Source organism: Neolamprologus multifasciatus, chromosome 4 (genome assembly GCF_963576455.1).
Source record: "Neolamprologus multifasciatus chromosome 4, fNeoMul1.2, whole genome shotgun sequence".
Taxonomy (NCBI): Eukaryota; Metazoa; Chordata; class Actinopteri; order Cichliformes; family Cichlidae; genus Neolamprologus; species Neolamprologus multifasciatus.
The window spans coordinates 16062478-16310745 of NC_140442.1; the positions used below are offsets into that span (position 1 = coordinate 16062478).

At 41.4% G+C, this 248268-nt stretch overlaps 15 protein-coding genes across 27 annotated transcripts; 9 read left to right on the forward strand and 6 right to left on the reverse strand.

Moving 5' to 3' along the window:
* The first annotated feature begins 12299 nt into the window (after positions 1–12299).
* On the forward strand, positions 12300–16040 carry LOC146520133 (sterile alpha motif domain-containing protein 9-like). The gene has a single exon (XM_085157478.1). It carries the CDS (start codon positions 12349–12351, stop codon positions 15928–15930), a length of 3582 nt encoding a protein of 1193 aa, XP_085013604.1. The 5' UTR covers positions 12300–12348; the 3' UTR covers positions 15931–16040.
* A 4049-nt stretch (positions 16041–20089) lies between these two features.
* Positions 20090–28156, forward strand: gaa (alpha glucosidase). The gene is made up of 19 exons (XM_085157479.1): positions 20090–20912; positions 21240–21391; positions 21610–21775; positions 21945–22041; positions 22146–22265; positions 22472–22590; positions 22963–23094; positions 23288–23398; positions 23496–23609; positions 23730–23814; positions 23908–24025; positions 24359–24492; positions 24658–24809; positions 25037–25185; positions 25290–25431; positions 25580–25678; positions 26129–26293; positions 26427–26579; positions 26677–28156. The coding sequence occupies exons 1-19, from the start codon at positions 20379–20381 to the stop codon at positions 26740–26742; spliced, it is 2808 nt and encodes a 935-aa protein (XP_085013605.1). The 5' UTR covers positions 20090–20378; the 3' UTR covers positions 26743–28156.
* An 8932-nt stretch (positions 28157–37088) lies between these two features.
* Positions 37089–63123, forward strand: tbc1d16 (TBC1 domain family, member 16). The gene is made up of 13 exons (XM_085155910.1): positions 37089–38105; positions 43239–43451; positions 45976–46138; positions 46289–46597; positions 51427–51621; positions 51786–51933; positions 52068–52232; positions 52888–53036; positions 56283–56417; positions 57234–57420; positions 58010–58189; positions 59943–60089; positions 60744–63123. Exons 2-13 carry the CDS (start codon positions 43271–43273, stop codon positions 61035–61037), a joined length of 2253 nt encoding a protein of 750 aa, XP_085012036.1. The 5' UTR covers positions 37089–38105; positions 43239–43270; the 3' UTR covers positions 61038–63123.
* Positions 63124–94656: 31533 nt separating this feature from the next.
* Positions 94657–102538, forward strand: cbx4 (chromobox homolog 4 (Pc class homolog, Drosophila)). The gene is made up of 5 exons (XM_085155912.1): positions 94657–95286; positions 95390–95433; positions 96117–96182; positions 98075–98141; positions 99472–102538. The coding sequence occupies exons 1-5, from the start codon at positions 95014–95016 to the stop codon at positions 100870–100872; spliced, it is 1851 nt and encodes a 616-aa protein (XP_085012038.1). The 5' UTR covers positions 94657–95013; the 3' UTR covers positions 100873–102538.
* Positions 102539–109326: 6788 nt separating this feature from the next.
* cbx8a (chromobox homolog 8a (Pc class homolog, Drosophila)) lies at positions 109327–112143 on the forward strand. Its single transcript, XM_085156650.1, has 5 exons — positions 109327–109564; positions 109697–109740; positions 110180–110245; positions 110658–110724; positions 111173–112143. The coding sequence occupies exons 1-5, from the start codon at positions 109496–109498 to the stop codon at positions 111971–111973; spliced, it is 1047 nt and encodes a 348-aa protein (XP_085012776.1). The 5' UTR covers positions 109327–109495; the 3' UTR covers positions 111974–112143.
* A 115-nt stretch (positions 112144–112258) lies between these two features.
* LOC146520138 (meteorin-like protein) lies at positions 112259–121595 on the forward strand. Its single transcript, XM_085156659.1, has 4 exons — positions 112259–114913; positions 115359–115771; positions 117440–117499; positions 118246–121595. Exons 1-4 carry the CDS (start codon positions 114714–114716, stop codon positions 118572–118574), a joined length of 1002 nt encoding a protein of 333 aa, XP_085012785.1. The 5' UTR covers positions 112259–114713; the 3' UTR covers positions 118575–121595.
* Positions 121596–123258: 1663 nt separating this feature from the next.
* arhgap17b (Rho GTPase activating protein 17b) lies at positions 123259–150032 on the forward strand. 5 transcript variants are annotated; one of them, XM_085156643.1, is made up of 21 exons: positions 123259–123399; positions 123543–123656; positions 128466–128505; positions 136888–136992; positions 137713–137789; positions 138019–138130; positions 138372–138448; positions 138568–138670; positions 138901–138969; positions 139767–139848; positions 140561–140688; positions 141256–141367; positions 141453–141534; positions 141653–141733; positions 143093–143206; positions 143331–143422; positions 145009–145144; positions 146000–146278; positions 146898–147016; positions 147092–147475; positions 148969–150032. In XM_085156643.1, exons 2-21 carry the CDS (start codon positions 123604–123606, stop codon positions 149139–149141), a joined length of 2418 nt encoding a protein of 805 aa, XP_085012769.1. In that variant the 5' UTR covers positions 123259–123399; positions 123543–123603; the 3' UTR covers positions 149142–150032. The 5 variants fall into 5 exon arrangements, with proteins under 5 accessions (XP_085012769.1, XP_085012771.1, XP_085012772.1 ...); XM_085156645.1 differs by adding an exon at positions 148425–148476 and having other exon boundaries at positions 123259–123656; positions 148969–149108; XM_085156646.1 differs by adding an exon at positions 148425–148470 and having other exon boundaries at positions 123259–123656; positions 148969–149067.
* slc5a11 (solute carrier family 5 member 11) lies at positions 149979–157710 on the reverse strand. The gene is made up of 15 exons (XM_085156648.1): positions 157352–157710; positions 157120–157191; positions 156927–157031; positions 156779–156838; positions 156562–156666; positions 156369–156474; positions 156205–156285; positions 155911–156116; positions 155196–155331; positions 154907–155014; positions 154668–154818; positions 153836–154004; positions 151220–151435; positions 150738–150912; positions 149979–150628 (listed from the first exon to the last, which is right to left on the reverse strand). Exons 1-15 carry the CDS (start codon positions 157502–157504, stop codon positions 150399–150401), a joined length of 2073 nt encoding a protein of 690 aa, XP_085012774.1. The 5' UTR covers positions 157505–157710; the 3' UTR covers positions 149979–150398.
* A 1583-nt stretch (positions 157711–159293) lies between these two features.
* On the reverse strand, positions 159294–186367 carry grid2ipa (glutamate receptor, ionotropic, delta 2 (Grid2) interacting protein, a). 5 transcript variants are annotated; one of them, XM_085156636.1, is made up of 23 exons: positions 185363–186367; positions 183705–183958; positions 183282–183614; positions 183048–183202; positions 173604–173879; positions 172559–172644; positions 172410–172479; positions 171733–172029; positions 171279–171430; positions 169740–169901; positions 169181–169287; positions 168905–169052; positions 167820–168151; positions 164587–167031; positions 164365–164452; positions 163876–163965; positions 163542–163738; positions 163299–163454; positions 162917–163003; positions 162701–162830; positions 162408–162526; positions 162145–162309; positions 159294–160918 (listed from the first exon to the last, which is right to left on the reverse strand). In XM_085156636.1, exons 1-23 carry the CDS (start codon positions 185442–185444, stop codon positions 160838–160840), a joined length of 6012 nt encoding a protein of 2003 aa, XP_085012762.1. In that variant the 5' UTR covers positions 185445–186367; the 3' UTR covers positions 159294–160837. The 5 variants fall into 5 exon arrangements, with proteins under 5 accessions (XP_085012762.1, XP_085012763.1, XP_085012764.1 ...); XM_085156637.1 differs by lacking the exon at positions 185363–186367 and adding an exon at positions 185025–185352; XM_085156638.1 differs by lacking the exon at positions 169740–169901.
* A 111-nt stretch (positions 186368–186478) lies between these two features.
* Positions 186479–194555, reverse strand: e4f1 (E4F transcription factor 1). Its single transcript, XM_085156641.1, has 14 exons — positions 194385–194555; positions 194002–194132; positions 193824–193908; positions 192869–193050; positions 192640–192760; positions 192382–192534; positions 192044–192234; positions 190868–191107; positions 190597–190708; positions 189179–189396; positions 188899–189097; positions 188647–188810; positions 187535–187594; positions 186479–187386 (listed from the first exon to the last, which is right to left on the reverse strand). Exons 1-14 carry the CDS (start codon positions 194479–194481, stop codon positions 187021–187023), a joined length of 2319 nt encoding a protein of 772 aa, XP_085012767.1. The 5' UTR covers positions 194482–194555; the 3' UTR covers positions 186479–187020.
* Positions 194556–195896: 1341 nt separating this feature from the next.
* ciao3 (cytosolic iron-sulfur assembly component 3) lies at positions 195897–200845 on the forward strand. The gene is made up of 11 exons (XM_085156649.1): positions 195897–196028; positions 197058–197153; positions 197238–197381; positions 197469–197598; positions 197685–197819; positions 198336–198454; positions 198551–198680; positions 198761–198833; positions 198954–199091; positions 199346–199503; positions 199889–200845. Exons 1-11 carry the CDS (start codon positions 195963–195965, stop codon positions 200128–200130), a joined length of 1431 nt encoding a protein of 476 aa, XP_085012775.1. The 5' UTR covers positions 195897–195962; the 3' UTR covers positions 200131–200845.
* On the reverse strand, positions 200156–206540 carry hagh (hydroxyacylglutathione hydrolase). Of its 3 annotated transcripts, none has more exons than XM_085156656.1 (9): positions 206238–206529; positions 205869–206005; positions 205025–205089; positions 204815–204932; positions 204569–204677; positions 204206–204309; positions 203832–203933; positions 203404–203483; positions 200156–201915 (listed from the first exon to the last, which is right to left on the reverse strand). In XM_085156656.1, the coding sequence occupies exons 2-9, from the start codon at positions 205971–205973 to the stop codon at positions 201765–201767; spliced, it is 834 nt and encodes a 277-aa protein (XP_085012782.1). In that variant the 5' UTR covers positions 205974–206005; positions 206238–206529; the 3' UTR covers positions 200156–201764. The 3 variants fall into 3 exon arrangements, with proteins under 3 accessions (XP_085012782.1, XP_085012781.1, XP_085012783.1); XM_085156655.1 differs by having other exon boundaries at positions 205869–206010; positions 206238–206527; XM_085156657.1 differs by lacking the exon at positions 203832–203933 and having other exon boundaries at positions 205869–206010; positions 206238–206540.
* A 1338-nt stretch (positions 206541–207878) lies between these two features.
* On the reverse strand, positions 207879–214595 carry LOC146520145 (hydroxyacylglutathione hydrolase, mitochondrial-like). Of its 3 annotated transcripts, none has more exons than XM_085156652.1 (9): positions 214435–214595; positions 213808–213992; positions 211649–211713; positions 210648–210765; positions 210456–210564; positions 210253–210356; positions 210038–210139; positions 209868–209947; positions 207879–208728 (listed from the first exon to the last, which is right to left on the reverse strand). In XM_085156652.1, exons 1-9 carry the CDS (start codon positions 214499–214501, stop codon positions 208629–208631), a joined length of 930 nt encoding a protein of 309 aa, XP_085012778.1. In that variant the 5' UTR covers positions 214502–214595; the 3' UTR covers positions 207879–208628. The 3 variants fall into 3 exon arrangements, with proteins under 3 accessions (XP_085012778.1, XP_085012780.1, XP_085012779.1); XM_085156654.1 differs by lacking the exon at positions 214435–214595 and adding an exon at positions 214110–214317; XM_085156653.1 differs by lacking the exon at positions 214435–214595 and adding an exon at positions 214077–214317.
* Positions 214596–214751: 156 nt separating this feature from the next.
* On the forward strand, positions 214752–216522 carry fahd1 (FAH domain containing oxaloacetate decarboxylase 1). The gene has a single exon (XM_085156658.1). It carries the CDS (start codon positions 214930–214932, stop codon positions 215590–215592), a length of 663 nt encoding a protein of 220 aa, XP_085012784.1. The 5' UTR covers positions 214752–214929; the 3' UTR covers positions 215593–216522.
* Positions 216523–225378: 8856 nt separating this feature from the next.
* Positions 225379–241343, reverse strand: LOC146520147 (heparan sulfate glucosamine 3-O-sulfotransferase 6-like). The gene is made up of 2 exons (XM_085157845.1): positions 240475–241343; positions 225379–227955 (listed from the first exon to the last, which is right to left on the reverse strand). The coding sequence occupies exons 1-2, from the start codon at positions 240966–240968 to the stop codon at positions 227337–227339; spliced, it is 1113 nt and encodes a 370-aa protein (XP_085013971.1). The 5' UTR covers positions 240969–241343; the 3' UTR covers positions 225379–227336.
* Positions 241344–248268: the final 6925 nt, after the last annotated feature.

The following is a 248268-nucleotide window of genomic DNA, read 5'->3' on the forward strand; positions in this document are numbered from 1 at the left end:
TTAAGTCATACAGAATAGATATCAGAGCCTTAAACAGGCTGACTTCTGCTAAATGGGTCAAGCTGGGCAGAAAGTATACAAACATATAACATCCTTATAGAATATGATGTAACACTATAGATCAACTTAGCTCAGAATATATAAACAATTCCAGCAATATGATACAACAAACACAGCAGTGCTACTAATCCAAAATACTTAAAGCTTCATAGAACTGAAACAAACATTTATTTTTAGCTCCATTCTGCTGCTGATACATACTTTAGGTTTCTGAATAGTAAACTTTTTAAAGGCTTTCATAGTGTTTAACCTGAAGGCCCTGAGTACTTTCTCCCACACTGAAAACACTGGGATGATAAAAGTATTTGAACATTACCTAATAAGACTGATTCAGGACAGACAATTAATTATTCTAAACTTTTCTAGCAGTCCTTCACAAACAGGGAACAGTCTGTCTATCATGTCTGGATCATCAGGGGTGCAAAGCCTCACAGATGATGTGTAGCAGTGGGTACCTCAGTCTGTCCTCACTCTGGACACTTGCAGTTGTCACACATGGAAATCAAATAAGCTGCAGGATTCAAACACAAGTGTAACTTATAAATAAATACATGTTCATACTTTTATTACACAATTAGAAAGAAAGAAAAAGAGAGAGAGTGCAGGACAGACAGACAGGTGACAGTCTCAGGTGTATACACTGCTACAAAACAGCACAAGAGAAGGAGGATTAGTGTTTGTGTTATTACGAGTGCTAAACAAGAAGAGTTCCCAGATGGTACAGTGGACACATGTGTGACTCCTGTGATTAAAGCATCTTTCTTTCAGCTTAACAAGTGAACCGTCAGCTCATCTAACTGTCATTATATTATTAGGACACCTTTTAGCTTCTGAGCTTTCAATGTCAGCATTGTACTCACTAAAGACCTTCAGACCTTCTTTAATTCAATATCGTCCATTTCCAATGATGGAATACAATCCCCATCATGATGCCTAGAAAAATAAAATTTGGTTCCTGGAGTCTGGAGGTTTTGCATGCAAAGCCTAGACCAGGGGTCTGCAACCTTTTACACCCAAAGAGCCATTTGGACTCGGTTTCCACGCAAAAGAAAACACTGGGAGCCGCAAATACTTTTTGACATCTAAAATGAAGATAACACTGTATATATTGTTTTTTACCTTTATGCTTTGTGTGAACAACTAAGGTGTGTTGCTTATGAAATCCATGAAGTGCTACAGAGAAAATTACATTTTATTTATGTAATCAACACATTTTGAACTCTTAAAGAAATATAACAAAAGGAAAGACACCAACCTGAACTAAAATGATTCATGTAGCAAACAAAAACTGTTGTCAGCCACCACCCTTTGGGCTGTTGGAGCCTTGACCTGACTTTTAAAAAATAATTGGTAAAAAAGCACAAACTGCTGAAAAATTAAAAATAGATATTTGCAAAATTCTGCCTAAATATGTATTTTACCAGGTTAATGCGTGCGGCGGGGCGTGGTCTGCAGCGCCGCTGCAGGGGAGGCGGACGCACCTGAGCCACACCCGCAATCATGCCTCGCTGCCTTTACGTCTGCGCTATCTGTGCTGTTGTGTTGTTGGTGGTGTATGTCGGGCTGTGAGGTGAAAAGCTACAGCCGGCTGTATGCGTACAGCAACCGTGTGTGAAAAGTGGTCAATAAAGACATGCTGAAAAGTGTGTTCATGCAAACATCGTCGGTCTGCCGTGATATGTTTACAATAAGACTTATGGTCCCGAACCTCTGCGCACAGCGTCTGCTAATCGGGGCTGTACGAAGTCAGTTTACGCAGGACTGTAAGCTGTCATCTGTCAGGCGTGAGCGGTGTTTGTCTTTAACATAGTTCACGGTGGAGAATAGCTGCTGACATAATGTAGATCCGAAGATCCATAATTGGCCTACCTGGGTTGAAAGTCTCGATAAATGCACGGCGTTTCGGCGGGTACACCGGCTTCCGCGAGTGTGACTCTTATTTTGAGCGATGAAAAAATAATAGAATATAATTTTATTTTTATATTTCAATATCACAATAATCTTCCAATTTAGAACTACAAGTTAAAAAAAGAACTAAACACAAATAAAATACACTTCAGCTAAATACTAATTTATTTTCCCAAACCACGCGGAGCCGCAGTATAAGGACTAAAGAGCCGCAGGTTGCCGACCCCTGGCCTAGACCCAAGCAGTTCAGCTGCTTCATTTGGCAGAGCCAAATCAAGTACTAAGTCCTTTAGTTGTGTTTGAGTGAATAACTGGGGAGCAGATAAGCTACTGGATTTGGATGTATAGTGAAGTATCCATCAGCGAAGCGAATGACATCTGGATCATGTTTACAATTGCCACTTTTGAAAAAACAACAACAAAAAACTCAAACTCAAAATATTTTTTGAAGTCACCAACCAAAATTAGTAAAGACCAGGTGTTAGATTTCATGCTGCAAATATGATGCAGGGTGATGTTATTTATAGCAGCTGCCCTGTAAACACATTCTTCCACATATGCAGTGGATATTCACCCACCATGCTAAACAACTTGGTCTGTTTATCCATGCTTATGTTTACAGACATAATGATGTGGATGGATATCATTACTAGGTTTATAGAAAGTACACAAATACATTGCTCTGATATGAAAGTACACCTAATTAGTTTAATAGTTTTTTTTAAAAGATTTTACATAGACATGTTTCACTGAGATGACCTGTTTTTGGTTACTTTTCTCAGGCTGCTGGTGCTGTACTACAAAGACAGCCTCTCCTTGGTTGAAGCGAAGGTGTGGCTCAAGTAGATTTACTTATTGTGGTGACATAACTTGTACTACTGAGGTCGAATCAATCCAATGTCACTTCTTTTAGCTTTTTGTGTTACTTAGTTCATTCTAACTTTTAATGTTGCCAGTTGTTTGGCCACAAACTTACAGCTGGGCTAAAGAAATAAAAACAAGAAGCATAATTCTCATTGGCTCAAAGAGGAAATGTTAATTTTTCACACATTCATAACCTTACACATGTGATCAGAGTTCATAACAAATATTGGTAAGTTTGAATTTTCTTTTTCTTAAAAGTTTTAAAAGCTCTGTGGTTGCCACTGCCTGTTTTGTGCTCACTTACTCACTCCGGTTTATACAGCATAGTACAAAGACAGGACACAAATGTAAACTATACCATACTGTTTCCAGTATGGTAGGCTTCAACACTAATTAGACCGATCCGATGTTAATATATTTTGGTACGTTTTTCCGAGCCTTTAAAAAGCCTTTTCAAAATACCTTCATCTCAAAAATTAAAAAGCATCTCACATAAATTTTACAATATAAAAATTTCACAATACATTTTGTGTATTTGTTCCGCTAAACAGCATTTTTAAAAAAAAAGTTTTTTTAACAATCACGTGACGCTTATTATGCTGAGGGATTTCCGGTGCAGGGGTCCAGGGGTGCAGCTCTGTGGGCTTGTTTCTCTAAAAACGAAACTTGAAACTGATCGAGGATACCGTGTGCAGCATAGCAGGAAACGACACATACCTTAGCGGGCTTGAATCACAGGCGGCACTTTTGTTTGTATGCCTGCAGGGACTGTTTTCCGTCGGTATTTCTCCAAGGTAAGATAACTGCCTTACCATATTTTGTAGATCTAATAGTTTTTGTCTCGCTTGTTGTTTGAAATCACGTCTTCTTTGCGGGTATACGTAACTCGTTTGGGGTAACTTCATACTGTGCAGAAAATGTCGATTATTGTACTTTTATGTAAGAGTTAGCCTACGTGTTTAGTGAGTCAGAGATTGAAAGCACGTGACCTCCTCACGGAGTTAGTTAACTGCTCTGGTCAGGTCTGACAGCATAGCTAATATCTTTTGTGAGGTCGCATCTGTTTAAAAAAAACAATTCCAGAAAGATTAATGGCTTAAGCAGTGAGAGGCGAAAAACTAATAAATAAATAATAAAACGCAGTTTACGTGTGGACAAAAGGTGCAAACGCAAGGTAGGTGAGCGTGCATCGTAAAGTTAGTTGAGCGTGCAACGTAAAATTAGGTGAGCGTGCAACGTAAAGTTTGAATTGAGTGCGAATCGAAGCGGGTGCTCTCCAATCATTAAAAGTAACAAAGTCATTGAACACATTTATACAGTTACCTTTACGTTTATCAATCATATATCACAGATTTACAATTTTTTGTAGTACTATGCTAAAAAGCAACTACAGAGCGAAAGTCTGGGTCAAGCCCCGAGGCGACGGCAAGAACAAAGGAACCCTCGAAGCGTTAAAGCTAGCTTTGTAAGGGAATATAACGGAAAAGTATGAAACGAAAATGTTTTCTTTGTTGACTTTGTTCGCAGTGCAATTTATTTGTTGCCGGATTGTAAGATGAAAGTAGACACAATTTCGGGCTCCCACATTTTGTCCGAAACTTTACATTAACAAGTTTGTTTGTTTTTTACTGTTATTCAAATGCAACCGTGGAAATAACGAATAGAACAAAAGTCATTCATTCTTACCTTATATTAATCGTGGTGCAGGCCAGTGCAGTGCATGAACTGATGCCTTCTCCGGTCAATTCCGCTGAGAGTAAATCTAATGTCCCGCTCTACTGTACAAGACAATGGTTACCTGAAGGGATGTACCACTGTGAGAGGGGGGGCTATGGAATAGTCCAAGTGGTAGCAGCTTTAATTTCCCGCTCAACCATAAATCAATGTGTCTGTGAAGGTTCTCAGTCATCCAGGTCATCGTAGTCAAAGGAGCTTGCAAAGAAAAGCGTCTGGACTTCTTTAAGTTACTTGAAGACGTTTCACCTCTCATCCGAGAGGCTTCTTCAGTTCTAAGGTCAAATGGTGGAGAGTCCCAGATATAACCCTAGTGGGAGTGTCCCCCCACAGAGGGACAAAAGGACCCCCTGATGATCCTCTAATCGCCTGAGCCAAGGTGTGGAACTGGGTGTGGGTCCCAATCAGCCAGAGTTTCAGGTGAGTTCATTGTGAAACCTGGCCCCACCTTATCATGCGAATTCCTGAGGTCAGATGGCCCAGGGTGTGAGTGGGCGTTAAGGCGTCTGGGAAGGGATCTCAAAACTGGATTATAGATGGCAGAGAGTTGGTGTCGTAAACCACCGCCTCTGTTCAAAGATGGTCGCTCACAGTGGACATAGATGGCTTCTTTCACTCCTCTTTCAAACCATCTGTCCTCTCTGTCCAAAATGTGAACATTGGCATCCTCGAAAGAGTGTCCTTTATCCTTAAGATGCAGATGGACAGCTGAATCTTGTCCTGTGGAGGTGGCTCTTCTGTGTTGTGCCATGCGCTTGTGAAGTGGCTGTTTGGTCTCTCCAATGTAGAGGTCTGGGCATTCCTCGCTGCACTGTACGGCATACACCACATTGTTAAGTCTGTGTTTTGGCGTTTTGTCTTTCGGGTGAACCAGTTGTTGTCTGAGTGTGTTGCTGGGTCTGAAGTACACCGGGATGTCATGCTTGGAGAAAACCCTCCTGAGTTTCTCTGATACACCGGCTACATAGGGGATGACAATGTTGTTGCGCCTGTCCTTCTTATCCTCCCTCGCTGGTGTCTGATCTTCTTTTCTGTGCCTCTTTGCTGACTTTAAAAACGCCCATTTAGGATAGCTGCACGTTTTGAGTGCTTCCTTTACATGTGTGTGTTCCTTCTTTTTCCCTTCAGGCTTAGAGGGAACATGTTCTGCCCGGTGGTGTAGGGTCCTAATTACTCCAAGTTTGTGTTCCAGAGGGTGATGGGAGTCAAACAGGAGGTACTGGTCCGTGTGTGTGGGCTTCCGGTAAACTTCGATGTTGAGGTTGCCGTTCTCTTCAATGTGCACAGCGCAGTCCAGGAAAGGCAAACAGTCATCCTTCGTGTCTTCCCTGGTGAACTTGATGTTTTTATCCACAGCGTTGATGTGCGCAGTGAAGGATTCCACTTCTTGTGTCTTGATTTTGACCCAGGTGTCGTCTACATATCTGTACCAGTGGCTGGGTACTCTTCCTTTGAAAGAGCCAAGAGCCTTCCTTTCCACTTCCTCCATGTAAAGGTTGGCTACAATAGGTGACACGGGGGAGCCCATGGCACAGCCATGTTTTTGTCTGTAATAGCCTTCGTTGTATTTGAAATATGTGGTGGTGAGGCAGAGGTCTAACAGTGTGCAAATCTGATCGGGTGTGAAATTGGTCCTGTCCTCCAAGGAGCTGTCTTCTTGTAGTCGTTTTCTGACAGTCTCCACTGCCTCCGTGGTGGGTATGCAAGTGAAGAGAGAGACTACATCAAAGGACACTATTGTTTCATCTGGATCCAGGGTAAGTTTCTGGACCTTGTCAGTGAAGTCGGTGGAGTTCTTGATGTGGTGTGGGGTGTTCCCCACGAGAGGAGCAAGGATGGTAGCAAGGTGTTTTGCAATGTTATAAGTGGCTGAGTTTATGCTACTCACTATGGGTCTGAGTGGGACCGCTTCCTTGTGGATTTTTGGAAGTCCGTAAATGCAGGGTATGGCATCCCCTGGGTAAAGGCGGTGATAAGTAAGGCGGTCAATGATTTTGTCCTTTTCCAAGTCTTGAAGGCAAGCTATAACTTTCTTTTTGTAGCTGCTTGTGGGGTCTCGCTTTAAGGCTTCGTAGGTATTGTTGTCACTGAGGAGAGTAGTGATCTTTGTATGGTAGTCTGTAGTGTTTAGGACCACGGTGCATCTTCCCTTATCCGCTGGTAAAACAGTGATGTTGTGGTCTTTGCTCAGGGAAGCGACGGCCTTCTTTTCCTGTATTGTGAGGTTGGACGGAGGGACTTTGGCACTGGAGAGGGTGGCTGAGACTTTCATCCTGATTTGCTCTGCTTCTGTCTGTGATAATTTATTAATCCGAATGGCAGATTCTGTGGCTGTGATGAGGTCCACTATGGGCAGCTGTTGTGGAGAAATGGCAAAATTGAGACCTTTGGCTAATACTCTCTTTTCAGGTTCAGTGAGATTCCTGTCTGAAAAGTTCTTAACCCATTTCTCCTGACTGTCTTCAGGTGTGTTTTCTTCTATGGGTTGTGTAGGTTCAGATTCAGAATGAGGAGTGTGTGTTTTTGAAAGCAAGGTGTGAAATTTCCTGCGTTGTCTTTCTTTTCCTTTCGAGTGTTGGGCCCGCTGAGCCTTGTCCACAAACTTGTAAACCTCTTCTAAGATTGGAGAGGGTAGAAGAGTTTCCAGTTCCTGCAGAGTCTGGCTGATCTTGATCTGGAGGGCATCTATAGTGAAATGGACCTGTCTTATCCTTTCACTTAAAAGGTGATTTTGCGCTCTCTGTAGAATCAAGTCTGCTCTGTATCCCCTGACAGTGGATCCAAGGCGCAGGCTCTTGGGAACAACTCTGGTTTGTCTGCATCTTAGGTTGAAACGGAGATGGTTCCTATAATCCGCTAGTTTCCTTGATTCCCTTTCATACTCCCGCACCAGTTGAAGGGTGTTCCTCCCAAAATGTACGGCAATATGTCTGTGAAGGTTCTCAGTCATCCAAGATGACTGAGACCCCACAAGCAGCTACAAAAAGAAAGTTACAGCTTGCCTTCAAGACTTGGAAAAGGACAAAATCATTGACCGCCTTACTTATCACCGCCTTTACCCAGGGGATGCCATACCCTGCATTTACGGACTTCCAAAAATCCACAAGGAAGCTGTCCCACTCAGACCCATAGTGAGTAGCATAAACTCAGCCACTTATAACATTGCAAAACACCTTGCTACCATCCTTGCTCCTCTCGTGGGGAACACCCCACACCACATCAAGAACTCCACCGACTTCACTGACAAGGTCCAGAAACTTACCCTGGATCCAGATGAAACAATAGTGTCCTTTGATGTAGTCTCTCTCTTCACTTGCATACCCACCACGGAGGCAGTGGAGACTGTCAGAAAACGACTACAAGAAGACAGCTCCTTGGAGGACAGGACCAATTTCACACCCGATTAGATTTGCACACTGTTAGACCTCTGCCTCACCACCACATATTTCAAATACAACGAAGGCTATTACAGACAAAAACATGGCTGTGCCATGGGCTCCCCCGTGTCACCTATTGTAGCCAACCTTTACATGGAGGAAGTGGAAAGGAAGGCTCTTGGCTCTTTCAAAGGAAGAGTACCCAGCCACTGGTACAGATATGTAGACGACACCTGGGTCAAAATCAAGACACAAGAAGTGGAATCCTTCACTGCGCACATCAACGCTGTGGATAAAAACATCAAGTTCACCAGGGAAGACACGAAGGATGACTGTTTGCCTTTCCTGGACTGCGCTGTGCACATTGAAGAGAACGGCAACCTCAACATCGAAGTTTACCGGAAGCCCACACACACGGACCAGTACCTCCTGTTTGACTCCCATCACCCTCTGGAACACAAACTTGGAGTAATTAGGACCCTACACCACCGGGCAGAACATGTTCCCTCTAAGCCTGAAGGGAAAAAGAAGGAACACACACATGTAAAGGAAGCACTCAAAACGTGCGGCTATCCTAAATGGGCGTTTTTAAAGTCAGCAAAGAGGCACAGAAAAGAAGATCAGACACCAGCGAGGGAGGATAAGAAGGACAGGCGCAACAACATTGTCATCCCCTATGTAGCCGGTGTATCAGAGAAACTCAGGAGGGTTTTCTCCAAGCATGACATCCCGGTGCATTTCAGACCCAGCAAAAACTAGTTCACCCGAAAGACAAAACTCCTAAACACAAACTTAACAATGTGGTGTATGCTGTACATTGTAGCGAGGAATGCCCAGACCTCTACATCGCAGAGACCAAACAGCCACTTCACAAGCGCATGGCACAACACAGAAGAGCCACCTCCACGGGACAAGACTCAGCTGTCCATCTGCATCTAAAGGACAAAGGCCACTCTTTCGAGGATGCCAATGTTCACATTTTGGACAGAGAGGACAGATGATTTGAAAGAGGAGTGAAAGAAGCCATCTATGTCCACTGTGAGCGACCATCTTCGAACAGAGGTGGTGGTTTACGACACCAACTGTCTACCATCTATAATCCAGTTTTAAGATCCCTTCCCAGACGCCTTAACGCCCACTCACATCCTGGGCCATCTGACCTCAGGAAATCACATGATAGGGTGGGGCCAGGTTTCACAATGAGCTCACCCGAAACCCTGGCTGATTGTAACCCACACCCGCTTTCACACCTTGGCTCATGTGATTAGGTAGAAGATCATCAGGGGGTCCTTTGTCCCTCTTTGGGGGGAAACTCCCACTGGGTTTAAATCTGGGACTCTCCACCATTTGACCTTAGAACTGAAGAAGCTTCTCGGATGAGAGGTGAAACGTCTTCAAGCAACTCAAAGAAGTCCAGACGCTTTTCTTTCCAAGCTCCTTAGACTATCAATGGAAATCAAATTTAACAACCCATTGAGGACTGGATTTGGTGTCACACTCAAAATTTAATTGAATAAACACACTACAGGCTGATCCAACTTTGATGTAATGTCCTTAAAACACGAGGCTCAGTAGTGTGTGTGTGTGACCTCCACGTGCCTCGGCATGCTCCTGATAAGGATAAGATATTCTACACTGATTTGATTGACAATCAGTGTTGCTTCCTAAGTGGACAGTTTGATTTCACAGAGGTGTGACCAAGGTTATTATCGTTAACGAAAACTAACGAAATAACGAAAACTAGAAGTGAAAAAACATTTTCGTTAACGGAAATAAAAATAAAAACAAAAAAAGGAAAACTAACTAAAACTATAATGAGTGTTCACAAAACTAACTAAAATTAACTGAATTTATAGCAAAAATGTGTTTAGTTTTCATTGATGTGTGCGTGTCATACAGTAGTCAAGGGTGAAAATGAAGTTTAGTTTACAGATTTTTTTTCTTGCTGTGTCTCATTATGCCAGCAGGTGGCAAGTACGTTAGTCGAGTCGTCTGTGTTGCTGCTCCGTCCACGCGCAGAATCATGTCAGGAAAAGTCGGGAGCCAGAGTCCAATTTGGGATTACTTTGAATATGACTGTGTTTTGGATAAAGCAAGTGTCTTGTAGTGGAAAGAGACAAATTATGAGGGACATTTCTAAAGGGAAAAAAATCCCACAAACCTTAAAGTGCACTTGAAAAGTTCACACAAGAAGGCTAACCTAGCTTACCTTGAGAAGGTAAGGGAGCACACTCAACCCTCATCCCCAGAAAACAGAAGCTAACCCCAGGCAAGGCAGCGTGATGCATCCCGAGACAACAGGACTGGGATATCTACATAACTGTGTGAGTCAATTGCCTTCAAAAAGTTTATCAATTCACTTGAACCAAAATTACGAACACCCGGTGCTGCGAGAGTTAATAGTCTCATTGGGGCCAAGATATACATTTTATAGTTGCCTGGTATCAATGGTTGTTCATCTGCCTTTATTTATTTAAAGAACCCATAGGTGGGAATGTGAGTTGCGTGTTAGCCCTGCGACAGACAGGCGACCTGTCCAGGGTGCAGTATGGTAGCTGGAATAGCAACATACCCAAGGATGAGCAGAATGACTGATATGATGAAACTGGATTATCCAATTAACCTATGCCCACAAGCTGCATGTCTTTGGACGGTGGGAGGAAGCCGGAGTACCCGGAGGGAACCCACGCAAACACGGGGAGAACATGCAAACATCCACACAGAAAGACCCCAGCCTGATGGTGGAATTGAACTCAGGACCTTCTTGCTGTGCGGCAACAGTGCTAACCACCGTGCTGCCCTTGAAACTGGGATTTTGTTACACTTAATTATTGCAAACACAACTAAAACTATAACTGAAACTAATCAAAACTAAACTGAAACTAAGGATTTTAAAAAAAATAAAAACTAAACTAGCAAACAATTGGTAAAAACTAATTAAAACTGATATAAAATTGAAAATCTGAAGTCAAAACTAAATAAAAATAAAAACTAATGAAAATTGCAAAACTATTAAAACCCTGGGTGTGACTGACTTGGAGTTACATTGTGTTGTTTAAGTGTTCCCTGTATTTTTTGATCAGTGTATATTTTTTGATCATACAGATCATTGTATTACTGTTTTAGCTTAGCCTTGCTGTTTTTCCCTTTTTATCTCCTTGCTTCAGGTTGGTGTTTTGAACAAAAAATGCTTTAATAAAAAAGGACGTTTAAAATCAAGAAGAAAACTGTTATATTGTCAGCATTTCAATTAAAAATTGAATTTACGTCAATTCTCACACATTTAATATGTGTTTAACTGATTTTTTTTAATGCATAATCAAATATATGTTTTTTTGTGCTCTCACAGCTGAAATACCTCAGCAGTTACCAAGTGTTTCTGGGTGGACTGAATCTGAAGTAAGCACCTGGCTAAGATCGATTGGAATAAAGGAACATTACATAGAAAAACTCTCTGAAGAAGAAGTAGATGGACAAATCCTACTTGCACTGGATGAGGACTTTCTAAAAACAAAAATCTGCATGAAGTCAGGGCCTGCTCATTTGATTATTCAGAAAAGAGATGAGCTTATCAACTCCCAGCAAAAATGTCAAGAGAAGAAAAAAGCTACCGGTTCCAAAAGAACTGAGTTTGAGGAAAAGAAAAGTAAGAAATCAGTTCAATGTCTCAGAACAGTAAGTGATGGTCCTCCAGCACAAGCTACACAGAGCGATCAGGATGTCTTTGAGGAGAAACAAACTGCTCAGGAACAATGTGTGTTCATTTCAAAGCAAGACTGCCAACCACGGCCATTCGATCAAGAAGGGATTGATTTCTTATATGTAAAACACAGAATCCTGCAGCCTGAATCAGGTGCTTTTAATCTGATATCACCATGCCACGAATTCAAGTCTTTTGCTGTAGCTGCTACATTGGATCGCACAAGACTCCAAGCTAAGTTTACCAAAGAAGTTCTTAAATTTGCAACTGGTTGTATGAATATTAGATCAAATGGCACAATACACTTTGGTGTGATGGACAGCAAGGAGGATGGAGGATATGTGCATGGCGAGATAATTGGTATACCTGTGACAGACAAGGATATTTATATCGATGCTTTGAACAACATTGAAAAGAGTTTCTCGTCTGACAAAGAGCACATACACCAGTGTGTGCGACCGCCAAGGTTCATTGAGGTTATGGATCGACAAAGTACAGAAAAACGATATGTGGTAGAGGTTGACATTGTGCCATTAATAAGTATTGTCAAGAACAAAGTGTATGCAGTCCGTTTGCCAAACTTCAAAGAATCAACAAACAAAGTAGAGTTTGAGAAAGAGACGATTTTGCGAAGAGTGGGTTCAAAAACGGAGCCAGTGAGTGACAAGGACCTAAGTGACTTTTACCAAAGAGTCAAAGATCGTGATGCTCAAAGAGAAGAAGCAGAAAACAGTCATTTCCTTATTGCTCCAGAAATGTGTCAAGACCTTGGAAGAAAAACTCACCATGCTGATGACCAGTGGTAAGAAATTCATTGAAAAGGAAAAATGGTTCATACTCGTAACAAACAAATTCAAACCTGATGACCTTTGTAACATTGACTGGCTGATTAACATGAATATGTTCTGCGTGTTCGACTTTGACCCAGACTCAAAGATATCAGGTCTTTGCAGTAGATACCTTGAGTACCGTGCTGCAAACATGCATTTTCTGCAGAGCTACAAAATATCTCCTGGCACAACCATCAAAGAATTCACAAACCACCTGCATTTGTTTGACCAAACTAGTTGGATCTTTTGCAATGGGCGGACTGACTTCAAAGGAAATGAAACTCCATGTGATGAAATGACTTGGATCAAGACAAAAATTACTTTACTCCGAGAGTCTGTGTCTTTGATCTGTAAACAGATTTTGCCAAAAGGTACATTCCAGGTCATATTTCTGTTAGCATCACCAGTTGAGAAACCACTCTTGCACACCTTCTATGAGTTTTTCACAGACATGGAAGGTCATGAAGACATCATCTGCATCTGTGAATCAGAGAAAACCTTCCAGAAATGGCAAAGCTTTGCAGAGGGTTCATGTGGGAAAGAAGCTGTAGACAATTCCAGTGTTGTTGGAATGAAAATGAGTCACATTAATGCAACCCTGCAACATATACAACCTGTAAAAGTGTGTGTCACCAAACACTTGCCGGTCTTTGTGGGAGGGACATGTCTTCTCGAAACACAAGTAGAGGAACAGATGTACTCACTGGAGATTCTGACAGTTAATCATTGTAATGAAACATGCAAAGACTTCATCAATGAGGAAAAAGAAAACATTGAACACCAGTTCTACCGTGGTGGGAGAGTGACCTGGTTGAATTTCTGGCTTGCTGAGAACAAATATGCTGGAGAGGTCATTAAAAGAGATGCTTATCACGATACTTCCAAACTTCTCAAAGATGCCTTGAAATATAATGCAGACCAGACTCCAGTGAATATCATAAACATCTACCATCACCCAGGAAGTGGTGGAAGCACTGTGGCAAGACAAGTGCTGTGGAACAACAGAAAAAGTCTAAGGTGTGGAGTTGTGAAGCCCTCATATCCAGTTTCTGTTGTTGCACAACATGCAGTTGAACTAAGAGAATATGAAGAAAAGGATCCACAGAGATGTCTTCCTGTGCTGCTCCTCATTGAAGACTCAGACAAAGAATATCTAGATGATCTCAGGAATGAATTAGAGGTTGCCATTAATGTTAAGCAAATCCAGTATGGCACCCTGTGTTTCATTTTGCTGAGCTGCAGACGTTCCCATGATCCAGAGAAAAAATGCAAGGAGTCTCCTTTACAGAATGTGTCTGTCACTCATGAGCTATCTGATCAGGAAAAGAGAAAGTTTGCTGGAAAACGTCAGGCACTCGAGGAACAATATGAGCCCAAATTCATTCTGACATTTGTTTTGATGAGTGAAGGATTCAGTGAGGATTATGTTCATCAGTTTGTGAAACATCTGCTCCAAGACATTGACCGTCACTCTGTTGTCACTCGACTCATTCACTATGTAGCATTGCTGAACACATATGTTCAAAACTCTTTCATCTCTCAATCGCACTGTGAAGCTTTGCTCGCCTTAACAATTCACTTGGAGAGGTTTCGCCAGTACGAGTTTGAGAGATGCCTCAGCGATCAGGCTAAACTAGTCTTCTTACACCTTCGAGATGACAAGACACACATTGAATCAATCAGAATCATCCACCCACTTGTTGCAAAAGAAATTCTTCAACAACTTCTGGGTCCTCAACAAACCCAAAGTAGCTTGGCAATGGATTTGCTCAGTGAGGATGTGCTCTTCGAGCACAGATTTGGAAGGGATGAGTATCACACATTTTTGAGACAACTTTTCATTCGGAGATCCAGGATAAGCAAAGGAGATAAATATGATAGCCTTTTCTCTCCTTTCATTGAACATGTGTGTGGAAATGAGAAAAGCCCAGACAAAGCAATTGAGTTGCTCATAGAAGCGTTCCAGCGTTTCCATAATGATCCATTCTTTGCACAACAACTTGCTCGTCTTCATTACACTTATGAAAAGTTTGAAGAAGCTAAACACTGGGCAGAGACAGCAGCTAAACAGCTGCCCAACAACTCCTATATACTTGACACAAAGGGGCAGGTATATAGGAAATGGTTCCAAGCAAAATGCAAAACAATCGAAAATGTACGAAAGACAGCACAGAACACAGCAGATGCTGTAGAAACTGCACTGAAAGCACTTGAGTGTTTTCAGGAATCTGAAAGAGCAGCTGATGCTGAGATGGAAAATGTCAACACTTCAGGGTTTTTTGCTGAAGTTGAAGTTGGGTGCAGCCTGCTCAAACTGATCTCGTCATTGCAAGTGTTTGCAAATAGATCCAATGGCCATGCAGAATGTATGAAGTACCTATTAACAGATTACATTCCGGAAGAAGTTAAAGATGCTTGGGCACCATTTCATGACCGCTTGAAAAAGCTTCATAAGACAATGCAGGATGCATTGGAGTGGATCTCAGAGGACCTGAGTTACTTCCAGACAGACATTGGTGCAGATGAAGATGAGACGCTTGAGAGTCCAGAGGAGAAAATAAGCCATCCACTGATATGGCTGTCAAAAAAATCTGCTGAGTATGGAAAGTACTTCAGTGAAGCTTATTCTACCGCAGTCCTACAGCATAGTAAATCAATCCCAGCCAACCTCACACCTTTCCAAAAACGCATGATCATCTATCATCTTGGTGGTGGCAACATAACATCCATCCTCTCTAAGCTAATCGATCAGAAGGACGCAGTACGTCTTCTAGAGGGTATCCTCTCTCTCTACCCCAGCAATCCATTAAATGCCAAATTTGGTCAAAGGGATATTGTCAATTACATAGCGGCCCATATTTCTCTGAACTGTCTGTCACCACAAAATCAAAAGGTAGCTCCTCTGAAAGATCTGCAGGCACTTTGTTGTCAGTTCCCAGCTGTTAAAAGGAAATGTTTGCCAAGTGCCTTGTTCTTGCTTACATTGCTATTCTGGCCAGAGGATGACGACACAGAGCACGAGAAAGAAACCAAATATGAAATTGTTCAATCAGCAGTTGAACACCTTGACAAAGGTTATTGGACCAAGATGAAAGACATTCCTCAGCGAAAGAGAAGGCTTTACACCCATTTTTTTCTGGGTAGTGGGAATGGATTGGACAAGTTTGTCCACAAGAAAAAGTTTGAAAGAATCACCAAGTGGTTCTCAGTCTCTGAGAAACGTATGAAATGGTTTAGTGGTGAGGCATGGAAGATACCAGAAATTGCCACAATGCTGAAGCGGGTTTCTGGGTGGACTGAAGATGGAGTGGTTTATCTTGAAGGGCCTAAAAAAAGGAAGTTCCATATCCTGCCTCTGTATGTACCTTCAGTGCCTCATAGTAATGAAAACATCACCTTCTACCTGGGGTTCACATTCAGAGGTCCTGTTGCCTGCAACATCCTTGTGAAAAAGTAGTTGATTGTCAACTTGCTGAAGCTTGGGCCTAGAATCCAGCTTACTCCAAAGTGAAAGAAAAGATTGTGGATGATAACTGAAAAACCCACAAGCTTTAGACTGTTAGTCATGTGGTAAAAAAACAAACAAACTTAAAACATGATTATATTCGTGAACGTATTTAAGGGTATTTAAAAATACAACAGAACTTGCTTTTTTATATAACTTTGGCCTCACCCAGAAAGCACTTTGGGGTCATTTCAGCTTAAAATTATTATTTTTAAGTGTACTATATAAGAAAAAAATGATATATTTACTCTGAATTTACAAATTAATACAAATGTATTCCTTAGCCTGTTAAACGTATTTTCTTAGAGTTCTGGTTGTTTTTGAATTCCTCTGTTTTCCTGTTTGTACTTCTAGCTTAGAAGGATTGCAGTTCATACTTGGCTGACCATTTGTACACTTATTTTACAAGATGGCTTGTATATGTTTATGTAAGCAACCCTAACGTGCAACTATTCAGAACCCAATCCACTGAATCCATAGCAGTATCAATGGCTGTCTACTTGTGTTCCATTTCACATTATAAGTGTTCTTAAAATATGTAAAGAAAATAAAAAAAAATAAAAAATACATTAAAGTCTTTTTCCATTTATAATTTTCTGGTGTTGATTCTTTGACATTTCTTCTCAATTTGACATCTCCACTCTGGCTTAAAATAAAATTATGATTTAACATTGGAACAGCTGTCAGCTTTAATGTAGACTTAACTGGAAGATGAACTTCCATTACATCAGAGGGTGTGGGACCGATAACTCATGAAGTATGTAAAAAGTTTTAATTGTCTATTGCATGATGCTTAAATGCAAAAGTAATATGAAGAACCTTTCACCTTTGAGTAGTTAACTATCTTAGAAAAAACAAAAAGGGAGTAGTATAGTAGGGGCTTTGCTTGAGTACATGCAAAACTCCAGATCTTTGAAGAATTTTTAGGGAATCTGCTCTCCAGCCATTGTTTCAGACGTGGAAACTGCTGACAAAGTAGATCATAACCTCCTTACCAGAGATGGGCAGTAACGCGTTACTTGATTATGACAATGCAATTGAGTTACTGCAAAATCAATTTGGAAGAAATGATGTAGTAATCAGTGCACACATGTCAAAACTGCTGAACCTCACCCCTGTTAAAAATCCTCTGATGTGCATGCTCGGAGGCAGCTATATGATGAATGTGAAATTCAGATCAGAAGTTTAGAGTCATTGAGTGTAGTGTCAGAAAGCTACAGGAGCTTGTTATGCCCAATACTGATAAAGATGATTCCAGATGATATAGCTCTTGAGCCATCAGAGAAATGAAGATGAAGAGTGGAAAGTTTTGGAAATAGTCACATTCCTACAGAAGGAGGTTCACAGCAAGGAAAGAGCGCTGCAGATGACAAAACCATACACTCCACAAAAAACTGAAAATAAGTTTTCTCTATGTACTATACGCCTCACCATGCAGTGCTCAGAGAGGACAAAACCACCAAATTAAGAGTGGTTTTTGATGCGTGGTCCCATGAAGAAGGCTGTCCATCACTGAATGACTGCTTATTTACAGGGCCAAATTTGTGCTGCTCAGTGTTCACATTAGAATTAGGGAACATAAAATTGCCTTTCTAGCAGATGTAAAACAAGCATTTCTGCAAATACATCTTGCAGAAAAGGACGAGACAAAAGATGCAGTCAGGTTCTTGTGGTTCTCAGGTGTACTGAAAGGAGAAGTGAATGAACAACTGTACATTCAGAGGATGACAAGAGTGGTGTTTGGAGTTAGACATCGTAAACAATATGAAACAAACCAACCACAAGTTGTGAATACAATAACGGAGTCACTTTACGTAGATGACTTCATTTCAAGTACACGTTCAGTTGAAGAGGGTATCATAGAACAACAAATGTCAAAGAAATACTGGCAGCTGTTGCTATGGACCTCTACAAATTGACGACAAACTCAGCCGAACTGATGCAGAAATGGGAGGAGAGAACCTACTTATTGGCACCTGAGACAAATGGAATAGCATTAAAGGTACTTGGATTAATGTGGAGGCCAGAGGGACACTTTTGATCTTAGGGCACTAGTGAGGCTTCTAACAGAAAAGAAAGGAACCAAAATAAGTGTACTGCAGTCCTCAGCACACATTTATGATCTGCTTGGGTTTCTGAAACCCTTCACGATTATGGTCAAGAACATGTTCTAAGAAGGGTGGGAGAGCGGACTCTCCAGGGATGAAGAATTGCCACCAGATGTGGCCCAAGAATGGCAACGATGGTGTTAGAACTCACTCAGTTACATCGGCTCACCATACCAAGGTGGTACCAAACCAACATGCAACAAGAAAACAATGATGCATTGGAACTACATGTGTTCTGTGATGCCAGTGAAAAGGCATACAGCACTGTGGCCTATCTGCTAGGCAAAAAACAAGAAGAAGAAACAATAATAATAGCTTGGTTGCATCTAAAGCCAGGGTGGCTCCTCTAAAGAAAATGACGCTGCTGCATCTGGAGAAAAAAATCAAACTGTGCAATCAGCAGTTGAACACCTTGACAAAGGTTAGTGGACCAAGATGAAAGACATTCCTCAGCGGAAGAGAAGGTTTTACGCCCATTTTTTTCTGGGCAGTGGGAATGGATTGAACCATTCAGAACAGCTGTCAACTTGCGTTCCATTTCACATTATAAGTTTTCTTGAAATATGTAAAGAAAAAGAAAAAAAATTGAATACATTAAACTCTTTTTCCATTTAAAATTTGCCACAGGTGTGTTCAGCTATTTTACCTGCCAGAGGTGGCTACTTTGAGTCAAATGTTTAGAATACATTTTGGTCTATTAATTTAATTCTATGATTTCTTTTTTTTTTTTTAACTCCAATAACTTTTGCTTATTTGTGCCATGCTTCCATTTCAGAGTTCAATGTGACATTAAACTGCATTATTTTCATTTAAAAAATGGGAAAAATTGGGGTGTTCTAAAACTTTTGTATGGTAGTGTAATTAACTATTTAATGTTTAAGTTGCTACTATTTAATTATAATAGATAATCCACAGATGTTAACTTTACTTAGAAAACTATTCTTTAGATAAAAGTGCAATTTAGTAAATTCATGAGCATCTTTCTTTTAAGATTTTGCATTTTTATGTCCTTACAATATATAAAAATAATAATAATGAACTAAATACATTAAACTTCTTTTTTCAGTTTAAGCTTCAACAGTTCTGCTCAAACTAAAAGAATGATTTCACAGTGGAACAAATATCACCTAATAATGCAGACTTAATGGGACAATGCCATTACATCACAGGCTTGATCATTCAGATAATTTGTGTACAGAATAGTCTTAAATTGGTCACATAGTCTGTGCATATCAATATGAAAATGAAAAGTGAAATAAAAACCAGCTATGCTCCTTTGACGAGAAAACCCAATGCCAAAAAAGTTGGGACAGTAAAATATAAAGAGAAATCTCTACCACATAGGGATTTCTCCAGATTCTCCAAATCTTTTGATATTATGTATTGTAGATGAGGAGATACTCAAAGTACCATTTTCTACATTGAGGAACATTATTCTGTAATTTTTGATATCTTTTTAAGACTGGTAAATCTCTGGTTTCTATACTTGTGAGAAACTCTGAGATGCTCTTTTTATATTAGTCATGTTACTGCTGCCAGTGAACCTAGTTAGCTGCAAAATGTTTCTCCAGCTTTCTCTTTTCCGTGCCACTTACTTTTCAAGACTTGTGTTGTGCCCATTATATTATTCTAATCTAAATATTTATTTTGTTTTCTATGTTTTATTGTGAATAAAATATGAGTTTATGAGATTTGCAAATCATTAAACTTTGTTTTTATACACATTTTAAATGATGTCCCTATTTTTTTGAACTGGAGTTGTAACTGCCACTGCTCATTCGCACAATACAGAAATCAGATTTGGGGGTAAGTTATAATTATTTTATGAAATATAATTAATGTTTTTAATGATAAAAGATAACCATCTGGTTTCTGTTTTTCATCTAAACTATCTCTAAGTGTGTACTCTTCTGATAAAATAATTTTTTGATATTGTTTCTTTAATTCTCAACAAACCTGTTGCTATTTTGATCACTTTTGTCCCAGTATGCTTGCCCTAGTTTTTAGCGTTAGCCTTCATGTTGATGTTTTTGCTAAGTTTTCGGAAAGCATGTTTTTGCTATTAATGGTTAACCTAATTCACTGTAGACGTCTTAATTTAATGTGTCGCAACTTCAAAACAATGTCTATTTTCCGACACTGCGGATAACTCGATTAGAGGGAACAGATAACCGCTCGACACCGGGCTGGGACATGTAGCTACATGACCTACTACATACCCTACTACCACTGAATATTTTCATGAAGACAGCGCAAAGTTCATTTAAGGATCCTTAGACTGAGCAATGCACGATGGGTCTGTTGTCTCACTTCACTGTAGCCGTGCTCCTCTTCGCATTTTCTTTATTAGCTTGTTTGTTCATGAATCGCTTTTTCACCAGTGAAGCCCGACGACAGATTGGGTCAGTTCGGGATGAGCAACATGACATCACGGTACATGGACGGCTTGTTTATAATCCCGCAAAGCCACAGAACAATTCAAGTCGTGGTATACACCCTGAAAGATCCCAGAAATGTAATATTTCCACAAGCAGTGAATGCGCCGTGGCCCCAGAGAGTCGGTTTGACTGTGGCAGGGACAAATTGCTCAGCCAGAGCGAGTGTGAGGACAGAGCATGCTGCTACGCCCCTCTGCCTGACTCCGCAGGACCACCCTGGTGTTTTTACCCCCGTGTGTATCCTGGCTATAAAATGGGACCCCTCATACCTACTCCTCGGGGTCAGGGTGCCTCACTGACTCTTGCCAGCCCCTCCTACCTCCCCAAAGATATCTCCACTCTAAGACTAGATGACATACAAGAGACAGCAGACTGTTTCCACCTCACAGTAAGCATTCATCCCCAAACATGTGATCAAGACAACACAGTCAAGGATAATATTTTAATTTTATTCTGCTTTATTTTTATGTTTGAAATAGTCCAACAAATCTATTTTATAAAAGCATGTTTGTCTTGAATGTCCTTGAATTAACCCAGGAATGAATATTTATGCTGACTTTTCCAGTAATTTTCAAATGAAATACACAAATAAAGAGTCCCACCCGTAGGACAGGCACCACAGTTTGAGAAAAACCTGAGTATTAGACCCTCTATTATTTTACATACTTTGTCATTTCAAAGAAAAATAGTTATCAAACCTTTTTTTTCTATGAAGTTAAAGGACCCATCATCTCAGCGGTATGAAGTTCATCTGCCAGGCGGTGTTCCTCAGAGCAAAGCCAATACACAGATTGTCCTCTATACCACTGAATACCAGTCTGACCCATTTGGCTTTATAGTGCGACGGAAATCCAATGGAAGGGTGATGTGAGTAGTTCACTTCATTTTTAATGTATTTGAGGATGGACTATATAGTGAGTTTCATCATAGTGTCTGTCAATAACTTACTCTTGTTTAGTCAGCTTGTTCATATTTGCTCTGTTATCTCTGTTTATATTTATCATTTTGTGCTGGTAGTTTTTTCATTTCACTTATACGTTTAAATCACTTTATTTTTTGTTTGTACACATCCTCTGCCTGTTTAGTATGAACACCACAGTTGCTCCTCTGCTGTTTGCTGACCAGTACCTGCAGCTGTCTACCACACTGGCCTCTTCTTTTGTGTCTGGCCTTGGGGAACATTACACCTCTCTCCTCTTGGATCTAAACTGGACTTCCCTGACTCTCTGGAATAGAGACATGGCACCTCATGTGAGTCTATTGCAGTGGTTCAATAACAGTCGTCAAACTCAAAGGTTAGGAGCGCCCCCTTCTGGACAGATACTCAAACGATTTAGACTATATGTCTGGCTGCAGGCATTCATATTAAACAGTCTTTTGTAAGCTTTCTTCATGCTGTTGACACTGTCTTTCCACACAGGCTGATGCCAACCTCTATGGCTCCCACCCATTTTACATAGTACAGGAAGAGGATGGCTTAGCACATGGAGTTTTCCTTCTAAATAGCAATGCAATTGGTACTGAGCTCTCTGATCCAACATCCCACATTTTTAATTCACTTTCCATAGAACAGAGTCTAGGATCTGATGCCATTTCACTGACTTCCCAAATGTTTCTGTAGAGGTGATTCTACAGCCGACCCCTGCTCTCACCTGGGTGTCCACCGGTGGAATCCTGGATCTCTACATTTTCTTGGGTCCTGACCCTCAAAGTGTTATACGACAGTACCTTCAGATCATTGGTATGCAGCATGATTGTCTGGCTGACATTCACTAACACATTTCCATGCAGTAATAAGCATGTATACTTACTACAAGAGATGTGAAGTTTGAAAATAGTAGATTGGTAAAAGCATGTGAGCGTTTGTGCATTTGAACGAGTCCTGAGGCATCAGAAAAAGAAGGAATGCATTTATGTGTTTCAGAGTTATCATTTATCTGTCCCCAGGCTATCCTATGATGCCTTCTTATTGGTCGCTGGGCTTTCATCTGTGCCGCTGGGGTTACACGACCACTAATACGACCCGAAAGGTTGCACAAAGCATGCATGATGAAAACTTTCCGATGGTATGAAATTCATAGAAGAGTCTCCATCTGTGCATTTGCTTTATACATTTGTTTAAGAAAGTATTCAAATTTTTATTTTTCATTCTAAAATTTCATTTTTGATTGATTACATTAACGATCCATGTGTAACAACAGTAACTCTAATGATAGTTAAAAAATGAATTGAAGGCAGTTTGTCCTCAGTTTTTCATGTTTATGATTTTAATGTTTACTTTTTTAATTACTTGTTTATAAGGTGGCTGATGCGCCAAACTGTCTAACTGAATGAAAATATCTTTAGAAGTCTTAGGCACTCACTGATTTTATGTGGCAGCTGGAGTCTTCATTAAACTACTTTTTTTCCTGAGAATATTTAACCGTTTTCACCAACAGGATGTACAATGGAATGACCTGGATTACGCAAACAAGCGAAGGGTATTCACCTTTGACCCCTGGAGATTCGGGGATCTGCCAGAAATGGTGGAGGAGTTTCACATCAGAGGCATGAAGTACATCCTTATTCTGGTGTGACATCTTTGTGTTTAACAGACCTGACAAACTACTATATACATATATACATTTGCATTTGAAGTTGATGTAAACAAAACATTTTTTCTTGCTTTCACTGGAGCTAAAATTAGGTATTAACCATATTTTTCCAGTGGAGGGCAGCAAAAATGTCCTAACTTTTGACTGAGGCTCCTCGTTTATGTTACAGGACCCAGGGATAAGCAGCAGTAGCACCCCAGGAACGTACCCTCCCTTTGATGATGGACTTAAAAGAGATGTCTTTATCAAAAACGCTACAGGGCAAATCCTGATAGGGAAGGTGAGATAGGGTCGGGGTGGGTGGATGGGGGGCAATATGTATGTAGCATTTTTTTTTTAATCTGAAAATGTGGGGTTGTCATATTCTGTATACACAGGTTTGGCCAGGCCCAACAGCCTTTCCTGACTTCACGAACCCAGACACCAGACAATGGTGGGAAGACTGCATCAGAGATTTTCACTCTAAAGTTCCCGTGGATGGTCTCTGGATTGTATGTGTACACAGGGCAGGGTTGTAATTCACAAATAATGTGCATGACTTTTTTGAAATGTGGACATTTATTATGCACTATAAAATAAAAAATGCTTTCCATGTTTTTCTTTCCACACAGGATATGAACGAACCAGCCAGTTTTGTGCAGGGCTCGGTGGAGGGCTGTCCTGACAGTGACCTTGAGAACCCACCATATACACCAAGTAACACATTTAAAAGCACATAAACATTCAGATTTTATGTTGTTGTTTTTTTTTAAGACAAAATGTTATTCTACAAAACTCTCCGACACACAGGTGTCGTTGGAGGACGGTTAAACTCAGGAACCCTCTGTATGTCGGCTCGGCAGAAGATGTCATTTCACTACAACCTGCACAATCTTTACGGACTCACAGAAGCTTATGCAACACACAGGTTGGGCCAGGATGTGATTAGACACAGTTGCACAGTTAGTTGTTTTGTTGTGGATGAAAGAATGAGCAATAAATATATAGTAACACTTTGTAAAAATGATAATTTTATGAAACAGTGATTTTATTGTTGCATAAAAAAGTCAATAATTTGACATGAAATGACAGAAATCGAATGCTTTTACCACCTGGTCATATAACTTCTCACTTCCTGTGATGTCTTGTAGGATTCAGGTTTTGAATTTGGGATAATGGTGCCCAGTGTTACAGATTATGTACATGTAGCTGTTCTTTGTGGGGTTTTTTTTTTTATCCTGGGGTTTGTTGCCATCCTCAGTGCTCTGCTGAAGATACGGAGGAAGAGACCCTTTGTGCTGTCACGCTCCTCTTTCCCCGGCATCGGGCGCTTTTCTGGAGTGTGGACAGGAGATGTCAGGAGTGACTGGGAGCAGCTCAGATTCTCAATTCCTGGTGAGGAAATGTCAGTTCTGAAAGGTCACATGAACTGGCTTTTTGAGATCCTCTCATCTCGTAAGAATATTGACCCAAAACATCAGAATTGGAATGTATTTTTGAAGTTACCACAGCTTGATAGTGAATTGACCTAAATGGAGCTTTTGCACCTGTCCCCTCCAGCAGTGCTGCAGTTCAGCCTGTTCGGGGTCCCTCTGGTGGGAGCGGACATATGCGGCTTTGGAGGCAACACCACTGAGGAGTTGTGTGTTCGGTGGATGCAGCTTGGGGCCTTCTATCCATTTATGAGGAACCACAATGACAAGCCCAATGCTGTGAGACACGGACGCTGATACTGGTTATGTTTATGGTCTGTTAATTCAGATGCACGTGCAAACTGTTTAGTGACAGTAACTGTCAGGGGAGTTATATGATGAAGAAGAGGTTTATCCAGCATGTTTTTCTTTTCTCGGGTCATGTAGAGACGTCCATCTGTTTCATCTATTATTGAAAAGGAGTAACTCAATCTCTTCACTGTGTGTGTGTTTGTTTTGTCCCTCAGGCTCAAGAGCCCTATGTGTTTGGGCAGCGGGCCCAGGCAGCCATGCGGAGTGCGCTATATCTCCGTTACTCCCTACTGCCGTTCCTTTACACACTCTTCCACCATGCACACGCCTTTGCTGAAACTGTGGCCAGACCTCTATTCATGGAGTGTGTGTCCTCTTCATAGCTATTCTTCCCTTACTTTGTTGGTACTCATCACAGTTCACTTTTCATCTTTCTTTTCCTTTTCCCTGTATGTCCATCGCTCTTAGGTTTCCCAATGACCCTAACAGTCGGACCATAGACAAACAGTTCCTGTGGGGGAGTTCACTTCTTATTAGTCCAGTTTTAGAGCAAGGGGCTGTAGAACTGGCTGCATACCTGCCCCCCGCCACTTGGTACAGCCTGCACAATGTGAGTCACTCAGTCATATTCAGCCGTCTCTGACAACACCACTAGAATGTATGAGCCACACAATAATAAATCATGTATGAACCATGGAGGGACGTGACATTAGTGTTTACTGGATTTACAACCTTATGTTGTGTTTTGGCCTCTCAAGGGTCAGCCTTTCTACAGTAAAGGGCAGTTCCTGCTCCTGCCAGCTCCTCTGGACACCATCAATGTTCATGTGAGGGAAGGACACATCATTCCCCAGCAGGTGGGTGTTTGTTTTGGGGGGAAAAAAGCAAATGTTTGAAGATCTTGATTCTGTTTGGAGACAAAATTTACAGGTTTGATGGAAAAACTGATTTTAAAAAGGGCTTGTTAAGTTATGCTTGAGTTCAGTATAAAAGAACAAAGCAAAGCACATCGTTTACTGGATAGTTATTCATTCAGACATTGCAGTTTACCGTAGTCATTATCAGTACATCACTTCACCCTGTGATGCTTTTCTTTATAAGCAATACAGCTCTTTGAAGGAATTATTTCGCTACATGGGAGAAATCTCTTTTCATCCACAGTCTCTATGATCAAATGTTGACCCATTACTGTCACAACTTCCTAGATGAGGTGTTAAAGTTCAAAACTAGCTGAGACACTTGGAAGAAAAGAGGATGTTTTGTAACTTAACGTCATATTTTCTTTGACCTTCCCTTTTCTTGCGCAGGAGCCTGCTTTGACAACCACAGCCTCACGCAACAACCCTTTCTTCCTGACTGTGGCGCTGTCAGCGGGCGGCTGGGCCCGGGGCGACTTGTTTTGGGATGATGGCGAGAGCGTCGACACTTTTGAAATGCAAAATTATTGCTACGTTGTCTTCACTGCTGAACAGGTAAGTAGAGATTATTTATATTTCCATATGTAAAGCAGCAGAGACTTTGCTATGCATTGTGATTCACGACTGCTTGATGCAAAAAGTGCAAATGAGGGACAGTGTTTCACACACATCTCTGCCTTTACTTCAGTCTCAGGTTGTGAGTAACCCTCTAAAGCTGAATGGGGCACTGGACAGTCTGGTGCTGGGAGGGCTGCAGGTTTTCGGAGTGCCTTCACCACCTCGCTACATTTTAGCAAATGGGGAGAAAGTCAGGGACTTTACATATCGCACTGACACCAAGGTGAGCTTTTAACCAGCAACATATAAGCACCACTACTTCCATCATTTCTTTGCCTCAAATAAACTTTTGTCTTTCTCCTCCCTGTGTCTTCTCGTAGGTTTTAGCAGTGACTAGTCTGGCCTTACCCATGTCAGAAGTGTTTACGGTCCAGTGGGTTCTCTAGTACACTGAGTTTCATTTAAAAGAAAAAAACACCCATTTTGTGCACCATAGACTTGCTGCATCTCCTCTTCAAAATTGCCTGGAATTTGGATCAGCAGGTTTGTTGAGAAAAAAACAAACAAAAAAAACAAAACAGGACATGATAATATCAAAGCACAGGAGCCACCGTGGTATATCTGGTTTGCATGTCCTAACTGCTACACTCAAAACGGTTTAATGCCTTGAAATTTATTTATTTTTTATAACTATTTTAATTGTTTGTATTTTTGAAAATGATTTTTGCATTTATTTTTTTGCGAAAAGGTTAAAAAATAATTTGAAAATAATTTGAAAATTGTTTGTCTGCAGCACTTGTGTAGCATTTACTATGATAAGATGTCACATTTACTGTGTCCTCTGAACAGTTTGATAAAAGCCAACCATGATGTAACTGACTCATAGCCAGTGTTGGGTGAGTTACTTTAAATTAGTAATTTAGTTACATTACTAGTTACTTCTATCAAAAGTAACTCAGTTACTTCAAGTTACTCATTACTTTCAAAGTAACTAGTTACTAGGGAAAGTAACTTTGGTTATACTCAGAATTCTCTTGTTAATGTGTTGCTTCCATAACTTTGCCAGTCTTCTAGCTTGCTTACTTGCCACAAGTGCACTGTGCCACCTACCAATAGAAAGGAAAAGATAATGTGCATATTTCCACGAGAGAAATCCCACGCCTGGACCGTCATTGACTGCTGCCATGATTCTAGCCTACATCACAGCGTCATGTGCGCCTTTTACATCCTGGTTTTATTTGTCTCTCAGAAACAGTTCATAACTTCCCTTCAATTCATTTATGTCACCTAAAAGGTAAACCTGTTTCTCCATCACCTGTTCAGCTCTGATGATTCAGTAAGGACTAGAGATGGACCGATCTGATATTACGTATCGGTATCGGTCCGATACTGACCCAAATTACTGGATCAGATATCGGAGAGAAATAAAAAATGTAATCCGATCCATTAAATATCAAAAAAGCACCTCACAAAACTTGCTACACGGCGTAACTCGGCTCATAACCATAGCACGTTGCAGCAGTATGCATCCTACTAAACCAGCATTTCATCTCCGAGGAAGTTTTCCCAGAGAGAAGTAAAGCAAGTGTGTAAGTTCATCTCTGAATGTTTGTAAAGCATTCCAGCGTTAAGCTTAACAACCGATATATGGAGCGACTGCCTCTCTCTCTCTCTCTCTCCTGCTGCTACTTCAATCGTGAAACTGCTTAATGATCAGCTGATCGGCTTTTCTGTCCTGAGTCTGGCTCTCTTCTTAGTTTTTCGCCCACTTTGCACCAGAAAGAGGAAACCAGCGGCTGAACAACAGCAGCACGTTTAACCTTGATAAGCTGTTGTTAGAATTTATTTAATATTACTTTCTACAGCAGGATCGTTTTCTACATAGCTGACGGCTGGTAAATGTGCAGGGGCGGATCTAGCAAAGTTTAGCCAGGGGGGCCGATAGGGCATGAACAGGGAAAAGGGGGCACAAAGACATACTTTTCTTTCTTATTCTCATTTAAAATGTCTAGCTTTTAATAAATAATTATCTGAATCTTACACCCAAAGTTTTAATCTGATGTAAAATATATAGAAGTCCATTACTGTATATAGTAACTATTAAGTCTAATATACCCTAGTAAGCTATAGTACTTTTTCCTTTGGGAAGATACCATCTGTGAATTCTGCAATTCTGTTGAAGAAAGATGTTGAATCTATTTAATTATTCTTGAAAAATTATTTATTTCTGTGCATTTTCCCCCCTGCATCAAATTAAATTTGATTACATCGATTAAGCATCATGAGGTGGGGTGTGGTTCCCTATTTTTTTTTTTGCTGGGAGTTTGCAACCCTATTAGTTAGGTTGCTTAATATTTCTGCTAAGTACTCTTTAAAATACCAGAATAGGGAGGATGAAGTAGGTTTAAGTTAGATTGATCGGTGTTGCTGAACTATGAAATATTTTGGGCGCAGTGTATTTTTTACATACCTGTATAACAGAATAGCTTTAGTGTTGTTGTTTATTTAAACTTGAGTATAAACTTATACAAAATGCAGCAAGATATTAAAAAAACGTTTTATTGATTGAAAAACACACTATATCGGATTCATATCGGTATCGGCAGATATCCAAATTTATAATATCGGTATCGGACATAAAAAAGTGGTATCGTGCCATCTCTAGTAAGGACATCTCCTGGTTTCATCTTCATGTTTCCCCCTCACCAGATAACCAAACCGATATCATGACCAGCAGCTTTTTTGCAGCTGTGGCTCCAGCAAACATCAGCTGATACTAGAAATTAATATTAAATAAATTCTAACAACAGCTGATCAAGCTTAAACGTGCTGCTGTTGTTTAACGCGACATCGGCTGGTTTCCTCTTTCTGGCGCGAAGTGGGCGATAAACAAACAAGAGAGCCGATCAGCTGATCATTGATCAGTTTCATGATTGAAGTAGAAACAGGAGAGGGAGGGGGGAGAATGAAAGAAGAGGCAGCTGTGCAGCAAACAGAATAACTCCAGCTTTGTGCCTTTTTCATTGTAGCTGAATTACGGGACAAACTGTTCCTTTTCACCTCAATAAGAAACGCCTAATATTTTCTCTGAATACCAGATGGGACGGTTGGCAACTCTAATAACTTAAGAACAAAATAAAGTTCAACATCATTAACTTCATAGCACCCACCCAGCTGTATAGAAACTCCGTCATGCTAGCTAGTACGCAGTACGGAAAAAGTCAGAATAACGAAAATAAACTCCACCTAAACTTGGTTTATATCTGACCCAGATAGACTGCAGTCATAACTTCTTACCTGAAGTTCAGTTCACACTTGGACCGGCGGCCGCCTCGGGTCTCTTTTCTACGGTGGCCCTGAGAGGCCAAACGGACTGCAACTTCAGAAAACACTTGCAAAAAGAAAAGCGCTGCAAAAAGAAAAACACTTGCAAAAACAAAAAGCGCTGCAAAAAGAAAAACACTTGCAAAAACAAAAAGCGCTGCAAAAAGAAAAACACTTGCAAAAACAAAAAGCGCTGCAAAAAGAAAAACACTTGCAAAAACAAAAAGCGCTGCAAAAAGAAAAACACTTGCAAAAACAAAAAGCGCTGCAAAAAGAAAAACACTTGCAAAAACAAAAAGCGCTGCAAAAAGAAAAACACTTGCAAAAAGAAAAACACTTGCAAAAACAAAAAGCGCTGCAAAAAGAAAAACACTTGCAAAAACAAAAAGCGCTGCAAAAAGAAAAACACTTGCAAAAAGAAAAGCGCTGCAAAAAGAAAAGCGCTGCAAAAGCACACACAACACAACGGAAATAGGAAAAAACACAACGGAAATGTTTCTGGGGAGACAATAATCGGACGGACCAGTTGACCAAAACATGCTAACAAGTGCACTGGGACTGGGAGACACTTCAACGAAGTGGAAGCAGAGCGGCCAAAGAGTAAACTTCCAAAAGTAAGTTCTGAATATTATGTCACTTATTTATGTGCAAATGTTTAATAACGAGGAACATTAAAACATTACTGTTGGCCACATGCCGGCAAAGTTATGTGACATTAGGGATGTTTGTACTTTCAGCGTTTACTTTGTTTTAAAGTCTTTACTTTATACGCCGTTAGATAGTCGACCTTAATCTTACAGAGAATGTGATAATTTTGTGGATAATTAAAGTCAGTCATATATCCACAAACACAACAGGCTGAAAGTCAGTGATGCTGCTCGGTTTGCAGTCCTGAATATCACGGCACAAGCAGGATTCACTGCACTGTTAATGTTAACTATGTTATATTGCTGCCTTTGTTCGGTGGTGTTGAGCCAAACGGACTTTAACGTGTGTTTGAACGAGCTGACGGTTCACTCATTGTAGCGACTTCCACAGTCGCTAGAGCCCGGGGATGGAGCCCGCCTATTTGCCTGACGCGCTGTCAACTTTAGCAATAATGCGAGAGGTGGAATTGTTTGCTTGTTTATTAAAGTGTTTACAGAGTAATGTCATCTCGAGATTTGGACTCTTACAACGTCACAGGCTCTAATGTAACAAGACGAAACATGTTGTGCAGCGGTCAACAAAAACTACGGCTACCCAGCCCTCCTCTCTGTCAAAATCAAAACCAGTGAATGACAGACTGACAACGTCCTCTTAATGTCGCCGCTAGCACCCACGTGACTCCCATTACACATCACCATAGCAACCAAACAAATGAAAACCCAGTGATCATCAAAAAATTCAATACATTTAATTATGGTTCCTACACTCATTAAGCTGAAAGAAAGATGCTTTAATCACAGCAGTCACACATGTGTCCACTGTACCAGCTGGGAACTCTTCTTGTTCAGCACTCGTAATAACACTAAATCCTCCTGTTTGTAGCAGTGTGTACACCTGAGACTGTCACCTGTCTGTCTGTCCTGCACTCTCTCTCTGTTTCTTTCTCTCTGATTGTGGAATAAAAGTATGAACATGTATTTATAAGTTACACTTGTGTTTGAATCCTGCAGCTTATCACACATTTGATTTCCATGTGTGACGACTGCAAGTGTCCAGAGTGAGGACAGACTGAGGGACCCACTGCTGCACATCATCTGTGAGGCTTTGCATCCCCAATGATCCACCAGGAGAAACTCAGCAGTGTGTGAGGAAGAGGAGGAGGAAGAGCCAGCAGCAGCTGACAGATGGAGAGAATAGACAGACTGTTCCCTGTTTGTGAAGGACTGCTAGGAAAGTTTAACATAACTAACTGTCTGTCCTGAATCAGTCTTATTAGGTAATGTTCAAATAATGTTATCATCCAGTGTTTGCAGTGTGGGAGAAAGTACTCAGGGCCTTCAAGTTACACACTATGAAAGGAAGAAACAAGTTTAATATTCAGAAACCTAAAGTATGTATCAGCAGCTGAATGGAGCTAAAAATAATTGTTTGTTTCAGTTCTATGAAGCTTTGAGTATTTTGGATCAGTAGCACTGCTGTGTTTGTTGCATCATATCGCTGTAATTGTTTATATGCTTTATATATTCTGAGGTAAGTTGATCTATAGTGTTACATCATATTCTATAAGGATGTTATGTGTTTGTAGACTTTCTGCCCAGTTTGACCCATTTAGCAGAAGTCAGCCTTTTTAAGGCTCTGATATCTATTCTGTATGACTTAAAGCAGTTATGACATGGTCTGATTTTCTCACCCAATAAAGGAATATTTCATATATCAGTCTACTCTTCATTCTATCAGAAACAGTTATCACAGCTCGTACATTTGCTTCTTCCACACATATATGTAAGCATTGAGCCAAATTTAGTAATAATGCCAACATATTAAAAGAACAATATTCGTCTCTTATATATAATACATCTATATATACACTGTCACAGATACTTGAGTGTCTTTAAGGGAATATTTAAGGTGATAGGAAATATAAATAAATGCAACTTGAATCTTTACTGAAGCTCAGTGTTTGACACAGAGTTCACTCACATGTGCTGTACCAGTGTACCTGCACATGTGATGTGACAATAGAAGTGATTTGATTTGAGAGTTCAAACTCACTGCTGTAATAACTGATAATGATTAATATAATAACTATAATATTGGCCATCTCATATTTACACTGACTTTAGTCTCATGAACAACATTAGCTAATTGTTATTTACTAGCTAATCTTATATGACTGTTCAGTACAGATATGAAGCCCAACAATCATGTTTTACAGTCCTGTGGTCTCAGCCTCAGATACTTATTAAATCACACAAAGCTCGTGTAGAAACAAACAAACGAACAAAATATGTTCTCCTTCATTTCTGTCAACCACACGTTTCCCGCTATCATGGTTGCTAGGCAACCTGGGCAGCGCGACGGAGGCTAGACCGTCCCATTTCACAAGCCTGACACTTCCGGCCTTAGCGGTCTTTGAGTACGCGGCCCTTGAGGACCGTTGAGGCTGAGTACTTTAAGGCTGCAGACCCTGAATTGGGATACAGCAATTCAGGGACTGTTTCCCAATTCAGGGTCTGAAATGGGACGGTCTAGCCTCCGTCGCGCTGCCCAGGTTGCCTAGCAACCATGATAGCGGGAAACGTGTGGTTGACAGAAATGAAGGAGAACATATTTTGTTCGTTTGTTTGTTTCTACACGAACTTTGTGTGATTTAATAAGTATCTGAGGCTGAGACCACAGGACTGTAAAACATGATTGTTGGGCTTCATATCTGTACTGAACAGTCATATAAGATTAGCTAGTAAATAACAATTAGCTAATGTTGTTCATGAGACTAAAGTCAGTGTAAATATGAGATGGCCAATATTATAGTTATTATATTAATCATTATCAGTTATTACAGCAGTGAGTTTGAACTCTCAAATCAAATCACTTCTATTGTCACATTGTTCACTCACATGTGCAGGTACACTGGTACAGCACATGTGAGTGAACTCTGTGTCAAACACTGAGCTTCAGTAAAGATTCAAGTTGCATTTATTTATATTTCCTATCACCTTAAATCTTCACTTAAAGACAAGTATCTGTGACAGTGTATATATAGATGTATTATATATAAGAGACAAATATTGTTCTTTTAATATGTTGGCATTATTACTAAATTTGGCTCAATGCTTATATATGTGTGGAAGAAGCAAATGTACGAGCTGTGATAACTGTGTCTGATAGAATGAAGAGTAGACTGATATATTGAATATTCCTTTATTGGGTGAGAAAATCAGACCATGTCATAACTGCTTTAAGTCATACAGAATAGATATCAGAGCCTTAAAAAGGCTGACTTCTGCTAAATGGGACAAACTGGGCAGAAAGTCTACAAACACATAACATCCTTATAGAATATGATGTAACACTATAGATCAACTTACCTCAGAATATATAAAGCATATAAACAATTACAGCGATATGATGCAACAAACACAGCAGTGCTACTGATCCAAAATACTCAAAGCTTCATAGAACTGAAACAAACAATTATTTTTAGCTCCATTCAGCTGCTGATACATACTTTAGGTTTCTGAATATTAAACTTGTTGCTGCCTTTCATAGTGTGTAACTTGAAGGCCCTGAGTACTTTCTCCCACACTGCAAACACTGGATGATAACATTATTTGAACATTACCTAATAAGACTGATTCAGGACAGACAGTTAGTTATGTTAAACTTTCCTAGCAGTCCTTCACAAACAGGGAACAGTCTGTCTATTCTCTCCATCTGTCAGCTGCTGCTGGCTCTTCCTCCTCCTCTTCCTCACACACTGCTGAGTTTCTCCTGGTGGATCATTGGGGGTGCAAAGCCTCACAGATGATGTGCAGCAGTGGGTCCCTCAGTCTGTCCTCACTCTGGACACTTGCAGTCGTCACACATGGAAATCAAATGTGTGATAAGCTGCAGGATTCAAACACAAGTGTAACTTATAAACACATGTTCATACTTTTATTCCACAATCAGAGAGAAAGAAACAGAGAGAGAGTGCAGGACAGACAGACAGGTGACAGTCTCAGGTGTACACACTGCTACAAACAGGAGGATTTAGTGTTATTACGAGTGCTGAACAAGAAGAGTTCCCAGCTGGTACAGTGGACACATGTGTGACTGCTGTGATTAAAGCATCTTTCTTTCAGCTTAATGAGTGTAGGAACCATAATTAAATGTATTGAATTTTTTGATGATCACTGGGTTTTCATTTGTTTGGTTGCTATGGTGATGTGTAATGGGAGTCACGTGGGTGCTAGCGGCGACATTAAGAGGACGTTGTCAGTCTGTCATTCACTGGTTTTGATTTTGACAGAGAGGAGGGCTGGGTAGCCGTAGTTTTTGTTGACCGCTGCACAACATGTTTCGTCTTGTTACATTAGAGCCTGTGACGTTGTAAGAGTCCAAATCTCGAGATGACATTACTCTGTAAACACTTTAATAAACAAGCAAACAATTCCACCTCTCGCATTATTGCTAAAGTTGACAGCGCGTCAGGCAAATAGGCGGGCTCCATCCCCGGGCTCTAGCGACTGTGGAAGTCGCTACAATGAGTGAACCGTCAGCTCGTTCAAACACACGTTAAAGTCCGTTTGGCTCAACACCACCGAACAGAGGCAGCAATATGACATAATTAACATTAACAGTGCAGTGAATCCTGCTTGTGCCGTGATATTCAGGACTAGGGCTGGGTATCGTCACTGATTTCTAGAATCGATTCAATTCCGATTCACAAGGTCCAGAATCGATTCGATCCACGATTCGATTTAATTCGATTCGATTCACTTCGATTTGAATATGGGAAATTTTGACAGTCAGAAATATTATAATTCAGATCAGTACATTTACATATTTTTGTATCTATAAAAAGGAAGCTGACACACGCAAGACTTTATCAAAGGTGTGAGCGTCACAGCAGATGCCTTTGTGTCAAAGTAGCTGAAGATAAAACACAGAAACACATGAAGGTGATTTTCCTGGCCTGGGATTTTATAAAAATATTCTGCAGTACATCAAAAACGAAAGAAAACCATTAATCAACATATGAACATCACCTCTGAAGTTACAGCGGTTTTATTAGAGACACGGCTAAGCATTTTGCATAATTTTAAAAAGTTTAAATTTGTTCAGTATTGAACAGCAGAAATTAGGTTTTCTTTTCGGAAGTATATAAAACGGAAAGAAAAAAAAAGTCGGCCGATAGCGCTGTAAACAAAGGTAGACTTGTGCGTAACAAGCAAGCAATAATGCAGAAAACCATACAGAGAGAGAGAGAGAGGGGGAGAGAGAGGGGGGGGGAGAGAGAGAGAGAGAGCTGTGCCTCATGGTAGAAGCAAAACAGTAAAAGTAAGAGTGAATACATGACGATGTTTATGTGAAGCGTAGTTTGGATCTTCTTTTGCTGCTGGTTCGGTCAATATTGTTTGGAGAGACATCAAACTAACAGCTTTAGAATCAGCGCATAAAGGGCGTGAACACAAAGCGCGGACCCGCCGACAGATCAGAATCAGCGGGCTGTCGGCTTTCAGCCCCGACTGTGAGAAAGGCGACATCTAACTGATTCTGATCCGCGGGCTGCGCTGTGTGTTTAAGTCTTTGTGCAGAATCCGTGTTCCTGCTCTCATTTACTGTTTTAGCTGTTTGGTGGTTGTTGAAATTTTGTGAGATTTCACCTGAGATTCTGGCATTTCAGGCAAAATAAATTTTTATTAAAAAATCGATTCAGGATTTTAATGAATCGATTTTACGTAATCCAAGCCAGAATCGATTTTAATCGATAAATCGATTATAAAAACCCACCCCTATTCAGGACTGCAAACCGAGCAGCATCACTGACTTTCAGCCTGTTGTGTTTGTGGATATATGACTGACTTTAATTATCCACAAAATTATCACATTCTCTGTAAGATTAAGGTCGACTATCTAACGGCGTATAAAGTAAAGACTTTAAAACAAAGTAAACGCTGAAAGTACAAACATCGCTAATGTCACATAACTTTGCCGGCATGTGGCCAACAGTAATGTTTTAATGCTCCTCGTTATTAAACATTTGCACATAAATAAGTGACATAATATTCAGAACTTACTTTTGGAAGTTTACTCTTTGGCCGCTCTGCTTCCACTTCGTTGAAGTGTCTCCCAGTCCCAGTGCACTTGTTAGCATGTTTTGGTCAACTGGTCCGTCCGGTTATTGTCTCCCCAGAAACATTTCCGTTGTGTTTTTTCCTATTTCCGTTGTGTTGTGTGTGCTTTTGCAGCGCTTTTCTTTTTGCAGCGCTTTTCTTTTTGCAAGTGTTTTTCTTTTTGCAGCGCTTTTTGTTTTTGCAAGTGTTTTTCTTTTTGCAAGTGTTTTTCTTTTTGCAGCGCTTTTTGTTTTTGCAAGTGTTTTTCTTTTTGCAGCGCTTTTTGTTTTTGCAAGTGTTTTTCTTTTTGCAGCGCTTTTTGTTTTTGCAAGTGTTTTTCTTTTTGCAGCGCTTTTTGTTTTTGCAAGTGTTTTTCTTTTTGCAGCGCTTTTTCTTTTTGCAAGTGTTTTTCTTTTTGCAGCGCTTTTTCTTTTTGCAAGTGTTTTTCTTTTTGCAGCGCTTTTCTTTTTGCAAGTGTTTTTCTTTTTGCAGCGCTTTTTGTTTTTGCAAGTGTTTTTCTTTTTGCAGCGCTTTTTGTTTTTGCAAGTGTTTTTCTTTTTGCAGCGCTTTTTCTTTTGCAGCGCTTTTTCTTTTTGCAAGTGTTTTTCTTTTTGCAGCGCTTTTTCTTTTTGCAAGTGTTTTTCTTTTTGCAGCGCTTTTTCTTTTTGCAAGTGTTTTTCTTTTTGCAGCGCTTTTGGCCTCTCAGGGCCACCGTACTTTTCCTTCTGCGTCCCCTTTCCCTCATCCACCTGCTGGTCTCCACCACTTGCTAATGTTACTGAATCTGTAACGACCCTATCTAAATCCCAGTAACGACTAACGCGTTCCTGATTTTGGCATAATAACTAGTTACCGTGCTCGTTGCCACAATAATAACGTAGTTACTGTAACGCGTTACTTAATAACGCGTTAGTCCCAACACTGCTCATAGCTGGATGAATCCTTGGATAAGGGTGATCATGCTCCCTCTGAGCAAACAAACTACTGCACACTTTGTATTCTGAGTGGTATCTATGTATGTATGTATGTATGTATGGTTGTATGATTTACATTAAACATATTATTCAAGTGGGAAATAACCTAAAAAAAATAATCAGGTTTGTACTGGCAGGTAAAGGCAGCAGTGCTGGTGTGTGAAGCGCCTCTGACCAACTGTATTCAAGCCTTTGCCAGTGACCTTTAAAACGTCACTTATGATGAAAAAGCTCTGCTTTTTTATGATAGGCTGGGGCCGATGACGACTGCGGATGGTGTGAAATGCATTTGTATTTTCAAATGCTGCCATGCTCCAACTTTTCTTTCACTGTTTTGAATATGAAATCTACGCCCAGCGTTTTTTGGATAGAAAATCCCCTTTAAATTTCCGGAAGCAGCAATAAATTTGTGGATTGGTCTGGGAGCTGTGATGTCAAGTAGGACGCAAACGATCGGGTAGTTGTAGGAAGCGCGACATGTGAGGGCTACAAATTAAACCGCACGCATTGTTAGTCTAGCGCCAGCTTTTACTTTGAAAATTCGAACCGGAAGTGTATTTTTTCCGCTGTAGAAACCGCAGCAGTCAGACATGTAGCGTGCCCTGTCGGAAAACAAGGATACAAACAGGACTTACAGTTAATAACAACAGAGCCGGATCTGTGAGAAAGGAGGCGAGACAGCGCCGGTACGTCCCGCTCGGCCCCTGCCTGCCCGGTGTGATGGCTGTCCGGTGTGGGCTGTAGACTCCTGCGGCGGGACTGACGGTGAGAGCTCAGTTGCTTTAGCCCCTTCCCCTCTCGCTCCGTTTCTCTACAATTTGCTTGTTATTCATTCATTTCTGCCGCTGGAACAGGTGTGTGCCAAAGCACCGAGGAGGACGCTTTTCTCCGGTACGAGCCCGAAGTGGTTTTGTCTCCCGGCAACTTTTAAGTTGCATGCAAACGCGGACGGCTTTAAAACACCAGCCAAGCAGTCGGATTTCGGCCATGGCTCAGCTGAGCTAAAGTAAAATATTTATGTTCAAGGTGCTACAGAGTGAGGCTCAGGCCACAGTAAATACTCGTAAGGGCCTGCGTGTAAATAGGCTTGTCCATCCTCGCCTCCGCTGTCAGGCGGATGCTGCCTGTCAGGACTGTATTGATAGCTGATGGACATCACGGCACGCCTCTGCTGCACAGGCTTCCCCACCGCAGTCAGGACAGGGATCAAACCACCCCCAGGCACCCTTTTATGTCCTCAGAAACGCGTTGACCCACGTCACGGGTGCACGTCTAATCTGTATAACCTGAGCCCATCGTAATTAAGTTAAGTTTCTCAAAGTGCTCCCTATGTGTGGGACCTGTTAGAGACAAGTTGTAGTTTGTGGTCTGTTTCTGTTGCAAAATGAGATGGATACATGTTATCACTTCATATTTAATAAAATTTAAAAAGGTGAATCATCTTTTCAATTCTATCTATAAAAAAGCTACTTATCCTGTCTGTACTGCAAGTTATCAACACCATATCTGAAAAAACTTAATACTGGTTTACACTTAAGTCATTTTAACATGTAAAACAAGTTTGGCCAAACACCAAAAAGAAGAAATGAGAGGACTATGCTGTGTTTATAACCGTTTCCCACTGAGTCACCTGTAACGTTTTATCATAACTCGCTGACTTCAGAAGAATCTTGTTTCAGCCTTCCTTTTTTCCACCTGCCTTAGGCATTAATATACAGTGGTGATGAAATAGGAGTGTTAAGTATTGGCTCCTTCATTCATGTCACAATGTGACAACTTAATTAATGTAGCCCAGAGGTGAGAATTTGAGATCGTGGAAGCTTGTTGCTTTCTACATTTTCAGCTCAGCTTCAGTCTTGCAAAGTTTCATGTTCACATTAAGTTTCTTTTTCTTCTTTCTGGCAGGTGATCCGTTAAAAGTTTGCGAAAAATGTGACGCATTCTGTCTGTCACAGCAGGACTAGACTGAGGCGAAGATGGTGTTTCAGTCTTGAGCATGTGAGCGGTTTGATAAAACTGAAAGGTCAGAGAAGAGAGGGAATGTGCGCGCACACCAAGGCGTTGACAGCATAAAGATGAAGGGGGAAGGAAAGAGTGAGAGGACGCTGTCCAGCCTGATTGAGAAGGTGACCCGGTTCACCCTGTAATCGCACAGACCAAAATAACTACTGCACAGTTGTACAGTAGCAGGGATTTCACAAAAGAATAATTTTTTACGGTCTAGCCCTCTTATTATTTGAATAATGGTCAGTTTGCATGTTTTATGTGAATGGATCAGAGTATGTAGAAATACAACTATTCTTTTTCTTCATTTACTGCTAGTCTGAAGTATTTATGTATATTCACTCATAGGCTACTGTATTAGCTGTACTTTCCGAGTAGTGGTTAGAACCCCCTTAAGAATTGCCTTTTCTTTGTGGCACACATTCAAAAAGGGTGCTGGAAACATTACTCATAGATTTTGGTCTATATTGACATGACAGCATCACACAAATCTTTTTGGCTCACATCAATGATGTAAATCTCCCGTTCCACCACATCCCAAAGGTGCTCTGTTGGATTGAATCTGGTGACTGTGGAGGGTTGCCAAGAAAATATCCCCTACACCACAACACCACCATCACGTGACCTGCAAATGGATCCATGATTTTATGTTGTTTACCCTTCAAATGTGGCAGCCGAAATTGAGACTCATCAGACCAGGCAATGTTTTCCAATATTCTGTTGTCCACTGTTGGTGATCCTGTGTGGACTGTAGCCTCAGTTTCCTGTTATTAGCTGATAGGAGTTGCACCGGGTGTCGACTTCTGCAGCCCATCTGTTTCAGTGTTTGAGGTGTTGTGGATTCATGGATGCTGTTCTGCAAACCTTTGTTTTAACAAGTGGTTGTTTGATTTACTATTGCTTTCTTAGAGCTTGGAGCAGTCTGGTCATTCTCCTCTGCTCTCTGACATCAAAGAGACATTTTTACGCAGACAAATGCCGCTCACTGGTTATTTTTTTTCTCAACCCTTCTCTGTAAACACTAGAGATGGTTGTGTGGGAATATCCCAGCAGATCAGCAGTTTCTAAAATGCTCAGAGCGGCCCGTCTGGCACCAACAACCATGGCACATTAAAGGTCACGTAAATGAACATTTTTCTCTATTCTGATGCTCAATTTGAACTAGAGCAGGGCGATATAGCCAAAAATATTTATCACGATATATATTTGAAAATTTGCGATAACAATATAACTGACGATATAATTGATGGGAGACAAAATACAACTCCACAACTTTACTAGCGCAAAAAAAACCCATCCATTTATTTTCACTTAAACAAGCAGCTGTTTTTTTATGTGCATTAAAACTATATAAAAATTTAACAGTGCAAATGCAAATTTCTTGCTGAAATTTCCAGTAGAAATGGGCAGATATATCCTGAGCATAACAATGTATAATATCCACTGAAGTTAAAAAAGAGGTGCTTTGCAACATTAAACTGCAGTGTGCCAAATAAAAAAGTCAAATATGTATTTTTCGGACCATAAGGTGCACGGGATTATAAGGCACATTAAGCAAAACAAAGCAGTCAGATAAATCAAACTTTATTCAACTCATACTTCTTGCTTCCTCCACTTCTGTACCATTGATTCCTTAATGCTCTATTCTATCACAGCTGCTTTATTCCCATGTTGTTGCAGTATATTAATGACTAACCTCGTATTGTGGCTGGATTATCTCAGATTGAAGTTTGGTCCGTTTACAGCATCCTGCCATGCGATTGCATTTGTCTCTAACCATCAGGAGCCCTCACGTTTATCGAGTGGAAAAGTGTTAGGGTTCATCCTGCAGCTTCACTGTTTTTACTATGCTAACATAGCTGTGTCGCTAGCGATCACGTAGTACATCATTATATACCAGCTAGCCCAACTTCAGTAACCCTACAAACGTCACTGCTGTTTAGTTTCCTGTCTTCATTTATGTTGGAAGTGATAGCAGAGCTGTACGTTTTAACTTTTTCAGAAATCTCTCAGTCAGAGCATGCTATATCATGCTTAGGTAACTAGCGAAACTAGCAAACTAACTTCCGCTAACTTTCAACATTAAATATAATAAATTCCGTTTTCATGGATGCTTGGATGTTAAACTTAATTGTTACACCTGGTAAAGCAGCAATGCTGATCATTTTATTAAAGGTTAAATAATTTAGACAGTTTTTAACTCTCAATGTGCCTCAGTGTTCGTTTGACTTTGGGACCTGAAGAGGACGGAGTTTTGGCCCCAGATTACTCCCAGATTTATGAGCACCTTAGTCAGACAAATACAGTAATAACGACGGCACGCTTGCATGTTCTACAAAAAAATGTCCTTTGGTGGGTATCTGACGGACAAACACCAAACCAGTTCCACATCATTGAAGTTGCACCATTTTTACAAACCAATTCTGGTTCATCCATTGCACTCAACGATCCGCTTTCCCCCTTCTCATTCTCCGTTGCCGCCATGCTTTTTTTTTGGAACACGTGCGTACAAAGGCACTGCGCATGCGCGTTTTACCCATTTTCTATCGCGATATTTTATTTTCTTATCTTGCCTAACATTATACCGGCCGTGAAGGGTATAATATGGCCCAGCCCAAGTTTGAACTTTAGCAGGCTATCTTGACCATGTCTTTGTGCCTGAATGCTGTCATGTGATTGGCTGATCAGACATTTGTATTAAGCAGCTGAACCGTTGTACTTAATGAAATGGCAGGTGAGTGTACAATAGATTGTCTTATAACGGGTTCAGTAGCAGTCTAATCTTGTGCCAAATTCAACAAAATGTTAATGTGTTAATCTACTAATTAATCTACTAAATTAAAAACAGTGATGAGCAAAACTAGTAAAATGGGACTAAGCCTAAGATTACTGACATCTGCAAGAAACCACAGACACTTTCTAACCCCCCTTCCCCCCACCCCAAAAAATGTGGTCCTGCACCGGATTTCGTGCCAGTAGCTTTCCTGTCTGGGGCCTGGCATCAGGAAGTGGGGTGGCTTCTTAATCAAGCAGAGGTAAACATGCCCTCTGAGGAAAAAGCAGGGAACATTCCTCAGATAGAGTGAGTAGTACATGCCGGGGTGTTCAGCCTGCAAGAGAACAAGGTTACACACTTGCATTGGATTCAAAGATACGGGCACAGCTAAGATAAATAAAAGTTATCATTGCATTCTGCAGTTCTTTGATGTGAATGAAGAGAAGTTAAATGCAAAAGTAAGGCTTTAATTAGTTTTCTTTGAGTCTGAAAACTAAGATCCCCTTTAAACCTTATCAGAGACGAAAGCCTTCAACAACACGCCGAAGCAGAAGCTTCAAAAGAGCCCTGTTACATCTAACTTGACATCGCACAAAGCTTTCTTTCTAAAGCAGACAAGTTAAACACTGCTGGTGTGACAAGCTGATCCCAATTCATTGCTGGCATTGATGTCATCTGCTGGCTACTGATAACTGCCCTGAATTTCACACAGATGGAGTAAAGTGTGTTTGCGCATGTCTTTCTCTCCGTGTGTGTACACACAACGGCATATGTGTGTGCTGTTTGCAAAAGGTGGGACACCCTCAGCTACACAGTAGTACAGTATGCAGAAGGTGGTAATGCGTTTGGGAGCGCAGGTGCACGGCAGAGAAAATGTGGGATGGGGAAGTGCTGAACAAGTACGGCGGGGAGAGGGGATCCTTGTAGGGCTGGGCGTTGCAGTAAGGACACTGCAGTAAGTACTAGCACACGTTTGATGGAGGATCAGTGCAGCTCTTCAACCAATTTGCGCTGCACCTTCTGTCAAATATTTACCTTACTGAAATTATACTTTTAATTTTTCCTTTATATCCTCCCCTTCACCTGACTTTTTCTACTCCCTAATCTCTCATATTCAGAGGATGGGCGCAGTGTCCTGGTGCCTGAGGAGATGTCTTTGGGTCGGCTCCTACGGCGTGCCTCCTCCAAGGCCTCCGACCTCCTGACCTTTAACCCTGGGGCGGGGGGCTCATCGTTACGCTCGGGACTGGATGGCGAGATTATCTTCTCCAAAAATAATGTTTGCGTGCACCCCGCGGAGCCCCTGCCTGGCCTGGCTGAGCACCACCCAGGTTAGACTGAACCAAGTGTTTCTTCTTCTAAACTTTTCAACTTGACAAATACAACAGAAGAAAATACATAAATGTGCTGCAAGTAGCCAAGACAGTAATACAGTTGTTTATAGAGGTCATGAAAAAGTGAAAATAGCTGAGACACTTGTTAAGTGTTTTGTACCCTTTTTAATTTGCTCAAGTCAGCTATTTGTCGCCAGCTGTTACTTAGACTTTTTTGCAGGGTATTACTGACTTTGCAGTGCATTTGTCTGTTTGATTGTGTTGTATTTGCAGCGCATGCATTGTTAAACCGATTACACTGTATTACATTACATTGTGTTTTATCTATTTGTAGCTGGCATGGAAGTGCTTTTTACACCTCGGCGCTGGCAGCCGCCACAACCGGAGGTGTTATACTTTGGGGGATGTGTGTTCATTCCAACTTGTGAATGTGATATCTGTTTGGCGGTTTGGCACAACTGGTCAAAGTGCAAAGACGGTCAATGTGACATGCCTCGTTCTTCAGAACATGTTATTTGAGAAACATGAGATTACAATACTGTGCAAAAGTCTTGATTTACCCTTCATTTCTTTTTATTTTGCTATAAAATGGGAAATGGGTGCAGCAATTTACAGTATATATAAGGCAAACACAACATTTGAAAGTCAATATTTAGTGTCACGGCACAGCGTGAACTCTTAGCAATCTCTCTTGTAATTTCTTTAAGCAGTCTTCAGGAATAGCTCTCCAGGCTTCTTGAAGGACATTCAAAGCTCTTCTCTGAATGTTGGATGCCTTTTGTTCCTCTATCTGTCAAGATGATCCCACACTGAGGTCTGGGGTCTAGGTTGGCCAGTCCGTGGCTAGTGTTCCACTCTGTGTTTTTTCTATCCCTGTAAGCTTGTAACGTATTGGCCGTGTATTTTGGGAACGCTGTCATATTGAAAATTAAAGCAGGTGCCATGTCAGACATCTTTCAGATACTTATGGTGGATGAAAATCTGAAGGTATTTTTCTGCACCTCAGTTTTGACAAAATCCCCAACACGGGCTGAAATGCAGCACCAAACCATGACAGTCTCCATCATATTTTACAGATGGCTCTAGACACTGTTATCCCTGGAGGATGTGACTTTCAGACACTCTCCAGCTCTAAATTATAGCTGGAATTATAATAATTAATAATAATTATAATAATTCACTAAAATGACTAGATGTTTTATCAGGGATTGTAACATCTAGTCCTTTTGCTGAATTATAATAATTAATAATTTTTGTTAACGCCTGACACTTCTTCTCTTATCTCTTCCTCAAATGTTTTCACCTCATGACTCTGTAGAAATCACCTTGTTGGTGCAAACATTTCACACTCGTCCAACTGTCTTATCTTTGGCTACCTTTTGGTTAGGTGCCGTTTTGTATGTTTGAGTAACTCTCAGGTCAGTGTTAAGTGGCTTAACCAACAGAAGTGTTCCCCTGGTATAATTGAAAATATATTCACAAAGCCTGGAAAGCTACTGCTCAAGACCATGGAAAAAAAAAAAGAAAAAAAAAAAGAAAGTCTGGCTCCTTAGAAGCAAAATATAAAGACATGAGGGGAGCAAAGCACTGTATGTGAATGCAAAAAAGCACAAATTGGATTGAAGTATGAACTCAACAGTCAAAGGTCAAGGTCACTTTGACCTAATAAAACGTGTTTGTGACCACAACTCAACAATCCACATGCCAGCGATGATAGAATTTCACACCAGTGTCAAATATGTAGAAATGATCTAGTGATAACCTTTGGATTTGAATAGATGGAATATAAATTTGCCTGTTTGGTGAAAGTGTTCAACTGTGAAGCAGGCGATGTCACACTCTTTTAGCTATCATGCATTTAGATATAGAAGAAACACAAGGGAATATTAAAAAGCCAAAATGAAAACCATAAAACGAAGAAGAAAATGTGAGACGACATTTTAAAAATATAAAAAGAGCAGTAAATTTAATTTAGTAAACAGGCACTTGATTTAATATAAACCTATATTAACCTCACTGATACTGCTGCTAATCCAAACGAGCACACTTTTGCTTTGAAATCAAGGCTAAAATAGCTAGAGTTATACTTCTAACCTCTATCTAAAAGGTAAGATTAAAGGGGCTCTAAACCATGTGACATTTATAGCTGTGTCCGATAAGCTGCTGTAAACTTCATTCAGGTTTTTATTGTACTGCCTCATAAATTCAAACAAGAGCTGTTCCTCTGTTTTATGAAGCCTTTGGTCGTTAGTTGAATTGCTTTACCTTTGTCTACTTGCCTTATTCATACATGTAAAGACCGTACACGTCTAGTGGAGTGGTTTTGAATACGTGTTGCCTTTTTTTCCTGGCATATATGAGCAACACTTCCTCCGTCATCATCATCTCCCTGTTCTCGAGTTACGTGTTTGTTTTAAATTGGCTGCTATATATAAAATGCTTCACAAGCTCTTCTTACGTTCCCAAATTACCTCCACCCTAATTAGTCATAACACGATCAAGGTTTTGTTGCCCTCTGCAGGCTACCTCTGTGTCCATGTGGAGAAGGATGAGAGCTTGGGCACCACTCTTATCCTGACCTGGGTCCCCAACTCCCGCATCCAGAGGCAGGATGAAGAGGCGCTGCGATACATCACTCCGGAAAGCTCGCCTGTACGCAGGAACGCCCGCCGCAGAGGCAGACGGTACAAGAACGTGTTACTTAAAATGTGTCTCTGGGTTGTTTATGCGGTGCTGATATCTCGATCAGCACCACGCAGCAGTGGGAAGCAGTTTTCAGTAAAGCATGAACTGAAATACTCTCAAGGAACTCAATTTATAAACATCCTTTCCAGACCTCACTCCCGTCCCCCAGCAGCCCAGGAGGAAGACGAGGATGAGGAGAGGAACATTATGAGCAGCACCTCCACAGAGAGCCACAGCCTGGTGGTCGAGGCTGGAGCCGATCCGTCCTCACACCAGCAGCAGCTGCCCTCAGCTGGGGAGGAAGGCGACGAGGGCTCCTGTGAGCTGTCGGATGAAGTGAGCCGGGACAGCACTATGGGTTCGGACTCGGACACCTTCTCCTCTCCCTTCTGCTTGTCCCCCGTTAGCGAGGCCCTCTGTGAAAGCAGTGGCTCCGTCTTCCTGGACAACGAGAGCAGGTTAGTGAGAGGATTGAAAGTCGCCTTATTAATAATAGAATAGAATAAATTTATTGCCCACATTAGTGGAAAATTCGGCTCACCAAGTCACAAATCAATTAATAATAAAAAGACTGACAATTATGAGAAAATTTTGTATTTCGCACAAATGATCTTTTATACAGCTTTTTAGTAGCTAGAGGCAACTTATAACTTTGTCCTGAATAAAGACAATAATCTTTATTATTAGTTATACATTAGGAGAGTTAGGAGAGTATTATTAGGAGAGTTTAAACTGTTTAATTTTGTATGTATTTCTTCCCTTCAAGGTTGAGGAAAAGTAATAATTATCAGGTCACTTTTTCCCCTCTTATTTATTTATATATATATATATATATATATATATATATATATATATATATATTTATTATTATTATTTATTTTATTTATTTTAAGCACAATGCAACACTAAATCCTTCAGTGCGTGCAAACTCCAGAAAATGTCAGTTTTAAAATTATTTAAATGTAATTATTTGGGGTTTTTTTTTTTTGAGGGATGGTGTGACTTAGCATTTTACATATTGTTTCGTGTTTGTATTTGTTATCATAAAAATAATGACACTGTGTGAAAACTACAGTAACTGACCCGTTGTTGTGCAGCTTCTCAAATTTATTTAACAAAGAAAGAAAGGCGAAGCTAAACCGTTTACACTTCTGTTTCATACAGCAGGGTTCGTACACACATCTCTGTTGACTGGATAACACTTCTAACCAGTCACCAAACAAGAACTAACACATTCAAAGCCTGTTATGCGCAATTTTAAGAAAATATAACCAAAAACTTTGGACAGCTTTTTTCAGACTGAGCCTGCCACGTGTTTAGGAACTAACTTATGGGAAGGGTTATTTTGGGTTATTTTTGCATACGTTTAAAGATCATGGAAGTGTAGTGTGAGTAGATTGTGTTATAAATATTATGAGATTGTGTGTGTTTCTTTTAAAAGCGAATGAGGCTAGATTAGTGGGCTGTTCCTACATTCCTCGAGGTATTCAGTGGTACTCCAAAGTATATTTATAGTAAATATTTTATTCTATTTAATATCAGCTAAGTTGCTCCATAAAGTCAAAATTATTGATTTCTTTCCCTTTTTTGTTGTGGCCTCGAATAACATAATGTTAAATTTTCCCTTACTGTAATTGTTTGTGTTATTTTTATTCACAAATTGTTTTTTTTAGTTGCCCTAAGCTACCAGAAGGTGGAGCCAAAAAGAAAAGAATTGATTGCATGTGAGCTGGTTTACAGTTTGAAGCCACAAGGTGGCTCACTGCACTTCAGCTAAATGTCCCGAGCGACCTGAAAGCAGGTAGATGACTTCAGCGGGAGCCATGAAATGTTATCAGGCTTCACAATTTCCATTTTTATTTAAATTGGCCTTCGATCTAAATGCTGTGTAATGTCACAGAGGCCTTAAAATAAGTCTCCAAACCCTAAAAAAACCAAACAAAAATAAAGCAAGCCAAACCGCAATCCCTCCACACACTGTTCTGTAGTCGGGGGAGCCATCTGTACAGTAATTGCGTTGCTGTTCAGACCTCGCGGTCGTGTGATTTTATGATTCCCTTCGCGGATGTTTCCTCACGCAGCTATGTGGCCTGATATGTTGCCCAGAAATGTGTAAGCCTGTGTCAGTGTCCCCCCCCCACCCCCCCACCAAAAAAAAAAAAAAAAGTGAGAGAGTGAGACAGTGTGACTTTAAGTGTTTTCAGCCACTTTTTCACATTTGCTGTAAGTGCAGTCAGTGTGTGACTTGGCATTGCTCTTTGCTTCACAGCTTCTAACCTTTACTCCGTCCCTCTCTTCATCCAAAACTCTCTGCCTCACTTGCTGTTGGTGTCTCTCCACAGCTCTCTGGCACTGTATCCATCTTTTCCTCTGCCTGTTATTTTTTTTCCTCCTCCTTCTTTTTCTTCTTCTTTTGGATTCTCCTCTGTTCTCCATATCTGTCAACTCCTCCCACTTTTCTCATTATTATTATTTCACATCTCTTTCTTTTGCATATTCTCGAGTTGTTGTATCGTTTGGTGTTGTCCACCTCTCAAATACTTCGCCCCACCACCACCACCCCCTTTCCCCTTCCCCTTCCTAAAGTCTGTGTGAAGCCCTTTGATTCTCAGTGCTCCCAGGGTTGTTGTGCTGGGCTGAATGTCAGCTCTCTGGATTAGAGGACTGAAGAGAGCAGAGCAGCAGCCAAAACCCTGGAACCCACTCAATCTCTCTTTCTCTCTCTCTTGCTTTAATTGACACTGTTAAGGGGCCAGGAACTGGAAACATGTCACTTGGAATCATTCAAAGAGAAAGCTCTGCGAATGAGAGTGAGAGCGGATGAAAGGGGGGGGGGGGGGCAGAAAGAGGAGAGCGGTGGGAGAGGGCAAAAAAAAGGGAGAGAAATCTGCAGCAATCTCCGTCGAGCTTCTTAACAGGTTTCTTTAAAGTTTAACATTAGTTTATGATGCTGTCAATGCGTACTGCCTTCTTGGGGCTGCACTTTGTGGAACGTTTAGTGTATGATTATGTCTAAGAACAGTGGTTTCTTACTGTGACGCCTGAAAATGTTTGCAACCATTTGTTACGTATATTTGGTCTGGCAGTTGCAATCTTAGTTTTTCCTTGTTTTTCCCAGTTTTTCCATGTTTAAATATTTTTTCAACTACCTAATTGTTATGTAAAGGGAAAAAAAATCAGTAAACAGGATTTTTTTTTCAGCAGAAATATCTCTTTCTTCTTTATCTGTTGGTTTATAATCAAATTAAAGTACATTTAATATGGACAAAAGAGTGTCCAGTGTGCAGAAAGTGCCTTTGAGGGATTATTTCCGAAAAGGATAAGATGATGCTGGATGTTTTTTCTCCTTTTCTAAAACTTCAAATTGTACTGACCACTTTTCAGTGTGCGCCCACACCGCCCCCTTCGTCTGAGCCCTCCCTTAAACTCCCTGTTCTCTCCAGGGATTAGCTAGAGGACCTGGGAGTCTCTGTAGGCCTGTTCACTGCGTGGTGGTTCTCAGGGTGACCTGGCAGCACTTTCCCCCGGAGTAAAGCCTTATGTGTGTGGAGGGAAGCATTACACAGGGCCTCAGGGCAGTTTGATCTCACCCTGGCCTGGTGGGACCTGATGGCTACAGCAGTCTCACTCGAGCAAAACAGCTTGTTTATATAATGTACACTGTGCAGAATGTATGGCGTGACTGCTGCCTACTTTTGCTCCCTAATATAAATGAATAGAATCGAGCTCTAAACACTGACAGATGTTGTTAATCACTTCTTGAGTTTACGCTTGAACGCAGCACAGTGAATGACCCATGCTCAGATTTCAGAAATCAAGTGCTTTTTCACTCTGACGTTTGTTGCTTTCCTACTTTTTTTTTTTTTGTCTGTGTGGCAAAATATACAAAAAGATTTTAATGCATGAGCCTTAAGCATGCAGGAAAGAGAGAAGGAAATGTCAGCTGTAAATGGGCTTATGGGCCTTCACAGTCACTTAACAAAAAAAAAAAGGGAAAAAAAGGGGAAACACAGTTGTCCGTTAAAAGATCTCCTTCATAGTTCACATTGCCTAACTCTCTTACCAGAACTCTCTGCGCCTCTCTCCCCGTCTCGTAGTCTTCCACAGTCTGGTTTGTGGCATGATACATGAGACAGAGAGCAGTAAATCAACAGATAGCATAAGGAAACGGTGCAGCTTGGATTGATCAGCCTTGTTATTTTCCCATCTGCTAACAGGCAAATTATTAGCAAGACATGATTGATTCGGGGCGTAAAAGGCTCAGCCGGCCTCCCTCGTGATCAAAGAAGCCAACGTGTCAGCTGATGCGAGCAGAGTGGAAAAAATATATACATTCTTACAAATTGATATTCTTCTCTTACTAAATTTTGATCGTGAATGACCTCTTCTTGGCTGTATTGTTAAAAAATATATTTCTGATGCATATATATGTGTGTGTGTGTGTGTGTGTGTGTGTGTGTGTATGTGTGTGTGTAGGATTTATAGCAAGTCATAATCAAGCAACTTAATTTACACGTGTGCTTCTCAAATGTCACCGGGTTTAATGCATTTCTGTTTCTCAGCGTTAGCAGGTCTGGAGACGTGTTTGCGAGTGCATTTTGGTCATTAGCTATGGTCCATTCTTGAGTGTCTGTGTGTGTGTGTCTACATGTGTGTACGTTAGAGAGAACAGTCAGCGAGCAGTTTGGCTGGCATGTGGTTTGCTGCGGTGCGCAGTGCGTGTTTGTGTCGGCCACGTACATATTTTGGCGTTGTCGCATGCATGTTTCTCCGCACACACGTGTGATTATAATGTGTGTGTTCTTGTGTGTCTCCTCGTGCAGCAGAGGAGCCTTCAGCTCAGGTTTCAGTGCCGGGAACAACATGCTTGCCATGGGGGAATGACAGGGGAAATTGGACAGCGGACAGTGTGATTTGTGTGTGTGTGTGATTTGTGTGTGTACAGATTTCCTTGTGTGTTTGTGCATGTGTGTGTTTCTGTCCTCTGACGCCTCCATGCATTCCTCCTATTCTCAGCCTCTTGGTGAAAAACATATTGAGACATAAAACAACAGGGGAGAGCTGAGCCGAGGAGTGTCTCCACCAGCGGCCTCTGACTTTGTGATATTCACTGTCAATGCTTCACGTTGAAAAACATAACTTTCTATCTGAATGTGAGGTTAAAGAAGCAAAGAGAGAGAAACTACATTTAAAGACTCCTTATTGTGATGTAAAGGGAAAAATACTTAAATTAAACAAACCCCCAAATTCTGATTCCAATTTTTTTCTAAATTTATTTGTTTTCCAGGGAGCTGTGCGAGGAATCCATGAACCACTCGGTCAGCTCTGCTTCAAGTTTGGACAGCCATGCCCCCTCTGAGAGCAGCAGCCAGTCGCAGGGCATGCGGTGGGAGGAGCAGCAGAAGCTCCTAGCTCTGGAGCAATTGTGTGGAGTTTTCAGGGTCGACCTGGGTCACATGAGGTCGTTGAGACTCTTCTTCAGGTCAGTCGGAGAGTGCAAAAGGTCGCAGAAAGGTCGCGAGGGGTCACTTTGCTGCGCTACTGTGCAATGTTTCACTCTCTCTCACAGGCTCTTTGTTTGCTGCGTGAGGTTCTTTATTACTACAGTAGTTAATGACTTTATCGTTCACCATTGTGTTGTTGCAGTGACGAGGCCTGCACTAGTGGCCAGCTGGTGATAGCTAGCAGAGAGAGCCAGTATAAGATCCTCCACTTTCATCATGCTGGCCTGGACAAGCTGGCTGAGGTGTTCCAGCAGTGGAAGTGCTGCAGAGAAACTCAGCTCAAAGACCAGGTCGGGTTACAGCCCAAATTCCCAGTTTGGCTTCTAGTTTTATTGGAAAAGGAAGGAATTTTTTTTAACAATTTTTATTCAGTTGCAGTGTTCTTGCCAATGTGTTTCTCCCCTTTGGTCTTGTTTAACATCAGGTGTCAGATGAGAAGTCTTGCATGCAGTTTTCCATCCAGAGGCCCACCCTGCCATCGGCCGAGACTCACCCAGAAGAGAGGCTTTATCGAAGGCTGGATGTCACCACTTGGCTACGTCACCTCAACCAGAACGGACAGGTGGAGGAGGAGTATAAGCTGCGCAAGGTATGTATGCAGGTGTGAACACAAGCAGGCTATTATAATTCTGAGGAATCAGTCAGAAGGTAATCAATCAGCAAATATGTTAAGCTCAATCATACCTATCCGTACTGTAAGCATCACATTTTCTGGTAGCACATGTTTCGGAAAGTCATTTTGAAACTCAGCCCTACACTGTCTGAAGTTTCAGTTTGAATCAGCACTCACAGGTTGTAAATGATGAGAGGATTGGTCTTGGCCACTGTCCCCCTGTGACTCATTTCAGTCTTCTTTGATTGACTCAGTTTAAACTTTACCATATTGTTGAAAATGACTCAGAGGCCGTTAGACTCAGACCAAAACATTTCCTCAGTAAATGCACAAGTGCAGGAATTGCAAAAGAGGACTGTTCTTGCTGGACCTGCTGACAAAGCAGTGTTTGTTTTTTTGTCCCCCCCCCCCGGTTAACATTACGGAAGTTTCAGTTTTGCAACATTTTGCAGCACTTGATAAACAATCGTACTGAGGTGATAGTTGCATTGCAGGCTGTGCGGCACTGTCTGCAGGCCTTGTTTGCATAAAGTATGGTTTGCTCTCATAGTTATCAGTTTTGGCCCCTGCTTGCCCTTTGAACGCAGAGAACACACTCCCTCTGTGCTCACCTCTACACTCTTTTTACCAGGCCATCTTTTTCGGTGGTATCGACCCATCCATTCGTGGTGAGGTGTGGCCCTTCCTGCTGCACTACTACAGCTATGACTCCTCTTCCCAAGAAAGGGAAGATTGGAGACTGCAAAAGCGTAGCCAGTACCATGACATCCAGCAGAGGAGGTATGTTTGTGGAAGTACAGTGTTAACATCATGAAGTCTTTTTAAAAGTATTAAAAAAAAGAAAGAAAAAGCTTGTATTGAGAGACATCTGTATGCTTCACTCTCTGAAACACAGATAAACTAACATGTGGCTGCAGTGTCTGCTGCCAAATGCTCAGTCAGTCAAACATTAAACCATATGTGAGCCTATTGTGGCTTTTCATCGCAGGCGCTCAGCAATCAATAGGCGCAATCAGGAAAGTGTTAAGGGGAGGTGCTGGGTGTGAAATAAAAGGTCTCTTGAGAAAAAAATATGTCAGCGCTTATCAGATCATACTGTCTTGTCGGATGGAAAAAATAAAACAAAAAAACAGAACACAGCTTTGGTATGCACGCCCAACCACACGCACACGTCACACACACACGAGCACGTTCCCCAGTCTTCATTTGCCTCCAGCCTGCCATCAAAAAGGTTAAGTGTACACATATTTTCACACATTGTGCCCCTCTGTCTGTAATGAATATGATAATTGGACAGGTTTCATGTGTATGGCCTATTAACATTTTGAGTACTTGAGAAGGTCTTATCGAAGTCAGGTAATTAGAGTCCTTGTTCTGACTGTGATGTGGATTCCTGTAAAGAGCCTTTGAGTAGAGAAAGCCTCCGGGGCCACTAGTTGATCATTAGGAGCAAAGAGACATGTCTTTTCATTCTGTGTCACCCTCAGATGTGATAACTACCCGGCCGTCAATGGAAATGGGGCAGCAATAACAAGTAAAGCAAAACTAATCAGACTGACACTAGATTACTGTGATATGTGAGCACACAACAAGAAAATATGCGAAACCAACAGAGGAATGTGAACATACATTAAGAATACCAGTACTTGTCCTATTTCTTATCCCTATCATTTAAAAAACATTTTGAGCTGTTGTCATAATTATTTTTGTTTGCAGCTTTTATTACATGTTATATATTGAATAAGAAAATGTCCTCTGGCTAACTTGAAGATAAATTGTTTTATTTCATTTTTTAGAGCTTATAAGTGTACTATACTATAAATAAAAGTGGTCTTGAGCAATAGCTCTCCAGGCTTTTCTGAAGACTTTTCAAAGGTTTTCTTTGGACATTTTTTGGACTTTTCGGCTGCTTTTTCAGTCATTTTCACTCTAGTCATTCTACCTGATGATTTTTGTAGGAGATTTTTTGTTAAGCCACTGAACTCTGACTTCTGAACCATTCAAGGATTTAAAAAGGGCGACTAACTCAAGGGATAAACCAGTTTAGGGTCTATATACACACAGACAACTTAGCAAAGAACCCATTTTAAATTGTATCTGTAGGTTAACTATTTTTAAATTAAGACTGCTCAACCTTTAAAAGAAAATGGAGCAGATCTGTCCTCAAGTTACAAGTAACAAAACAAAAAAACACATTTAAAAGATCTTAGCTATACTGCTACAATGAGAAGCCTTTGGCCTTTAGTCACAGTCTAGTTATTGGATACCAAATAATCCAGTTGATAAGGCTTCTGAGCTTTTATACTTACCATACATATGTCAAATTTAACTTGCTGTTTCTCACTTGTGGCATGACAGGAATCATGTCAATCGCATTTCTGGTCTAACCTGAATAATGTCCAGCAGATGATATCGTCCGATTAGGTTTCTTTTTAAAGCAGATAAAGGTTTCATTGTTTTCAGTTCCTGCTTGAAGAACGTTTAAAAAAATATATCAATGCCATCAAGATTAAAATGAATAATAGTTCATTATTGGTTTAAGAAAGTTGTTAAGAGCCAGGTTTTCTTGTAGTTTTTAAAGGGGTCTTGAGCAATAGTCTTTGGACATTTTTTTTTACTCATTTGTCCAGTCTTTGTATAGTATACGACCACTTTCAGAGTAATGTTGTTTGTTGATTAAGCCACTTAACAAAGACCTGTGGATCATTGAAGCATATATAAGAGACCTAATTCAAGGGATGAACCAGTCTACACATAAAAGACAACTTGGAAGAGAAGCAACGTTAAATTTTATCTTTAGGCACTTTGTTACTTGCAGCCTGCCACAAAAAACACACAATTTATTTCTTTAGTTAAAATTTGAAAAATCTGAAGAGAGAGTTTGATCCACCATGAATTGCCATCTGGAAAGAGTCTCAAAGTCTCCACGACTGCATCCCACACACAGTGCGTTGGAGTTGGTCATGGATTGGCCTCCCCAGAGCCTGGAGGTCTGCTTGAAGCAGTTTGGGATTATCTTAACAGAGAACAGAACAAAAGGCAACGAACATCCAAAGAAGAGCTTTGACTGTCCTTCAAGAAACCTGGAGAAGTATTCCTGAAGACTACTTAAACACAATACACAAAAACGTGCCTAAGAGAGTTCAGGATGTGCTCAATAAAGGTGGTCACACCAAATACTGACTTTCAACTTGTTAGACTCATGTAAACCAGAATTGTTTTTGCCTTATATCCTGTATTTCCATGTATGTTTGCACATCTTTCAATAAATTGCTGCAACTATGTCCCATCTTTGCAAAATATATAGAAACGAGGGTTAGATTAAGACTTTTTTTCCCTCAAAAAAAGTCTCACCTCACCTCAGAAAAGTGACATAAAAATATAGATTTTTGCCTCATTCAATTATAACTATCTATGTTCTTATTGTCTAGGCTTATGAACTAAAAAGTGATGAAAACAATTCAAATTTCAATTTCAAGTCAAAGAGAAGTAGAAGGGTCCAAGGACACGAACACAACAAAAACTAAACAGTTGCGTGGCATTGCATCAGGTGTGCGCTCATTATTCCTGGTGGGGCTTCATGGAAAACAAACAGTGTTAATTAAATCCCCTCTGCTTGTTAGGACTTGAGTACATTAGTGCCACACTCAGAGTACATTGCTAATATAGTTGCTAACATCTACAGGGAAGGATAGGGGGAGTTTTATGGTTGTGGTATTATTCTCAGTGGAACACTTGATTGTAAAATACCCTGCCAGGCCCACTGTTTACACACCCCTGGATTTTTTGTTCATTTCTAGCTAAGTGTTAGTGTTACACCTGAGTCACATTTGCACCAACAATCACTTGATAACCCTTCATTTTGTGATTCTAATTACCAAGCATTTCCTAAGAGACTGTGTAGTGAAAAACTTTTTTTTAACGCCACCGCTTTAACAGCTTTATTAACTGCTGCAACTTTAAGTTTGCCTTTTCTTTCGCTTAATATTTCTGTTGCTTTCTGGTGTTTATATGAATTTTTCTCAGGTTGTCCATGAGCCCGGAGGAGCACAGTGAGTTCTGGAGAAAGGTCCAGTTCACGGTGGATAAAGACGTGGTGAGAACAGACCGCAGCAACCACTTTTTTAGAGGCGAGAACAACCCGAATGTGGAGATCATGAGGTCAGACCACCATCTTTTTCTCTTTTTTCCCATCCACTTTAAATTTCTATCTGACATTTGATTTCTGTCATCTTCTCCCAGTCCAGCCTTATCGTTCCTCAGCCCAACGCACAGGCGTACCTATTCATTTCATATTCTGAACCCTGAGGGAATGGCAAATGAGTTTCATGCTTTATTGACTCCGACTAAGCCGTCTGAGCACTTTTGATGCATACTCAGAGCTAATAGCTTTCCAAACGAGGAGCAAGAGGATTTAAATAGCATATTAGTTTAGTGACTCTCATCAAGGCTCCTGGTATTTGTCCTGGCATTATGTCTCATATTGTATCTGAGCTGGGGTGATAGCAGCACTGCACATGTCCAGATAGAGAGCACTCATCTCATAAGTTAGCTCACAGCTATTACTGATATGTCAAATAGACATTTGTCTGGATCATTTAGTCTAAGCAGAGAGACCGGCATCCTCATATTGCAGTCTCCGTCTCCACAAATTCAGTCTTTGTTTTTAATTTAGTGCTCAAACAACAGCAAATATCTTTAGCCTGTTTCCTTTGTTTATGCAGTACTTACTAAGGTCTGAAAACAGCAAAGGAAGTTTTCTCAAAATTAGTAACCATGCAAGAAAAAGGGGGGAAAAAACCCTGAGAGTGTTTGGGTGGGACTATACATTTGGTTTGGCAGGACTGTGTAGAGGCTGTATTGGAGACTGTGAAAGGGGAAATGTTTATGGTTCAACTGTGGCCACTTACAGCGCTTTTTTTGAGATGCTGAGATGTTATGACACCACTAAGATGTTCGTGGTTGTTGTCGCCTCAGGCGGATTCTGCTCAACTATGCAGTGTTTAATCCTGACATGGGCTACTGCCAGGGCATGTCTGACCTGGTGGCCCCGCTGCTCACTGAGATCCAGGATGAAAGCGACACCTTCTGGTGCTTTGTCGGCCTCATGGAGAACACCATCTTCATCAGCTCCCCGCGGGACGAAGACATGGAGAGGCAGCTGGTAGGCAGTTTCTCTGTGCGTCTTTTGTGAGTTGTACGAATGTCCGAATTGATTCTGCAGAGACGCTTTACACCACAGCTTTCTGACACTTCAGCTGTGGAAGTTGTCTCTAACAATTTCTGTAACTTATCAGACATTTATATCTATTTTCTTGACCAGATGCAAGTGGCTAGATTAAGCTTTCTTTGTTCATTCTTTAAACAACTCTTTCAGTTTTCTGATGAATCATATTGTACAAAGCTACTTTGATCTACACCCTCATTCATAAGTCATCACCACAGTTGTTGGTGCTGCATATTTGATGCCGAATGCCCTTCCTGATGCAATCCTCAAGGGATTTGTCTCTCCTCCTGGGATCTTTTTGCTTGTTAGGTGACTGTATAAATCATTACGCTATAGAGCCACTATGCAGTATAAAACTCTGTCTCAGTGAGGTCAATGAGGGTAGATATTCCTAATATGGTCATCCCAGCCACACAGCCCCACGGCCTGCTGTTCAAACTTTGAGTTTATGAAGGGCAGCCAATCATAAAGTTGGCTTAAATAGAAGGAGAAATAAGCTTAAACAGTTCTATGACCCTGCTTCCAGATGTACCTGCGGGAGCTGCTGCGCCTCATGCTGCCACGTTTTCACCAGCACCTGACCAGGCTCGGGGAGGACGGCCTCCAACTCCTCTTCTGCCATCGCTGGATCCTGCTCTGCTTTAAGAGAGAGTTCCCCGACACCGAGGCCCTGCGCATGTGGGAGGCGTGCTGGGCACACTACCAGGTCAGGTCAAAGTCCGAACGGCTCCTTTGCATACACAAGTTTGAAAGAAAAACTTTGCATATACTACGCTGCGTGTTACTCCTTTAACGCTTCCCACTGCAGGCTTCTGTAATCCTGTCTTTAAAAAAACCTGTAATTGCGTCTTCAAGGGGGTTTAATGGTTTTGTTTATTTTTGGGTTTTGATTCCCAGAGATTACAGTGACCCCTAAAAGCATATTAGTTTAAAAAAACAAATTGTAAAAAGTAAAAATATTGTGATGAAAATAAAAAGAAGTCATTTGGCTTATCTTGAATCGATCTACCCAGTGCACATTTTCACATGTCATGACTGTGTAGTGTGTAGTGAGAAAGAGGTTAACACCTCTCCTCAAATATCAGCCTCACTGCTTCGTGCCATCTGCTCAAACTCTCTTCTAGATGTTCTGATCTGAAGCTACAGGTGGTGATAGAAGAGATATGATAGTGAAACCTTGGTTTAGACAGTTGAGTGTCACATACCAGATGGGCTAAAAGCAAGAATTTCTGATTGATATCTGATTTTTCTGTGAAAGGGAAGAATCGTGTAATATTGGGTCACACAATATTTATCTTGACAGTTCTTGCTAAACGAAATGGTTGGGGTTAGTCCAAGAATAGATTTTTCATGAAAAATGTTTTACTTTTCTTAAAGAAGTTATTGCTTTTTTAATGATACAAGGACAGGTAAAATGTAAACTTCTGGCTATTCCACCAGGAGGTGAAAACGGATCTATAATAAAGGCATGCGGGAAGATATTTTAAGAACAAATACTATTGCACATCAATAGCTCATTGTATACAGTAGATTTAATAACGGCCTTATTTAATTTCGTATTGAAAATCATAGTAATTTTCGGGCTTTTAATGATTTATTTGAACCTGCATCCACACAGGGTCAAACGTAAATATACACTCACTTAAATCTTTTAATAAATGGTCTCGAAGGTTCCACAGTGTCTTTGAACTTGCCAAATCATATCAACTTTTCATTAGTGATCATGATTGGCTACAGCTGGTAGTTTCTGGTAGACACCTCCCATTGGATTAACCAACACTTAGAACAATGAGAAGGTTCGAGGAGCTCAGTGATCATCTAGATTTACACAAGTTACAGACAGTTATACGTAAGGACAAGTTATTCTGATCTTACACCCCTTTGGTGGCATATATTCCACAAAGTGGCTGGGATAATCCACTCAAATCAGCAAGTAGATGGTTGTAACTTGGATACAACTGTGTTTTTCAACAGGATAATTATCTCAAACACACAAGAAAACTGGTTTTTAAATGGATAAACCAGGCTAACATTAAGCTTCTGAAATGGCCTTCACAAAGCCTCGACCTCAACGCTATTAAAAATGTATTTACTATACTTAAAACTCTGGTCTATGCCAGTAAACCAAACAATTTAAATGAACTCTGCCAATTCTGCCGGGAAGGGGGTCAAATATCCAGCCATAATTATGCCAGAAACTTGTTGATGGCTACCAAAAGCATCTGATAGAGGTGCAACTTGTTAAGGGACATTTAAGCAAATATTAGTGAGCGTAGATGTATCCTTATCCTAGACGTGTCCTTAACGTTTTTCCTTATAACAAAGGCATGAATAAATGCAAAGCACTTACGGAAATTTAAATTTGCATTAATAACATAACTGACTGTACACCACAGAAGCTGATAATATGCATATTTTCCTTCTACCTTTCACCCCTTTGCTGATCTCCTCCTCTTTAGACGGACTACTTCCACCTGTTCCTGTGTGTGGCCATCATTGTTCTCTACGGGGAGGATGTGACAGAGCAGCAGCTCGCTACTGACCAGATGTTGCTGCACTTCAGCAATCTCTCCATGCACATGAACGGAGAGCTGGTTCTGCGCAAGGTATCACAGTAAAACCTTTTTTTTGGTTTTCATGCCTTTATGTTACCATTTCATCTCACTACTCCGCTTCCTTCGAACCAAAAATAAAGGTTATCACGCAGCAATCTCCAAATATGAGAATAATCGGTTGTTTACGATCATCATAAGAATTCTTCGACAGACTGCTGCATTGCTACACATTTAAACCAAATCCAGTGCTGCTTGCATTAAGGCAGCCCTGCCCCAATGCTGCAGCAAAGCAACTGATGCACATTAAGTTGCCCACAGAGGCCTTGAGGTACTAAATGGGAGGCTGCCATGCCAAAGTGGAGGATTTATGATCTCCATCCCGGAGATCATATTGTGTCCATGCCTGCTTCCTCATGTTTATGGATGCTGTGTGTTACTACTGCAACCACAGGCAGCGAGTTCATGTTAGCATGCAGGTGGTGTAACTCCACAGCTTTGCTGCATGCGATGCGGACTTTGTAGCTTTAGGCAACATCACGCTTTCTGACCTTGAGAGTCTTTTGTTATCTTTTAGCCCGGAGTCGAGCCCATTGATTTATTTTGGTGTTTTAATGCGCTGTTTGATATCAGCATCGATCTGTGTTGCATTTATTGGCTCCGCATCGTGGCAAACTAGAACTCCTTTCCTCTCATCCTGCTTTCCAGGCCCGCAGTCTACTCTACCAGTTCCGCCTGCTTCCCAGGATCCCGTGCAGCCTTCATGACCTCTGTAAACTGTGCGGCCCGGGGATGTGGGACAGCCGCTACATCCCCGCCGTGGAGTGTTCGGGTGAACATCCAGACTCGCAGAGCTGCCCCTATGGAGGCACCTCCACCCCCCAGCCCTCCTCACCCTCCCCGTCATCCACACCCTCACCAAACCTCACCCCGACACCTCCACCGGAGGGCAAGAGAGGCTCTAAAACTCGAGACATTTTCACCTTTCGGAAACAGACCTGAGGTGGTGGTTATGAGGTGCTTTTGCTTGTCACCGTACAGCACCTGTCCTCTCCCCATCTCTCTCTTTCTCTGTGTCTCTCCATCGTCCATGCTTCTAGTTTTACACTCTTAAAAAGGATATTTTGCCACACATGGAGCAATGTAGAACACTGCCTTACCAGAATGTTGTTATTAACATTCATTTCACAAGACTCCGTGATGAGGATTCGCTGTTGGATAGATCAGAGGTCAAGAAGCTACTTTCCTCCAGGAGAAAAATGGACAATCACCAGCCTCTATGTTGGCTGGAGTTACTTTCAGGTTCTAGTCTGCCGCTGGCTTGGCTTTCTTCCAGGGGCTTCGTGGGTAGGGGGTCACATCAGGGTCCGAGGCAACTGGGCTGAATTCTTGCGGATGCTGACCCAGGGTCAAAACAAACTGGAGATTCATTTACAGGAGCTTGAACTTTACATTTTGAACACTGTTCCCATGTCCTGACAGTGGAATATTTGTCTGAGTATCAAGTTTATACATGCATATCTCAAGTCTGAGCAAGACATTTTTAACGTGAAACCCGATCCTTTGGTGTTAACAGAGAGGCGTTAACCTACATACGATGAATTCGAATGGATTAGCGGTCTGTTTAAGTTTTGTTTTATTTTTAAACAAAGTGAATGTTTTGCGTTTATATCAACAGTTACAAATATTTAGCAATATTATATCCTTGCATGAGCAGTTCTTTACATATAGAGGGCACAGCGTACAGTAATTGTTTTTAGAAAACACAGAGGTAAGAATGTGTTTACAGGACAAACACATCCTGAGGGCTTTCTTGTATTTCCTCATCAGATGATGGGAAAGAACCTTCTCGTAGTTTCTCCTGAGGAGCCGGAGAAAAACAACAACATTCTTCCTTCTGAGAAAGTCAGGCTGTCACGTTACCTGTTGAGTAATAGGATTTTTTTTTTCTTTCCTTCCCGTTTTCACATTAGCATAAAAAAGCAAATGAAATGTATTTTCTGCTCGAGGTGTCGAATGGGTGTGGCGCCAGAGAGAGCGCGGACGGCGGTTTTTATCCAGACAGGAAAAACTGATGACTTTCTCTCCTACTTGAAACTTCATCTTCATCTGTGTTGAGCCATGTTTAGACAGCCTTGTGAAAAATTATCAGCACAGTTTTTAGTCTGTTTTCCTTTCCTTCCAGAAGTCTTTCCACTTCACCTTAAAATGAATGACAACACTCAAGAATCAGTCCACATGAATGTATTTGTGTTTTTTTTGTTTTGGTGTTTTTGCTTCGTCTCACTCGACAACAGAAGTGTTAAAATCTTTGATATATGTATGTGCGTGCGCGTGTGTGTGTGTGTGGAAACTCAATTGGCCGCTAACATCTGGTGAGTCACAGAATGCCCTACGACCAGATTAGCAGCAGCCACCCTGCAGAAAAAAACCTGGTAGATAAATTAGAAAGACAAGCCAGCCGCTTTAGCAGTTAGGCTTTGAGGAGGGATGTGTGGTGATCTTAAATCAGACTCTCCACTTGGAAAACGTCCCTGAGACATTTTGAGCGACAGGCTTCTAAGTGAAAACATCTTTAAATTGTTGCTAAAACGCAACATTAAGATCTTCAATCGGGCTTTCTCCACCGCCCCCACGCCGCCGCACTTCCCCCTTCTTTCGGTTCTCTGCATCTCTCAGCAAGCAGCCTCAGTAAATGACATATTAGTTATCATGTGCAGCTGTTTGCTGGAGATGCCCGCAGAGTTTTAAAGATGGGGAGGCTGCGGCGAAGTGAGCAAAGTCAGAAAAATGGAAAAGCAACGGTCGGCGCGAATGTGTGTGAAAGGGAGCTCATGAATTGTATTAGCATTGAAATCACATTTGTTTACACGGACACTGCAAGTCACAAGCTTGATTAATGAACACTCCGATTTCCAGGGGTGGTTGTTGTGAGTTGTGGTCACGAATGTACAGCTGTTAAGCTCTATGATATGTTGATGCATTATTGTACATGTCACAGGGAAAAAAGAGCCTATTCTTATCATTGGTATCATTGAAAATGACTGAAATAAAATTACACTAATGCTTTCATGAAGCACTTCTGAAAGATTGTTGTTGTTTCGTTGATTGAAATAATATTTCAATTTATTTCATTTTGAGGATAAATTGCTTTGATCTGGTAGAAAATAAAGCAGAAATGGGGTTTACTGCACTAGAGCCAGCATTTTTCTGTATAAAGATAAAAAAAAATACTAAAATTTAGTATTTTTTTAATCTAATAAATATATGCAAGTATCAAGACATGAAGCAAAAGAAAAAATACCTAATGTCTCAGCCATGTAGATATTATAGTGTATTATTACTAATACGACATATCCAGGCTACAATATTTTCTTTAAGTAGTCTTTAGGAAAAGTTCTCCAGGCTTCTTCATGGACATTCAGAGCTCTTCTTTGGATGTTGGCTGCCTTTTGTTCCGTTCTCTGTCCAGATGATCCCTCACTCCCTCAGTAATTTTGAAGTCTGGACTGAATAAAAAACTGTACTGAACAGCTGTACTGAAAATGTTCAGTGATTTAATTGGTGAAAAGTATATTTTCTGTTTTGAGTTTTTCTATCAGGCATGTTTTTACTGGAGATCATTGCCATGAATCCAAATTTGGATTCAACACTGCATCAAACCGGTTGCCACTGATTTTTTTTTTAGTCCAGTTCTTGTGTAATTTGGCATACCTCAGCCTTTTTTCTCCCTCCTTCCACTTCCTTAAGAATGACTTCTTGTCAGCCAACCTTATGTTTATGCAACAGGCAGTTAGTAACAAAGTGCCTAAAGATCCATTAAAATTGATTCTTTGCCAAGTTGTCTGTTATGTGTCGATGCAACACTGGTTCATTCCTTAAGTTAGGTGCCTTTTTATGCTTGAATTATTCATAATGTGTGTTAAGTAGTTTTAATGAATAAAAAAGAAGGAAAGAAAAATCTGAAAATGATCAGTATAAGGACTGGACTGAAAATGAGTGAAAAAAGCAGAAAACGTGAAACTTTTAAAGATCTCCAGAAATCTCTGGTTCTCCAGAATCTTGGAAGTAGCATATAAAGACACGAGGGAAGACTTAAGACTTTATCACAGTACTACACCTGTGTTATGTTTGGTTAGTCAGCTTCTTCTTCTTAATAATAGCAATAATGGTACCAAAACCTTTTAAAACCAACAGTAAACCAATAACTTGAATAGCAATGACGCTTTGTGGATCCCTCTGCTATTTTTACTTAAACTCATTCTTCCAGCATGGACTTCAGAAACCGAAAGTCATGACACCATGACTATCTGCCTTAAATGATAATCGGAGCGTGAAATCTTAATCAGATAATTTCAGGTGGGACCAGAAATGCTGATTGATATGATTTCTGTCAGAGCACAAGTGACAAACTGTGAGTCAGGTTAAATTTGACATATTTACAGGAAATGTAAAAGTTGGGACGCCTCAACAACTGATAGCTAGAGTTTGTCAGTTTAATGTCCAGAGGCTTCTGGTCATAGCAGAACAGATGAGCTCTTCTAAATGGGTTCCTTTATTTAAATTGCTTTTTTACTTTTAAGAGGAGGAAGAAGCTCCATTTTTCTTTTTAAAGTTGCACAGTCTTGATTTAATCTCTGTGGTGATGTGCAGGAAGATGTTTTGTATTTACACTTCGGGGAAGGGATGGTTTTGAGATCGATATCATATAGAAAGAAATAAAATAAATGATTATTTCACATGAAGCTACTAGCTCCAACATATCCAGCTGATTCCACAGTTTTAATCTCAAAAACTAAACTGACAAATGATGCTAGCAGTTTTTTGGAGGTGAACTGTTGCCAATGTAAAACATGGTTAACAATAATGCCTTGAATATAAGCCACATTTAAAACATTATTTACTTGTGGGTTTTAGAAATCCATAACACCTGACCAGATTTGGCATTTCCACAAAATACTGGCATTCCTGTGAATCCCCTAAGCACACAGTGTTGTTTGTTCCCATTTCATTTTGCTCTGCGAAGATGGAAAAAGATGAGGTGTGAATTCTGTCTCACGAGGGATTTCCTTTCCGGTTTTCTGACAAACATTTTAAGGCCTCCCATGAGAAAAAGAAGCCATGAGAGGCAGACGGCGTGTTTCCCAGAGTTCAACCCTAAACTGTCTAGCAAAGTCTTATCAGCCTCTGCTGTTTGCCGTGGCTGTTTGACAGTGAGTGTGTGTGTGTGTGTGTGTGTGAATGAGAGTGAGTGATGGCTCAGGCATTTGACAGGAATCGAGTGACTATCACGGACAGCTGTAGATAGTATCAGATGCTGTCATTCCTTGGAATTCAAAAGAAACGCTGGAGCAGACGGAGTGTTTTTGTGTGTGTGTGTGTGTGGAATGACTCAGAGCAGGTATTCTGGTTTAGCCACTCAGCAGTTCCAGGAAGACCAAATTTCAGACATATTTCTCTGGAAAAATCCTCAAAGCTTATGAATAACACCGTCAGGGTCCCCCCCCCCTTCCCCAGAAATTTCTGTAACTCCCTCGTACTTTGTCCATGTACTTTTGTTTAAAACCATAAATATACTAGCCGGGGTGATTATTGCACTGAAAATGACTTGAGAATTTCCTCTAACCTGGGATCACCCAGGGACCGAATCCACTGTAGGTCTTTCTCTACTGTACAGGGACCCCGTCGCTTGTGATGTGGGTGCCTCCCTGCCTGCAATTACAACCCATTAGCTCCCTGATTGATAGCTTCTTTCAGGGCTAATGCATTTCTATAACAGGAAACTAGATAAAAGGAAAATGACAATAAATACATAAATGAATAAACTGCCACTTTTCATTACTCAAATCTTTGGCCTCTGCCCCCTTTTTAAGAAAAAAAAAAGAAGCACAATTGCCATTTTTATTCACAGAACATCCAAATGTACTGGTGTACAAATGTATCAAACACCACAACGGAAGGCACAAAAGCCACAAAAACATCACCTTGTTCGTTAAGTCTACCTGAGAGCTGCAGTTTCGTTGGAGGCTTTTTGCTTATTTCTACTTAGATAATTTTTAGTGCATCACTTTGATAAAATCTGTGGTTTAACAGTAACAGTAATGGGTGTGTGTGGAAATACATGGGCGACCTATTGTAGCACACCCCCAACAGTGCTGCAGCTTCCCTTTGTTACCTGTGGTATCATAAGCCCCACACACGCTATCAGTGACCTACGCAAAGCACTTGAGTTCTGTGGAGGCTCTTTGTGTTCTCTATCAGTCCTTGCATATACTCTATACTAAATCCAGCCTGAGTATACATGTGTTATTGCTTCCAAGTTTTTTTTCTTCACCTCTAGACAAATGCACCCCTTGTTGAATTATAGCCCTTAACCCCCACCTCCTCCTCAATTCTCTAGTTTCCACTGCCTCTGACTGAGTGACAGTGTGGGGCCTGGCTACTATCCTGTCTTAAGGCCTGCACCGAATGTTGGGTTATTACCCCCTAATTATCAATTACAGGGCTCGGCTTCCACACCTGGAGCAGGCCAGGCTGGGAATGAGCTTAGCCCATTAGGAAGGACCTCCGGCTGGGCTGTTTATAGAGGGGGCTGGGCTCTACCCTCTGGAGGTGTTAATGGGCCTTCCAGGGCTGCAGTCAGCAGGCTGATCCACCGGGGTGTCTGATAACAGCATGAGAGGACAGATTCATGCTGAACTGCAGTGGGGAGTTTGGTGTTACTGCAGTGATAGATCGACTTTATTAGCCAGAGCTGCACATGCACTTTTCCACATGTGTCACTTGCAAGTCCTGACATGATTTTTCTCAGTGAGCATTCAGAGGCAGTTGCAAGGGAAGAATAATGGCGACGTTACTTTTAATGTGCAGCTTTGTTTCAGTGGAAAGATTGCCATTACATACTGGGCACATTGCTTGAGCTGTCACCATGCAGTAATATACTTACACTGTAGTTTTATGCTGTCAATCTGTTGCAATCTAGAACAAATGTACTGTTAAATATCAGCAGTGGGAGAAAATAAGAACATGCTGAACATATAAGTTTGCTCAGATCACAAAGGCATCAACAGTGTCGAATTTTTATAGTAGTGTTGTTTTTTGTTTTTCTTTGTTTTTAACAGAGAGACAATATCAACAAAGAAATCGAGAGAAAAACTCATTCAATTAAAGTTAGAAATTGATTTGCATGTCATTATAATCCAGACAGAATCCTGAACTCAAGTTATTATGTGTATGACGCACACTTGTCCATCCTGTCCACCACCATGGGCAAGAGCAATGAGCTATCAAAGGACACCAGGGACACATCTTAAGTTTGACAGTGAACATCTAAATGGTTCAGAGAAGGGGCGGGAAAACGTGCTTTGGTCAGATGAAACCGAAATTGAGGGCATCAGTTCGACCCGCCGTGTTTGGAGGACGAGAAATACTGACTACAAGTCAAAAAGCACCATTGCCACAGTCAGGCAGAGATGTGGAAACATTATGAAACATTATAAAACATTGAAAATGGGTCATGGATGGGTCTTCCAGCAGGACAATGACTCAAATCATACCACAAAGATAACGAAGGAGTGGCTAAAGAAGCAAATTAAGGTCATGGAGTTGCCTCACCAGTCTTCGAGTATCCATACAGCAGCTAATAAACCTAAAGGATTTAGAAGGTTTCCATAAAGAGGAGCAGACTAAACCCCCCTGAGACGTGTGAAAACCTGGTGACCAACTACAAGAAACGTCTTACAGCTCTGCTTCTACTAAGTCATGCTTTGCTTGGGGGTCAAATACTTATTTCACTCAAATTTAATTTATAACTTTTATCTAATGCCGTTTTTCTGGATTTTTTTCTCTTACTGTTAAAATGACACTCCCATAAAAATTAGCGACTGTTCATTTGTTTGTAAGTCAGCAAGCTTACAAATTCAGCATGGTAGCAGTATGTATGGTGCTGCAAAGAATATAACATTACTCAGTTCAGTTATGTTTTGATTACCTTAAATTAAATTATATTAACAACATAACATAATCACTATGGAATGCACATTACAAGTGGTAAAAAAAAAATAAAAGACTACACTAACTCATCACTGCATCTCTTACAGTAGTGACAAGTTAAATTAGGGCCATCTCATTTTTAGCTGTGTTTTTAAAGGATATACGAAACAAACTGCGCTCACACGAGTATAACACTACATTTATATATTGATCAGTTACACTGAAATTTGAGGAAGGGCAAAGCAGGTTCACCTATTGAATTTACCCAGCAAGTATGAGAACCATGTCTCTGTACAGTCAAGGTCTGCAGCGGCATTAAAGAAGAATCTGCTTCTTGAATTACTGCCTCATTGCTCTGGTAAAGTGCTCATCCAGCTCGGCTTACGTTTGATCTTCAGACCTCAGCAATACTCACGGTGCGATACATTCAGAAAAAGAGCCACTATCTCCCATACAAATTCCACTCTCCGCGTAGCATGTCATTTGCTTATTGCTGCCGATATCATTTAGCAAGGAAAACCGATCGAGCGTGACAGAAGACACAAGCTGATCGGTGGTTTTGTATTCCCATATACATCTGTGTCCTTGTCTCTTTTTTTTTCTTCTATTCATGCATAAAAAATGCAAGAAAAAAAAGAAGGATTTTTCATCCATAAATGCAAATAGATTGACTTGCCCTCTTATCATCACAATAGGAGCTCTTTCAAATGCCTGTCTTTTCAGTGCTCTGTTCAACTGTTGCTGTCATTTAGGTGAAGGAGTCAGCTTATGGCAGCCATGCACTGTATCATACACAAGATTGAAATGAAAATGAGGCGTTTCTCAAAATAGCTACAGGCAGACGGGGACGGCGGAGAGGTGGGGGAGTAGTAAGACGGGGGATTGAGGGTGACAGGGGTGAAGATATATGTTATGACTTTGTGTGTATTTTAGAGCTTGTGGGTTGTTTTAAGTCTCTGAATGCTTCTGAGATATGTCACAGGTGTTGAGATGGATTGCGGAGCGTGCTGTGTGCCGCATTAACTTTGCAATTGGTTGTGTGAATGTGACACGCAGAGAAAGTGCAGGTGAATGCGAACACATATCTCTATTATTGCATGCATATCTCAGATCCCCTCCCTCTCCCTGCCGGGTTTCCTGGTGGTGATGGTGTGTGTGTGTGTGTGTTTGCATATTTTGGTAGAGGCAGAACAAGGAAGGAAACACAGCATTTCCTTTACTTTCATATTATGAAAGTTCAGTAAATTGCACAAGATTGAACATGTGCTTTTTTCCCTCTATCTGCTAATGGTGCATCATTGTGTTTACAGACATGTATGTAGGTTACAGCTGCCTGAAAGTACACACAAAAACACATCAGTGAGTTGCACTGTGGGACATGTTTCTTTATTATGACAAATGTAGACGAGGTGTCGTACATCATCCCGGCCCTCTAAAAACCAAACCACACACGCATTAATCCACAACTAGAAATAGTCCCCTCCAACAATTGTACATCTTTAAACCTTTTTTAAAAATACATATCTAAATATTTATGAGGATTTAAAAGCTTATTGTCTTCACTGGGCACAAATGGATGTACTGAGTGGCACAGACAGGACTGAAAATCTTAAAACAACCAAGAAATGGACTAAAATTTTGCAGAATGGCAAACATCCAGAAGAACATCAGCCTTTAGATAACTAAACAAACTTATTTGTCCATTATAACAACAAAAATGGGTAGAAGTAGCCACTTTGCACTTTATTTACCCAATCATGATGATAAAATTGAAAGTTTGGAGTCATCTTGAGGTGTAGCCACGATGTGTCCACACACACGCTCAGTGTATTAAGCCTCCCTGCTGTCCCTGCCGTCCCCCGTTGAGCTTCACTGGGGCCATGGGATGTGTGCACTGACGCAAACTCTCGTCTCTCTTGGGCAGCCATGCAGGTAAATAAACTGGTGATTGTGTGCTGAGAGGGGACGTCACATGCCCAGATGGAAAAGCCTGTTGATTACTGATTAGTTAGCCACGGTAATACTCTGTGCCCTGACTCTCAGCCTCGGGATGAGCTTTGGATCAATCTTTAATAGGGTGACCGAAATACAAATCTTGTATTGACCTGCAGGAAAAACTCTCCAGAGCGCGGTGTCATTAATTTGCATTTAATTGCATCTATATGCAGGCTTGGCAGAGAGTCATCGATTTAGATAGAGAAGATGATGAAAATTGCCTTTCCCTTCAGTTTAAGGAGAAAGCCAATTTGAAGAGATTGAAAGTGTCCTTTCATTTAATGTGCAGCTACATCTTTGCTCAGTGCGTGCGGTGGGGGTGGCAGTACAATCTATGCGGATGACTTTTCTTCATCCCCAACATGGTTTAGCTTTCACCTTAGTCGTCATGAGAAACGTGACACATGTTGAGTAAAATCTTGTGTCACTATTTGTGATTGTTTTGAGCATCTGTGTGGTTTCCCAGCAGACTGTGAAGCCCTCAGCTGAAATATGTCTGCGTTTGTCAAGATGGGAACACACACATATGCACACACACGTTTCAGGGATGTCATTAAGAAAATTGTTGCCATTCCAACAATGCATCAATTAGTGTGTATCCTGTTGTAATAAAGTGCTGGGGGCTCCGTTCTTCCCAGTCTTGAATCTAAATCTTTGCATTCAAAGCGCTTGTAACATCACAAGGCCTATCCACCATTATCCCTCTTTACCATTATTCATCTCCAATAAGCACTGCAGCTCCCCTCAGGGTGACAAGGCGAGGTATGAACCAATTCACTACTAATCAGACACTGTTTGCCTGTTTTTTTGTGGGGTTTTTTTCTTTCTTTGGATTGGCTGCTATGTTCTCTCACGCCGTGAAAGGCACGGTGCCTCAGGCACAGCTGACTGTGACGGGGCCCCCACAAGGGACCCCACGGTCGCCCCACTGGGAGACTTCCTAATCCAGGATTATTCTCTCAGACCCCGTACCCTGCTGGATTAGAGGATAGTAGATGGAAAAGGGCACCGTCAGCACTCTTTCCTGAGCAGCTCAGTGGATTAGAACCGCGCAGACGCCGAGCTGCCAGAGAGGTGCAGAGAACGAGAGGAGCAGCGAGCCTCGCCGGTCCCTCACAGCTTACTCAGGAGCACCATACATGGAGATGGAAAAAAGGGGATGGTTGAGTGCACACTCATACAACACGAAGAGTTGATTTTTCCAGTCTCAAATATGGTGTCAGGAGATAATAGGTTTAGGTGGACTGTGCTAAACTAAATAGCCGAAAAGGTCATTTAAATAAAAGCTGCATTCATCCTATTGTTGTCGTATCTCACGGACGTGTGTGCAGCATCCAGACGGACCGATGACAGCTTCCATACAACTGCAACCTCCCATCCTCCTTCAGACACATTATCTATACTTCAGTGTCTGTCAATTTGCACATTTTACAGCGTGCTTTGTGTGAGAGCAATGCTGAAGAGCAGTTACTGCTTTTTAAGTCTATATCCTGTGCTCACAGTGGTCTGTATGTGTGAAAACCCAGTGCATAACCACAGCAGCAGAACAGATACTCTAGCTAGTTTCACCAGCCAGTAATCAGCTACTATTGATTGTGAAGTAGTCAATGAGACTAAAGTCTCAATGCGCCCTCAAAGCTGCCGACGGATCGATCACGGCCTGCTGCTGCTGCTGCTGCTGAGCTTTTGTGTGACCGGCATAATGGAATGTGCACGACAGTGTGCAGTGTTTTTTTTCCCTCGTCAGGAAAGGGGAAATAAAATAAAAGAACATCTTATTCAGATTTTCCAGAAGATTTGCAGGTATCTTGTTCTTGCAATACACAAAAAATACAAATGCAAGTTGTTTACCTGTGTGCAAACAAATAGGCATGTTCATCCAGGCTGAGATGCATGCAACCACATTACCTCCCCATCAAAACCACATCCTATCAACTTAATGCAGATAAAGAGGCCATATTGAAATTGCCAGGTGCCTAATTTGGTCTTTGTCGCACATAATTGAAACCACTCATCCCTCCCCCCACTGAAGAGGAGAAGAGAGAGAGAGAGAGAGCGAGGGCACGGTGGGGGAGAGAGAGAGAGATAATTGCCTTATAAGGCAGTAGGCTCTTATGATTGTGACGTCTCATTCCCAGCAGTGCTGGCAGATGATACGGTAAAGCCCACATCTCAAATCCATCTGAAGAAAGCTGGCTCTCTCAGGCTTTGGTCTGATAGCTCCAGCTGTCTCGTTTAGGACTGCATGTGTATGCAAGTGTGCACATATACTGTATATGTATGCGTGTGCTTTGGGGTTGGGGGTGGTGGTGGTGGTGGTTGGGGTGCATGTATAAGCGTGCACATTTGAAGAGGGGCGTTGTGTGTGTGAATGGGTGTGTGCGTGCTGTGATATTGACTCCTGAATGACTTCTCTGGAAGGGGGGTAATTTTTGCTGGAATTTTGTGTTTGTGTGTGGTGGCGGACAGAACAGGAATGATGAAAAGAGAGGCGTGTTTGTGAGCGTGTGTGTGGACAGAGTGGTATGCTGAGTCAGGTGGGTGATTTATAGTCTCACTGTTGGCGAGCAGATGGAGACGCAAATGCAGTGATGCCATATGTAACGTGATTTTTCCTTTTCTTTTGTTACCGCCACACCACCTCCTCGTCTCTTCACTCGCGGTCCTTTTTTTCTCGACATCCCCTTAATTCCGTCTTTCTTTCTTTTTCTCCCAATCTTATCAACCCCTCCCTTTTGTTGCATCCTTCTCCTTCACTGTCTCCTCACCAATCCCGTTTTCCCCTCTCCATCACTATCCCTCTCCATCTCTCTGAATCTCAGCATACCCTTCCCCCAACCAGACAGCCAGGCTTGCTTGTGTGTGTGTGTGTGTGTGTGTGTACGCACATGTGTGTATGTGTCTATGTGTGTGTGCACTCCCAGCTGGGGGCAGCAGTAGGGAGGGATGTTCTTTGGGGAAATGGAGGACAGCATGCAGTCTGCTCCTCTTGGAAAATCAGTGCATCATGTCTTTCTCTCCCTCTGATTTCTTCTTCTTTGTGTATAATAAGTATACCTCTAAAATGCTCCATCTAAATTGGCACTGTTCTATAAAATAAAGAAAAAAAAATCTACCTGACACCCTTCCTTGTCTTCTCCTGCTTTCTCTACATCTCTCTTCACATTGATGTGCCAGGATTTTTTTTCTTTTTTCATGCTGGTGTCCTCTCAGCATGCGCATCTGTCCCCCACAGAGAGGGTTTTCTCCTGTCACTACACACTCCTCACAGGGTATCCTCTTGCTACCACCAGTCTCTTTAAAGCCCTCCATTTATCTCAGCTCTTCTTCTTCTTCTTCTTTTTTTTTTTAGAAGTGCCGCAAGCTCCTTTCAATTATCTTCCCTTCTACTCTCGCCGGTCGCTGGGAGACTGCTTTTCAGTGCAAATATTTGCGTTTCATGAATATGCCATCATTAAGCACCCTGCATAGGTGCAGGCACGGCAATGACGAAATGTTAATTGCGACTTGGTGAGGCCCTCCTGTGCATTCCTCCCCTTGCAGGAATCTGGCAGGAGCTCAGACAGGGAACAGACGTCTGGGTCAGGGCTCCGACGGAGAATAAGGGAGCAACAGAAAGAAGGAAGCATGTGAAGGGAGAGCGAGGAGAAGAGAAGGAAAATGAGCAGGGTGGATAAGAGGAAGGAGAGTTCGATTGACCCAAGTGTAAATGACATCTGAAGCATCATCAGGTCTAGGATCCCTTCTCATCCTGTGGGCCTAAGGTGTAACATAAAGCACAGGGGGGCTTAGAATTTTGGAGGAGGTGTCTTCTCCATCTAGAATGCACACCCTGTCCGCCTCCAAGCACATTTAGGCAATCCTAAGAACACTGATACACTAATAATCACAATATTACAAAGTTATCACTAGCTGATCTCTAATTCTAAACCCTTGCACATTTTTTCTTTTCCGTGCTGTTTTTACCTGCTTTTAATTAACACATAGCTTAACCCCCCACCACTCTCCCCATTTCCCCTGCGAGATTTGCATGTAATGAAACATGTGTTATTTATAAAATGCATTATCACTGTTATTACTAAAGCCAGAAAAAATGAGAGTGCACATGCCCGGGGGAGTTCAATTGTCAATACTAGTACAACTGGATGAGGACCAAGAGGCCAGCATGAAAGGGGGGATTAGAGTCCGTTTTAACATGGAGCTGGTATCTGTTGCAAGATCGCCTTAATATGGTGAACAGAAATGGCTTTGTTTTAGGCGAAGAATGTAGCCGGTCCAGCTAAATTAGAGGAGGCTATTTCCGTTGGCATAGGGGGCTTGGCTAGGTTGGCAGAGCTCCTCGATGGAGCGGCCATGCGACATGGAGTAAAAGCAGCTCCAATCTCAAACAGGAAACTGAGTGAATCAAGTCAAGTGGGCAGAAATGTTTCTATAAAATCAACAGATTATCATAATTAATGAAATTATCTACAGACCAACAGAAGCCTTGTGCGAAAAAGATCATAGCTTAACAGTAGCTGCAGCGCAGGTGAAATACGTTCAAAGCCTGACAGAATATTTCTAAAGTTCACCTTGTTTTTATCACAGGAAAGCATAAAATTGCTCATGCTGTGAGAGCTTTTCAGAGTACAAACTGCCATGCTGTGTTTGTGTGTGTGTGTGTGTGTGTGTGTGTGTGTGTGTGTGTGTGTGTGTGTGTGTGTGTGTGTGTGTGTGTGTGCGTGTGTGTGTGTGTATGTGTGTGTGTGTCTGATAAGCCTTGAAATGAACAGATCTATTACTGAAACCGGGCTTCATGAATGTCAGCGGTGCCTAAAGCAAGCCACCCCAACCAATGCTGCCCTTTGTGTTTAATCAGCTCTGTTTTTGGTCTCAAGGCCTGCTTGAAAGAGTCTGCCTGTGCCTCCGCCAGATGGCTTTGGTGACTAGTCTGTCACTGGAGGAAATCTCAATCCAAACTCTTTTCCTGTGTGGTCTCTCTGTACTGACATGAGTTGCCAAACTTATTTGGGCCAACAAAATCTGTCTTCAATAACAATCTTGACCTCATGAACGAAATACTAGTATTTAGTATAAGATCTTGTTTTTTTATTCTTCTTTCTGTCTCTGAAAAAATGTTGTTTCTTGTTTACTGATCCACCTGCAGTCTGGAGGAGCTTGTGGTAAAATAAGCTGGACTTAAACACAGCACCTTTCAACTCAGCTGGGTCTACTACTACATACATTATATTTATGCCTAAGCGCTTTCTAACATTCACACACACGCACTCTCATGAATGCATCGTGGGCAACTTGGGCATTAGTGTCAAGCTCAAGGTTATTCCAGCATGCATTCAGGGATTAATCCACTGACCTGCAGATTGGTAGATAACCCACTCTACCACCTGAGCCACAGCCACTGCTGTCAGAAGAAATGTTGGACCTTTTATTTTTATTGCATCCATTCTGAATCCAATTCAACAATTGCTAAAAGCAAATAAGACTTTTTAATGACTACATAAGACAGTATACAGTAAAAGCTGATGGCTGTAGGATGTGATTTGCCGGTATTGTATTTAAAACACTGCTCTAATCTCTTCAAGCGCATCAGCTTCCTCTGCTGCCGACAGACAGGACGTGGTCTCCTGCGCTAACATATATCTGACCTGAACAGAGCCAAACTTATGAGATAGTTCACATAGTTAACTTAAGCTGCACTGCATCATTCACACATACAATGAGTCACTTTTCTCAGAGTCATTTACCAAACATACATTCCTAAATTAACTTTATCTATTTAAGCTGCAAATTTCTCACTCCTTTCTCCAGTGCAGCGCTGACCCCTCCACCACACCAGCAGGGCTGGATCAGGTGACCATGAACCTTTTCTTAGTTGTGCTGAAACAGACCTCAGCTGGCCGAGGCTTGTCATGATGTATTGAATCGTCTTCACTCTCCCTATTACACCCACTATGTGTTCATACATCACTCTCTATTTAATCATGAATTATTACTAGTTCTGCCTGAAGTTTCTACCTGTTAAAAGGGAGGTTTTCCTTCCCAATGTCAACAAGTGCTTGCTGATTGTTGAGGTTTTTATTATAAAGTTTTTACCTTGTAATATAAACTGCCTCATGACGACTGCTGCTGTGATTTAGCGCTTTATAAATTGAATTGAATGGAACATATTTGTGGGGTGTGGTGAGCTCCTAGACTCCGTAACCACCGTATTCTGTTGCTGTAATAAGCTATTTTAAAAATGTGAGTAACTGAACTGTACTTGGGCATGCCAAAAGAGTCTGGTTTGATAGGCCCATCCCAGCAGCTGCTTCTTGTGTCTGTCTTTAGTCTGCCTCACCGTCGCCTCACTTCATAAAGTAGGGTTAGACTTATTTTTATGTAACAGGGGGAGATGGAGTCGGGGGACATGATTCTTCATGTTTGCAACGTTGGAAATCCTCCAGTTTCCCTCTTGCGTTGTTTTGTCTTCCACTCCACCTTATTTCAATGGAAATCCCTCTTTTCTTCACAACTGTCATCAGCAGTCTTATTTGAAAGTGTGAGGTTCCTGCCTTGCAGGTGTGTGGGTGGTGTTTTCTCTGCGCCAGATGCCTCGTTATCCCCTGTTTTATCCTCCCACTTTAACCCTAAAACATGCTTCCTTCCTCCGGCTCCGTTCTGTTTCCTTTCCACAGGTGAATTTTTGCTGCACCTTTCCCTTTGTCTCCGCACCGTCACCTTCCTCTCCCCCTCCCCCTCTCCCTCTCTGTCCCTGCTGCTCTCCCAGAGTAGTCAACCTGTTATCGGCAGGGTCTATGAATAGAACAGGGTTGGAGTTGCGACCCACTCACCTCCCCACCATTGCTTGTGCCTTATGTATGGCTCCAGTGTGCCAGAATCACTTAAGCTCCATTTCTAGCATTACTGCAGCTCCAGTACTGCTTTTTTCCCCCTCCAATTACCTGAAGGTGTGAGAGAATTGCACACCTTGTAATATATTCAGTAATTCATTGCAGTTTAAGGGAATTATTTTACAGTGTTCAAATATGCGTGAACAGATCTCTCAGTGAATTCATTCTGTCTGTCTGAATGCAGGTGTCTCAGGTGTCTGCATGTAATCTTTAAGAAGCTGTGGAGCTTAAAAAACAAAGAAAACTACGTGTGAAACTGCTAATAAACAATTACACACCTTTGCATTCTTGATATTCACCCAGCTTTTCCTCCTCCAGACACCAGCTTACGCCATATAATCATGTAAAGATTGTGGCTCAGCATTTAAGGCTGGCTGTGTATACCCAGATGCAGGACAGAGATAAGCATCCATATCACTCTTCCTCTATGTCGCGCCTGAAAATTTGGGTATGGGAAGTTGCTTATTTTCCTAGAACCTGTTTATGATGAACGAGAGGTGGTGTTTCTCCTAGTGTTTCTCTTCTATGCCACAGCTTCAATAATACACTAGGGACAGGGGGCTTAGCAGTGACAGCCCCCAAATCCCTCTTTCCACAGCACTGATTTCTGGATTAAGGAGGGGAGATTTCCACACCTCTGAATTGTATTGTGTTACAGGGCTCACACATCTTTTCATGCATCTTTTCTTTTGCGGTTTGCATCGAAATGGGAGCGTTTCCTTATTTACACAGATTTAGAGCGATTCTGGATTGGGACACTGGAGGCTGGAACATGGATGAGGCTCGAGGCAGGGAGAAGGTGGAGAATGAAGACGGTTGTTGTGGCAAAACCACCTTTATGGAGGGATTTCAGAGCCTCATAATAAACCGAGCACCTAAGCAGTGTGCGTATGCTTGTTTTTTTTCTTCCTTAAAAGCATGCTCCACACAGTGGTTTTTTGGGGGGTGGCTGAGAAAAGACTATAAATTCCAACTATACTTAATAGTTTTCCCATTACTTTGATATATCTGGATGGCACTATTTTTATTCCAGCATGACTTAAAAAAAAACCCTTGGCATTTCATTTGATCTTTTCTTCCTCCTTCTCTACTTTTTGGCTGGTTCTATTTTGCATCCCTTACCCTGGTCCTGTCATCCGCGGCCCTTCTTGGGTCCTTCGTCACTTTTCCCCCACATTCCTTTGTCAAACATTGTTTTGACTTTCCAGGTTCCGCATTCCTCTGGACAGCATACCAACCTGCCCAGTCACACTGCCAGAAAAATTCCTGGCCTGCGATTATCCACTTGTATTTCATTTATACACACCCACACCCACACAGAGGCAATAAATTAATGGAAGGGGCTTTACTCTTTCATTACCTCTGAAGGAAGGTTTATTGTTTCGTATTGTAACCAGTTAAACTGATTTACTGATACGTTCCTAAACGTCCAAATGACATTGATTTGCTTTTAAGTGATAAATCTGAGGAGTGTGTGTGTGTGTGTGTGTGCGTGTTCTTTTTAACTCCAAGTTTGTGTGTGTTGCCCTAATTCGCCTTGTTTGCGAGCCAAATCAAACACAGCTTTACTGCACACTTATATCAGATTTACTGAGAAATTAACTTCTGAAGAGCAATTAATTAGGAGTCGGAAATGATGAAAACATAAATCAGTCAAACAGAAATTTCCCTCATGATGCGTGTTTAGATATGTAAACGCATTAATAATCGAGACAGGGCGCTCATTCTGTCAGGAAAAACTGTATTTTTCCTAAATTAATAGAAAAAATAAATTAAAGCTGTTTATGTGTGCACTGAGATGTTTGCAGCTTGCACACACACACACACACACACACACACACACACACACACACACACACACGCACGCACACACACACACACACACACACACAGCCTACCAGTTGGCAGTGGGTGTTAATTGTGTTGGGCCTCAGGGCAAAAATAACATTGCACCAAAGATAGAAAGACAAAGTGTGTTTTTTCTCTCATCAGCCTACGCCTTTATCCTCAAGACTAAACAACATGTTCATGCTGGAATCATAAAGCAAGCAGTAGCTTATTTATTAATATCCAGAAACAATCACTCATTAGATTCATTACTCGTCATGAAAGGATACAAGTACGAGTCTTGTTTCAAATGCTCTTTCTTTTCTTATTTACAGCCGTTATCCCGCAGTGAATCCCGGTGGACGGTGTTTTCATCACTATAGGACTGTTAATTGCTAATTAGGCTGGGGTAGCAACAGACCCCAGTGTGAGGTGATAGCACTGTGTCGGTGTACACAGAATAATTACAATGAAAGGTGTTGCGGGAACGTGTCAGCTTCTGCTCCCTGCGAGGATGTATGAAACAAAAAAAAAAGATTGATGAGAGAAGCTCTCACAGACTGACGGGTTCTTTTCATCTGCGCTGTGTTTTTGGGGGGATTCGGAACATTTTGCGGGTCATTTGCTGCAGAACAGCTGACGTGGAGAAGTAGAATAGAATAAATGAGCTTTTCTAATAATTATTTGGGCAGCATTACTGTAATTTGCAATTTTCTATTTCGATTTTAACAAATGGCTGTCATTTTTTATTTCCATTGTGCCGTTACAGTTGGTGATTGCACAATGGAAACCAATGAAAAGACCAAAGAGCACCAGTATTAGTATGATTATCTCACGATGACATCTCTGGTTAAATCTACCAATGCTGCTGTGGCAGTTTCTTGTTCAAGAGATAAGTTTGATGTGATGTAAGCCTACATGCGTGGGTAATCGGATGGCTGTCTTTGTGAGGGCTAGCACCAGTTTGAGACCTTGAAAGTGAAAACTTGATGAATCAGTGAGCTGTTTGAGGGTTCAGTTTAGTTTTAGGTCACCAGACAATGAATTATCATCACAAAGACAGCCATACAAATTTGAATGTGAGCCAGCTAAAGATTAAGAACAAAATGTTCTGTAAGTAACCAGTTTAACAGGACTGAAAGGTTGGTGCTGTCAAAGATCCTCTTAATGCAATAATTACAGTGCGCCGCTCTTATACTGTAGCTCTCATGCAACAAACATGCATCCCCCCCGTTGTCCTTTACTCACTGTGTGTGTGTGTGTGTGTGTGTGTGTGTGTGTGTTTGAGGTTTGGTGCTGCAGCATGCTGAAAAGCTTTTCTGCGGGTAACCCTTTGCTGAAAACACATGTTGGTCTAATGTATTTAATATGGCTGTAAATCACAGTCAACTGAGTGCTGTAGCATCAGTACCACTCACATGGAAATGAGAACTACTTGAGTGCCTTTTAATGGTGTATTCAGAGCTTTATCAGCTGTGTGTGTGTGCATGTGTCTGCAAGTGTGTGTGTGTGTGTGAGCGCTGCATCTTGAGTTCCATGCATCTTTCAGCTGGTTGAGCTGACTCTGTTTGAGGTCAGTTATGTGTTTGGTTATTCTTTTTGTAAAGATCACTTCCACTTACGATCATAAATTTCATGCTGGTTTTTATGCACTGGAGCAGACTGGATGGATCATTAATTTAATGCTTCGTTTAAACCGATTCCCTAATTAGTCAGGCAACTGATCACACACACACACACACACACACATGCACAATATCTTTTAAAGGCTTTGAATTTGAATTGCAATGCCGTCTCTCAATTAACCGCCTCCAAAATTAGAAACTGAAGAAGCTCTCAGAGATTTGTCTCCAACAGTAGCAACTTCAGCAGCAGCGGAGCAATAGGCGACGACGCTTACACTACATGGATGCAAGCGAATGCGTGGTTGTGTGTGTGTGTAGGTGTTTGTTTAAACTGTTGATTGTGTGAGTGGTGCTTGTATGCAGGCATATTTTAACCTGCCTCATTAGGCCTGCCTTCCGTTGCCATGGTTGTCTATTAGAGCAGCAGAGATTAAAGACGCATTTACATGTGAAAGAGGAGAATGGTGAGAGAGGGAGAGAGAGCAGGAACTAACTGCGCTCTTCTCACATGAGTGTAATCTGGAGAAGAGGTTCAGATGGGACACGAGGCCATGCTTTACCCATGCATGTTCAGTATGCGTTTGGGGGATTTTTGCATTTTTTTTTTTTACGTATCATGTTAATGTGCTTGCTGTTTTTTTCTTTATTAGCTTTAATGCAGATAAAGATGTTCAAGCATCTAACCACTTAAAAACGTTGATGACTGAGCGCTCTGTGGCCTGTGGTTTGACACACGCACCATGGGAACTATGCTGCCTTCTCCTCGTGTTTCCTGTTGATCTTTACCATCGAATGAGGGCACAAATGCTTAAAAAATGGTTAGATGTATTTCAAATTATTTGTACACACTAGATTATAATGATGACATAAATCTGTAATGTAATCTCTCTAATGACATAAATCCCCTGTGTTATGCAGCTTCCTGACCTTAATATCCACCCAGTAGCCACTTTATTAAACACTGTAGCACAGTCTACTGCCAGCATGATGCTGATTCTACCGTAATATTATGAGATTTAGTTGCATTAGACTCAATATATAAACTTGGCTACTTGCTTTAGGGTGTGTGTGTGTGAGAGAGAGAGAGGGAGAGAGAGACAGCTGGAAGTTTTGCATATTGCATGTAGGCCAACATCTGGCATCTGCCACACCTGATCCTCTAAAAAACAAGAAGTAATAGGAAGAGAAATGCAGATTTAAGTGAAAGACACAAGATCTGGAAATTTATTCCAGTTTTAAGGTTTGGAGAAGCAAACGTTATTGTCAGACTGAGGGAAGAAGAAGAGCTGTAATGTTTTTGCCATTGTGGAGCTTGTTGTTCTGAGATCTGCAAGGTGATTTAATGAGTGTAAGCATGTAATTAATGAGGCTGTTCATGGGAGACATGAGTCACCTTCCTCTCTCTCTCTCTCTCTCTCTGCACATCGTGAACCAATGCAGAAAAGGCAAAGTAGAGCAATCTTTTTCACTCTGACTCACTCCACCACAGTGGCTTTGACCAAAACAAGCCACAAGATCAACCAGTCAGTCAGCCCTGACTGAGCAGCACAGACCTGTGAATATGTTTCTCAGTACAAGGCAACAAATTCACAAAAGACTGAGCTGCAAAAAAAACCCAAAACGAAACAAACAAAAACCCCCCCCCCCAAAAAACAAGTCCAAAATGGTTTTACTGAAAAAAATAAATAAGCATATGCACATAATGAGAGTTACTGCATCAATATAGATAGTCTGCAGTATTCATAACATGACTGATGCCAAGTATCACCCTCACACACACACACACACACACACACACACACACACAAAAATCACAATAGCCTTTCCCATCAGAGAGTCTGCAAACCATATTTTAGATTCCTAATAAGCCAAGTCTGTGGGCTACAACAACAGACAGCAAAGAGAAATCTTCTCTATGAATATTAATGTGTGGTATGGAGGAGGTTGGGGGGGGACAGGGCGGGTGGGGAACCAAAGCCTCCTCCAAATCCTTCGCAGATAAACTGAGAGAGAAAGAGAGATGATTACACGCATGGTTTTTCACAGGGCTCTCCCAAATCTCATTTTCTGTAGTGCATTTTAATGGGATCCCAGCGCACACCTCAGCCCGGCTAAGTCCCTGGATGCTGCCTTTAAAGACACTGCCGTTAAATTCCCAGCTCGCGTGAATGTTTTATGCGGCGCTGTGAGGTCGAGTCGCGCCGTGGTCTTGTCACGGTTTTTATGCGAGCAAAAACTGGGCCTTGTCCACCTTTTGTCTTTGTAATGCGCCATATGTATCACTGTCATTTAAATGCGGCTTCAGACAATGGAGAGAAGCGAGAGATGGATGAGACGAGGCGCCGAAACAGGAATCAAAGTCATTCTCCGCTGCAGATGATGGAAGAGGTCACCGCGCACAAGCCCAGAGGGAGAAGGATTTAGATATACGTGTGACAAGGAAACATGACACAAAATTAGATCGCACGAGGAAGAATTACGCATATTTGATGGTGATGTTCAGATTTCTGGTTGCACTTGTAAATTTTGTTGTTAAATGCCACAAAATTGCATTGGGGGAGGGGGCGGGTAAATCTGTGTTTCCGGGTTTGAAATCCGATACACTCGCATTGATCTCCGGCCCCTCGCTGTCCACCTCCTGTTTATTGCTGATAGCGATCAGGATGACCTGAGCGCACACCGGGGACTATTTAATTACACGCTTTCTCCGCGTGCCCATCAATAACGCAACTGATGCAATCATTCATGTGGCCATTTTTATCAATACTTTCATGAGAACTGCAGTCAAATTGTGGGTCATAGGGCAGAGGCAGCACTAGTTAATTCATCTGTCCAGAGTTTGCCTGCCCGTGACTGACAGTGTGTTATTTAAATGGGCCCCTCATTAGTCCCTGTGGAATGACTTCACTTTCTTATGGAGGATTCACAAATATACGCAGCTTTAGAAACGTGAGTCAAAATTAAATATTGCAGAAAATTTGTGTTTTATTGCAATAACATGAACAGGAAGCAGTTTATTTATTTCACAAAAAAAAATGTTTGCTGATGGGTGATTAGCAGATATCAGGGGACGTTTTTATAGCTGTTAACATTTTGCACTTCACATTCAGCAACTGGTGAAAACAAAGGAAGTTAAAACTTGCCTTTTACTTTAAAGCTAAGTTCTGCTTTTCCTCTGAGCCAAGAAAGAGACTTTGCTTACACTCTGTTTTTTGTATTTTGATGTTATACACATGTATCTTTGCAATGTTTATATTCAATTTAATTCAATTCAATTTTATTTATATAGCATCAAATTACAACAGCAGCTGCCTCAAGGCGCTTAATATTGTAAGGTAAAGACTCCACAATAACGCAGAGAAACCCCAACAGTCAGATGATCCTCTTTGAGCAAGCGCCTGGTCACGAGGGGAGGAAAAACTCCCTTTTAACAGGAAACCTCCGGCAGAACCAGGCTGAGGAAGCAGGAGGGAGACAGGACAAAAGACACACTGCAGAGCGAGCCAAAGATGAATAATAATGCAATAATGAGTTTTATAACAAAGGTTGTGGTTGCTTTCTCATTGTGGCGACTCAACAGCTGGTATATTCTCCTTAACAAGCCCCTTCTTGTTCTGCTCCCACCTAACTTACTGACCTGCATCCATCAGAAAAATACAGGAAGTTATGATCTTTGGTTTCAAGTCCTTCTATCTGCCCCTAAAGCTGGCACTAAGTTTAAATTTGCAGCTCCTTTTGCCTGGAATCAGGTGTAAAATGAGTTTGTTGCACTAAATAAACTGGAGGTGATTTGTAAATGATGTGCAGGCAGTAACTTCAGGCTGCAGATGTTGTGCCTGAACATTTCTGCCCCTGTTCGGGACACTGGCTGGTCCTTTTATTGACTGGAACTTCAGGATGTATTTTATTAGAGCTTATTTTGTGTGTTACAGGACACTCTTGCATCTTTTCACCCCTCATAGATAATGTTTAATTAAAAATAAAAATACTAAAAGAGTAAAATTTGCTCAGTTCATTTTAGTCTGGTTTTCAAGTCCAGTGAACACATTTTTGCACTCCTCATTTCCAACCACTACTGAGGGAGTGAAGCCTTTAAGGTAGCTCGAGAAGTCAACTCTCAGTCATTTTATATTTCCCTCCCAATTCGGCAGTCTATTTAAGCTGCAGAATTTCACATCCATCCAACATGTCATCTGGCTGCTGTTTCAACCCCTTCACCACCCCAGCATCCACCCATAGACTGGGGAGATAATCTTAACTCATCACTCCCCAAATTCTGTTCGTAATATATGTGTTTGGAGCTATGAGCTCACAGCCTGCACGGCAAACTCCCAGAGCTGTGGCTCAAATTACGCTATCCAGTCACAGTGCTAAACTTTAAGGAGACTACATGTCCTCAAGACGCAATTAAGTGTGGAAGGTCCCTCTGGTTTTCCTGATTTTAGAACCTTTGCAGTAGAGAAAATGAGTGGACTTGTGAATGTGGCACTTGATCTTTTCTTCACCTTGCAACATGTGCTCATTGTGGTATGCACGCTGAGCCAGGTTGCTGGAATTGTTTGCAGAAATAGGACAGAGCAGATGATCAAATGGCTGCTGTGCGTGTCTTCACATGTACGATTGATAACTAGAAAGATTTTGTTAGTGTCTGCGGTGTGTGTGAGAAGGAGTCCAACCAAGCATAAAGCCTTTTTTGTTGTTGTTTTTTTGTATAGCTTGTTAGGTTGTGTTTCTGTAGCTGCATCCATCCTCTAGCAGGATGTGTGAACATTGTGGTGTGATTCTGCCTAGACCACAAGGCTTTGTCTTTGAGAGTTGGGTACTTTCACAAGATAGCACTTTATCCAATCAGTAAGTTGCATTCGACAGAGCAATCTGCAGAATTTTGAGGGTGTATATTTTTGTCTAAATGATCTGTTATTGCTGAAATTAGAAGATTCAATTCAGCCTTCTTTAGCTTCAAGTGTTTGAGAACAAAGCCATCCGAAGTGAGAAAAAGGTGACAAACTAGCCCTGTGTGCACATTTCTACACGTATGCATGACTCTGTGAGAGAGATAATGCACACGATAAGTCCGATTCAGCAGGAAGTTGGAAAAGTGAGAGTTCAGCATTAGTTTAATGTTGCACATCCCAGCTCTCCTCCTGGCTCTCTGTCTTCTATTACTCTGACTAGACTCAAACCAGGCATTCCAGTATGTGCAGAAAATGTGCCTGTGTGTGTGTAAATAAACCTCACCAGCCTTGTGTTTAAGAAAAACCTGTGAAACTGTGATGTTGCCCATAATCCACTTTTAGTAATATCAGTCTAACCTCTGAGCGTGCACAGGGCACACACTGTTTATTTGTGGAGTTTTTGCAAAGGTGCGAGGCACACCCCAAGATCTGCGATATGATAAAGTGACACAATATCATCTATAAAAATTTTTTTACACCAGAGCTCTTCATCGTCTACTGTGTTGTGTGCATTAGGTAGAAAATTTTTTATTTTCAGCACACTGCCTAAAATGCTTTGTGTTGGCCACTAAACTTCTAAACTTCTGATTCATGCTTTCATTGCCAATGAAAGCATGAATTAGAAGTTTAGTGTGTTTGATCTGATTGCGCCCACGTGGAGAGAAGTGGGATCAACCTGACAGCCTGTTAGTCATCAGCGCTTCTCAGCCAAAAGAAAAAGACAATAAATGCTCTTTACAACAAATTTCCAACTAAGGAACCAAGAATTTTGGCAAGCTTCACCACAATGAGGGCGCTCCAACTCGCCACACAATTAAAGAAGACAACCTTCCGTTTGGTCAGCGTGGGAGTGAAGCTGAACAGTCACAAACTGTTGCCTCAGCTGTCATGATATCTGGATGTGTGGTGCAACTCCCTTATTTCCCACCCCCACTATCCCCATCCTTAAATCGTACCCAAAGGCTATCAGCAGCAGCGGTGGCGGGAATGATTAAGCAGGATTTGCTGGTGATCCTCAGCCCTTCCCTCCTCCTCCCGCAAAGACAGGTTCGCAGCACTTCAGAGCGCAGTGAGTCATGGAGGGCTTGCGAGCTGTGTCAGAGATAAAGACTATGGAGGAGGCACTGACTGACAAAATGGAAAGTGTAAACACAAGAAGACCTCCAGGCATTTTGACAGCTGTCTCTTCTCTCCCCTGGTGTTTGTCGTCACTGCTGGCGGTTCACGGAGATTCATTTCCTTGTTTTTCTTTGATTTCAGTCTTCTCCTCATCCTTCCATCCTGCCCGCTTCCACTCTGACCACGAAAAAAAAGGAAAGAAAAAAACCCAGCATTCCTCTGTGTAACCACTCCTGTGTTCTCTCTGCTCAGTAGGAACTGCTTTCCAATCCATAAGTCATGATAACAACCATCTTCCTCCTCCTACACCCTCCCCACCACACACACACACACATATATTATAACTCAGGCAGTGGAAAACCTACTCGCTCAGTGGATGATGTCAGACATCTCCTGGCTGACAGGCCTCACCATGGGAAAAATATGCATAAGTAGGTGTGCACACATACACACACACCTGAGACCTTTCAGGCACAACACACTCAACACACTCCTCCACACGCCTGTCACATGTTCAGACACGCTAGCTGACCTGCACATTAACAAAATCCCCAAATTTAAAATTGTTGCACATTTGGACTTTCAGAAACAATCACGCAGCTTAACAGCGATGAGGAGGAGGAGGAGGAGGAGAAATTTCTCATTCAGACCCACAAATGACAAGAATGATTACACATTTATTTTTAATGCAGTTTTAAAATCCATCTACCTCTCCTCCCCCTTTTTTTTTGCCAAAACTCCAGTTCAATTTAGCCTCCCATCCTTTAGGTTGCTCTATGAAAAGCCCACTCTTCCCCGTATGGCTTGTGCTATTGATTTGCCATTATGTTATGCGGGGGAGAAAATCCATGGACCTCCCTTTAAATAACCATCACAAGAAGACAAGAGAGATATATCACGGAGAAACCATATCGAATTGGAACACACAGGATGCCCAGTGTAAGCAAAGCAATATTTTCTCGGCATCTTACGGCCAACAAAGAAGAAGCTGGTGTATTATCTTAAGCTTTGCTGATTCAGGCATTACTAAAGAGCCTGATGGCGCTTATTGTTGCGAGGGATTTTTCTCGACATTGAGTTCCACCAATAAATCTGAACGTATTTAAATGACAGAGGAATCACAGTGTTGGCACGCTCAAAGGTTTCTGGAGAACAGAGTGGCTCACATTTGGTTCACGGTGACACTTTGTCCAATACAAGTACTGTTTCAGCAACATTAGAGTCTGTATAATTATTTAAGTCTATTTTATGCGACATATTCGGTGGAGGAGTTTTTGGTCACCGGTGCACCTTTCTGCACTAAAAACACGTCTGGTTTGGAGGCATCACCTTAACTCTGGCTGAGCTGTAAAGCATTTTTTTCTACAGGTTTTCTTTCCCTCCATCGCTTGCATTGGAAGTGATGCAGCTTCAGTGCAGTAATCCTAGTTTAATCCTAGACCCATGTGTTTTATACCACAGATCATTAAATTATGCCTTGATTTTCTGTCTTTGATTGAAAGGAGTTGTCTATGTGCATGAAAGGTTAGTATTAAATCTATGAAATATTGTTTCTGCATACCTAACAAAGATCCAACACACTGAAATGAAATGTTAATAATAATAATAATAAGAATACATTTTATTTATAGTCACCTTTCAAAACACTCAATGACACCTTGGAAGCAATTAGGCAACAAATCCACAGCATAGATAAAATAACAGTAAAGAGACACAAAAGAATTAAAAGTCAATACATCATCATAAACTCAAATCGAACAGCATGAGCAAGTTTAAATAGGCGCCTTTTTCTAATTTTCTTATTAACCAAGTGTATTGACCTCAGCTTTCATCAGGCAGTCGTGCAGGTCAGTTTTCCCGTTGTCTATAACTGTATTATTATTAGTAAAGTCCCCCAAATAGTGATTATTTTCTTCTCACGGAAGAACATGAAACAAGACAAAAAATGTTTTTAAAGGGATTCAGCTGACACACGTGCTATGTACTTATGGGTGTGCTATGTATGCAAACCCGTGCTACACTGGACTGACGTATTTGCAACATGTCGCAGTGACAACAGGACCTCACGAACAGCAGAGGGGGATAATACAGGACATGCAACAGACAAAAGGCTGTCTGTGCTGTTGTGTTCAGGAAGAGGCCTTTCTGTTCTGATGTGGTAAGCTGCAGTACCTGTGACACACAACGGGTTCCTGTGTTGAGTGTATGATGTCTGGTGCAGCAGTTCGAGCGACAGGGCGATGACTGACAGGCGCACATACTGCCAGCCCTGCTTTTATGAGTCCTGACAGGCTTGCCTTAGGCCATCAGAGTGGGTGTGAAGGTTGATTATACAGCCGTGTGGGTATTCCGGCTTATTGTTGGAAAAGTTTTCTATAATGTAAAACAGATTTATGCTAATGTGAATACAGAGAGGATGCATATGCAGCTCCAAGTTGGAGAGATTTTAAATTGAGGTTCTGAAAGTGTAGCTCAAGAATGTAAAAAAAAAAAAAAACAGAGAGTGAAATACAAAGAATGAAAACAATAGATAACATTGTGCACCAAAGTCTTTGTTTATACTGTGACTTTAGAACTGCTGTGGACGGCAGTTTGTGAGTTACCTTATTGTGAGAAATGGCAGACGCTCCGTGGCGGCTTGATTATCTCTCTAAATATTATACAAATCTTAAATCCCTGTCATGCTCTTTGTCAAGTAAAGAAAGCTTGCGTTATCTCTCTGCTCCTCTCCCCCCGAACAGCCAATAAAAAAGGGAAAAAAAGAAAAGGAAAGAAAAAAGCCAAAGTGAATTATGAAAAATGGAGCAGCAGAGTGAATTTCCATATAGATAGTCAAGCACATTAAACTTGTCTACCTGCGAGCTCTCTGTCCACTCTGCCTCTTATTGCATTTTGATGGAGAGATGCTCGCTTCATCTACATCATCAGCTCGCAACACCCCCCACCCTTCCCCTCCCATTCACCCCTCCCATCTCTCGCTCTCTGCCATGTTTCTCTCTGCCCTGGACACTTGATTGTTCCTGAACCGGTGTTGACCCCATAAAGAGGAACCTGCGCCTGTTTTTTTGTTGTTGTTTTTTTCCCTGCCATGGTTTGTTGTGCCCGTTTGTGCAGTGTAGAGTCTTATTGCTCCATCGTGCCGGCCCTTCCTCTTCTTTAAAGCTGTGGTTAATGATTCCTCAGCGGTGAGAGAGATGGAAAGAAATGGGGAAGAAGAAGAAGAAGGGGGGAAAAGAAAGAAAAAAAACAGCTTCTCATCACGGTGCTTGCAGGCTTACATGTAAATTAAAACGCAATTAAAAACAGGCAAATAAGCTGTTCCCGGGAGATGGGTTTGGGGGGAGGAAGAAAGGGAGGGGAGAGGAGGAAAAGCGAGGAAAAGGAGCTCTCAGGATAAGGGCCTGTGTCACTCATAATTAGCATGGCATTAGAGTGAAGGGAGCTAAATCTGAACACTGGGTCAAAGGCACATTTGGAGAGAGCTGTTCCTGCCACTGTGAGGTCTTCGCACCAGTGATAATAACTGCACCATCCCATCCAGCGAGATTCATTTCTGCCTTAGATCAAACAAAAAAAAAATCCACACAATTACTCAGTGGATTATTCAGCTATTGTTGTCTGAAAGCATGCTATTGTGTGCTTTACTATTGTGCTGCGTGAACAAGCTTACTATTGTGTCTTGCTGCACGGAGCTGCAGAGTATCTGTCGCCGATGGTAGTGAACGAGAGATTCCAGCATGCTGCAGCATTCTGAATGCACATTTGTGGCAATGTGCTAGAACACAAAGGTGCGTCCCTGTTAGCGGCCTGATGTCCTCGCTCCTCTCCTCGCCTATGGCGCTGCAGCTCAATACAGTATCGACAAGTCCTGTATTCAGCTACAGTCTGCTAGAATTCCACTGCACCACCCCCTTCCTCCTCGTTTTCTTACTCCTCCACTGGCCTTGGCCCTCACCCCTACCAACCCCCTGGAAGCCTACTCCTCTCTATGCCCCCCTTCCTATCTCTCCCAGGCTCCCTTTCCCCCACCTATTGCTCAGGCTCCTGGGTAGGGAGGAGGCGGGGGATCAGTGGGGAAAGTGTATGGCGGTGGAGTTGAGGGGAGGGTGTGAACCCCACACGACGGCAGCCTCGCAGGCAAGGAGGCCAGTGGGGGGGGGGGGGGGGGGGGGGGGGGGGGGGGCAGAGAGGAACAGAAGTGATGAAGATGGAGAGAGGAAAGGAGCGTGGTCGCTGGGTGTTGGTGGTGGTGGGGCCACCCTGGCAGAGGAGCACCCCTCGGCGCAACAATGGCCGTGACAATGACACTGGAGGAGGAATTTCCGTTGCCCCCCACACCCTTCACCAGCTACCACAGACACACACAAATCTCCCCACCCGTTCCTCATAGCGCATTAAAATCTGCAAGATGAATGACTTCCTAATAGCTTTCATTTGTTACAATTATCATAATTAAACATATGTCAGGAGCAGACAAAGGAAAGGGGAGATTTCTGTGTTAGCACTTGAAGCAGAAGGGGATGCAGGTACTGGAAAGGAGAAAGCTTTTGTAACAGCGTAATTATCCCCGAACAGACTCGCGTTTGGGAATCACAGCACATATTTACAGTAGCCAATTAAAGAGCCTTTGTTTCAGTCATTCGGATTTCATAATCTGTTTTCAGCAACAGCGCGCGACCCTGATTCTTCTGTCTTCGCCGTTCTTGTTTCATCTGCACGTCCTTGCCACATCAGCCTGTTTGATAGCGGAGCTTAATGACTGCCTGCTGAGCACTCTGAGAATGGCTGAAGGCCCTCTAAACATTTTTGCAATACCCTCCACCCCTCATCCTCCTTCTCCTCCCCTCCACTCTGTCCTTGTATTCTGTCCCTTAAACCAATCAACCCTTTTCTCTTTTCCTCTGTGGAGGAATGAATCAGATGCTTGGCCACGGTTCTTCGTCCCTCTCTGCTGTCTCCATCCTCCATCTTTTTCCTCCAACGTTCCTTTTTCCTGAACACTGCAACAGTCACAAGTTCCCAGCTACCTCCTTCCCTCCTCTCGTTTCTCTCGATTCCCTCAGCTGGCAGCCCTGATGCAGCGGGTGGCAGGTGCCAAGGAGGGAAGGCCTCCTGGCTTACCCAGAGCCACCATTTTGTGGATTGCTCCTCGAGTGAGCCAGCTGTGTGTATGCAGAGTGTGTGTGTGTGTGTGAAAGGGGGGGGGGGGGGGGGGGGGGAAATGATGAAAGAATTGGTGTTGCAATAGAAAAAAGGTCAGAAGACTCAGCTTTCTATGCTTCCTGCTGAGGCTGGACTAAAGATCATAGATCACGACTTTACCTGACCCTGGCCCTCCCACACACACACACACACACACACACACACACACACACACACACACAAACATTCTTACATCTTCACAGCCATGTAGTTTCTGCATCTTGCCTGTTTTCCCCCCTCTGTAGAATTCCCACTCAGGATTATCACAACACCTCCTCTAATTTAAAAAAAAAAGAAAGAAAAAAGTTAGTAGTTTTGATATAAAAGTAGCCCCCCATAAACACGTTTCCTAAAATGTTTCTTTTCTCTCACTGCTGAGTAATCATCTGAACCAGTGGCACGAAGAGCCTTGTTGCGGATGACGCCATAGGTTGTTTGAAAAGAGTCCCTTCAAACAGGAGATAAAAAACAGACTGGTTGACCCTGAGTTTATCCTCGTGTTTTAGATAACGGCTCGATTGACCTTGACGGGCCACAGGAAGGACAAAATAAACGTGGAGAGGGGTTTCTGCAAACACTCTGGTGCTTAGGGAAAAAAGAAGAAAAGAGAAAAAAGGAAAGAAAAAGGAAAAAAACCATAAATTTTGAACTATTGACAATGAAATTATTTAATTAATAAAAAATGTATAAGAACAGCGTTGACTGTGCAGTCTGCTTGGGCGCGTTTGGTGTTTATTATGACGCATTTTCCTGGATAAAATTCAAAGACTCACAACACAAACTTATCCCACCTGTAATTTTTTTCTTTTTTTTCTCTGAATCGGCATCGGTAGATTTTGATTGCCCTTCCTTTGGTAAAATACTCGCTCACTTTTTTGTGTATTTTGTGTGTGTATGTGTGTGGGTTTTTTTTTATAAATTTGGCAGTCATGCCTCTTCAGTTCTCCCTCTCTCTGTGTCTCTCTCTTTTTTCTCACTGTCGGCAATCGAATCTGCCCTCGAAACCTGGTCGATTTCCACGGAGCGACGTTTATCTCGTTCTGAAAAGTCACAGGTGAACAAGTGCAACAGGGCATGAGCTCACCTGAGCGCATTCCTGAGAGGGCACGGGGAGCGAGTGGAACACCAGAAACCTTCTCATTTCCAAACAAGAACATGCAGCTGTGGCGCTGTAAACGATTCGATCTACATGTGATGACTTTCCAAAGTGATCAGAAAAATTACCACAGTGCTTCGGGACAAATGGAAATCGCAGCTGTGATAAAACATTCACACCGGTCCACATAAAGTGAGATCAAGCTCGTGTGGGAGGGGAAAAAATCTAAAAGAAAGAAAAGAATCCTCACACATCTGTAAAAATAATAAAAGTGTCATTCCTGGTGTTGGCAACAGTGTTTTAATTCAGAATAATGCGCGATTATTAAATCCCAATGAGATGAAGCCCGCTGATTGCAGACTCATTGTGAAACATATTCAGGTTACATGATGTTGCGCTGTGATCAGATCTCCCCGACAAACAGAGTCAGAGGATTTTCTAAATGAATGTCTTTGTCTTGACGCAGACATCAGGCGTCCCTCCCGCCGGTACAAACATAAAATGATAGATAATTTGTATTTTGGGTCTCTGTTGAGTAAACAGAGCTGACTGTGAAGACTGTACAGCTCCCAGATTTGTGTTTTTCCCCCTTTGGTCTGTGCAGTTTGGAGCTCGACGATTTTGAAGGCGCTTTTCGATTCGACAGAAAAGATTAACAACGTATTCTTTGGTGTCATTTTGTCACGACCTTTGTTTGTTTGTCACAAACTTAAATTCTCACTCTCTCTCCCCCCTCTGTGTCTCTGCCTCTCTCTCCCCTTTCGTGCTGTTGCTAGGGAAGCAGGGCGTATACGCTCCCTGGCCGCGGATGAAGGGCATGGAGAAAAAACGGGAATAGCTCATAAATAGTCGGCTTTAATCGAGCTTGTTTGTGACGGGTTGGCTCTTAACCCCCTCCAGCACACATTTCAGGGCTCAAACTCGGGAATTAAAGAGTGTAAAATGCGATATTTCGGCGCTTTTGCGCCATTACCTTATATGGCAGGGCAGCGATATATCGTGCCTGTATTTAATAGGCTGTCCGCTGCCGCTCTGCTTAGAGGCTTCATTTTAACCCTTGTGGTGCTGAATTTTTTTTTGAAGCGAGAAAAGCTCGGGCTTTTTCGGCTTGTTAGTTTCTTTATGGCAGCATCGGCTCATCGCACACAAACGAAATTTGCCGTTTTTGCTGATTACGGTTTGTGGCGATCACAATTTACGCGCAAAAACTGTACTTTTGTGCACTAATAAAGTCCATATAAATCAGCTGACTAAACGTGGATGACATTTACAGCCCAGAAAACATGCTCACTGCTCATGTGGTTTATGCCGCTTGATTTAAATTGTCTTTATGTAGATGCGGCCAATATTTCAAGATATAAAAGGCTATCTTGGTGTTTTCTGGGGGAGGGGGTCGAATCAGGGGCTGTGGGAGCTGATTCGACTGCTTTAAAGTTGTCACAGGTAGAGTAAAAGCTGCACAGCAACCCCTTTCTCGTTTGTCAAATTAACAGCACTGAGCCCAGGGAACATGGCACTGGTTTGACTATCTGAGTGTGTGTGACCTATATTTGCACAGCGCCGTTAGAAAGCTCCACTGTGCACATATACAACTGTGCTGATTCACGGAGAGGGATAGCAAACAAAAAGAGAACTTCTACTTTTAAATAACTTAGTCAGCTAGTCTGATGTTGGGTGATGGTCCGAGCTTTGGTCACACTGGGCTCTCGCGTAAAAGGTCAGGGCCCACCTTTGTTCCCGCGCTTATAGACTGGTCTCTTGATAAACCAGTGTTTGCTCCACAGCAGAAAAACAGGTGACTAAACGGAATTTCAGCCCCATCACTCGCAGTATTACACGACTGCTCCGATTCTGCTGGAAACAGATCACCTTAACTTCTGCTGGAGTATCGCGCTCATTTTAATTTGCATGACTGATGCAAACGACTCTGCCTTTTACCTACACCTGTGCGTGAAGTGTACTTGAATAAAAGTCATTCAGAGTGATTTCAGTGGCTTCTGGGGTGTCCACCAGCTTCTCCACGTTTACGTTTGACAGCAAAGCATTACATTAGCACCATTACAGGGGCGGGTTTCGTGCTCGTGACGATAAAGTTGGGATTGATTTGAATTCCCAAACATTCGTCCCGCCGTCCGGTACGCTCGGGATAAAAAAAACAAAAAAACCCAACCTTTCTGCAAGGTCCCCCAATCCACACTGCCCCCCTCCCCTCCTGACGTCACACGACGAGCTGAAGCTATTGCACGAACAGAGCTGCTCGCAGCCGCACTACTGTGAATGTCTGTACGCTCAGTACCAAGACCGTGGAGTGTGCAAAGGAGAGAGAGGGAGAGCGGTGGGGTGGGGGGGATACAGTTGAATTCGGATACAACTGGAAAACTACCAAGCGCGCACAGCACGCACCGAGCGGACGGCACATCGACGGTGCGTAGCCAGCAGTACATCTACTCCCCGTCCGCTTTCGATCAGATTGAGCCGAGAATGGAGCTCCCTGCCGCTGGAGAGCACGTCTTTGCGGTGGAGGGCATCGAAAAGAAGCGCATACGAAAGGTAAAGAGAAGCGTCTTTGTGGGAAAGAAATGGGGGTTAAAAAAAAGCGCGGACGATGAAAATGTCGGGTTTAAAAAAATGTTCTCCTTCTCCACCATCACAGGGCAAGATAGAGTACCTGGTCAAGTGGCGAGGCTGGTCTCCCAAGTAAGTCTTACTGCACGCTTTCTAATGCATTTCCAGCGATTCTGCATCGAAACGATGCATTTCAATATTATGTCACAAGATCAAGTGTTGTTACTTAAAAAAACGCAAACCATGAAGGGCGAGCGTGCACAGTGACTTGTATGCGCGCGCGTGAGTGTGTGTAGAAGCTGGAAGAGCGCGGTCGGTATGCGTTTCAGTGTATCCGCGGATGCCTTCACTAATTTATGCGAGGGAAGGGGGGGCTAGGCACAGCCATGTAATCCCGTTTTAATTATTTCTGCTCTGCCAGCGAATTTTACGAGACAGGAGTGCTAAAATGGCCGACTGCATGTTGGTGCTGGAGAAGCGTTTGGAGAGCTCACACAGACGCTTTCTGTTTGACATTTCCCCCCCTCTGCCAGTGGATGTCCCCATGACTGGTAACCTGCAGCGGGCACTGCGACTTAGCGGGGTTCCTTGCAGATTCGATCATCTTTATTTAATAACAGTAAAAGAAAGAAAACAAAACAGGAATCATTTGTTTTTACATTACACTGGAGATCTGGATACAGCCCTCCTTTCTAGCTGCACATTAGTTGTGAAGATGTGTGTCATAGGCAAAGCCCTGTGCGCCTGTCAGTTGGGGGTGGAAAAGCCAGGCTGCACGTGCCAGCTTTCTGACAGTTGTTTGCTCCTCTCTGCAGATACAACACATGGGAGCCAGAGGAAAACATCCTTGACCCGCGCCTCCTCGTCGCGTTTCAACACAGGTGAGAGAGACGTGGACTTCGGACGAGGCCGCTCAGCCTCCAGTGCAGCCATGGCCATATAAGGGCATGGGAGGAGGGGCGCGCTAGTAACTCTAGCGCTAACCCCCCACCCCCTTTTCTCCCTGGGGTAAAAACTCTAGGAAAATGATAGTGAGAATTCCTATATCGTGGTAATGGACTGAAGGGATCTGCACGAGGACCTCCATTTTCGCTTTATAAAAATCTAACATAATAAATGTGATTTTTTTTGTTGTTGTTATTTTTGGCCTGGAGAGCTACAAGGATGGCCATTGGCCAATCTAACAGAGAAAACAGGAGAAGCTGCATTTGCCACAAAATGCATGAAGGACAACTAAAAGGCAGTGTAATCTGTGCGTGATAATGTTTTACGTTAATTTGCTGTGCAGTCAGGAGCCAGAGGATAAGCTGCACTGTGGTGTGACTAGTGTTCAGGACATGAGCACAGCAGGTTTGTTGTGGGTTTCGATGTGAGGAGGGCCACGCTGCTCCCTGATGGGATTCTCCTCACTATTAGTTTGCCAAAAGGCTAGGCTGGCTTCTGCTCAGCATTCAGTTTTGACACATCCTATGAAATTATCTTCATTTTGGACCTTGGATGCTTGTGTTGACAGCCTGCTATCAATCTGGGTTTACCCAGAGGCCCGTAAAACAATCAAGAACGGGTCAATGTCTACCTAAGAGGTGGAGATGTTAGTTCATTCAAACTCTACAGCGCACAAACAACTACATCTTGGGCCCATGCAGCCCCTGAGATCTTTTCTCTCTCTGTAGACCAGGAGGCAGCTCATGGGACTGGGTAAAGACATGATGGCTGGGGAAAGGAATTTGCTTTTCTGAAAAGGCTAATTGACACGCAAGCGCTCTTCAACGTTTCCAGTGTACCGCTCTCATATTCCCCCACAGCCTGCTTGCCCGCCTGCCTGGTTCTGTGTGTGTGTGTGTGTGTGTGTGTGGCTGTGTGCTGATGGTCATGGAGTGCTGCCTCTGCGCTGTGTGTGTGTGTGTGGATTCCTCTCTGCTCCCAGTGGATGGGGGATGGGATTCGACGAGGGAGTCTGTAATTGCCAAATCTTCTGTGAATAGGGGTCACCCCGTTAGTCGCCTTTTTGAAATCATACACATTATAACAGCGTCGACTGTTTATTGTGGCAATCTTCTGGCAGCGCCGAGAGTTTGAACATCTGTAGCAACAATAGGCTGGCTTTACTCGCGCCTGGTGACGCCTGTGTACAGCCGGCCTTCGCCCACTGCTGTTATTTATGAGCCAAGTGATGAGTAGAGGTTTATATCAGGGAGCAATATTTCATAGACCGAGCCTGGTGTAGCCAGTGCAACTACAAAAACACACGTCTGCATCTCCTCCCTCAATAAAAACAGCTCCAGTAGATGTTTGTTATTAATCTGATACGCTTCACCCTGCACTTTCAAAGTGTAGGCGTTGTCTTGCACAAGGCCTGGCATTAGGGTGTATCCCAGATGTACTCCACAATGTAGTATTTATCCCTTTTCATTTGTACCTCATGACCCTAATTAGAGATTGAATGTAAGAAGAGGGAAGGGTGTGCTGTAGGAGGGAGGATGTTTGAGATTCTCCCTGCTGTAGCCTTAATTGAATTTCTTCAGTATAATGAGAATAAGGAATGGACCGATTACCATGGAGAGCTATGCAAATAAGGACCATAATGCTTTGCAGTGGGTCACATGCGGGCATTCATTAGTCCTCTAAATCAAAATTCCACTTTTGACCTTGAATAATTCAAGCGTCAGACCTGTAGGTTTCTAAAGATGTCTGGGAAATGAAGTATTTTATATGTTTATGGGAGGCGGGCATGTCGCATGAGATTTAATGCCATTATTCTTTGTTTTCACAGAGAGAGGCAAGAGCAGCTGATGGGATATCGAAAACGTGGGCCGAAACCAAAACATCTTTTTCTCCAGGTATTGTATGAGTCATCACAACACGGTTTCCGTAGAAACATTTCCACTGAATCTGTCAAAGGTTTAAACAGGAGGGATACTGTCAGGTGTGCTAGAGCCGCTGTCTTGTTATCGGTGTTGCTTTCTTTCTTTGGTTTTTTTTAAGAGGGGGGGGGGGGGGGGGGGCAGGGTGCAGCTGAATTTCACTCCTCACTCATTCTGAAACTGGGTCTTATGCCTGAGGGGCTTTTTTTCATTGTTTTTTTGAACCAAGTGAATCAGTACCAGTGGAAATGTTTTCTTTCATGTTGCCATTTGTTATCCCAAGATGAAAATATATGGTTCAAAGCAGCATTCCGCTTTAATTTCCTCAGCTCAGGCATTTAAAGGCCTGAGCTTACATGACCTGAGCCAAGTGTGATTATATATTTTGAGCGGCTCGGAGCTGATTGTTATGGACTGTCACTCCTTAAGAGGCATACCATCCTGCCAGAGTCACACGTGGCCGACAATCCGAGATGGAGCGTGACACGTCAGGTGGCACTTCACTGACCTGAGGTCGTAGTTGAACCGTTCGGCTACCGTGTCTCTGACGTCAGCGTGGTCGGCCTGTACTGGCAAAGCAGGAGGGGGCAACATGGTGGGAGGGTGGAGGCGAGCTGTGAGCTCGTTGGATAGTTTTATTCGATCCCTGATAGGTTTTTATAATTTTTAATATTAGGTCTTCCAGCAACAAATGTTAGTTTATTATTTTTTATGCCCAACCCATAAAAGAACAAACGGCTTTGTAAATGGACTGGTTCTTATGTAGCGCTTTGCTGCTGTACTTCCACACACACATTCATACTCCAGTGAAAGCATCGGTGAGTAACTTGGGTTTCAGTATACTTCAAACCACCAACCTTCCTATTATTAGATGACCTGCTCCCCCTCCTGAGGTACAGTCACCCCTTTGTCAAGCCTGACCACACAATTCTGTTATGACCAATGTCTTAATGATGCTATCTTAGTGTACTCAGTTCAGTTTTCAGTTTTAAAAAATAATGCATGACAAATTCGGTGGAGCAGTTTAGAAAAACTACTACTTCTGAAAACAAATCTTGCACAAGCATTTTGGCTGTTATAAGCACTTCCCTTTAGTGTTGCCAAATAAGCAGAGATTCCATAATAAGGTATGTTACTTAACCCTAACCCTTCTCTGGTCAAGAGCTTTAATTTTACTTTAAACAATCCCAGAATTTCAGTCAGTTTTCTCGCATTTTCTTTATTTTGTTACCGTATTGTGGAGTACAGTGCAAGCTTTGTCTAAATGTGGGTAAATTGCTGAATTGAGTCTCATTTCTTATTAAAGGTGCCCTCGTTTGCCCGAAGATCAAGCATTCCTGCTGGTTTTGAAGAAACATCTCAGGATGCAGAATGCAACCTGAAGTCTGATCCCATTCAGGCACAGCAGCGCTCCCAGCCTCAGCAATACCAGCTGAACAGCAAGAAGCACCATCAGTACCAGCCCAGCAGCCAGGAGGTCCCCGGGGACCAGCTGGCCAACAACAAGAAGAAGTTCATCTATCAGCTAAACAGCAAGAAGCACCACCACTATGAGCCTGACCCAAATATGTACGACACGCAGGCCTCTAGGCTCAAAGAGGTGGTTAAAGTTCAGGAGGCAGCGAGTAAACCTGCAAATCCAGGCTGGAACTTACCTCTGGCCCTGCAGCAGAAGTGGATCCGTGACAAAGACACAGGCTGCCTGAGCAAAGTCAAGGAGCTGGCCGTGGAAGTGAGGAAACCGGCTGTTAAAGAGGCGGAGAGTGAGCACGCCCTTAAGCCCAATCCCAAGGATGCAACCCTGCCGAGTGCTATTAGCAGCAAAATGAAGATAATCAAGAATAAAAACAAGAATGGACGTATTGTTATTGTCATGAGCAAATATATGGACAGAAACAAGGTTCACGGTGCAAAGGGTAAACACGGGGAATCATCAAGGGAAGACAAACCCCAAAACATGAAGACGTCAGAAAACAACCCAGCACATGCAACCAAATTGGAGGAGCACCTGGAGAACGGTATCCCCAAAGAGATTTGTAATGGAAGTTCCCTCTCTGTAGCGGAGCATCCTATAAAGTGTTCCCCAAAGGACAGGCATTTCTCCAAACCTTCACCAAGCACAGCAGAGGAATACAACACCGAAGTGGCTCGTGGTCAAGCTGATTTACCGGACGATTTACCCTTACAGCTGACTGCTAGCTCTCCTATGACTTCTTGGGCTGTTGACACCAACATTCCAACGCCAACAGCTGTCGATCAGATCCGGATCCCTTCTTTTCCCGCTGACCGCAAGAGAAAGCTCACCGATCCCGTGGAGGATAGGAGCGTATCCAAAATCTACCTGAGTTCGAGGAGCTTCAGCGTGCCCAGCACTGTGGTCACGCCGCCTCAGGATAAACCTATGGACCTCCACTGCAACGGCCCACGCCAGAGCGGTGTATGTACGTATGAGGATTTGGGTAGTCAAGAGGAGCCGATGGACCTCAGCTGCCCAAAGACTAAGAAGCAAGCTCAAGCAGAAACGCCGCCGGAGCCAGAGCCTGCTGTCAAAGATGCACCTCCTGTGACAGGGGACACGCAGATATCCACAGAGGCATCTAAAGAAGCGCCTGTTAAAAAAACCTCCCCTTTTATGGGAAATATCATCATCACTGACATCACAACAAACAGTCTCACTGTAACCTTCAAGGAATACGTTTCTTTCTAAGAAACTATTGATAAAATGGGACTAGTGTTTACCAATTGGACGATCCTGTTCATATGTGCATATGTTTAAAAAAAAAAAAAGAAGAAGAAAGAAAAGAAGAAAAACACCAGAATTTTGTATATATGGAAATTTATAATTTATCATGAAAATTCAATATGTTTCTTATAATGTTTTATACTGTAACTCCTCTCTGTGACGTCATAGCCAAGAAAGTGCCCTCGAGGATTTGAGCGAATACATTCAGGTGGAAACTTTCCACCGAGAAAAGAAAATAATTTCTGGTTTAAAATCTGTTAATTTGTCATACGGAGCTTGATGGGAAAGTTTTGCTGTTGTTTCATACCTGTACCAAACTTATAACCCGAGATGTATGAAGGTTTATACGTCTTTTGTATTAACGGTATCTCTTATTTTGGTCCTGATAGAAGCTAGAGAGGACTTTGTTGAGTATATGCTGATCAAAGATCAATTCGAAAGCACTTAATTACATTTTCCACACGTTTACTTGTGTCATTACTACCAGAGAAACAGCTAGTCTCTTTGATTTTTCTTTGTTTTTTGTGGGGGTTTTTTAAATCCCAGACAAATACCCTGACACTGAAATGGCCTGTTTTGTTTGCAGCTTGGTTTAAGGATTATGATTGCCCATGAAATGCAAATTTGGAAAGCAGGTGCGTCTGAAAACTGTGTAAACACAGTGGCAACAGTGGGACACACTCAGCTGCAACGACGGCTTTTAAGTGACGTTCCCGGCCTTTTCTTTTCACTGGGACGCTGCGAAAGCAGTCAGCAGCCGGTGCAACCTGCACAGTCTGCTAATATATTGCACGTTCTCCCACTTAAGAATCATTTTAGGAAAATAAATAAATAACATGTAGACTTTTAAAGGCCCGATGCACATGAAGAAGATGGTGTCATTTATCAAACGCGTCTTCCCGTCAAGATCACCCCCTCCCTTGATTAGATTGGGGTTTATTACCATACTGCTGATATATTGCTGGAGTTTAAAACACTGCTAGTCTTGTTAGAAGGCTTAACGTCACACTGATTTACAACATTCATCTCATTTTGCTTTCAAAGCTCATCCTATGATCTGAGGAGTACAAGTGAGGACTATTTGTTGTACGAGGAAAAAAGGAAGCTGCCAGGGTCATAAATGAGTATGCTACAGAGATTAAATGTGAGTTACGAGACTGACTTTGTATACTGTTACATGCAATCCGATGAGTGCGAGCTGTTTCGACTATGCTGCTGAGAATTCAAATGTCAAAGCTGTTGGATGTACCCTACATTTGAGTCTAAACGGCTGTCTTATGCACATTTAAAGCCAGTGAGAATGCTAAAAATGCTATAATGTTAAAAATGAAGAGTGCATATTTATTGACACTGAACATGTCGTTCGAGAAGCATTTCCCAGATGTCTGCTGCATCAGAAGTTGCGTGAATCCACTGAAGAGTTTCACCCTCTCGGATGATTTTGAGTCTGTTTGCTACTTCTTCCCGTCCCCTCCTTTCACCTTACTCTGTTCATTCCTTCTTGCACTCATTTCAAAAGTCAAAATGATTGTTATAAAGTATGTTATACCCGGAGTTGGCTGACTTACAGCTGTTGGCGCAGCTTACTGACTGGTATGTTTCACAATAAAGAAAGAGATTTGACCTCTGATGTGTGGCACTGATATCTGCTGGGGGCAAACTGGGAGGGCTGTCAGTTTATACTTTGAACGGGCTTCGTTTTATGGGCTAACGTTTCACAGTCGCCCTTTAGCGTTCCAGTAAAAACCGCCGTGCGTATCAACGCTCTCACCCTGCAGTTTGTCTGAAGCCTCCTGGCTCACGCTTGGACAGAATGAAGCGTTAAACTTTAGAAACATTAACTTGGCTGTTAAGCAAAAAAAAAAAAAAAGGAAAACAGATCATGTTGCATAATCACTAATGACCCCGCACAAAGAGCGCTCTGTATTGCACAACTGCACCGGTCACTTGTATTATTAAAACCTTACCCAAGAATTATTTTTCTATAGCAGCTGGATCCAGAGCAGGAATCTAAACATACAACACTGCTGAAGGAAGGAGGTTATGTAATTCTTAGATTTTATCAAGAAGAAAGTCTTCATGGAGGGTGTTTGGCCTGATGCTGTTTGCATTGTGCCGTCCAGCACAATGTAGAAAGGAAAGGACGTCAACAATAAGAGGTTTGGGAAAAAAAACTGTCTGCTAGGAGGCTTTATTGTGTTTCCAGCTTGCTGTGAAACAGGTCTGTGTGGCCTACGGCACAATGACACAGCAAGTTTTTCTGCACTGTCATCATACAGAAAGGGCTGTGCATGCAAAGCTGGAGTGATACTTAAGTGCACGACTTTTTGTGAATAATCTCTAAACTCTGACCTTTCTTGACACCTTCAAACTCTGTGGGCCTCTTCCAGACTTTATGAAGGCCAGGGGAGCCTGGAGCCAGGTCTGAAACTGTACGGAGAAACAATCTACTCTGTTATAAGAGGATTACAAACTGATTAGAGGCATAACATTTGCACAGTGTGACAAACAGAAAGGCCCGGAGAAATGTGTGAGGTGTATTTTGGTTGTTTCTTTAGTCAAGTCATTGTCTGTCAGTGACAGCTGACTGATCAAAATCAAACAACCATATAAGGAAATGAGACAAGAGCTACAAAAGAGGGCCACAATGGTGCTCTATCATTACAGAACCAGTCATGTGAAGTCCTTTAATTACTTTAATAATTAATACATTATTGCCAGGTTTAATTAAAAGTGTACCCGAAGCAAAGTGAACCATCTAACGTCGCTTTCTTCTATTTATTTATTTATTTATTTTGGGGGGGGGGGGGGGACACACGAACTAGCGGCCCTGTAATCTTGACATTAATGCCAACTTAGAGTCAGTTTTTAGGACAGCGACTATATCAGTTTCTTGATTTTCAGAGCGGAAAAAAATCAACCTCTTTGATAAACAAATGCATTTTTTTCCACCTACGTAGGTGGAAGACTACAGGCACAAGAGGTGACGCATATAATGAGGAGGTAATCTGCTGGCATTTTTACATGAATGAGCTCACCTCCGGTCTAAATGACACTCTCCCATAAACCTTTATCGAACATTTCAGGCCATTTCCCTTCCTCTGAGATTTCGTTTTGGAAATGGCCCCTTAATAATCTTGTAATATAGACTTAATTAACCAGACTTTCAGCTAAAGCGGGCAATAGATTACGAGTTACTATTTATTTATCCAGGGATCATTTATTTGTGGATGAACTGGAAATGTATTTGTGGCCATTTTGGGGAGCTGGGGTGACCTGCTGAAGTCTCAAATGCTCGATGAATCCTAACAGGCCCACAGGAAGGTGTGCGGTCGACTGAAACTGGCAAATAGACGCATACTCTGTTTTCAGAGTGGTGAAGCTTAGTCGATATTTTCCTATATCTTATATATTTCATGCAGCTTTTTTTCACCCTGGCTTTTGAAATCTCTCTCGCTCTCTCTCTCTATGCGTGAGGCTCTCTCTACAGGCCTTCCGTGGCTTTGAACCTGTGAGCCAGTCATGCATCAGCAGCTATAGGAAACTGAAACATGTTTTAACAGGGGAACATATTTATAGACCAAGTGTGATGTTTCACATACCCCCTTTATCATCGTACCCAGCAGCAGCCTGCACACAGTGTCGGTTTCATCTCAGCAGTGCAGCCTCGCAGGAGTGCGCGAGCAGCAGGGATCACTTCTCTAATTTAAATCCCTGCGCGTGGACCGCTGGAGGCCTGCGACACCCCAGAAACGACAGAAATGTGAAGGGATTCAAAATAGAATTCATTTTCTCCCTTTTTAAATTTTTCCTTAAGCATCTTTTTTTTATTTTTTTTAAATGGGGCTCATTCCTTTCAAAAGAGCAATTAAAACACAAATACCCCCCCACCACCACCACCTTAAAAAAAAACCTGAAAGAGGTTCTGGTGAGAAATTAGACGTGGAGCTGCGGTTGCGTTTGTCGGGCTGTTGTAGATAATGCTTTCTAATTCAAATCATGCGCTCAAGTCTGATTCAGGCTGCAGGTCAAAGCCACACGGCTTCACATCTTCTCGCTTGTGGGTTTTTGTTGTTGTTGTTTTTTTAAAACATCTGAGCAGCCACCTTGAGCAGAAAATGTCGCCCGGTAAGTAGGACAGCGAGCAGCGAGCTGTGCGCAGCAGTTGCCCAGAAACCAGAGAGCCAATAATGTTCTCACAGAGTCAGCTCTGTTTATTCATGTACGGCTGTCGCCATTGCGGCTCCTGCAGACCCACTTTTCACCGACTCGCAGCCAAATATGGAGAGCCGCAGAAGCAGCAACGTGTCTGTATGTGCGGCTGCCTCCTGTCAGCACGCACCAGTCCGCTCTCTGCCTCTGCAGAAGCCGTGTAAGGCTGTACAGCCATTCTAGTACCGACAGGAAATGTCGGTCTACAGGCTATGACTATCAAAATGGTGGTTCATATTTCGACGGCAGCCACAACGCATCTTTTGTCCGCTGCGCTCCCGCCTTTGTCTGCTCCACTGCTGGGAAATTTAAAAAAAGAAGAAGAGAAAAAACAGACAGCAGCACAAGTTTATCAGCCAATCATCCACGATCTCTCAGACGATCGAGAGTAAAGACGGACAAATTGGTGCTGCACCTCTCCTCAGAGCAGACTGAGAGCCTCCTTCCTGATTTCTTTTTTTTAAGAGGGGGGGGGGGGGGGGGTGATTTCATTCAGTAGGTCCCAAACATGAGATTAAACGTTTAAGTGATTCACATAAATTCAATTCAATTCAGCATCTGTCCGCCTCTGTCCTCCTGTTTCCACGAGAGGTGTTGTTTGAGGTGCTCATGTGAAGATTCAAGATCAGAGATCAGGGGCGAAATATATACACAAATACACATACATATACATATATAGATATATATAGAGAGATTTTGCCTATACAGATAATATTTTTAATCATCTTAAAATTACATGATCAATCCATCTGTGAAAGAAGCAGAGTCTTTAAGACAAAACAAATTGCCAATGGACCAACAACTATCAATCAAAACAAATCAGCAGCGCGCACAGCCAAACGCAACATCAGCATGAAGGTTTAATGTCAAATAACCCGTGCAGAGACTTGCTTTATTTATTCAGCTGATACACTCTGGGCAGGTTGTGCAGCTTTGACTGTTTGTCATGTTAATAGATAAACTTTAGGAGGAAAAAGTCGCAGAATCTTGGAACGAAAATTGCGCATTTCAAGCACCGTGCTCGTGATTTTGCTGTTCAGAGCAACGTGAAATAAACTGCGCGGAATACATTTCAAATCTGGAAACCTTTCTGACTGACAGCAGAAAGACACGCGTGGATGGCCTAACAATTCACTGTGATAAGGACTGTTTAAGAATAAAAACCCACTCATTCAAGAGAAGCCCAAATGCATTATTATTAATATTATTATTTTATCTAATTTTATTTTCATGCATTATTTTAACGAACATACCTGATCCCCACAGAAAATACAACTGGAAGGCACAGCACTGCCCCAGTAATCAATCCTCAGAATAAATGTTACATTAAAAAATATCAAAGATATTCCAGAAAATGTAATAATAATAATAATAATAATAATAATAATAATAATAATAATAATAATAATAATAATAATAATAATGATGATGATGATGAAGCCAACATTTTCTGCATTTTTTTCTGGTAATTTCTTTAATAACTGAAAATGATTTTATGTTCTCATTAAGTAATTATTTAAAATTAAATAAATGAATAAATAAATGGCTGATCTGTCCAAGAAGAAAGGAAGCCATTTAAAAAATATGTTATTATTAATATTATTGTTATTGTTTTTATAGACAGAGTATGTAAGAGTTTGTGTGCATTATTTTAAATAACCCTATAGCAACTCAAAGTTTCAAAGTTCCTGAGATGTTGTTTTCTCTCATATCTTCAAAGGATAAACTCCGATAGGATGCTGTGCTGCTTGTGATGTCGCCCATTTAAAATAAATAAATAAATCCCAAACAGATGCATATATATTTTTGCTTTATTCGATTTGTATTTAGCTTACAAGTGAAAGCTGATGGAAGCTGGTTAAATTTCAGCCCATAGTCCAGTAAAATGAGATGTTCCAATTTAATCATTGACTTAATGAAAAATAATTGGTTATTGTGTCGTGCGGACTCTTTTAGCGATTTTTAAAAATTCTTCAGGGAGCGAGAAAGGGAGATGTTCGGGCCGGAAAAGAGGGGACCCAAGCCTGAGACATTTCTTTTAAAGGTGAGTGTTTGTATTTATTTCTGGGTATTCCGTTTTATTCGCTTGTCTTTCCGAGGCGTGGCTTCATGTGTACACAGGCTGAACCATTTCAGTGATATGTGCACTCCTATAAACTTTGATGCCACTGTGCTGTGGTTTTATTTCATTTGAAAACAATTGTAAGTTTAAAAAAAGAGATCCAAAGATCTCTTTTCTCAAGGGTTTCTGGCCATGTAATGTTGGACAAAGAACTTTACAGGACTTTACATGTGAATATTAACAGTATTTTCATTCTTACAGCCTTGCATTCTCTTTAAATCACAGAAACTTTAGGTCAAGGCCCAGAACAACTCCAGCAGCTGCTCTGACGGTCCAAGAGTCCCAGCAGTTCCCCAAAAAGAGATTATTATGATTTAGCATTATGATAAAGACGACGGCAGATCACTGCCTCATGCAGCTGACCAAGAGGTTTCAGGAGGAAACCACGATAACACCCAAATCCCACAGCGAGCAGCGTTCTTTGACAGCGATGCCAAATACGATTTCCCGCTGGCTGACAGGTGGTTTTGGTTGAATTGTGATGAAGTTTTGTGCGTGATTCAGCCCAATTTCTAGCTTTAGCTTTGCACCATCCTGCGTTCAACAAAACACCGCGATTTTAATTAAGATCAGAGGTTAATGTAATTGTTTTTTTAATTAGTTTGTCCATACAGTCTGTTTATAGTAACCATTGTCCTTAATGTAAATATGTAAGAAAAACATTGTGTATGTTTCTGTTCTGTGTCCTGTTTGTTTGTATATGTGTCTTTCTGGCTGCTGTTACAACCAAATTTCCCCTTGTGGAACAATTAAAGGATTATTCGATTCTATTCTATTCTATACTAATTGGTGGGAGTGTATTATTATCAAAAAATACTGTAAATAAAATGTGTAATGTTTTATCATTCCTGACAAAGAGGAAATGCAGATTCATATTTAGAAGTGTCTCCAGAAAATTGTTTTTCGTGACTTTATATTTTGCGTCAAGTCCTGATCTTAAAACGCTTATTTAAACATGTGAAATCTGACATAAAGTCTTTGTAAGCACTGACCTGTATGGGCATGGCAAATGTTGTTAGCAGATAAAATCTGATTATCGTTTAAATTTAACAATTTTGTTTGGAAATTTCACTTTGACAGTTTTTTATCCTCAAACTTTCAAAGTTCCTGACATGTCGTTTCCTCTCATATCTTCCCAGGATAAACTCTGACAGGATGCTGTGCTGCTTGTGCGTTGATTTGCAGAACTTAAAATTAAAGCGTAAATTTGCTCTTCATACTCTTTAGATCTTCTTGTAACAATCGTTTCCATAACTGTTGCCATTGAAATAGCAAATTAAAAGAAACCGACTTTGTTTTGCATTTTATGTGCCAGAGATTTCTCTTCTGCCATAAAGGTTTACGCGGGTAGGTCCCGGAATTGCCGCTAAAAGCAGACAATTTTAAAATTCGTATTTTGAAATAATATTTCTATTATCCTAATTATGTAATCTGAGCCATGCTGGCTGAATTATGGACACAGACAGTGAAAGTGTTTCAAGGACGGAGCAATGGGAACAAGTGGGAACAACCTTCTTTAGAGACTCGGCGTGTGAACACGACACTCCTTACATTTAACATTAAACTGTGTTTTTATAATAAACAGGTCATTTAAAAAAAAATTTAGATCTGTAGATCAGTGAAAACAGTAACCCGGGGTGACTCAGTTCAAGCTTGATACGGTTTCATTTAATACATTTGCATCTGCATGTCATTATTATCATAATAATTATTAGCCTGTTATTTTAGCGCTGAATACTTCATGCTTCTGCTTTTTATAGACTTATATTTAGTGGATTTTTGACACCTTTATTTGAGCTTTTTAAGTATACAATCTTTCATTAAATAAAGGAGTTACTGTCTTCCATCTTTGTTTGCGTTTCTTTTTTATTCTAGTGAAATTCAGCGTTTTCTTTTCGCCGTGTAGGGGAGGGCTCTTTGTACCCCCCTCAGGGACCTTTGGGAGGGTCAGTAGACCCGCTCCGAGAGCCTCTGACTTTGCTTAGTCCACTGTGCCAGACATTCCTGTACAGCAGCCAGAGCACAAGACTCCGCCCCTTCACTCAGAAATCCGGAGCACGTAGCAACAACTGAGCCAATGCGCTCCGCCACGATCCGTCCTACCGACCGCGGCGCCTGGCAACAGAAAAAGACGTGATGACGTCCTCCCCAGATTGCGTATTATGGGATGTGCGGAATTAAACAACCCGAAGAGGACGAGGGGAAGCCAAAAATAATAAAAAACACAGAAATAAACGAGGTACATGGTGAACCATGGAGCTCTCGGCTGTCGGTGAGAGCGTCTTTGCAGCCGAGTCCATCATTAAACGGCGAATCAGACGGGTATTCGCTGTTTTTTTTCTCTCCCTCCACTCGCAGGCTGTGTCTCTGCGTCTCTAACGCAAACATGTGCGCTTGCAGTGTCGACATGTAGACATTTGATAACCTGACTCTGTTGTGGGTCTGTTTTTGCAGGGTCGTTGGGAATATCTCGTGAAATGGAAGGGCTGGTCTCAGAAGTGAGTATAATAATCGAAGCTGTGAAGGACAGCGCTCCATCCTGGCCGCTCGCACAACTGCACCATCACACAGTGTGGCGTTACTCAGCTTTGTGGATGTGTTTTTTTTTTTTTTTTTAATAAAATGCATTTCACGCATTCGGTGTACGGCGGTGCCGTGTGCCGTGCGCCTGCTGGCTTGTGCGCACCTGGCAGGTGTTTGAACACATCTCGCTTTCAGCCCGTTGGGATGTGTTGAAGTCTACACTAGCTTTAGCAATGGCTGAGTTCACCATGCGTCACTGTCCTGCTACGTAGTCTGTAATTGCAGAGCGAGCAAAGCGAGATTGCTTTGATAAAAGTGTCAGGAGCGCGTGTTTTTGCGCATTGACAAATGACCGTTTCTCAGTGTGTGTCTGTGTGTCGCCAAACACCTCTCCTCTCGGTTGTTGTGACGTAGGTACAGCACTTGGGAGCCGGAGGAAAACATTCTGGATGCACGTCTCTTCTCTGCCTTCGAAGAGAGGTGAGGGTTTGACAGTGAAACAAGTAGGCCTCTCTCTCCCTCTCCCTGCAGAATCGAGTTGGCACCGCGCATTTTGCAAAAGTGTCACTTTAAATAAAACATTTAGTCTGGGTTTAAATCTATGAGCCCCACATCCCCATTCCTGACAGGAAAGTGTCAGCAAAGCCACTTTAAGTAGCTGCAAGATGTGATGTCGCCGATTTAAAATAAATAAATAAATCCCAAACAGATGCATATATATTTTGCTTTATTCGATTTGTATTTAGCTTACAAGTGAAAGCTAATGGAAGCTGGTTAAATTTCAGCCCATAGTCCAGTAAAATGAGATGTTCCAATTAATCATTGACTTAATGAAAAATAATTGGTTATTGTGTCGTGCGGACTCTTTTAACGATTTTTAAAAATTCTTCAGGGAGCGAGAAAGGGAGATGTTCGGGCCGAAAAAGAGGGGACCCAAGCCTGAGACATTTCTTTTAAAGGTGAGTGTTTTATTTTTTTTTTAAAAATATATATATTTATTTCTGGGTATTCCGTTTAATTCGCTTGTCTTTCCGAGGCGTGGCTTCATGTGTACACAGGCTGAACCATTTCAGTGATATGTGCACTCCTATAAACTTTGATGCTACTGTGCTGTGGTTTTATTTCATTTGAAAACAATTGTAAGTTTAAAAAAAGAGATCCAAAGATCTCTTTTCTCAAGGGTTTCTGGTCGTGTAATGTTGAACAAAGAACTTTACAGGACTTTACATGTAAATATTAACAGTATTTTCATTCTTACAGCCTTTCGTTCTCTTTAAATCACAGAAACTTTAGGTCAAGGCCTCTAAAACTTTACATTTGCTCAAGAGACTTAAGATTTTCATTTCTGGGAAACTTTTCGTCACAAATGTAATTGGGTTTTCTTCTTCTCTTTTTTTGCTTCCTCAGGCCAAAGCCAAAGCCAAAGAAAAGACGTATGAATTTAGAAGAGAGGCTCCCAGAGGGATCCAGGTTTCCTACCCCATCCCCGAGCCTATCATAACACCGAGGGCCAGGGAGGGTTTGCGCACCGTGGTTCCCACAATCTTCCCGCCCAGCGCGGTCAACAGAGGGGAAAGTGTTCACATTCGCCCACCAGAGTCGGAGAGAAGGCCCAGAACAACTCCAGCAGCTGCTCTGACGGTCCAAGAGTCCCGGCAGTTCCCCAAAAAGAGAGGACGCAAACCCAAAATGCACATGCATTATGATAAAGACGACGGCAGCAGCTCAGCAGAGCCGGACGCCAAACGTAGCAAGTTCACGAAGGAGCCCACGTCTCACCACAGCCGACGCCCGCATCATCACGGGGAGACGTCAGATCACTGCCTCATGCAGCTGACCAAGAGGTTTCAGGAGGAAACCACGATAACACCCAAATCACACAGCGAGCAGAGACATTTGGGGGGCGCGGGCTTCTCTTACCCGTGCGCATTAGCTTCGGATTTGCGCAAAAGCGAGCGGGGGAGGCACAGGATTCACTGTTTGAGCATGAAGCGGCCTGCAGCGAACGAGAACTCTCTGCCCCGGGAACAAGCTTCACCTTCACACACCGATTCCATCCACGAATCCTCCGAGCACCCATCCTCATCCTGGACCCCCTGTTTCGCTCACCTGGACACTGTGACCGTAACCGATGTCACCTTGAACTTCCTGACAGTCACCGTCAGAGAGAGCAGCACGGACAAAGGCTTCTTCAAAGATAAAAGATGAGTATTTCATGTAGTTCAGAGGAGGCTAAACCTGCCAAGGATGTAATTGTGTAACAAGCTACTAACAAACAGGCCTACTGTAATACTATATTTTTTCTATGTAACTTTCAAACGTGTACATACCGATATTTAATACGCTGCTGATGAAATTAAAATCAAACTGAAGTTTAAGGAGTGTTGTTGTTGCTGTTGTTGCTCTTTGACTGTCCACCCGCTCTCAATATTTGTTTTTGCACTGTTTACACAAACTCTGCAAGTATAAACAGAGTTATCTGATCGCGGTCTTTGCTGGCTAAAATTCATTCAGCTGGAACATTCTTTGACAGCGATGCCAAATACGATTTCCCGCTGGCTGACAGGTGGTTTTGGTTGAATTGTGATGAAGTTTTGTGCGTGATTCAGCCCAATTTCTAGCTTTAGCTTTGCACCATCCTGCGTTCAACAAAACACCGCGATTTTAATTAAGGTCAGAGGTTATTGTAATTGTTTTTTTTTAATTATTATTAATTTGCCCATATTAATTCGTGGGAGTGTATTATTATCCAAAAATAATGTAAATATAATGTGTAATGTTTTATCATTCCTGACAAAGAGGAAATGCACAGATTCATATTTAGAAGTGTCTCCAGAAAATTGTTTATCGCGACTTTATATTTTGCCTCAAGTCCTGATCTTAAAACGTTTAAGATCATTAAACATGTGAAAGCTGACAAAGTCTTTGTAAGCACTGACCTGTATGGGCATGGAAAATGTTGTTAGCAGATAAAATCTGATTATCGTTTTAAAATAAACATTTTGATTGGAAATTTTGTCAAGGCAGCCAAACGGTGGAGCTTACGTTCCCAAGAACTTCACTTCATACTGTGAAGGCCTGAGGTCACGCCGAAGAAATTGTGGACTTCATTATTAGTTTTTACATTTAATTCAATAGAAAAAAAAATAGAAAAGGGTTTTAACTCGAGAGTAAAAAATGAACTGTGGAGCTTTAAAACCTAAGACCAATAAAATAAAATAAATTTTTTAAAAAATCGAAGTTATAATCTTTGAATCTTCTTCTTTCTTTTTTGTAATTCATTATCTCCGTAGATGAGATCGCGTTTACGTTATGGACACAGAGAGGCCTTAACGCCACTGCCAGTCAGTCAGTGAGTGTTAGCGTTAACAGTTTGAATTTATTTAGTCAAAATAAATAAAGAAATAAAACGCAGTAAATGACACACATCTGTAATTAGTTTGAGTGATTTGTGGTTTGGACATAAAGCCTGCAGACATGACCACAGACACCGTGACCCCGTGACCCGAATGAACACGAGCGATGAATACATTTAATCAAAAGTTAAATAAAAAAATACAAAATGCACGAATTTAAAGCGATGGATTGATCATGTAGATATTATAGTTTTTATATTATTATTAATGATATGCAGCACCTTGGTTCATTTGGCCTCCGGATCCAGTCTGCACTGTAAGAGGTCACGCTTCACACACAAAGCCTCCATTCATTTTTTTTATTTTTTTTTATTTTTATTTTTTAGCTTTGTCTCTCTGTGAGCCGATCCTGGAAATTGACTCTTGGCTTTTTTTTTTATTTTTTAACTTGTTTGTTTATTTTTAACCTCTTTAACGTTTTCTAATGTTGAACTGAAGCTGCAAACAAGGTCATATCTAAATGGGAAACGGAAGTGCGGCGAACACTTCTATAATCGTATTTAAAATAACAGAAAAAGAACTTCACAATTTTAAAAAAGCGTATAGTAAACAGTGACTAAAAACTACCAAGCCTATTTTCACACTTGTAATGTCGGGTATGATTTGATCCCGCTTCTCTAGCAGCTGAGGCGACATCTGATGGGGGGACTGTCCCTGTGACTGCTTTCTACTCATTGTCAAAATCCCCTCCTGTCAGGGCGTTTTCGACAAACACTGACGAAGCGCAAGCTCTCGGATCAGTCCGCACTGTTACGTTCCGCACACGTCCACGAGATGTCGCTACTAGCGGGACCTTAAAGGGATGCCAACCTACTTAAACACAAAGACCCCGCAGGTTAAAAATTCAGAAGAGCTCCTCAGTGGATGAATTTTTTATGACAACTAAGTGACTCACTCCACACTGTACCCAGCTGCAGAATTAGAGGCAGGAGGGGAACAGCCTGCTCCTGCACTCGCTCTCTTTTGCAGAAGAAGCCCGCAGCAGGCTTTACTTTGCTTTCCAGATGTGGGGAGACATTGCGGTGCATCATCCCGCCACTAGATGAAGCTCAAGTTCGGATGCATTGCATGTTTCCCTCCTCCTTTGCCTGCTCTTTCTGTTTGTAGATGGCCTGCCTTTAAAAGAATGTCAATACAGAGATCAGGCTTCTCTTAACGCAGTCGGGGATTTGAAAGCAGACGCTTTTCCCCTCCCAGGAACTGTAACTTTTTTTGAAAATGAAAGCAATTTTATGGCAAGCAACATTTTTGAATTGAACTACAGGCTGTCAGATACAAAATACAACTTAAGAACTCCAGTAAAACTTAAACAATACACCCTGAACACTTGAGGAGTGAATGAATTACAGTGCCGAAAAGCGCAAAGATGTTAACAGATGGCTGAGGGCCCTCAAACCGATTGTGTCTATATAGAGCAAAGACAAAGAGCTGGCAATACCCAACAACTGGATCGCTCCTAATTAGAGGTTAACAAAGAGAGGGGAGAGTGTGCTAAGTGCTGTGTAGAGAGAGAGAGAGAGAGCACAGGAGCGATGCCCCCCCGCCCCAGTCCCCAGAGTGCAGCAGCAGAAAGCCCTCACTCTCTTTATTCACTGACAAACTCTCCAGCCATGCACTGCTACCAGCCTCTCTGGGGTTTTTATCTTTGTGTGGGTGAGATGTTGCCAAATCTGATTATTTTGACGTGTTTTCTGGCTCTCCGCTGTGCAGCTGATTTGTGTAACTGGACTGGAAGATAAGAACTCTGATTTCAGATGGAATTTTTTTTCTTTAAACGATTTTTTGAAAACACCGAGTGCACTGTTGCTCCTCGGGTAAAGATTGGGGAGAAGCTTTGATACTTGTCTTATGTAACTTATATTTTTTCAAACCGTTCGCTCTGTAGAACATTTACAATCCGTTAAGAGGATTAAAATAGGAGGCTTGGTAGATGAAAGAACATTAATGAATAATTCATATTTAAATCTGCGGATCTGATTGTCGGCATTTATGAACAGACTTTTTCAATTTAATGCAGAAGGGATAAACAAATAAGTTGGAATCTGGTCCATTTGAGTTTTTTGTTAGATTAATATGGTTGAATAATTTATTAAGGATCGAACCATTTAGTTTTTATTAGTAGTGATGACATCCATGCAGTGCCAGGCAGTATTTGATTTGGCATTTCCCTCCGAATCCAGCGGTTTTGCAGCTGGCGTGGATTCCAGGATTGTACTCCAGGTGCGATTACGCTGTACAAAGGGCTCGGTGAGGTGGGTCTACCCGGGTCAGGCCCTCAGAGTGGTCCTCGAGCCCAATCTGTCCTCCGCCCGGCACACCTCCATCTGCATCAAACCGTCTCCCTCCTTCGGCGGAGCCAGCGTGTTCATTGAGCGTGCCGGGCAGCTGGAGCTGCTGGTGACGGACAGCGGGCGGCCGGAGTATCAGGTGTTCTGCTTCCGGGCAGACGGACCTCACAAGCCCGTAATCTACCTCCAGGCCAGCCCTCAGAGTGATGGACCGCGGAACAGACGCACGGTGGGCTTCAAATACGAGCTGCTCACCAACAGGAGTGCTGCTGCGCCAAACCTCGGCCCCAGCGGGCTGGAGAGTGAGTAGTAATCTTTTGGTTCGAGGAGATTGAACCTAAATCAAAATTTGGCTTCAGGTCCCATTCTGATAAAGCAACATTTACAAAGGTGTACGTTATGAACGTATTAATATTTCTTATTTGCTAAAGCAAAATCATTTCAGTCAGTCCCGCAGTATTAACGTAAAGGCTCTGCTTTATTATTAAACGTTTGCATTTAATAATTTGTAATAATATAAGTATTAGCAATAAATGAGTAAATAAATATTTTTTGACCTTATGTAACATTAAAAAAAAAAAATATATATATATATATATATATATATATATATATATATGATATAACATATAACATTTGATGTGATATCCATTTTACTAATGAGCTGAAATTACATTAATATTTCATCTCACTATTATCATTTATTTTTGTATTTCTATTTTCCGCAATTATTTTATGTGAGCCATTAGATAAGTAAGACAGAAGGTTCTTCTTTTCGGCGATAGATCAGAAATTAGGCCACACTCATTTCTTGTGGGGGTTTGCTTTGCTTAGGCACAGCAGTTATGTATGGAGTCATTTACTTTTCACCCCTCCTCACGGTTCATTTATAACCATCGACTTTTTAAGTTGTCTTGTTCTGAAAAGCTGCTTTGACTGACTGGATCATATCACATTTCCTACTTTGTTCTTATGGTTACCAAATCATTTATGAGCTTTAGTCAGTAGCTTAAATATTCAAAAGCTATACTCGTTATAAAGGGTGTCCATTTAAAAGTGGCACTAAAACTTTTCTCATGGTTTCAGAGGTATGTACTGCTATAGTGACTTCAAACGGCAGATTTGGATCTTCGAGAGAGACTTGCCTACCAGTCATAATTCCCAATGTGAAAAAAAAAACGTGGTTATTGAATTATAGTCTTGCTTTGTGGACTGCAGCATGCAGCTGCTGGTCAGTCTAGTTGTCTGGTTTCCATCAAGGGACAAAGCAGATGGGACAGAGCAGACTGCATAGTGGCTGGAGGGCACCGGGCCAAGGGCCTGAATTGAGACTGCAAATACTTTGCAGATTCCACAAATGCCTTATCATTGTGCTTGTCTGTTTATTAGCATTTATCCATGTGTGCGGGCTGGTTTCAGTGTGATGATGTCATTCTATGACTATAATAGACAGCTGCAGGTTTATCTTTTCTGTATTGCCAGTCTGCTGGAGTGTTTGACTCCTGCAGGCTCCTGCATTGGCACGGGGGTCATTCAATTAGGTAGATACAAAAGGAGTCAAACGTGGGGTCGAGACTAGCGTGGGTTTTTGATCTGGAGGTGGTGCGATGGGCAGAAGCTAGAAGCAGCATTCCTCTGGCCAAGCCATGGTTTCTTCAGTGTGTGATGTGAGAAGGGGGATGAATGGAGCCGGTATGTGGGTCAGATTTTAGGTCAGTGAAGCGTTGGGGAGGAGAAATGACACCTTTCTGTCAGTCACTGTCAGCTATAGAGCTTTGAATCATGACGGTTAGGAGAGAAAAGAGAGCTAAGCAGGCCGAGCGAGGACAGAGAGAAGTGGGTAAGGCGAGAAACAACATAGCAGAACAAGCGGAAGATTACTCAATGCAGGTCTTCAGCTGTGATAGTCACAAAGCTGCCCAGCAAAGAACAAATTTCTAATTTTGTGAAATGATTTTCTCCACCCACAGCATCCTGTCGACCCTGCAATGACACAGAACTTCTCATGGCTATCTGTAGCAGCGACTTTGGTGGGTATCTTACTCAGCAAGATGACAAGATGACACGTCTCTTGCTATTGTTCTTGTTCCCTCCGGCTTTTCTTAATGACTCAGCAACAGTGAGATTTTCCTTGAAATATAATCTTGTACATCACGCCACCGTCTAAAAGATCTCCTTTCTCCTGACTCCCTCCCCTCATCCTGAACTGGTCAAGGCAGATGGCTGCCTTTCCCTGAACCTGGTTCTGCTGGAAGTTTCTTCCTGTTAAAAGGGAGTTTTTCCTTCCTATTGTCACCAATGCTTTCTAGGGAATTGCTGAGCTTTTTCTCTCTATTATTATAGGGTCATTATCTTACAATATAAAATGCCTTTATGTGACTGTTGTTGTTGTGATTTGGCTCTATATAAACAAAATTTAATTGAATTACAGCTGAATGCACTCTCCACCTGGCAACACTTCAAAACCCATCTCATGTTAGGCTCCATAATGGGACAACAGCAGTGCAGACAAACTCAAACAGATGTTGATGATCTGCTGAGTGAGGCTGTGACATTTTTGTCTGTGCTTTTGTTTGTTCATTTTAAAGGGAGACTAAACTCTTCTTGAGTAGTTCTTCATATGTCCCAGTTCAAAAATAGTCCTCTGTCTTGTTATACTTAACCTTTGTTTAGCCCCCATCAAGCCAGCTTTTGCCCCTAATTAAGTGACCACTTTATCTGAAACATCCACTGGATGCGGCGTAAACACGTGGTTCTGCTTCCCTGTCTTTTTCAGTTGTTCGAGGCTACATCAAAAAGGTCACCCACGACTCTCGACGTCAAATGTCCTCAGTGGAGGTATCAGCACTGAGGGTGTACTGGCAGCGCAGTGGAGTGTTTGAGCAACATCTGGATCCACTGGTGTCATGTCAGTCCTGGCGTGGACACATCCACACACTCCTGCAGTGCCACGTCAAGCCCGGAGACGGAGAGTTTCTTTTCACTGGGTCGGAACACTTTGGGGAAGCTTGGTTAGGGTGTGCCCCGCGATACAAAGACTTCCTGTCTGTCTACCACAATGCCCGAACGGCACGCCAGAATTCCTGCGACTTTCCTTTAGACTGAGGAGGTGTGTGTGTGTGTGTATGTGTGTGTGTGTGTGTGTGTGTGTGTGTGTGTGTGCGTGCGCGAGTCATCTTAGCAATACTGAGCTGAGAAGTCTAACCACCTCTGCACTGGTGCACTTCAGATCCTTGCTGTCACGTTCCACCAAGGTGGCACCAGCAGGGAAAAGCCGCTGAAATGCTGGTGATAATAACTAATTTGGAGGAGGAGAATAGAGTTAACCAGCAGGGCCTCCTGCACTGCAGCTCAGAGAGGGCCGGCCTTTGTCTCTCTTCCATCAATGCCCTCAGTCCTGGGAGAATAAGGAGGGGTTGGGTTGCTGCTCTCTTTTTGTGCCTCTCCCTGCATTAACTGTTGTTCATTTTGCTGCCTCTCTGTGACAATTGCCCTATGAACTGAGGCAGGAGGGTGGATTGAAGCACAGCCATTTATTATTGCCAGTTTGTTTTACTGAATAGGAGTGTACATATATACGACATTTTATCACTTACAGCATTGTGAAATCATCTGTTTTGTGTTTACTCCTGTCTGTTGGATCCTGCACGAGGCAGTTCTTTTCTTTCTGATTCAGGATCGCAGTGCAACGATCTTTTTTCTTGCAGCTGGAGATGTTTGCGGTAGATATTTTTACTTTATTTCCTTTCTTTTTTTCGGTTGGAGAGTGGATGAAATCTAGAAACAACTGAGACTCCGGATTGCTGAGCTTTAAATAAATCAAATATGTCTACACGTCTCCGTCGCTCTGTTGTACTCATTTTGCCATTTTAAAATATATAACATAAATAATGTTATTCAGAAGAATGTTTTTTGTAACAGATAAATCAACATTTCATTATTTACACAATCAATCCACAGATGGGGTTTTTTACACACTCTTTTAAACAGTTTGCACAGATGTTGTGGTCAGCTCATAACTGTGTCTGATGAAGTGTTGAGAAGTGCAATGAGCTCATGATCAATGAATAAAACAGATATTTCATGAGGCCCTCTGTTTAGACAGAATATGCTTTGGCCTCTTAAAAGGTGCCTTTATGACAGCTTAAATTACTTCCCACCCACTTTCTCATCGCATGCAGCATAATCTGTGGTGGTTTTTTTTTTTGTGTTTTTTTTTTTATATCTGTCTGCACAGAAGAGGATTTAGTGCCAACATTCCCTTCAAGCTCATTTTTGTTTTCTTTCACTTTTTAATACATCTTTTCGCCCAGGAATCAGATTCTTATGATAATAGGATAACCCTTCCTCAAAGTGAATTACAGAATCTTAGCTGGCCACAACTCTGAGCAGACTGAATCGGGCGTTTCTTTTGAGCCGTGTGGCCTGTGCATCATGGCCCAAGAAGATGAATAGACAGATGTGAGGCCCCCTGAAGCCCGGGGATCCTCCCCTTCAGCCCCTCCCAGGAGAACGGAACAATTAATTGACTTTTAAAGCAACTGCTTTCTGAGCCTATTCCACACTTCTCCTTGGCTGAGAAGGGCTCACAAATTGGTGTGTTGAACGTTTTATGAGGACTAAATAGCTGCCAATGAAAGTGTAAATGACTGTGTGGTGAATGGGGCACACACAATGGCCCTGCGGCGACTAGGCCTCTGGCAGACATAATGACCATTGTCACGGCTGCTGTCATCTAGAAACCATCAGGGCTCATGAATGCAAGAAGTCAGAGGAGAGGAGAGCCCTCTGTTTTCTTTAACTCCATAAATATTTTCTCTTCTTGCGCATTTAGGCTCAGTTTCATATTCTAGTTTAGATTTTTCTCCATCATTCCTGTTAGTATTCATATTTGCTTCTGCCAAGGCACAGCAGCATATAGACCCAAAATGTGCTCATTTAGTAAAAGTTAATTTGTAATTACCTGTAGAAAATATCATTTATTATATGCATATTTTATTATAGTTCTAGTAGATGGGTAATATTTCTGGAGGTCAGAGTTTTAGAAAAAAGCCCATTTTCTTCACATGTGTCTCTGCAGAGATATCTGTGTGTATAAGAAGTGGATAAAGGTCTAAAAGTGCCTAATGTTGATGAATGGTCCACAAAAATGAAGGCTTCCACAAATTTTTTTTTTAATCCTACGGAAGCACAGTTTGAAGTCTCCTCCTTCAGCTTTGTCCCAGGAGGCCACCATGTCAAATTTCCAAGCAAAATATAGTCTCTCTACAGGCCTTTGAGACCATACTATTCTCATCTCTGGGAATTCCAGCAGGCTCTCATGGGGATCGAGCCTAGGAGGGCTCGGCCCGGAGCTGCTGCATGGTGTGCCGGCAGGAGTCCACCCAGACTGGGGGGTAATTGGTTTATCCCGCTGCCTGGTCTGCTTTCCCATGTGGGCCACTGCTGTGGGGAGGCCCAGGGGTACAATATGGAAACAGCATGATACCCTCCAATGCCGAGCAGGCATTCACCGCTCCCGCTATAGAGACCTGAGACATGGGTAGCAGCAACACAAAGCTGAAGCAGAGATGTTTCTTCGCTCTGAAAAGATCGCAATTTAGTGCAATGGGCATCATTTGTGTTTGAAATAATCAAATTCTGACCAAAGCTTTAATAAAAAAATACAAAGGGCAGTCAGTCTGAGAGCTTTTATAAAGTTGTGCCTTATTGCCATCATTCCAGCATCTGGTTGAACGTTACTTTCTATTGCGCTCTTGGTAATTTGAAGCTGAAATAAAATTGCAGATACAGTCTAACACACAAATCCCAACCTAATCTCCAGATAAACAACATGTTTTTCTTTGTATTTGAAGAAGAGGCTGGTGAACTGAGTTCCATCATCAGCTGTAACTCTGATTTTAAATTAAACCTACTGCAGTGTGAAGCGTTGTACTGTTTTGTCTCCAACACTGCCAGTGAGAGAATGCAAAAACTTTACACAAACATACACACCTTTACTAATGTGAAATATGTCTAATTTTATTGTATAGGAAAGAAAAGTTGTTTTGCCCAGTCTCTGTCATCACATTTAGTGTTAGTCATAAAACTACCAGTGTTACTTGTTTGGCTTTTTTTTTTTTCCCTATAAATATGTCGGCAAGAAGGCATATTTACAACATGCCCTGACATTGCGAGAGAGCACTCGCTAAGGTAAATGTTTAATGTATTTGCTGATTAGGTTTCTTTATTACCTTTTTTTCATGACAGGGGAAGATTAGGACAAAGCAGGGTGTAAGGGCACTGAATGCAGAGATGATGTATTACCTGAAAATGAAAAGCTCAGACTTGTCTGTTTTTTTCCCCCCTGAAGGTCAAATTTCTTACGTGTCTTCTCAGAGCACAGTGTTTACCTTGGATCACTTAAGTTCACTTAAATTTCATGACACGGCACAGCTCATTCATTAAGATGAAAAGGTTCCTGTGTCACAGAGGAGAACTGAAGCTATTGTGCACATGGCAACAGGAAAAGCAACTCAAACAGTAATGCTGAGTAGTTTGCAGTTTCTTAAGGTTTCTTATAGTTTATTACAATTATTAGAACTATTTGTATTTATAGGATAGGTGTCAGCCTGCATGTCAGCAAAAGTGAGACGGAAAGAATACGCGTGTGTGTGTGTGTGTGTGTGTGTGTGTGTGTGTGTGTGTGTGTGAAAGGGAGACAGTGAAGGTAAATGAGTTTAAATACCTGGAATCAACCATCCAAAGCAAAGACAGAAGAAAAGAGTGCAGGTAGGATGGTGATGATTTGTGAGGATGAATTGTGGTAGAAGGATAGTAGCAAAAGTGAAAGGGCAGGTTTACAAGAATAAACCCCACAGAATAATTAATTAAAGATAATTTAGTCTAGTAACTGATTGAAAAATGGTCATTGTCCCCACAGCAGTACATCACAGTTTATACATAGAAACTATTTATGGCACTAGTTGTTCTTTAACAGCAGATAACCACATCTCTGTAAAAGTACCTTTTACAGAGTTTGACAAGTTTTCAGCTCAGGGCACACAGGAATGATTGCGTGCTTGCTGTAATCTATTGGGATCATATAGTCACTATCAGTCATTGCTGTGACAAACAGGGTCTACAGTTCCCGTAAAATGATTGCTCCTCAAGCAGGAATGACCATCAACAGCCCTTCTAATATAATCAAGGTGGGGTGGTGCTAAGAGAGTTATGAGCTCTTTTACAAGGTTTTAGCTGGGAGAATTACAACGGCCTTGACTACCATTCATTCACATTAATCCCCCACACCCAGACAGGCAGTCGTGCCATTATGAGTCTAATAATGAAACTGATCGGTGAAGGAGAACTGCTGAACAAAGCCTTTGCGTGACAGGCACAAGATGGCGGCAGATCACTCCGGAAAACTCTGTGCTGGTTGGTGAACTGAACTGAAATCAGACAGTAGTCACAATCCGGGTGAGCAGTGACCCGGACTGATCCAAACAAGTTGTATAATTTTCTGCTATTGTTAATTAATTCTTAATGGCTTTCGCGTGCATCACAACCACGTTTTTTAAAAAAATATTTTGGCACCACACTACCATACATACTACTGCGGTTATGAGTTTTTGTCACGTTTCTCTGATTTGTCATTACTTGACAATCATCCCCGATTTAAAACTCTGATATTTATTCTGAAGAATTCATCCCCACGTTAAAGCATGTGACTTTGCAATGACCAAAGTCTTTTTTTTTTCATGTTAAGGTATCACATGTCACCACGGGGCCCATGCGGCTTACAGTGCGGGAAGTAAAAGCACTTCCTCCTTCCTATCACAGCTGTAGTAGAGAAACCAGCCAGTCTAACAGGAGCGCTGACATTCTTGGCAATGGGGACCCTGAAGGTCGTCCGCCGCTGTTTCTGCTCACTTCCCAGCGCGTCTTAACGGTAACGGCCGATGTCACCGGGTTCAACCAGGAAAACTGTTCAGTTTTTGTGACTAAAAGCGGTCGGAAGTCAGGTCTTTGTAGCACAATGGCTGCGACGTAGCGCAACTTTTTTTCTTCTTTTTTTTGGTGGATGATCGACAGCGTTCGTTGGTGCCGCAAACTTTTTACGGACTTGTAGGAAGAAGCTCACGAGACTTGCAACATGAAGAAGCAGTTTAATCGTATGAAGCAACTTGCCAACCAGACTGTTGGAAGGTAGGCTACATAACATTGTTGCAACGTGATGTCATACATTATTGTGTTAGGCCAGCGCTTCTAATTTATGTCTCCCTGTTGTCATCTGGCTGGTTTTTATTGTGGACGGTGTCGGAGGGGCTGACCACGATTTTGTGTGATTAAAAAAATCTGGAGAATTTCTAAAGGTTTAGATTGCAGTGAAATTGTGTCAGAAGCACACAAAGCTTGTCCAGATGCCACAATAATGGGTTTTTTGTTTGTTTGTTTGTAAACAATACAAGAAGTTTGAAAAGTAGATTTTCCAGATTTGGTTTAAAAGTATGTGGCTGTAACTGTGGGAAAACATCTGGATTTACTAGCATTAAGTAAGTGGATTCAATGGATAAATGGCTACAACAGATTTAAAAAAAAAAATCCTTATTAATAACCTTATAATCAAATGTTCTTTTAGATTGTATAATCTATTGAACATAAAACCAATTTTAGATGAGAACAAACGGCTCTCTGCTCTCTACAATCTGCTGTAACAGTTCATGTACTATCACAGCTATTGCCTTTTATAAAATAATGGCTCAAATGTAGGCTAATGGAGGCAATGAAAGTATGATGTCTTTCTTTAAATAGAGAAGCCCTGCTTAGGATGCATGTGATACTATCAAAACATACAAACCGCATACAATAAAACAACAGTGGCAAATATTAATAGAGGCATCACTCTAAGGGATGGAGAGACTTAAATATATGATAAATAGATAAATACAAATATTTCTATTTGCTCTCTATATTGCACTCTTTTAGTGTACTTGAAGGAGGCCTCAATTCTGAATTCACTTTTGTCATCAACACCTATTTAATTAAGTCTGTCAACAGTCCCCCTTGCTTTTCTGTGGACCCAAAAATGACCCCACCTTTTACTGCACTATGTACTCACATGTGCAGTGGTATATGTTCAGTTACAGGGTAGGATGTGCTCACACGCATGTTACCTGATGGGTGTTGATAGGGCAAACTATGTATACCATCCTTCTTCCTGCGTCTCTGGTTCAGTGTCTCCATTTGTTGCTGTATTAATTAACCAGACTGCTGTCGATTAGTTTCCAAGTGATACCCTGCAGTTGCTGGCCTTGGATTCCTTGCATACATGACTCCACATGTTGTTGTGTAAGAGCAGTAAAACTCAACTGAGCAGGCAGAATGACAGCTTGCATACTGAAAGGCAAAATAGTTTGCTTGCACACACCCACTCTGGATTACTGCTGGGCGAGTTTAACATGCAAGAAATCCTCGGGTGCCATTTATACGACAGCTTAAGTAAGAGTGGGTGGGAGCTAGAAAATAAACAAAAAAAAAAAAAATCACATCAAGAACTCAAGTTAAATGTTTACACCCCCCCCCCCCCCCCCCCCCCAGTCTTTATGCTACACATGATCACACATCATAATCAAGTGAAGTTATAAAGGTCTAGATTAGATCTCTGTCACGAGCTCCGGGGTAAAACAAAAAAAGGTTTTTCTGCTAATAAATGCTCCAAATACAATTTGACAGAATTGAAATTAAGCTGGCTGTGAACATCTAGATCATAAACCAGTAAATCTGTGTCCACCCACGTGAGAGTTTGTGATGATTTGTGGTTTTCTGTTTGGCCCAGGAAAGGCTGGACGGACACACACACACACACACACACACACACACACACACACACCGGTTTTTAGTTTTTGTGGAGTAAGCATTTATGTAGCTGTTGACAGCAGAGGCATGGCAGGGTTCGGGCCGCCATGCAGCCACAGTCGTTTTTTATAAAAGAGGAAGCCAGATTTCATTTGCATGTGATTAATAAGAGGAAGCGATTCAATTTAGATGTAGTTGCATTGCGGTAGAAGATGGCAGGGTAGCGTGTTTTTATAGGACATGCTTACACAGTGTCCTTTACCAAAACGGAGTCAGTGAAACATGATATGATCCATCTCTGCGAGCAGCTTTTAAGATTTTGTGTGTTTGTTTTGGTCAGTTTTCCTACAGGTGCATGTTTTACAGTTACAGTTGTCCTTCACCTTTTTTTTTTTTCCCAAGGTCCGACTCAAGCTGTCTGTCTTTTTTTAAGAACAATAGCTTCTGGCTAGAGCCAAGCTGCACTCCACTCCAGTTCAATCGATTCTAATTCCGTGTTGATAGGAATCTAAAGATTGCTCATGCAGCTTTTTTCTTCAGAGACAAGCCTGTAAAGCCTAATGTTTAATGGCGTCATATGGATCCATGTGGAGGTATTCTAGCTGCATTACTAAACATGTTAATAAATGGCTTGTTTTCAGTTTCTGATTACTTAATACATTGGAGTCACTGACTTGTATCCATTTGACTATATTCTATTTTAAATCAGCTTCTTCTTTGTTTGGGTAAAACCATTTTGTAGCTAGGACATCTGATGCTGACTATGTGGAATAAATTGGCAAGAAAAATGCACACATTTGCGTAAATATCTTTGTGAAGACACTGACTGACCCTCTCATTAATCATAACATAAATATAACATTAAAACCAGTTCTTCACCCTCAAGCAGGCCTTTAAAGAGATGAGAAGATGTAAGGACTAACCAAAAGGTCCCCGCTTTTTCAAAATGTCCTGACTGCATTGGTTTTAAATCTCAGACCGGTCCTCATTAGGATGCTTTGACAAGTACACCTACAGGTGTGTCCCATCATCCAGACCCTAGAGATATTTAATTAAATGGAAAATGGAGAGGCATATATGAGGTACTTTTTCTGGTCTTATTGAGCACATTCACTCACACAGCTTCATTCTAGAGACACTGCTTTGCAAGACGGTCTTGGGCATTACCATAGACTAATCTTCCTACACAAGCACAGGGAGAACGTGCAAACTTCTCACAAGAAGGGCCTACTCGGGTTTGAACTCAGGACTCTTCTGCTGTGAGCCACTGTAATGCCTCACATTTTTATCTTCCACAGATTCTCACACTAATATCTGCTCAGGGGGGGAATTTGAGTATGTCTATATCTCGAAAGACTTTTCAGCAAGCTAACTGAACCCGTAATCTTCTAATCAGTGGACAACTCGCTCTACCCCCTGAGACATAGTTGCATCACTATCAAATAATTCCTTGAAACCAGAACATTTTTATATTTTAAAAACTTTAATCAAAACTTCTTTTTTAAACAAACAAAACAAAACAAAAACGTTACTTAAATGATCAAATAATAACTGATAATTTTTTAAGATGATCAACTATATATTTAACATTATTTATGAAGAACCAAAACTGTGTTCATTACAGAGAAGTTAGACTATATAAACTGCATATGGAGTACTGAGCAGCATAATTAGCAGCTCAGAGTAAAAGTTGTCTTCAGAATCATTCAAAAAATTACTTATTCATTTTATGCTTTGCAAAGTTTTACCAATGTGAATTGGAGCTCGAGACAGCAGACAGCCACCACAAGCAGTTTCGCTAAACAGTGAAAGTATTTCAGGCATGAGTGAGGTAAGCCTGTACTGCATTTTGAGAGTATAATGTGAAGATCTTATTTTTGTGTCCCACGTCAGTATTGGGTAATAATTCTTGCATGTGAGCAGATTATTTTATCCCCTGCAAGGTGTAAATCTACTGTGTGTTTCTTGGCTGGTGCTGTTAGAGGGTGGGGACAGGCCTTCAGAGATTTGTGCAAAAATACACAACATCTGTGTATGTGTTGATTGATCTATTGACGGGGAAACCAATCACTCCTTTGACAATCTCACCAGCTGAGCGAGATGTAAATCAAATGGCTAAAGAACAGTTGCTGATGTTTAAAGGGTTTGGCTTTTTGTCAGCATTTCCTTATATATTTGGGAGAGCTGTTGTGCCATAATATTTTCCACAGACTCTACTACAGTTCAGCATGTATTTGGTGTGTTTCAGAAATCAACAGGCCACCTGGCAACTTCCTCCTCACTTCATAGAAAAAGGCACACCTTTACTTGTTGCCATAACAAACACGGTGCAGATGACATCTGGGGAAGTGTGTTTTTTAGACCAGGAGGGGGATCAGCATTACATTTATGCATCGATGTTCAACATCGTTGTACAAATCCAGTTCAGTTTTAATTTGTATAGTGCTAATTTGCAAAAACAATCCAGTCAAGGTGGTTTTATAGTGCAACGTAAAGACCCTACAATCACACAACCTTCTATGAACAAACTCTTGGTGACAGTGGGAAGGAAGAACTCTCTTTTAACTAGAAGAAACCTCCAGCAGAACCAGGCTCGGGAGGGGCTGCCATCCACTGCCTGGGGGTACCAATAGTAGCAAATAAGTATATCATTATAACAACTGATTGTAGATTTCAGCTTATTCTGTTCACTTACTGCAGGCATACAGCACAGAGTGCAAACTGCAGACTGGTTGTGCTGGAGATTGTGCTCAACTTTGGTGGTCTGTAGAGTCCCAGAGTTTATTTAGCAATAGAGAGCTGTACACAAAAAGCAATAAATGCACTATACGTAAATAAGTACAAGTGCATATAATGTCAGCATCACTAGTCGCATATTTCACCAAAACCACCAAGAGAAAAAGGAGAGGAAAAGCCCAAGCACAGCTCATAACAGGCCAGTCAGGTTAACATGCCTGCAATGACACTGCGTGAAGGAGGTACACCTGTTTTTACTACAGTGAAGCCTGAGGAAAAAATGAAGGCAATGCCGGATAGTCGTAAAATGCAATAATAACTCTCTTGTGCAAGCTTTTTGTGTCTCACCTGTATTGCTGTAGGCCACGGGTGTGTTCTGTATGTCCTCAGTCTTTGACCACTGGCCTTTGTTTCTCTTCACAGGGCTGAAAAAACTGAGGTCCTGAGCGATGACCTCCTGCAGGTAAATCTTATCTTCTCTTATTTAAAGGGACTTTATGTCCAATAGTTTTTATTATCTTTAAAAAATTCCATTTGGCAGTCTAATGAGAGGTGATAAGCATTTATCCTCGAATGTGAACAATGCTGTTTTTAATGGTGGTAACTGGGTAGAAGAAGAATAAATACAAAGTCTAAATGTCATAGAAAGTTTTCTCACATCTGTGGTTTAAGAGACCTATATACTGGTGCAGCTGCATATTTCAAGCAAACTCAAGTTTATGCACATGTACAAAAACACCGTCAGGATGTGACACGACTGAATGTTTTTTTTTTTTTTAGTCCATCAGTTAAATGGCTACCAAGCAGAGTGTAATAGTTTTGTATTTTCTTATTAGTTTTTTTTTCTAGTTTTAATTTTCATCAGTTTGAAAATGTTTAGTTTTACTTTAATTTTTATTAGTTTTAGTGTTGATCCATAATGTGCTATAGTACTGTAAACATCCAGAGTCTAAATAAACATGTTTTCACATCTAGTTTTAATATTTAGTTTAGTTATATGTAACTATAATAACCTTGCTGCCAAGCCTACCTGAAAGTCAATGTAACCTTCTTTATTTAGAAAAAATGTAACAGTGCTTAAATGCAGTGAATTTGTCTGCATGATGTTTCACAGGCAACATTAACTCAACTACTCATTACGCCCAAGCTATGCAGAAAATCATCTCAACACACAAAACGTCAAACCTTGAAACAAATGGGCTACAGCAGCAAACCACACTTGTGTGCCGCTCCTCCTATGAGCTAACTGAAACTGAGGCTATATCCATCCTGTCTTGTATTAACAGTTCAGGCTCCTGGTGATGGTGTAATGGTGTGGAGGATATTTTCTTGGCACGCTTTGAGTCCCTACCTTAGTAATGTCCATATGCGTAACACCATAGCGTATCCATGTCCTGTTGGCTGCTTCCAGCAGGATAACAGCAGGGTAGCTGTATCACAAAGCTTAAATTGTCTAGTTTCTTATACATGAGAATGAATTATGCAGTCACCAGATCTCAATTCAATAAAGTACCTTTGGGATGTGGTGAAACAGGAGATTTGCATCATTGATTTACATGTGACAAAGCTGTGTGATGCTATCATGTAAATATGGAACAAAATCTCTCAGAAATGTTTCCAGCCCCTAGTTAAACGTATACCATGAAAAATGAATGTCATTCTGAAGGCAGTTTCTTAATATGACTTCACATTTAATTTTCCTCAAATCTGTTAGTCCAGTAAACTCCAGGGCCTCACTGGACTTTATTGTTGGACCCCTATAACAGTTCAGGTTTTGCCCACAGCACACGATAAAATATGTTGACACTGTGACTGGGTATCTGCCACCTATGAAAGATGTCCTGTTCACTGCTTAACCATAGCTTATTTTATGTCTGCATGTAAAACCGGCTTGTTTAGATATAATTTTCTGGTAGAGTAAAATACGGAAGTTATCAGAAGACTTACAAGCTCCTCTCAAAAGCTCTGTTAAAGCAATCATGCCTTTGCGCCTTTGTTCATGCCAAATCGGTCTGCAGTCTCGGAGTATAACTGCTGCCATTAAAACTTTACTGGCTAGTCTTTCATTCAGCATTGCCTAGCCAGCTCAAGGGTTTGGCACAGCAGAAGCGCCTTATGGTTTTCCACTCAAGGCAAGCTCTGGCGATTCTCTGTTATCTTGAAATTATACTTGATGTGCACTGTAAGCGCTGTGTGGCGGAGGGGGATGGGGAAGCTCTGGCTAGTGAAACTGTGAGATCACTGTTGGGAAAATGGTGTGAATAAATATGACAAACTGAGAGGAATAATTCATGTTCAGGGAAGAAAGCAACTTTTGTGGAAGAAGTTAAAGATGAAGACGGGGGAAAGACTCACCAACCCCCATTCTGTCAAGGAAGTCATAGTTCTATGATAGTTAGCAGCTGACCGCTGAACCCCATTCACACAAAGTAGTGCATGAGACGCATTTCTGATTGATCATCGACCTGCAACCTAGGGTGCCCTGTGCACTCATAGAACTCACTTATGATGGAAGATGGTGTTTTTGTTATGGATAAGCCATGATTGGCAAAGACATCAAATAACAGAGTGACAGGAGCTTTCTGCTGCGTTAGGCATTCCTTAAGCTCCGGCTCTCAGCAAGGAATGTTATTGGCAAATGACGAGCATAGTGGAAAACTCATGTCAGAATCTGTTATTCTTTTGCAAATAACGAAGACCTCGTATATACGCAAAGAGTCTGTTTTCAGATTTGCTGCCTGTTTAGTCATCTCCATACAATGTGTAGCTGCTGCACTACTGATTCACATAGCAGTGAATCAGTATCGCCATTGTAATTTAATCACACTGCCTGGAAAAGTTTTTTTTCCCTCTTTCCAAACATGAACAGAGAGAGAATAATTTTTCCTTTCCCCTCCCCACACTCTTCCACAATTGCCTTCCCTGAGAAGTTCAAATTGAAATTTGACTCTATATGACTTCTAGTCTTTTCTATTTTTCCATAGTCGTTTGCATTGGCTAAGGCATTCATCTTGTTTGGACACGTCCTGCTTCAGAGGGGGAGTTGAGGCTGCTGTCAGACTGGATTGTATCTCTGCTGCCTAATCTCACACTGTGAGTGAGCACAGTGAGCAAGGCTAGCGCTGGGCCCATGCCTAAGTACTCAAATTGATACGAGGGCATGATGGACTGATAATTGATAACGTGTAACAAGCAAGTGGCTACCAGTGAAACGGCTGGTGAGGAAAAACAAAACTCAGGTCTCTGTAGAGAGTTCTCCAGCCGGTTGTCTTATCTTGGGATAAAAAAAAACTAAATTTTAAACAACTCCTTTACTATTTCATCACAAGCTAAATGCTGGAGGAAAACTGTCTTACCACTTTGTCATATTTTCACTCTAACGTAAACAAAACCAGTTACAGACACATTTAAAGGACAGACACGTTTTTCTCACATAACTTATGAGACTACTCCTTTCAGTCAAACATGACACTTTGTTTTGTTTTTGCATTAAAGTCTCAATTCGGCTCAGTCATCAGCTCATCGAATAGTAAACCGGCCTGCCAACAAGGTCAGCCACAGCGTCACCTGCCAGCCGGCAGTTAACCAGCCATTCAGTCCAATCCAGAAAACATGACTGCATCCTGTGTGACTCACTAAATGTTCCATGTTTTTTTTTGTTATGGAAGGTCAGAGGTTGTCGGCTCTCTCTATTCTGATTTCATTGCTGTTTAGGGGGGAAAAGTTGGCAAGTAGACTGTAGGACTGTAAACCTTTGGACAGCTAAGTAACTGGAGAGTGGAAGTGCTCATTTCTGTTCTGTTAATTGTCTGTGTGTGGGCTTGTTTCTGCCTATGATCAGGGAGTGTTCCTGTCTTTTTTTTCTTTTTTTCCCAACTCTTATACTTGGAATCTCTCTGTTTCCTTAATGGTGGCTCTTCCTGATGATCCTACAAGTTTCAGCCCTGAGACAAACTTATTAGATTTTGTTACCACACCATTTATTATTTTAATACGGTTCCAGCCCGCACATAGCTTGTCTCTGCTGTATTACCACTATAAAGAGTTAAAGATATGCACATCTCATTTATTTATAAAAATACTTCAGAGGGTTGTATGAAAACACTTTGTCCCCCTTTGCAATTCCGACAATTCCAACTTTACCACTTGATGACTTAGGCATGCTACTGAAACCTCCATTTAATTCCAATATACTGTGTAAGTCAATTTGCAACCCACCACCATCATGTCTGAATTAATAAATCCCATATCTGCTGTCCTTGATGCCTATTCTGTGCTGTAGGGAATCTTAGCAACTTCCTCTCATATTCTCTCAGTTCTGATTAGAGATGGACCGATCCGATATTACATATCGGTCTGATACTGACGTAAATTATTGGATCGGATATCGGAGAGAAATAAAAAAAAAATGTAATCCAATCCATTAAATATCAAAAAAGCACCTCACAAAACTTGCGACATGGTGTAACTCGGCTCATAACCGTAGCACGATGCAGCAGTATGCGTCACGTGATAGAGCGGCTGTGCGTATTTGTAGCCTCGCTAGCAGTCCAGCATTTCATCTCTGAGGAAGTTATCCCAGAGAGAAGTAAAGCAAAAGTGTAAGTTCATCTCTGAATGTTTGTAAAGCATTCCCGCATTAAGCTTAACAACCGATATATGGAGCAACTGCCTCTTCTCTCTCCCTCCCTCTCCTGCTGCTACTTCAATCATGAAACTGATCAATGATCAGCTGATCGGCTTTTCTGTCGCAAGTCCATCCCTCTTGTTTGTTTATCGTCCACTTCACGCCAGAAAGAGGAAACCAGCGGCTGAACAACAGCAGCAAGTTTAAGCTTGATAAGCTGTTGTTAGAATTTATTTATGTTCTACACCAGGATAATTTTCTACGTAGCTGACGGCTGGTAACTGTGCAGGGGCGGGTCTAGCAAAGTTCAGCCAGGGGGGCCGATAGGGCATTAACAGGGAAAAGGGGGCACAAAGACATCATTTTCTTTCTTATTCTCATTTAAAATGTCTAGCCTTTAATAAATAATTATCCGAATCTTACACCCAAAGTTTTAATCTGATGTAAAATGTATAGAAGTCCATTACTGTACATAGTAACTATTAAGTCTAATATACCCTAGTAAGCTATAGTACTTTTTGCTTTGGGAAGGTACGATCTGTGCAGTCTGCAATTCTGTTGAAGAAAGATGTTGAATCTATTTAATTATTCTTGAAAAATAATTAATTTCTGTGCTTTTTTTTTCACACTGCATCAAATTAAAGTTGATTACGTCAATTAAGCATCATGAGGTGGAGGGTGGGTGGTTCCCTATATTATTATTTTATTTTATTTTATTTTTTATTTTTTCTAGGAGTTTTAGAACCCTATTGGTTAGGTTGCTTACTCTTTAAAATACCAGAATAGGGAGGATGGAGTAGGTTTAAGTTTATTAGATTGATCAGTATTGCTGAACTATGAAATATTTTGGGTGCAGTGTATTTTTTGCATACAGGTATAACAGAATAGCTTTAGTGTTTTTTGGGTTTTTTTTTTAACTTGAGTATGAATTTATACAAAAAGCAGCAAGATATTAAAAAACACATTTTTATTGATTAAAAAACACACTATATCAGATTCATATCGGTATCGGCAGATATCCAAATTTATGATATCGGTATCGGACATAAAAAAGTGGTATCCTGCCATCTCTAGTTCTGATCAACAAAAGAAAAGTTTGTGAGGTTTTTGTGAAAAAACACTTTGCAGTTTATGACAAAGTATTTTATAGACAAGCTTGTAGAATATCTTGAAGTCTGTCCCAAGTTTATTTTTGTGTGCTCTCACAAAAAAGAAGTCAATAAACAGAACCAAATGCTCTAATAACACTAGTACTGTGATTATCCAGTCTTTTCAGTCCACAATACCGCCCACTTTGCAGTCACTCAGGTCTTTTTCTTCCTTTCTGGCCAAAAGTGTTGGAAGTCTGGATGCAATTGAACTGGAATCAGCTGAATAGTGAGTGAATCAATTGGATCCAGGCAAGGAAGCCAAGTCCAGATGTGGTTTGGCATGCTGCAACAGCTGCAGGAAAGGAGGAGCAGAGTAAAGGGAGGGTGGAGTAAAGCTGTACGAGTGTATGGGAGAGACTCAAACAGGGCAAGGAGATCAGTGAATTTGGGAGGATGAAAACAAAGGAAGAAGATGGGATCAGACAGCAAATGAGCAGCTCTCAGATCTAGCGCTGCAGCTAAATGTTTATACTGAAACAGGAAGAGGAAGTGGATACTTATGGCAGGCAGCTAGTTGGGTGAAATATCAGCATGTTTTAAACTCTGGAGAGGAAAGATTTCAAGCCATCTAAGTTTATGATTTCATAAGTCTTTTAACTTTCATTCAAAACTGCTCAGTTTGTTTGTTTTTAAATTATGGCAGACGCATTATCTGCTAAAAGACACTGAAGTTATGTTTTTACAGTTTGACCATGTTGGTGATTATGCAAGCTTCAGCAGATTATTTTTTTTTTTACTTCACATAACTGCTGATCATTTACAGAGTAAATTCTCTCTATAATTGCCATATTTAGCAGACTTTTCAAACCCACATCTGGAAGAGTCAGGAACTAAAAACTCAGCAGAGCACAGTAATTCTCACAACGTCACTAAAGGTACCTGAAACTCTGCACTGGTGGTGCATTTGAGGACAGTCTGACAGTAGAGAGTTATTGGGCCAGTTATCTATACCAAGTGATGTAAAATTATCCTTTTATGTTTGTTAATCACTAATAATAGTAATTATAATAGTAACTGTAATAATAAAATTGTATCCACTACAAGTTTCTAAGCAGATTTTCCAGAAAATGTATTGAATGCAAATGTGTATTTGTCTGTGGGAGATTTACGTCCTAAGAAGAACATTCTGAAGACACTCAGACCTCTACACGGGGGATATTAAGGCGTTCCCAAGCCAACCGAGAGACGTAATCTCTCTGCTGTGTCCTGGTTCTTCCCAGTGGGACATGCCTGGAACACCTCACCCAGGAGACATCCTGGTCAGATGCCTGAACCGCCTTAGCTGGCTCCTTTTCTACTCTGAACTTCTCACCTCATCTATAAAGCTTTATTTAGACTTCTGTGGGAAATTTATGTCCTAACTTGCGTAGTAACAAAAAACTCCTTTTATCCCCACACGGCAACATTCCACGCAAACCAAGTGTTTTGTGGAGTGTGTCGAGCCGATGCGTAGTCACAGTTCTTGGGATGGGCACATCAGGTTACTTAGAAGGTTGTGGCGTAGGGCTAAAATGGGGTTCTGGTTGTGGTGTAAGTTTCGACATAGATCTGCCGCAGAAATATAATTCACAAGTTGGGGTGAGCCCAGCCACCCTTCAGTGGAAACTCATTTCCGCCACTTGTATCCACAATCAAGTAAGATTCTTGGTCATTTCCCAAAGTATGTGACAATAGGTGAAGGTGTGAACACTGATCGACCAATAAATCAGCTTGGACTCTCTCTTCACCACAACAGACAGGTACGGCATCTGTATCACTGCAACTGAATAAGTCTTAACAAGACCCCAAGATAAATAAACTCCTCCACTTGGAGCGATCACTCTCTTTGCCAGCTGAGAACCAACAGACTTGGAGGCGCTAATTTGCATCCCATCTGGTTCACACTCGATCACAGGCCGCCCCATTTTTAGACTCGAGGTCATCGCTCAATGACACTGACAAGACCAAAACCAAAACCAAATACTAATAGGAAAAAGGCACAAGAAAATATACAACATAAGAAAATCTAGCATATCATATTTGGGTCTTGCCATGCCCAAATACAACTTCAAAAGTGTTTTGTAAGGTCTTCACCAAGTGACCTGACAGCCTTGATACCCACAAACCACAGTCTCCATCAGTCCATTGATATAAAGTGTCTGGCTACAGAGGAACTCTCAACCTGATTTCTGGGACATGATAGTTTTTTCTTGGTGACTCAGTTACCGAAGGCCACAGTCCCACCCTGGTGCTGGAAAAATGAAGCAATAAAATGCAAGATTACTGTCAACTCAAAGTGTAAATATGTGTTGGTAATCCTGCTGTGTTCTTTGTAGTTGCAGATCACTGTTGTCTTAATTTTCAGCAGTTTTATCCAAATGTTGCACATGCTGTCGCATTTGGTGATTGTGTTTTTCTTGGCTCACTTGTGTCCTGTGCATCAGGGCCACCGTAGAGAAAATTAGTCAAATCAGTTGGGAGCAGACAGCAAATGAGGGCAGAATGTGGAATTGTTGTTGCTGGCTTCAAGCCTCTTAAAATTAAACCGTTTTGTCAAGCTACAAAACATATAGCATGCTATAGGGGGGTCATGGAAATGTGAGTGAAAGAGAAACAAAGACATCTAAAACCACTGGGAAAGTGTGCTTGATGCCTTCCATTACCAGTAGCTCAGGCCTGCAGTTAGACTGATGCATCTGGTTTCTTTGATAGCATCTCTCGCTTCCTGTTGTCGGTAAAGACTTGCTCTTGTCTCTGATTCCTTCCATCTGGCTGTCAGAGCTGCACGCCGTGTAACAGAATTGGACAAACAACCTACAACTGCCGTCATATTTCAAAAACACTAGCAGGGTGGAAAATATGCGAGATGAATGTGTGCATGTGCAGCATCTGTATTTTGATTTGTAGCCCTCACCTGTGTTGTTTCTGCTGAACAGGAAGGTTAAACGGTCCATTACACTTATTTCCTTCATCCTTGTTTAAATCAGTTAGCTGATCTCTTCCACGGTAGACCTGTTTTGCTTGTTCTCATTTGATAACGCTGCAGTTTATCTTTTTTTTTTTTCTTCTTTTTTTTGTGTGCCCACAGATCGAGAGGCGGCTGGAGCTGGCTCGTTTGGTGTCTCACAACACGCACAAGAGGCTGGTGTCCTGTCTGCAAGGTCAGCTGGGCACAGACACAGAGAAGAGACATGTAAGAGGCACCTTTTCTTTTTTTTCTCTGTCAGATTTATTCCATTATTTAGCTTTTTCATTTTCACTTTTTTATCCCATCATGTTAGCAACATGCCACACTTGGGATGTGGCTTCATTTACAAGAGCATAATTAGGATGAATCACTGTGACAGCCATTCTGAACTAGGGCCCTGCTATCATGTGTTTTTCTTATGTAACACATAGATATGACAGAGACTCTCCTTCCAGCTTCACTATCACCATTCGGCAGACCCAGCCCAAAGGCCAATAAAACTGACGCAACTCTGAAGGAATCCCTGTTACGTTGTCGTACTTTGATTACTTTTCTAAATTAAGTCATCTTGATGGTGCATTGTTTGGCACTCCTGCAGGCAAAGTGAAATTAACAGATAAGCGAACGTGGTTGGATCAGTTGTCCTTAAACTGTTGGGTAGAGCCACAGCAGGCAGGGTATAGATAATGAAGGGGAGAAAAAAATGAGCTGAAGCTAAGCTGAATTGGGGAGGGGGTTGTCTACATGTTGCCTTGATGCTGTAAGACCTGCCCTTATATCCCCCTTTTCGCAAATTCATATTTAAGTTAAATATATGACGTATTTGGTATTTTGGTGTTTGTGCAACTAATTTGAGTCGGATCCAAATCAGAAAAGAAAACATGTCAATGAAGGGAACGTTATTAAGAAGACTGAGCTGCTTTCTTTCTTTTTTTTCACTTGTAGAAAAAGCTGCCTTTGACCGGGCTGTCCCAGACCATGCAGGAGGGCGGCAGTCAGCTTGGAGAAGAGAGTTTGATTGGGTGAGTTTCCATCGAAAGACCAGTTTCAGCATCATTTAAGTTGAAAATATCACCTTTAAATGGGCAAAATTGGTGAACAAGTAAGTGTTTATTAAGATCAGTGTAAAAGTATTTAAATAAAAATGGGATGTGGGATCTAGCTGAAGCTCTTTACATATGTTTTACTCGCGGTGAGGAAAAGTAGTGATAACTGGGATATTTGCATATATGTCTCTGTGCACGTGAACAGCAAGATGATGGATGTGTGCGGCGAAGCCGAGGGCAAGTTGGCTTTTGAGCTGCTGCAGCATGAAATGCAGATGGAGAAAGACATTCTGGATCCTCTCAACCAGCTGGCAGAGGTAAAAGCTCATGCATACAACCATTGATTGGCTTCTTCGTTTTAATCCTTTTAAAATCATGCGCTATATTTTAAAAACAAAGACCCAGCAGCTGAGACGTCAAGCTGAACTTTGTGTTTGTTTGTATCTTTAAAATTGACACAAGGTTCTCACAGGAAAATTGCTCAAAAGTGCTCATTATACCTTTTGCAGTGCATGTGTAGTCATGTCGTTCTCATGGCTCCTCTTGTTTCTCTCACAGGTAGAGATTCCCAACATACTGAAACAGAGAAAGCAGCTTGCTAAGCTGGTTCTTGATTATGACTCTGCTAAAACACGGTACATTCCCACACAGCCTGATAACAATTTTTTTTTATTAATAGTCTTTGTATGGCTCCAATCTTTCAAATGTTTCCACTAACATGGCTGCGTTACTTAAATAATCCTTTGTTCTGCAGGTGGTTACAGGCGACCAAGTCCACCAATCCAGCCATGGCAGCTAAAGTTGACTCGCTCAAAGACGAGATGGATGAGGCACTCAATAAAGTAGAAATATGCAAGGTAGATTTCATGTCGACTCTTTCCCATGAGGCTTGCTGCGTAAGGTTAGGATAATATTTGATGAACTGGCCTAACAAAGAAGGCTTTATAAGGGGGAATAAATCAGGACACTGATACTATGCACATTTTTGGACCGAGTAATTAAAGCTCATAGCTTTGTCATATCCATGTCTTCGTGAACAGTTTCTCATTGTTTACCATACACATCATTCTTTTGTCATTGCATACAGGACCAGCTCTCTGCAGACTTGTACAACTTCGCTTCTAAAGAGGGAGACTATGCACGCTATTATGTGATGGTGAGTGCACCTCAGTTTACTGTTAATGGAAATGCAAATATGGAACGTTCCACTGTAACACAGTTACTAGGGGATGTGTGATAACCAAGTACTATGTTCACTAGGGGTGGGGGAAAAAAATCGATACTGTGTAGTATCGTGATATTTTGTTTGCTAATAATGTATCGATACAGGGACAGCAGAAATCGATATTTTGTTACAAAAAAGGTTTTTGTGCTCTGACTTCAGAGCATGTTGATCCTTTTTCTGAGCAAGAATCCTGACATTCCTTCACTGTCCATATGTGTTTAACTTTTTTTTGGCAGCAATAAACATGACAGTTTACGTATTTTAATTTAAGACATGTTTTATTTTAATTAAGTTTAAAACTTTTTTATTTAATGTAAAATTATATTTTGCATAATTTACCCTCAAATTCTTCAGTTGCTGAAGGGGCTGCATAGTTTTCATAAATTGCATAGTTCAGAATAGCTGTAATTGTACCAGATGGTTGCATTCAGTTAAGTTGGACTAGACTGTAATACAAACCATTCAGTTTGTCAACAATAAAACTGACTGAAATGAGAGAGACTGAGTGCGAGACTTTGATATTAGATAAAATGAATATTGATAAAGTTTACCTTTATGTATAGAATCTGAATATCGCAAAATATTTTAAAAAATTGCAATAATATTGTATCGTGCGTTAAGTATTGTGATAATATCGTATCGTGGGATGTATGGTGATTCCCACCTCTAATGTTCACATTAGATTTGGTGTATGTGATTTTGTGTGTGTGTGTGTTTCTGTATAACAGTTATTAGAGACCCAGGCAGAGTACCACAGGAGGTCTCTGGCAGCTCTGGAAGCAGTTATACCCACCATCCAGACACAGCAAGGTGAACAGTAAGACACAAAACATATTATTAAACATGTAAATAACATAAAAACTTCAACTTTGCTTCTTCTTTTTGTTGCTGATCTGCTGGTTTAGGGTTAGAGAAATAAAGAGTGGCTTGTCATCCTGCTTAACAGTTCTCACAAAGGACTTCACATTACAATTGTTTATTTTGTGGTCCCTTAGCAGGGTGTGCTGTTATAAATTTTGCAGGTTTTCTGTCTTATTGGCTGGTATATATCACAGACTGATGTGTGTGTATGTTGGCCCCAAACTGTTGAATTTGTTTATGACAAGAAGCTTTTATCTCATTTCAAAGTGCACTGCTTATTGCAACATAGTGAAACGACTCACTAAAATTACATCGTCACATTAGTTTTTTTTTAAGTGTGTTTATATGAACCTTAGAATCAGCTTTCTGATGTAATCTGATTATAGATTTATTGTTTGTTTGGCCCAGATTTATCCGGATGAAAGCCAGGATAACCGGATTTCGAGTTGGCTTTTTACGTTTTCATGCACATGACAAAAGAGCAATCGTATCACACAAACATACCTGCAAAGACTTCATTTAAAAGTCTAAATAAAGAATGTGGTATTGATGTTGTCAGCTGTAGAACTATATAAAAATTGTTGAAAGCCATGAAATTAACTGCAGACAGTTAGTGAAACGAGTGCCAACGCAGAACATTGCCGATGCTTGTCTCACCTAGACTCCTGGATGGAGAAGCCAGCATTTGGCACGGCGCTGGAGGAGCATCTGAAAAGGACCAACCGTGAGATCGCTCTGCCGATTGAGGCCTGCGTCATGATGCTGCTTGAGACCGGCATGAAGGAGGAGGTACGGATGGAGAGATGGAAGAAGACTTTGCTAAAGTAGGGCAAAGTTGAGGGTTAATTGACCAGAATATGGATTAAATTTGTACCCATAAACCTCCTGTGTGTTTGAACTGGAAGGACATGTGGGTCATGTGGACTGCGTTTTAAAAATGATGGCATGTAAAGTCTGGAAACATCTGTAGCCAACTTGAGGTTAGCCAGTCTTTGTCCTGTGGGAATAAAACCTCTGTGTGTGCACACAGGCATCTGTTACCCATTAGTATGATCGCTGTTGCACTCTTGAAATGAAACAGTATTACTAGACTCCCCATGAAGTACGATTCAAGACATTTCTAAATGGAAACAAACCTCTTCTTGCTGTGCATCCGTCTGGTGCTCATCCTGAAAGAGTCACATCTCTGTTGGTAGCAAAAGCATTTCTCTTTACTTTTGCAGACATTCAGTACTCGATTGTACTACTTCTTCTTTTGTGTTACCAACCCAGACTCACTTCTTTAATTTTAGGAGAGAAACAGCCTCCTGTAACCAGGCACTCCTGTGACCTTGCTCTCCCTTATTTTCTTTCCAGGGTCTATTTAGAATTGCTGCTGGAGCTTCAAAATTGAAAAAGTTGAAAGCAGCGCTGGACTGCTCCACCTCACAGCTCGAGGGCTTCTACTCTGATCCCCATGCCGTGGCTGGTACTACTTCTACAAATCCACAGAAAGTAAAAACATCAGCTCCAGGTCTTTGTCTCATGGCATATATTTTGTTTTTGATACACAGGAGCTCTCAAGTCCTACCTCAGGGAACTTCCTGAACCTCTAATGACATTTAGCCTTTATGATGAGTGGATACAGGCCTCCAAGTAAGACACTGCACACAAAGACACGACTCCTGTAATGTCCTGTAAAACACTTGTGCAGCACTAATGAACTTTAGATTCATATGAAGTATGTTTGCAGTAAATGTTGTTAATGTTTCAGTATCTTAGACTCTGACAAAAGACTTCAGGCCTTGTGGGTGACATGTGACCATTTGCCAAAGGCCCACAAAGCCAACTTCAGGTACTCTATATTACTCTCTTTTAATTACTATCATTTATGCCAGCCTTTTTAAAAAATGTTTTAAAATAACACTGTTTTTTTGTTTTGTTTTTTTAAATTTAACCTTTTTTGTACATGTTTATTCATGTGAGGAATTGACCAGATTTTGATCACATTTCACATTTCATTTCTTTATATATTGCCAGAAAAATGGAAAATTGGAGCTGTAATTTATTAAAACATTAGCAAAAGATAAAGATATCATCATTATTCTTGAACAGTTCAGTCTGTGCTCTCTGAGAGTTCAGTCTTTTTTTGCCATTAAGTTATCTTCAGGAATACTTTAATGCTGGCTGCCTTTTGTTCTGTTCTGTCAACATGATGTCTGTGTTGAGGTCCAGGCTCTGGAGAGATCAGTCCATAGTTACACTGTTTGTTCTATCCAGGTGTGGTTTCCCTGCGTTGGCAGCAGGTTTGAGATGATTGTTATGCGGAAAAATGAAGCCGTTGGCATTTGGGCACTTTTCAGCTGGTATTGCATGTTGGAGCAAATCTTTTTTTGTATTCATAATTCAATTTTGGCAAGATCTCAGACACCACAGGCTAAAATGTGGGGCCCCAAACCACAACAGATTTTGCAGTGGATTTTTAAGTGGATTTCTTGTATAATTTGGCATACCTCCACATATTCCTATTCCCACTTCCACTGAGACCATTTCTGATGAGACTTTAATGGACAGAAGGTGAATCAAATGAATGGGACAGATGCATCGCTCAGATGCTGCATCAGGTCTAAAAACTCTGCTGGATTTTTTTTTTCAAGTAAATAGCTCTTTAAGAATCATCTTTTTGGTTAAACAATGGGAATAAATTGCCTTTGCAAAAGGCTGCTGGTAACAAATTGGCTTTACGGTTACAGCTTCTTTGTTAGGTGCAAACACAAAAGTGGTTGTTTCTGTGAGTTAAGCACCTTCTTTTTTTCCCCTTTATTCTATGTCAGACTGGTTCAGGAGTCAGTTAAGTGGTTTAATACGCTTAACAAAAAAATGAGTGGAAAAAAATCGCAACATTAATTCAAAAAATGACAAGAACATCTGGCTCCTTGAAAGCAAAATACTTAGAAATGAGGGTTGGCTCAAGACTTTTGCACAGCACTGTAGCTGAAAAATAGGTGCGTATTTCACCACTGTACCAGATGTTACTTTGATGCTCTAGTAAACCAGTTTACTGGTTGAGCCTCTCAGGCCACATTCACAGCAAGGCCATAACTTTCTCAAGGAGTCAGAAGCCCACCAGGTTGGGGACAGTGTATGATTAAAGGTGGGAAAAATATTTTGGAGATATTTTTGTTTCTTAAGGCAGTTTGTGTCTCTGTTGCAGGTATCTGGTGAAGTTCTTGGCTAAACTGGCTCAGGACAGTGATGTTAATAAAATGACTCCCAGCAACATCGCAATAGTCCTGGGGCCTAACCTGCTGTGGTCGAAGACAGAAGGGTGAGAATGTCATGGACTGTTCACCTCACTTTTATGTCATTATTCTAAAATGCAAAGCTCGTCATTCTCTTAGGCTGACTGACCTTCCTCCCATTCTTATCTCCGTCTCTGTGCTCGTACTCAGGACGCTGGCAGAGATGGCAGCAGCTACATCTGTGCATGTACTTGCCATCATTGAGCCTATTATCCAACACGCTGACTGGTTCTTCCCTGAAGGTGAAACACTGTTGTTGTATTTGCAATAATTCTCCTTCTCTCCGTCTTTAAAAGGTTACGTAGAACAGTTTATTTGTGCATGCTGTTTAGCGTGCTTATTCTCGATGATATAATCTGCCTAAACTTTTGCAGCGTGTGGTAATGCATCAGTTGAATGCTGCTGCGAAAGATAATATTTGCATAAATTTCCATTGTTCATTTGTGGAGTTTGCCAGCACTTAGTTTTCATGTAACAATGTTAACGCGCAGGCTCATCCTCTGTGGGTTGACAGTAGGTGCTTGTCGAAGCTCATTAAATTGATGAATAGCAGCTGAAACGGTTTCTCTCTACATTAGCCAGCAAGGCTAAGAGTCTGTAGCCATGCTCGTGAGTCTGTAGGATGTGGCTGAAGCTCAGAGCACATTGTTAACCAAATTCTAAAATTAGCATGCTCGCGCTGATTTTGCAGGATAATTTTACCCAGTTCACTATCAAAGCTCAGCATTAAGTTGTTATGATGATGAAATCCCCAACTATAATTCAGTTGTGGTTTCTATAATGAATTTACTCCTCTGTAACAGCTGAGCAGAGGGTGCATTTTTAAAATAACTTTACTGAGCCTTAAAGAAAAGGATGCAGAGTCTGTAGGTATCTGCTAGTCCTCATTTTTGCTAACTTGGGTGACTAATCTGGACCTTTTGACTCTAGTTTTGAGTATTTTTAATTAAATTATCTGGAGAAAAAAGGCTTGCCTTTATAATTATTGTGTGTTGCTCTAGTTTCAGTGAGGGAAATTGTAGTATTCTGTTTGTGTGTTAGTTGGCACTTATTAGGTGGTATGTGTATAAGGCTACATCCACACGTACACGGGTATTTTTGAAAACGGAGATTTTCCGTTTTCGTTTTAAAAAATAATCCTGTCCACACGTAAAGGCAGAAATGAAGGAAAACGCTGCTAGGAACATGCCAAAGCAGCAGGTGGCGATATATTCCTAACCATGTAGAAATGTTGGCCAATCAGAAGTCTAGAAGCCTCGGTGGGAAATAGTAAACAAAGCTGGGGCATAGAAGCAGAACCGAGTCGTATGTGTGGAGGGACAGTAACTGTGTGTGTATATGTAAGCATTTAGACACTGCAGAGAGTATTAATTAACAGTAACAGTATTGTAGAAATTCATTTCACCGAAACAATAACGTGGCGCACAGTGTGATGTCAAAAAATGTGCACACCTTTGACGCTGCGTTTTCTCCGTTTTTCTCGTCCACACGTAAATGCAAAAACTGAGTTTTTAAAAATATCCACCCTGGCCGGAGTTTTTAAAAATCTCCGTTTTCAGTGACCAAAAACGCCGTTTACGTGTGGACGAAAGGTGCAAACGCATAGAAAAATCTGCGTTTTCAAAAATACCCGGTACGTGTGGACGTAGCCTAAGTTATACACCTGTACGGTCTCCTAGAGTCAGCTGTCTATAGCACACTCTACCATCTCTTGAAAATATCATGGCTCCAAGTGGCCAGTGAGTGATGTCACAGAGGCTTTGTGCATCTTTTGTATACAGTCTTCTTGCAAGCTGTAGATCATTTTTAATTTGCTTCTGTCCTCCAGAGGTGGACTTCAACGTGTCAGGCATGTTCTCCTTGCCCAGCCATCCACCCACCCCGGACCCCGAACCTAGCCTGGACAGGAAACGCCCCGGCAGCATGGGGCAGGACGGGGACAGTCACACCCCTCGTAAAGACAGGTACCTGTCTCGTCCCAACCTCAGCCTCAGCCTGCCCCTCACCCTGCCGTCCCGTCCCAAGACACTGAGCAGGCAGGAGTCGAGGGGCCCAGCGGTGTCGGCCCTTTATGTCGTGGCCAACGAGTCCATCACGGTCACTGAAACGCCCACTGAAGATCTGCCCAGTCCAGACTTCAAGGCTGTGCCGCAGTCTAACGTAGATCCCACGAATCCAGTTACTAATAAGTGAAATAAGGGAAATGATGCTTTGTGTGATTTGTGCACTACATTTGTTGTGTTTTAAGCTAATCAGTTATATTTTGCTGAGATTCGTCCGTAACATGACCATAACATTTATGAAACACAAAGCCTTTTTAATAATGTTTGGGAATCCATTTTTGTCTCAAGTATTTCTCTTGTGTTACTGTTGTGTACTCTTGTGTTATCTCCTTAATTTCTAATTAAAGCTTAGGTTGCACTGTAGGTTGCTGGTTTTATGTTTTGCGTGGGCTTGCATTTTTGTCATCTTTTTTTTTTTTTTCTCTATTTCACCTGTCGCCGCATTAATGTTGCAGTTCAAAGTTGTTCTATTTTAAAGGTCACTCATGTGGTTTTATGTCATCTTTGGGTTCTTCTTTCTGAACCGGTTTCGTTCCACTCAGGAAGTGGCGTTTCTTTCTGTCTCGACATCACAACATCTCTCACTGCTCTCGCTGGGTTCTTTCGAGGGGGTTTTTGTTTGTTTGTTTTTGTTTGTCATTTTTGTTTTCCTCTGTCTCTGAGTCTCTTGCTCCTTCACTCTTGATCTGATGGCCTGTGGTTTGCCCTCCTGAACACTCTCCCCTCTCCCCCCCCCCCCCCCCCCCCCCTCCCTAGCCCTGTTAACAAACAGCCGGAGCCCGCTCCTCGCAGAACCAGCGTCTTAAATAGAAAGCAGTCACCACTAACCTCACCCACCTTCCAACCCCCATCACCCCCTCTGGAAGCCGGGACTCCTACACAGCTCGAACCCCATCCTCCTCCTCCTCCTTCAGAGGCTGAGCAGCCTGGCTTGAGTGTTGCTGGCGGTGGTGGTGGTGGTGGTCTGGTTGGTGGGGTCCAGGTAGCCACAGTGCAACATCAGGTTGTAACCCAGCTCAGCACAGACGAGAGCAGGTAAGGAGTGAGCTGAGGTAGCACCGGTACTCCACTGCAGCCAATCATCCGATCCGGAGCTCGCCACCCTTTGTTTGCCATGTATTTGATTAATTTGATTTACTAGACATCACAAAAAAAATCATGAGAATAAAAATGTCTATAATGTCTGCAAGTATTAAATCTGCTTCATTAATTAATAATGTAAATAAATGAAAGACACTGTTATGCTTTGCACAACTTTCCCCCTGCCCTCTGTTTGTGATGATCAACAGAACTCTCGGTTTCTGTTTATAAAGAGAAGCTGTCTTTCCTTCCTGTCTGCTCGTCTGTCTGGTGGTTTAACAACTTTGAAGCTTTGAAGACTTTGTTTTTATGCATGTGTCTCATTACTGAACACTTGTTCCATCCGCTGAATGGACTTCTTTCATGATTTTTGCATCCTGTGCTTTCTTCGTGTGTTTATCGATCCTTTTGAGTCATTCTTTCTGTAATAACCTAATCAAGTATAATTATTCTTTGAATGGAAAGGTGTGCAGTTGGTTTTATGCATGAGCACTGGTGCTGCACTTGATCCTTGAATGTTAAGGGTGTATGACACGGAAATGAATTAATAATTGGAACTGTGGTGTTTTCACAGCCCGGCCCGTGAGCACATGTCCACCCCGCCTCCGCAGAGGAATGGTTCAGCAGTCCATCTCGCTGTAGGAACCCCTCAGGGAAGCTCCAAAGGGCCTAGTCCACACATGGTCCGCAGAGGTGAGGAAATCTAAATCTGCTATTTTAGTGGTTAATATAGCAAATGAGATCTAATAAATACGTTTTCCTCTGAAGGCACCAAGAAGCAAGCCCCAGCCCCACCCAAACAGGCTAGCCCGTTCGCCTCTCAGCTCAGTAACACCCAAGCACCCGGTTCCCCACAGCACCCACTCATCACGCCCCGTCGTGTCCACAGCAAAGATGCCCTAATCCAAGCTCCGAGCCATCCACCCCCACAGCCGCCTACACCCCAACAAGCCCAGGGAGAGTCAGAGCACTCTCCCCCTAGCAGTCCCACCCCTCCTGACACTCCGCCGCTCTTCCACTCTGGATCTCTTCCTCGACCCTCGAGGCCAGCTCCAAAACCGAAACCCCGTCCCAGCATGCCACCGCCTCCGCAACCGGCAGCAAATGACAGTGGCGATGGCATGTGCAACTCGGCCTCCAAGATCATAACAGGTAAACCAGTCTGTGTCTCAGTTTCTTTTTTGTATAAAAGGTTTGCATCATCGACTTAAATGGTGTCAGCAATACAGTGTGGCAGAAATCAACTACTACAACAAAAACATTGCTAAAATAAGTTGTATGTGTACATACAAAGCTTTAACCTCTAAACAGAGTAATCGTTGATTTGGCCACTTTTGCAGTGCAGTGGTTGCAAAGATGTGTGATATTTTTATTTTTTATTTTTTTTAATATTTTTTTTAGTTATTCATTAATTTATTTTTTGTTAACTTTAAAAACTCCACATAAGGGTCGTGCATTCGAAGAGCTACCAAGAAAAAATACAGGAGTACAGAAGAATATGCAAATTAAATATCAACAACAATCTTGTGCAGTACGGTGATTAATTTGATGTGACCCCAGATAATAAACCACATAATAAATCATTAATCTGAAATGATCATGTAAATAACTGTAATACAGTTTTAGTAAAACTACAGTGCAGTTCAAATATTAAAATGTATATCTGCTAAACTGACCTCCGAGTAATGGTGAAGTATAATTTTAACTTAACATCTGACCACTTCCACCATGGTTACACTCCACCTTGGAAAACAATATAGATAAAAGGTAATTGTTGTTTATTCAGACAAGTTTTTGAAGGAAGTTACCAGATCTACTGAAGAATAGATGCTTTCTTTGGTGTTTTTTTTTTGTTTTGTTTTGTTTTGTTTTGTTTAAATTATTTTCTTTGTGCAGACATTCCCATTATTGAACTCACTCACTTGCTGGCCGTCTGCTGGTACTATATTCACTTCTGTTATTGAGTGATTTCAGCTTCTTCTCGGAGCAGTGCTATATTTAGCTCAGTGGCTTTTGGTTTCACTGTCTCATTTTTGGCTCACACACTTACAAAAGAGCTGTGGTGATCTGATGCATGACGGCATATGTGTAAATATTGCAGATGTCTGAGCTGCGGGCCTGCCTGTAAGATGAGCTTTGTAAGGCAGGTAATGGTAAGGATCTGATTGGCTGATGCATTAACCTCGGTCTGTGTCTACTGCATGTGCATCTGTCTGGGGGAGAGAAAAGTGGCGTGTGTGGGCGTGCACATATACATTTATATGTAGGCTTGGTGCTTTTGTCCTAGGCTTTAGCTATGCTTTGCAACAACACTAACATGCTTGCAGTTTTTTGTATTTGTGGTTACTAACAGACTGTGTGTGTGTGTATTCTCTTGAACAGATTTTTTTTTTTTTTAATAACTTGCATTGCATTTAAAGATTAACACACCAAGGAAACTCTCATGACTGCCACACCAACTAAAAAGAGTTACTTAAGTAGTGCTGGTTAGAATAGATTTATTTATGAGAGCAGTCCTTGGTGTCTTGCTGTGTGTGCGTGTGTGTATGTGTGAGTGTGAGCTCCCCAGTCTAAAACTGTGTGTCTATATATGGTTTGGTTTATTGATTTGTTTGCTGATTGGTTCCCTTCAATATCCTCTCCAGAAGGAGGCCTGGTTCTAAAGGGGATTGGAAGAGCTATCATTCCTGAGGTGATTGAGGACAAAGAAGGGGAAAGCTCTGCTGGTCAAGAGCCTGCCACCGCCACTACTACCACTAACACCCTCCCAGCCCTGAACCCAGACCCCAGCATCAAGACAGAGAGCACAGCTTTTTAAAGTCTGGGCTTGACTGTTTATGATCAAACATAAGACGGGGTAACTCAAAATGAAATCACTCCGGCTCTTCAAGTACCGCTCACATGATGTCAGAGTGTCGCTGGAAACGAATGGCTCCCTTTTCCTCTGCTATACTGACTCGCACCAGAAACCTCATCTTAAGTTAGTCGTTCAGACCACAAGGGCCCTGTCCAGCTATCACTTTCCACATTAGACGGTTTGCTCCACATACTGCTTGGGTATTCTCTGATTGGACTGCAGGGCCTTGTGAGGAACAAGGCTAGCGGGGCTTTAACATAAAACCTCAGCAATATCGCAGCTGGCTTCAGAATGCTGGTAAAGTTAATCTTTTTTTTTATTTTTTATAACTATTACTATTAAATCTTCAATTATGCAAATACTTCTTTAAAATGTGAATCTGGTTTTACCACATAAACCTAAATAAAGAAAAAAAATTTCAGTGAGTAAATAATTCCCTCATGTCCACAGCAAAGGAAGGACCAAAGGAAATGACTGTTAGCCAAAGCAAACTGAGTTCAAATGTTGAGCCATTGTTATGGTTGCTAATGACCAAATATTTTAGTGTGAGTGCAATATAACAGCTTCTCTTCCACTGCTGTCCCATCCCAGCGTGCACAGACTGCCATTTATTAGTTATTCAGGGCAGTTTTCAGTTTGAATTTTCTTTGATTTCCATGGACCTGATTCACAAAGCTGACAAAAATATAACTGATTTTTTTTCTCCTGCTAAATGTAACTGATCATTTTTCTATCACACTCAAAAGCTATGACCAAACTCAAGCATGTGATTAAAATTTGTAGAATATTTTTGGGGGGTTTTCTTTTTTTTTTTTTTACTATGGCTCATTAGCTTTGCCTTATTTTCAGCTTTTTTTTCTTTTGGTTGTTTAAGCATTTTTATGGTGGTTCTTCTGCACAAAATGCACTGCGCAATGCGTTTTTTGATCTAAATAAAGATTGTTCAACAGTTTTTTATCTTGAATGATTTTTTTTGTCAAAATATTGCTCAAATGGTCTCTTCTTTGGAAAAGAAAAAAACAAGTTGCCTGCACTCTGTCCATTTTGTTGTTGTTTTTTAAGCAACAATTGACATGACATTTTCATATGATTCGTATTACAAAAGGTCAACCACATTTTTGTAATTTTTAAGATAAAACTTTACAAAGAGTGAAAAAATAAAACATTCAAATCTCTACAGTCTTTCATGCAGCCCATTCTTTGTCCATTTACTGCCCATCAAGCCCAGTAACCAATGATAAAGGCGGTTACAGAGAGGCAAATGATGAGGTTTGCATTAACAATGAGTTGTAGACGAGGCTTTTCCTCCAGAGAACAGATCGTTTGTTCAGGTGCAGGAAGCGGAGCGGGATCATCTTCCTTGTTCCGTCTCTCCATCCCACACAGCCAGTAGAGGGCAGACATCAGCTTGGACTGACTGCGTACACTGCTGGCAGACGATGCTGAATCTAAAGGGTTAAAAGGAGAGAGGGAGGGGAAAAATAACTTGGAATTGTCTCATAGATGCGTTGAGCTGAAGAGTTGCCAAATGGAAAAGAGAGCAGGACAGAGACCCACCTTTCCTGTGATGACACGCTTTTTCATTGCTGCTTCCCACCTCTCTCCCAGTGGCTCCCACATCATCAGTCTGAATAGCAATTACATCTAATGTTGTGCTGCTTTGCTCTGATGCAAACACCTGCTCTCGAGGCTTCACTGGGTCGAGTCTTGTGAACCATGTGAGTCGACTAATCTGTTTTTGTTTTTTTAAAGAAACAAAAGTGACAGTCAAACTTTCTGAGAGTTAAAGAAATCTATGTATTGTAGAGAGGTGCGAATTACACTACATATGTTGAAATGTTCTCTTCAGACTTTAAAAGGTAATTAACAAGACAGTCTCATTATAAATGTACCCTGAGGTATTACTGACACCTAGTGGTGCTACAGAGCGATGTTATGAGCTGATCCTTGTAATGTTTCCATCCATCCATCGCTCATGTCTTAGCAAAGGTGTGTTTAAAGACAGTCGGCATTTTCTTGAAAGTTAACAGTTGCTTCACCTGCTCTGGTTTTGGCTCCTCTGTAGCCAAGCTCACTACAACCACCACAACGAGGGTAATGAAGGACAGCAACATGGAGAAGTAGAGGTAATGAACATATTTTAACACTGCAGGTCTGTCGTCCTCTTCATAGCACAGTGGAGCAGGGTAGATGAAGTCCAGTAACATACGAATACACCCGACCACAAGGCCAATAGTCAGGCCCCAGAAAGCACCCTGCACCAGGGAGGGAGTCAAACATCAGCATTATACACAGTATAATGGAACATGAATAGGGTTGCCAACTCCCTGAGAAATAAATAAGGGACACCTCGTGGCCAGGGCCGGGCGACCCAGTTGTCTTCACCCTTCCCAGTGTGGTGAATTTTTTAGCTCTTTTTTTGTTGTGAAATTATTTTTTTTAACCATTTGACTTGAATTTGATTTAAGTAGATGCGTATTCTTTGTGATATCAACACATGGGAAACAAAAATCATTTAGCCATTTATTTTTAGCTCAAAATGACAACATTAACACAATAAAACAGGTCTCTTTCTTAAACAGAAGCCTGTCATGCTTAACTTTTGATAATAAAAGTAAATCTTTCTTTAAAAGAACTCTGTCCTGCTTAACTTAAAATTATATAAATTAATAGAAAACAATAGAAAGAAAAATATTCTTGTAACAGTGCACATTTAGTGCATTTAGTGCAATTGGCTTCAGCAGAGGCATTATTTCAGCTTTTGCTCCCGTTTGTAAACCCACTTGTTCCCATGATTACGCGTCATAACTCATCATCATTATTCATCTATGTATTACTTTTATGTATTACTCATCTATTTGTTGTAATCATCTATCCTTGCAGTTGTTTATTACACAAAATAAATTATATTATCACACTTCTGGCCACATAGCGCTGATATTCACTGCACATGCCCATTTTAACCTTAACCAGAGGGTTTAAAAACAAACAAACCAGTGTTTACCATATCTGGTTCTGCCGTGGCCTGGTAGACAAAAATTGGTTAAGGGTTCCCCGAGCTTTCACGCCCCTCATGTTCTTCATGTGCCCACCATTAGAAGCACGCCTATGGAAAAAGTGCGCCGGCACACAGTGCAGTGCGCTTTATAGATGTTATCGTGCACTTTTCCAGCCAGGTGTTTTCCTTTTCCCATTCTTCCCTGCACTTTTGCAGCCTTTTTTTCTTTCTCTGAGAGGAACAAACATTGCTGGTCTAATGCCTGGCTCACACTGTGCGATTTTTGGCCCATTTTGAGCCGATTTTTGAGTCGTGATCGGCCCGATTTTGGCCTTCATCGTGCATAGTGTAGTATACGTGGGGTAACGAGAAGCGATTAACACCTCACGACCAGCTCCCGATCATCAATCGCTCGTGAGGGTGTCACCGCAGCCGCTCACACTGCTCACGCGCAAACACGTAAACGTCGGTGAAAAAGACGGAGCAGCACGGCTGTGCAGCGTGTGATCTGGACTCAAGCGATGGAGGCACAACTTGTAGAACTTTGGAAAGCTCATCCGAGCCTTTTCGATGTGGCATCACCAAATTATCACGACCACAACAACCGTGAAAATAGTTGGATTTACATTGCTGCTCAATCACAGCTGCCTGATCATGTTTGTCATTAGTAATTTAGCAAAGTTGATGGTGGTGTGTGTCTGTGTGAGTGAAAGACAAAGAGGGAGAGCGAGCGACAGATTTTCTGTTATAACCTTCATTTTATGGAGGCACAGTGTGACTCAGGTCGCATCAGAGCATCGGGCGGTATAGTGTGAGACCTGCATCGTGACCTACGAACTTATAACCCATGCGAGCCAATCGTGCAGTTTGAAAATCGCAGTGTTTGCCCAGCTTCAGGTGTACTGTCGTCTGAGACTTGCACCGCAGTGTCGGCGTTTGTTTCCCTGTTGGCCATGCTTTTTGTTGTGGTCATCTGTTGTCTTCCGGTATTTTCTCCGCAAGCGACCTTTCCTCAACCAATGAGATGAGCGGTAATCTGAATTGTCATACTCGAATTGTCATAAGTGTGCTGTCAGCTCATTGGTCACAAAGCAGGGGCGGGGCTGGGAATTATGTTTTCAAACAAAGCGTTAATTACATTAAAACTTATAGACTACTTTTGATTCTCACTGTATTACGGGACAAAGTGCGTCCCTTATTAGCTCAATACGGGACGTGTACTTTTGTTTCTAAATACGGGACGATTCCGTTTTTTAAGGGACGGTTGGCAACCCTAAACATGAATATACACTCAACGGCCACTTTATTAGCTACACCTCACTAATGCTGGGTTGGACCTGCTTTTTGCCTTCAGAACTGCCTTAACTTCTTTAGGGCATAGATTCAACAAGTTGCTGGAAGCATGCCACACCCAACAGCAACTGTGCCAAGTCACTTAAATCTCCTTATTGTCACATTCAAGTTCAGCAAGTCGTCCTGAACACGTCTGTCAGTCACATGGAATCATTTAGTTGTTGCCATGTGAATGGCTGTTTAGATATTTGCAGTAGCAAGAAGTTGAACAGGTGTACCTAATAAAGTGACGAGCGGGTGTATTTTCCATGAATTACTTGATCAATTGCAAGAACATTCTGAAGAAGAAGAAAAAGCAGTTTGCCTTCTCATTGGTCCTCTTCCAAAAGCAGCCCATGAGGAAGATGATGGAGACGGGGGGCTGGAGGTAAGTGCTGATGGACTGGATGTAGATGAAGAGCTGGCCACCCTGACTGGCCTGGACGACTGGAATCCACAAAACAGACACCACAACCAACACAAGCACAAACACTCTGCAGCACACACATCAAACCATAAAACGGGCGTTATGCAATAATAATGAGGTTCTGTAATGCACAGATTTGACAAAGAGCAGAAAACTAAAGGCGCTGAAATCTAAACGACACAATGCATTTAGCCATTATTGAGTAAAGTTTGGTGGATGAGCTCACATAAAGGGCCTTATACAAAGCTTTCTCAGACAGGACCACTTTAATTAAAGTAGGTTGTTATTTCCATCTGCAGTAATTCATATATGAGCTCTCTTATGGGATCACCCCACTCTTTGATTTTGCATGCATGCAAAGCTGGAGGCGGGGAGAGCAGCATCAAAACGCCTCTTACAGAACAGAGCAGGCATCAAAGACCACAAACATTACATTCATTAAGTCAGACAACATAAAAAGAAGGAGCTGAGGTGGGCGTGGGATTCAAAATAGCTTGCAGAGGCAGCAGCAGCAACTTAAACAGTGTCCCCTTTGTGAGATTTGTTGATTGAATCATAAAGGTTTACGCAGGTTGGCATTAACAAGATCGACTTACTGAACTAATACTATGCTCAGTTTTCCAAATGTGAGAATAAAGTGCAGAAATGCTTTTCTGCTCAAACTTCAGTCTCAGCATACGATATACATGCTGCATGTTTTATATCAGAATGCCCTGACGTGGTCACATACCTGCCCACAATCATGAGCTCCCATTCAGAAGCACGGGATCTGAAACTCTTCCACAGGTCCATGGTAAAAATGGTACTGGCACTGTTAAAGATGGAGGTCAGCGAGGACATGAGAGCAGCAATCATCACAGCCATCATCAAGCCCCGCAGTCCTGGGAGGAAAGACGCACAGTTACAATAAAAGACTCGTCACGTAAAGCATGAAGCAGGAAACGAGATGCAGCAGAAAGAGTCTCTCACCTGCAGGAAGAAGCTCCATGACCAGTTTGGCATAAGCGATGTCTGAACACCCCACTGGATTGTCACAAATCTCTCTGCACACCTCAGGTTCTGCACAAGCCACTTCGTCTATGCACAGTAGAAACACACACGCGTCAGTCAAACTCAAATATCCACAATATTTTTGTCTAGTGTTACCTAAATACCTCACACACTTTCAGCACCATTATGGAGGCTAATGTTATAATATGCAGTAATAACTGTACATCAAACACAGTATTCCAGCTGCAGCATACAGTTCTCACTGTACCTGTGTAAAGTATCCGGCTGATCATGCCGGGGATCATGATGGCAAAGAAGGGCAGAACTTTGAGGTACGCAGCCAGCAGGGAGCCTCCTTTTGCATGGGTCAGGGTCTTGGCAGCCAGAGAGCGCTGCACAATGACCTGCAGAGAGTCCCGAATTAAAAGCTGACCAATAAATATATATATATAAATATATATATGTAAAGCAGGTAACTACATATCTGTGTAATGTAAGGCAGAATGGAACCACAAAGCTTACTGCTATCACTCAGGAATTTATAAGATATCAGGGGCTAAACAGATGCTGCTGTGTATCTGGAAAGACTGTGAATGCTAATTAAAACTAACCGTACTTTTTCTTATCTCACTTCAGTTGGATCTTTGAAACATGCCAGCTTCTTTACGATGAGGATTTTCAGATTAAAACTCTCTGAGTACTTCAGAGAAAATTTTTAATTGGCGTCAACAAGATGTAAAAGCTCTAAGTTGTACTTTTATATTTTATAGATGAAAGATCTCGTGACATCTTACATCTTAAATTCATTTTCTAATGCTCATGTTGGTAAATCAGGGCTCACGAGCTCTGAACTGCCTTCACTGTAGAAATGAGGTTTGCCTATGAAGTCTTTGATTTGAACTCTACCGATTAAACACTCTCTGAGGGGAAAGCTTCCTTTCATAACTTTAACTTTCATAACTTTAGCTTTGAAAATCACTGACCTGATCAGAGCACCAGTACCACATGGATGGGATGGACATGCCGACAATAACACCAGGCCAGGGGAGGTCAGAAGTCACTGGATCTCTGAATATGTGGAAAGCATCTTCTCGGGGGATGCCACAGGTTGAGTTGGGTACACGAATTGATGGGATGGCGTTCCCGTAACCCTCCATGAAAGCATTCCAGCCTCCAACCTCCACAAAACCTACGCATAGAGGCAAAATAGTCAGATCAGCTAGATCATAAAGGGTTGGAAACTGGAAGCTGTGTTTTTCACACACATCCTCACTTACTGAAGCCCATGAGGGTCAAAGCTCCTGCCAGCATGATAGCAGTCTGAGCTGCATCTGTATAGATAACTGCAGCCAGACCACCTATGAACAGCAAACAGCACATTATGCACTTCTAGAAGCTGGTAAAATACAGAACAGCCAACATGAGTGGGACTGTAGCTCACCTGCTACAGTATAGATAGCAGTGACTAACAGCAGCAGCACCACAGCCAGGTAGATGTTCCATTGTAAGGCAAGCTGAATGAACAGGGCACCTGCATACATGTCCACCTGGCCAAAAACACACATAGGTTTATGCTAAGAAACTAGAGAGAAATTAAGCCAGACAAAGCTTCACAAAAGTGGATTATAGCCTACCGATATTTTTGTAAAGATGTAAATAAATAAGGAAAGGATGGCTATAAACAACTGAGTTCTTCTACCACCAAACCGCCTCTGCAGATATTCTGGCATCGTTGTCACCTGTAGAAGAAATAAGGTCAAGCTCTATGAGATCACGGGGGAATAAATGACCAAAATCATGCATGCAACAACTTATTGTTTCTTTTTTTCAGAGTGTGTGTAGAAAACTCACACCGGAGGCAATATAAATGGGCAGGAAGAGCCATCCCAGCAGCAGTACCATCATCATACCCTGTCAGTTAACAAATATCAGCACCATCAAGAACTTAAACCTATTAATATTTCATATCAAAGTTATTTTTGACAGATTATTTTCTTACATTCCACTCGTATGCAATGGCACCAATTCCCGCTGCAGCTCCTGACCCTGCCAGGCCGATGAAATGTCCACTGCCAATGTTACTGGCGAAGAGCGAAGCACCCACCTAAATACAGATGAGAGTCCGAATCAGAACATTTTGCCTCCATCTGACTTTTAAAGTGTGCTCTAGATAGAGTTTCTGCACAACTCACCGGCCACCAGGTCATGTTCTTCCCGGCTAAGAAGTACCCATCCACCGTGCTGCGCTTTGTCCTCCACATGGACTGGAAAAAACATGGGAAATGTTATAGAATACAGATATTATACAGAGGTCTTCACAATATGTTTTATATTTAAAGGCATTAGATCTGAATTCGTTTTAGTTTGTATGACAAAGAATACAGATCACCGTGTAAAAATGTTGGTATCATTTTCTGTGCTTACCCAAAGGCCGACTCCCAGCACCAGTAGAAAATAGATTACCAGCACCACTATATCCACGGTGTGAAGCGTACTGCCATGCCCTGGAGATGGGGATGGGGATGTGGATGGGGGCACGCTGGTCCCCTGGTGTTCTACTGGAAGGTCAAAGGTCATCTGGAATCCAAGAATTTAAAGTCAGTCTCAGGAGCCAACAGTGAATGAAGTAGAAAATTCTTTTCAGCTTAAACACAGACATAAAATTCAATTACCAGACTTTTTTTTTTTTTTTTTTTTACACATTGCTAGAACTGGGTTGGACTGGCTTTTTTCTTCATGGCATAAATTCAGTTAGTTTAGCAAACATTTCTCAGAGATTTTGATCCAGATCGACATGACAGGAATCTCCTGTGCCACCACAGTCTGAACTGTTGACAGAGTGGATCCATGCTTTCATGTTGTTTACTCCAAATCTTTTTTTTTTGGGAAAGGATGCCAAATGCTATCATTTTTCTGTAAAGCAAATTTACCTTGCCTATGGGTATAAATAAAGTTACCTTGACCTTGACCCTACTATCCAAATGTGCAGCAGAAATCAAGACTCATCAGACCAGGCAACATTTTTACAGTCTCCTTTTGTCCAGTGTTGGTGAATCCATGTCAACTGTATCCTGTTCTTAGCTGACAGCAGTGGTCTTCGGTGTGGTCTTCTGCTACTGTAGCATGTCTACTTTAAATGTTTGACATGTTGTGTGTTCAGAGATGCCCCTCTGCACACCTTAGTTGCAACAAGTGGGTATTTGCCTTCTTGTCAGCTTGAAGCAGTTTGGCCATTCTAGTCTGAGGCATTTTCTCCCAGAGAGCTGCTGCTCACTAGATATTCTCTCTTTTCTTGGACTATTCTCTGAAACCCTGGTTGTGTGGGAAAATCCCAGTAGATCAAAAATTTCTGAGATATTTAGACGAGCTCATCTTGCACAAAAACCTTAATAAAAAAAATAAAAACTCTATTCCGATGCTTGGTTAGAACTTCAGCATGTCCTCTTGATCACTGAGTTGGCACAGTTGCTGCCATGTGATTAGATGATTAAAGATTTGCCTTCATGAGCAGTTGTGCAACCCAATGTGTACCTAATAAAGTATATGAGTATATGTATGCGTGTGTAGTTGAGTTGACCACCATGTCAGACAGACTGCTTTATACAGTACCAAAAATACTTCACTCTTAAACACATCTGCTGGCTTGTTTAAGACTTAGTCAAAGTTCCTCCAATATAGTAGAATTAAAAATGACAAAACAGCCATATCTGAGATAACGGCAACAACTGCAGCTCGCCATTTTACCCTCTTAGGCTTTCTGTTGGATATTAATTGAATAAAACAAGCTTACCTTTCAGTACACCGTCACACTTTGTATCATTCCAGCTGGGCTCTCTGCAAGTCAACTCGTGCAAGCCAACCGATTCACAAATGTGTCACGAATGACTTGGGAATCAAAGCTTCTTCCACTTCCATTCCAAAAGATCAAACTCCACTTTTACCTCGTCCACGACACGGTGTAGTTAAAATGTAAGAGTTTTATTACTCCACACAGGGAGGTCTTTTCACAACAGAGTCCCGTTGCCAGTAAAATAACTGTGATTGCTGAATGTGTTAAATGCATGTAAAATACACTAAAGATGTGGGCAGTGATAATATGCTATCAAAGTAACATTGAGATTGTGTGTGTGTTCACGTCCAGGAGAGAAAAATGCATATACAGGCTTATCTTACAAAGACAAATGCTCATTAAACACTGCACCTCAGTAGCAGAGATTAACTGGTTGCAGCAATGCCATGTGGAGCAGTAATCAGGTTGTAAGGACACGAGTATATGAGGTGTTTGATTTTGCCCTGGCATAAATACAGTCCATTCAGCATTCCTGTATAAAGACAGCTTAAGTTCTGAAGAAGACATTCACCCAAATGTGGATCTCACACAGCTCTTTATATTTGTCAGATTTAGATTACAATACAAAACACAGACTTAACACTTAGTAGGCCTTAAATGAACGCCAATGCCTTAGAGGTTTACATTCTGTACTTTAGCCAGAACATTACAACTTATACCATTAGAAAACAAAGGTTTTACTGACTGCACACATGACTGTTACCGTAATAATTTGTCTTATGATTTCAAAAAATATTAGCTATAAGCTTCAGTTTTTACAAAGCACTGGAATATCTGAACAGCTGGTATACTGCATTATTAGTTGTGTGTGAAAATGATATCAAATGCTGCTACACGATATGATATTTCGCCCTCTCAGTGGTATAACTCTATGGTCCCATCATATCACACATTCAGTAAAAGAAATACTTGGTAATACATTAAAGTAACAAAGTGCTTTATAAATTGTAGTGTATGTTTTCTTCATATTCTGGCTTATTATGTACAGTCCACACGCACAATATAATCCCTATTTACACTTTAATAGATATAACACCAAACAGTGGACTACAGTTAAACATTCATTTATTGCACAGTGCCCGCTGTAAGATCCACATAATCCCACTTCGGCAATCTGTTATCAGTGTCTTCGAGACTGGAGCCAGTGACACCTTTATATACGTACATGTTGGTAGGATAAGAAGTAAAGCATTATATAGGAGCAATGCAGAAACAAAATGAACAATCCAAAAAAGAAATAAATCCTACTGGTATATTGGCACGGTTTGAGATGGAAAATTCCACCAACAGTGACTTTGAGCCAATGATTCATATACACAAGTTGGTAGGGTCAGGAATTAAGCATTATACAACAGCAATACAAAAAAAAAAATCTTACCACCACAGCTGGCATGGTAGAAAATGGAAAATTCCACTGAAACTAAAGGAGTGCTGCAAAGAATGCATCCTAAGCTGAGGACTTACTTAAGAAAACAAGCATCACTTAGTAAAGAATTTAGGTTACATTCAGTGCGGTGGGCACCTTAAAAAGGTCAAACTAATTCAAAAACTGCTTTTGTACTTTCATCTGAACCAACGAGTGTGAATATATTTAAATTAAATATCTATCTTTGGATCTATGTCTTAATCGTGGTTATGCCACAAAGATTTTATTAAATCATTGTCATACCGCACTATGCAGGTGCTCAATGACCTAAACTTAGAGGGCTTAGAGAAACATTACTTAAACTATGCGATGTTACTGAGCGACTATCAAACAGCAGAGTTATCCTGAAGGTTAAACAAGGTTGCAGTCTACTGACTGGTCGTCATCATTGAAGATACATATAATATAGTACAACACTGGTCTAAAGCTACATTATCTGTCTTTGATGCCAATGCTTCTGCTTTTCCCTTCATCTAACTTGTTTTTTTTTGCTTGGTATTGTGATGTGTGGTTTATGTGCTTGTATGTTAATGTATTTATATACTAGTATATGTATATAGGATGTTTGTGTACTTGGGTATACTTTGTTCTGTATGAACAACTGCATGTTGTAATCTCCACACGTGCATGTGTGTTACCAGGCCAGCGGGGAGGCCATTCGTGGACTCCTGGGGCTTTTTGGGATTTCAGCAACTTGCTGATCACTCAGAGCTCTCTGTGGCAAAGAAATGCAGAAAAAAGATGATGCAGGATTTTCTTTTAATTTACTTTTATATACATCTTTTGTTTTTTCCATGTAGTATTATTTTTAGTTCTTCTAACCTACTGCTTTGTTGCATGCATCCTGCTTATTGAAATATGTAATATTTCTAGATATATATTTTTATTTTTTGTGACAGTCGTTGTGGGTGCCTTATATGGACAAAAGTACTGGGCCACGTGTACAGTACACCTGCAGGAGGTGCTCAGCCATGGAAACCTATGCCATTAAGCTCCAGGTGCACAGTTTTTGGCTGATGTTAATGATGGAGGTTGCACTGGTTGACTCTGCTCTTAACTTTATGTGGTCTGCCCCTTTGTAGCTGAGCTGCTGTGGTTCTTAAACACCTCCACTTTTCAATAACACCTCTTAGAGTTGATTGTGGAATATCTGGGAGGGGAGAAACTTCATGAACTGACTTATCCCAGTGATGTTTATAAAAAGCAGACGGTATGGGCAGGTACTTGATTTTATACACCTGAAATCATAGACAAAGAGGTGTAGCCCTGTACTTTTATTCATGGGGTCTACACACTACATAGAAATGTTAATAAATAGATGTAAAAAAAAAAAAAAAAAAGATTAGTTAAAAGAAAGTTAGATAAGTTTGAAAAACACAAGCACAGCAAAGCTCAAAAAGAAAAAGCAACAGAGGAAAAAGGAAAAGCAAAAAGCTGCTGCACTTAACATATTGAACACTAAATGCAAATGATAGAAATATGCAAAACAGTGTTACATTTTTCAAAACTCTGCTTTTTTAAAATTTAAAGTATAGCATCTAAAACCTCCAATATCAAACGTCTGGCGGGCTGGAACACGTTAATGAATGCTGAGTGTTTACAAAGTGGCGCTGCTAGTTTACATCATGAAGCTCATTATCAGTGCTGTAACCTAGCAGAGTGCTTTTTTGATTTAATGCAGACAGTGCTCATTACTAAACAGAATGCACGGCCCTCTCTAAAAATAAAAACACTGGCAAAGCAGAAAATATAGCAAGTAATGAGGCAGTCATCAGATGATAACACAGTGCAACTGTTTATCTGCAACCTTTTAGGTTATGCATCACAAGCAGTTGAGCAAAAGCAACTGAGACGGCTGGGAGGGAACTACAAAGGAAATATGCTGCAGACGCAACAAAGATAATCATTTGAATGAAGAATGGCTCAATATTTCCTGCTCACCTCAAACTTGTTTATGAATTCGGCAAAGATACCAAAGAAGGCCTCGGTATTTGTGGCTTTGCCGTCTTCTCCAAAGTAGGAGGCAGTCTTGCTGAATTCTTCCATGGCTCTCTGTTGGAGAGACTCCAGAGACTGGATTGCAGGATGACTGTTTTCCAGGAAATTCTTAACACCATAGAGTTAAGGCACAAAAATGTTTAATCTTATTTACTACATAGTGTTTTCTTTGTCCCCTGGCCCCAGTGGGGGGGTTTTAAGGATACACTCATGACAACGGCAAAGCGGTCCTCAGAGGACGCAGGCATCTTCTGACAAGCTGAGCGAATCTCCTGGATTGTGGTATGAAGGTCATTCAGATCGGAGGTGATGTTCCTCTGGTTTACTAAAAGCAGGTGTGCGTGCGTGCAACATAGGAAACCAGAGGCAAGAGGAAAAAGATGCTCAGAGACAAAAAGCAGATGTAGCCAAAATGAAAACAACCACTTAAATTTGTCAATCGTGCCAGTACATTTTTGGCACTCTCAACGAATGTTAAAAGGCAAATGTATGTATCTACCTTTTGCTGCAAGTGGAACCATCGTAAGATCTTTGGAAAAGTCCAACACATCCGGGAAATGTTGACATAACGATTTAACCAGGATATGCAGAAATGTTGACTTCCCGTCCACTGTTTTAGTTGTGCTCAGCTGCACGCGATATTGTGGAGTCATAAAATGCACATGCAAGCCCATACATAAATACTCCATAATATGTTAAATATCATTCGGTGTACCTCTGTAAGGAAGTTGATCTTAAAGCCTGTAGTTTTGTTGGTTTTAGGCTGGCTGTTATTCAAGTAGTTCCCCATCGCCAACACAAACTAAACAGGGCACAAATTAGTAAACAGATCTGTTATTGTATCAACAGTAATTTATCTTGATCGTTAATTTTCACCCCTAGTTTATGAGTGTAATTTTTTTGCTCCCGTAATTTAATTTTTCATCTTCTTTTCTTCTTCTTTCACACAAAAAAGACATAATTTAACGAATGTCCTTCTTTGCTTCTACAGTGACTCTGTCTCTTATCAGTATATCACAGACTAGTCAAAAAAGTATGTGGTATTTTCATGTGTTTCTAATCTACAGTGACATAATCTTTCTGAACATAAGGGCTACCTCTAGTATCTTAGCTAGCTTCTTGCTGGTCTTCAGCTCCATGGAGGCGTTGTAAATACAGTCATATGCTCCTTTCAGCTCCTCTGTCTTCTCCTGAAGAGAACACTTGAAGAGGAGGCACTGGAGGCGGGTCTGGTACTCCGGTACTGATAACATCTGATATATGCACAACAGGCAGATCAAGATAAATGCAAGATCAATGAAACTCAAAAGTAGCCCAGTAACGGTAAACCAGAACTGTACCTGCAGCACAAACTGATCTGGCTCGCTTAGTTTGCTGGGGTCCTGTCTATACTCTTCATATTTTTTGACCTCCTCTGCATCAGGGGCATATAGTAGCAGCTGTTTAATGTGGGCTGGCTCCAGCCTGTCTGTGGCCATGTTCATCAAAATCTGACGCAGTTCCCCTGGAGACAGCTTCAGGTGTGCTATCAGGATGGCTAGAAGCAGAAGATAATCATCATCAAAGTACTTAACTCTGATTCACAGAGCTACAACTATGGTTTCTAACTTTCATCTTGACATCTTAATTACAAATGACATTTGAAACATTTTTATTAAAGGCAGTCATACTCACAGGCATTGTAAGCTTTCTTATGGGACAGAATTTCTATAACATCTTTCTTCTTGAAGGTTTCTAGCTGAGGGGATGGTTCTGGGGCAGGCACTAAAAAATTGACCGGGGAAGTTAAATGCCAAAATTTAGAAAGGTAGGTGAGAGAGACTGGACAAACAGATTTAGTCTAAATTTTCCTTTTACATAGCTTACATTGATTTCTTAGAGGCAAATTATATAGAGTACAATGACAGATCAAGCCAAGGTCCTTCAACCCAAAGAGGAAGCTGCCTCGTTCTTTGTTTAAAAATTCATCTCTGTATCCTTGGACTGTGATTAAAGACATCTAAAAACCTGATATGTTAAGGTATAATGTTGTCTTCCCATCAAATGAATCACTAATCAAAGTATTTTTCACTCTTTATACTGGGCTTCCCTAACTCTTATGAATATTTAGCTGTGCACACAGATAAAAGCACTCCAGTTAGGCACACAGCCCCTTATACTCACTGGCGCTCTTCTGTGTTCCAAAGTGCAGCTCCAGATCCAGATACTTCACCATGTCATGCAGTTTTTCATAGTCAGAATTTGCTCCCAACTGTTAGAAACACAATTTTTTTTTTGTTTAAAAAAGGTCTAAATGTTATAGTTTTGCAAAATATTTTACATTTAGAATTCTAAATCTAAACTCGGTGGCACTTTGAGAAGCTTTGGCTTCCAATCAGAACTCACCTGTCCCCATATTGTCCCTTCTGAGTTTTCCACCTGCTCCCAGCGCAGCCTCTTTACACTCATATGGTTGGAGTCCATTCTGGACAGACTAGGTCTTGGTAGAGGTGGAGGGGAGCAGGGTGGGGGGAGAGGAGGAGGTGGTGGGGGCTCTAGGTGCTCCGTGGGGTCAGAAAGAGAGTGGGGGAGGGACTGGGGCTGGCTGTGGGATTGTTTATGGTGAGGCTGGGATTGTGACTGGTGTTGAGATTGCAGCAAATGATGCGAGGGCTGTGACTGTGGGCGGGCAGTTTGGGTGGAGGACTGGACTTGGTGCTGTGACTGGGGGTGTTGAGGCAGTGGCTGAAAAGTGGAGAGGGTGGGTTGGTGTGGCTGCAGGGGTTGAAAGGTGGAGAGAAGGGGCTGGGGCCTGTGAGGCTGCTGGGGAGGGTGGATGACGTGAATCTGGTGCTGGTAGTCCTGAGGAGGTGGCTGTGGGGTCATGTGATGGATGTGGTGGATCTGAGGAGTGCTGGAATGGTGGTGCGTCTGCTGGATAGAGTGGGGTCTCTGGGGGGAGGGTTTTGTGGGCTGGGGGTGGTGGGTTTGGTGGATCTGCTGCTCTTGGTGCCTCCCCTGCACCGACACTTCAGTTTGATGATGGCCCTTTAGACTTCTCCTGCTCTGATGGGAGTGGCCATCCCGATTTAGCTGAACTGGGAGGGATGCAGGCTCTTGCTGGGTTTGATGCAGAAGCTCTGTGGAGGAGTGATGGGGCTTGGGTTGGTGCATTTGATGGGCCTGATGAAGAAGCTCTGTAGAGGAGTGGTGCGCCTGGGGTTTATGAATTTGATGGAGCAGCTCAGTTGAGGAATGGTGGGGCTGTCCTCGATGCATCTGGTGGGCTTGGTGGAGAAGTTCGGTGGAGGAGTGGAGAGGCTGTATTTGCTGCATCTGTTGTGCCTGGTGCAGGAGCTCTGTTGACGAATGATGGGCCTTGGATTTGTGCATTTGGTGGAGCACTTCTGATGATGAGTAGTGGGCATGGACTTGCTGCATTTGTTGAAGCATCTCAGCAGATGAGTGGTGGGCCTGGGATTGCTGCAAATGGTGCAGCACCTCAGTTGAGGAATGATGAGCCGGGGCTTGGTGCATCTGGTGGAGCATCTCAGTTGAGGAATGGTGGGGCTGGGGTCTTACACTCTGATGACTTTGGTAGATGCCCTCTACGTACTGACCTTGTTGGCTGGGATGGCCTGTTGGTTGGGGTGACGGCTGGTGTGGGGGAGGCGCAGAACGGGACAGACGTCGGTGATGATGAGTCTGGTGGGCCTGCTGCTGCTGTGCTTGGCGCATCATGTAAAGAGGGTGGTTTGCATGGTGATGGACGGAGTCTGGAGAGGGAAGAGGAGGTAAGGACTGAAGAGGAAGAGGTGAATGGGCTTTCTGCTGCGTTGGCTGGGCAGGCATCGAGTGGTGGCTCTGGTAGATCTGGTGCAGCTGTTGCTCTTGATACGCTTGCTGCTCCTTATAGGCTTGTCGCTCCTCATAGGCTTTTTGCTCCTCATAGGCCTTTTGTTCCTGGTAGGCTTGAAGCTCCTCGAATGCTTTTTGCTCCTTGTAGGCTTGAAGCTCCTCGAATGCTTTTTGTTCCTTGTAGGCTTGACGCTGTTCATATGCTTTTTGCTCCTGGTAGGCTTGACGCTGCTCGTACGCTTGTCTTTCTTGGTAGGCCTGTTGTTCTTGGTACAACTGTTGCTCTTCAAAAGCTTTTTGCTCCTCGAATGCCTTCTGCTCTTCATAAGCCTGTCTCTCTTTGAACATTTTCTCCTGATAAGCTTGTTGTTCCTGCAAGGCCTGCTGCTCTTGCAGGAGTTGTTGTTCTTCAAAGGCTTTTTGCTCTTCATATGCCTGCCTCTCCTTATACGCCTGTTGCTCCTCATAGGCTTGCCTTTCCTGGTAGGCTTGTTGCTCTTGGTAGGCTTTTAGCTCTTGTATGGTAGCATGCACCTGTAGGTCTTCCCTTGTAGGGAGGACTTTATGCAAGGAGTGGCGTTTAGGTGGTGGATTACTGCGGGGAGGAGGTGGGGGAGGAGGGCCGGATTTCCGGCGGATGGGCACATATGTTCTTGGGGAGTGTTCGGGAGTGTAGCTTAGTTGCTGCTGCTGTTGCTGCTGCTGTTGGTGCTGCGGTTGACTCTGTGCAGGTGCTGGGGGCGGAGGAGGCGGAGGTGGATCATTGAACTGGACTGGTGGGGGTGGAGGAGGGGTCATGGGGGGTGGGGGAATGTGATCAGAGGAAGATGAGTAGGTCAGAGATGAGGCATTTTCTTCTCCACTGCTGCTCTGGACATCACTCGGGCTGCTGAGCTCTGGAGCGACAAATCCTCCACTTTCTTCTTCATCCACCACCAAATCGTCTTCATTATCCTCATCCTCTTCATCTGGGAAGCCCATCTGCACAACATCCTGGCATTAACACCAATTACACTTCATTAGACCTAATGCCAAAGTGGATTTTTTTGGTACATTTGTCAAATTACAAGAGTTAACCAGAAATAAAATACATAAATGTGTAAGCAGGTTCTCTACAACCTCCTCAATGTATTTCAATGCAAATGCTGTAGTTAGGTTTTTAAATCCTTTACATGCTCTTTCATTTAAAGATTTATTTGTCAGGTTAACAACATGCTTTATGCTTTATGATGTTGTTTGAAGTCACAGAAACAACAGAAATTCACTATTCTGGTCAAAGATAATTTCATAATACTGTAAAATAAAGCACATAGAACCCTTTAAAACATGCAATTCTTAGTCACAAAAATAAAGAAAAGACAAATTTTATTCGTCTTTCATGCTGGATTGAGCAAATATGACATGTTGTACTGCAAAAATAAAAATATAAGCAGATAACCTACTCCAAAACAGGAGGCAGAGGCATGAGACAGATTGACCCTATACAACAAGAGAGACTCTAAACTGGTAAACTGTTGAAATCTTATATTAAACAAACTGGGGAAACATGTCCCAGCATCTTTTATTACAAACACAGAACAATGTCTTTGTGTGTCCTGTGCTTTGTGGTCACAAAGGATTTAACAGGCATTTTATTTTACTGCATAAAGCACCTTGTAGAAATTAAAGGAGTTTTGATTACTGTGAAAAGTTAAACAGTTTTCCCAGTAGCTAAACAGTTACTTGATGATAATTTCATTTCAGTGCTTTGCAAAATTGGTGCAGTGTTAATGTGATTCTACCTCTTCATAGTCATTTTCAGGAGTCAAGAAGTCATCGACAATTGCCACCCTCTGTCCCAGCTGCTCGCTCAGTGCATCCAGAAAGCGGTCTGTGTCTTCAGAGCGAGGCGGTTTGGAGAAGGTGTAACGGCGCTTGCTGCTGCGGTGAGCAGGGGGGCTAGACGGGTAGTCAGGGGGTTCTGGAGGTGAGGGAGGGGGACTGTCAAGGCTGATGTAAGGGTTGGACTCCCCACTGGTCTGGCTTGTTAACCCTGATGGGTAGAACTGGGATTGTGGGGGGCTGGGGAGAGGCTCCGGCCAGGATGTATGGGATGAAGGGCCTTTGCGGCTACCTAAGACAAGGAAATGATACATTGTAATGATGACAGCAGAATCTTGGCTTTCTTAATTATGTTTAAATGTAGCAGTTAAAAGAAATGTCTCTTTAATGATACCTTGCAGTCAGTGAATTATGAGAACAAATACAAGTAATGATTCTCGTGTTCATATTACATGCAGTAATTACATTACTATCAGAGAAATCTAATTTTTGACTGACAGGTGTACTTAATGGCGTGTTTTCTAGTTCCACATCCACCATCACCAAATATGTATGCAGCTCAGTGTTCGATGACAGCACTTTGTTACTGATGTAAAAATTTTAAATCGTCAGAGCCTAACCCAGTGTGATCCAGATTTAATTTGTGATGACTGCTCTGAGTGGGTCATAAAAAAAGATAAATTAGCCCTCGGGAAAATAATTTTTTGAGGAGATTAAATTTTGTATTTGTCTTAAACCTCTGCTCTGCTGTGTATTTATGTACAGCAGGAAAACAAATCTGTTCTTTTAACCCACACACACACACACACACACACACACACACACACACGTTACCTAGGTGGTTGCTAAGTAACGTGACAACGCCCAAATAATATGTTTCACAGATAAGAAATTTCAGGGCTCTAAGATGTACCTGTGTGTCAGGTTTGGGTGCTCAGCTCCTGATCATAAAGGAGGTTTTCATGATGTACAGACAGATGGAGATTTTGTGTATTAGAGTAAGATCCCACTCCAGCTCCAAACGCAAACGTCTACAATCAGCTACCTGTGTTAAGGTGTATCGTAGGGGATGCCGTGCGTGACGGAGGGTCCAGATCCAGCAAACTCTCAGGGGCAGGAGGCGGGCGACTCTTCAGAGACTTGGACCTCTTGGCTGAATACATGTTCTCCAGTTCAGCGTACACTGCTGACAGCTTACATGGTGAAAATGTGCAGACGAATATATAAATATATATATACTGGTTTGAGAATTCTTATTCTAACTCTTTAATTGCCATTATTATATGCATCTTGTCTCATTAAAATGGGCATGGCTACGTACATTAGTGAGGTTGTTGGGAGTTTCAGGGAGAGAGGTACCGTCCCCTGACTGTCTCTCTCCTGGAGCTAGCCTCATCCCCGTCTCCAGTAATGGCTCTGCACGGTGGCCTATGATAACACAACCATTGGAAGAACTTAGACTCTTATGAGTGAGATAGACCCAAATATAGATTCCAGCTTTGCATGTGTTGTTAGTATTTGGGCTTTGGGTGGCTTGTGAGTTAGTGAGCAGAGTGAGTGAGATCAGCAAAGAGATATACTGGATTTAGACTGATGCTACTACATGACTGCATGGGATCATGTTAAATACATTAAATAATACATTAAATATGCAAATGTAAAAGCATGTAGTGATTTCAATAAAACTTTTCATATAAAAGAAACTTGAAGAAAACTTAATTCTGATCAATAAGTAAATTTAAACAGGACCGTGTGGACAGGCACAATGACAACAATATCAGTGCTAATGGCGTCATGATCGTGATAGGAGTCAAGCGTGCCGAGGTGGTCGGGGTGTTAATGTTGCTGCTGATGATGACAGAGACAGTAAAGTTCAGTACCCATGCCCAAGTGTGTACCAATGACCAGGTCATCAGAGCTACGTCCCCTCACACTGCTCCTGTACGTGGTCCCTGTCACCCTCATGGAACTGCTACGGCGGTGGGGCTCAGGGACAACCTCGGGCTCCGGAGGAGGGGGAGGTGGTGGTGGTGGAGGTGGAACTGGAACACACACACATGTATTGGCAATGCAGGAGTGTAAGGGGCTGCAGCACCTGGGTTGATTGCATTTCACCGAACTAGCGATTCTATTTAAGATCCCCAAAAATGACCCGTGATTATCGTCAGGACATACGTCTCTGCAGATTCTCAGTCATCCTGGTCATAGTAGTCCTAAGAGCTTGAAACGAAGTCGAAGTTGTTTGGAGATGTTCAAGAAGCTTCTTTAGTTCTTAAACCAAAAGACGGTGAGTGCCACAAATTGGAAAAATTGGGAAACTGTCTCTGAGGAGGTGGTCATTATGCATCGTAACATGAGCCAAGCCATGCCATGAGTCATTGCTACCAGAGGCTTCGAATGAAGCCACAGTGAGTGGCGTATCGATTCTCAGCCTTCCTATCATATGACCTGTTGAGATCACCTGACACAAGATGTGAATGGGGGTTAAGCTGCCTTAGATGGAATCTCAAAAATGCATTGTAGGTGGCTGACAGTTGGTGTCATAAGCATCACCTCTGTTCAAAGATGGTGATTCACAGCGGACATAGATGACCTCTTTTACTCGTCTTCTCGGTCCAAAATGTGAACACTGGCATCCTCAAAAGAGTGACCTTTGTCCTTTAGGTGCAGATGTACAGATGAATCTTGTCCTGTCAAGGTGGCTCTTCTATGCTGTGCGATGTGTTTATGGAGCAGCTGCTTGGGTTCTCCAATGTAGGGGTCTGAGCACTCCTCGCTGCACTGCACAGCATACACTACATTGTTTAGCTTGTGTTTGGGAGTTTTGTCCTTGGGATGAACCAGTTTTTGTCTGAGTGTGTGGTTGGGTCTAAAGTACACTGGGATGTTGTGCTTCAAGGGAACTTTTTCTGCCCGATTTGTCCCGATCACCCCAAGTTTGTGTTCCAGAGGGTGGTGGGAGTCAAAGAGTAGGTACTGGTCTGTGTGTGTGGGCTTCCAGTAAACTTCAATGTTGAGGCTTCCATCCTCCGTAATACAACAGCACAGCCAGAAACATTAAATTATTATCTTTGTATTAACTTTGCATCTTCCCTGGGGAACTTGTGAAGGCTTTGACTTCTTGAGTTTTGATTTTGACCCAGGTGTCACTGATGTATCTGTACCAGTGGCTAGGTGCCGTCTCTGTGAAAGAGCCAAGAGCTTTACTTTCCACTTCCTCCATGCAAAGGTTGGCTACAATGGGTCTTGCTGGCAGTCTCCACTGCTTCATTTGAAGGTATGTGAAAAGTGAGACCACATCAAAGGACACTGCCGTTTCATTAGAAGAGTCTCCATCTCACACACAAACACATTTTCATAATCCATATGTAATACCAAGTGTCATAAAAATGTAAACTACAGCAAATTTGTGCACTTACCTGGGGATTTGTATCCAAGAAAACGTGAAATCTTGCTCTGGCAGTGCTCTTGCTCTTCATACGTAAGCAGCTGGTAAACAAACTGCCAGATCACCTGTTTTGCTGGAGTGTCCAGCACTGGGAACACATCCACGATCAGAGTGTCAACATTCCTGTCATTGAAGCACAGGCAACGGGACAGAGATCACCTGGCTGTCCAGTTAGAGGTCAAAGGAATTAGAGGGTAACAGGAACTCAGGTGTATGGCCATCATCTATGTAGTTGGCCCAAGTTATTGAACTGAACTGAAATCCAAACCCACAACTTAATTTGCTTCTAGCTGAGCAAAATATAACCATATTAATATATTACTAGCAATATTATTGAGTCACTAGCTTTCTCTGTCTCCCCCTTATACAGTACACAATCTATGGTCTCTATCCATACTCTCCTTTTCTCCCTGTGCTTTGCTTACCTATGCTGGAAGAAGTTCTCCAATGCTTTGCAGATTGTGTATCTCTCCTGAATGGTCAGCAGGTGCTCCAACTGCTGCCCAAAGGTGCGACCCTGAACCCTGATACTGGGAGGCAGAATCTCTGCGACCCACTGGAGGGAGCTGAGCACAGGAGAGCGGGCCCGTTCTGTAGAAACGCCGCCTCCTGCAAGGTCCTGCTCTGCAAGGGTAAATGTAGGCGGCCCATCCTCCACTACCAGTGTGGGCATGGCACCGCTTCCCTGCAGCATGGACACTACCTTTTCATGGGAGGAGGTCCTGCAGGCGGACAGATGGTATCCAGGATGTCAAAGGCATTTCTACCAGTTATTTAGTAGAAAAGCTAAAACTTAATATTTAGTGATGTCACTACTACTTATGTCATGTTGGTGGTGCACAAATAACCAGTAACCAATGAATGAAAAGTTGATTTGGGGGGTACTTTCTTGTCATATTTTGTCTTACTTCAGTCTTGTAATTCAAAGGCTTCAAATTTTACAAATGAAAAAATATATTTAACAGTGGGACCAGAACAACATGTTTATGCTAACTTCCTATCACTTTTCTTCTTTTTATTTCTTTACAAGCAAATTGCTTTAGGATTTGCACTGTTTTATGCAAAAACATGCAAAGAATATGTGCAGTTTGTGCAGTTCAACCTCATGTCCAGTCCATTGAGAAACAGGATGCGGTCTCCCGGTTTTAGACCGGCTTTGTCTGCAGGACTTCCTGAAGAACAGAGAAGGAATGACAGACAGTTTACCTATATGGAGTTCACATTGAAGTCCATTATCTGCTTCATTCTTACCAGGGATCACGGAGTCAATCCACACTGGAGCATGGCCTCTGAGAGTGAAGCCAAAACTCATGTTGCCCTTGCAAACTCTCACTGTCCTAAAGAAGCAAATTTAAGCTTCAGTTAACAACCATACTCAGAGCTCCTTTGTTGTAAAAGAAAAGCAGGTCACCTGAAACAATCTATCACATTCAGGGGCTAAATCAGCACGACTGTAGTAAATATTAGAAAACAGGTTACAAGAAAGCCCTCTTAAACTTTTAAACATCATTAAAATAACATCCAGTGGACAGAAACTGTTACAATAAATGGGGTAAAGTTCTTTAATTGTCAAGCTCAGTGAATGTAGCCTTGAGTCACATACCATGAAGCTGAGCAGACTTCCATATTCAGCACACTATTTTAAATTCACATCCTGCATGAACAAGCCTACTTAAATATGGACAATGTGTCCCCAGGGAGCTGTATAACGAGGAGATCGGGAGTGTCTTGTGGCAGTTTACTCCCATAACTTTAGCAGAAGGTGAAAGGATGCTTAAATCATGTTTAAAGGTGTTTTTCAAACACCTCTCAGCATTAAATCTTTAAATGAGTTTATATGAGTGGAAAAGCGAGTGACGTCGATTCATGACGAAAGACGACATCACTGCAGGAAAAGAGAGCAGGCGTGACTGTCCTAATAGGTTTATGTCGCCACTGGTTTTACCACTTAAGGGTCTATTTTTCACTGAAATCCTACATGTTCCAGTTTAAATAAATTCCATGCTTACACAGAGACTGCTGTTCAGGCAGTTTTGGGGTTTTTTTTGGAAAGGTGCAGTGATCAAACACAGGAGGACAGACAGTTATTTAAAGAAACTGGCATCTTGAAGACTAAAAATGACATACACTGTGTAGCTGAAGCCAGCACACTCTGGAACTGATTAAATGTTAGCAGAAAAAATCCAAATTTCTTATACTGCTCAATATTTTTGCAGAGGTGGGACTTGTGCACCTCTTTCTTTTTGCTCTAAATAAACTTTAAGGAAAACCAGAATCATTGTTACTTAACACAGACCTGCAGTTTGTGGTGGTGCCACTGGAGTGGCCAGCTATGAGTGACGTGGTCTTGCGCATGCCTCGGGCAGGGGGTACCACACCTTCCTCTGCGTGGGTGCGTGGCACTGAGCTGGCGCGGGTGGAGACAAGAAGGCGTTCGGGGTGATCCTCGCTTCGGCTACGGCGAAGGTGGCTGCGGCTGGGGTCACTAAAGCTGCGCCCCTTCAGCCGGCTCATCAGGCTTTGGGAAACCACTTCGTCAAAACGCTCCCGGTGCTTCTTGGGAATGAAGATCCTGACAAACATTGTGGGATCAGAACAAACCCCAGAAAGACCGGATAAGCTTTTACAGCAAAGGAGGAGCAGTTTCCAGTTCAGCTTCTCTTGTGTTTAGTCAGTACCCAGCAATTTTTTTTTACATTTGTACAAGAGATCAGAATCATATATAATAAAAACAAGCAGTATTTCACCCTAAACCTTCCAAACAAAAATCAAGATTCTTTATACTAATGTCTCAAAACATCTGTTGTTCGAGGTATCAAAACTGCAGAGGGATTCTTGTTCTGATTACGTATTGCTCCAACAGCAGGATCCACTTAATTGGCTTAAAAATAGTTCAGTCCGTATCATCTCATGGGAGTGTCGAGGCAAGCAGAAAGAACTGGTCCAACATCTGAGTGTGTGTGTGTGTGATTTTCGTGAGAGTTTGCATGTGAGCGAGAGAATGAAAGAGACGACAGACGAGCTTTGTTGTGTGATCCTGTCACATTAGCGGCTGCAGGTAAAAGTGTTCAGTATCAGTGACAGCTCACTGCTAATATACGAAATGTGAGGAAGCTCAGTGCCAGAGCCACCTCTGGGAGAAAGCACTTCATTCCCCCCCCCCTACTACTGTTATTTTTCCCTCCCATCATCTACTCCAAATGTGGGGTTTTTTTTCTTCTTAAAGGAAAAGCAAACCCTCACATCAACTTGCCATTAAATTTAGTGTGTTAAAGGGTGTGTTGTGCACCCAGTTTCCCCCGGTCTTTTGTATGTTTCATGCACAGAGATTAAAAATCACAAAACAGAGTTGCAATTTCTTTTTCAAATAATGAATCAAGCCAAAGAGAGCTCGTATTTCAGATGCACAACCTCTCAGAAGCTTTGCGTGCATCAAAAAACTTGCTGCTATTTATTTGATACAAATTTCTCCCTTTAATGCCTACATCATGAACCTGATTTTTTCCAAACTGCACAATACATTTTTAAGCAATACATTGCTAACAAAATTAGCCAAATATAGCAAATATATTTATGATATATGGAAATTATTTTATTAATTTATTTTATTTTATTTATTAATTTGTCAGAAGAACACCCTATTTTCCAAAGATTTGAATTTTCTCACAATTATTTCATGGTTCAGGCTTTGAAGGGTTAAGATCTTTAGCATCAGCTTTAAACCACAGATAAAGAACCATTTTCTTACGGTTTCTACTCACACCCAAACCTGACATTTGCCACTGATCTTTTTAGATTGCTTGAAATGTCTGGTCCCATTAAACTCTCTTGCAGTCTTAGTGCTGTCTGCTGGTTTATATTTGGCCAATTATCTGCAAGAACAAGAAAAATGCATAACAAAGCAACAGAAGTGACCTAGAAATGGAAGAAATATTGCCAATAACTGTTTTGGAAAGTGTTTTATCGTGTGCTCCTTCTTTAAATATAGGGCGCTCCTCTGTTACACATACGCGCGCACCTCCCCGCCACCTTTTCTCTTTTGCATATCTTCCTCCCCATCCTGCCTACAAAATGATGCTCCCTCGATTCTCAACACAACTCTCTCTATCTCTCTAACTTCACCGTGAATCTCCTGGGTGCTTCCACTGTTGCAGAGCAGGAAAGAGTGCTTTGGTTTTTTCAGAGTGCACCAGTTCCAGTGTGGCTCCATGTACACAGCATAAATTCTGATTTAAATCGCAATAAGGCTCAGCGGCGCACTTTGGATTTTAAAGCTGTCACAGGTACATTTGGGAATATCGTTAGGAGGCAAAGATTAGATTATTCTTAGTTTTGTAGTTTCTTAAAAATCCTTGCTTATGTAGTGTGTTGCCTTCATACCAATATCTTACGATGCAAAGCTGAGGGAATATAGATATTCACTCTCTAGAGAATTATTAACACAAAGTTATGACTCACTAAAACTTAAAGGTTTTTGCAAGTGCACACTGATATACACCAGACCATAGCTTTAATTAAAACCAACCTGGAACACTGCACATTGATCGGTATCCTAAACCCAGCTATGCACAGGTGTTCCAAAAATACAGACTGAGACTTTTAAAACTTCTATAAATGAGGTCATGCACTCCCAAGCTGTATGTTAAACCACTACCAACATCCAGTGCTCATCATCCACAAGAATAAAACACTCAGTTTAATACAGTCTCTAGTTTTGTACTGTTGGTAAGACTTGTGACATTTATTTTGCTTACTGGTTCCACCTGCAGCTTTCATACGGTTTATTACATTTATACAAGAACAAACCTGCAATACACTTGTACGTATATTACAAGCATAACTCAAAGAGCACAACGCCAGAAGCACTGCAAAATTACAGTTTGCTTTTCCACAGTGTCTCCTGGTACAGAAATTATTCCACCTTGACTCAAACACACTCACAAATACATATGGGAACTAACTGCTGATTCGCTGTATGTTTTTCAACCTCATTAACACTTAATGACTCTCGTGGTCTAACCCAGCCATGGACAGACTTGCAGCATCATCGGGTATTTTTCCTAAACTTGAATAATGGAAAAGCAGTCTGGATGCTTGCAGTCTCACTGACATAAGACCAAACCCATGAATACACAATGCACTTAATTATAATCACTCTTATGCAAACCTTCTTTGTTTCACTGAAGAAAGACACACTAGATAAAGCAATGCTGTACATTTTTTTTTCTATTCACTGATGTCAAAAACTGATTTATAACTGTCAGTTACACCCATCATTAGGGAAAATGGAAACATGAGTGAGAGTGAGTGAGTTGAGGTGGTAAAGTTACTTCAGTGACTATCAGATAATTGGTTTTTCATGTAACCAAACAGTGTAGTATGCCAAGTGGCGTTCCCCACAGTGCAATCACGGGCCCACATTAACTTTATCAAAAGAAGCTCTCTTCACATACTTCACAGATACAGTGTTTATTAATGCACAGAACATTGTTGAAGACTTGTGTTGAGGCTCATCTGGAAAATGTAGCTGAAATACAGAGTCTTTACAAAAGATTCAAAGACTGTAGAAAACATATTGTGCCAGTCCAGAAAATAACAAGTAAATACATGTCCACTTTCACCACAACCACGAGGTCTTCCTCTTTTCCTCCTGCCTGGCAGGTCTCTATTCAACATCATTTGTCCAATATATTCACTATCCCTCCTGTGTATTTGTCCAAACCATCTCACCCTTGCCTCTTTAATTTTGTCTCCAAGTCACACCACCTGAGCTGTCCCTCTGATGTACTCATTTCTATTCCTGTTCTCTCCTGGACAGCCCCAATAAAATTTCTGAGCATCTTCAACTCTCCCTACCTGTTTTCTTTTAGTGCCACCACCTCCAAACCATACATTATAGCAGGTCTCACTACCATTTTCTAAACCTTCCTTTTCCCTTTTACTGCTTTCTGTAGCATGTTGGGACAACCTCCTCAGTGTTATCAGTGACACAAATTCTTCCATAGGTAATGCTTCATCCACCTAAATTCATGTTAATTATGAACCCAAAAAGGTGTGTATGAGGGTGACAATGATTAAGTGCACTGTGTATTCATGCAGCAAAAAGTCAACTCTTCCCTGGAGGCCAGCAATGTGTTCTTCTGTAACACCAGATTGCTTGGTACTGCTATTCCAAGGACCATGCTCCAGTTATAAACACCAATACATAAGAGAAAACAGTATCCATCCAAGCCAGCAGAAAGCCAGAGTGAGTGACAAAGAAAGAAAAAGTAGGAAGAAAAGGAAAGACAGACAAGCAGGAGCTGATGAAGTAACGGCAAAAAACGGAAAAGAGACTGATAAAGTCTGACTGATGAAGACATGAGCTGTAAAATCTGATAGTGTCATGAGACTAGGAAAGAAAGAAGGCAGAAAACTAGAGCTCTTTCTAGGCCACGGTCATATAACTATTGGGAATGAAGTTGTATGTTCTGCGCTTACACCCTATGTAGGCCATTCAACTTTCCTGAAAAACAGTCATACATCACCATGGTTCCCCGGACAAACGGAGTTGGGGGAAATACAAAACAGAATGGGGACAGTTTTTACACGTTTATCACATTTCATTCTGTCAGTTATTGGTTTCTTTTGCTGTCATCACCTCTACTCCCTCTCTACATCCCTGTACTGTAACTCCGCTGAAACGATCTGACCTACGTCAAAGAAACTTCTACTTTTTTGTAAAAAAAAAAGAAAAAAAGTTTAGCCTAGCCAAAACAAGTGAGCAGAAACTTCAAAGCTTCCCTCCAGTGAAGCTGGATGTAGGCCTTGGGATGCCCTCAATTATAAGGAGGGCGAGATAAATCTATAATTAGGTCTGAGGGAGGGGTGGATCAAGGACATGATGCACAGAGGGATGAATGACAATTGCAATCAGCTGGGAAACTCAGTGCAAGAAAACCATTATTATCATCATCATCAGACCCACTTCTGATCAGCTAATTTAACAGCTGGGCCAAGTATGAATCTGCAAACAGGATTCACACTATGTGACACGGTAAAGTTAAAAGAAAGAGTGAAATTAAAAAGCCTCCAAAAGAAAATGCGAAAGTGGTTGTTGGGAGATGTCAAACTGAGTTTTGCTAAAATCTAGAGGTTTTCTCATCCCAGCTGGAATCTGATATTTCTAGTTTTGACATTTTCACATGCTAACACAAAGTGTAAAATTGATCATCATTACACACCTTGATAAAAAGCCCACCAGATATAGTTGCACAGCAGCGCTCCAGCAACTTCAAATACAGCTCAGCACAACAACACAAAGCACAGTGAACACTGTTCTGAGATCAAACAAAAAGTGCCATACCGAAAGTGTCTGGAAAGGCTCCTATCCCTTCCCATGGCTCTTCAGGGCTTTGAGGAAGTGTCTGAGCTCAGTTAAGCAATGCAAATGCCTCCCCTCTGTCTCAGTTAGTCCCCATCTAGTTTTGAACAAACAACTCTCCCGGACAAAGGAGAAAGGAGAGAAAGATGAGAAACGCAAAGGTGTCCTGGATCTCAAAGGTGCCTGCTGCAGGCTCGGAAAGCAGCCAGATGAAGAACGAGACCAAATGAGAGAGAGGGAGGGAGCAAACTATAAGAGTGGCTGTGGTTTAAATCCTTCCACACCTCCAAAACATCCTCAGGCAGCATCATTAGCTCTTCTCCAACTTCATGTTTGGGGGAGCACTCTTTGTGCCTTCCCATCCTTTATCCTCGTCTTCCACAGGCGCCAAAAGACAGAAGCAAAGGCTCGAGGTCAACACAGGGCTGTCTTCTTGGTCTCGGTTAAAGGATAATCCTCAGTATTGACTTGTCCATCATTCAGCAGTGAGAGGTAGTGAGTGACAAATCTTCTCTTCCCTCAGTGGAGGAAAGAAAGAATGACAAGAACAGAGGAGTAAGTGAGGAGGGAGAGAGGAGAGAAGTGGAGAAGAGTGTGGAGCCCCAGTGGAATTTCATAGGCAGGTCAGCACAATGAAACTGTAATGTGCATAAGTGAACATGCAGGAAGTTTGGCAGTTGTGACTGTGTGATTCATCCCTATTCATTACATGTATGCTAGGTAGGAAAAGTATCCAAACTGGTGCAAAAACTACCAGAAAAGACTGATTCATAAAGCAGAAGCTGAAAACATTTTGGCACTCAAACACAAACGGATGTGAAAGTCTAATTAATTCACACCTTTGAAGTCTATATATGGATGCAGTGTCAGACAAAGGCTGACACTTCACTATACTCACAAGTTATCAAAACACTGCACTACCGCATGAACAAAAGAGCTAATAGGTACTCCCAGCTTGTCGCTAATTTCAATTGTCAAGCACTTGCTGACCCCTGGGCTTTACAGCATTTAAGAATTGACACTGGCAAGTGCGCCAGAAACCTAAGAGAGACTTTATTAAAAGAAGTAGGCTGCTTAAAAATAGAACACATCCTTTGGGAGGAGGGGAGGCGAATCAGCGATGGGGACAGAAGCAGACTGAGCAGCGTGTGGCCCAGCTGGTCAAGTTTTCGCAAGGCGGACAAAAGAAATAGTTTCATGAGCTGTTAAGCACACATCAGATCCTCTGACATAGACCTCTCATTATCAGAGGAAGGGTGGGTGGAGTGTTCTCACATTCGTGTGTAACACACTCATGCATGTACATGAGTGTGTGAGGGCTGTCGTAGTAAGTAACAGTGATTGAGGGACACAGACCGGCAGATTGGGTGGCAGAAGGAGAGCAAACACTTGATTCTCCGCACTCAGAACGACGACACAGGCACCAGGCTCATGACGGAGCACACTAATAATCGTATATCTCGCTGTCGGGCATCTTAATTCCTTAGTCAGCAGCTTGGATTCCCAGTACAGCTTTTCAGATCACTGCGATTAGGAGTTATAGCACAATCAGTATACTTAATTAGACAAAAAAGGCATTCAGTATCAGCAAATTCAGGCTAGGGTAATAGCTCTGAATAGCTTCGTCATGCTGACAAGTTAAATGCAATAAATGGGGAACACAGTTTACTAGTTAGCACCAAAATGCATCTGAAGTTATAAGAAAGGTCACAAGCAAATAGCTGAAATTATGACAATTCATTGTGAGGGGACCATGCACTAAATTTTGTGGACCTTGTTCTAATCTGGAGATTTTTCACTCAAAACGAGCAATGTAAACCTCATGGTTTTAATAAAAGATGCTCACTGGAAAGTGAAGCCTATAAACTGCAGTCAGAGGGCTTTTTCATGGGGAACCATGAAAGTCTGAGCAAAATTAGCTAAGAAGAGATTGCATTCATATTACAAATTTCATTGTCCACAGAAACTGTTTACATCGACCAACACAGCGCCTGAGGCACAGCTCCTGGAAGCACAACTCCATACGGCTCCCAAAACAGACAAACTAAAGATTCAGCTGAAACATAAAGACCTTTCTTCTAAATGTGGAATATAAAGTTTATTTTTAGCCTTTCTTGAGACTACAAACTCAAAAAAACCCTTTCAAATCTTTTTTTTTTTTTAGCATGTAGGCAACATAACAGGCAGACACAAAGACAAAAGCGTGGAACGTAGCACATATACATCAAATCCTTTCAAGGTTATAGCATTCCTGATTCAGCACTACAGTATGGAATTGTGGGTAAAAGAAGGTAGAGTTGATTTTTTTAAAGACAGACTCAGACAATTATTGTTAGAGTTATTGCTGAAAGTGAGAAAAACAGCTCAACAGTCCTCAGTCCTCTATGGGTACAGCTAATGCATAATTGATGGCTCTCCTGTGGACAACAAACATTGCAAAGCATTTGTTTTTCCCAGGCAGCTTTCTAAGGATGGAAATGAGCCATCAGTGCTGCGAGACAGACATCTGTGTTCAAATGAAACTGAGATGGCCGGACAGCAGCTTTGTTTTTTAGCTGCAGGTAGAACAGATCCGTCACCCCCAAAAAAATGAGGCACAGGGAAAACTCATCACTAATTGATTGTAACAAGTCGGCTGTCATAGAGTGCTTTAACAGCAGTGCCGTTTACTTGATGACCAATCAGAAATGACCACACACGACAGATGCCAAAGGAAGGCAAACTCGATGACCAGTTACATGCTGAAAACGCTCTGAAAATTAATCGTGACAAATTGTTCGATACTCACCTGAGACAGCAACTCATAATGTCTCCCAGTATGGAACTTCAAAGCCACGACTGTGTGGATGGAGACTGAGCATCTGCATGTTTCACTGTGTGTTACTATGTGTGCAAAATCTCATCCACCGGCAGCAAACTGGCTGTAGCAGCTAAGAGCTGTATGCAGAGGAGGGAATAAAGAGCATCCAGTAATGTGATCCACACAAAAAACTGGTGCGCGTATCAAAGAGTGCATCACAGCTGACAGGGAGATGTGGGAAAGAAAGAGACCAAGCGAGAAAAAACCAGAGTGAGAGTGAAGTGAGCAGAAAAGACAGAGAGAGCGGAAATGCAAGCGTGTGCAGCGGTGTTGTGTTTTGGGTTTTGATTTTCCAATGATTGCTGAGAAGGAAGAAATGCAATATTCGGCGGTCACACTTCTAATCATACGCTTTTTGCATACTATACCTGAGCTGGGGGGAAACAGAAGAGTGACATTCAAGCACCCAAGAGCAGAAACTTATTTATGTGTGGTTTTGACGTGTCCCTGACACAGTAAAATGCTGAAAGAGCAGGGGTTCCTATGGCAATTCACTAGGTTTTTCTTGGTTGTTGCTGTATAAGGTTATACTGTATAACTTTACCCAATATGACTATAACTCCATCTACAAGCAGAAACAGTAATTTTAGCTATTTTTGTTTTGGACCCAAAAATAGGTTCATGATCACTTGAAGATGCAGTGTTGATTACTTAGAACGTGTCACTATGCTGTTAATAAACCTGGGTCCCTATGATTTGTTAATCTTTTACACTTAAGTATGGCACCAAGCCAGTCACACACAAAGCTTCAGAGCCATCGAAATATCTTCTTAACAATGTAACAAATTTAGGGTTGCAACCAGGGTGAAGCCTATCCCAGCAGTCAGCAAGCAAGAGGCAGGGTACAGCAGTCACACAGCACTGTTCACAAAAACAATAAAATAAATAAGAAAATGAAGTGCCATAATTGCCGATAAAAAGGCACCGTAAGACACGATGAAATAAACAGGTGTTTTAAAAATAACTGAATAATAATGATTCAATAAAATTCCCCGTAAACTGGGGAACAACTAACAAATTCTGAGCCTGTGAAGACAGCGAGCAGCAGTGTATTTTGTAAGAAGCTGAGATAAGAAAAAAAAACCCGGCTGTTTAGTGCTCTGTATGTAAATACAAGAATTTCCTGAAACATATTGGAACCAATGTAAAGACTATAAAATGTGAGTACGTGAGCTTGCATTTTATACAGCTTGGAGTAGTGAAAGAGATGATTATAATCCACGTCTAAATACTAAATATCATATCAGGTTTGGCTTTTGTCTGAAACCAGATGAAAAAATGATCAGAACTGTGTTGCACTGTGAGTCTCCCCCTCATTGGTATTCCAGGGACATCTAAGTACGGGAGGAACAGTTTTAAGAAACTCCCGTGTTTCTGAGAAAGTGTTGTTAATCACTGCATAAGAAGAAGTAAATCATTGAAGCCAATCTTCTTGAAAGATGCACATGGCATTTAGTCAGGCTTGTTTTACTCCCAAGTCTCTCTCTGATTGCATATCTGGGTGAATGAATAGCTACCTGACACTGTCAATCAGTTGCTGATGCTCCTCGGTGATCAGAATATCAGGCAGGGCCTCAGCCAGGCTCTCCACATCTCTCTCAGCAGCGTACTGCTTTAGCACCTCAAACAGCTGTTCCTTCACATCTGGCTCCTCTCCTAACACGTCCTCCACCTGACAGAGAAAGAAAAAAGGCATCATTAAATATGTTAAGTTTCAATTCAAAACATGCAGAAAAATGATAGAAAATTACTTTTTTATTGAACTCCATGGCCTTGTGGGCCCGGCTCTCCCTGACGCTATCCCCGCTCTGTGACAGCACCCTCATGCTGCTGCTCAGCCGCTTGGGTCGACGAGCCATGCTGAGCACACCCAAACGCAGAGGTCGTCCCTGAGCTGCTTTTATCATGGCGGCTGCTGTTTCGTGGTGCTTCACTGGAATGCCGTTGACCTCCATGACATAGTCCCCTGCCTTGAGGCCACTGCGGCCAGCTGGACCATTAGGCATGCAGTCCTCAACCATTAGAGGGCTGTCTCCCACAATGGTGAAGCCAAAACGGCCATCTGGGCCAGGGTTGATGTCAATCTGAGAGGGCAAAAAATGAATAAAGTTTGCCACCTTTGCACCGTCTTCACCATTGTAGAGCTAAATGTGGGTTATTGACTTTCAGCTGACCTGTTCAATCCGTGACACCACCCCGATGCTCGGTGGGACCGTCTTGAGGGTCTGAGCCAGAGCGATCAGCGCCGGTGTGCTGAGGTTGGTCACATCCTGGCCCTCTATGTCCACCACCTGGTCACCGGGCTGTAGGCCAGCCAGGTAGGCACTACTGCCTTCTACAACAGACAGGATATAGCTGGGCCCAGTGCCTCCAAGTCGGAAGCCAAATGCCTCTGGCCAGTTCTGATTGGTGGCTGGGAGGCCGAGGTCTGGATAACAGAGAGAGAAATAAAACTTGGAGAGATGCAAAGAAATAGCTCATTTATACATTTCTTGGGCGGAATTAGGTATTAACAGAGCAAAGCTTCAGACTCAAAGATGGTCATATCAATAGGCACTTTACGAAGGGGTGAAACCATCTCTGCTTTGCTGCTTATCGCATGTTCTGAGAGCATAAAAAGAGCATTGCTAATCTGGTCCAAGCTCCTAATACAGTGGAGGTGGTTGCGAGCTGTAGAATAGAGGTCAAACCGACTGTTTAAATGGGCCAACTGAGATATGGAGCTGCTTGTAGCTGTAGCAGCAGGTGCACTGGTCTATTTAATGAAACTGCAAAATTTCAAGGCACTCTCTCTGTTTTAGAAAGATTGACTTTTAATAAACCAAAGGAGGTTATTTATGCCTGCTGCTATCTAGCCCACATGTCAAACCAGCGGCCTTCCCCTGGTCACTGGCCTCATTAAGCTGCTGTAGGTCTCCCAGTAGAATGACTCGTCTTCCACAGCCATCCGAATGCATCGAAGATATATGTAGGACATTATTGGGACTGTTAAGTGCACTTTGATTTTACGTGCAGATGCTTTTATTTTGTTCCAAAATCTTTGTCTATGTTCTTGTCTTTTGCAGCATCCATATTTGTATTTGTATTACAGTGCTGCTTATTAGGACCAGCTAATTTGTACATAGTTGTCATGTATGTGGCCAAGATTGAAAACTTAGATGCAAGTTATTTGATCAAACAGTGATCAATCAATTTGCCAAGTCAAGCCAGTGCCGCTACTCCATGAAAAATATAAATTATGACATCATGGTCCCAAGGCAGAAAACCGGATAGGAAAACACATTAAAAAATATTTACCAATCGCAACAACCAGCACCAAAGAATTGTTTTTCTTCTTGCAAATGATTTGTCTTGTAAAAACACAGAAAAAAGAAAGAAAGAAAGAAAAAAGACTAATTAAAAAGCGCAAATTCTCTGCAAGCTTTTGTAAAGTAATCTGAAAATGTCAGACTCTACTTCAAAAGAAGACATAAAAAAAAACAAACAGATCTTACCAGAGCACAGGGATGAATATTCAGGGCGGTGAATATAATACATATATACAGACTCAAAAACCCACAGAGTTTGATCTCAGAAACAAACAGTAGCTGATTAAGGCTTTAAAACAGACTGGAAAATCGCTACTACTGAGATGTGAATCGTAATCTTCTCTCCCTGCAAGAACATAAGCAGCACTATCGAGACTTTCTTGTCCTCTTCTCTCCGGCTTGTGACACAGATACACATCTGAGCTCCAGGTCCTTTTAAAGCTTCCCTCTTTATCTGACTTCCACTAGATGAAACACCTCGGGAATAGCATAAAAATAATTATCATTCTGAGAAATAGACTTACAGAAATCTTTGGAGGCACTCCGAGTTCCTGACTTGCTCTGGCGCAGGGAGAAGCGGCCCTTTCTGCTCAGGAAACGCCTCATCCTTGCCCGGCTTGCGGCAGGGCACGTTCCAGCCAGCCTATCTTCACCCCCAGCTTGGGGGCCAATGCAGCCAAAGAGTGTCCCAGGACACCCTCACGCTGCTCCTCACCTCAGCTCACTACCTCCAAAGGCTTCTACCCACGTAAGTAAATCAAGTGTACCTGAGAGGTCACATTTGGAGATTACGTAGGCCAGTGCCTCCCCCTGTTCTCAGAGAAGTAGCAATCTGAGGCAGTGGTGGTGGAGGCTGGAGGAGAAGGGAGAGTGTCTGAAAGTCAGGTTCTCCATCCTGGGTGAAGCAGCCTCAGTCCAAACCCTGTGGCTGACGATCAGGAAACTGGGACATGCACACTTGGTCCTGAAATGGTTCTTTGCGAGAAAAGGTACAGCGAAGCCCCATTTTTCTATAAATACCTTTCTCTCTCTCACTCCCAGCCTCTCTCTGTCTCCCTCTGTAGCTCATGTGCATGAGGCCCTCTCAGAGGGCTGAGGAATGACCCAGAAACTGTAGAGTATGAGCCAGGGACACGTCTCTGATTATAGCATCTGTGCTAACCTTGCTACTGGAGCACTGGTTACAGAGATGGAGCCTACAGATAGGCTCAAGGTTATACACACATCAAATACAACAGTGGTTGTTTTTTTTTTTTGGCTAAGCCAATCATCCACAGTGAATTTGCCACAAGACCACAGGGCTAATGGATTAATAGATCCAGTTTGTCTCTGTAGGAATTGTGACAGAACAGCAGTGCTTTCATGTTCCTACAAAGGAGCTACAGCAGTGGATGCTGTGCTTTACCTGCCTGGTGTGTATGCTTTCAAAACAGGTAGGATTCCCAAGACGGCAGGTGGTGTTCACTCTACAGCCACATATACACTTCTACAACAAAGAAATAAGAACTAATTTAAGACCATAAAGTAAAATGACCAACAACACATTATTTTAGTCAAGCAGCAAAGGCACAAAGTAAAAGCATCAGGAGTTTTTCCACTCAGAGAAAACATGACTGGAAAATAAAAACTGAAGTCAACTGTGTAAGAAAATAGCATTTATTTGATGCAAACTCTAGCTAATCTGATATTTTTACATCTATTAAACTTAGTGATTCATTGTGACTGACCAGCTCAGAACAGCCACACTGTTTTTCACACCTGACCGAGACATGAAGGAAGGAAAAACTGAAATTAAATGATGTCATTTTATGTAGAAAACAACTATTTTTATTTGCCGTACAAAAACTGCTAAAAAACTAGGCAACGACAAATGGCATGTTTCATTTATTTCATCAAAAACAAACATGCATTTGTGCATGCCTATCATTTTAAGATCCAAACGTTCCCAAATTAGACAAAACATTTAATGAAGAGAATAATGTTAGTAGATCGACCAACAAAAATGAGCTGTGTGATGAAGCAGTAGTCCTGTGGCACACTTGTGTACCGCATGAATCAAAAACACTTTGGCCTTAGTTTGGGTTTTTTTGTAAATTCACTTGAAGTGCAAATAAACTGTACAGTTACTGGCTACAAAGTCATAATCAAAGCCACAACAGTCTGTAGTTAGCATCGGCTTTGATCATACAACAACTGTTTGAAACTCCACCTCGTCTGGGGAGGTGATGACGTATTCCTCTTGCTGCTGCACCACTTGTACTCCTTCCTCCAATGTTTCCTCCGTGGTAACCATAGTAACAGTTCCCTCCGCTGTACCTGCCCTGGCCAGCAGTCTGCCATCACTGATGGCGGAGGCCAGTGTCATGGCCACCTGCTCGGTGAGGCTCTCGGGCGTGGCGATGGTGATGGTGTCGCCGCAGTCGGAGATGGACAGGCCTTCCTCGTTCTCGGCCACATTTCGCACGATGATCTGGTGGCTGCTTGCGCCACCCGCACTCTGCGATTGGCTGACGAGTCTCTGCACCACCTTCACGATGTGGTTTCCCATCTGGGAGGGACAGAGTTTGATGGCTTTTTTGTTTCATTTTGTTTTTTTAAAACACTATATGGGTTCAACTTGAATTTTAGCAAACAATGAGATTCACATATTCTGCAAAATGCTCCAACACACGTTCATATAATCCTTGTGAACCAACCTCATTTTGGCTGTCTTCAATGACTGTCACTTCTTGCTGCACTTCCTCCTCCGTTTGCGTCTGAATGATGGAAAAAGAACAAAGCAAATTAATACTCAGGATGTTTGTGTTTATTTAGACACTGTGGATGCATGCAAACAAATCATTTGAGTGGACTGCAAATGGACTTAAGGTATCTAACAGGACCACACAACGTCCTTCTCCAGAGTACAAGTCTAATTGGCCCTGATTTAGAGTCCACACAGTTGCTTTTAATCTACTGGCTGCTTTGAAATACACCTACGTTACAATTCCTGACAAAGTCATATCTGTTGCACATTTTATTATGCATTTCCAGTTCCTGCTCTCCCTATTTCAATCTTTCCACATATGGACACAAGGACAGGAGGTCCCCAAGTCCACAAAATCATAGGCCAAATATATGCGTTCATGAATTCTTACAAATGCTTCACAGCCTTAAGGCAGCTTGTACAGAAAAAAAATGCTTCAAACAGTGCTCAACAAAAGCCATATTAGTTTTTGCTGGTTTTCAAACTAAATTTCTCTGGTATGAATGGAAAATGCTCAAAGTACTAATTTGGTTTAAAAAAAAAAACTTTTGATTTTTTTGTTTAAAAAGTTAAAAGGAGTTTTCCTTTTGAAATTCAGACCTTTACAAACTGCCTCAGCATTAGTTCTGACTTTCCACTGAATACAAAATTGCTCTTTAAGTATTTCAACCCCATTCCAGTCATTCTGCAGTAACACATCTCTTTAAAACTAATGAAATATCACATACATCATTTTGCTGTGGTTCTGAAATCTCGTAATCTAGGCCCTAAACATGGCAAAGGAAATTGTTTGGCTGTAATCAGCGACCCAATCAGTTCCCTGCAGATATAATCATTTAGTACAACTTGAAGAGTGAAATTACACACTTCAGCTTGCACTTTAGTCGCTGATCTAAAAGAGAGAATAGCACCTGCTGTGACTGAACTCTGGACAGATTTGGCAACATGCTCCAAACTTTGAACCCCGCTCACAGCAACTGTTTAACAGCTTTGTGTTTTTTTCCTGCCCATCTAATAACTCTTATGCAAAGACTATGTTTTCTGTTAACCTGTAGTGCTAACCTTGATTATATACTCTTGTGTGTCTGCCACCACTGAGGAGAACTCCACCAACACAGCGTTAGGATCGTCTGAGATGATGGCTGTTGCATCGGGACTGTCCAGTGTTGTCTGTCCTTCTGTTAAAACAACCTGCTGCTCACAGGCGTCATCCTTATGGCAGCCGCCTGGTATAAATACAGGTTGTGTTAACTGGGCTGTTTGCATCTGTGCTGCCAGTACATAAGTCAGTTAGGCTTTGTGTGTCGTCCTGACCTTTAGCGCGCATGTGCCGATTGAGAGTCCCGTGCTCAGCAAAGCCCCGTGCACACTTTGGGCACTTGAAAGGCTTCTCGCCAGTGTGATGGCGGATGTGTCGTACCAGAGAGCCTTTCTCTCTGAAGCCCCTCGAGCAAAACTGACACACATACGGTCTTACATCACCATGAGTCCGCTGGTGCACTTGCAAGGCATTCTGAGAAAGAGAAGAAAATCTGTTAGACTGGAGTGAAATCCCCCCTGCCATTAGTTCAAGAATTTTTTTTTAATGAATTACCTTGGTTTTGTATGCCTTGTTGCATCTGGTACAGTGGTAAGGTCTCTCATCCGAGTGTGCCCTCATGTGTTCCCGTACATGGCCGATGGTTTTGTAGAGCTTGCCACACTCGCCGCACTTGTATCTCCTCTCGTTGACATGGACTTCCATGTGTTTCTTCAGCAAGTAACCAGTTAGAAACTCTTTATGGCACAGTGTACACTTGAAGGGCTTATAACCTGCATAAAGAGGAAGGGGAACACAAGAACAAAACATCTTTTACCACAAGTGGCACCTATAAAGCAAGAAGGTCAGAACTGAGACAGCAAAAGACTGAATCCAGCACACTTGGCATGACTTTGTAGAGTGTAAATAACAATAGAGAAATCAGCAGCGACTTTCTCTATTTCTCTGTATTTGGCAACAGGACCAACTATGTTTGAAGTTAGTAAGATCGAGTCACACGATGAGAGTTAATTTCAAGCCAGAGGTCTGTATAATAGTCAATTTTATAGCATTCTTACTGTGAAAGAGATTATCCATAAACCAAAGAGATGGAAGATGGTTAAACCAAGGAGAAGTGTTTTGTTATTGTTGTTAGAACGGCTCGTGTTTTTGGTAATGGCTGCAAGCTAAATGTGGGAAAAGAGACATATTGTCAAAATTGCACTTAATTCTTCAGGCGCTTTCAGGCTGTTCCTTTTTTTAACAGATGCGTTACTTAAAATTTAAAAAAATACTTCTTTAAATTTAAACAAAGGAAAAGGTTAATGCATTGTAAATGATTCATAAACTAAAATATTTTTGAGACCTAAGGTTTTCTTTTAATGAATCAAAAAGTCTGATGTTTTTGTTTGTGTTGTGCCAAAAAAAAAAAAACAAAAAAAAAAACATGACAAGGACGAGGGAAGTCTCTGGTGACTAAAAAATCTCATTAACCCTAATGAAAAAATTACAGGTTAAATAAAATTACGAAAGTATAGCTAACAAAGTTGAGCAAGCAACCAAAAGACGTGTGAATGACAGAGTGGACCCCAAGTCATTCGCAACATTTTGCTCTCCCCACTTTCCCCATCTACTCTACTGTCCTGTGAAAATAAAGGCCTAATAATTAAAACATAAATAAATTACTTATTTATCTATATTTTTTTAAACAAAATTCTGGCACCAGTATAATGGGTGTGGTTAAACGTAGCAAGAATATTAAGCATATATTTAAGATCCACTGGAAAGTGACAAACATTCTTTAATAATGAAGTCATATTTTTAGCTAACGTTAGCAGTGCTAGAGTCAGCAACCTTCAGTCCTTGCTGTTTAACATCCACACGCCCGTGAAGAATGTGATTCCTGTAGTCAAGTGGTTTCATACCAGTTTACTCTGACACAGCCTCCATACAACCATTAATTGATGAAGTCGCAGTGCTGGGTAGAGACTTACCTAAATGGCCCTTAACATGAAAGCGGAAATAATTCAAGCCCTTGAAGGAGCGGTTACAGTGTGGACAAGTGTGCAGTTTTGATGATGTCCGATCACCACTGTCACCCGTTTCCTACAAAACAAAAACCACAGAAAACTTAAAATGCACCAGAAAGAAAATACAATAGTGTCTCGTGATGACGAACCTTGACTTTTAACAAAATAACGAAGCGTACCATTTCCCGGTCTGGTGAATGTATATGCTGTGTCAATTCAAGCTCCCAGTACTTACCTCCTCCATCTCCACAAACTCCTCTTTAACTTGGATCTCAATGACGCCTCCGTCGGCTTCAGGGTGGTCTGAAACAACTTTATTTATCTCCTCAGTTGAATGTGGGGTCTCTGTCTCTTCAACTACAGTCTCCTCTGTCCCCAGTGCAATGCCAGAGTTGATGATGGCCTGACAGATGAGATTGTCACCTGCTGCTGCAGCAGCCGCCAGAGCTTCTGCCTGAGACTGCTCCACCACCACCTGCCATGAGACAGAGCGACAGCACAGACAAGGAAAGAATGACAGGCTTTAAACTAGAGAGCATGAGTCATAACACAATCTGTGCTAATTTCATTTGACTATCCTGCAGCTGACTGTTGCCTCTCACCAGTCACTGCAGCCCGGAGAATAGCTGGTGAGCATTTGTAGACAAGTCTGTCTCTTACATGCAAACTAAAGGCGATGGCAGCGATATGCTAGCAACCAAAAAAATCACGAAGAGGTTTCTGCCAACTGATCGAGGAATACACATTGTTTTCCCCAGGGAGAGATGAGTCGCTATGAGAAAACCAGTGTCACTGGCTGGTCTCTAGGCTCGTGTGACTGGGGCTTTAGCAATGATTTTCCAAGCAATTGTCATCAAGCTGCAGTCACCCCATGCAACCGGTCAGTGAACTTATTTTTCCCCTCATGACCAGCAGTTGCCAGATGGTCACTGACCTGTGTGACTCAGGCCTTATTCACTTAATCCTACATTTTCACCTTGCTTGTTACACCCCAGTTAATTTCACATGGCTACCAGTCACACATCTGCAAAACCTCAATAGTACCAACACTGCCAACTAGTGTATCTGCAGTGTAATTACAGAGGGGTGCAGATATTGTTAAGCATGTTAGATATAAGTGGGATAAACTGATTTCATTTTTACAGGAAAGCTCTCTATAGTAAGCTGGAGCACTGTGAGAAATGTTACATTTGAACAAATAGAAAACTACATCAAAGAAGTTCCAGAAATTATGAATGCTGGCAATCATCTCTTTGATTTGAAAAAAGAATCTGTGTAACTCTACTTTAAACTGCCTCAAAAAAATCTCGTGCAAAAATGCACCAAATAACTTTAAAAGAGAGGATTCAGTATGTTTTATGTGTGCATTTTAGTAAGATTTTAAAAATAGTGTTTGAATCTTCATCCTAACCTGTTGCTCCTGTGTAGTTCCATCAACCTCCATTGTAAAGTGGACCTGATGGAGAACCTCTTGGGAACCAGACTCTACCACACTGACCACAGCGGTCTCAGCCTCCACCATTTCCTGCTCCACCGGCTGCTGCTCCTCCACAACTACAACCTCTTGCTGGGCAGCCACTGCAGCTTGATCAGCGTCGATTCCTGAACAAATCGCAAAGAATCAGCAAATCTTCAAACTGAGGCATAATGCGCTATAAATTAAACTGACTATACATCCATAAAGACGACTTGTTAGTTTTTAGCTAGTTTCTTAAGAACAAATACACAAAGACAGGAGCTAAATCCAACCTTTCTGCACTCCATCCTTGCTGACCAGGATTTCCTTGTACTGAACAAAGCGGATCTTTTCTGTGCATGGTGTGAGAGCTTTGAGGTGCCTGGTGAGAGCACCGGATTCTCTGAAAGCCTGGCCACACAGGGTACATCGATACGGCCGCTCATCTGCAAGAGAAAAGATGTCATTTAAAATATAGTTAGGTCATTTTCACGAGATGACGTCGGAGTGAAATAAATAGGTCGCGTGTGACGTCGGTTTTCTCGTCGTACCGGTGTGGCGACGGTTGTGACGAATCAGGGAACCTTTTGTTCGAAACGACGTTCCACAAAGGTCACATGAGAAGTTTTTCTGGTCACTGTGAGTTTTCATGTGCGTTCTCAAGATATTGGTCTGAGAAGAAGAAGAAAAAATGAATAAATCAGACAAGCCAAATTAGCAACATAAACTCCTAATAACCATTGTGTTTACATTTTCCAATTAAAATAAATGCAAACTCACAGTTTTAAATGTTTTTTTACAAAGGTGGCAAATGTAACGTCCCTCTGTGTTGACTTTATACATGAGCTTGTCACTGTCGCCACTGTCAGATACGACTCCCTCTGTTTCATCTGACTGGTCAGACACTTTAAGGGAAGCAGTTTTCTTCCTGCGCCCTCGACCTAACTGAGTGTCGCTTACATCTGTGAGGATAAAAAAGAAAAAAAAATCCAAAGTAATAATTCAATCTGAAATCTAATAAAAAGCTTAAAACAATGTTAACTTGAGCTGAAGAGACTTGTCACTAACATACTGAACATTGTCTCATCTCAGCCTCTTGAGATTTAGATTAATGCTGGGATTAAACACACATTGAGAAAAATACAATGTGGGAAATGCAGGAAAATACAAGCCAAATTCAAAAAGATGGGCCATTGTGTAAACTGTAAATATAAACAGAATCCATTTCTAAATCTCATAAACCCTGAATTTATTCACAATAGAACATAAAAAAAACATTTAATGTTTAAACTGATACCAGGCCCTCAGGAATTAAAAACAGACACGGCCAAAGCTCATTTAAAATGGATTTGAGGCAAAGCGAAAAACAGATCTGTGGTCAAATAAAGTCAAAATCTGAAATTCTTTTTGGAAAAGATGGATGCAGTGTCCTCTGGATTAAAGACAGAGAGACCATGGGATTGTCATCTGCGCTAAGGTCAAAAGCCTGCATCTCTGATGTTATGAGTGTGCACTAATATTTATGTAATTACAAGCTTGGGCATCTGGAAAGGCCTCATTAATGCTTTTTCATAAAATATGGGTTTAAGAGATTTGAAAATCATTAAATTCTGTTTATTTATTTTTACAAATATAAATATTTGTAATTTTAAATTTTTTAAATTTGTATTATGAGGTCTATCATTGCATTAGCTACACGGCTAACAGGGGAATAGATTTTGCTGATTTGACTCACCGTTGGTAGTCTTCACTGCCTCTGCTGAAGATGCTCCTTCAGCCGTTTTCACCTCTGAAGAAGAACTTCCATTGACCGCAGCAACCTGTGAAATTTTTACAGCATTCAACCTGATGTGACTCAGTAAAAACCCTCCGATTTTAGAGTGCTCCCCGAAAACCCACATCACACTTTATACCTCTGGGCTGCCATCGAGGCTGCTGGCGTCCCGTGCCTCCACACGTTTGCAGTGGTGTAACTTGTGCTGGATGAAAGCCTCCAATGTGGAAAACTCGGACTGACAGCGTCCGCACTTGTGTACATCTTCATCTAAAAAGCACAGAAACAAGCCCTTACAGTGTGCGGCAACCTCACCTGTTTTTGCAGTAAGCCATCACCTGTCTGCTGTAAAGTTTTCCCAAATACTGGCTGGACTTCTAACGTGGACAACGCTGAGGCGAGGTCGCAAACAAGCTAATCTTGCTAACGGCAGCTAGCAACATTTGAAGATGAAGGAAGTTAGGCCCAAACACAATAATCAATAAACAGTTCAGATCTGCTTTAGCTGCTATGAGGACTCACCTTCGTCTCCCAGCGTGGTTTGAATGGTGATCGTCTCATTGCCGTTCTTCGTTTGCTCCCGCTCACTTTCTGCCGTATGATTATTTTCCACACTCATGTCGTTTGAATCCTCCGTCTCTGTCGCAACGCTGCAAAAGGGAGGAAAACATGGCGGATTTACGACCCCGTAGTCATAACAACAAAGAGCGCGTGCGTATGTCTTCTCGCGGACAGAAAGGCGAAAATTCATTATGTTGAAAATGCATGTTTACATACACATAATACAGGCAGCTCCCATTCAGCTCAGTACATTTAATATAAGATTTATTAGGAAAGAATTCACAATATTTTTATTTCTATTTTTCCTTCATATATGCGCAGTTGAAATGACGTGTGACGGGTAAATAATATATAGAGACATTTCTAGAAGAAAACAAACTATCTGGCGCTCGCTGTATACATGTATGTCTTTACAAACCACTGGGAAATCCCACAAACCGGTGGCAATAATACATGTGAGGAGTGCTCCTTTACACCCACACTCTTAAACGAGTTAATCCCAAATGAGTTAAACTTAAAGGAGTGAGGAAAACAACGGTTTCTGTTATGCTCCAGTTGGTATTTTTCCTGGTATGGTTAGAGCTAACTGCTGAGTGAAAAGTAACTTTAAATCACTTCTAAGTTGTAATACCTATCTTCTTCTTCTTTTTTTAAATGCCAGAGCTAAATCGACATTTTAAATCATCCTCTCAAAATTTCAGATTATTATGTTAGAATGTCAGTTTACTGAGTATCTTGAAAATGTATGATACATAACATATGGACAGGAAACAAAAATCTTCAGCAGAAACATGTTCCCACTGCTGAAGAAAACAGTTTTTTGCTATTTGTAAGACAAACTTTAGATATATTGCAAATTTTAAAATTTCATAAATAACTCGAAATCTTAAGATACTTAGTAAGTGGAAATATGTAACTTGAAAGTTTGAGACAATAACTCAAAATTTCGACCCAGCTCTGCCTGACTTTTTTTTTTTTTTTTTTTTTTTTACAGTGGCAGAAATAAACTTCCATATCCATGTAACAAGTGTGTAGTCTGAGATCATGCTGGCTGTAGTTGCTCAAGGCCCATGGCATTGCACTTAATGCAAGGGAGACTTCTTCAAGAGGTCTAATTTTATGAACTTACATTTGTATTGATTTAAATGGAGAAGGAACAAACTCTTGTCCCTGCTTCACATCTCCTGTTTCAATGCTTCATTGCTTTATGTTACAGTCATTTCATATTTACACAGATACCTTTATGAGTCATGAGTAGCAACACTAAGCAGTACAAAAATAAGACTTTGGCAAATGTACTGGTGATCTTTTACCCTTAAATGACCTTGGAGTGGGGGGTCATTTAAGGGTCAAATGGTTTTACGCTTTAAAGAAAACATTCGTAGAAAAAGATAATTGCGGGTATCAGTGTTTTGGCTTCGTAAAACAATATAATTTATGTATTTATTCACATAGGTATACAGTTGACAATTCTAAGGTTTGTGTCCGTGTTTCTCCCTGCTATTCGCGACATAATGAGTAAACTTTACGGCAGTAAATATGGCTTCTCATTTCAGCGGTGTGCTGCAGCTGACAGACCTCGATGATTTTATAACTCCTTCTCAGGCAGGTTTTGTAACACTCGTGTAACATCTTATAATATCATATGTACTTTTGTGGGACATCGCTAACGTGTGATTAGCTTTACGTGTATGGATAAAAATATAATACTAATTGAAGAAAACCTACCCAAGTGGCTAGCATATCTAACCGTAACTGTTCTTATCTGTTGTGAGTTGACATGGAGTAGTTTTCGAACAAAGTTCGCCATATTACGATATTTATAAATTGGAGTAAGTTTGTCCCAGTTTTTTTTTTTTTTTAAGTTTGTCTCAGTTTGTAAAATCCGTGAACTTTAAAGTGACGAGACGGATGTTGCGCAGTTAGCTTACTGCTAGCTATAGCGATCATGATGCAAGAATGACGAACTGTTGGAAACAAGGCTTTGCTTGTTTAAGTCTTTTAAAAAGAGCTTATCGCGCTCGCTAGCAATGCTTTTGTGTTTTATGTCCTATCATATCCTTTTTCCTGTGTTGTTTTAGTTTTCTTTGGTGCCTCTGGGCGTTGTCATAAATTGTTTTCTATTGTACATGAATGGAAAGGCAGTTGATCGAGATGGCATTTCATTCCTCCATAGGTGAACCTTTTAACCAGATTAAGCTGATGAGCCACACCATGAAGATATGAAAAAAAGGCGTGGAAGTTAGGTTAAGAAGACCTAAGGTGAAGGTGACCAATCAGTGAGCAGCAGTATGTGTTTCAGTATGTTGCTCCGAGAAGGAGCAATGTTTGCTTTGAGAGTGTTGATAGAGAAGGTCTGAAGGTGTTGCACTGTGTCTTTGTGGAACCAGAGAAAGCAGGAATGAGGAAAAGAGGTAGACCTTAGTGAGATTCATGGATGTAGTGAAAAAGGACATGCAGAGAGTTGGTGTGACAGGAGGGGATACTAGGGCCAGGTGATGGAAGATGATCCACCGTGGCAAACCCCAAAATTGAGAACAATAAAAGAATTAAAAGAACATTGTGTATGGATTTAGCGTTTTAAAAATTGCTAATTTCTTTTAAAAATTTGCTTATGTCGACTTTTTTCTGCAGGAATGTGTTAAGCCTGTCAAATTAGAGAAGAAACAAGGTAAATCTGTGGCCAAAATACAGATAGAAGATGATGGCAGTTATGTACAAGTCAACAAGGTGGGTTTAAAGGCTTGAGTTTGAGTTGTTGAATTTCAGGTATTGCACCGCCCCATATTTTGAGTTCATCAAATGTGTTTTTAGGATGGTGGGAAGCAGAAGTTGGAGAAAGCAAAGATCACACTGAACGACTGTTTGGCCTGCAGTGGCTGTATCACCTCAGCTGAGAGTGTCCTCATCACACAGCAAAGCCATGAAGAGCTCTTCAAAGTGCTCCATAGGAACAAGGTAGAGTTACGTCGTCTGAATGCTACTTACATGAGACTAATAATTTAGCCTGGCATCATTTTCACCTGTGAATCATTTCAACTTCAGGCCAATGAGACAGAGCAAAAGATTGTGGTGGTGTCAGTGTCACCACAGGCCAGAGCCTCCCTGGCAGCACATTATAACCTGAGCAGTAGTGAGGCAGGCAGGAGGCTTACCTCGTTCTTCAAAGGCCTTGGTGAGTGTAAATATGCATTCAAACAATGGGCTGATTTAGGTTGACATAGTCACCTCTGAAAATTGTTGTTGTTACTGTTGTTGCAGGAGTTCATCATGTGTTTGATACCAGCTTCAGTCGGACCTTTAGTCTGCTGGAAAGTCAGAGAGAGTTTGTGGAGCGTTTCCAAAGGAAGGAACAGGATAGTAAGGCCCTGCCCATGCTAACGTCAGCCTGTCCAGGTATTCCACCAGAAACACAAAGTAAAATTAGTGCTGTTGGAGGGTCCCGCCTTTTTCACGTCATCCTTGTTTGTCTTTTATCGTTTACTGTCCTTGTGTAAAAAAATGTTCCACTCTCACAAAGAAAGATAGAATGTTTAAAATTTTATTAGCTACTTGGTATATTTATTGATTTGATCAAAGGTTAAATTAACAGAAGTCAGTCCTCCATTGTCAAATAATATTTAGTAATCCAGTATGTAGTTGGGCTAGTTAACAGTGATGGGCCACATAACTGACATAATACTGTGTAGAAGTCTTGGGCCACCCTTCATTTCTTTACATTTTGCTAGAAAAATGGTGGAAATAGATGGAGTGATTTATTGAAATGTGCAAAATGAAACTGAAATAGAGTAGATAATGGGTAAACAGAGTTTGTACAATTCTAACAAGCTTGAAAGTCAATAATTAGTCTGACCAACTTTATTTTTCAACCCAGCCTGGACTCTCTTAGGCAAGTGTCTGTCTTTTGTTCAGGGTGGATCTGTTATGCAGAGAAGACTCATGGGGAGTATATTCTTCCATTTATTAGTACCACTCGCTCCCCCCAGCAGATGATGGGATCTTTGGTCAAAAGCTATTTTGCTGAACGACAGGTGAGCTTTGTATTTGTTGAGGAGTGGTGTAAATATACACAGTTCAAAAGTCTCAAAAAGAGAGGCTGCTGAAATGTGTGTTCCATGTATTTTTAGGAGCTGAGTCCTCAGCAGATCTACCATGTGGCAGTAATGCCTTGCTTTGACAAGAAACTTGAGGCTTCACGGTCAGACTTCTACCTGCCCGACGCTGAGACCCGTGAAGTGGATTGTGTCATCACGTCTGGTACAGTGATTACTCCTATAGTGGTCTTTGTGCATATGGACTCGCATTATCGTCTGTCTTATTTTTCCTACCTATTAAAGGGGAGGTTCTGAAAATGCTGGAGGAGGAAAATGTGTCCCTTAATGATCTGGAGTCTGCTGCCCCAGATGCAATGTACGTTCCTTTTCATTTTGCATCTTTTTTTAAATTTGATAATTCACTCACATAAAGTAATTATACAATTCTACCTGCATAGCTAGACTCATTCCCTATTCATTTATTTTTTTCTCGCAGGTTCAGCAGTTTCTGTGGAGATGAGTTCCTGAGTCATGCTGGGGGTGGATCAGGAGGTTACCTGCATCACGTTTTTACATATGCTGCCAAGCACCTTTTCGGAGAGGAGGTGAAGAATCTTACCTACAAGACCCTCAGGTGAGCATGTCGCCTCTTCTTAAAGCAGCCGAAGCGCTTCACGGTGGTGTGATGTGTCCTGGAACAGCCAAGCTCGAAACCAAATATAAATGAGGACACATTCTGTGCTCGTGATGCACATTCACAGTAGCTAGATCATCTCAAAGTAACACTACTCATGAGACTGATTATGCCACTCCACCATGTCAGGGTAATGTTCAGTTTCTGTTGATTTATATGATGCAAGAAAAAGACACGATCACTCTTTGCCACAGGAATAAAGACTTCCAGGAGGTGAGTCTAGAGAAAGATGGCGTTGTCCTGCTGTGCTTTGCATCAGCCTACGGCTTCCGCAACATTCAGAACCTGGTGCAAAAACTCAAGAGGGGAAAGTCGCCTTACCACTTTGTTGAAGTTATGGCCTGCCCATCAGGTGAGGTGAAAAATGCAGATGTTCAACTTTCCAGATACCTTTTTTTTTCCATGTGAGCCATTGAACTTTTGAACTATTAGAATAGGAGGTTACCCACATAAGAGACTGAATTGTTACCTCAGCACTATCATTTTTACATGCAAATTAGCCATGCTAAGCGATAAGCTGGTCAGAATGTGTTAAAAAATGGCATCGCTACATATAAATGGACATGAAATTGTAAGATGCAGCATTTAGTCACATCTGTGAAGTGAATAGTACAACATGCATGCATTACATCGTCAGGGGAATAGCCAACAAGCAGAAAGTCCACAATAGTCACATCAGCTTGCCGTTTGTTATTTAATGTTAGCAGATATAATGTTTGTCTTTACCTCTTGTTCAGGATGCCTGAATGGCGGCGGGCAGGTGAAGCCCTCGAATGGCCAAAACCAGAAGGAGTTGCTCCAGAAAGTTGAGGATCTCTACAAAGCAGAGCGCCCCCTGTTGCCAGAAGATGACGCTCGCGTAGCTGAATTGTACCAGTCCTGGCTCAACAGTGTAGGAGATGAAAGAGCCAAAGAGCTGTTACACACACAATACCACACTGTGGAAAAAATGACCAATGGTCTCGCTATGAAGTGGTGATACATGTTTTTTGTTGTCCAGCAGAGTGTTTCTGCAGAGTTTTATTTTGCACAAATTTTGGACAGGCTGTGTCTACAGATCGTCCAAATATATAATATGTTTGATAATACCTCTTTGTAAAACACTTTTCTCACCTAAAAGCTTTATGCCAGAGGGGTATACAATGAAGGAAGACCAACACAGTCAGGCTGTCTCTTCCTTAGCTGCCTTGACAAAACCTAAAACCAGAGTCAGCGATAATGGAGGTGGTTATCGAGTTTCTCTGTTAAACCGGCATTTCTGCTTCAGGTTCTATGTACACTCACATTAAAAAATGAGCATTTCACACATCACACGACTCCTCTTGCACACAAAATGATCCCTATGAGTGTCATCCAATTCTAATCAGAGATGATGCTTTACAGCTGGGCTTCATTTGTGATGTTAGTAAGATACAGCTTAATAACGTGCACATATGTAAGGCATCACGAGCACCAGCAGAGAATCTGTATTGCATTTAAAGATAAAAATGTGCCATTTAACCTGCTTTTAAACACTGAAGGTAACCTGCTACCGAACAGGTTCAGCAAAAGTCATCCCAGTGATTTAGCCACTGGGCCACCTTTGTGCTGCTGAAAACTTTGGTATAAAGTTGACACAGCCAACAAGCTCATATATTCTTAGTAAATATGTGAAAACCTGTTAAAATGTAAGCAAAATGTATTCATTGATTTGATCGTTATGTGTGTACACATTTTGAAAATAAACATTAATTAATTATAGCTGTGTGTTTTATAAGTTACTGAAAAAAGAACAGTGTCCTGAATATGGATTGAGACCGATGTTTTATTAAATAATTTTTTGACTCCCATATACAGCTTTTAGGCTCTTGTATTTTGTGCATGTAATCTTTGGGATGAAAATCAGCAATTTACATTCATAGTGATGTACACTGCATGTATTTTTCTACCCTATACCACTTTACCTTGTGCTCACTATTTTGGGACAGGTATCGAATATGTTAGAGTCTAAATGACAAACAAATTCACTTAAATTAAGGTAAATTAGATCTGAAGCTTTCACTTGCAAAATTAAGAGGACAAAGACACTGGAAAAAATATATATACACACATACATCATCTCTAAACTGACCAAAAAAGTTAAATGAGAGAACTGTAGCAATGTTACCAGCCAGAAAAATGTCTTTAAAAAAAAGTAAATATCAAAGCAATGAAAGTTTCAAATGCATACAAATAATAATGAACTGAAGGTTACATTTCTTCCAAAACCAGTTATTTGAATCAATAAATACACAAAATGTAATCTTGACAGTTTTACTGAAAATTGGTATTAACAGACATTAACTGGTGCAGTTAGTGTGTAAGAGACTGGGAGACCGGCCTCTAAATTAATTTGTTTCTGAGGAATATTTAATGACAGCAGCTTTATACTGCATTTTAAATGCAAAGAGGGGTTTCCACTTGATGGTTAACCAGCACTCAGGGGTGTATTGGTCAGATTTTGTTTTAAAGCAACAAAACAATGCACTCTACAGGTCTTGTGTCTCGCTGCATTCAGTTTTTACCCTCATCCTCATTCTGTTAGCTCTGGTTAACTGATTTACATACTACTGCTGAGGCCTGTGAAAGTGGACTTCAAGGTCTGAGGAGCCCCCATTCCAGAGCCAGCATGGCGTGAGGAGGAAGTCTCTCCTTGGGCTTCTTGAATTTGTCCTTCTCTTTTCGCAGGATCCTCAGCACCTCTATAGGGTCAGTCTTCCCCGTGAACTTCTGCACTGCTTCCTCCCTGCAGTAAAAAAAGATTTGAAAAGGAAGAAACACAACTGATGCACTACTACATTACACTATAGTACAAAATAAAAATATTTGAAAAAACTAACGGCTTCCCTCTAGTTCAGTCCAGGTTTTAAAAACAGTTGACCACAAACTGATTCGAGCATAGTGAATAACACACGGTTACTGAGCGTTTCTTGTTTTTCAGCCGTACGTAAAGTGTTGTGCAAGTCTTGAGTCACCCTTTTGCTTCCAAGGAATCAAACTTGTAACGTTTTAAAGTGGTCTTGTGCAAAATAGTGGGAATCATTTTCAAATTAATGTTTTTTTATTGTTATTGTTTATTCAGCCACTTAACACGGACCTATGAATCATTCGAGCATAAACAACGAATCCAACTCAAGTGATGAACCGGTGTTGTGACAAATTAACAAAGAACCTATTTTAAACAGTATCTTTAGTCACTTTGTTTCTAGCAGCCTGTAACAAAAACACGTAATTTGTTACAGTTGCATCTATGAAAAATACCAAAGATAATACAGTTTGACTGACAAAAATAGTCAGTCAAATATATATATATATATATATATATATATATATATAGATATATAGCAGATGAACACCATCTGAAAGTCATGCCATTAACAAATAGGAAAATCTGTTCAGCCGCAGGAAGTGGAAGGGTGACTGTTAAGAAGCAATTTTTAAGGACAGGTAGGCAAAGCTGAGGTATGCCAAATTACGCAAGATCAGTGCAATGTGGAAACGACACTGTCAATGCAGTAAAAGCACACTTGGATAGAAAAACAAACAGTGAAACACTATTAGTCATGGACTGGCCTCCCCAGAGGCTGGACTGCAATATTTTTGAAGCAGTGTGGGATCATCTGGACAGAAAACAGAACAAAAAGCAGCCATGATCCCAAAAAAAAGAGCTTTGAAGCTAATTCAAGAAGTCTGGAGGACTTTTCCTGAAGACTACTTAAAGAAATGATGAGAAAGCCTCTCTAAGAGAGTTCAGGCTGTATTAAAGAATATAGGTGGTCATATTAAATATTAACTTTAAAGCTTGTTAGAATTGTACAGAATATGTTTTTGTCTTATATACTTTTATTTCCATGTATATGTTTGTAGCTGTTTCAATGAATCCCTCCACCCATTTCCCATTTTCTGAGCAAAATATAAACAAAGATGAATCGTGACTAGAAAATGTATCTAATCTGTTTGTAAGGGGTAGCCAATCAGAAGAAAGTTAGTTACAGTAGTAGGAGGCAGTTCCAAGAGCCATTATAACATAAACAAGGGTTATTTTAAACTGTGAATGATGCAAAGCTGGTAAAGCACAGAGCTGGAAATGGCCCAAAGGGTTTCCCTCAAAGGGAGTTTTTGTTTCTGGAACAGGAAATAAAGGTTGCTTATAGTGACTAACTTGATTTTAAAGTAATTGTGTTTCACCTGACCCATCACTCTATATATGCTATACATAAACATCCAGACTCACGAGACACGAAGAAAAGGGTTGTATTCGAATTCTTCCAACAGTGTAGATGGCACTGTGGGTTTGTCATCATCATCTCTTGCCTGCAGAGACAGTAAACACTTTAAGAAACCTGGTATAAACATATTTAAATGTATTTAAAGATTAAGGCTTGGACTATTCTCTGTGCAGCAAAAGCCTGTAATAGATTACTTATCTGTGCAACAGACCACCATTGTCTGATATTTAAAAAACAAGATATTTAAAAAACAACAACAACAATGATCTAACTGAAATGCCTTTAACACACTGGAAATAGTCGTGGACCACCTACTGTGTAATCTGTATATATTTGAGCTATTTTTAACAAACTGGAAAGTATCAGGAGACAGGCTAACACCAGAGAAAACTGCAAGCCTTATTCTTGTAGCAGCTTCCTGTATTATGCTCACCCTGGCCCAGCTCAGCATCTCCTTAACCTTTTCATTTTCTGGCTCCACCAGCATGGCAAACTTCAAGTTCTTTATGGTGTACTCGTGCCCACAAAACACCTTCTAAAAGACGAACAAAGCCTCATTTAAAGTAGGGATTAGCTCACAGCACAGCTTCAGTATCTTTACTCATTCTGGGCTTTGTGCCATTTGACAGTTTGTACTATGAAGGGTGAAAAGAGAGCCAGTCCTGCCCTCAATTCACCGATTGTTGTGGAGTGATGATTCACTATAGTGACTTAGACTTATCTGAGGTCATGCTAGCTGTTGTTAACCCTGTAGAGGTCGTACACACACGCATACACAAACAGTTAGTATTTCTTATTTCCACTAACCGTGTCTTGAGGTAGGGAACCAAGCACCTGGGTGAGGTTGTGGTACATCTGCTCTGCTGTACCCTCAAGGAACCGTCCACATCCACCAATAAACAACGTATCCCCTAGCAACCCAAAGAAAGGACAAGGGGATGTCACAGGAGGCAGTGGTCAGTTTTTGTCATCGCACACAACATGGACAACTCATATCTCTAGCCACTCAGAATTCAGTTATTAAGATTATTTGCCTGAAGACACAACAGTTGCAATATGAAGTGAGTCATTTTTTTGCCTTTACTGTACAGTCAGAAGCGGTATGGCGAAATCTACTAGTGTCTTGGATTTCAACCGATGCACTGATTCTTTATGTGTACAGAAAAAGACCTGTGAACACAGCAGGGGCGTCAGTGCACTCATCCTCCCAAACAAAGTAGCACATGTGACCAGAGGTATGGCAGGGAGTAAACAGGCACCTCACATTGATGGAGCTAAACTGCAGATGAAGAAAAGGACAACGAGGCAAAAAAAACCAAAAAACAATCAGAACTCGAAAAGACAACGGGTTTGTAAAATTTCAAAACGCAGCTAAACAGCATCTTCATCGAGCTCCTGTAGGCGCTTTGTAGACACCTTCAGTTCCTGCGCATTTGTCACTTTATCCGTCAGACCCCCGATTCGATCGTCTCCCCCGTACACCCTCAGGCCAGGGACCTCCTTCACCAGAGCCTCATTCCCACGAGCGTGGTCCCTAGTAAGCAGAGGCACCAGATTACTCCATTAGCCTCAATTTGACTGAGATGCTTTGCAGTGTTGTTACCTGACACGAAACGCTCCTCTTACCAGTGATGGTGTGTGGTGAGAACAGCTATCAAGGAGACGCCTTCTCGTTTCACTATTTCTAGCAGCTGTGGGGGAAAAAATCATCCAGTCTCTTTTAAAGCAAAACAGCCAAACAGTCCTCAGGTGCAGCTTCTTTGTCCTATGATTGTTTTAGCTTCAAAAAAGTGTAATAGTAGGAGAATGTAAAAGGTGCATTAAATGATGAGGAAAGCAAACATTTATTGCAGCCCTAAAATTCTTCTTCTTTTGTTGGCTCATATTTAAACGGATCCACCTTCCCTTCTTTTGCCCCTTGCAGATTCACACCTGTCGCCCTCTCATTCACACACATGTATTCTGTTTTGCTTCACTCTTACTACAAATCACAGTGTCTGCTGCAAACATGATAGTCCCCACAGAGACTCTTGCCTGATCATCATCATAGCAAACACACCTCACCACCATCTCGCTGTCCTCATACAGGTCCTGCATCACCCTACTTCTCTGTCACTCCTCACTTCCTCATACTGACTTCCAGAGTGTGTCTCTTTGCACCCTATCATGCGCTCTCTGGAGACAGTGCAATTCCTTTTGACCTCTGTATACCTCTGACCTCTCCATAAACACTCTCAAAGCAAGTATGGTATTTGTAGTGCACTTTCTCTACAGTATCTATGAATATTGCTTATTGCTTTTTAAATTTTCCTTATTTTTAACAAACCAGTCTTCGATTTTTCACTGAATCAATTTTTAAACCGTTGCCTTGTTTTGTTAGATACATAGATGATCAAAAAAAAAAAAAAGTTTAAGTCTTTTCTTAAGTATGACGCCATTTTTAAATCACAGACACAGCAATGTCTCTCACCCGGTGTGGCACAGCCGGGTCCACAGCTATCGCCTGTTTGCTCTGCTCCTCTATCACCAGGTACATGTAGTTGTCTTCCAGGATGGAGATCACCTTTACCTTCATGGTACCCGCACACGCATGCGCACCACAGTGAGCTACGCTTCAAGAAGAGGTTTGATTAATCAACATATGAATCATTTACTTGAACGCACCTGTCTTCTGCACGAGATGTTAAATACTTCGTCAAGCATAAACAGGTAGTCGATATAAGCATGCTGGCCGGTGTAAGCTGCGCCAGCCCGTAAACTACAATGTCATGTAGCCGAGTACTTCCTGATGATGTCACATGACTCTAAAATCTAAAAACAGTTTTTAAAATCTGCCTACCTCTCTTTAAGTGTATCCGATCAGGTCGTTTGTTGCAGCTAGACTGTGCCCATCCTCTTCAAATTATTAACTCACATTTCTGTCAGACGAAGAAGTTATCGCGACATCGTGGAATCAAAGGGTCAAAACCAAGACCTTTTAATCGAGCTGGAAACAGTCAACCGCCTTTAAATTTGTTACAAATATATACGTGTGTGAGCGTGTGTGTGTGTCGTAGGGGCTTATTTATCAATGTGTTTTTTCTTGATTTATGCTTCTCTGCCCCTGGAAATGTACAAGCCTTGGTTAAAAATAAAAACCAGTTAAATTATTAACATATAAAAATTCAAATAATTATTCACATTTTTACATTGTTAAAGACTATAATTATTTTATAATAGTAAATAACTATTAGTAAAGCATGAATAGGCATTTTCAGACATCATCTGACACCTTTTAGGATGGCTAATCATTATTTTGCAAAGGGTTTTTATATAGGAGCAAACATGAATGTGGTGCATTTATATAGTTCAAATTACTAAACAATGGATAAAGTATGGCATTTTAATAGTCAATCCAGCCTCTAGGGGCATCAGCCGTATACAATTCAATTTCCAATCTAAAATGTTCTTCAGTAGCTGCCATCAAATCTAAATGGGAACAGGACCTTAACTCTCATTTCACAGAAGAACTGTGGGACTCTATCCTTGGCCAAGTTCACAATATATCAGTGTGTGCTCGACACACACTCATTCAATTTAAGATTGAATTTAAGGGCTAAGTTGGTGCGCATATACCAAGAGGCAGACCCAACCTGTAGAAGGTGTGGGTGTGCTCCTGGTACATTACTTCATATGCACTGGTCCTGTCCTTCATTGGCCAACTTTTGGACCTCTGTTTTCTATAATGTCTGAAGTCATGCGGCATCAAATTAAACCAGAGTCACCCTGTGCTATGTTTGGTGCGGGCCAGAACCTGAAGTTGCCCAACTCCAGACACAGAGCATTAAATTTTTCATTACTGCTGGCCAGATGAGCTATTTTACTTAAGTGGAAAGACTCTTCTCCCCCCTCGTATGTGCAATGGGTAAAAGATATGTCCTGTATGGATTTAGAAAAAATTAGATATACAGTTTGTGGGTGAAAAAAAACATTTTATAAACTGTGGTTCCCTTTTCCGGACTTCTTTGAAAGGCCCACAACTATTGTTTCTGAGTAGCCCACAGATTAAGTATGGCTACATATCCATAATGTGCTTACACATTTGTTTCTTCCCCTCAATTGCATTATTAGGACTGTGTGCACACAGTCCTAATAATAATAATGTGTCCACATCAATCACCTACTAAATGAAACAAAATAATAATTATTTTTAAAAAATGCTACCGGACCTGCTTCTTAATACTTTCATCATATTTAGACACGTGAGAAGCTTAATTCCATGGTTTGCTAATAGACAAGATTTAGCAATTATAACCCAAAGCATCTCCCAAAATGTAACTGGAAAATTTAGATAACACCGATGAAAGCGTTCGCCAAAGGCAAACTTCTACTACTGTAATAATCCAATAATATGAGATGTATATGAGAATATAACAGTTTTAATGGCCTTATTCTGCATCAGGAATATATTTTGCTTATGACACAATTTATTGACACAAACTTTTGTGTGAACATACTGAAACAAATGTGCTTTATTGCTTTTTCCAAATTGCTTCATGCAATAGTCCTTGAAAGATTTTACTGTACGAGCAAAACATGATTTGGGGTTTCTAACAATGCTGACACAACAGGTAGACAAGGCTGAGCTCACAGATCACTTTGATTACTTATATGTAAAGGCAGCTATGCTGTATTTTGCACATAAACAACCAAACTAGCATCTTTTAAGCAAGCGTGAAAATAAATGACATGAAGAAACATTGATACAAATCTTTGTAGGCGAAGAAATGATTACCTATTATTAAACGAACTCACAGAAAGTGTCCACATACGCCAACATTTGTTACTCATGTTGTCCTCGTCTTGTTAAATGTTTAAACGCTGAGTGAAACAGTAGTTTGAACATCAATATATTAAAGTATAAGACTAAATAACTTTTCTGATACATTTACAGAATAACTACATTTTTCCTCATTTTAAAACATTCAAATAATGGCCATTTATTCCTTAAAACTGCCAACCCAAAAAACTCAAATATATCTAAAATAATGACTTATTTATAGATTTATAGTCTAATATGTTATGCTGAACACTGTGATAGAAAAAAATGGACCTTGAGTTGAAGTCAATGCAATGGATGTGCCGTTTTTCAGTTGGTTTACAGATTAGTTGCAGGTATTTCTTTGAGTATATAATTGACAGCTTGCAGTGTTGTAATCAGTTGAAATGCCAACTCTGGTGCACAGGGCTTTCACTCCTTGGGCACTCGGAAATTATCTTTTTCCTTCCGAAGACTTCTCATGGTCTCGATAGGGTCTGTCTGCTTCACATGCTCTTGAACGGACGGCTCTCTAAATTACACATTGGGGGGGGGGACAAATGTAGTCAGGCAGTACTCTCACTGTAGGTACCTCAAAACAAATTATTATCATCTGTAATTATTACTACAGTGATGTGAAAAAGAACAATTTCACAGGGCCCTGTACTAAGTAAGTGCACCCCAGGTTCAGTAGCTTGTACAACCAGCTCTAGCAGCAATAAGTAATAATTTCCTGTATGACTCGCAGTCTCTCACATCATTGCAGAGGAATTTCGACATACTCTCCTCTACATGACCTTGCTTCAGTTCACTGATAGTTGTGGGCATTTGTTTTTGCACAGCACTCTTAAGGTCCCACCACAGCATTTTAATCAGGATTAAGGTCTGGACTTTGTCTGGGCCATTGCAACACCTCCACTCTTTTTGGTTTCAGCAACGCTGGTATAGATTTGCTGCTGTGCGTCGTCCTGTTGCATGATCCAATTTGGGCCAAGGTTTCAGTTCCGGACAGATAACCTCACATTTGATTTTAGAATACTTTTGGACAAAATGTCCAAGGTCGTGTGGATCAAAACAAGCCCAAATCATCACCCCTATAACACCTCAAATATGCTGCGTTAGCGCTGTACATTATGGCCAAACATCTCCACTCCTGTGTCATCTGTCCAGAGGCAATTGTGGTTTGATCAGATCCAACTTTACAAAGTTTAAGTCATGCTGCCATGTTCTTTTTAGAGAGAAGAGGCTTTCTCCTGTCAACCCTTCCAAACCAGCCATACTTGTTCAATATTTTTCTAATTGTAATGTCACAAACGTTTACATTTAACATGCTAAATTATGCCTGTCAAGTTTAAGATGGAGCTCTTTTTTTTTTTCACTTTCTTTGAGCATTACAGTCTGACTGTTAGATGATTGTGCCGGGACATCTACTCCTGGGAAGACTTGTATTACCTTAGCTATATTAACAGACCCCTAAATGTCAGCTTTTCTATAAGTCCACACTCGCTGATCATCAGTTAATCAAGTCCAGTTCATTAGCAGCATCTGGCTACTGCTTATTCTCTAAATTCCTATAGAAGTAGTATTGCTGTACTTAGTTTTTTACAGCACTGCATTAAGTCCTGTGAAAACTCTTTTTCACATGGCTGTTTTTAATGATGTTATACATACTTTACTCTCATAAAGGGGTTAAATGTGAATTCATCTGCCAGAGTGGACGGAATAGTTGGTTCTCCGTTGCTGCACTTCTCCTACAGACAGATAAATACACAAAAATTGCAAAGTTGTTTTAATTAATTAAGGATAACTGATTTGAAGTGGTTACTGTATGAATCACGTACCTTTGCCCAGGCCAACTTCTTCTGAATTACTTCATTGTGCGGTTCCACATGACGTGCAAATTTCAGATTGTTGACGGTGTACTCGTGACCACAATAGACATGCTTAAACACAAACACACTAAAGTTAGTCACACACCTTAAACATACAGGAAAGTTAAATTCTTTCCTTTTCCATCCTAAAAATCTGTAAAATTAACGCCTATGTTTGCAGTTACCGTTTCAGGAGGAAGGCGCCCCAGAATTTCTATCAAGGCTTTGTGCATCTGCTCTGCTGTACCCTCAAAAAATTTCCCACAGCCAGCCACAAACAGAGTATCCCCTGCATGGGAAAAACAGGAGTTCTTAGGGCCTTTAAGTTCACACAAAACGTGTCTTTATTTACACTCGCAGTTTATCTCATATAAATGTTTAACCACACCTGTAAAGACAGCTGGTGGTTCAGTGCTGTTTTCTTTGGTCACGTAGTAACAAATGTGACCAGTCGTGTGACAAGGAGTAGAAAGGCATTTAACATGGAGTGAGCCAACCTGAGGAGAGAAAAACATAAGTGAGCAATCGTTCATTTGAAGCTTAAAGTTGGACCACAGAGCAGAGAGTTTGCTCGTCTCACTTTGAAAGTGTTGGAATGAGAAACTTTCTTTGTAATGGCATCAACTCTGTCATCCCCTCCATAGACCTTCAGACCTGGCATTAGTTTCAACATCTTCTCATTTCCACCGGCATGATCCCTAAAACAGAAAATTAGTGTGTTGGTATTACTCTTTTGTCCAATACAGGTCTAGCGGGTTCTTAGCATAAGAAGCCAAAGCAAACGTTTATCTATAAAGCGTGCATTTAGTGGGCAGTAGCGTTTAATACCAGTAAATGGTATTCACAGCAAAACAATCAAGACAATTTGACGATTTCTGGGAAACATAATGACAGGAAATGGGCGGGGTGATGACGTCTTAAGTAGTAGGAGCATCTTCTGACTTTAGCATCTGAAGTTTTGGAATCATGTTTGCACAGCAACACCTTTTAGGCCATCATTCCTTCTCTTGCAGGCTATTTGCACCATTACTATAGTAATGCTAGTATAATGATGCAGGTAGTTTGTGGTCTGTGTTGTCAGTCAGCATCAAGCTAAACACAATGTCTGCCACAAGCTTTTCCTAGAAGCACTTTGTTAGACTGGAGAATGCTGCTGCTAAATGCAGCATGTGACCAGGTAGTAAGATGCACATCAGCATGACAAAATTAAAAGAAAGCAAATCAAAGCAAACAAAATCACTTGACTCCTACTGCAGCCCTGCGTGAGAAACTGGTGGAGAAATATATAAACAAACCTTGTCCTAAAAAAGACTTTACAAATTTTGAGTGAGTACAGTACAGTACAGTAGGTAGGTTACTTTGCAGTCACAGCCTTCCATGATCAGAGTGGACCTAATACTTTGTTCACACAGCACGCTGGATGTGAACGTGGTTATATTAATGGTAATGGTGATGAATATAAAATGGATCTTTTGCCTTAACAGGTACGATAAGTAATTTTTTAGCTTACTTATTATGGAAAAATAATCTTGAAAAAAAATAAATAAATTCATCAATGTTATAAAGTAAGCAGTAGCTTACCAGTGGTGATGGGTGGTTAGAACTGTGGTGAGTTTTACACCATGCTTTCGGACAGCTTCAACAACCTGTTCAAAGCACACAAAAAAAAAATGCTGAGTGGAGCCATGCCAATATAACTACTTAATTGATCAATAAGTATCCAACAACAATTAGTTATTAAAGGTCTTAATCAAGAATAGGAGAGAAAAAGGTGTTTGTTACAGCTTTTTCTATGGAGAATTCACAGATTTGGGCCCTACTACTAATTTAGTAGTAGTAGGACTACTGCGTAGTTGGAAAGTCGTGTCTGTCCTTCACTACATATCATTATAATGCCCAAACAAAGGTCGGGCAGATAAAAATGCACATCATATCAAATTTCATTCTCAGTATTCTCTGAATAAAACGATTGGATGCATTTTCCTGCAACAGTTACAGTATTCTATCCAGTACATACTTAACCTTTTCTCACATACACACTAACCTCAAACTGATATAAGGTACTCTGCACCTTTCTGCAAACTGTCCTGAAAGTAGGCACCTCCCATACAAAAATAATGAAATAAAAATAGTAAAATAAATAAATAAATACATAAATAAGAAGAAATCAATCACGCTTGGATAGAATTACGTATAGTGTTTTCAATAGTCTAGGGTTATGTTTTGACCTACACCCAACAACAACAACAATAATAATAGTAATAATAAGAAAAATACATTATTGTTATTATTAAGTCCACAATATCACCAGCAAAATGCAGAGTGGATTCTCTCAGAGTTATGATGCTGAACACTATATGTATTCTCATTGATGAATGACTATTTTAACCCTTATAAACTATTTGGATTTCAAGCCTTCAGAATATGGTTGGGGTCAGTTTTGACCCATGCTAAGAACTGGTATAAACTACAGATTATCTAAATAGAATATGCATAAATAGCATATCTAAAAAAAAATTGGATGATTAATGCATAATTAATGTTTCAGAGACCAGATAGTGTATTTTTGAGATTTACAAGATTCATTTTTAGTGAAAAAAAAAATCTAATACTTGAAAGCAAGAGAGAAATTATGATTTAATTATATTCTACTCAAAGTCAAAATGGAAATGACCTCAACTTTTGGGATTTATTATATAACAATGCAAAACTATTACAACTGTTAAACACTGCCCCTTGATATGTCATAAAAAAATCCTTGTAACTGCAGCCTATAACAATATCTATAATAATTCAATAACTTGTTCATTGCAAACTAATGTGTGTATTCAGGGCAGTGGTAGGACACCTTGCATGTGTGGAACTTGCGCAAGTGTTTCCCACACTCACCTAAATAACAGTTCAGGTATCTTTATAATCTTGCTGAAAGGCAACAATCCTAATACTTCTAACCATTGCACCATCATGCTGAGTCACTTCAAATCTCATGTCTGTGTCAAGGCACCATCCCTAAAGGCACACACTGACATCTATATAACCTCTGGTGCACTGCTTGGAGATCCCTCCACCTCAAAGACCAGCTGGTACCGGTCTCTGTGGGAACCTGGGCAAATATAGTGAGGACACAGACTGACTACGTGACAGTGTCAAGGTCCCCCTTGACGTCTGTCACATCTGTCCAATAAAAAATAAAGAAGGAAAAAAAACCACATAGGCATGACTTGCACACAAGATTCCCTAAAACCACTTTTTTTTAAATTTGACCCACACTGGTAGATCTAAAAATCACATTTCATCACAAACAGCCTCAGTTTACAAAAGATTGTAGCACCTGTACAACAGTATAAGATTTTGGATCATTTTAGGTATAGACATAAAGTTAGTCAGAAACACAAAAACTAAAAAAAAGTGTCTAAACTATTTCACACACTTTCTCTCATTTAAATGGAGCAACTACTACTACTTCTACCATATCATGTAATAATTATAATAATAATGATAATAGTAACAACAACAACAATAATAATATTAATACTTTCAGGCTCAAAATAAAAAAATAAATAAAAGACAAAACAAAAAGAAAACTATGTTGCTATCAAATATTTTTAAAAGGACACAATTTTGACTTGAATAGTGTGTAAAGGTTAACACAATCACTTGTAGGTAGACTTTCTGCATTGGTGTTAAAGTGTTGTCAACTGGTTTAACATTACTTAATATGATACAGTGACTGAACAGACCTTTATTGGCTCCACGGGGTCTACAACAGCTGCTTCTCTGGAGTCCACATCGATCAGTAGGTACATGTAGTTGTCAGACAGCGCAGGAAGCAGTTCAATCCTCATGTTTGCTTGCTCCACCAGATTAGATTTCCTTACCACACTGTGAAGGAGGGCGGCTGCCTGGGCCTTGACTTCCACCGGAGCTTCATGAGGGGATAAAAGTCAATATTTAAAACCGAGCCACATCAGACAGAAATCGGGACAGTTTAACTTCTAGTTCCCTGTACCTCTGTAATATATTCACATATTCCTTGCCTTACATTCGTTTAATGCCACAAACGCGAGAAACGTAAGACACCTCACCGCCCCGCTGGACAAGTGAACGCCACACGTTAACACGCTTTGGTGTTGGATTTTTTGTGGGCACGCTAATTAATTACACCGATGTGACTGTCATAGAGGAGGTTATATAAGAGGAAACAGGTATGAGCTCAGACAGGCCGGCTGTGCTCATGTGACAGCTCCCCCCCCCACATAAACAAACGAACAAACGCCACCTACCTACCCACCTAACGGCAGCGAAGCAAGCGAAAACTACGCTAAACCTTCGCGGGCTGAAAATGAGAGAAAACCGTGTGGACGTACCGAATTTTAAGGCTGTCGCAGCTCCTAATAGAGTGCAGGCACTCCCTACTAGTGACTTGAATAACATAGCAACAGTAGCTAAAGTCTTATCACATTTGTGCAAACCAGAAAAGTTTGGTTTTGGTTCAGTTCCGCCTCCGCTCCCTTTGACCTTTGCCCTCCAAGGCTCCGCCAATCAAGTCTCGGGTAGATAGATCGGGAATGATCTATCTACGTATTTATTTACGTAAACAAGTTACACGTGACTGTCTAACTTGTTTACGTAATTCTGCACAAGAGTAGTTTAATAAAGTTAGTAAGTGGTTTTGTTTTACATTTTAGTCCCGGTAATTATCTCAAATAAGATAGTATCGATTCGACTTTTGTGCTCTGCGCATGTCCCTTCAGGCTTGCCGTAGGTTGATGTTCCGGAGCGGTCAAACGGTGTCGGTCAAAGTTTAGTTACGCTCGTGCTGACTGCTTTAAGGCAGCCGTAACCGCTCACGGTTCTCCACGATGACAGCACGGAATATTTATCGGTTCTGGGAATGGGGGAGGAAGATCATTTGCGTTGGGAGAAACTATGCGGATCACGCCAAAGAGCTGAAAAACGCGATTCCTAAGGAGCCTGTCTTGTTCCTGAAGCCTCCTACTGCATATGTGAGAGAGGGCTCGCCTATCTTGGTGCCCCTTTACACCACTAATCTGCACCATGAAGTGGAGCTGGGGGTGGTGATCGGGAAAGGGGGCACGGCCATCCCGCAGTCCGCCGCTATGGAGCATGTTGCGGGTTATGCTCTGTGCTTGGACATGACAGCCCGAGACATCCAGGACGAGTGCAAGTCCAAAGGTCTGCCCTGGACCATGGCCAAGGCTTTCAACACCTCCTGTCCTATCAGCGAGTTCATCCCCAAAGAGCGCATCCCTGACCCGGGGAAGGTCAACCTGTGGCTGAAAGTAAATGATCAGCTTCGACAGAGCGGCTGCACCTCTCAGATGATCTTCTCCGTCCCGTATCTCATCAGCTACATCAGCGACTTCATCACCTTGGAGGAAGGGGATCTCATCCTGACCGGGACCCCTAAAGGAGTCTCCGCCGTGCAGGAGCACGATGAGCTGCAGGCTGGCATCGAGGACATTGTTACGATGAGATTTACAGTAGACAGACAAGACCATTAGTGGGAAAAGAGACTTAACGGAGGCAGATGAGATAAAGACTCGTGAAGAGAAGGTGCTTCAGTCGTTTTTAAAATCTTTGCGCATCAGCAGATGGCAGTGCTGTGCCACCGAGACTGTATTTCTGATCAGTTCTTGCTGCCTTGCCCAGCATTTTAGAAGAGCCGAAGTACAACACACAGTTTCGTGACACCGTTTGAGCAAAATCAGGACAACTATAATCTATTTGACTGTATTTTAGCCATGATATAAAAAAACATATTCATCACACAGTGTCACTATGTCTTTCACCAGACTATGAAGTAATTTATAGTATTAAAATGAGAGGTGCAATGATGTAAAAAAAAAAAACTAAACTAAAATGAGCATTAGATCATTATATTTTTGTAATTTATTATTCTTTTTTAATCATTTGCTGTATAAAAAATAAAAGGATTGCAGAAACTTGAAAACAGCACCTTGTATTCTCCTTTTTGAGAAACTTCATATTTTTCAGAAAACAGTAAATAAGAAAGCTATTTCATAATAAAAACAAGTCCTCCATTAAAAAAAATACTTGTTATTGGTAATTTCTGACAGTTTATATCAGTATTCATCTTTTTATAAATGCATTAAAGTTCAAATAGTATTCTCAGTGCAGATGTGATTTATGTATAATCACATATATGTTTTTATGTTAATGTTGAAAAAGTGTCTCTTCATAATCTTGTACACCAGATGTTTGATACCTACTCAAAATACTTAAAAACAAGTACTTCAAGATGTTGATATAAAAGTTGATTTTTTCCCCCCCACAATAATTAGTGGCAATGCTTTTGTTCCCAGTGGGTTATATAGTAAAATCTAAAATTACAATAATAACAGTAAGGTACAGGTAAAGTTAAGAAAACATTCCTTACATTATAGTGTAGATGTAAATTGTATGAAAGACCATGAGTTTTACAAAAAACAAAAACAAAAAAAACGTATGGTTCATTTAAGTATTAAAGTTTTAATATATGTAAGGAATTATTAAAATTTAGAGAAGCTTATGGGTTGAAAATGTTTGTTATCCTCAGAAGAATTCAGTTTGAAAAAAACCTGTTTGATTAGCACGGGATCGGTTCCATAGTGTAGCAGTTTACACATTTACCCAATGAGTGAAAAGTCCTTCTACAATCCCAGGAGAAGAGACAAATCCCTTTGGGGTTGCATCAGGAAAAGCATCTGGAGTTAAAAAAAAAAAAGTATATCTGCCAAATCAAACATGTGGAGCTACCCACTGTGGCGCCCCCTGTGAATAAGGGAGCAGCTGAAAGTGACATCAGATTTGTCACTGCGGGAGTTTGAAATACAGGTTTCACTACCTAGCTGTTCTTAATTTAGGAACATGGCTACACTTACCGGCCAGTTCAGTACATACTGTAGCTACCTGCTTTTGCCTTTAGAAGTGCTTTAATTCTTCACGGCACAGACACAACAAGGTGCAGGAAACATCCTCAGAGATTTTGGCCCATATTGACATGTTAGCATCACACAGCTGCTGCAGATTTGTTGGCTGCACATCTATGATGAGAATCTCCTGTCTCACCACATCCTAAAGAGGCTATATTGGACTGAGATCAGCTGACTGTGTAGGCCATTTGAGCATTTGAACTCACCGTCATGTCACAACCTGAACTGTTAGTACAAGACAGGATCAATCTGCTTTGGGTGTTCAGAGATGCTCTTTTGCATACCTTTGTTGTAACAAGTGTTATTTGATTTGCTGTTGCCTTCATTTTGGCTTGAAGCAGTCTTCAAGCCAATTCTTCTCTGACCTCTGGCATTAACAAAGTAACAAGTTTTTACCCAGAGCACTGACGCTCACTAGATATTTTCTCTTTTTCTTTCTCTGTAAACCGTAGAGATGGTTATGCGGGGAAATTCCAGTAGATCAGCAGTTTTTGAAATACTTTGGCAACCACGTCACAGTCAAAGTCACTTAAAGTCACTTTTCTTCTCTATTTTCATGCTAAGTTTGAACTTCAGCAGCTTTCTTGTCCATGTCTACAACCCTAAATGCACCAAGGTGCTGTCATGTAATTGATAGAATATTTGCATTAACAAGCAGCCTAACAGGTATAACTAACAAAGCGTTCGTTAAACTGAGTGTATTTTGCTGCTTATTGAACCAGCCGAGATGTATTTCCTTCCGAATGTTTAATTGCGTCACACCTAAATACTGCATTTGATACTTTCTTTGATTTGCTTTAAACAGTCTGAGACACATTAAAGAGCACCTCCATTAACCCAGATTATCAGCTGTGGTGTTTCTGCACATCCAGTGTAATTTTGACTTCTAGGATGTCAACCTTCACCGTACCCTGATAGTTCTTAGACTTTTAAACTTCTCCTCCAGGTTCAGAGACAATTCTCCCACAGGCTTCTCTGTTTTCAGGATCAATCGGAGCCTCCATCAGCCTGTCCCAGGCCAATCTGCCGTAACCTGAGTCTATATACATCATCTTCCCACACCTGTAGGGCATGTTGTCTGCAACACTCTTAGTGCCAAGCCCTGTCCTGCAGGGAACTCTGGGGTTATGCATGTCTGTCATTAGAACAGTTATGACAGATTCAATTAGATTCAGGAGCTGGGAAATGTTTCCATGGCCCATTTTTTTTCCTCATCACAGGGTTAGTATGCTATGTGCTCACAGGTGTCGTCTTTTATGAGGTATGAATCATACTATTCATTGTACCCGTGTGACTGCAGGTATTAAAGCCTCACAGGTTTTTAACAACGGCTTCAAAGCTGGAGCTCAGCTCTGGTTTAACATTCAGCACATAAACCAGCACCGTGTCAACGAGCCTGAGAAGGTATTTTTGACGCTTTGAGCAGGGATTACATGAGGACCACAGTCTTTCGGTTCAGCAACAATAACGGTGACATCACTCATGATGTCAGCCCAGGTGGTAACTGAGTCTTATAAACAGAGTCGATCAGAGTACATTGTCAGAGAGCTGCTGGTGTGCATTTAGTATCTGAGAATTGTTATGTGGTCGTGCGGTGATTAGCACTACAGGCTCACAGTGAGGCTACTGGCCTGCTCGGATTTTCTGTGTGGAGTTTGCATGTTCTCCCTGTGCCTGTGTGGGTTTTTTCCAGATACTCCAGCTTCCTCCGGGAGTCCAAAGATGTGCACATTAGGTCAAGTGGTGGTTCAAATTGGCAATAGGTGTGACTGTGAATGGCTGTCTGTCTCTGTGATAGCCCTGTGATAGATTAGTGACCTGTGCAGGTGTACCCTGCCTCTCGCCCTATGACAGCTGGGATAGGCTTCCCTTGAAGGGTTTTACTGGAGGAAAAGAAAAGGAGAATGGTAACAGTGAATGTCATAGACAGAGCAAACTGTCATCAGCCTGTGGATTTAACACATTTTGTAACTTCATGTAATCCCAGACTGACTCAATGTTGATGAGTTTAGGGCTTTTGTAGAATTTGGGACCAGCGATGTGCTATGTATAAAAATCTAAACGCGGCAAGTGCCAACTTTTCTGAACACTTCCTCATCTAGAGATTATCACAATGCAAGAATAAACAACCACATATTGTGTCTGAAAACAGAGGTTCACAAAAAGACTACAGGGTAGAATAACTTGGCAGGATGTGGCTCGTTGAATCTGAGACCTGTTAAATCTATTGTAACATGCCATTTATGGCATATTCTGGCAGACCTCATCTTGCTTGAGGTAATTGCGTCAAATATCGCAGGTTCAGATGAAAAACAATGTGAATATGAATACAGGCTTGAACATGTACCTATTCTTTAATGGTTCACTGAAGGGAAACTGAACTGTTTTCAGTTTGTTCTATAGTAGTGTGTAATATCAGTTTAAATCAGCATCCAGCCTTTGTTTTTTTCTACTATACAGTGTAAGGCAGGAATGCTGCAGTGTTGAGTCTAACTGAAAAACAACTATAAATATTTAAATAAGACGTTGGACTGTCCATTCTTTGAGAGAATAAGGCGTTATCCCTTGATTACCAGCTCGTGTCTGTCTGTGTGTTGAGCAATTGACCATTCGTTAGGTCTAGATTTGCATGCTGCACTGCAAGTCACCAGATGGGGCTGTGGTGTGGCTATTCTTAGGAAAAAAAATACCAACCATAGGAAGGACTGAGTCAGAGGGAATGCATATGACATATTGCATCAAAGAGACATGCTCTCACCAAGAAATTGATTTGAAGTCATTTTTGGAAAGGCATAAAAGCAGCTCAGTGTGACAGGACTCAATGTGCATATTTATACATCAACTGAGGTTTTTCGGTGAATATGTGTCTTTATCCCGTGTTTGATGGACTCTCCTGTGCGTGTGCACACGACAGTTGCATTAATCATTAGTTATTACTAACACAATGGAGGAAATTAAAAACGGATGTGTTATATCTTCACGGGCCAAACTGCGGAGCCATAATTCATTCTCCCCGACTAATGAATGGGGTCTTTGACAAATTAAAAAGAACCATGCATGACGCCCAGGTGCAGACTTCTTTCATTCAAAGTGATTGACTGCACACAGTTTGTTAACACTTTGTTTGAAGCTGCTGGCGGAAGGCAAACCAGAGCAGATTTAACAGCTAAACTGCGAAACACATTGCTTCCATACAGACGTGGACGCAGCAAAATAAAAATAAAAGCTCCTCCAAAGAGTATTTCCAGAAGAGTTGAATACAGTTTTATTTTTAGTGTGAAAGCTTTCCATTCATTTGGCAACACGCTGTACCTCATCAACTAAGTGCAAGCTTCTCTGTAAAGTTTTATCAAAGCTCAATAAGCAAACTGGAGCTGGTATTCTCTAGTCTAAAATAGAAATGGAAACATGTGCTGAAATGTGTCCAGAAAAACAATGCTATAAAATCCTATTGTAAAAGTTCTTAATCCGGCGTCCCTCAAAAGTTTCCCTAATTTGCACTGAGCTGCCACGAGCATTTGAAAATCTCCCCAGCCCAAATTTCTTTCTCATCAATTAAAAGCGGAGTCAGAATTTAACAAGATAGTGTGAGGCCTAACCACAAAGAAAAGGGAGAAAATCCCCAAGCATTTCTTCCCTGAATCCACGGAGTCTGTGGTAAGGGTGGAAAATGTGTGGAGTGCTCAGTATGAACTATCTTCATTTGTGGCTGCTCAAAGGGGAAACCACTTTTACACGCTAATCCTACTTTTAATCTGGTGTGTAGAAATCAGCGCTCTTCCCCTCAGCGTGGTCTTCAGTTCATAGCCCCCCCCCCTCCCGAGTGTTTCTGATTAGTTAGCTGGGTGCCCATTATTCAAAAATTAGAGTCATCAAAAAAAAAAAAAAGAAGGAAATAGACATCCACCATCATGCCTAATTTCAAATAGTCACCGTGGCCTGTAACTCAATCCACATTGGGTAGTTTTTCTCTCATAAAAACAAATCCCTCATGTTCTTTATTGATGGCGTGCAACTGCAGACTGAAATCACTGGAAGCTGCATGCTGGTGAAAGCTAAACAAATTACTGTTCCCATGACAAGGGGATGATTACAAACGTGCAATTTATAAATGTATCTTTTGCATTTTAGTTGTTTTGACCAGTTATGGTATTATAGATTATCCATATTTCAAGCAATCTTAGAGGAAATGTTGTGTATACCTTAGCACTTGTCAGGGTTCCTGGGTCGTTGACCCAGCGATTTCAGTTTGTTCGTGTTCAGTTTATTTCCTACATGCTCGTGTTTCACTGTGCAAACCTTCTGTCTCTGTGCATTATGTTCTAGTTCCACTGCATGTGTCATTAGTCAGATTATGTTCAGCTGTGTACTCACCGGTCTCCAATCGTCATCATCAGTCAGAGTATTTAAGTCTTCAGTTTCCTTCTGTTCACCGTCGTGTCATTGATGTTGTCACTGCCGTTCCCGTGTGTCCAGTTCTGTTCAGTCGCTTCAGTTCAGCCAGCCGTTTCAATAAATACCATTATCCTCCACCGTGAGTCCAGCGTTTGGGTCCCTTCCTCCCGTCCTCTCATCCACACACGACACTCCTGACAGCACTTTTCTGACGAATATACTGCAGAGTAACAATGGTTTATTACCAATTGTTACCGCAGTTTTTTAATTAATTTATTTACGGTATTGTTTTAATTTTATTTCAAAAGTTTCATTCTGTTCATCTGGATGTGACTGACTACTATGTTGAACAAACGGCCCAAATTTGTGTTGCCTGACTGCAAAATGTGCAGGTCTTCAAAGCCCAGTACGCTTGTGCTGCAGTTTGCTTGATGCAGCAGGAATCCTTTATTGCTTCAACACAAGCCATAGAAAAGAACTGTTTTCCTAGCACAGCGCTGCTGTTGTTCTGTTGTATGTGAAAGGCACAGCAATTTAAACAGTTTGAGGTCTAGACTTTGACCTGGCTTTTTTCAGCAGCTGTTTGCCGCTGTGCTTCGGATCATTGTCCTGTTGCATGAGACAATTTAAGCCAAGCAATTGTTGTCAGACAGATGGCCTCACATTTGACTCTCGAGTACTTTGGTATACAGAGAAGTTGATGATTGAATCACTGACTGCTAGGGATGGGTATCGAAAACCGGTTCTTGTTGAGAACCGGTTCCCAGTGTTTCAATTCCTTGGAATTGTTTGCCATTTTTGCAAACGATTCCCTTATCGATTCCAGTCGCCCCGAATGACGTCACCACGTTGCGGAGCGTCATTTACCTGGCAGGAAACACGGCGCCTAAGCGGCTCAAACGCTCAAAAGTTTGGTTTTGCTTTACGAGAATGGATGACAACAGGGCAACTTGCAATACTTGCAAAGTAGATATTTAATTTAAGGGAGGAAACACTACAAATATACAAAAGCATTTGCTCACAAAACACACGATGACCTTAAATGAATGTCGTGTTTTTAATTCCGCTCCGGACTCGTGAATCTCAGCCCAGCAGCAGCGGTAACGTTTGCACGTCCTCTCCCGTTAATGCGGCAGGTAAATAATCAACTAACAGTGCATATTATGTTAGCGCGATCTGCCTTACTACAAAACCTGCCATTACTGTGCATTTAGATGACCATGATGAGAGAGACAGACAGAGTCTGGCTCAGATGCTGGCAGTTCTCACTGCAGTCTACCGTTAGCGTCTCCTTTCAGGCCAGGATAGACGAATGTCACCGAGCAGTGACTAAGTTTGTGGTCAAAGGTTTGCACCCATTTGCCACAGCAGATGATTTTCGGTAAGTAAATGTGTTTAATTGTAGGCTGGGACATTACTGGATATTCTTGTGTAATTGCTACAGAATAATTGATGTTATACTTTGTTATTGCTACAGAAGAATATTTATTTTATTATTTTACATTTACATTTTTTTTTTCCTGGGGACCCTGTGACACCCCATTGAAAAGCCGTAGGCTGTGGATCTCTTAAGATCTCACTGTTGGGTTTGTAAGGCCATGTTACTCCTAAATTTCTATCTTGTTCAAAGAGAAGATATAAAACAAAGTTCTAAGCTATTAGACCTTAGTGTTCTCCTTTTTTAAAAAGAATCGATAAGAGAATCGATAAAGAATCGAATCGTTAAACAGAATCGAAAATGGAATCGGAATCGTGAAAATCTTATCAATACCCATCCCTACTGACTGCAGAGCACTCAGGTCCTGTAGCGGGGGGTCCAAAACATGACCCCTCCACCACCGTGTTTTAACAGTTAGTATGAGCTGGCTTTTCTGCAGTTTCTCTGAGAATGGCACGGTCTGACCTTGAGGTGAGTTTGCTGGGACTCTTACTGTGATGGCATTGCGTTCACACAGCGGAATGTGCCAGCAAACTTCCAAACCCTCTCATTTTCACAGGTGGTTGCTGATGATCAGTTAATTTAATTAGAAGCACCTGGCTGCTACTTGGATTATTAATTCCTATGGGTTTACTTAGTTTTTTACAGGCCTACACAGACCTGGGCAATTTAAAGTTGCATTATGGATCACGATTGGTTAAAAACCAACAAACTGCAAATTCAGGCTTTGATATTTCATATTTTAGTGAACACAGAGAAAATTTCTTTCTTTAGAATGAAAATGAGTTGTTTTCTGAGAACAAACTGGTTTGGAATTGTAAAATACATCCATATACATTTTGATTGTTCTTTAAATGTCTGGTGAAGTCTGACACTTTAAATGAAACCAAGACTTTTGTGAATTGCTGGATTGATGGCGGTCATAAAATATGACAAAATGCTGGTGATGTCGACAGACTGCTGCGGCAGCCGCAAGGAGAGGGCGGCTTCTCGTGAGGTCATATCCAGAGACAACACTTTAAGACTTATTTGCTTCTATTAAAAAGTTGGATGAAGTTCTACTTTTATAAATGCGCAGTAGATCATTTTGTTCCTGGCTCTCAATCACTTGCCAATTCTTCATTCACCTCAATTAGATTTCTCACATCATTACCAATGTTTAGTGACAGCTGTAGATTATGCAGAATGTCTTGGTGATTTAATCACTCTTAATGACTGGGCTAGTCCTGTGAAGATTGATACAAACATCTTTCCCAGATGGCAGAATGGGATATCAGTTATCTTTTAATGCCTGCTGCCGGGCTGGCACGGCAAAATGGCAGTGCCCTATCAGCGTGCCTGGTAATGCAGAGTAATAAAAGTTGGCAGAAATGAAGTGAGCCAAGTATGTTAAAAATTTTAGTGAGACCCACTAAACGTTAATGCCAGACAAATAAAACAGAAGGGGAATGTGAGAGAAATACTGACTGGAGCTAAAGGAGAGAAGACGTAAGGAGTGTGCGTGCTGTGTTGTTAAACTTGCACATATACACACATCAGCATGCTCATGCAAGCAGCCGGCCATTTCATTCACAAGCCACTGATGTTTCCACAAACAAAGCTCACTCTTAATTTAAATTCTGTTTTAACAGTTATTTTAACAGTTAGACATATTTCAGGAAATTAGTTTTTAAAAAAACGCATGACGCCACTACGTGTATATTTCACTTCACAAGCTCTTTTGTTAGTTGCTTCACAGGAACCTTTTATTTTCTGCCACACAGGAATATACACCATGAAAGAGAAGATCTCTGCTGTTAATTGTAAGCCCCGAGTGAAAGGAGGGTTTTTTTCTTCTGTGTGATCTGACATATTTCATAATTAAAGGCCACAACACATGGAGGCCTCAGACTGTAATGTGGTCGCACTGCATGGAAGTGGTAAGGACAAGCAGCGTGAGAGACTGGGGACTAGAGGGCAGAGAGAGAGTGAGTTTTCTCCTTAGTGATGGGAGGAGGGGTGAACAAGGGTGAAGTGAGAGAGAAAGAGAGGGAGGAAAGAATAAAAGCATCTTAGTGCCAGGATAACGGCACAATACTTTGTCAAAAGTTGAATAAGCAACTTTTATCAATCAGAATTATAGTCAATAGGGAAAAAGTGGTAGGCAGACAGCAAGAAGTTGATCTTTTGGTTAACTTTTCTTTTCTATGGGGAAGCATGTTATTAACGGAGGCAAAAGAACATATATTTGAAATAAATTACTGATAAAAAAAAAAGTGGAACTGAATCGTTTTTCAGAAACATTCACTTTCACCTAATTTGCTGAAAATCCTATATTCGAGACTGGGAGGAGTCACAAGCCCAGCTGCAGGTGGACACAAGCTTGTACTCACAACTGTGATGGCATTTCTGCTGCCATCTTGAAAATGTCATTTTTAATATCAAAAACACTTTTATCTGGATAAATAAAGCATATATAAAAAATGATTTCGCCAAAAACTGAACATATCTTCAGCCTAGTTCATGAGATGGATGGTTGACAGATTACACTTTATTGATATGTGACTGTTAATTTTGAAACTCATTTCTGCCAGACTGTGATGCACCTGAGACGAGTGCAGAACACCAATTTACTTTAAAAACTGCCTTTGGCATCTTAGTGCTATATATCATATTTGGCTTGTCAAAGAAATGTAAAAATAAAAATAAAAAAATTGCATATCAGATGTAATGCCTGCTGTCTTTGTCCAGGTCCAAAAGTATTTATGATGTGTGCAAATAATTTAGCTAAATATTAGCCTGAATTAATGAGCTAACTAGTTTTCTCCAAAATGGCACCTTTGGGTCAAAGTGAGTCAAATGTGTGGGCTAAATTGAGCCACTCAGCCCTTCAAAAGCCACTGAAGTTAAATTAAATCTGAACTGCTAGAGAACACCAAACCCATCGCTGATGACAACCAGAATATACTTTGCACCTGATTATAAACATATATGGATGCTACAAATCTCTATTTTGGGGCAGTTAAATTCTGGTGGTAACTTTTTTTTTCTTTTTATTCATTTGAGTGGCATTACTTTGTTTCAATCTCCGATAGTTTTGGTAACAGTATTTAATTTATTTAATCATTTTAATTTATGTTTTTATTTAATTTTGCTCAATAACGTCTCTGTTTAACTTGTTAGTTTTTTTTTAGGGGGGAGGTTTTCTTGTGTCCTGCATTTTTCATTAACATTAATTAATATAATCTTTCTTTGAACACCTGTACAGCTGAAAATCTGATTTTGTTGCACTGTACAACATATGTATGGTAGTGACAATAGAGATATATTCTATTCTATTCTATTCTATTCTATTCTTTAAATGCAATCAAAAGATATTGAAATTTAAACTTCATTTGATTGGTTTAGTCTTGTTTAACTCATTCGTTTAAATGGTCAGCTTACCCCCTTAGGCTGATGCAAACTGAGCCACAGAGACACTTTTTCTCTAAGAAACCATATTTTTAAAACGTTTAAACAGTCTAAGAACTTTCACGGATGGTACTTACACATTCCTTTGTTTTCAGAGGACTTTATTTTCTTGATATGAAAGATCCAGCTGTGTAAACTGTATTACATAGAGAATGGGCAGTACAGTACAGTCTTCAACCTCTGGTGACAATTTTGCACCCTGATGTAACCATACAAAAACTGACCTTAACGCTAACACATGAAATGAAAACAAATTAGTTTGTCACATCAGATAAAAGTTTACTTCACAACACAGAGAATCAGAGGCACATTTTTTATACACTGTAATTTGAACACTTTTTTTTTTTTTTTTTTTTACAGTTACAGTGGTTCAGAATAATCACAGATCAAAAGTAGCAATTTATTGTGAGTAACAGCTGATACAATTGATCCCATCCAGGAATTACAATATAAAATATGATGCGGCTTTTATTGGAAAATACTTACAAATGGAATGTGTCTACGCATGGTTTCGACTTAATATTTACAAATGAGGTATCATTGGTATATCAACTGCAATGCACTGAGGAATGTCCTGCAACATCAAACTGTATGTAGCATTCAAAAGACTGGAAAATATGTAAATGCAGGCAAAGAGTATTACATTACTCCCAATGTCCTGTCAGATGTTGGTATTATGTCCTGCTTTGTCACGCAATAAATACACTTCTTTAATAATAATAATAAAAAAATACCTGTTGTATTCAACAGAAACTATAAATATCACCTTTTCTTCTAATCTGTACATAAAGAATGTCAAAAACAGTTTAACGGTTATATATTTAAGCCATTAACTAAATTTGTCGTTTTCATATTAGCAGCACTATGTCCGTCTGAGCCTCAAAATACAACAAAACAGTGACAGTTTATGAGTGCTGCATGTCGTGTTGACTCCACTGAGGCAGAATGGACTTTGTCGCTCCCAGTACCCTGAGAACATTAGCCCTGTGGAAACAGTAAATGAGCATCTCTCCACAAAGAAGACTCTTGCTTAGTCCCAGCCAAAGTCCTGTCCACTCATCTGGTAGAAACGGTGGTTGAAGGGCCTGTAGAAGTCTCTGAGTCTCTGCAGTACCTCAGAGGGGATCTGGGGATGAGGCCTGCCTTTAGACTTTCCGAGGCAGCGGGGTCTGCTGCTCCCCTCTGGCTTCTTCAAGCAGGGAAAACCTTTTGTCTGGTTGAAGTAGAAGTGCTTGTCCGAAACAACCCTTTTCAAACCCAGGAAGTCCTGAACTCGGCCCATCTCCCCAGCTGGATCAGACACCAGTCGTTCGCCGCTAACAAACAGAAAATGAGACAAAGGGAAGTACTGGAGCCAGTTCTCCAGGTGCTTGGCATAGAGGCCGATGCGCACAGCACTCCACGTGGTATCAATCAAACCTGTGGAGGAGTTTTTCAAAGCGAGGCTCTGGAAGGATGGAAGCCCTGGGTTCTTGGACAGCGTCTGGGTGTAGTCAGACACAGCCCTCGTCACCGGGTCCCTGACGACGACAATGAGCTTGGTTTGACAATTCATAGTGCAGATGCGACTTGGAGCCTCTTTGGTGACAAAGTAGCTGGGTGTCTTCTCCATAGTGATCTGCCCGTCGAGTGTCCGAGGCATCAGGTTCCTAAATTAAAAAAGAAGAAACTGTCAGATAAATATTGACACAGTCTATTTCACTTCAGTACATCCAGCAGGTCTGGAGCTTAACTTCACTTGTTTTGATTTCTTGAAGTGTTTTTCTTTTTTTTTTAAAATTTGGCCACTTTTAAAAAAAAGGGGCGATCGTGGCTCAAGAGTTGGGAGTTCGCCTTGTAATCGGAAGGTTGCCGGTTCGAGCCCCGGCTCGGACAGTCTCGGTCATTGTGTCCTTGGGCAAGACACTTCACCTACCGCCTACTGGTGTTGGCCAGAAGGGCCGATGGTGCGATATGGCACCCTCGCTTCTGTCAGTCTGCCCCAGGGCAGCTGTGGCTACAACTGTAGCTTGCCTCCACCAGTGTGTGAATGGGTGGATGACTGGGTGTGTAAAGCGCTTTGGGGTCCCTAGGGGGGACTAGTAAAAGCGCTATACAAATACAGGCCATTTACCATTTCACTTGAAGATATTATGTCCATATTCTGCTTACGTTATATGTTGAGCCAAGTTGTGTTAACCTGCTATGTTACATGTATTTAACTCCACAAAACACTCTTGATCTGGCTGCACAATATTTTCACATTTTGTCAAAATTACACCACTGGTTTCTGAGCTACCACAATAAAGTTTCAATGTTTATAACTCAAAACCAGCACCACTTGCTGTTTTAATCCCATACTACATTCAGCAAAAAGACCACTAAGAGATAATGTAAGAACATCACACACTGTTGCTATTAAAGCATCTCAAAATCTGTGTGATCAAAGCTTCAGACACTACTCTGTTAATGTTCGAGGGCCCCAGACAGCCCCTCCGGGTCTCACTGCAAGGTCTGCAGAACAGGACCATCCACTCACCACGGGCCCAGTGAGTCAAAACCACAAAGCCTCGAGAACCACTTAACAGCAATTTCCTACAGATTTCCACCCCCTCTTCTTCCTGCAAGAGCAAAATGCCCACCCCCTCACCATCACCTCCCCAATAGGTTCCAACAAGGACTCAAGCAGGCCAAAGTCTGCAGGAAGTGCGACCGGGATGGCGAGCTGCTGAGCTCAGCTAGTGTGTTAAACACATGGCAGTAATGAGGAGAAATGCTGGGTAGAATATACCAGTGGAAAGACTCGTGCTAAATTAGGTGTTACTGTGTTGGGGTGATAGATTTTGCATTATGATGCAAAATGTACCTTAAGCTTTAACCAGCGCTGTGACATCTAATCTGCTGATTTATCTTTCATGGCACCTGCTCTCCTGAGATGATTGAGCAAGTTTTTCTTCTTCTACTGATTAGATTTAAAACCATCGAGTCACAGCTGCATGAAACCCCCTTGACTGATGCGGACTCCTCTTATTTCAGCAATATCTGGCCAACAGACAGTGAGGGAAAACATGGTGTTCAACAGGTCCAGCATTTATTCATGTGTTTACATTTAACATTGACAAACTGCCTGAGCCAGCGTTGTGGTGGATTTGGATTTCGGAAACAAATTGTTTGCACGACAAATGGATGATGAGCAATGTTTAAAGCAGTAAATGAATCGCCTGCAGTTCATTTACCCAACACATCCTTTACTGTGTTACTGGAAACAGAGAGCGTTCATGTGGTTTCCCATAAAATAAACAAGTAATGGAGCATATGTGCTTTATTTGTTTCAGATTGCAAGTTTGCATTAACTCCAAATGTCAATGACAAAAGGCCATTCAGAAGTGTAGATGACATCCGAGGGGGGATTTGTTTTTCACTTTCCTGATTATTTTAATGAGTATTTGTAAAGTAACCGTGTATTAGTGCAATGTAGTAAAAATGCTTTTAATCAATTAGGAAAATAAACACTTTCAAATGGGTTTACTTGAGTAATGACAGTTGCATGCCCACATTATTTAAAGTGTTTCCTCTTTGATCTGAGGGAATGAAGGTTCAGCAAAGTTTCATGACTTCCCTTTCACGGAAACAAAGCAGCAGATGACTGTAGTCCATGCAAGTTCACTGACTTTACTTTTGCTCTTTAAAAACATATCTAATACAATACACCAGGGAAATATGAGAGAATGTACATCAAATGAAGAACAAGACATAGGCTTTTGACTATTTCACTCAAAATGAAGATCTTAACGCTTCAACAAAGTCAACCAAACACAGTAAAATCTCATTATAAGAACTTTTAACCACCTAGGTAGGTCTTGTGCAATTGCATTAACCTTCTTCATAAAAACAGTGCTCACACACGCTTCATTAAGCATCATTAACCTCAACTGCTCATTAACGCAAACATATAATTAGCCAATTGCGTGGCTGCGACTCAATGCTTTTAAGCATGTGCACATGGTCAAGACTTGCAGAATTTCAAACTGAGCATCAGAACAGAGAAAAAAGTTGATTTAAATGACTTTGAATAAAATATGGTTGTTGGTGCCAGACTGGCTGGCATTTCAGAAGTTGCTCATCTACTGGGATTCTCCCACACAATCATCTCTAGGGTTGAAAAAAAAAATGTGAGTGGCAGTTCTCTGGCTGAAAATGCCTTGTTGATGTGGCCAGACTGCTTTGAGCTGATCAGGAGGGAACAGCAACTCAAATAACCACTCACTACAACCAATGCAAAAGAGCATTTCTGTACAAACAACCTTGAAGGAGATGGGCTAAAGCAGCAGAAGACCACACCGATTCCTTTCCTGTCAGTTGAGAACAGGAACCCGATGCTGCAGCTTGCACAAGCTCGCCAAAACTGGACAATAATAGATTGGAGAAAAAAAAGTTACCTAGTCTAATGAGTCTGAATTTGTGCTGTAACACTCAGATAGTAGGGTCAGAATTTGACATAAGCAACATAAGCACTGATTCATCCTGCCTGTATCAACAGTTAGGGTTGCTGGCGGTAGATTGTTGGGACCCTTATTACTAATTAATTAAAAATGTCACAGACAAGTCCATCCCTTTATGACCACACTGTACTCATCTTCTGATGGTTCCTTCTAGCAGGATCATGTGAAATGTCACAAAACTCTAATCATGTCAAAGTGGTTTCTTGGACATGACACTGGATTCACATTACTCAAACAGCCTCTCAGGTCACCAGCTCCCAACCCAATAGAACATTTTTGGAATGTGGTGGAACGAGAGATTCCCATCATGGATGTACAGAGCCGACAAATCTTGGGCAACTGTTTGATACTGCCATGTCAACATGGACCTAAATCTCTGAGGAGGTTTTCCAGAAACTTAGTAAATCTATGCCACAAAGAATTAAGTCAGCTCTAAAGTAAAAAGAGAGTCCAATGTGGTACTAACAAGGTGTTCCTGCTCATTTAACTCCTGATGGAAACTCTATTCTGTGGTTCAGTGTTTAGTTTGGTCTGTTATTTATGTAAAATGTTCTCTGTAGAAGTTTTAAGAGGTTAAAAGTGCACAATAAAGTACATGACTTTGAGTGAGAAGGAAACTTTTAGAGATTTGAGTCTTTCCTCTGCATTTAAAGTTAAGCCATTTCAATCCATCCCCATTAAATGATCCCCATAATAAAAGACCATTAATTGATTACTATCCAATTTCAAGAGCTGCAAATGGCCTATCACTGCCTGCCCGTCCCCTGTTTATCTGTGTCTGATCAATACGTCTGTCTCTATATGACAGATTGTGCTCAGTGTGTGTCGGTGTGTGTATGACTGCTTTTTTGCACATGTGCATATTTGAGCACGGAGGTGTCAGTGAATACTGATGAGAAAATGAGCATCCTTGCACCCACGGTGTCCGTCTTCTGCTTTCTCATTCATAGTTTTGGATTTGTCCTTCACTTCTTCACATAAATGACACTTCTGTAATTGACCATAAGTTGTCTTTCCATATTCATGAATAGTTAATGAATTGTGACTTTACCCCCACTCTGCTCAGGTCCCTATCTCCCTCATCACAATCAGTCTCATTATCGGAGAATCGATAGAGGCCTTTTTCTGTCATAAATCTGTCTGTATGTGGTGTCAGTATACTGTAAACAGATCAGGGACGATTAATCTGCAAATAACATATGCTTTATATACACCTCTTTGATTTAGCTTAAGGGAAATGCCTTTTAGCCTACTATTGTTAACATTTAAATATGCAAAGAGAAGAACTCAAACATGTTTTCTATTTAGCGTTGTATCGGAAAGCCTTGCTGACTCGCCACTCTAGTCTGGAACTCCCTGCTGTTAAAAGGATGTAGTGCTTTTCCTCCCTGAAGTGCTCCAGAGCTGATTACTCTACTGATATGTTCGAGGGAGCCTGGATCATAAGATTAAATAACAACCCTGGCAACAAGGATGTGGCCAAGAGACTTCCTGCCCCCCAAGATTACGGGCTCTCCCGCTGAAGCGGGAGCCACATACTCCCGCAGCGCAGAAACAAAAGGTATTCTGCACAGAAGTGGAGCCGGAAAATCCAATTATCACATCGGTTCGTCGATCTGAAATTCCATCAGTTATCACAGCAATTTACCGGGCCAGATACGTTACACACGGTCTTCCTGAAGGAGGCTTCTGCTTTGGCAGGCGTCCACACCAAAAGGCTTTTTCAGCTGAGATCCAATTAAACAGGTGGTGAAAAATCAAGGCTATAAAAATGAGAGAGAGCATAAATGTCAAACTGAGGGAAACATTTCCCAACTGTGTCGCTATGCTCGAAGGGTGACAGAAGCAACCTGGAGGCAACGGAAAGTCTGTCAGTCTGACAGGATAAGTGTGGGAACCTTGATTTACAGCATCATGTCTGGATGAAACATATGTTGCTGTTCCCCTCTGACCAAGCTAAGGTGGGCTAAACCAGTACAAACAAGACTGTGGGGCAAATCTCATCTGGCTACAAGGAAGTGAACACATACAGCAGGAGGCATTATTGTCTCTAGGATACAAAGTGCAGTTTTTCCCCTGCTATCGCCATGTTTGAGACCTCAAAGTGTCACACATCAAAGTTGGAAAAGAATATAAGCTGATGTGTAGAAAGTAAAACATTGAATGAGAAAGTGTGGAGCAGAAACTTTACAAATAGTATTGCATATGTGTGTGTGTTACCACTAGTAACACACACACATATGCACAAACAGACACATATGTGTCTGTTTGTGTCTTTCAAACAGACACAAACACACTAAACACCTCTGCAAGTGTCAGTCACAGGACCACTGGATGGTTTGATCACAATTGGAACCCAGCTGCGAGAAAAAACTGTTGCCACCCTCTAGTTTTAATTGCATTGGATGATGTTTTCCTCTACAAAGTAATGGAGTTAGTAAATGGATTTCTCTGCATGAGGTTGGCTGAAGTGCAACACTTCCACAGAGACCAGAGTGTGAGTGTGTGGGTGGAAAGGAGTTAAAATCACACACAAACATGGGAAGGGGGGAGTCCATCTATAAAGGAATTACTTTATGCAGGTCGATGCCCAATTAAAGACTGAATGTCCAGTTATAATTAGGAGTCCTGACAGGATGTGAAGTCCGTGATGCTTTGCTGGGAAGTTGGCGCCCACAAGGGCAGAATTCTCACTGGGGGGAGAATCTGGGTTTGAATCTACCAGCAAGCGAAGGTCTTTGCGTGTTCTCAGCATGCCTGCATGGGGGTATCCAGCTTCCTCCCACAGTACGAAGACATGCACTGGTTAGGTTAATTGGTATTTCAAAACTGGCTGTAGGTTGTTTGTTTCTTTGTGCTGTGCCCTGCTTCTTTCCCTATGATAGCTAAAAAAAAAATGGATGGATCTAAGATTCAGTCTTTCTGTATATGTTTGTCCATCAAGTTTCATTCCAATATCTTAGTGGACTCCCTGACAATTTTCAAGCACAATCACCAAGCACAAATTGCAATATTTCCACATATATTTAAATCAACAATTAAGGTGGATGAGTTTAAACACTTGAGGTCAATCATCTAAATTAAAGGTCATTGCGCAAGAGAGCTGAAGAACAGAATGCAGGCAGGAGGGTGGAGTGGGTGGCGATGAGTGTCGGGGTGATTTGTTACAGAAGGTTCACAAGTTGGTAGTGAGACCTGATATGATGTTTTATTTGGACATGATGGGGCTGCCAAAAAGATAGAAGCTCGAGTTGGCAGAGCTGAAGAGCATGCTCTGATTTTCTTTGGGCATCCTTACAGTATTAGAAATGAGTATATCAGAAGGACAGCCCAGGTTGAGGACTTTGGAGACAAAGTTGAGTAGAGGCAAGGCTAAGATTGATTGGACACAGGCAGAGTAGAGATAGTGGGTATACTGGACAAAGGATGCTTAATATGGAGCTGCCAGACAGGAGGAAGACCAGAGGGAAGATTCATAAATGCAGTGAAGGAGGACATGCAGAGAGTTGCTGTGATCTCCTAAGCCTCAGCTCTGCTTTAGGTTAAGCACAAATTAGCAAATGTTAGCATGCTAACACCCTGCGCTAAGGCGGTGAAAACTCTATAATTATTAAATCAGCATGTTAACATTGTCATAAATATGTAAACAGGGATTTTTAATAATCAAGACAGATTTTGCTGAAGTTTGATGAACCCGAGAGCTAAAAGAGAAAATTATGAGTGTGTCTCTGTTGATGTTCATCTCTTATGAGAATCAGACACATACTTTTCTTTTATAGATCTGGATTCATTCAAACCCTTTAAACATCGAAGCTATGTGGTAAAACATAGTCTTTTCAAATTTCCCAGGAGCCATATGATTGTGTTTCCATTGGATACTCTCGTGTTTTTTCAGGCTCACGCTATTCTTTTCTGGAAATGGTTGCCTGACTGAACATGACTACCAAGCATTTGAAACATTTAATTTTCACCCAAACTATTATTTCTTCAAAAAGTACTTTTCTCACCAGCTAACTGCAGCATAGAGCTGAGAAAAAAAAAGGACAAGACAGAAACCCCCCCAAGATTTTACAGGCACCCCATAATGGATTACAAAGCACCCCAAATTATTATAATTCCCACCATATGAAGTGTGAATGTGGCTATTTTCAAACCTTATAATACCACCTAGATTTAAGTCCAGCCAAAACCTGGCACCATTAAAACACACTACAACCCAACACTACAGAGACCACTTCCTGGCCTGTTACACCAATCAGCCATGTTCAGCGTCTAAGGCTAATGGCCTGAGGGCTGTACACAGAATGAGGTGTTGAGAAAATCACCCTCACTCTGGAAAATGTTCCCCCGTGGGTGTGCATTAGGCTCCACTTTCACCATTTCAGCTGTCAAAAATCCAAACTGACAGGGTAAGTGCCTGAATCTCCCCCCTCAGATAATACTGAGATAAAGCATGCACAAAGCACAGGATGACTTGAGAACAATCCAAACTGTACCATTAGTTCCTTAAGTATTTAGACAGCAACATAACTTTTGTTATTTGGACTCAGGGCGAGCACATGCAAAAGGGGGGCTATGCATAGAAATGGTTGTAAATCCTAAAAAGCAATGATTTTGTTAAACCACAAAATTATAGTGTGTCATTGTCCAGATACTTATGGACTTAACTGTGGCTATATCTTGTCTTATTTATACTTCAAATAATATTAAAGATATAAATTGCTAAATGATGTGCACACAAATCTGTCACAGCTGACTAAAGTGCCTAAAAATATCTTATTTTTCTTTCGGCTGAACGGATTATTCTTGACATACAGGTTTGCAAACCTTCAGTGACAGCAGTTACATTATTGTGCATAGAAGATGCTAACATGTCTGCAAACACTTACGTAATAAAAACTGAAAGAACTGCGATGCAAACTGTAAACAGAGAATGTTCACATTCGAAGAAAGGATTGACCCCGGTGCTGCAGCCAACACATTTGAAAAGGTGCAACTTTTACTTTGAAGGCAACTTCTAGTTTGTGTTGCTGTTTTCACAGCTTCACTACAGCTCTGAGGATTGTTGATGAGTGTTTGCAGACCACTTGGCGTTTTCCATGCAAATTACCAGCAGTTGTGGTGTTCTGCTGGCAACCAAAGCAACTGCAAGGAGGTCTGTGCCAACTGGTTGGGGTTGCTGGTGGTTGCTATGGGTCACCAACCAGAGCTCTAGGCCTATGTAGAGTTTAGCGCTAGATTCCATCGTGCCTGCCATCAGCTTGCAACAACTGGTTGGAGAATACACATTTTCCCCCTCTTAAAAGGCCGGTGTGAACGGGGCCTTATTCACTTGACCCTACAGCAACACATCTTGATGTGACATGGTGAGCAGCCATGTCTCTCCAAAACCTCAGCCTGTGGGAAAACTCGCCTTTGGCTCCTTTGATCTATGACCTCACTAAAAACTTTCCTGATGGGTTTGTGGGCTCAGATGCAAATTTCAAGTGTTACCTAATAGAACGTGACATTCACTTTGTAATTTAAAGTCTCCATGAGACTCCAAAAGGAGGATAAAGCAGGGTACGCTTTGGAGCTGCCATCCTCAACACGCACAAGTGATGTCTGATGGTGGCAGTGAGAGCGCTCAGCTGAAGGCTTCAAGCCAGCATTTCACTAACCAATGGGTGACCGCACCGTTGCGTCCATCTTTTATATACAATCAGCTAAAATTTAAGGAAGTGGTCACACTAAAATGAATCTAAGGCGATTTTAAATGACTTGGATGCAGTTCCTTCATGCTGCAAATGTTTTGCCTGAATATTACCCTTGTTTCTGGTGTGAGACAATATTGATGTTTTAGGCTTCATTGCTGCTGACTTTTATAAATTTTGGTTGTCCTCGTATTTTATTTTCACCAGCTGTATTTTTGTATAGTTAATTTGTGTATTATTCTGTTTATATTTGTGCATGTGGTCTAGTTTATGCAACTCAGTTGATTGCACTGCTGTCTTTTTTGGCTAGGACTCTCATCGTCAGGATTTCCAGAGTAACTAAAGCTGAAATATAACAGTAATCTAAAATAAATAAATAAAAAGAGACCTTTAAAATGTGCAGATATGTATATTTTAATGGTTGTGCTAGAAAAATCAAGGGATAAAATTAAATTTTGGTGCTGGTGTAAATGCTGATTATATGTTTTAAAATAATAAAATTAAATGTGTATATCAGTCTGACCCCATAAAGATCGGCATGTCCTCCTCTTATTTTGATCTGTTGTCATCTATTTCCAGTCTTGTTTGCATAAATCCATTTCTGATGTCATTTTTAGCAGAGCTGGCATTTTTGCTTGCCCTTGTGCTGTTACCCTTAATGGATTTATACCATGTTTTAATTGCAATCCAATCAGGCATGGCCTGTGGTGTCAAGACTACAGGTCAGCTAATTGATAACCTTGTAAAATATTGATGAGCCATGAGAACTTGAGTTTTTCCTCAAACAGAAATGAAGAAGTAATCTTTTTAAAAAGAGTTTGTTCTTCTACAAGATGAGAAATAAATGCGCTCACTTTGACGTCATCAGACAGAATTTAATCATTACTCATTCCAGGCCTCATCACTGTGACAAAGCCGTGACAATTACAACTATTGTGCCATGGAAAGCTGAGGTTTTTCAGCTTTCTGCGGTGGCTCTTAAGTCCCATATGAAACCCATCACTCTGTGAAGTCTCTTTTAAGCCGTAAAACAACACAGAAAACCGTTAAATCTTTGCCTTATTTTCAATGCACTATTTGTGGCTTTTCCATTCCCGTAATGGGCTCGTATGCACACATGCAAACGAGAGAACGGCATGAAGAGACAGACAGGGCGGAGAAGGAAAGAGAGCGGAGACTGACTTGATCGCTCAGATAAAAGCAATGGAAAACACACATGCATGAGGTCTGAGCTCGTCTTCGAGAAGACAGTGCTGTTGGAACAACACGCACGGGAGGGTACTTCTGTCTGCTGAATCTATGAAGTGTCTCCAGCATGCAGATCGCCCCTGGTTTCATCCAACATCTGACAGCAATGACTCAAATATGACAGATTACAACCCTCATCCATCTGCTACAGTCGCCTTCGGTTTGTGCTTATTTCTCCATCCAGGAAAGAGAGCAGACTATGACAGTGCACAAATTGCTTTCAGATATGCCAGTGTGTGACCATGTATCTTGGCAAGCGGCTGTTTGTTACTTATAAAATCGTGACTCGTCTGTAAAAATAATCAACAGCAGTTCCAACGCACCATTTTTATTCATGGGGATTATGGCAGATATATAAGCACGCAAAGGTCATATTTGTCTGAAGGAAAAGATTCAGGATTAAAGATGTTTATCATCACTTTATCACTTATGATATGGATAAATAAGTGCTGTGGTAATATTAAATGGATAATCCGGAGGAATATCTACAGCAATCGGTTCTCTATCTTATGAGATCAGATGAGACAGAGAACTTCAGAAAGATTAAATGTCAAAGCAGGGTTTGCGTTTTCAGAGCCTGTCTTAAACTACTGCTTTACACTGCATTGAGTGTGTGCGTGTGTGTGTGTGTCACATCCAGATGTGACAGAGAGTTGACCCTGTGACTGACAGTCAGATGAGGAGGACATGCTTGTTCCACATGGATAAGTTCTTTCTGTCACTGACACACACACACACACACACACACACAAAATGCTGCTGTCTACAACTTCCAGCGGCTTCTTTGTGGGTCACTGCAGATGACAGAAAACAGATTTGCTCAATTTTTGCGATTCGGTGACAACAGCGGAATCATCTTTCAGTGATTTCATCCGGTATCATGTTGCTGCTGTCGCTCTCCATTGTTGCATTAATCCTTCCAACTTTTCTCCGCCTCAACTTTCAGTGAAGTTCACTTCTTTAAAAAAAAATCACAGCAAAAGACAAAACCATAATCCACATTCACGTTCTTGTGATACTGTGAATGTGAACAAATGCAGGTATTATCAGTTATATCCATGCAGAACTCCCATTTAATCTCTTAAACACTTACAGGTGATCACTTTACTTTAATTACACCTCTTAACTTGGCTACACTTTGAAAAATGTTCATGTTGCATGTGGTGACTTAGATTTGTTGTTGGGTTTAGGCGATATTACTGCATGACTGATCTACCTTTTACAGGCCGTGTTAGTGGCAGTGCTGTGTTACACCATTAAGGCCTAACAGCTTTACAGCACAAGTCAGCCTAATTAAAACACACGTAAAAAAAAATGCCCCGGAAACACCAGTTTGGCCACAGGTATTTTCACATTCTGCTATTCTGAAGGGAGAGTGAGGAGAAGAGACGCAAGGAGAGAAGGAGAAAGTGACAGGGAAGAATCTGGGGAGAAGGATGAGTTGTAAATGTGGCATGGAGAGACAGAGGATAGGTAACATAGTACTTAAGACTGCTAACATACATACGGTATATATGAGTGTTTGTGTGTGCACAGGGAAAAAGTGAGAGAGAAGAAATTTAACGGCATGCTAAAATTATCAGTGGTGAAACCGTTTCCATGTGTCCTTATGTTTCCTATTAAAAGGGAGCAAAGGGGGTTTTAGAAAATAAGGCAAAGGAAGATTAAATTACACCATCTTGCTATCAAAGTGTCTGTTATTCATGATCCTTACCCTGTCAAACCTCTGTGTAGTTATGACACCTTTCTTGCTTAAAGGTCCCCAAATGGCATTGTGTTCTCACACGCTGCTCAGCTGGGATCATGTCCAGAAGCTTGTAGAACATATGGAGATGATCAGGACCAGCTTCACGCACAAATAAATCCTTCTTTAGGGCCTTAACTACACCCAAATGAGGGCTCTGGTCAGCCTGGTCACACCAAATCATGTGCTGTCAGTATGACAGTAGCTGATGAACATTTTATGTGCCTTTTGTAAAGGAACTGTGCAATCACATTAACTAAGATCACCACTCAGTGTTTGCTCTCCTTGTCAATCAGATTTTTGTGTTTTTGCTTTTTGAAAATTCTCTAATTCAATTCAATTTCATGTTATTTATATAGCTCCAAATCACACCAAGGTGCTTTATATGGTATAATGATGGGGTATTTGCTGTAGATTTTACATGTTAGAGTAATCGATGTGATGTTTGTGGTTCTTTGTGGCTCCGTTGCAGAGCAAAAAGGGGAACACTATACAGGATGTCATGCTGAAGTGAATAAATGGTGTTTAGATGACTGTCAAGATGATGAAAAGCTCCTCTGGGACCTCACTAGCCCTTTTGATCTAGCGCAGCACAAGAGAGGGAGCATTGTCTAAAGCTGATCCGAATCTATCAACCAGCCAATGCATTGCTGTCTCTTCTATTGACGGAGGAAATCAGCACATCTGCACAGGTGATAAGATGTCAGCAAAAACATCGGTGCTGCTCAGCTGACCCTTTACCCCTACAGCATATACAATCCTGCATTGGCCGGCATGACATCCAAATATGCAATCGTGTTCAAACCTTTTCCAAATAAACCTGTCAGATTCACTTATAAAGAGCACATCGGTTTTTACAGCAGACACCCTGTGTCGTTTTAAAGTTTTGGACTGCCTACGATGGTCCACGATTTACAGTTTTTACATTTTATGATTTGCGGTCAAACCTGGGCTAAAAGCCAGTTACATTCTGTATGAGTGGATTCGTGCGTTCATCCTTACCTGTACCACTCCAGCCCTTTATCGTAAAACCTGTCGAAGAAGTGCGGCTCCGCGCCGAACGCTCTCACGTCCGGGTGGATGCGGAGAAACTCCAGCAGGGCGCGAGTCCCTCCTTTCTTCACGCCGATTATAATCGCCTGAGGAAACCTTTTGGTCCCGAAAGTGTTGGACACGGGGATGCCGTTGCTCTGGACAGTCTCCTTTTCGCTGTCCAGCGTATTCTGTGACGGCTCAGCCGGAGCGTCCTCGGAGCCTGTGCGGTTCCGCTGAAACGGCGCATCGGGGAAGAGGCGTCGGGGTGGCCGCAGATCGTCCAAAATGTCATAGTCCAAGTCTGAAGTTTCTTGTCTGTATGCAGCTCTTGGAGCCGAATCACAAAATCCGGTGAGGCAGTAGAAGAAGTAGGTGAAGATTAGGACCATGGTGAAAAAGACCGAGACTTTGGACAGCGCCTTCCCAAAGTTGACCCTGAATCTGCAGCCACTACATCCCATGAGTTGATCTCCTGCTCGATGCCAAAGGGCCAAAGCGGTGACAGCATGCTTCTTTTTGTTCCCTACATGGATCAGAGTTCGAGCTTAAATGTTCTTTGGAGAACCTGTTGCGCAAAGCTGATCCATCACACGCTTTTCTCAGCAGTGGAGTGGCACAGTGGACTTGTCAGAAGTTACATTCATAATTCAGAAAAGAGCTACTAAAGATGTCCTCTGATCATTTTGAATCGTTTGTTCTTTAAAACTCAGTTAGCTGAGACTTTCCAGCTTGTTGTGTCTGTGCGCTCCAGGGTCCTGGAAGCTCTCATTCAAGGTTTCTTTGCTTCTTCTACACCCCCTACACCCCTCCCTTTTTCCTTTTACATGTCCCCACCCTTTTCCTGCTGTGACATCTTATAGATGGATCATTCCAGCACAGATAGGATGAAGGGTTTTTTATCCTGTATAATTAAAAATTTATGAGGCATAACATTCTTAATAAATCATTACAGTATGTATCATCATAAGAAAACAACTGTAGCGTATTAAAGCACCATTAGGAAAATGATTTTTTTAATAAGTTAATAAAGAATTTAGTCATTTTATGTCAAGTCAAGTGTAAGGCACATGATTTAGCTTCTTTAGCTCAGCAATGTGGGAAAAAATGATGAGCACTTTATTCTAAAGAGCCCACGTCAGTGTTTTACAAATGTAAGATGACTCCCCACCAAAGAAAATCTTCCTCGCCCCTTTGAACTCATGATAGACATCCCAGTCAGCTTTGTGAATAACACGAGCCCCGAGGACGTCTATCTAAAACCTCTTGTACTCTTCTTGCACTCTGAAGCTCAACACATGGTCTCTTGGCACAAACCTCCCCCCCAAAAAATAATAGGCCTAACATGAGGAGGGGGTACCTGCAACCCATATCTCTCTTGCACCCTTTTCCCATAAATACAGTATCTGAGACTGAGTGTGTCATCTTTGGGGTTGAGCAGGAAGGATTGGCTCTGGGACATTCCCCTGACTCCGAGCTGGAACAGATATAGAGTTTCTTCAGGCAACGAGATGAATTCAGACTTTGAACCTGATTAACACACCGGCTGTTTGAACGGATGAGAGGATGGGGGGGGGGTTAAAGGGTAGATAATCTGTCTGTGACACACTCAGCCCTGGAGCACAGTGTGTTTCAGACAGAGATAGTAAATCCACTTGGCACTGCACTGACTAATTGAGAATTTTATGCTTTTTATTATCATTCACCTTTGTTCTTTAACATCCTCAGAGAAAACAGAGTTCGGCATTTTTGAAAAATGCTCTTTTGATTTCTGTACGTGTGAAACATCTTGCCAGTTGTGTTTAAAGGTAACAGAAGGGGCTGGCTTATTAACATATTGTATCTGGTGTGTATAGAAAATCAAAAATGGCAAGAGAGTGTCAGCGGTTGTAGGGTGTGAAGTGTGAGGCTAAAAACAGCAGACGCTCTATGTTTCGCACCAAAGTGCAAAAAAAAAAATTGTGTTTTCACACTTTTTACTTCTACAGTTTCTGTGCAAACTACAGAAGTGACACATAACGTGATCTCTGTAGATCCTGGGTGAATTTTGTGACTTTTCAGACTTTTCCCCCCCATTTTCAGTCTTTGCGCCAAGTTAGCTGATTGCTATTAGTATTCTTAGCATCCTGATAGGAGAGTGGTATCAATCTTTTCATCTAAGTCTTGACATTCTCTTAATAGCTCTATGTCCCGCAGTGTCTAACTTTTCCTTTAAGGAAAAGCTTTCAAAGTTAAGAATTGCAGAGCCCGTGATTGCAGTTTCCTCCGTCTGCTGAAACAAAGGTCTCTGTGGATTCCTACATGACCCAGGCAAATATAGAATAATGATATGTTTTGACACACAAACAGCCATTGTAAATCCACTGCAAAAGAGGCCAGCTTGGCATCGAGGAATTCACAGCTTTTGGAAATGACCGTCCGCTGGCTGTAGTGCCACATTCAGTCAGAGTGAGGTCAGGATCCGGGCTTTGCTTTCATCAGACGTTTTATTTGCTTTTCCCTCATGCTAATTGCCCTAGCTGGAGTTATACTGGCAGGTTTGGACGCAGAAATATAAACAGTGAGATTAAAGAAACAAACAGGCAGCAGCAGTGTTGAAGAAACAAATGTGATATACAAGTCGTGAGCTGCATCTGTGTATATAGGATTGAGGTCGGATAATACAGTATATCAGTCTGTGGGTGTGTTTGCCTGTATGCTCCTCTCTATCTCTGTGTGCTCACGTTTTTATGTATGCATGTGTGCAGTCCAGACTATATTTCCCACCGCTGTGCCTGCAGGTGCGTGCTGGCGCCGCATCCCTGTGTGCACCACAGATAGAGATTTCCATAGCCGGAAGCCTGCCGATGGCGCATACATGTGTCAGCCATTACAGCAAATTACAAATCCTGCACAGCAAAAAGCTGAATGTTCCACTCTCGTTGTGTAATTTCCAGTGTGAGGAAGAAGCTGTCGCCCATTTGCAAAACCCAGCAGAACTCTTAAAGCAGAGGTGTCAGACATTAGGCCCTGGGGACAGAGTGGCCTGCCAAAGACTCCAATCCTGCCCAGTGGATGGCTTTGGAAATGTAAAGAAGGGCATACATTTGAGATTTTTAACTTTATTTTCACAAGTTTGTCAGCTTTTCACATTGATAAAGACCTCCTCCATGTCCGTTCATACTACACCAAAGAAAATAATTAAAAGATAAACCGTTAAATGAAAGAAACTTCCAGTTTTTTCACTATGTACTATAGAAATGTATGTATGATATTTACAGTGGGTTCACCGTAAATCGCCCCCTTCCAAAACAAAGGACAAAAATTTTGTGCAATAAGTTAAGTGAACCGTTTCTGTAATTTTCCATGTTTCTTTTTACATTTGAGGCCCAAAGCAGCATTTCTTTATCATGAAGAAAATTGAGGTGTTTTGTTAAAATTGCGCTTTTTTTTATGTTAAAATATCTCAGGGATTAAATGTGTGATTCAATTTTACAGTATCAAAAAGAAGAGTTTGATTGGTCACTTAAGATCAAAGTGGGCTGTACGTGGCCCACAATATAAAATGAGTTTGGAGTCCCCGCCTTAAAACCATCATGGCAGATGTTTGAAACCAGGAGATACTCATTAAGCAGTGCAGAGGCAAGGCTGTATTTTCCTATAAATGGAGCCTGAACCATGTGTGTGTGTGTGTGTGTGTAATGAATATATATATTTCGTAGTAGTTAACTGCAAAGTAGTATATACGGACAAAAGAGCGTCCCCCTCTGATTCTGATGAATGTTCGATTTTCGCCTAGATTTCTTGTCAAAAAGCAAGTTTTGTGCTCATAATGTGCACATTGTGCCTGAATCTCTCTTTGAAGCAACAACAGATGCCATGCACACTATTTCCTACATGCAATATGCTCAGTGGTGGATCCCTCAGGCAGTGAGGATGAATTCAAAGGCCCACAACAAAGCAGCTGCGAGGCCCCACCTTCCTAACTTTTATCTGCAAATGTAAGCAACCTCAGTGAGAATGACTGATGGACAGCGACAGCAAGGAGGAGATGGAGGACTGAACAAAATCACTCTGATCTCTCCAGCCGCACACTTTTTTCTGCCCCCACAGCTTCCTCTTCTCCTCCTACCCACCATCCCTCGTGTCCTGCCACCTTCATGCAGGTGTATCAAACTTTTCTTCTTTGTTTTGCCTCCAGCGGGACCTTCGGAGTCCCAGACTTGCTCTGCAACTTTATAGAGACATAACTAAATGGATCAATGTAGTAAAGATCTGAGAAGAGAGATGTTCGGAGATTATGCAAGACTTTGAACGGCCTTGGAAGCATTAGACAGCGCTAGGCTCACATCATTCCTCGAGTTCAACACGGGAATAATTTATAGCTGAGGGAGAGTTCGCTGGCGTTCATTCTGACTTCACTGGAGTTAAATCTGGGCAATACCCCAAAACCAGGAGCTTCAATTACGTAGCAGTTATGCACGTATAAGCCTATGGATATGTTTTGCATAAACAAAAATGCACAAAAGCCTTCCCCGACTGGAAACCAGCTGCACATAACAATTTTCTATACGTCTTTCATCTTGACAATTTAATCTAAAATGCCTTTCGAGGAAGCATGTCCCTACAGGAGCCTCGTTTTTTCTTCTTTTCTTTTTTTATAACTCTTATTTACTTTCTGTGCTTTATTGTAGCACCAGAATCAGGGGAGCAGGAATCTAAAGAGAACGGAGGGAATTAAACTGAATGACAATCATGTCATCACATAAGCCGCAGACCGTTTGGGAAATGCCTTCTTTTCTAATCCGCAGCTCTGCGGTGAAAAATGGGATCTGGTGGTTGGCTCTTAAGTGATATTGGGTGTGTGAGGAAGGGCGGAGGAGCAGGGAGACGGGGATGTGAAGGGTGCCTATATGCGTTTTTGCCTGTGTGACAGGAGCTGTGTGTGTGTGAGAGAGAGAAAGTTTAAAACGAGATGTTAAAAAAGAGACGGAGTATAGAGTTTCATGCCTTCGAGCTCAGTTTGGGGGATTCAGTAAGTCATGTGGCTCCAAATCTGACAGAGCTGCAAAGGTGAAGCAGTGCACTGGCATGCACAAAGACTTTTATAACTTCACGCTTTTATACTGCATATAACCACGTGCCTGTGGAGCCCTATTGTTCCCTGTCTGCACGCTCATGTACAGCTTGCGGTACCCGGTCTCAGACTGTTAGTGAAATGCTTGTGGGCTGCTCTGTGTGGCTTCCTTTCACTGAAAGGCCCAGTCCTCCTAAATGTTGATTGCCATGACGTCAGCTCTAAACCTCAGCCCTGCCTTTTATGTGTCACTGTCACCATCTATTTCCGCCCACTGCGTGAAAAACAACTTTCTTTCCATCAGTGCAGTTCACTGACACGGACACTTGGGTTGAACACTGTGCTACTGTTGCCGAGCCAGAACCGCCACCCAAATGGAGGCGCTCGTCCATTTTCACAATCGCTCAGCTGGTTCAAAACAATTAAAAGGGTGGGGGAAAAGATGCGAACGAGCAACTGAAGCAAATGCCCCATGTGTAACAAGTCTGTAAATATGTGTCTGTAAATAAAAACACAAACAGTCATCAGGCGGGTGTTAACTGACTGTAATTACTGCTGTAAAAACCAAAGCAGTTTGTCTTCCCCCTTTTTCTGGAGTTTCCCATGTTTTCCAAATTCCAATCTGTCACCGCGGCTGTGAGAAAAAGAGAACTGTCAGCCTCAAAATGAAAAGGGAGGGGGGAGAAAAAAGAAGTCTTCTGTCCATTGCCTCACAGTTGAGTCAGGTCTCACCTGTCCTGTGCGATCCTGCAGGCCAGAGGGAGAGCGAGCACGTGTGCCAAACTGTTTTTATGCTGCAGAAACAGGAGATAGGCTTCCACCCCCGTGGGCCCTGTCTGCGTTTCACTGGAATGTGAAATTGTGTGTGACTCAAACAAGCAAACCATCAGCTAAGGTGCTGATGGTTGTTCTGGCCAAGGGCGACAAGAGTGTACCAAAGACGTGACCTATCAGACCTTGTGGGAGATAGATGAGGTGTGAAAAATTGGATTTTTCACTTTAAAGATTGACTTGTTTGGCTCATCTGAATCCAGCATTTGACAGTGTTATTATTGCTTTAACATACACATGTCTGCATTATCTTTTCAGTTATCTTGTGCTAATGCATGCATTCAACTGACATATTTTAAAGCAAAAGGATAAAAAAATGGAGGGGATACAGCTTGGGTGTGTCCAAAGTCACCAAAATCTATGTTGCAGCCCCAAAATTTCACTTTCTTGGACAAACGAAGTGAATTTTCAGTTTTATACTTTGGCTATCTGAGTGTTTTTTTAAAGGTTATATTAAAAAAGTTATGTCTTTAATCTTAGTTGTAAATTCAACTTTTGCACATCAACGCATTTATCATTTTGCATTGGAGTCATGAAAAAAATCTGCATATCTACTCTCTTTAGTCAAACCGACACCGCCACACCCTCACTTTGTTCTAAAGCTGATAATCACATCGGGTTGTCTGTTAGCCTCATTCCTGTGGGAATGTATTCTGAGACTCTGACCTCTTCTTTTTAAACCCCCTCTACACCAACACACATAAAGTCACGCACACGCAGACCTTCTCCTTCTTCTTCTTCTGCCTTCAGCTCTCATCTGGACTCACTTTAGGTTTTGAGGGCTGTGATTTTTGGGGACACAACAGAGCTTGCTGGTCCAAAAGAAGTTTTTTTCTTCTATGAACTCCCCCAAAATAAGATATGTTTTCTTGACCGAGCAATCATTCGCTTCCTCCAATCATTGTTAAAGATACATAAGGGGAAAAAAAGCAGACTGCTTTCTGTCGTCAGTGTCGTTAATATTGGCATAACACGGTGTTCTCTGCAAAAATCCAGGGCATTGACAAGCCAATAGGGAGAGGCTGAAGGACTAAGAGGAGCAATTACTGCAGAATAGCTCACAGGAGTTGATGGGGATGTGTGCTCTTCTAGCACAGAAGTAAATGGAAGTAAATGAAAGTTTGCGGGTGTGGGTGCTGAAGGTGAAGACATATTAATCTAAGGGTAATTAAGGAACCAGGTGTGTGTGTGTGTGTGTGTGTGTGTGTGTGTGTGTGTGTGTGTGTGTGTGTGTGTGTGTGTGTGTGTGTGTGTGTGTTTCACAATATGTGCTGAAGGGTTTATGATGGAGGTATGGAATTCCCCCCCATACATAGGGACAGATATGATCGTACAAATAAACACATACATCGACACATACACACATATAAATACAATACACACAGACATAATCACACAGATATAATACACAATACAATCATTATTCTTCTTTTGGGTAGAGTGTTACAGAGTTCACATGTGCTTTAAAGAAACAGTATTTTGAGGAATTTCCTTTGTTTCCTGATGGTGAGTTAAATAAGAAGATCCATATAATTCTCCTGTTTGTACACTTGAGATGAAGCTAACTTGGAAGACGGCTCTTTTTCTCCAAACTTAAGCTCCAAAGCTCACGCATTATATCCCGCTTGTGTCCTATTGAAGCAGTGTAATGTAAAAACAATAATTTGCTATTTTCCTGCCGTTTATGTGCTGAGTTACTTCTTTGTCAGACGTTGCTCCTCCCTGGCAGTAAGTACCTATCTGGTGCATGAACCCTTAGAAAAACTGTACTTTTGCATTCTGGTTTTCATATAGATTTGAAAAACATGATTTGCTTGATTTTCTCTGTGCTAATCAGAAACGTCCTCATGTTTGCTTTATGGCTTTATGTTAAGCTA

Bases quoted from the DNA above. Each gene is read 5' to 3' on its own strand.
- LOC146520133 (XM_085157478.1), top strand. From the start codon at position 12,349: ATGCTCAAAGAGAAGAAGCAGAAAACAGTCATTTCCTTATTGCTCCAG.
- gaa (XM_085157479.1), top strand. From the start codon at position 20,379: ATGGGTCTGTTGTCTCACTTCACTGTAGCCGTGCTCCTCTTCGCATTT. The intron at 20,913-21,239 runs GTAAGCATTCAT...TTTTCTATGAAG, and splicing joins CAGACTGTTTCCACCTCACA to TTAAAGGACCCATCATCTCA. The intron at 23,815-23,907 runs GTAACACATTTA...TCCGACACACAG, and splicing joins GAACCCACCATATACACCAA to GTGTCGTTGGAGGACGGTTA.
- tbc1d16 (XM_085155910.1), top strand. From the start codon at position 43,271: ATGTCTTTGGGTCGGCTCCTACGGCGTGCCTCCTCCAAGGCCTCCGAC. The intron at 46,139-46,288 runs GTACAAGAACGT...CATCCTTTCCAG, and splicing joins GCCCGCCGCAGAGGCAGACG to ACCTCACTCCCGTCCCCCAG. The intron at 51,934-52,067 runs GTCGGGTTACAG...GTTTAACATCAG, and splicing joins AAACTCAGCTCAAAGACCAG to GTGTCAGATGAGAAGTCTTG.
- cbx4 (XM_085155912.1), top strand. From the start codon at position 95,014: ATGTCTGTACGCTCAGTACCAAGACCGTGGAGTGTGCAAAGGAGAGAG. The intron at 95,434-96,116 runs GTAAGTCTTACT...TCCTCTCTGCAG, and splicing joins TGGCGAGGCTGGTCTCCCAA to ATACAACACATGGGAGCCAG. The intron at 98,142-99,471 runs GTATTGTATGAG...TTCTTATTAAAG, and splicing joins CAAAACATCTTTTTCTCCAG to GTGCCCTCGTTTGCCCGAAG.
- cbx8a (XM_085156650.1), top strand. From the start codon at position 109,496: ATGGAGCTCTCGGCTGTCGGTGAGAGCGTCTTTGCAGCCGAGTCCATC. The intron at 109,741-110,179 runs GTGAGTATAATA...GTTGTGACGTAG, and splicing joins TGGAAGGGCTGGTCTCAGAA to GTACAGCACTTGGGAGCCGG. The intron at 110,725-111,172 runs GTGAGTGTTTTA...TTGCTTCCTCAG, and splicing joins CTGAGACATTTCTTTTAAAG to GCCAAAGCCAAAGCCAAAGA.
- LOC146520138 (XM_085156659.1), top strand. From the start codon at position 114,714: ATGCCCCCCCGCCCCAGTCCCCAGAGTGCAGCAGCAGAAAGCCCTCAC. The intron at 115,772-117,439 runs GTGAGTAGTAAT...CTCCACCCACAG, and splicing joins CGGCCCCAGCGGGCTGGAGA to CATCCTGTCGACCCTGCAAT. The intron at 117,500-118,245 runs GTGGGTATCTTA...TGTCTTTTTCAG, and splicing joins TATCTGTAGCAGCGACTTTG to TTGTTCGAGGCTACATCAAA.
- arhgap17b (XM_085156643.1), top strand. From the start codon at position 123,604: ATGAAGAAGCAGTTTAATCGTATGAAGCAACTTGCCAACCAGACTGTT. The intron at 138,449-138,567 runs GTACATTCCCAC...TTTGTTCTGCAG, and splicing joins TATGACTCTGCTAAAACACG to GTGGTTACAGGCGACCAAGT. The intron at 141,734-143,092 runs GTACTCTATATT...TCTCTGTTGCAG, and splicing joins GCCCACAAAGCCAACTTCAG to GTATCTGGTGAAGTTCTTGG.
- slc5a11 (XM_085156648.1), bottom strand. From the start codon at position 157,504: ATGACCTTTGACCTTCCAGTAGAACACCAGGGGACCAGCGTGCCCCCA. The intron at 156,839-156,926 runs GTAAGAAAATAA...GTTAACTGACAG, and splicing joins CCATTGCATACGAGTGGAAT to GGTATGATGATGGTACTGCT. The intron at 154,005-154,667 runs GTATGTGACCAC...TGTGTGCTGCAG, and splicing joins GAGCTCATGATTGTGGGCAG to AGTGTTTGTGCTTGTGTTGG.
- grid2ipa (XM_085156636.1), bottom strand. From the start codon at position 185,444: ATGAGGCGTTTCCTGAGCAGAAAGGGCCGCTTCTCCCTGCGCCAGAGC. The intron at 172,645-173,603 runs GTCTGTGTTAAG...TTGCTTCTTTAG, and splicing joins GGCACCACCACAAACTGCAG to GACAGTGAGAGTTTGCAAGG. The intron at 164,453-164,586 runs GTGAGTTCTGAT...TGTTTCTAACAG, and splicing joins AAGGGACAATATGGGGACAG to TTGGGAGCAAATTCTGACTA.
- e4f1 (XM_085156641.1), bottom strand. From the start codon at position 194,481: ATGAGTGTGGAAAATAATCATACGGCAGAAAGTGAGCGGGAGCAAACG. The intron at 189,098-189,178 runs GTAATTCATTAA...TCTCTTTCTCAG, and splicing joins ACAAGGCATACAAAACCAAG to AATGCCTTGCAAGTGCACCA. The intron at 188,811-188,898 runs GTCAGGACGACA...TATTTATACCAG, and splicing joins TCGGCACATGCGCGCTAAAG to GCGGCTGCCATAAGGATGAC.
- ciao3 (XM_085156649.1), top strand. From the start codon at position 195,963: ATGGCTTCTCATTTCAGCGGTGTGCTGCAGCTGACAGACCTCGATGAT. The intron at 197,599-197,684 runs GTGAGTGTAAAT...CTGTTGTTGCAG, and splicing joins CTCGTTCTTCAAAGGCCTTG to GAGTTCATCATGTGTTTGAT. The intron at 197,820-198,335 runs GTATTCCACCAG...TCTTTTGTTCAG, and splicing joins GCTAACGTCAGCCTGTCCAG to GGTGGATCTGTTATGCAGAG.
- hagh (XM_085156656.1), bottom strand. From the start codon at position 205,973: ATGAAGGTAAAGGTGATCTCCATCCTGGAAGACAACTACATGTACCTG. The intron at 204,678-204,814 runs GTGTCTACAAAG...CTTCATCTGCAG, and splicing joins CAAATGCGCAGGAACTGAAG to TTTAGCTCCATCAATGTGAG. The intron at 203,484-203,831 runs GTGAGCATAATA...CTGTCTCTGCAG, and splicing joins AGATGCTGAGCTGGGCCAGG to GCAAGAGATGATGATGACAA.
- LOC146520145 (XM_085156652.1), bottom strand. From the start codon at position 214,501: ATGTTATTCAAGTCACTAGTAGGGAGTGCCTGCACTCTATTAGGAGCT. The intron at 211,714-213,807 runs GTCTGTTCAGTC...TGCTTTGAACAG, and splicing joins ACCCCGTGGAGCCAATAAAG to GTTGTTGAAGCTGTCCGAAA. The intron at 210,565-210,647 runs GTGAGACGAGCA...TTCTCTCCTCAG, and splicing joins CTCATTCCAACACTTTCAAA to GTTGGCTCACTCCATGTTAA.
- fahd1 (XM_085156658.1), top strand. From the start codon at position 214,930: ATGACAGCACGGAATATTTATCGGTTCTGGGAATGGGGGAGGAAGATC.
- LOC146520147 (XM_085157845.1), bottom strand. From the start codon at position 240,968: ATGGGATGTAGTGGCTGCAGATTCAGGGTCAACTTTGGGAAGGCGCTG. The intron at 227,956-240,474 runs GTAAGGATGAAC...TTTTTAATTTAG, and splicing joins AAAGGGCTGGAGTGGTACAG to GAACCTGATGCCTCGGACAC.